This window comes from Rousettus aegyptiacus, unplaced genomic scaffold (genome assembly GCF_014176215.1).
Source record: "Rousettus aegyptiacus isolate mRouAeg1 unplaced genomic scaffold, mRouAeg1.p scaffold_m13_p_2, whole genome shotgun sequence".
Lineage (NCBI taxonomy): Eukaryota > Metazoa > Chordata > Mammalia > Chiroptera > Pteropodidae > Rousettus > Rousettus aegyptiacus.
Genome location: NW_023416295.1, coordinates 162,214,432 through 162,502,789, shown reverse-complemented (window position 1 = coordinate 162,502,789; position 288,358 = coordinate 162,214,432). Strand labels below are relative to the sequence as shown.

The window sequence follows — 288,358 nt, the reverse complement described above, 5'->3', positions numbered from 1 at the left end:
TCCGCCTGTATCAGTCTGCTAGCAGCTGTCACATTTGTGATTTCCACACAGGTGTAAACATCTGCCCTCTTCATTATGTTTCCTAATAAGAGTTGTGCCTGAGCATTCCTGTCCTGTAGTGTATGTTATTTTATTATAAATGGTTTTCATTTTAGTTCTCCTTTATATTACAGTTCAGGCACCATTTTGATTCCTGTGGAAGCTGTATATGTTAGTATTACCTATGAATTTTACTTTGGGGCAGATCATAAAATATTCGTTATGAAAAGAAGAGCTTTGGGGCAGATAGGGCTGAACCGCTGGGCTATACACACCAGTTACGATCCTCCTTGGGTCATAATGACAGAGGGATAGCAGAGCCTTTGCTTTCTTTTCAGGGAGGCATCTTAAAGTGTAAAGTAGAGCTAAAAGCTAGTGTTTTCCTCACCTTGTTTATGAATAGAGATTAAACCTCTCTGGGATCCAATAAAAGATAATGGTTATGGTTAATAACAACATCTGGTTTCTAAATGTTCTTTCCTTCACACCATGATGGGATGAGATGATTTTGAAAAGAATAAAGCAATCACTAAAAACAAAAACAGATGTAAATTGGATCAGAGACGATTGCAGCAGTACATCAGAAGTAAAATTTGACCTTGAATTTCAAGTGAGGTAGGAAACATGGCCTAGGGAGCTTTCTCTGTTTAATGGGCACTACCAGAAAAGTAAAAGGTTGGGTTACTGTCCAATCATTTCCAAACTCTTTGTTTCTTTAACTCAGTGGCTCTTCCTTAACCCCCAGAGGGAACGGAGATATCCCTCGAAAAGAAACAGTGGGGAGAGTCCCTCTCTGGAGGAAAGTGGAGAGTGGGGGTGAGGGTATAATATACTTCTCTATATAAACGCTGTGGCTAAATTCATCATTCCACCCCGCACACATGGAACTCTCCTTTTCAACTCCAAATCTCAAAAACATGAGAGAGAGGGACACGGAGAAGAAGAAAGAGAGGGAAGGAAGGGGAGAATGGGAGAGAGGGAGAGAGGAGGAGGGAGGGGGAAGGATAGGGGAAGAGAAAGGAGAGGGAGAGGGAGATTGCTCCTCTACAGAGGGAAGGAAGAAACAGTAACAGGATTGTGCTCTGCCACCTTATTTGGCTCACAGCGTCTAATTTAGCCACCCTTAGGAAACAAAATACTTAAAGATAAGGTTACCCCCAAACACCAAACTTCTCTTCTTATTGCTTCACCTCTCTCTGCTTCAAAGGGCATTTGGAATGGAAACATTCTCACCCACCCCTCCCCGAGAGCCAAATCAATTCTCTTAAACTGTTAATACTGAAAAGACTCCTCTGGTATCTCTAAACTTCAAGGCCAAAGGTACAGTGAACTGATTTCATACATATTTATGCTAGAATGTACTAGTTGTTTGTTCTCATATCCATTTCCCAGCATTCCCTTCATTGCTCTGTTTCACCAGGAGCTACACTTCCCAGTACTTACGTTTTCTAGTTCCTGGGTGGCTTTGGCTAATAGGAGGCACTAACAAAAGATGGAGACAGGAGGAAGGAAGAAGCCAGGGTACTTCTGCCCTTTTCTCTCTCTGTTTCAAGCAGCATCTTCCACAATTGCAGTTCCTCCCTCCACGGTCCCCACCACCCATCCTGAGCAGCACCCCGTCCCTCCAGCAGACCCAGATCCATCCAGATGGTTTTTCTCAGATGGGAACACCGCCTCCTCTCTGTGTTCCCCTAGTCCTAGGGATAGTAGTGGCTTCCTGATGTTGTTCATCAATGGGTCGACTCTCTGCTCTTATTTGGCTACTCATCCCTTCCATCACCTGTATTAAATACCCTCTGTTTAAAATACCTAGAACACTTTCTTCTCTCCTCACTGGAACCTAACTAATACCCACAGGAATAATATAATAGTAAGAAGTATGAACACTGAAACCAGGTGAACATGAGTTTGTGTTGTGGCTCTGGACAAATTAAAACAACTTCTGTGGGGCTCAGTTTCCTCTTTTGTAAAATGCTGATAATAATAATAATAATAGTATCTACCTCATATTGGTATTTGAGGATTAAACATTATCATGCAATAATTCTAAACTTCTAGATTTCTCAAAATAGTGAGGTTTCCAAAAATAAAAGTAGAAATTGCAAAACAATAAATTAATTAAAAATTAAAAAAAATTGACCTACAATGAAAAAATCCATATTTGGCTAAAATAAGGACATTAAAAAAAAAAAAACAATCATCACCATTATGTCACTACAAGGGAATTTGTTTAATAACACGTATATATCTTGGAATAAAAGGGCGGCTTCTTAAATTTAAATTTAATGACAACTCAACATATTAGCTTGATTTATTCTTTTCATCTTTTTTTAGTTTCTCTATGACTAGATGAAAACATTGGTACAGTCCAGCACTGGTCTGCTCATCAGCTCTTGTTCGGTGTGGTTCCTGACATTTGTACAATTATTTTTATCAACACTACTTCTATTGTTATGATTAGGAAAGAGAGTATTAATGAAGCATCTAAAATATCCAAGGTAGAATTCTCTCCATTGGCTTTGTCACACCCTGTTTCATGTCCACTCTGATTCATGGCCTCAACTTTTCTGACTCTGATCAAGTGACCACCTTTTCCCCTAATTTGACTCTCACTTAACAAAAACAGTCCTATTTAAATCTAACAATCTCTGTACCATGAAGGCAGGTGTGAAACGTCAAGTCCAACGATTTTTTTCTGCTGTGTCACTATGATTCTTTCTCTGTCTTCCCTCCAACCTGGCCCAGCTGGCAGAGCTACAAATTCTCCATTTAATAATTTTAACTACTTACATGATATTTTCAGGCTGTCCCCCTATACTACCAAAATAATTAATCTTGTCGATGTAATTATTTCAAAGAAACAGTGCAAGTAAGTACCTTGTTTGTCATTATGTACAACCTGAACACAATTAATTTTTCAACCAATTTCACTGGATTCATTAGCATATAACTTTAGTCATTCTGACTTTTACTTTTAGTCACATTTGTTCCACACCATATTCTTCTAAGTTATCACTGCTATGCCTAGTAATCTAGTAAATGATATTTGATGGTCCTTGGCCTTTGAAATTTTCCTTATTGTCGAATATTAGAAATATCCTTGATGTAGCAAACATCTAGTCCATGAAAAAGAAAACAAACTTATTTTCAAGTCCTTCTTAAGCTGCGAGGATTTATTTTGAATCTTTCAATATGTTTGTAACATTATTTCAAATCCCCTTTGGGGTTCGTCTTGTAGGACCCAGGAGTATATCAGTCAACTGGAAAAGCAATCTGAGAACCTCTAGGATTGATTTTTGAAAATGCAGTATCCACAGAAACAGACTTCAGATGCTATCCCAGCAAATGCTGGCAACTCTGCACTTGTGTGAAAGATGCCTTCTGTGGGTTTGTCCAAGGGCTGTTCTATGGACACTGTCACTCTTTCAAACACAGCACAGTGTATGCTGTATCCTTGTATGACCATTTTTCAAGATTTCTGAATGTAGACTTGTATTTCCCAGTAAGAGTATGCAGCAAGCTACAGAGGCCTAATAAGGAAAATCTGTCAGTGAAGGGTTAGCAGAGGGACTCTTTGGGCACTTTCATGCTTTCCAGGGTTTGTTTGTACAATATTAGTAAGCCAGTTCTCAAAGTCAAACTGATAATACTCCAACCCTTACAAGTAGACACTTGTAGAAAAGAACCACACACTCCTGGATCATCACACTGCTTTTTACCTGAGAAGTAACTGAATGTGGGAAAACAAATGTGGGTGGCCATGAATATGACAGTTGCATGTGCATTTGGTCAGGACATTGTCTCTGAAAATGTGATGTCTGCCCCACAACCTGAGGGAAGAAAGTGGACAAAGCGCCTGGAAGAAGCATCCCAAATAAACCCACTTGGAGCCATTCTTCCAGTACTTTTAATGGAGTGTTCACAACCACTCACACTTTCTCACTGGGCCCCCTTTGGATCAACACTACAGAGTTTAGAGACAAGTAGACAAGATTAAGGGTAAAGTCTGTTAACCACGAACACAGGATTCCTCTGGGGATCAAACCCATGATCTTGGGCTCGTTAGCACTCTACTCCCACCATGCCAAAAACAAATACATGTTTAAAGCCAGAGGAGCTTCAAACCACACATAAGAATGTAATCAACAGAGCCACAGGGAAACACAAAAAAGTAAACACTTTCTATATAGGCAAAAAGAACAGAAGGTTTGGAAAGAGCTTGCATTCTCTGAATCCCTTAGTCATCTGAAGGCTTACTGGAAATTTCCACTTGGATATCTTCCATTACTGTGACTTCAATCCATTTTCCTCTCTCAGCCCTCACCCCTGAAAGGAATTTACCATTTGGAACTTTCAGTCTATGGCACCATCACTCAGTCAACCAAGTTCAGAAACTTGGAGATGTCCTTAGCAACACATCTGACCAACCAATGGATATTTATTCTAAAACAAAATCCACTGAGGTCTTCATTCAAACATCTTTCATATCTCTCCTCTTGCCTACCCTCAAAAGCATCACTATAGTTCAAACCTCTTTACATTCTAGTTAGTTACAATAACTGCCTACCAGCTTTCCCCTCTCCAATCTATTTTATATACTAATTTAAAATTCTGCTTAACACACCTTCTCAGGAACTTCAGTGGCTACTTAGTATTTATTGGTCCATCTTGATATCTTACATTTTCTCATTATCTGTTATAACTAAACTATTCATATGCATTCCTACCTTCGCATAAGCCCTTCCTTTCCAAATATCCAAATGCTAGCCACTGTTTAAGACATAGTCCATGTTCTAATTCTCTTTTTAAGCTACCTTAAACCCTATGGATATTTCTTCTGAAATCCTGGGCCCCACATTAACAATACCATTTATTCAGAATCTAATTCTATACCAATCCATTATTAGTTTGTCTTTCCTCTATGTAACACTTGCCGCCCAATGATATTGTAAATTCCCTGAAGGCAGGGATTTGGCTTTTATCCCACAAGTATTTTTGGGTACTAATGTGTGAGAGATACTATTCTCGGAAGGTAGTCGTGAAAAAAAAATAGACTTACATTATAGTAAGAGAGAGATGGATAATAAGCAATTATACGAACAAGGTACTTGCAAATAGTAGATAAAACAAGAGGACTATATGAGAAAACATGATTGAATCACTACTATTAATTCACCTCTTTTCTGGGGCCAAGTAGTCTAATGGGAAAGTCAAAGCTTTGCAAAATAAATTATTACCCCATTTGTCTTGGGTTCCCGTCTCCTCTAGGATTCTCTCCCTTACAAATTCCATCCTATCATCCAGGTTCCTCCTCCACACAGATGATGCTGGACTGATCTCTTTCTCTCTGAAATTCAGTCATTATAATCCACTGCCTGCAAATCACCTCCACCTAGAATTGTACTGTCCAATACAGCAGACATTAGACACTTGAAATATGGCTAGTCCAAACTGGATTTCAAAGACTTATCATGGGAAAAAGAATATACCATAATTAATACTGTATATTGACTACATGTTAGAATGATAATATTTTGATATTAATTAAAATATGTTATTAAAATTGTTTCTTTTTACTTAACGTGACTACCAGAAAAATTTTAAATTGCACAAGGCTTACATTTGTGGCTCTCGTTATATTTCTTTTGGACAGCACTGACCTAGAAAATCTACCAAACAGTCAACATACATTGAGCACTTACTGCTTACCAGGCATGATCCTACTTGATGCCTAACTTCTAAGACTGCTAGTACTTTAACTTGGTGAATCTAAAATGAATGTGTCCTTTCTCCTCTCAAAGTTACTCTATATTTTGGCTTTGCTACATCTGTCAATGACTCTGTTCTAACTTTTTTGAATTAGGAAGTCAGACATCTTTATCTCTTCTTATGGTTCATCTTTTGCCACATCTTGCGCAATTTCCTCTGTAGCACTATTTCCTCCCTCCCTTTTATATTTGCACCACTGTCCTTGACATCTCTAGACAATTTAGTGAGATCATTGCCTCCATATCTCCCCATTCCAGTCTAACCTACATGCTACTATTATATCAGTCTTCCTAAGCCACCACACTGATACCAGATTTAAAGAATAGTACAATCAAAGGAACATTGAGAATTCTTGTAGGATCTTTTCAAAATAGTTAAATGAATAGATGAAATTTATGGAAGGGATACTGCTCATTTGCTGCAGACTATTAAGTATCTCACATAATAACATTTAATCATGCTAGCAATCTTACGAAGAAGATATTGTTAAGACACTCATTTTGCAGATGGGGATCCCCCATCTTCACAGTCCTGTCCCTCAAAACTTGCTATTCTAGGATTTCCAGTCAAGATGACGGAGTAGGTAAATGCTGTACTTGTCTCCTCTCACGACCACAGGAAAATTACAACTACACTACAGAAAAACCATCATTAAGAATCTCCTGAAGTCTAGCTGAACAAAAGTCCCACAACTAAGGACATACAGAAGAAGCCACCTCAAGACTGGTAGAAGAGGTGGAGACACCAAACAGCCTGGTCGCCAAACCCATGTGTGACAGTTAAAAATCAAGAGCGCTATCTCAACTGAGGAGTTTCCTCTGGAGGAGTGAGGAGTCTCATCCCCACACCAGGTTCTCCAGCCCAGGGCTTCAGACCCAGGAAGTGAAATCCCCACAATTTCTGGCTGTGAAAAGCAGCAGAGATTGTGGCTGAGTGAGATGGAGGGCTGCAGGAGTTGCAGGCATCCATCTTAAAAAGGCTCACGCATGGACTTACCCGCTGACTGACTCACTCGCTCTTAGCTCCAATGCTGGGGCAGCAGCTCGAACGGCACCAGGGACACACGGGGCAAAACTGAATTATCTGGCTTCTGGGCAAGGGCTGGAAGAACAGCTGTCTCCCAGACAGAAGTGCTGGCAGAATCCATTGCTTCTGTGTTGAGCCCTCCCCATTCCCAGTGCGCAGATGCAGGCAGCCGCCATATCTGAGTTTCCCAGCTAACACTGGTTGCCCCGCCCAAGGGATTCTCTGAGACCCCACCCCTCCCAACTTGCAGGCCCACCCAACCCTTTTTCAGTTGCTTTTCCATAAAAATGGCCCATCTTGTTGGCTCATGCTGTGGACTTTCCTAAAATCTCTCAAAGGTTCACAAAGAAGCAGCATCTGGCCTCAGCATGCCCTGTACCTCTTGCTGAGCAGCTCCAAGCCCAGCACTTGCAGCAGCCTAACTCAGTTCGTGACTTGGCTTCTCCAGGCACCCCTAAGCCCAGCACAGGTGGTGGCCATTTCGGATCACTTAGTGGTTCATGCTAGATGGCCCCAGGAAGGGTATAGGTTGTGGCTGAATTTGGCCTCCAGTGGAGCACCTCCCAGAAGGATCCAAGGTCAGCACATCTGGTAGCCAGCTTTGGACTGTGTCAGAAAATCACCTGGGGCCACATGCAAGGACTACACATTCAAAGGGCAGACTAGGCATGTATCAGAGCCTTGCTAAAATGAATCCTGCTCCACAGGGTCAGCTCCTACACAACAGCTCCTCCACCGTAGTCACAGGCAGTCCTCACAACCAACTAGTCTGAGAGTCAATTCCTCCTGTTGATGTGCAAACAGCAACCAAGGCTCAACTCTAATGGGGGAGCATGCATAACCCACACAAGGAACACCTGGAACACCTGGCTCAGGCGATCAGGGAGAGTGTGCCACTGGGTCCCACAGGACACCTACTACATAAGGCCACTCTACTAAGACTGGGAGACAGAGCAGCCCTACCTAATACATAAAACAAACACAGGGAGGCAGCCAAAATGAGGAGACAAAGAAACATGTCCCAAATGAAAGAACATAACAAAGCTACAGAAAAAGAATTAAACAAAATGAAGATAAACAATCTATCAGATACATAGTTCAAAACACTGATTATAAAGATGCTCAAGGAACTTAGCAGAAGAAGAGATGAACTCAGTGAGAACTTTAACAAAGAGATAGAAAACATAAAAAAGAACCAGTTAGAAATGAAGAATATGATTACTGAAATAATACATTAGAGGGAACCAACAGTAGATTGGGTGAAGCAGAGGACTCAATCAGTGATTTCAAAAATAAGGTAGCAGAAAACACTCAGTCAGAACAGCAACAACAATAACAACAACAAAAGAATCAAAAAACAAAATGAGAATAGCTTAAGGGGCCTCTGGGACAACATCAAGCATACCAACATTTGCATCATTGGGGTACCAGAAAAGCGAGAAATCCAGAACCCATTTGAAGAAATAATGATGAATAACTTCCCTAACCTGGCAAAGGAAATATATATACAAACCCAGGAAGTGCCACGAGTCCCAAACAAGATGAACCTAAAGAGGCCCACACCAAGACACATCATAATTAAAATGCCAAAGGTTAAAGACAAAGAGAGAATCTTAAAAGCAGCAAGAGAAAAGCAATTATTTACCTATAAGGGAGCTCCTATAAGAATGTCAGATTATTTCTTAACAGAAACTTTGCAGGTCAGAAGGGATTGGCAGGAAATATTCAAAGTGATGAAATGCAAAGACCTGCAATTGAGATTACTTGATCCAGCAAAGCTATCATTTAGAATCAAAGGACAGATAAAGAGCTTTCCAGACAAGAAAATAACTAAAGGAGTTCATTACCACCAAGCCAGTATTACAGGAAATGGAGGGACTTTCGCATACACTGCCTACATGAGACTCCCTTCAGATCAAAAGACACACACAGACTGAAAGTAAAGAGATGGAAAAGGTTGTTTCATGAACATGAAAACAAACAAACAAAAAAGATGGAGTAGCAATACTTACACCAGACAAAATAGACTTTAAAACAAAGGTATAATAAGAAACAAAGAAAGATCCGGTAATCCCATTTCTGGGTATTTAACTGAAGAAATCCAAAACATTCCTTTGAAGGGACATGTGCATCCATATGTCCATTACAGCATTCTTTACAATAACAAGATATGGAGGCAATTTGCATGTTCATCGATGGGTGAATGGATAAAGAAGAGGTAGTACATATATACAGTATAATATTACTCAGCAATTAAAAAAATTCTTGCCATCTGCAACAACATGGATGGTCCTAGAGGGTGTTATGTTGAGTGGAGTAAGTCAGACAGAGAAAGACAAATGCCACATGATCTTACTTACATGTGGAATCTAAAGAACGAAATAAACAAACAAAACAGAAACAACTTCATAGATACAGAGAATATTTTGATGGTTGCCAGAGGGAAGGGGCCTGGGAGGATGGATAAAAAAGCAGAAGGGATTTATAAATCATCCAAATTGGTAGTTACAAAATAGTCATGGAGATGTAAAGTACAGCATAAGGAATACAGTCAGTAATATTATAATAACCATATATGGTGTTAGATGGGTACTAGATTTATCAGGTGATCACTTTGTTAGTTATGTAAATGTATAATCACTATGTTGTATATCTGAAACTAATATAATACTATATATCAACTATAATCGAAAAACTTTTAAATATTTTTTTTTAAACTTGCAGTGCTCTCTAAATTAGTAAATGATACCATTATTCATTCAATGTCTCAGGTAAAAAACCTGAATCATTCTCGATGTCCTTTTTTCTCTCAAATTGAACCCATCAGCAAACCCCATCAGCTCTCTATTATGAAGATATCCCAAGTCCAGCTTCCCGCTGTCTCCATACACACACATCCTCATCATAAGTCTTGTCGTTGCTCATTTAAAATTCTGATTTGGTGCCTTACTGCTGTAGCTGGTTGAATTGTATCCCTCAAAAAGATATGTTCAATTCCTAATCCTCCAGTACCTATAATGTGACCTCATTTGAAAATTGAGCCTTCGTAGATGTGATTAATTAAGGATCCACAATGAAATCATGCTGGATCTAGGGCGGGCCCTAAATCCAATGACTGGTGTCTTTATAAGGGAAAGGAGAGGGAGATTTGGACACAGAGAAATAGATGAAAATGAGAGAAGGCCATGTGAAGATGCAGACAGAGACTGGAGATACACTGCCACAAACCAAAAAACTCCAAGAGCCACCGAAGCTGGAGAAGGCAAGGAAGAGCAATCACAGGGACCATGGCCCTGCCATCACCTTGATTTTGGACTTCTGGCCTCCAGAACTGTGAGAGAATAAAATTTCTGCTTTTATTTTTTTTTTCTGTAAACCTCCTAATTTGTGGTAATTTGGTATCACAACCTCAATATACTGCCCTTTCATCTTCCACAGTCCATCTATTCTTTATTATTATTATTATTAGAGTTGACATACCATATTACATCAGTTTCATGTGTACAACATAGTGATTAGACATTTATATAACTTACAAAGTGATCCCCCAATAAGTCTAGTACCCATTTGATACCATACATAGTTTTTACAATATTATTGACCGTGTTCCCTATCCTGTACTTTACACCACCATGACTGCTTTTAAAATATCTAGAAATTTGTACATCTTAACCCTTTCCTCTTTTTTACCTATCCCTCCAAACCCCCTTCCATCTGGCAATCAGCGATTTGTTCTCTGTATCTCCACAATCTATTCTTAACATAGCAATCAGAGTCGTCCATTTGTCTAAATATCAAATTAAGGCACTCCTTGCTCACAAATCTTCCCTCCTATGATTTCTCATAACACTTGGAATAATATCCAAAGTCTTGCCCATGGCCTTCCAGGCCAGATGCAAACTTGTCTGTAGGGACTCTCAGTTCTTACCCTCTTTTTTTTTTTTTTCCATTAGTTTCAAGAATACAGTACATCATTAGACATTTATACAGTTTATGAAATGATCCCCCTGATTACTCTGTCTTCCCTCTGGCTCTACACATAGCCGATACCTTACTGGTGACTACATTCCCTATGCCATGCTCCCTATCCCTGAGTCCATCTATCGACCACTAATTTGTACTTCTTTAATCCTTTACCACCCACTCTCATCCCCTCTCGTTGTCACCAGATTGTCTTCTACATTTGTGAGTCTATTTTCAATAAAATTGTTCTCTTTGTTTCTTAGATTCTGCATATGAGTGAGATCATATGGTAATTACCTTTCTCTGTCTGACATTTTGCTCAGCATAATAACCCTTAGGTCCATCCACATCATCGTGAATGGCAGAATTTCATTTTTAATGGCTGAGCAATATTCCCTTGTATATATGAACCATAACTTTTTTATCCAATTGTCTTTTGATGGGTATTTAGGTGCTTGGCTATTGTGAACAGTGCTGCCAGGAACAGAGGAGTGCATAGATCAAATCTTACTCTCTTCAGTCTACTTGCTCTGCTCCAATCTCTTTGGCCTTCACTGTTCCTCAAGGGTAAAAGTATACTCCTGCTTCATAAGCATTGTACTTTCTGTTTTCTGTCTGGAAGCCTCTTCCCTTAGCTATTCTCATGGATTTTCCTCACTTGATACAGATTTCTACTGAAAAGGAAGAGAGGCCATCCGTGGCCACCCTAAAAATCTGAACTAGCATACCCTTACCCTGCCCCATACACTCCCCACTGGCTCTAAATTATACATGAACTTATATATTGCTTTGTCAGTTGACCTCACTGATACTTCCCAGCACTTACGACAGTATCTGATACATAATAGGCCCTCAATAAAGATTCACAGAATGCACAAAAAAAACCAAATGAACACTTGAGTCAGAGCCTGAGGAAAATTTGATAGGATTGTGTGATGGGCCAAGGATTACAAGTCAGGGTAATAAAAATATCAGCAATAGCAGGAGCAAACATTTCTTGAGGGATTTCTATGTGTCAGGCATTGCATGAAGGGTTTTAAATATCTTATCTCAATTACTCCTTAAAATGACTCTATTAGGTGTAAAAAATAATAGAAACAGAGCCACTTTAAAATGGGATCAGAACTGCCATCCCAGAGGAACTGCCTTGCACACCTTATTTCTTAAACTGTTGGAATGTTAAAACAGGGCAAAATAACCTCTGGACTGGGTCTAAAGCAATATTGTGTCCCAAAGAACTGTTTTCAAAGATAACAAGAAAGCAGATACTATGATTACTGGACTGGTGACTACTGGACTGAAAGTTAAAAACATTGTTTAGAATTGGTGTCACTACATGAGCTTATCTGCACCTATAGAAACATCTTCCTTCTACAGAGGTAATTGTTCTCTTTCCCTTTCTCATAAATACCTCTTTCTTTGCCTCCTAATTGGAATAATATTTGGGTTTCTGCCTGAATCAGTGTTTCTGAATGTCTATTCTTTTTTACCTCAAATAAATGCTTGTTGTTCTCACTTTAGGTTAACAGAGGCAATCATGACTACTTATTGAGTAAATTGAGCTTAGAAAGGTTAAACAGATTTAATATACATAATAGAAAAAAGTATGCAGAATTGATACATAATTCCTATAAATCAATGTAAAAATACAAATAACCCAGTAGAAAAGTGGGCAAAGATATGAACTGAGAACTTGTGGAAGTGAACATACAGAATGACTGATAGTCATATGGAAAAAGTGCTCATTCCTATTTATAATCAGAAAAATAAGAATTAAGCCACAATGAACGTCTATTTGAGATTGAGGTTTACAAATATATAGTGATGCCAGTATGACCATTGTTTCTGAGGCTATAATTTAAAAGTGCTAGAGAGAAAGGTCAAGATCTTTGTTAAATATAACATTAAGTTTTCCTTTCTTTCAACCTTTAGTAAACTCCTTACAGTCAATCGAAAAAGGGTACATTCTATCTGGCATTTATTTTTATTTTTTTTTTAGATAAAACAATTATTTAGGGAATATTGATTGGTGCTGCTTCATTAAAATGCTTCTGGAACACTCCCTATAGCTTAAGTGAGTAATATTCTTTTTATTTTTATAGGGAACTGAGAAACAATATGTATAAATATGTTATGCTTTACTTTTCTCTCTCCATTTTCATAGCCACCTAAAGCCATCAAGCCCTCCCGTTCTGCCTTCTAGGCCCCTCTCTGATGTGTCAACTTGTTCCATAACCACTGCGATCACTCTAACCCTACACATCAGTGGAACCAAAGATAGCTGCACATAAGAATCCTCAGGGCATGACCCAAACTGATTCTGAACGTCTGGAAATAGAGACTCTAAAATCTCCATTTTAACAAGTTCATCAAGTACTACTTTTTCAGTCAACATCTGTCCATGTTTGGACCTCACTCAACCATAAGCAAGGTGCATTTTGGTCTTTCCTGACATTGCAAAGAAGCACCATTGCCACAATCTAATGGAGAAACAAAACAAGTGTGAGGATTTCCATTTCTAAACCAATAAATTATCCTCAGAAATGACTGCCTGAGTCTCGAGTGCACGAGGCCATCTTGTGTGTAAGAATTAATGTTGATAGAATGAATAAATGAATGGATAACAGTTGAGCCCAACGAGGGGGTGAGGAGGTGCCTCCCTCGTTCAGAAGTCGTCCACAAGAACGGACAAGAACTTTGCACATCTGCACTGAAGAGATGCCAAGGGAAGAAATGACCAAGGCCAAGGAAAAGCTGTTTAAGAGGAAAACTTAAAGAGAAATATGGAAGCTTGGAAGAAGCCACATGTGAAATAAAACATCATTTATTCTTTCCTAATCACAATTCAGTTTAATGAGAAGATTTGGCATGGAAGGGGCCCCGGTTGGAAAAAAGATATTCTATTGACCAAAGAAGCCAGTGGAGAATATGTAGCCAAATAAACTGTACTGGCCTTCCCTAATTTACCAGCTGTTTCCTTTCTGTTGAATAGAAATAGAAAAATTAAACCTTCTAAACTCAATATGAAAATAATTTCTTCAGACTCTAGAGAGCTTGATCAGGTTCTTACAAGAGAAACTATTGAGTGGTGACTTAATAATTCATCTCCAGCATACAAATTCAAGAGACCAGACATAGAACGTTCATCAGCCTTTCTAATGGCATTTGCAGAGTTATTTTTAAGCTTAATCAAATGAGTCTCAGACAGCTTTTGAATATGGAAAGGATGATATACAAATGTTTGTGCCAATTTCTGGTTATGCACTTTGCTTAAAAATCGACTTGGACTAGCTGAAATTTTGGCTGAAGGATTTTCTTGGTGAGAACACAGTAAAATATGTGGGCATTTCACCCGAGGTAAGGAAGGTGTCACTTCGCTTTGCATCTCAGAGTTGTAAAAGGTCAGCCAGGTGACAAAGTGACAAATTCTCATTACACTTTTTAGCAAGATTTTACAGATTACATGTTGAAGTAGGCAATTTCCATTACCATTTCCTGGATTGGAAATACAATGAAATCTTCTCTTAAAAAGATAATAAATAACTCAAAACATAAAAATTAAAGCATGTTCCTTTCATTTGCTTTTGTCCTAAAAGTACAAATTTGTAATGTAATATAATTTAGAACTAAAAGAGATATAAGAAAGCATCAAACTCAAAATGTTTGTTTCACCAATGAAGAACTGTGAGATTAAGTTCAAAATAGACCTCTTAAGATGTGATTGGATTTATGACAGCACTGCCAACTTAGTAGGATGGAGAAGCCTGCTCTGATTTTCCACACATGTACAGAAATAAAGGCTCCTCCAACAATATCATGGATGGACAGTGGTCATTTCCCTCAAAGTCCTTGTCTTTGCATTTTTCTCACAATGTGCTGGTTTCTAGGAAATACCTAATGGAATCAAGTAAAAAGGAGAAGGGAGACCCCAGCAAAATGTTACCAAAACTACTAATTCATGTGAAGAAAAAAAAAATCATTTTTTCCTTGGCTAAAGTAATTTGGTTTGGCTTTCCACATGACCCAAATTCAGCAGATAATTACCAGTTCTCTGTTTCTCTTCATGCCATTTCGGTCTGGCCTTTGAATTCTGAGTGTACCCACAGTCCAAGGGATTAACTCAAAATTCCCCCTGACATTATTAAAGCCATATACCATGCGTTTTATGGCCTGCTGCAAGACCCCAGAATGCCAGTGCTAGGAGATTGGCTCAGGCCCCCAGATCAGACAAAAGAGTTGTTGGAGGAGACTAGTTGGGGTGGCAAACTACATGAAAGCAGGGATTATGTCTCTCTTCTATGCCCTTTTATCCTCAACACCTTGCACATGAGTTTCATGGTATTTGTTAGTGTCTTTGGTCATAAAAAATAAAATACCCAAATAGGTAGCTCATATGGAGCCTAGCAAAATCTTGGAAAATTGTAGAGCTTCCTTTCTGATGACAACCTTTTGCTGACATGCAAGCAGATGCTTACAGAAAATTATCAACAGAAAAAAAACTGAGAGAAACAGGTGACACGGCTCTCCCCTATATGACAATGCATAGTCTTCAGGGCACACCGTTCCTCTGTTCTCACCAGCAACCCTCCACATTGTCCCCTCAGGTCTGGCCTGTTCATCCCAATCCTCAGCGCAACATTCCTCCTCTCCCTGTTCTAATCAGGTGACCACTACCTATTAGCCCAGAGAAGGGGCACGACCACCAGGTTCTCTCCCTATTCTCTTTGTTCCCTAAATTTATATCATAGATTCTATGGTCTGCTTTTTTTTTTTTTAAGGACCCTCCCTTTGGATTCTCAAAGGCTCTTTCCTCTCTCAACAAAACCTGCCTCTTAGAAATCAGAAGCTTTGCATTCGAGTCCATCCTTCTGTTGTGGGCTACAAGAATCTATTTTATTAATTTCTTCCTTGTTGCTTGCTGATCTAACAGTCCTAACACTCTTCGAAGCAATGCAAATGCCTCTGGCTGAACAGGAAAGAAATTCTGAAACAAAGAGAATATAACAAAAACAAAAATAAAAACAAAAACAAAAACCTTCCTTTCATGCCAGTCAACCTGAGGCCATTCAGTTTAAAAAATCACCGAAGTGTAGAAGTGTAATAATTCACCTCGTTGAAGTGTTTTGTTTTGCTTCATTTTGTTCCTTTTGTCTTGCCTCTTCTCCAAACCTGAGAAAGCAGTTCCTGGACATGGCTACCTTTGCTCCAGAGTCAAAAAGAGCTCTAGGCCTTAGCTTTTGTCTTCAGTCTACCATTAACCTACAGCAAATCTTGGGCTGGCTACCTCTGTGCACCTGTCCAGTTGCACAATGTATGCAACAATCATTTCACCTATTGTTTCCAAGGCAATGACTGTGGGCCAGACCTCACCGGGAAGGTGTACATGCATTACCCCTCCTGACTTCACAAGAATCTTGAGAGCAAGGAAAGTATTTTTATCCCTATTTTACAGATAAAGCAGCTGAGGTTTGTCATCCAGGAATAGTGGTAAATCCAGGATTAAAACCCAGGTTTTCTGGACTCTGAAACCCTTTTCATTTTATAACTACAGTATTTAGATTAGGGGTGTGTGTGTGTGTGCGTGTGTGTGTATGTTACTACAGAGCTGTTAAGTCTGTCATGGGGGAACATTAATGAACAAATACAAAATCTGAAACACATCTATGCACAAGACTGAAATGGGGATATCCAATAGTCAGTCACCCAAGTCAAGGGACAGAGCTATGGGGACATACATCCTAGTCCAAGAAGATACAGGCAGCAAATGTGTGTGAACAAGCAAATTCCCTTTGGTTGATTACATTGTTGGGACAATTTCCCACCCTGCTAAGGCTAGACCAGAGTTGCAAAATCTTTCAAAAGGGCAAGGCAGAGACCACAAGCATTCTGGCAAAATTCTGGTTTGCAGCAGCCTCTCATGCTGACTTATTTCTGCTGAAATGATAAGGATCCCAGGCAGGCTCTCTGGGCAGGAAACCCCAGTGCCTAGGGAGGGAGCCTAATTGGGAAATGAACAATGAACCCTATGCAGACTCTTTTATCCCTGACACAGCAAAACACTCCCTTTGCTCTGGATGGCAAAATTGTTTTCCCACCACGTGTGAGAGAAAGATGACGCATTCTGTGACAGTAACTGCGAACAGGTGGGGGGAAAAACAAGGATCACTTCCAAAAGGTCTGTTAATACTTTCCTTTTTCAAAGCCTGAGGAAATAATAATGTGAAAATCTATCTGTTGCTATGCGTTCAGTGTACACCTTGCTTATCCACTCAAATTCTCAATTAAAATCACAGCTGTTATTTGTGAGTTGGGTTCAGACATTCTCCCATGGTCATGGCAAAGGAACAAAGGAAAATAACCTTGTCGGTTGTTACACCTGCAATGGGGATGAACGGTGACTGATGTCAGCTGCAATCATATTGTATCTGGAAAAATAATAATGCCTTTCATTTGAAGAGAGCTTTACAGTTCATGAAGTCTTTTTATTTTGTGCATTTCATGCATTCGTTAAAATTAAATATGGTTCCTCCCTTAGAGAAAACAACACAATACTTTTTAAAAAAATCAGCTCTGCAGCGTGTAGATAAACAAATGTTTTGGAGTATCTAAATATATTTGTCACACTGTCATAGCACCTCAAGATTTCCCACTCAACAAATTTTTTTTCATCATAACAATAAGAACACACACACACACACACATGCACACACACAAAGAGCATATTTCCTGTCTTGAGTTCAGTTGTCCATTTTTTTGCTTATGTTTTTTTGTAGGAGTCCTGTATACATTCTTGATATGAGTTCTTTGTCAGATATATAATTGTAACTGTCTTCCAATTGCTTACTGTGTCTGTGATCCATATAATATTTGTAGAACTTTAGAGTCAGAAAAATTGCTAGTGATTCTTTAGCCCAATCTCTTCATTCACAAATGAGGAAAACTGGCTCAGAGAGAAGTTCACGTAAAATTAAGATTAGCACTTAAGTCTTTTGACTTTTTCTCCTGGGCTGTAGCTAATATTCTGCACTGGTGAATTCTTAAGTTATAGTAGTCACGAAATGTGATGCAGTCCTACAATTCACAAGTAGTGATTAAAAATTAAAACAACCTACTGACATATGAAATAATGTGGATAAATCTCAGACATAAAGTTGAGTAAAAAAAATCAGACATGATAGGTTATACACGGTGAAATTCCATTCACATAAAATTCAAAAATAGGCAAAACCAACCTTCGGTGGTAACAATGAGATCTTTGTTTCTTAGGAGAGGACAGTGACTGGAAAAGAACATGAGGGAGCTTCTTCCAGATGCTGGAATGTCCTATATCTTGCGGGGTTGTTGCATGGATGAATATACCTGAAAAAAATTCATCAAACTGCTCATTTAAAATTTGTGCATTTTACTGTACATAAGTTATACAACAATAGAGAACAAAGAAGAAAACCATAGCAGAGACTCAGCTATTTCTCATTAACTTGATGGATATTGAGCAAAAGAGAATAATTCTGGCCCTCAAATTATTTTTAATCTGAATTACTCTTTTTGGCTGACTTTCACTATTACACAAACCACAAAGTTGCCAAATCTCTACTTCTTTGAATAGTCTGGCTCTGCCTTGAACAAGCTGTGGGTTGGGCTAATTGACCTTCAAAGTCACTTCTAGGTCCAAATTTCTGGAATTTTTTGAAAAAGAGATGCCAAAATATATGTAATCTCTGAGTGGGAAAGAACATCAGAGGTTGTGTGGTTCTTGTCTGTTTTTTTTATAGGAGGAAAGAGTGAGCTTGGAGGTCTCCCTGATAGTAAGTCAGTGCGACTCTGCACTTCATCTCAGCTCCGCTCGGCAAATAACCCTTGAGTGCCTGCTGCGTGCCAGGCAGTGAGTCAGACACTACGTTGGGTTCCCGGGTTCGAGAAAACCACGGCTCCTCTTTGTGAGAGAGGCAATGAGCTTATTTCCTACATCTTTGTATGAGAGCACCAGAAGATGAAGTCAGAAGATTTAAAAAGGAAGCAAAACAAAGGCCAAAGTACCGAAGTAATACGACCACATAATGTCCTTTCCTGCACTCAACCACAGAACGTCAAGGTCTCTCCTTGTCCCAGGGTAGTGGTTCTGGGACTCTAAATCATAATCTTGGCAAGCCGTAATTCTAGAACCTACTACATGATCATTCTGATCGGATGGCCTAAAATTAAATGGACCTGAAATTCCCTATTTGTAAATTTCTACTTTCTTTCTGATGAAACTTGTATTTTTAAGCAAAGTACTTCTCTTCTTCAGTTGACTTGTCAAACACGAGGAATTAATTGTTGTCGTCTTCTCGCAAAGCAGTTGTAGGAACCAAACATGATGAGTGTAAAATTTATGAACTCGAAGTATGCAAAACCTAAGAAATCACCATAGTGGCAACAGCTTAGATGCAGGCTCAGAGAGGTTGGAAGGCGTGTGTCTGTCTTAATTCTACCAGTGACTAGCTGTGCGATCTCCTTTCTGAGCACTCACTTCTCTTCTCTGAGTCTCTATTTATTTATTCACTTTCAAAGAGAATTGCCTGCATTTTTCTCAGCTTTAAGACTTAATGAGGGCTGAGATTGAGGCTTCTTTAAAAACTTCTGGGTCTTGTGGGCTTTCCTGGTTGTTCTTGGGAGCACTATGAATAGTGAGGATGCAGAGGATTAAAGAAGAGGAGAGAGAATGCAGAAGATAGAAGTGAAAAAGAGGAGAAAATCTAGGGGACTATAAGAGGGAGAGACCTCAGTGAGGTAAGGCTTTCGAGTGGCTCCTGCACTGGACTTCTGACCTCTTTCCTATCCCTTTCCCTTCGTGCCTGTGAGCATGAAGTATCTGATTCTGTCTTGAACAAGTTGGCCCACGAGGGTCCCAGAAACTCAGCCTGAGGAGGTGACTGGCTATTATTCTGTACTTTCTCACTCACTTACCTCTCCCTCTTCTATAGCACTGTGGTCCATCCCAAAACCTCTGTGCTCCAAAGGCACTGTAATCCACACAACACATTTTCCTACTATTCATGAATCTCAGGGAGTTGGTTAAAGTTTATATCTCTAACCTCCGAGCTTAATGGAGGCCCTGTAATTGTATAACCACCACCACCAATCTCCCTGTGGTCTTGCCTCCTTGAAGCTTGGCATGGCTCCAAATTTACCTGGGGTACATATGAGGACCTTTTCAACAGAGGAGTAGAATAGGTGCCAAATTACTCTCTGAAGAAAGTAACAGGAATACTCGGTGCCCAGTTACTAGGAAAGAACAGTCATCCTGAGGGCGCAGCTGAGCCACTCCGTGCAGACGAGCTCCCCTGGGAGCATCCTTTCCCCAGCATAAAGGATGTACGAACCAGACTGTGTTTTGTTTCCTAACACCACCATTTCACAAGACCGAAATAGGCATGTAGCTTGTAGGAGCCACCTCCCAATTCTCTCTCCACCACCTGTAGAATCAAAACCGAACTCCCCAAACTGGCATGGAAAACCTTTTGCAAGCTTCTTACAATTTCATCATAATTTGTAGTAGTTCTTCGTGTGCCTGTTTTATCTTTTTGAATCTGATACTCTAGTTCTGTGGTTCTCAAGTTGGGTGCACTGTTTCTTTACCAGGGGAGCTTTAAAAATCCAGATGCCCAGGTCAAATCCCAGACCCATTAAATGAGAATCTCTGAGGGTGAGTCTCGGGTATCAATATTTTATAAAATCCCACTGGTGAGTATAGTGTACTGAGGTAGAGAACCACCACTTAGTTGGTTTAAAAATCATCTAGGGGGTTTGTTAAGAATAAAAATTGCTGAGGTCCCACCCCAATGATTCTAAATTACTGTGTATGAGGAGGAGGTCTTGAAATGTGCATATTCAGTAGGCTCCCTGGGGAATTACAGTGAAGATATTCTGAGGACACTTGGTAAAAAACAAAACAAAACAAAAAAAAAACATTACCGTTGGTCCACCAGGGTACTCAGTCCAAGTTGCCTAAGCACAGCTAGCATTCTCACTCTCTTTGGTTTTGATTTGGCTTACCCATCTGCCTGGAAAGCCCTTTCCACCGACATCCCACAGAGAACTTTCGGTCACCTTCCAAATGTAAACTCTTCTCTGTGACTTTTCCTGACCCTTCACAGGAGGAATTAATCACCCCTCCATCTGAGTTTCCACAGCGCTTTGTACATGCTTCTGCTAAAACATTTATCATACCGTATTATGGCTGTTTCTTTAAATGTCTGTCACACCCTTTAAACTATGAGTATTTTCCTATTTTCATCTAGCCAGCACCTAGCACTGTGCCTGGGACATAACTCAAGTCAGTCAATGTTTATTGAATTAAATGAAGTTGTTTGTGGAGTCGGTCATCATATTCGATATCCATCTATCCGTGCGTGGCAGGACTACAGACGCTGGAATAGGGCACAGGAAAGATCCTAGTGCCAGAGAGGAGGATTGGCCATAACAAGGCAGGGTGGGAGAACTGCCAGCCTCAGCACCAGGGCTAGGGCACGACTCCTTCAACACGGAAGGCATGCAACACAGATTCGGTTTTGTTTCCTAACACCAACAGGAACAAGGAAAACACATAGGATGGTAATTGAAAATTAGAAGTAGATATGAAGCAGAAGTCCACGTTCACAGAGATGGTTGGTAGGTATAAGAATAACTGGGGCACTTATTATTTAAATTAAAATAACACAGACTCTTGAGCCAAAGCCCAGATCTATAATCAAAATCTCCGTGAGACATGCTGAGACTCTGCAAGTTTAACAAGAGTGGCAGGTGTGATCCTTATGATCAGTCAGGTTTATGAAAAACCTGGCTAAACAGCTTCAGGAGATGCTGAGAATGGGTAGAAAAAGTTGTTAATGCAAAGGAAAGCCAGCATCCCCCAGCATCTAATGACCTTCTCTGGTGCCACTAAGTCCATATCTAATGGGGAGTGAGAGAAGTTTGAAGTTTGGGAAACAGTGGCCAACAGTCATCCCTGAGTCCCAGGAGGCCAGGTCTGACTTTTAGAGCACCTTAGCAGCAAGCTGTGCCAGTTGAGAGGCAACTCTTTATCTCTCCTACCCCCACGAAGCCTGGAGCTGGTCAAGGATGAGAAAATGGTGAGTGACACCATGCAGAAAGGAACCAAAAGCTGAGAAAGGCTGTAGCAATGAAGCCGGCACTGATAGAATGGGTGGAAAAATACATCAGAACAGAGCAAAGGTCAGCTCTGTCCCTCCCAAAGTACAACAATGTCAAGTTGTGATTCGGGTCATGTTTGGAACTCTGGGAAAGGAGGGGAATATGGGGATGTCATTACCGGAGTCAGCCAAACTGCAAAGTCTCATGAGGGCACTGTCTCACAGACTGCCCTCACTTCCGACACTGACTGCAAGTTCAGGGGATTCCCCAAAACACTGTTTGGCCAGTCACTAGAAAGATTCGATTGAAAGTTACTATATACATGACCACGATTTATTACAGGGAAGGGATTAGAACCAACAGAAAGAAAATTCATGCAGGCTAGAGTTTAGGAGGGTTCCAAATGCAAAGCTTCTGTCGTCCTCAGGACGCATTACCCTCCCAGCATCGATGTGTGACAATGTGAACAGAATATTGCCAATGTGGGAAACTCGGCTTCAATGTCCAGACTTTTATTTTTTTACTGTGGTTTCATTATACAGGTATAATGGATTGATTGAGCGAGTGATTTATTGATTGAGTGATTCATTGATTGAGCGCCCACATTTTGTTGAAGTCGGCCCCCAGTGACACTTTTCCTTCCCCAGAGGTTGGGCTGGGAGAGGCCTGAGGGTGACAGGATGCCTGTTCTTTGCCATACTTGAAATGGAGTTAATGATTGCACAACCAAAACTGGATTTTCTATGGAGTTGTAGGACCGTCATCCACCTTGCATAGACATGAGATCAATCCGAGAACATATTAGAACTAGTACAGGTTTACTGAAAGTTTAAAATAAAGGTGGAGATATTAAAATACATACACGTAATGACTCATCTAAATTTCAGTAAAACTTTCAATTAAAAATCAATCAAAAGTCATCGATCAATTGCTGTTTGTTGAAAACAGCACATACTGTGTGCCTAACACTTTCCCAGATGATAGCCACTATTTGGTGAAGCAATATAAAAACATGAAATACAATCAAGGGTCCCAAAACTTACAAGCTGGTTGAAATTAGGCGGAGCTTTTCAAATAGAACACAATAGGACATGTCAAACTCTCCAACAGTGATGATCACCAACAGGAGAGAGATGTTGGTGATGGGAATGTGTGAACTGATTACTGTGTGGAGGCAGAAAAAGAGTTTGAAACTCCACTGAAATAGAATGTTTAACAGTATGTAACTAAGGGCTTAAATGTGAGGTAGAAAAAAATGTGTGTGTGTGTGTGTGCGCGTGTGTGTGTGTGTGTGTGTGTGTGTGTGTGTGTGTATGTGAAATGAGCTCAAAGGGGAAATCAGTGAGGCCTGGAAGAGCAATCAAAGTTTCTGGGAAAATCTTGAAGGAGTAGGATGGTTTAAACAGAATAAATGAAAGAAGACCACTTCAACTGCCCCGACGGACAGTCAAGAGTTAGCTCAATACTACACCTATTTCACCAGAGCCAGCCATCTGAGCAGCATTATGTATGCTCTGATTATGAAAATACCAAGCAAAAACTTCAGAATAACTTCAAAAACGATACACAGAAGCAAATGACACAACAATCAGGATGCTAAGCAAAAACAAAGATATAAAAAAGGCCCTTTCCCACCATTTTTATGGAGCAGCTACCGAAAAATCAAAATAGACCACTTAGAGAATAAAATGTTTTTAAAAAGAATACACATCAACAGTTTGCTAGAAAAAGAAATAAGGGTATTTAAAAGGGAGTATTAACTGAAAAATAGAGATCAACATAAAAGCATTCTCAGAGGAGAATAAGCCATTGGCATGATTCTAAATGGCAAAAGAACTTGGAAGATAGCAAAGGTCCCTGAGCAAATTCAAAAATTCTCTAAAACATCTTCTATTTTATGGCTTATTAAAGTATCTGAACTTTGAGAGGTCCAAGGCTTTCCAAGACCTGTTACTAATCTTATCTATCATTAATCAGTTAATCAAATTGCTTATCCAACACATATTTGAGCACCTCTACTATTCTAGGCTCTATGGATACAATCATGAACAAATAAAAAGTCTGTGTCCTCATGAAGACTATAGTCCATTGCAGAGGGACAGATAATAAACTCATATGTCTAATACCTAATATGCAATATAGTTATTAGTTCTGTGATAGAAACTAAAGCATGGTTCAGGAAGGGGAGAGAGAATGGGGTACTGTTTGTATAGGATGGACAGGAAAAGTTTCACTGAGCAGAGATCAAAATGAAGTGAGGAGTGAAACCATGCCCATATCTAGGGGGAAAGCTTTAGGTTGGGGGAACAGCTAGTACAAATCCTTGGGGCTAGAATGAACTTCACCTATAGGCTTTACCATGGTGCGCCATGGGGTGAGTGGAATGAAGTGAATTTGGAGAGGTAGGCAGCAGCCGAATCACATCGGCTTTTGCAAACCAGCATAAATTTTGGATTCCAGTTGCAAAAGAAAACCTTTGGAGGGTTTCCTATATTCTTTCAAATACAGTTGTTACTTACTCTTTTCATGTCTACTTTCAAATCATGACTTTCTTAATAAGGAGACTGCAGTGAAAACTCATTATTTCTACCCTCTACTACTCATCCTTTGTCTTCAGATAGCCAATGCTCCTACTGTAGGAGCACTATTAAATGTAATTCTGAGAAGTGGCATTCCCATTTCCCTGTCTTGGTCCCTGAATCCATGTTTTCTATAAGGGCCTGCACCATACATCAAACTCAGGCAGATATAAATGTCACCCCTAAGATGGCACTCCTACCCTTCAAGACATTGAGTTCGAGTTGGCACCATATCTGACTCTTACTTCAGTCATTCCACTGTTTTATAGAGCCAGCTACTTCCAGGATAGAGTTTATGATAAAACTGTGAATTCCTGTGGACATTAGCTCATTGGCGTCCTCTCCTAAAGTGTGAGTTTCTTGGTGAAAAGCAACATTGAGTGAGATGCTACTGTAATAGTAAACAAAGCATTCAGAATATCTATAGACGATGGCTTTTTGCTGAAGCAGGGAGGGAAAAGAAGTTAAATGAAATCCAATTAGTGTCGATTTTAATAAGGACAAAAAGAGAGGAGTCAAATGCGATGAGCCTGCTGCCATGTGAGTGATTGGTCTCCTCGGAGTGATATCTATTGGAAAGGTCAGGGTTGGTTACTAGAGCTGGGAATTCGGCGATACTGGAAAAACTTTGGTGAAAGGAAGCCCGCATAATCACCAGAGCCAGAAACTGAAACCATTGGGTAAGAGTTAGAACTGTGGCCGGGGCCACTCCACAGGAACTGGGAATACAGAGGCTGGGGTTGAGCAACGAGAGCTGAAATTGCAGCAGCCAATGCTGGCAAGCCTCATTTGAAACACAATCAGGAGAAATACTTTAGTTCCTGCCACCATGGCCGCTTCGCTAATGAGCCCACTGGGCATCATTGGCACAGCTGAGGACAAAGGTCTACTGGCATTCAAAGGGCAGATCATATCGATTGCCTGATTATTGCAGGCCCTTGTGGTGAATAGTCACATGGAATTTAGACACCGTGGACCCATTTTGAGAGCGTATCAGATTAGAGTTCACCTGGGCCCACCTGAATGTACGGTTTTGTGGATCAGAAAACACTGTACCTGGTTTCAGTTTTTATGTCTATCATTCACCTATAAGTATCAGAAACAAATATCTAATGTTTTACCAAAAAAAAAAAAAAAATGATACCAAGTCACTCACAAAACCTCTAGGAAAGTCAATGAACTAGGCTCAGATGCAGTGCATTCAAGACTCATGCTCACAATTATGCTCCAGAACCTTGTTGCTGAAGACACCACTGTCAGCACCACCGACACTTGATGATCCAGCCACACCCCCGTCGCTGGGCATCCCCGAAACCCTGCAACCACGGCTGACTTTAGAAATCAGAGGTAGCTGCTGATCGCCCTCATGGATCTCTGTGGCCCTTGATGCTCTGCATCCCTAGCTCGTTCTTGTGTTTGCGTCTACCTTTTTTATTTAAAGGCTTGTCTCCAACAGCAAAATCTAGAGGGATAACACAGAACTTAGAACCAACCAAAGAAAAGGAGATAATGGATGATGAACTAGCAGCGGTTTTTCAACTCCAAAAGAAATGAGTTTGATCAATGGATGGAAAGATAAGGACAATCTCAGGAAGCTTGACTGGTGTTTACATAAGAAATGACGAGCACCTTGTCTTCCTAATCGGGTAAAAATTTTAAAGAGGTAAGTGGAACCCACGTTATATCCAGGAAAAGCTAACAGCTGGCTGAAGGAAGCATTGCCTAGTTTCAGAGTGTCTGGCCTAGGGCATGACAAACTTTGCATGAGAGACTTAAGTCTGACAAGAATGTAAAATAACGCCGACTGAGGCGGGTATAGCGGTGAGAGTCTAGTTAGGAAAACACACCAGTTCAGGCATTTCAAACAGAAACAATTTAATACAAGGAAATGGCTACATAGGTGACAAAGGAGCTAAAAAGCCAAAGGAAGGGTGATGAGGCCACTCGGATAAGAGTAAGAGCAGAAAGCTGCCACCATCTCCAGGGCTGAAGGGACACAGGGAGGATGAAGGGACCAGAGCAAGACACTGAAGCCATCGGGCGAGAGTTAGAACTGTGGCAGGGGCACTTCACGGGCACTGAGAACACAGAGGCTGGGGTTGAGCAACAGGCGCTGAAAAATGCATTAACAAACGAAAGCCTCATTTGAAGCAAAAAGAAGGGGAAATATTCATTTATTCTGCATTCCAGTCTTCCACCAGTACCTCCCATTGACCAAATCTACTTGAAAACCACCTGGCCAGTGAGCATGGATAGTTCTTTGTAATACAGATGGCATGAGCTCTTCAAGTTTACCAGCAAGTATGGGAATCCACATCATGCAAACCGTTGAACCCTACCCTCTAAAGTGGAACAGACTTCAGCATAAATACTACAGGCCTGGGGAAGTCATGGCCAGGCTGGAGGTGCTCAGTCTCTCTCAGGTCTTAAGGCTGGAAGATGCACCATCATTGCAGTCATACTTATGTGAAGCCTAGTGATTATTTTATAACCTGTGACAAAAATAATAATGCAGTGCTGATGCCACAATGAGATGACCACACTGAGTTCTGGGGCGAAGTGGCTGAGGGTAAGGGAAGCACCTAACTGTGTCCTTTCTCAGGATTTGTGGATTCTTGAGAAGCCACACTCAGTAAACGCCCCTATTCGGTATCATCTCTAGTCTTTGCTGAGACCTGTTTCCTTTCAATTGACCTCATAAGGTATAACCCACAGAAAATGGATGTGTCCTGGTGCCCATTTTCAGCAGTTCTCATACCCAGTCCTCTCTGTTGGACTCCTGGAGAGGTTAGTGACTAACCCTCTGGGAAGCCAGAGATCCCAGAAGAAGTCTACAGCTGGGAATTCATCTCTTTAGGAGAAAGCTTGTCTCTTTGAAGCAGTCTTTGAGACCCTCACACAAATATGGCTTGCTTTTTTCTGGGGCAAGAAACCCTCCCCCCTCCACCCCCCCCCCCCCGCCCACCACCACTGCCAAGATTAGCAGGCAAAGAAGACATACTGGATATCCAAGATTCCGAGAGGAAAAGGGAAACGTTTATTAGAGGATTTCTGAATGCTAGATCAAGCCTTTTCAAATGCACCATGTCACACGACCCCCCTATGCGGTAGTGGTGGTCATTTTATTAATTCTACCATTTTGTTGATGAGAAAACTGAAGCTCAGATAAGTAAGGCAGTCTCCTAAGGACCTGTAACTAATTAGTGGAGACCCAGAGTTTGAAGTAACAGTATCCAAGTCCATCCTCCCAGAAAACATTTGAGAAGCTCCCCTCAGAAGGAGGGAGGCAAGTCAAGAGATTCTTGGGGCCTAGTTATCCGACCTGGGAAAATCAAAGTCTCTTAAAACTAAGTCAGATCTGATTCAATGGGGGTTTGCAAAGATTGCAAGGGAAAAATACATGGGGATTCATGACACTGAATTGACAGAGATTCTGAGCCTTGTCTGGCAGTCGTTGTTTTCCAAACTCTTTTTATAACTGTGTTGGATTTTCAGTGACCCCCCCCCCCTAATGTAGACTAAGCAATGGAAATGTCACAGCAAATTACACAATACTATCAAGTGAAAGCAACCTGCTTTGTGCGATGGATTTACCAATCGGAGTTCGTGATTTCTCACTTGAGGGTTGGAGGAAAGAAAAGAGGAATTGCTCCATTTGCACTTGATTTCCAGCACAGGATATTACTTTTCCTTCTCTTTCTCTCCACCCCTACTCCCATATGACTCAGCGCCTGGAGTCATCTTCAACATAGTATCTCTTGAGCATCAACTCTGGACAAGGCTCTTTACCACCTGTGAGGACATTTCAGGGTCTCAGTCCAATGCCATGCAGCTGTTAAGCTCAGCTCAAGTTCAATGCTTTCCACTCCACGCACTCACTTATTCAATAAAAGTGTGCTTTTAAAGTATGAACAAGCCCTTCCTGGTATGTTCTATCACTGTAGGTCCCATTAAAGTGTCTGGCCTTCCTGCCAGGCCTTTCCTGGCTGTCTCCTGGCTTGGGAGCTCTGGTTCTCTCTCTTTTCAGTCAGTTTGTCCCATTGTCTCGTGCAAGGTAAGCTATTTTTTCATGGAAGGGTTAGGGCAGGAATTAAGGGAGGGGAGAAGGAGGGGCAGGCCTTGCCCTTTGGGTCTACAGAGAAGCTGGGCTCTTTCCTGTTATCTATCTACTCCCTCCAGCCCGTAACCCAGGTGCCTTTAGAGGATGTCCTTTTTCCTGTATCTGGACTAAACAAACTGAGATTTTCTCTGTCGTTTGGTCCTGAGGGCTTTGTCTACAGCCCTGCCCTTTTTCTGTATCCTCTTTGTTCTTGTCCCTCTTCCTGCCTCAGTTTTTCTCACCTTCTCCACCCCCAGGCTCACTTTTCTTGCTCTCTGCTCTTTCCAGCTCCCTGATCTCTCAGGCTATTGTCCTAGGAACGCAACCATTCTCCTGCTTCATTATCTTTTCTACAAATTATTTTGGCATTAGCCGCTCATGTCCGACATAGGCTGGAGCCTTTTCCTTCATCCTAGACAATGCTATTTTCCTAGCATTATTCTGTTCACAGTTTCACAATCCACATCTGCGTTTCAAAGCAATAATCATTGATCCCAACCATACTAATAAAATACCTAAGATTGTACTTTTATATTTTAATAAAACATTTTAGCCAATGATGACAATTTTTTCAGGAGACAATGCATTCTTTCCTAGAGAGAACACTGGAAAATATGCACAGCGAATCAGAAATACTCCTGTGAATATGTGCATATGAATTATTTTGGTCTAATGTTAAAGTCAATATATGTCAACAACAAGTTTTTCTCCTATCCACTCTTCAGTGTCTCTAGAAGATCTTCAAGTACTTATCATCAAAAACCTCCATAATCTCTTGGGGAAATGTCCCTGACATATTCCTGGTATTATTTACTATATAAAAAGGAAAATTTATGTTGTCCAGTGTCAAAAGCCAAAAAGAAAAACATACTTCAGAATGAGAATGAAGCAAGCAACTACAAAGTCAAATAGAATTCTGGAACGACTTCAAGAAATGATCGAGTAGGACAAGCAGTAGAAAGTTGAGGCAGAATAAATTGATTTTTTAAATATAGATGGATTTCTTGCTAAGCCAGAGAAACTCTAGTAGTATCAGTTCCCACACTCATCACAAAACTCAAACCACAGCTAAAACTGCTCTGAGGAAAGTTAGGGAAAAGCAAGGTATTTCATGGAAGCATCGAGTTTTAGAGCTGAAAGGAGCTTTAAAGACCAGCTATCCAATCAGACTGTAAAAAGATAGCCTCCATAAAGTCAATCTCAAATGTTACTAGTTAATAGAATGATAGCTAACATTTATTTTTTAATTATTAAGGTAGGAAAAAAACCACTTAATGTGAGATCTACCCTCTTAACAAACATTTAAAAGTACAATAGGTTATTGCAGACTATCAGCACAATGATGTGTGGCAGATGCCTAGCACTTGTCCATAGTGCTTGACTAAAATGTTACACCTGTTATTTAGTAGTTTCCCATTTCCTCCTCTCCCTGAGACCTTACTAAGTGATGTCCTCCATGCTAAGCTTTTTTTTACACATTATTTTATTTTACTACACAATAGCCCTTTAAGGTAGATACTACTATTATCCTTGTTTTCCAAATGAGGAAATTGAAACTCAGATTCAATAACTTTTATAAGATTTTACAGCTGGGAAGCAGCAGGACTGGTATTGGAAGAGAAAAGGCTGGACTGTACAGACCTCTTGACCTTGCTACCAAATCATCCCAAGGGTCTGATAGGTTCAAACTCAAACTCCTGGTTAAATCACTCCAACAGTGAAAGCGGATGCATTTAGGAAGGACTTTTGGGGTTTCTACTTTCTGGATGGATGGTGTCGACATTAGTTAGAATTATCTGGGGTATACTGCAGTAACAAACAAACTCCAAATCTCGATATCTTGTAACAACAAAAGTTTATTTCTCACTCACACTATATTCGGTCAGTAGTGAATTTGGCTTTGCATTATGCTCACTCAAGACTCAGGCTGACAGAGCGTTCCCCTCTGGAATGTAATCGGACACCATAGCTGGGAGATAGGAACATGGTGACTTGTACACTGGCCTTAAAGCTTCTACCTGAAGGTGGTACTCATCAAATCAATGCTGCTCATTTTTCATTGGCCAAAACAAGTTATGTGGCCATGCCTAATTTCAAGGATGTAGTGAAATACAGTCTGCTTATGAGCATTGCTTGCTAATATGTTATATGGGGCAAGAGCATTGCTCAAGGGGAAAGCCTGGAAATATACATAAATAGTTCCCGTGACCACCACAGCACCAAATTCATGAAATTCCCCTGTGAGCTCACTTGACTCTGGCTGTGTTGACTAGCCCTAATTCTGTAGTTTAAATTTGTTTGAATGCTTTGAATTTATTTGTGCGCTTCGTGAACAGGTCTAATTCCAAACAATTTACTACTGTTGTTGTTCTTTTAGAGCATGAAATACGCTTTTTCCCTCAAGTACAAAACTACATAAGTAACCTTCAGACCAAATTAATAGAAATAAGATTGGAATACAATTACATGAAACCTATATTCCAACTAACACGTAGAAAAATTGAGAGTTTATGATGTAATACTCGCAGAAATTCTTAGCATACTGCCTGGCACAAGGTAAGCACTCGATAATTGTTAATGTCCTTAAACATATCAAACTCCAATTAATCCTTCTTCAAGAGGCACATCCATCTCAATATCTGCCAGACACTGTGGAAGGCTAGCGATACTTCTGGCTCTGAGGCTGATTACACGGCATACTAAAAAATTAAAAGACAAAAATGAATGACCTGGAGAGATGCTGCCCCAAAGCTCTTTCCCAGGGAGATAATGTTGAAGAAAAGTTAGTACTCTAGGCCACAGTTATTTTCACATGAGTTAAATCTCTTAAACCATAGCTTTTTCTAATTAACCAGAACAGTTTTCAAACATTTCTGACGTGTGCTGGTCATCATCACCACCCTCTCTGACATGTAATTACACCTGAGTATAGAAGACTGGAGGTAAAGGGAGGTGGAGAACAACCGAGGTTGTTTTCTTAGGGGGAAAAAAAAAAGAGAGAGGGAACAAAATTACAATTGGCACAATGTAATTTTCCTATTAATTTCTGGAAAGGTAGATATGGGTGTCCGGAGGCGAAATGCAAAAAACTCCACAGGCTCGTGAACCATGGTAATCGGAATTGTAGATCTTGAGGGAAACCCATGGTATGAAAGCAATTCTCTTTGAGAATTTAGAAAACAAACAAGGGCAATGCCAATTGCATAATTCTACTCATCCCCTTTCTGATTAAAACCAGGGTCAAAAGAATGCCAGTCTACTGGAAAAAAAAAAAAAAAGAAGTTTTTTTTTTTTTTTAATTTGTTTGTTTTTTACTGGTCTCACCCATGATGAAGACACTTTGATGATGGGAGATCTCCCCAACTTTACTGTACCTTACTTAACCCCAGAAATGAATACCTCCAACTGAAACCTTGCTTCTTCATTTTGCAATATGAAGAAATGCTTGCTGGGGGAACTTTCTAGCCGGATACCCTTGAATACACTTCCTGATGAAGTGGGAGATGTGCCAGCTGCCACTACAGATGCTGAAAGAAGTGGGAACAAGTGAAGCTGATTATAATAATATGTTGCACAGGCTGAAGGAGCTACAGTGGTGGAGGGCCCCGGTTCAGGGGATAGGCACCTTCCAGTTAAACAAAGGCCATGACAAAATTTGACCCATTGCTCTAGCAAAACCCTGAAAATTGCTTGCTAATATGTTATATGGCATGAGAGGGATGCAGAATAGCTCTTTAAAAGAAAAAGAAATAGTAGCATCAGGGGGAAACTGAAAGTTTCTTGTTCCTAGAGATTACTATTGGCAATTTAAGTAAACTATACAGGCCGTGATTTCAGAGACATGGAGAAGGCTTCCAGCCAAGAAATATATCATTTTACTACTTGAAAATGCTTTCATTTCCATCATTACAGATATATTTCTTTTCGTCTAAGTCTTGCTCTGTTGTTAACAAAAAATTCAAGCCATAGTAAATCAGTATCAAATCATTTACATCATACTATGAATTAATTAATATATATTAGCATCCTATCCCAGAGAACTGTTAGCTCCTCCTAGTAAAAAAATGGAGGAGAAAGAAAAATAAAAGGGTGTTCCAAGCCTGAGGGGGATTTTATACCAGAGAGGAATAGATTACTTTAGGCTTAAAAATTAGAGGTCGAAAGCTAGGTTTGTAAAAATATGATAGGAAGAGGAAAACAGATGGAGATGGCAAAAGTTAAATTTTGTTCCTTTATTTGAATGTTTTCGTTTGTTTCAATAAATTGATGAGTTGAGTCCTTTGCAAAAAGGCATTTTTGAAGGCTAAGGTATACTAATCTTTTAGGCCAAAAATGAAGTCCTGAAAACTAGCATTGTCTTATCCTTTTTATTGCTTTTAACTGCCTGAAAAACTATCTATCACATGGCAGATAATAAATACATTTTCATGAACAAATAAACAAATAAGGCTAAAGCTTTCAATTCAAATAAGCAGCATTTCCTTCAGTTATCACATGAGAGGTTGCTTAAAATGTAACCAGACACCGTTTTGAGAATTGCCAAAGCAAATGACAAAGTTGTTTCTAAATTATCAATGGCAACATCAAGTCATCTTCCTCTGGTAAAGTGTTTTTCTAAATTTGTTACAAGTTCAATAGCAGATGAATTTTCAAGTGAGTTCTGTTTTTTAATTAAAAAAGAAAGATATTATTTTATGAAAAAGTTAGGCTGCCTTCCTTGTATAGCAAAGGAAATTTAAAAGAGAGTTCTAATCACTCCAAGAAAGCCTTAAACTATGGCAGTACCGTTGGACCAATTGGTTAGCCCTCCCAAGTAGCTCCTTCGAAAGATGAGACTAAGTTGAATATCTAAGTTTTGGTCTGTTTGCTATCAAACAAACAAATGAACAACAACAACCAAAAAAAAACTGTATTAAAGTCACAGTCTTTTACCTTTTATTATTCATTACACGCATCATATAAAAGATAACTTTTTTAAAGTCTCTTTTAGGGTAGGGCAATGACTATACTTCTTTTGCATCCCCTTATCTCACCACTCCCTAGATCCAGCTTAGGCAATGAGTATATGTATACAGCAAGGACACCCATACTTCGTATCTCCAGCTCTGACCTCTATTTATATTTTCAACTGTCTATTAGACTCCCCACTTGGATGTATAATACCTATCTCAAACATGTCTAAAAAAAAGTCTTGCACATCTCAGTCTTCCTCTTCTCAACTCTTTTGTATAAATCTAATATCTCTTTAGTTATAGTGATCTTTCAAAAACACGAATCAGGCAATGTAAAACCCTCTAGGTAAGATCTGCCATCACCTTAAAAGTCCAGTCTATTGCCTTAAGGCAGAGCACTCTGACCTGGCTTCTGCCTCTGCCTCAGCTCCAACAATTCTACCCTTTACTCTACTGCAGCCCCTCTGCCCCACCTACTGTTCCCAGAACAATTAAGGTCGTCATAGACTCAACCTCTTACACTTTCTCTTCCTTCTGCCTAGAATTCCCTTCCCCCAAATCTTTGTATGTCAAATTCCTTCTCATCATCAGGACTCTGTTCAAATGTCATTTTTCTAAAAAGATATTTCCTGGAGATGGTCCTCGCTTGAGTCACTCTCTATTCCCTGATCCTGCTTTGTTTTATTCATAAGACTTATCATATCAGAAATCATTGTTTTGTTGTATGTTTATTTTCCATTCCCCTGTGTCTAGAATGTCAGTGCCACGAGGGTGGGAATCTCGCTAAACTTGTTTACTGTTAGAGTTTAGAACAGCATTTGGCACATAGTAGGCATTTTGCTATGAATGAATGAATGTTCAATAAACCATAAAAACTATGTGGGAGTTCTAAGAAAGATTAATGATCAGATTACACTCTTCTAAGAGTGGGGGTGGCAAAAAAAAAAACTGCTAATGGAGACAGCAGCCATCAGTTATATAAACAAACCATTGGATTTAGAACTAAATACATGCACACAGGCTTGCTTAGGTTACTAATTGTGTATCAGTAGCTGGCAAACAACATATTTTTTATTTCACATTATCTTCAGAATCTTTGAGTACTGGGTGAAATGCTTCCTTGGGCAGGTGGAAGATGACATGAAATAAAGAACTATATACCTATTATTCTGGCCCACCCTGACAAGGTGCAGAGAATGACCAAGGCTGGCATCGATTAGCTGTCTTTCTTTGCTCTCTCTCCTTTTAAAGTGTGGAGCCTGTTGGAAAAGAAGCATTACATGAATTCAAAGCATTATGTTATCAAATCCCCATAATTATTTAAACTATGTAGCACCATTTGTGCACAGCCAGTGATTAAGCTGTGCCACAATTAAAACAATATCAGGAAACTAATGACAAAGAGCTAGACAGTCTGTGCTATCTTTCTACTTGATGTCCGAATGTTACAGAGAAGAATGTGATTCTACTCTGCAGACACTATTAAAATCTTCCAGCATATTTTTAAATCCCTGGCTGTCTGAGGGGTGAGTCGGGTCAGGAAAGGACGGGCGATGACAGAGTGAGGAAGAATCCTGAATGAAGTTTGGGCTTTTAGAAAAGCTTTTCATCATGAGAGGGGAAAATAATTAAAAACGACTCTCAGGAAAATATTTTTTTCTCTTGATAAAAACGGTCTAATCTAAAAACCAGATAGTTTGGCTGGACAACAGGAGCTATCTCGAAGATGGAAAGACTGGCTGATATTTCCTCATTTAGACCTTAGCTACAATTATTTTCCTAGTCAGAGCAGATGAGAGAAAGAAGAATCCAAAGGCTGATATTAAATTCCTCACTTCATATGGTTCTTCACATGAGGCCAATGGCATGAGTAAAAAATGCTTTACATGTACATACCCTTTGTTAACAAGAAGTTATGTGTCGTTTTCATCAATATTGTCATTATGTTTATTCCCAGCAGGAGAAGTAGCCCGTAAATACATGGGCTAAGTGGCTAAAGGAAGATAGCTATCTGACATAAAACATTTGCCCCAGGTCACTAAGAAATGGCTATACAAATAATTCAAATTGATTTTTATTTTTACCCCAGTCCAAGGCTACCCTGAAAAACCTGTAAATTAGACTTACTCTGTGGGGTTATACAAGATAATGGGAGAATAAGGTAAGTATCAGGGCTTACTTTAGATCAGCTGGTCCTGGACCTGGAGCATCTGTGTGGCTTGGAAGCTTGTTAGAAATGCAATTTCTGGAATCCTAACCCAGACCTACTGACTCAGGAACTCTGTAAGTGAGATCTAGTAGTCTGTGTCTTAATAAGGCCTCCTGGTGATTCTGATGCCTGCTCAAACTTGAGAGACACTGACTTGTTGTTACTACTGAATTTTTGTCCAGGTTTATTGAGATACATTTGACATAAAACATTGTGTAAGTTGAAGGTGTACGACATAAAAGCTTTCTATCACTTTTGCTAGAGAATTATAGGATCCAAACATGCCATCCCTTTGGTTTCCAGGCCTCCCTTCCTGCTCTAACCCTGACTTTCCCATATGCTAGATGTGTCACTAACAAATAAATAAATTTCTACCTAATCTCCCCTCTACACCGGAGGAAAGAAGTGTATGTAGACCTACCTACAAAACCAAATCAAAGAAGGAGAGCTAGAATTTCACATCTTTTCTCTAGATAGAGCTATGTTATTAGGAAAAACTTAATTTGTGACAGCATTATACATTGGATCTTGGAACTAAAGAGTAATAGATTGTAAACCCTTTGATTTCTAGGCACCTTAAATGTTCTTCAGTACCTGGCACTAATGCTTGGGCCTTATTGGCAATTTACACATATTTGTTCAAGTGAATGAAGTAATATTTTTAACAGGCTCCAGTCACTCTGCCTATGGGTGGCAGTTATCTTCAATTCCATTTTTTCTCCACTGTCCTCCATGTATATTGTCCTGCAAATAGAGAGAAACGGCCATTTACCAGGATGCCTAAATTAAAAGTCAGACTTTATTGCAAAGCATGAACTTCATCCATTCATACTTCTGTTCATTCAACAAATGTTAACTGCACATCTGTCGCATGTCAGGCACCGAGCTAGAAACTAGAGAAATACTCAGGTACAACATCACTCTACACCTGGGAGCACACAGTTTAGTAGAAGGCAACACATGTGAATAATTAAGCACAAAAAGAGATGCTAGTTACTATGATGGACATGAGCACAGATATGATATGAGACTAGAAGATACATTCAAGTCTACCTCTAAGAGTGTGGGAGGGTGTCTGGCAACATTGTGCCTGAACTATATTCTGTATATACTTCTAACCCAGTGACTCAAATGAAGTCAATTCTGTGGGGATTAAAAACTTGTTCTGTGATCCGAGAATGGTAAACCCGTATTAGACAGTTTAGAACTGGCCAAGGACATAAGGATTTGAAAAAAATTAAAACCTTTCCTTTGTGTCATCTAAATATTCTTATTACAAACTATTTTCGCTGGGCCGTATACCGAGTCTGTGTTCCTGTTCATTCGTGCCTCCTTGACGACTGAAGTCAAGGCCTAATGTTTGGCAAAAAATAATTTGAGCAGCATGCCACCCACTCCCCTTTCTGCTGCTGCAGTGATTCTAGACTTGTGCAAATCTACCCTAAGCAACTAGGGACTATAACTAGGGAAATCGATTTCCTTAAAAAGCAAAGGGAATGGAGTTGCCAGAAGAGTTTCTAGGAGAATATGCCTGGAATTTGGAATTTTTGATTTGTGTTTCTACAAACCCTGGGCAAGCTGCCCTACTAAAATTACCATTAAGTTGAATTTATGACCAAGTAATGGTACATTTCTCTCATTAAAGACAGATCTTCTCTATCTGTCTGGGCTCAAGAATGACCTGTGTGGGAAAACAATAAATCACCAGCCCCTCACTGGTCTTTTGTATGCCTTGGGAGTGGAGGTGAGATGCCAAAGCGGTTAAGGTCAACTTTGTGATTTGTGTCCCAGGAGAGCAGAAAAATCAGTCTGGGGATTTGCTAAAGGATCAACAAAATAATTGATAACCAGTGCACTGGCATGATTCTGCAGCTGGAATGCCTTTGAAACTGTTCCCAAATGACACCAGGGATTAGCGGAGGTTCTTGAACAGAGAATGAGTTATGTGACCTGGGGTATGCTCTAACTCTGCATTGGACCTGGGTGTCGCTGTGATGAACACCTAACCTCAGTGACCTCCTCATCTGTCAAATAAGTAGAATAACGGCTACAGCCCAGATGGAGCCCACAAAGCATGAGAGGCAGCCTCCAAAAAATGGTCATTTACTTCTGGGGGCTTCTTAAAGTTTTTTTTTTTTTTTTTAAATTAAAATCAGAGACACAAAAACAGATGAAAATAAAACCTGGTTTCGATCCTCAGTCCCACATTGTGAGATACTGACAACCGAGGTTCTTTGCTTGAATTTTCCAATGTTTCTTCACTTTCAGATTTTTGCTTAGTGGAAACAATAATGATCATTGTAATAGTTAATGTTTATTGAGTTTTCGAAACCTTGGGTCAGGCACTGTACTGAGCCCAACCCAGGGATAATACTAGGGCTCAAACCCAGACTGGGCTGTTTCCACAGTCCATGTTCTTAAGCACTAACAAACTCTAACAGAGGAAAAAACAAATGATGAAGGAAATCCTGCCTGTTCTGAAATTTCTACATCATTTTTCAAATATTAGATACAATTTTTAATATCATGAGGCTTAATAATTGGTTATTTGGGAAAATCCCTTTTAAATTACTGCGACCATACAGAAATCCATTTAATCGCTATTCTGTTCTGACCTACAATTAACTGCATCTTTCTATTCTGTACTTAGAATATTTAAAGCGGAAGCATTTTCAAGATAAACTCTCTGCCTTAACTCCATTCAACTCTCAGGCTCCATTCATTTGCAAATTTTATACTCTTCATAGCCTTAGATCATATCATTAATATAAATTCTTCTATATCAAGGATTTCATGATATGGTCCTCAAAGTTTTATTCCCTTTAAGAACTTATACTTTATTCTAACCACTTCTAAAATAAGTTATTATAAACATTTTTGTCACACAAGGTCCCCCGGAGAATTCATATTTCTAAGGCTTTCTGTAGCTGTACAAAATAAATCCAGACTTCTGTGCATTGTAGTTTTTGGATCTGTATTTTGTTTCTCTCTCCTTCCACCATGGTAAACTGTTATTCTATATGCTGTCAGTGTGGCCTTGCTGCTTATAATCTGTCTTACTTTATAAATAATTGTCTGGATAAAAGCCTGAGGGACTGTTCGTGTTTTTACTGCGGTGTAAAATGCATGGGCTTTGTGACATGTATTTTTATATTATCATTTAGTTTACCTCTGAGTTCATAACAGTCTTCCAACTGGTTATGTCTGACCAAAGACTTAGGTGGAATGTGAATGCAAGTTGGAATTTTTTTTGTCATTCATATGTACACATATAGAAATAGAAACAGAAATAAAAACAGATGATATAAGAATAGCTATATAGATAGCACGCATGGGTGTTTTAGCTTAAACTGTTTGCAGATCAGACATAATACAGTGAAAACCATAAGAATAAGGAAACTGGAGACTGTTTTTTAAAAGTTTGCTTTGGGCCTAGAATTCAAGTTTAAACATCACTTAGCACAATGTGTGTATATATATATATACACACACACACACAATGCTTTATGCAGAAAAGTGACTCAATAAATGCTAACTTAAGAAAATTATGCAAAAAAAAAAAAAAAAGCATTCAATGCCAAATCATTGAATTGTTTTTTTAATACTTTTTTCTTCCCAGATTCACCTATGCTCTTCTTTGAGGTTAAAAGGATTCGTAAAATAACTCACATGTGTTAAAACTTTCTTTTTCTTTAAGGACATTCTAAACACTAAGAGAATGAAAATATAAGCCACAACTGAGAGAAAATATTTGCAAATTATTCATTTACTGAAGAACTTTTATTAAAGACATAGTATTAAAAATCTTAAAACTCAATAAAAAATGGACAAATATTTCGACACACACTTCACCAAAGAAGATATACAGATGGCAAATATGCACATGAAAAGATTTTCAACGCCATTAATTTTTAGAGAAATGCAAATGTGAACCACAATGAGATACCACTGCATGCTTATTAGAATGGCTAAAATGTTTTTTAAATGACCACACAAAATGTTGGTGAGGGTATGGAGGAACAAAAACTCTCACAGACTACTGGTGGGAATGTGAAATGGGGCAACCACTTTGAAAAACAGTTTCTTGACACATTAAATATATAACTGCCAAATAATTCAGCCATTCTCCTCTTAGGTATTTACTCAAAAAAAAAAATAGAATCATATATTCATAAAAGGATTCATACATGAATCTTCATAGAAGATTTATAAATAATAGCCAAAAACTGGAAACAACCCAAACATCCATCAATATGTGAATAGATAAAGAGATTGTGGTATATTTATCCATAGAATTGAATACTGCTCAGCAACTAAAAGAAATAAACTGTTCATGCATGCAACATAGCTATATCTCAAAATAATTATGCTGAGTAAAAGAAGCCAAAAGAATAAAAGAATATATCTCCAAGATTCCATTTATATAAAGTTTTAGAAAATTTTAGAAAATCTATAATAACAGAAAGCAGCTAGCTCAATAGTTAGCTAGTGGCTGGGGTAGGTAAGGGGGGAAGGTAGATTTGCCAAAGATGACAAAGAAATTTGTAGAGACGATGAATACATTTACTATTATGATCATGTCAATGGTTTTATGGGTGTATAATTGTGTCAAAAATACTCGAATTGTACTCTTTAAATTGGTTTAGTTTACAGTTTATCAACTATACCTCAGTAAAAGAAAAAAGGAAGGGCAAAAAAAAAAAAGCAAAAAAAGAGAAAAGGAATAAAAGCAGTTATAGAATCAAAAGTTTAGATCTGAAAGAAATTTAATAGATCAACCTATCTACTTATTTATTTTATGGATGAAGTCATTGAGAGCTAGACAATGATTACCTAATAGGTGATAAATCAAACACAAAAATAAATCTATATACTGCCTCCAAAAGAATGATTCACCAGATAACAGGACAAATAGATGGCTAAGTGCTGAAAAGAATCTACTAGACTCTTCTCACAGCTAAAGAGATTACTAGGTATTCCAGTTTTCTATTGCTTTATAACAAGTGGCTCCGAAGCTCAGTGGCTTAAACAACCATCATTTATTGGCATAAGAATCAGTAATTTGGGCAGGTCTTGCCCGGGACAGCTCATCTCTGCTTGTGTGGTCTGACTGAGATTGGATGATCCACCTACAAGAAGGCTCACTTCCATGACTGATAAGTTGTTGCTGCCTAGTTGTTCCTCTCCAGGGGAGCTTTCATAGCGGTCACTTAGGCACTCTCATAGAATGTATACCAGGTCCTAAGAGCAAGTATCCCAAGAACTAGGTAGTGAAAGCAGCCAATATGTTGAGGTCCAGTCCTGGATCTTACTAGATCCAGTGCCAGTTTCCAAACTTATATTTTAAAAGGCTAGCATAGCAATACTTCTACCACGGTCTATTGGTTAACCAATCATAACCCATAAAGATTCAAGAAGGCACGCAGACCTTCTACCCATTGAAGGAATGAGTGTCAGGAATTTGAGGGCCATATTTTAAAGCCATTACACCAAGATGCCACACAATAACTGACCTCAGTTAAATATTACCTGGACATCTCTGTCAATTTCTCTTTAAGCTTTTGCTCTCTAATATGAGAATGAAGGGATTTGTAAATTAACCTTGACCACAACCCCAGTATTATAAACTGCTGGCATGTGTGATTTTGGCATCTCATTTGTCTTCACACTTTACAAATAGAAATAAATGGTAACATTTCATTTTTAAATCACTCACAGTACAATCAACCTAAAGGCTCTCTGTAGAAAAGAATGTATCATGATACAGTGCCCCAAATATAGTAGACATTTAGCAATATTGCAAATTGATATATGCCAAGTTGACCCTATACAATTGTCAAACTCTTTTGGTAAATATTAATTGCCTCAATATTTGGTAATGTAATACAAGATAAGTAGAAGCTATGACTGCTTCCTCTACCTCACCATTAGATGGTAAGTGTAGGAAATCTCAGAAACAATTCTGCCACATAGAAATATTTCTTAGCAAGCAAGCTCCAAAACTATTCCCATATAAACTGTTCCCATAGGCTTGAGAAAGTCCCTGCTCTCTACCTTTAGGCACTCCAACAAGCTTTACAATAATAGTTGAATAGAAACCATTCAGGACTCTGTTCCCAACCAAGAGCTGGATGTTAAACATTTACCAACACATTACTATAACTGACTACCCTGATGATATGAATTAAAGTTAATTTATAGCATACTATTTATGTTGAAGTATTTGAAAGTAACTTATTGATAACATAATAAGCAAATATTAGTTGCTTAAAATAATTATTTCCCACAGTTCTTACATTTAAATAAATACCTACTGGTGCCTGAGGGTATGTGTGTGTGTATGTATGTGTTGAGTGAGTGAGTTTTTTTTCCAGTCTTACCAGTTCATTATATTCCATGAAGTTTTCAGTTATATTGTATTGAATAGAATACAAAGAATGAGTAGCAATAGCAATTGATCAACAGGGTTAAACTAACTGATAATAAAAAGTATTTTTTTATGATTATCCACTCATATTTAAGACTGATTAATATAAAATGACAGATATTAATTTTATTTTAATTTTATTTTCATTGAAAATTCTGATCCCTTAATCTGAGGCCTGGTCCATAATTAATATGTAGTTTGATGGGAAACATCAGAATTCAAGACTCAACTTTAGCACATATTAGCTGCGTGACTTGAGACAAATCACTTCTGAGTTTTGGTTTCCTCATTTGTAAAATGGGGGTGATAAAAATGAGATTGTTCATGTGAAAGTATCTGCAATTTTCACGATGCTGCAAAAAATTGTCAATTATTACTAAAGTGGCTCACAAAGAACTAGCTGCTAACAAGTTAGGATTAGTGTAAAAACACATTATTCTTCTTTTCTTAATGAGAGGTCATAAATAAAGCAATTAAATATTTTTTAAAATAACTTTTCTATCAAAAGTCTACTAAAATTAACTTTTCCTGGTTCTCTAAGATAGCACACAGAGGAAGAATTACAGCAGACTTTTTGTTAAACTGTATAATCCAAGAGTTAATAGAATATCTTTAAAATAAAAAAAGAAACAAATTAGTCAGTTTAGAATTATATACTCAGCAAAAAAATCTTTCAAATAAAAGTGAAATAAAGATTATTCAAACAAAAGCCGAGAGAATTCTTTGCCTATATACCTTCACTACAAGAATTATTACAAGAAGTTTTTCAGGTAGAAGAAATATGCTACCCAATGAAAAACTGAATCTACATAAAAAAAAAATAAAGAGCACTGGAAATGGTAATGAAGCTATGATAGTTAACAATATATTTATATGGAGTCAATAATATGTGCAGAAGAAAAATGTATAATAATAGCACAAGGGTCAAAAGAGAGGAAGTAAAAATAAGTTTGGGAAGGTTTCTACATTATATGTGAAGTGATAGATTTGGAAGTAAACTGTGAAAGTCAAAGATGTTTATTTTAAATCCTAGAGCAACCACTAATAAGCCAATTGTGAAATAAATGAAATAATTTAAAAAATATTTAATTTAAAGTGGGCACTAAAGAGGGAGGAACAAAGAACCTCCGATAAAAGTAGAAAACATGCAGCAAACGATATACTTAAACCCATCTACATATATCTACATCAAATATGATTAAAATTAAGACTCCTGTTAAAAGACCAATATTGTCAGATCGAACAAAAAAGTAAGACCCAACTATGTGTTTTCCACAACAAATCTGTTTTAAACATAGAGACATAGGTAAGTAAAAAGTAAAAGGATAGTAAAATTGTAGTACTAATCAAAGCAAGGTGGAGTGCCTATATTAATACCAGATAAAGAAGACTTCATAAAAAGGTATGTTAACAGCAACAAAGATATTACATAATAATGAAAGGGTTAATTCATCAAGAAGAAATAACAATGCTACTTGTATATGCACTTAATACCACAGTTTCAAAATACATAAAGGAAACACTATAGAACTGAAAGGAAAAATAGAGAAATACACAATGATAGTTGGAGACTTCAACACCTCTCTCAGTCATTGAAAGAACGAGCAGACACAAAATTCAGTTATAAATATAGAAAACCTGAGTAACACCATAAACTAAATTGACCAAACTATTATAGAACATTCTATCTAACCCAGGTAGAATACATAACCTTCAAACACATGAAGTATTCACCTAGACCATTTTCTGGGCCATAGAACAACAAGAAGGTTTACTGGAAAATCTCCTGAGAGTAACACCTGTGAAGGAAGCAAGATTGGACAGAAGGTCATAAAGTTCCAGAAAAGCTTCTTCCAATTCTGTGGGGCATTCTGGACTACAGAGTAGTTCCAATTGAGGCAAAAAGATTGGGCCTTTGTACCTCTGCCTTGGCCAGTTCTTGAATGGAAGCTGCACCCAGGAAAAGACATAATCCTAGGTAAGGTCAGTTCCCAAGGAGGGACTACTATTCCCAGCATCTAGGAAAATGAACACCTTTGTTCTGAAAAATGGCTGGCTCTCTGGATGGCACAAAACAATCATTTTCTACAAGATATGATAATTTCAGGAGGTCATTGACATGTACATAAGTAGTTAGGCTCTGAAGAAGAATGAGATCAAGGCTATTATGATAGAAACAGAGGGAGTTTCATGGGAGTCAGAGAACAAACAGCTCGGTTCTAGCCAGCAGGGCGGGGATCCAATGGAGTGTCACTGAAATAACTTTATTATATACCATCACATAAATTAGCACATGATATAGTACTAAGGGGCCGGGAAGCAAACTAAGAGCTGATCTCTACAGAATTCATCATCTGGGCTTCCTTGTCCTCTCGCTGCCATTAATTTATGCAATATCAGAGGGCAGAGGAAGCTGAGTTTGGGGTATTTATTCCCTGCTCCCTCCCTGACTCTCCATAGTTCTGACAGAAGCTGTGTCTCTTTACAATCACTGCTCCTGAACTGCTCCTTCATTTCATTAGCTCTCACTGAGCTGTAATAACACCATTTCCTCCCCTCGCCCTTTCAGGACCAAGAGCAGTAATGGCTCCCTGCCATTGCTAGTCCCTGAGTGCCTCACCAGCCTTTGTCAGTTCCCTTAACCTGGCCCTGAAATAGTCCCTTCATAAATCAGTTCAACTCTTCTGAGTTTGCCATGTTTCCTGCCAGGACCCCTTGCTTTATCCACTTTTGCTTGCTTCTGTTCTGTTTCTACTTTCTCATTCTTCTCTATCTTTGGGGACCTATCAGCCAATTAATTTAAAGATCTCTTTGATGATATTCATGCCTCATTTTGGGCTGAGTTATTTGTCCTACAGGAATTAGAAAATGTGAGGGCTAATTAATAATCTAACTTGTATAGTTCCCCCCATCCATCCACCCAGGGCCATACTTTACCCTCTGACTGAAGTGCCTGCCTTCTCCTACTCATTCTACAAGACCTACCATGGTGTCAGCACTTTTTCAGAGCCTTCTCTGACCTGTCTCTCCACCCATTACCAGATTTAAATGCTTGCTCTTCTTTGCTACCATAGTTCACTACAGGTTCCTTTATTATAATACTTATCACACTGTTCTACGACTGTTCACAAACTCTACTCTCCACTGGACTATAAGTTCCCACAAGATAATGTTCTGTTCATTCTATCCCTAGTATAACACATACCTGGTACATAGTATTTGCTCAATAAATTTATGATGGCTGAGTTAGAGAGGAAAGTTAGAGTCTTCTGTAACAGTCCTTAGTATAATCCAGATACACTGTGGATTTGAGGTCACCATTAATTGACAAACCCCATGGGTTGTCAGGGTTAGATGCCAGAAGGGACCTTCTCTAATACCCCTTAGAAATACATGCATTTCCAGCTTTTCAGTTTCGTTGGTGCATTCATACTCCTCAACATTAGCTTGTCCAACATAGGACTATAGACACTCAAGTCTACAGAGTTGAAGTCCAAGAATCTCATTCGCACATTGACACGGTCATACCTCCTGGCCCAGGCAGAATTACAGCCAATCAAAGGGAGGCATTCTTTTTTTCAGTTTCTCCAAAATGGGAATATAAGCAAAGGCAGTAAAATTGCATGTCTTGCACCATTTGTCCTCTCTTGGCCCTTTTCCATAAATTAACTTTGAAATCTTAAGATTTTAAGACAGACCTTGAAAATTAGACACCTCTATGAGGATGCTCTTTAAAAGAGTTTTCCAAGGTTACCCTCTGGGAGACTTAAGTTTATGTGCTTTCATCTTCCACTGAAACCTAAGTCAATCTGCTGTTTTCTACTCCATATGGTCTGGCAAGTAACTCCTCCCTTTTCCACTGCAGGGAGTTAACCCCACAGCAGAAACAGTGAGTCACAAGGACAAGAAGCAAATAATGTAGACGACCCCATCACAACCACTCAAGCTGGTGTAAACATTCTAGCACGGCATGGGGATTAGACACAGCACAGTGTTCCTTCTTCCCAGACCTGAATCACCTTCATCTATGGATCAAATGCAATAGCAGTCAGTTTTTAAACTGAATTTCTCAGAGCAATGGCATGTATTTTGCTTATTGTTTACAGTGAAGTTTACGTCAAGGAAGCTTATGTCAGTGAAGTTTATGTCAAAGAAGACGTTTCTTCTCTCCCACTACTCCCTTTTAGCTTGTTATGTTCTAGCCACCCTGCATTATTTAGTAATGAGTTATTTAAAGTTTTTGAATGTGACATTGGTCTCCTTTCACATAGAGATGGCTTATGACAAAATTCTCCTAAACCAGAAGACGATTAGAAACCAGTCTAGAGAAATGCAATAGTAGTCAAATTTGATCTCTAAGAAGAAATGGGGAGATTTTTATAGTACCACAGCACTGGAATTAAGCTGAAGTCAAGGAACTAAGTGAAGGCAGACAACAAAATATAAGAAATCCTACTTAGCATCTTTCTTTCAGTGTTGTGTTTCCTTTAATCCTTACAGCATTTGGGGCTGGTAGATAGTTTCACTCCACTTTACAAATAAGGAAACTGAGGGACAGAAGGGCAAGTAACAGAGGCTCTTTATTCTATTTCAACTCACCAAACCCTCCAGTTAGTGGAATTGTCAGTGGGGGTGGGAGGGTTTCTGCTCCAAATAGTTGATCTACTCCTTGCTCTGCCCCACTCAACACGTACTGTCCTTTTTCATCTTGCTGCCTTTGCTCCTACTCTCCCTGAAAATTCCCTTCCCCCCACTGCCTTTCCGCTAATCCAGACTTCAAATCTCAACTCCATTTCTTCCAAGATAGCATCTCAGGTCATGCCGTGCATAAGTACTACACCCTTGCTGAACTCCTAGAGCCTTTCTTCTCTGCTCTGCTCATATGGCACTTGTCATATTTTGCCAGGTATTGCTAGTAATTTTCCCAGGCGTGTGGCTTTTCTTTCCAACTAACTGGTAAGCAGTCCAGAATCAGGTACTCGATCTTAATATCCCCCACCATTCTTAAAAATAATTCTCTGCACCCTGTTAAATACTAATATGAAGTAAACACTTATCGTTTATACAAGAAACATTTAAAAACATGTCTTATATATGTCCTATCATTACTTATTGCCCACCCTTTCTATATTTACATTGCAACACAAGCTTTATTTTCATTTGCCATAGAAAAAATTAATCTATTTACTAGGTAGAAAACAAACTTAAATTTGTCTATAAGAGTTTTCAATAGTAACAGTGAAACAAAACTCCCCCAAAAGCATAAATGATTGTGACCTAAATTAATTAGATTAGCCTGCCGTGTACACAGGCTGTCCTTATGTGGCCTCACTTTTCCTCACAAGAGATTTACCTTTCTGAAAAGGAGTTGGGAGGCAAAAGACATTTGTCTGAGGTCCTACAAGCTCCCACCTTTCTCATCTACTTGAACGGCATTGCCATCTACTAATTAGGTTAAATAGGCCACAAGTCTAATAATCAGCCTTTATTTCTTTCTATATCCAATTAATCAGCATTTTCTAATAGTTTTCATACTTACATCGGTAAAATTTCAGCTTCATTACAAACTTAATGGAGTTAATATATTGTAAATATTAAACCAATGTTCTTGTTTGCTGCTTTATCCCATTACTCGTGTTTCCTGATAATCTTTTAACTATTATAACTCCAGAGAATGCCCCCTACAGCAAGGAGAAGGCTGTGACTCAGGGACAGTACCAACAAGACAGGAGGGTGTGGAAAGCCTGGTCTTCTGGCCCCTAGTAGATTGTGAATGAGGGATATAGAGACAGGGGAAGCATGTAGTGTAAGGAAAAATAAACCTCAGAGGTTATAAGCCATCAAGGTTCAGGAGTACTTTGTTATAGCAGCATTACCCAGCCTATCCTGGCTGATAAAAGTTATACCAAACCCAGAAATCCCTAATAAGCAGACTGAGTCACTTAGAGACACTCAGAACTGACAACCCTGCCTTTTCTCTACCTCCTACAGATGTGGCACAATGCTTATACAATACTTATAGAATAGGTATGGCTCCATGTTCGAAACAAATCAAGAGCATATTTCTCAAGGTTTATGTGAATCTTAGGTAATAACTTCTGGTCTCACTGCTCAGGTAGATTCTGCTCCTCATGGACTTACATCAACTGTCACTTGTCCCCTCCCAATCATAACTAATCACCAGCAGGAAATATACTTGTGTAAATCACATCTGGGAAGAAATAGCCTCCTCTCATTGGTTCTTATTTCCTTTTTTCTTTCTTCTCATTAAAAATCTAAATTTAATAATTTTTGCTTTTTTTTTTTCTATCTCTACGACTTTTTTTTTTATAAAATCTGAGCAGCACCTCCTAGGAAGGAAATCTGAATTTAATTATTGTTTTTTACTTGTGACCTCCAGAATATCACCTCAACATCACTTATATTGCAAACTGCCTTTTCAAAAGCAGGACAGGGTCTAGAATTGAAGCTTCAAATGTAAACAGTTACATTTTAATTGAGATAAATGGATTTGCCCTTTCCACTGCTGCACATAAACTGAAAACGACAGATTCCTAGCTCACCATCATTAAATTTTAACAGACAATTCACCTCCTATTAATGATAATTGGATGAGCTAAATAAAGGTTGAACAATGGGACAGGCTTTGCAAGAATCCCTCGAAGACAAGGCTACTTTGTACGCAAGATACATATTTACAGAAATAAGATCTTAAGGTCCACAGAAACTTTGAGAGGCTGGATTATCCTCTCAAGGTTCTTCTTGGTCTCTGTGGTCTTTTGGTTATACAATAAAGCTATTCTAAAGCCACTTAAGTCAAGCTAAGAGACTTAGTTAAAAAATTTTATGCTTATTGAAATTGTTTGAATTTAAAACACATAAGATTAAAAAAAAATCTCCAGTTCCCTTGTAAGTCAGGAGATAATTAAATGTATTTACTCACAGGAAGAAAGGAAAAAGGGAGTTTAAAACAAAAGCATAAATGTAATTAATTAAAAGTAAACTCGGTATTCCTTAGAAAAAATTATTTAAATTAAAACATAAACATTAGTGGGGATTTACTACGTGGCATGCTTTTAAGTCTTATATCAGTTCTGTGAAATAGATACCAAATTCATTTTTATAGATCGTGGAAAGGAGGCACAGAGAGGTTAAGTAACTTGCTCAAGGTTACAAAGGTGGTAATTGGCAAAGTCAGGATTTAACCCAGAGGTCTGGTTCCAGACTGTGTTCTTAGTCACTAAACTGCTACCACTCAAGTAGGAGATACTAAATATGAATTTTAAATTAACTAGAGATTTCTGAAAACCTTCCAAAATCTTAAGGTCGACAGAAACTTTTAGGGCCACCTCCTGATAATATCTCACCAGCAAATTATCCAACCTGTGCTAGAACACTTCCACCAAAGAGAAACACACCACTTCTCAAGGCAAGTCATTGAACAAAGGGAATTATTAGAATGTCATTGTTCTGTTAAGCCAAAGTCTATTTCCTTGTAGTATCCACCTATTGATTTTGATTCTGTGCTTTGGAGTATGCAGTATGAATCTGAGCTCTCATTCTCATGGCTGACCTTAAAATATATGAAGATTTACATCCCAACCAATGATTCACGTCTCTTCCATTTTGCTCCTCTTGATTACTTATTCAATTATCTCACATACAGCAGAGTTCTGAGAATCACCACCAGCCTCATCACTGTCTGCTGAACACACTCTAGTTTATCTGTATCACTTGTAAAGTAGGGTGCTCAGAAATAAACACCTGACAGAAAGGGTTAAGAACCATATGATTTCATTCACATGTGGGATATAAAACTAAAAGCAACAAACAAGACAAACAAACGAAAACTCATAACACAGACAACAGTTCAGCGGTTACCAAGGGAAAGTGTAGGGGTAGATAAGGGTAAAGGGGGTCAAATATACGCTGACAGAAGGAGATTTGACTTCACGTGGTGAGCACACAATGCTATATACAGATAATGTATTATTGAATTGTACACTTGAAACTGATATAATTTTATTAACTACCCAATAAATTTAATTTAAAAAAAAAACTTGAATGCACTAAAGAAGGATACGATCAGAGCTAAATAACACATAGAAGACCAACTCACTTTTTTGAGGCAGCCATACTGTATCATCAATTCATATCAAATGAACTATAACTTTCATTTTATGGTAAAATGTAGGATAGTTCCAATAGAGTGTAGAAAACATATGTACCGTTTTTCGAACTATAATGAAAATGAGCCGTGTATCCACCACTAAACTTTAGAAATATGTCATTAAAAATATTTTAGAAGCCTCCATATACATCTCTCTTACTGCATGCCGCCATCTTCTTCCTATCCCAAACAATGATTGTAATTTTTTTGGCTACGGGTATAAAATATACACATTTAAGTTTTCTCAGCAAAGAGATTTCTCTAATTGCCAACATTTTCAGATGTTTTCATCATTAAATTAACACACAAAGTCATTATACTACTTGAAAATAATAAAAATTTTTGTTATTATGGAGGACATTTTCAGTTAGTAAAGGATCACAACTCTTGGTATATAGAGGCAACAACCTTAAATTTTTATAATCAGAGCATGTGGATACCTTAAAAATTCGTATTTAACTCTCTCTCTCTCTCTCTTTCTCTCTCTCTCTCTCTCTCTCTAATACTCACACACAGGAATTCAAATCAAAAATTATAATGAGATACGACTTCACACCTACTGGAGGATGAGAGATGTAGAGAAAGCAGAACCCTCATTCACTACTGATTGGAATGTAAAAGGATATAGCCACTTTGGAGAACAGTCTAGAAGTTCCTCAAACAATTACATGAAGAGTTCCCATATGACTCACCAATTCCACTCTTTGGTCTATACCCAAGAGAAATGAATCACATGTCTACACAAAAATTTACACACTAAAGTTTATAGCAGCATCATTCATAATAAACAATGCAAATATCCATCAACTAATGAATGGATAAATAAAATTTGGTATATCAAATACAATGAAATAATATTTATCCATAAAAAGAAATGAAATGCTGATACATGCTATAACATGAATGAACCTTAAAAACATTGTACTAAAAAGAAGCTAGTCACAGAAGACCACATATTATGTGGATCTGTTTACACAAAACGTCCAGTATGGGAAAATACAGAGAGTAGATTAGTAGTTGCTTAGGGTTATTAGGGCATGGAGGGATAAGGAGCTTATAGCTAAAGTGTACAGATACCTTTTTGTGATGGTGAAAATGTTCTAAACTCGACTATAGTGACGGTTGTGCATATCTGTGAATATACTAAAAACCTTTGAATTTTATACTTCATATGGATGAACTATATGATAGTGAATTGTATCTCAATAAAGCTATGAAAGCTTTATATATAACATTATACTGATAAATTAGTTCCCTATGGCTGCTGTAATAAATCACCACAAATTCAGTGGCTTAAAACACAAATTTATTCTCCCATAATTGTTGAAGCCAGAAGTCTGAAATTAGTTTCACAGGGCTAAAGTAAAGGTGTTGGCAGGGCTATGTTCTTTCTGACGGCCTTAAGGGAGAATGTTTTTCCCTGCTTTTTCCAGCTTCTAGATGCTACCCATATTCCTTGCTTTATGGCTCCTTTCTCCATCTTCGAAGTGCATCACTACAATCTGTTTCCATAATCACATGGCCTCCTCTCTTATAAGAACCCTTATGATTACATATTGAACCCACCTGAATAATCCAGGATAATCTCCCCATCTCAAGACTTCTTTAACTTAATTATATTTGAAAAGTCCTTTTTGCCACTAAAGGTAATATAGTCACAGGTCCAGGAGTTGATATGGACATCTTGAGGGGAAGGGGCTATTATTCAGTTTACTACAACTGATAAATTGGAAATAAAATGAAAAATAATATATTCATATAACTTTTATTATAGCATATTGTTATAATTGTTCTATTTTATTATTACTTATTGTTAATTTCTTACCATGACTAATTTGTAAATTAAACTTTATCGAAGGTATATAATGTATAGGAACAAAAACAGTACATGTAGGATTCAGTACTCTCCGTGGTTTTAGACATTCACTGAGGGGTCTTGGAACATATCTCCCATGGATAAAGGGGGATTACTGAATTTACTGGTTTATTATCAAGGCTATGATAAAAGAACCAGATGAAGAGGTTCATAGGGCAAGACATGTAAGAAGGAGTGTGGAGCTTCCATGTCTTCTCTGGGCACCTCACCCTCCCAGCATCTCTGTGTGTTCTGTTCACCAGCCTGGAAGCTGTCCACACCACCCACTTTGGGGATTTTCATGGAGGTTTCATCGCGCAGGCATGATCAATTTATTAACTCAGTCTCCAACCCCTTTCCTCTCTGAAGAGGGTGGGGTAGGACTGAAAATTCCAAGTTTCTAATCATGGCTTATTCTTTCTGGTAACCAGCCCCTATTCAGGAGCCTACTAAGAATTGCCTTGTTAGAACAAAAGGTGTTTTTATCATCCAGGAAATTCCAAAGGATTTAGGAGATTTGTATCAGGAATCAGGTCAAAGACTAAATATTACAACAAAAGATGTTCCTAGCAATACTTTCACTTAGGAAATTACAAAGATTTAGGAGCTCTGTGCCAGGAACTGAGGGTGAAGAACAAATATAATTCTTATTATATCAGAATATCACAGACGTAGAAGCCCTTAATAGAATAATCATTGAAGAAACTAAAAAGGAGGAAATATCACCTTCAAATTCTTTGGGTCTAGCTAGTTCTACTGAACGGTCAACTGTGAGAATTTTTTAGATTTCTTTTAATGCATTGACAAATGATGGTCTTAGAATCCTTATCAAAGACTGCTTCAGGTATTGCTAATTTCCTATGCATATATCCAAATCCTACTGGATATCTCCACTCGACTAAGATGCCTCATGAACACTTCCAATTCAACATAGCCAAGGCTGAACATGTTGTCTTCCCCCACTAGTTACTTCATGTGTGATTTCTTTATCAGTTTTCAAATATATGTAAAGAAAACCCATTCTTTCTAGTTTAAGCCAAAAGAAAATTTATTGGTGCCCATAAATGAAAAAGGCCAACGGATAGAATGGCTTCAGGTAGGAGGGTGTCATTAGGATTTTGCTACTCTGTCTCTAGGCTTTGCCTTCCATTGTACTTGCTCCCTTCTCAGATAGGCATTCCTTTAGTGAATTCAAATAGCTGTAGCAGCTCCACCAATAAACAAGCCCACATCTTTTTCAACAGGTCCTATAAAAGCTCTGAGATTCACGCTGACCGAACCAGCTGAGTTGCTATAATTATCCTTGAAATGTGGTCACTGATTGACCCTGAGTGAAGCATGTGCTCCATTCCTGGAACTGGAGGTGGAGGCAATTTCATCTGGGAACACATAGATTGAGACTGAGAGGGTTGTTCCTGGTTGAAAATTGGGGCATGATAACTAAGAATACATGCTGAGTGATAACGATGACCACCATCCATCCATTACCATGAGTGTTTCCTGTCTCCGTCCATGGCACCGTTTACATGCTCAAATAGAAACCTGGGAGTCCACATTTGGGTCTTTTTTTTCCATTTTATATCTAACGCCATACTAATACCACAACCTCTAATTCTTTCTTCATAAATATCTCTCAGATCTCTCAAGTCCTCTTTGTTTTTGCCCATTATCACACTAGTTCTGAGCCTCCATTATCTCCCCGTCAGATGCTTTACAGGCGTCTTAACTGCCCTTCTTGTATCCACTTTTAATTCACTCTAATATACAATCTACACTGAAATTAGAGGGATCTTTTAATAACTAAAATCTGAACATGGCACTCTCCTCTTCTGTTTCTTTAATGACATCCTTTTCTTCCCAGAATAAAGTGGTCTTGGGCACCACCTGACTCCGAACTTCCTAGGACCTCTAACAGAGCCTCCTTAAGTCTTTAAGTATGCCATGCTCTCTCCTGCCTGTGGAAATTCCCTCTGACTACTCTGTCTGCTTAAAACTCCATTCCTCCCTCCTGTCCACTAGCACATGGCAAGCTCCTACCTATCCTTCAGAACTCAGCTTAGACAACATTGTCCAGAAAAACTTTCCTAATCTCCTTAGTCTGGGTAAGGGATCTTCCATTAGGCGACTGGGGCATGCTATACTACCCCGATGTAGTAGTTTTAGTACTGTATTATAACAACCTGTGTACTTGTCTGAATCTTACTAAACTGTAAATTCTGTGAGAGGAGTAAATATGACTACCTTTTTTCATTGTGCCATCTTCAGCACTTACAGAAATTGTCAGTCTAATAGGTGCTTGATAAATACTTGTTAAAAAATAATAGCTATCACTTACTAAGAACTTGCTATGTGCCAACTACTATTTTAAGTGCTTTACATGTATTAATTCCTTTAATCCACAACTCTCAGTTTAAAGATGAGAAAACTAAAGCACAAGAGGTTGTTAGAGTGAATTGAAAAGGTCATAGAGCTAAAGGTTACAGAGCAAGATTTGAACCAAGGCAATTCTGGTTGCAGAATCCAAGTGTTTAACCACTATACTGTATTCTTAAGCATGTCTGGTATTTTCACTGTAAGCATGTTTGTTGTAAACATCTTTGCTGTGAGCATTTTTGTAGCAAGCATTTTAGCCACAAATATTTTCACCACACAGCTAATTGGCCATAAGGTGATTTTGCATAAAAGATAAAATAACAAAAAAATAAATAAAAGAGGGACATTTAAAAAGTTATGATGTGAAAAATTAACAACAAAATGAAAATATTTTAGTGCAAAAAAAATGAAAATATGTTGTCTTTGAGGTCTTTCCTTCATATTATTACATCTTTTTTTTTTTTTTTTTTAGTTGTTGATTGGTCTCCCCTTTTGGCATTGCACTTTTTATTTTTTGCTGCAATTTCTTCCTTTATTAAGAGAGGTATTGGTTTCCAACTAAAGAATCAATAATTAATGCTCCGGAAGACTGTCATGAATTAGCAGCCACCTCTTTTACATTTGCCATAGTTTGGTAAACTTTTGACTTTGACCGTGCTCAATGAAGGTCTTGCAAACTGCTATGTTATTACTTTCTAGCATAGTGTGCAATCTGGCTTTACACGCAGCTTTGCAATCTGGCTTTAAATGTAGTTATCATTTACTATTTTATAACTGCCACTTCTACTCATCACCATATAGACCATTATGAGGGCTAAGATTTATATAATATATAAATGGGAGTATGATAAAAACTTCATCAATAAAGAATAAAACCAAACTGACAAAATATATTAAGTCTGCCAAATGTAAACCAAACTGTCAACCAGTTATTTCATCTTTTATGGCAAAAGTGCCTGATGGTCAGTTATTCTTACAGTGAAAGTGCTTGTGGCCAAGATGTTTGCAGCAAAAATGCTTACAGTGAAAATACCTAGAGCCATTCTTAAATGTTTACAAGCATGCAAAAATGTTATCATAAATATTTTGAGAAACACAAAAATGAGATGGGGAATGGAATAAGAAAGTACACAGATACATAAAATACCCAATGTAGGATTATATAACACAAGGCTTTCTCACTTTTAAAACACACAAACAGTAACAAAATCTTTCTGTTTGGTGAGATGGTATTGGTTCACAGAGAAATAGTTCAGTATAAAAATTCCTAATTTAAATGTGTTTGTGACTCAGTTACACAGTGGCAGTTGATATTTATGTTAAAAATGAAAACAAAACCAACATGTTATTCTGGGCACTAAACTATGTTTAAAACTGCTGCATTTGTGTTTTTGAAATGTTTCTCTACAACTATTAACCTTTCCAAACAGGACCATTTCTTTGACATTTCTTAAGAATTTCCATGCAACACTCACGGGGTTTTTTTGTTTGTTTGTTTTTGTTTGTTTGTTTTGTTTTTGCTTTAAAAGAAATAAGCAAAAAAAATCATAACTATTAGTACTTAGGTCTATAAATAATTAAAATAAAAGAGATTTCACTCACTACCCTCCAAAATTGTTAAAGCTTAGGAGAAACCTTTTATAATCATGTTTAATTACAAAAGTAGTCATCACTTAAGCATTAGTGTATGCTTATAAGTGAGTTACTTCTTCAATACAAGAACATCCAATTATGTTTTAACTAGTTGCATTATAAGATTGTTCAAGGAAGTATATCAAAAGAGAATAAAAACCCACTTTGCATATTCAAATGAAAGAAATTCTGTTTATATATAATTTGTAAGTCTTTGAACCCAGTTTAATGAATTGTGGTTAAAACAATATACTTTTTAGTGACCAGAAACATATTCCAAAAGGAACGATGGCTACTAGCTGATGAGAATCCAAAATGTTCTTGGTTCTTTCAAGTCTATTAAATTTTTCTGACAAGTGTAAAATAATATTTCTAACTGCTTATGTTGGCGGAAAATGTTAAAATAATAGCCTGTATGCATGTTCATGGTAAATGAAATGTGAGCAAGCTTGATGTTCTCTCTGAAAATTGGAGAGGTGAGTGGATTTAATGATGCTTAAATAACATTCTTAGGATAGTAAACGTTAAAGTAATTTGTGGAGAAAACATGTATGGTCATCTACCCTTATTCATGGGAAATACCTTCCATGACCCACAGTGGATGTCTAAATCCACAGATAGTACTGGACCCTATATACACTATACTTATTCCTACACATGCATTCCTACAACAAAGTTTAATTTATAAAGTAGACACAGTAAGAGATTAACAATAACTAATGATAAAATATAAAAATTATAACCACATACTATAGTAAAGGTTATGTGAATGTGGTCACTGCCAAAAGATCTTACTGTACTATGCTCACCTTTTTACTTCAAGGAAACACTGTATGCTCTCCTTGGCATATCTGAATTCTCAGAATCACCATTCTTGCATTTAGGATATTATAAAATAAAAAAATACAGGTTACTTGAACACAAGCACTAAGATACCAAAATAGTCAATCTGATAACCAATCAAGACCACTACTAAGTAACTCATGGACAGTGTAGATATCTGGGACAAAGGGATGATTCACATCTTGGGCAAGATGGAGCAAGATTCCATCACGCTACTCAGAACGGAGCATAATTTATGACTTACGAGTTACTTATTTCTGAAAAAATTTCTTTCTTTTTTTTTTTTTTTACCGCGGATAAGGGGGATTACTGTATAATCTCATTCTCTAAGAAGTATTTAAAAATGGTAAACCACTCAAGAATTAAAAAAGGTTTACCTTTGGAACTGAATGGGATGACCATCTCTGAAGCAGTAATGAATATAACAAGCCATGAAAAACATATTTATTAGAGTAAACAACCAGGTTGGACCTTTTTTAGGAAAAAGTTCATTTGAAACAGATGAAAAGGCTGGACTTAAGGATAATTCAAAATAAAGTGCTACTATTTTGAAGAAATTTTTAGTTATTTGAAAAAATACATTTAACAAAGTTTTGGTGAGTAGAGATTCTTAGAATTAAGACTTATAAAAAATGTTAGCAAGGACCCATGATTCATTTTCCCATTTTGGAAAAAAGTTTATCCTCCAGTTCAAAATGTTTCATATATCCTTGTTTTAATAACTATTTCCTTAGGAAACCTTTTGTTCATGTGTAGTCCAAAGTTAAACTTTCATTCTATCTTATACACATGGTTACAAATTCTTAGTTAATAGAATTTCTAAGCATTATAAAATTACCATGTGACCATTTCAACATGTACGAATATGACCTCTACAAAATAACAAGTTACTTTGTGAATATGCATTTGGTCCCTCTAAACCAAAAATGCAAAATTTCAGTAAAAGTTAAAACTGTTTACCTAGGGAAAAAAGTAATGGCTGAAAAAGAAAACGAAATGATCAAGAATTACAACAAATGATTTTAAATGGTACTGTCTATGAGTGTTAAACTTGAATAATTTATTCATTCGCTTTGTTAGCTGAAGAGAAAGTAATTTGAAGTAGTTACTGTAAAAGCTCAGATGGAAAACAAATTTCCTCTGTGTCAATAGGTTAACAAAATGTTATGCTTTTGCTCACTCTGTATAAAGAGGGCAACACAGAGACACTTGACCTGATTAGCTCATCAGCAGCCCATTAGGAGGTTTTTCTTGGAAAAGAAATGGGGAACCCATTTGCACCATTTTTATTACCTTCCAGATTTTTATATGCTATTGTGTAGCAGATGCTTAGCTACTAGTGGGCACTTGATGTGCAATAACTGAAATATCTGAATTCTAGCTTAAAATTTCAGAAACCCTGATGGCTTCTGGGTTCCATAGGAAACACAAATATTATCTTTCCTACTAACATCTTTGTATATAAATATAGATAATTTATTTTCCACTGTACATTAGAAGTTATATGATATATGCAGATAAATGATATATACAAGTATATAACTGTATATATCATTTGTGTAAATCATTTTTTAGATATATGAAGTTGGGAGGGGGAGAGGAAACATACCATGTAAATAAGTATTTATTTAATGTTCGTATTTATCAGCTCCCAAATAGCTCTGAGCCTAAAATCGAACACAGTGTCGGACATATCGTAAGTTTAATAAATGTTTTCTGAACGTATTCTTCATTTGTACAAATTTATCTTTCTTAAAATGGTGTCAATAGGTATATCAACATGTTGCCTCAATGTTGCTTCAGTCTTGCTCATTTATATCCATTTCTCTACTTTTAATGAATAAGAATTCATTAAAAGAGGAAAGAGCATCTAAACATCCACATTCCTCAATCTGCATTAAGAACTTCCACTTCTGACTTCTTTTTTGACCCAAATGACTTCTCACATTTATATATCTGCAATATTAAAAATGCTTTTGTACAACAAAGGGCTAAGGGTTAAGTATGTTATTCCTGATGTTTAGGTTGTATTTAAAATATTGTTTGAACACTCCAGTACAACTGCTTTACCTTTTATTGTATAGTAGATACTAACATTTCATTTCCTTGATTAACTCTCTTTTTCAATGGAATTCACCATTTAAATGTGTGCTGTTATCTCAGTTTTCTTAAATAATTATAAATAATTTGGAAAATGAACAAATAAAATCACAATGGACCAATACAAAGATTCTATAAGTAGAAAAAAATATAAGTATAGTGATTAATAATAGAGATAAAATCATTTTCATAAAGTATTTATACTAGAAAGTAATATCCAATAAAATTACAAAAATCATAGATTACATAAATTTGTAAAGAAATATGACTTGAAAACAACCAAACACTGAGACAAAAAAGAAATGGAAGAAAAGCTATAATGTAGTAAATAACATTATATAAATGTCTTATACATCTCTAGAAGTAGAAATTTAATAGAAACAAAATTGCAGGGAAAAAATCACTCATGAGATAGATTAGCTGGAGAACTCTTCTAAAATATAAAGTAAAAAGATCCAAAAGATGAAAATGATAGATATGAAGGACTCGGTTTCTAATGATTTGAAGAAATGATTTGAAGAAATCCAACAGAGATAATAAAGACATAAAAAAATGAAAATTTTATTTAGTGGGGGGGGGGGGAAACACTAAAACCAGTAGACCAAAAGGGTTTACTATATGTCAGGAAAAATTGACTCTAAAAAGTTGTCACCTCAAAACATTCTGGTGATATTTTTACATTGCAAGGAAAAAGAAAGAATTCTATAACCATTCAGACAAATTTAGATTTTCTATAACTTCCAGAAATGGCAGTTTAGGTTATTCATGCCAATTCTAATAGCTAAAATGATTTTCTTAAGAGCATCAAAAAACTCAAAAGCTAGTGAGGATGAGATGCCAAGGTGAACTTTAGAAGAAAGTAGATATCAGAAAAATAAACAGCCACAAAGCTGTTTTTCCCCTAAGGATGTCTGGTGATCCAGATAAGATAGAGCAGCAATTTAGATGACATCAAGGGGCATGGAGTATATAAGTCAAAGTCCAGATCCCACCTGACCTGAGGAGCTAAGTTAAAAACAAGCACATTAAACTGAAACTCTGAAGTAAGTAAATGCACCTTCCTAACCACAATCCACATTCAGGGAACTTGAGGAGGATAAGATTTCAGGCTGAGCAAAAGAAGGGAAAAATAGAATAAGAAAAACCTGTCTCTTAAAAATGGTAACCACAAATGAGCTCTTGCATAGATTTTTCAGCCCTAACTCACATCAGTGGGGTGGTCCAGGAAACCTCAAGCTATAAATTTAGTTTAAAGTGGTTCTAGACTGTTTATGCCTCTGGGGCTCTGACAAGAACAAATGCAAAAGTTAACTAGAGTAGAAAACTTCACCCTAAGCCCTAGGGAATCCCCATAAATAATTTTTTAAGAACAATTGGTAGTACAAAGTTAAAAATAACGAAGCCCACAAGAAAACATGATACCATGAGTGAGAACAGAAACACGCACGAACAACTAGCAAAATGAGATCCACGAAAATGTCTTATATTGGAATAATCAGACACAAATTATATAACAAATAGTCTCGCAAGATTTGAATAAATAAGGCCAAGATTGGAAATCTATGAAGGGAAGTGGAAACTATAAAATATAACCTATAAGATATACAAAAAAAAAAATGAAAATACAATATCTGATTAAAAACTCAATTGGATATGTTTAGCAACAAACTGAATAAAGCAAAAGAGAAAATTATAGAACTGGAAAACAAATCTTAAGAAGTCACCCAAAATGTACATAGAGGAAGAGAAATACAGAAAATATGAAAGACAAGTAGAGGCAAAAGACAGAGATGGACAAAGGTTAATTTGATTGGAGAGAGAAGTGATGCATAACAAAGACAATATTTGAAGAGATAAATGACTGATAATTTCTCACATATTCAAAAAAACTGCAATAATTAATAGGCATGGGTAATAGCTGTAACACAAATTAGACTAAAAGGATTGATATCTGAAAAAACAAAGAATTCTAACAATCCTATCAGAAATTAAAAATTGAGATTGAAAAGGAGCCCAAAAGAAAAATGGGCAAAGGATATGAACAGGTAATTCACAGCAGTAATCAGCGATATGAATATTAAATTTAAGAGAGACTAGTTCACGTTCACTACATTAGCAATCAACTGTGAAAAGATTATGGGAAATCACAATATTTTCTTATACACTACTGATAGAAACATGAATTAGTACAACCACTTTGGAGAATAATACAACAGTATCTATTGAAACTCAAAATGCTCATATCCTATAACCCGAAAATTCCAATTCTAACACTTTCTAAAGAAATAATCAATCATTGATACATAAGAAGATAAGCAAATTAATTACAATGTTATTCATAATAATGAAAAATTGAAAGAAAACTACATGTCTATCAATAGAGAAGCGTGCTTATGTGTGTATCTGATAGAATACTATGCGACAGTTGAAAGAAGCTAAAAAGATCTCAAGGTTTCAGTGTGAATAGATCTGAAAAGTATATTGTTGACTGAAAAGTAAATAATGTCCAAAAGCATAAGCACCAAACTCATTAACAGTTTGATGTTTGGGTCTTGGAGGAAAGGAAAATAGGTAAAGGAGTAGAGGCAAAAGGGGTTTTAGCTTATCAGTTGTAGTCATTGTTTTCAAAAGTGAATGTATTCATATTCTATTGAGTAATTAAAAGTTAAATTTTAAAAAGTTAAGTGGTCAAAATTAGTAAGCGTGACAACAGAAAGTAATTTTGCAACAGAGCTCTCATCAGTCGCTAACTTTAAATTCAAAGTGCCATTTTTGTATAATCATATAGCTGAAGTCCATTATTCCTATTGGTTAAAGTACATTATTCTGTGCTCAAGGTCTTTGACTCAGTCCTCATAAAAACAAATAGTTGTAATGATAGTAATGTGTTTCAATGTTATTTAATGAGAAACTGAGTTGTTAACACAAGTGCTTTTAAAAATACAAAGCATTGGGCTAGACAGTACCTTTTTTAAAAAAAAAAAACTAGATAATGAAAGAGTTTAGAGAATATTTATATACCAGATATCATGAAATTTAAATTAAACCTATACTTATTTTGTATCATATTACCTTAAAGTTGAATTTTTGCCTAAGTTTACAGAATTAAGACAGTTTTCCTATAATATTCCAACAATGAATTCTCCATCAAGACACATTTAAACATAAAAATAAAAACAGGGGATACAAGGTACTAAAAAGAAAGTATGTGGTTTAAAAACAAAATCTCTTGAGTGGAGAAGTCTGACTAAAACCCTAAAAGAAAAAAAAATGATGAATTCAACTATGTATGAATAAAACATCTAAATTGCCTAAATAAGTAAACAAAAGCAAAGCACAAACAATAAACTGGAAGAAAATATTCACGATTCAAATTACAATGGCTGATTTCATAAACTGTATAAAGAACACATACAAATCAGTAAAAATGAGCAAAAGTCATAAACAGATAACTAAAGAAGAAGATACAAATTCATTTTTAAATAAAAAGAAAAACTACAGTGAGATACTAAATTTCATTTATCAGATGAGAAAAAAAATTTGTTTGATAAATATGAGGAAATAGGCACTGATATGTTAAGGTGTGAATTTCACTTGGTATAAGCCCTATGGAGCAACTTGGAAATGATTGTTAACATTTTAAATGCACATAATTGTCATTCCTATATTCTACTTCTGGAATTATAATTCCAATATATTCAAGCAATGTGAAAAGAGGTATTTACCTACAGACAATTCATTGTAGCATTTACATCATTTACCTGTGTAAAGCCTTTTGGGGCCAACTCTCTTCTTGATAGCAGACATTTTAAGAAGAGAAAAAGAACACAGGTACACAGGTTAGTAGTTGAATATTGAATATTAACCAATTCCCAAAACAATAGGAGACATTCGAAGTGATAGAATGGGAATTAGAACCAAAGCAGTCTGGCTCCAAGGCACATACTCTTTATACCATGCTTTTTTTTTTTTTTTTTAGGTGACACTAAACTTTCAAAGCCCCATTTGCCTTTAGTATTTTTCTTCATCCATGAAATCCAAATGTGTAGCATCTCTAACTTAAAATATTCTGCTCTCATGACCATTCCAGTTTCTGCTCTTTCTTTCTATAAAGAGACAGCAAAATACAGTGGTTACCTTGTGGACCCTGCAGTCAGATACCCACGTTCAAATTCTGGCGTTCCACTTATTAGCTACATAACCATGGGCAAGTTACTCAACCTCTCCATGTATCTGTTTCCTTAGTAAAATGGAAATAATTACAGTACCTACCTCATAGGGTTGTTGTAAAGATCTGGTAAGCTCCTATGTGAGTGCCTACTTTATGATATAAGCTCGATGTTAGCCACTATTGTTATTAGTAATAACCATAGTGTTCTTATGTATAATTATTATTATTACAGTCTTTACATTGTTCACAAAAATACCTCTCATCGCCCATTGTCCCTGATTGAGTGCATTGCAGACAATTTTCAATTCCAAATGGACTTAGAAAGTACTAGTTGATAGCTAAAGATGACAGGGAGTTGTAGATAATAATGACCTGAGTGGTTTTAGAAAACAGATATAGAAGACAGAATGTAGAAGGCATTGTCCTACTTACTTTCCTTCCTCTCGTCAATGAATGCTCCCTGTCTCCAAGGTAGATGAGATAGCAGAAATGGGTAGAAATAGCCTACCATTTACCAGCTCAAACCCACATTCCTCTTCAGGGTCCTTTTCACAGTTTAATTATTGAAAATTCCTCATGGTACAGGCTAGATCTTTGGCCAAGTGCTATTATAATTTCATATTTCTTCAATTGTCTTCATTAATATTTTAAAGGGAAGTTAGGAGATAAGTTACCACTTCCCTCACCCTACTGAGGAGGAGATAAAGGGAAATAATAATTACAAGCTGAACATTTTCACTAATGAACTAGACACCTGTGAAATCAGTTACCACTCAACATCCCTTCCCAGATGATACGCTAACATCAACCCTCATGGAAATTCAAACTCCCCAACATTTGACAACAGAGAGCAACAGAGATTGAAAAGGGAAATTTAGGTCTTGTGAAATGAAAAAAACAAGTTAGGTACCTCAAAGAGGGTGATTTGAATATGAAAGTATGAAAACAGGCTGTTGGGAAAAGTGGAGAAGCCCTTAAAATTTTTTGCAAAAAAATCAGGTTATATGATCACACTAAGAAAAATCAAAAATATGAAGAAAAAAATGTCCTATCTACTATCATACCATTTGTTGGAATATGTATGCCAAAAAAAAAAATTTTTTTTTGATTCATTCTTTGTTTTAAATCAAGGCAAGTTATAAGAGAAAATCTGTAATGTGAAATAAAATATAAACGTATTTTAGTGATTTAATTTTTTTCAAGCTAATGCTCTAATTGAATCTTCCCTCACTATTTATTTTAAAATTTTTGTCACCAGTATAACAAAAGTGGGACCTGGGGACTTACAAACTCCAACTGTAAGTCTCTATTCCTTGTTCTCAAAGAATCCCACACAAAGCAAGAGTCTTCATTATTTTTCTAAACCTCAGAAAATGCTGCATATAGAGAATTAGGTAAAATGGGTTCAAACTTCTAACAATGTGTTCCATTTTGCAATTTTAAGTTATAAGAATGACCTCAAAACCATAATATTTGGAAGCAACACCAAATCTAATAGTGTAAAGCTACTTTCTGTTAAAATGGTTGTTGCTCTATATAGCTCAAATATCCGTATCTTAACTCTACGTGTCCGGAAAACTCAGCGTAGATGACTAAATTTGGGTTTACTACTTCTTTCTAACTGGATCTAAGCCTCCAGCAAATAAAGATTCTTTTTTTCCCCCACACACTATCACCACTAACACGGAAAAAGAAACTAAACAAATCCAGACTAGTTGCTTTGACTAAAACCATGAAGTCAGAATATACTTTGCAGGATAGTTTTGTTGGGCTAATACCTCTGGGGGCCAGACTTCATACCATGTGTCTCTGATTCAGATCTTTCTCTGTGGTTGACAAAGAAAAAGTTTCAACATGGAAACGAAAATGGGCTCAGCCTTTCTCAAGCCCTGAGGAAAAGCAGGGCATGTTTGTTCCTACAAGTCACTTTTTAGATGTGAAAACAACCAGACTCCACGGTTTCTGGCCTAATTCAGTCTTCTCGGATTTCACCATCTAGAATCTAACATTTTTGTCCAAAACACCTTCTTTGAGAGTCAATACCAATTAAACTAAAGCACTATAACAGAGAGGGGATCGAGGTCAGTTCCAATGTTATTGTCTAAAAATCCATGACTCACATGGTAGAGGGTCATGAGTAAGACTAGAATTAAGAATCTAAGGCAAACATACTTAACCTGAGGTCTAAGGGTAGAATTTGAGAGGTTCATGATTATGAGTGAGAAAAAAATTACAGCTTTCCTTTTTCACTAGACTCTAACTTGACATGGGACTCAATTATATAGGCAACAAATCAGCAATATGATCAGCATCTGTAAATTTGTCACCAATAGAAAGCATATCACATTATAGTTACTGCAGATATCTCAAAATGTCCTTTACGCTTATTAAGTTGCATAATTATGGTAGTAGCTAACCTGTTGCTAGAATTGCATGATTACAGTCTTTCTGTCTATAGAGTATGCAACGTGGATGATCAACTATTGAACAACTCTGCATTTCATAGCTATTCGGCCACCATGACTTATATTCTCACATTAAAGTCCCATGTTTAATGGTCTCAGTGTTGAATCATCTCATTTAAGTTAAGCAGTAATAGCCTTCACACTAATACTGTCATTAACAAATAAAATTAACTTTAACTTAGCTATATTTTAAATGCATTGTTGTATAATTTAATGTGTTAATAAGGAAGTATATATGACTATCCATGAATTTAATATTTTGATAACTGTATATAAATGTTTTCTTTATAATTAAACATACAGTCATGTGTAGCTTAAGGACAGAGATATATCCTGAGAACAGCATCGTTAGGTGATTTCATCATTATGTGAACATCAGAGTACACTAACCAAACCTAGATGGTACAGCCTACAACGCACCTAGGCTGTATGGGTATAGCTAATTCCTCCTCTGCTACAAATCTGTACAGTATGTCACTGTACTGAATACTGTAGGCAGTTATAACACAATGATAAGTATTTGTGTATCTAAACACATGTAAACAGTAAAAATAAGTATAAAGGATAAAAACGTGGTCCATGTATATAGGGTACTTACAAGGAATGGAGCTTGCAGGACTGGAAGTTGCTCTGGGTGAGTCACTGAGTGAGTGGTGAGTGAATGTGAAGAACGAGGACATGACTGTACACTGCTGTAGACTTGATAAACACTGTACGCTTAGGCCACACTAAATACATTAAAAACTTTGTATTTCTTCAATAATAAATTAGGCTTAGCTTACTGTAACTTTTTACTTTACAAACTTTAAGTTTTTAAAATGTTTTTATTCTTTTGTAATGACCCTTAGCTTAAAATGCAAACACATCATATAGCTATACAAAAAATTTTTTCTTTCTTTACATTCTTTTTCTATAAGCCTTACTATATTTTAGAACATTCTTGTTTTACTTTTTAAACTATTTTTGTTAAATGCTTAGACACAAACACATACTTTAGCCTAGGCCTACACTGGGTCAGGAACATCAATATCACTATCTTCCACCTCCACATTTTGTCACACTGGAAGATTTTCATAGGCAATAATAAAAACAATGTTGTCATTTCCTATAACAGTGTCTTCTTCTAGAATAACTCCTGAAGGACCTGCCTGAGGATCTTCTGGAGGAGGTGTCACTCTCAGAAATATGTCCCTGGTGGTTTGCTTGGTTTGTTTATTTTTTCCATCATAGATTTGCTTATAAGCAGATAACACACCATGAACATTTCTTTCTATTTCATAAAATCCTTCCAGTGTTGGGGTTCATGTTGTCCAACTTTTTCAGGAGCTGGGTGAGGTCTGCAAAAGCTCTGCTAAACCCTTCACTGTGAATTTTCTTGGGGATTCTTCTCCTCCTGCAGTTTTCTTTCCTCTTGCCTCTTCATCAGCTATGCACTCCTGTTCCAGTCCCAACAATTATTCAACAGTCAGTTCCTCAGGAACCGCCTCTAGGAGCTCCTCAATGTCATCCTCACCCACAGCCTTGTTGATTTTTGCAACTTCTTCATCCTAGCAAATCCTTCGATGTAATAGATGAACCTCTTGAGTGTCTTCTTCCAGAAGCCATTTATATACTCCTTGGTGACATCACCCCAAGCCCACGCAAGGTTCTTGATGCAGTCATAGATGCTGTAATTCTTCCAGAATTGCATTATCATCTTCCTCAGGTGCAGCAATAGCTTGCGCAAAGGTCTTCCTTAGGTAGTAGGCCTTAAAAGCTGCTATAACTTCTCGATCCATTGGTTGAATCAAAGAGGCGGTAGAAAGGAAAGAGGAAGAAACACTACTTTTATATTGGCATGAAGATCACATATAAAAAGAGGATATCTGGAAGCATCATCAATAATTAGAAAAATCTTGAAAGCTATGTTATTTCCCAAAAAGTAATTTTCCATTTCTCTCACATAGCAATCTAAGAGGGCAACTGGGAAGAAGCGCTGTACCATCCATGACTTCTTCTTGATCCTGTAGTACACTGGCAGTATGTGCCTACTGATGACCTTGAAGGCCCTGGTGTTCTCACTGTGCCACATCACAAGCCATTTCAATTTGTAGCCTGCAACAGTGCCCCAAAGCAAGACTGTCCTTACAAGCCGTGAAACATAGCACTGGCTTGGCCTCCTTACAGATGAAAGTCCTTTCAGGCATCTGTTTCCAGAATAGGGAGGTTTCATTCATATTGAATATTTTCTCTGGCAAGTAATTTTCCTCTGTAATCAGCTTATCTAGAGTTTCCAAAAACTCTTAAACCATATTCACGTCAGCACTCACAGACTCACCACTCAGTTCCATGTTATGTAACAAACAACAATTCTTGACTTATTTAAATCACCCAGTGATAGTAGTAAACTCAACATCGTAGTCAGGTCCAGTCTTACATTGTGACATTGCAAACAAACTTTTTGCTTTGCCCGTGATTGTCATGGTATTAATAGGAAAACACTTCTGTACCTGGTATTCAGCTGAGGTCATTAGAAGTTTCTCCATGTCTGATACAGGCCCTTCTCAAATTGTTGTTAGTCTCATTGCAGGCAATGAAGCAGATCTTCTAATAACTTCCATTTCTTTGTTCTTATTCTTCAAGGCTGGAGCTATGATGGAATGGGATATGCCAGACTGGCAAGCAATAGCCATCACTGATTTTCCACTTTCATAAGACTTAACCACTTTTAATTTTGTTTCTAGGTCAGTCATTCGACATGGCCTCTTACTGGCAGCATTAGCAGTAGATTTTGTATGCTTAGGGACCATGATGAACAAAACAACAAGATATTAAATCAAGCACAAGGGAAAATGATGCAATCAAGAGACATGGTAAACATGAGCTATTGAGGCTGCTGCCAGTGTAACATGGCATACTGTACTGTTTTACAGCCAACTTTTCTTATAAGTAGAAATACTGCACTCTAAAATAATGATAAAAGGCATAGTATAGTGAATACATAAATCAGTAACATAGTTGCTATTATCAATATCAAGTATTATTTATTATGTTTTACTTGTTATACTTTTCTATGACTGGCAGTACAGTGGGTTTGTTTACACCAGCATCACTACAAACACATGAAAAATGCATTGCACTACTACCTTATGGTGACAATGACATCATGAGGCAATAAGCATCATTCAGCTCTGTTATAATCTTATGTGACCACTGTTGTATATACGATCCATAGTTGAATTAAATGTTGTTATGCATTGCATAACTGTATTTATTTTATTCACTTAAAAACATTATCCTGATAAGCTCAGATACCATAAGTGTCTCCAGATGGCCAAAGGGACTCATAGTAATAAAATGGTCAAGAGATACTGACTAACAACAGATCGAGAGAAAAACAACACAATAAAGGTAAATTGCACTCTTCTCAGAGAAATTGGGGCCTGTAGATACAGTCAATTCATCTGATTTAGGCCAAAAATTTTTAATTAAAGTTTTATATATAATTATTATTTCTTATACCTCAAATATAGCACCAAAGTTTTAAATCTGGCAGGTAATTCTAATAAACTTTTTTTTTTTTTAATTCTCATTGCAAGCACTATCAGTCAAGGTAGAAATCCTAGAGAATTACCCATTTAAACACTCTTCCATAAGCACCACCCAAATTCTTTTATCAATATGTAAATACACAATCCATTCATTCTCAGTCATGCTCAATACCAGATAGCTTCCTACAACACTGCCAAAAACACCAGTTCTCATGTTAAACTGTGGCCCCCTTCTTAAAAGAGACAGCAAACAGTAGGAAGAATTATGAGGCTCAGTTTAGAATGGGATGATTCAAAGAAGAATTCATTGGTATTGTGTTCATAGGGCTGTTCTTCCACCTAATGTCATTTACTGGCATTTCTACACAACACAATACACGCACTTTTTACTCAAAAAGCCTGTCCCTCATTGACCTCTGAGAAATGTTCCTGAACCATCCTTTTCATACTTCTTCCTGCCCTCCCTCTCAATAAACCTTAGATTGTGACTTAGAAAGTCCTCAGTTTCCTATGACAAATTTCCCCATTTTCATGATTTTTGTTAAAAAATTTCCTCTCTTCTTTGTGCTTCTTCACCTTATCAGAAACCTGATTCTCTAGACCACACTATTTCGCTTGCTCATTCCACTGACATATGTTGACAGCATAAAATGTGCAAGGAATGTATAGTTGGAGGAGAAATACAAGACAAAATTTACTTGGCAAGTACTGTGATGAGTGTTATGGCAGAAGATTATTCAAAGTGCTATAGACTTACAGAGAATGAAGAGAATGTCTCCGCTGGGGGAGGCCAGATTTGGTTTACGGAGAAGGTAATCCCAGATCTTAAGGAAAGTGACTTGAAAAAAACAGGATATGCACTAAAATCGATGATATAATAGGAGAAACATCTTATGATTTGAAAAAGACATGTCGAAAGGGCTTTGAAATCATCCAAAGGAGAGAAGGTAGTCTTACATAAGAATTAATTTTAAATAGTTGATTTGTAGTTAAACAGAGAAGATAGAACTTAAAGTTGACTCGCTTTTCTGGAAACCTCACTAAAATGGCATTAAAGGAATTCATTTTAAGATCAGAACTCACAGTTATAAAGAGAACAGCAGAAGAGATGAGACCAACAAAAATTTGGAAACAAGAAAGCAGACGGATGAGTAGAACTGACATGGAGACCAGAGAAAGCTGAAACCAAACTGGCCATGAAGGAAGCCCAGAACTGAACTGATTTGGGTTATAGAATCCAAGAGAGTCTCGGTAATTAAAATCTTCTGGTATCTCAGAAAGTGAGCGTGTAGGTGGAGCTAAATATGGGTAAAACTGATCGAAAAGTATGAATAAGAAGTAGTAGGATTCCTGGACCACCGATATACTCCACCAGCTGGGTGATTACTCTGCCATAAAGTTGACAGAATGTTGAAGGCTTTCTTCTCTCACATACTGAACCAAGTAGACTCTGGACTTAGGTGCTCTCATCCTCTTCAAAACTTTATATACATTATATATGCTGATGCATACCAAATTTATATCCCTGGCTTGGACCTTATTCTTGAACTTCGAATTCATGTATTCAACAGTTTACCACACTTTGCTATCTTGTCACCTAATAGACATTCAAATTTGACATGTCAAGATATATAGTTCTTGCTGTGAAGAAGTACTGCTATTATAGTCACTCTCCGACAATAAACAACTCAAAAATTGAACAAAAATAATTTTTGCCATATACATATGTAGCGAATCATTATGTTGTACACCTGAAACTAATATGTTACATGTTAATGATATCTCAATAAAAAAAATATTGAACAAAAATAAATGAAGAAACTGCTTTAGTCATTCGACAAACATAATACAGGCGTTACTCTTGCATGAGGCAAACTTCATATTCCCTCTGGCTTTCTGCCTGGGAACATTTTACAAATAGCAGCACAGAAAGTAGATCACAAATAGAGAACAGAAATCTTGCTGAGTAAAGAAAGTAAAGTGAAATTTGTGAGGTACCAGAAAAGAAAGAGCTATAGAGAATAATAGCCCCATATATCTGCATAGAGATCCCCTTTAGTCTCTGGATAAATACTAAACTGTGCATGCACAGAGCAAGATTCCAAGAGGTAGTATATAAAACAACTACTCAAGGGCTGTGAGATTTAATACAAATTCCAAAGCTTTCAGAATACTGAGATTTGTTCATATTTTAAAAAGCCAAAGACTTGGTTGAATACCCCAGGCATTTAACTGAGTCCTAGAAAAGACACATCTCAGATGAAGACTTACTCTACCACTAGATTAAGGGCTATTCTAGCCTTACCCAAAGAAAGCTTAAAATCAAGTAGGGTCAAGTTGGTCGAGGAAATTTCCTGGCAGCCAGAACAAACCTCAATACTTTTTAATGGAAAACATAATCTCATTATATTTATCATTATATATAATGATATATCAGAAAAGAAAATATCAGACAGAAATTTAGATCTCTTTCATTTCATAGGCCCTATGTGGAAAAAATTTCCAAATGTCTAGAAATTAAGTAACACAATACTAAGGAAGCAAACATCAACATACATCTCATTATGTATATCAACAACATTGTATCATAAACATCCAACATACAATAAAACAATTACTAAACTTATGAAGAAGAAGGAAAAACTTATGAAGACCCAAAACCAGAAGGAAAAAGTTAGTAGAAGCCGAGAGATGCCACCAATGTAATAATTAACTGACAAGGACTGTAAAATAACTATTTAAATACATTCAAGTATTTAAGGAGAAAGTTGGCTGTGTTGAGTGAATAGACGAAGACTCTAAAAAGAGAAATCAAACCTAGAAAAAGAAGAATAAAAATTCCAGAACATAAAAAATATTTATAATGAAAAGTTTATTGTATAGGCTTAATAGTAGACTGCATAGTAGACTGCAGGAGAAAAGGTAAGTTTTGGAGACTGGTCAAAAGAAACTATGTAATCTAAAGCACAGAAAGAAGGAAATCAATCTGAAAAAATTAAATATAGCCTCAGTGGCCTGTGGAACAGTATCAAGTTTCTAACAAATATGTAATTGGAATTCTAGAAGGAGAGGAAAGATACTGGAGGAAAAAAATTAAAGAAACAATAGCCATAATTTTCCAAGAAGCTCAACTAACTCTAGCCAGATAAACACAAGAAAAACCATACTTAACACATCACAGTCAAATTCCTGAAAACCAAGGAGTAAGAGAAAATTTTAAAAAAATAAAAGAGAGAGAGAGAGAGAGAGAGAGAAGACATATTACAGGTGAACAAAGGCTGCTCACTTCTCATCAGAAATCATCCAGATGACAATGAAATGACATCTTTAAAGCACTGAAAGGAAAACATTGTCAACCTAGAATTCTATATCCAGAAAAAAATATGCTTTGAAACTGAAGGCAAGATAAATATATATTCAGATAAACAAAACCTGACAGAATTCTTAAATAATAGACCTGCACCTTGATGCTTGAGGAAAATATCAGACAGAAATTTAGATCTTTCATTTCATGGGCCCTGTGTGGAAAAAGTTTCCAAGTATCTAGAAATTAAGTAACACAATACTAAAGAAGTCAACATCAAAGAAGAAATCACAAGGGGAATTTGAAAATATTTTGAAGTAAATGATAATGGTAACAAAACATATCAAAAGTTATGACAGAATTTTAAAGCAGTATTTGAAGGAAATCTATAGGTTTAGCGGCTTATTTTTTAAAGGTGGAAAATTATCTAAACTTATCTCTCCGAACTCTAGAAAAGAAAGAGTAAAATAAACTTATAGTACAAAAATGCATGGAATTTATAAATAGCAGAAATCATGAAGTAGAAAAGAGTCAAGCAACAGAGAAAAAAATCAATAAAACAGAAGCTAGTTCTTTGAAAAGTTTAATAAACTTGACAATATCTTGCCAAGACTGATCAAAAAAAAAAGGGGGGGGAAAAAAGAGAAAGAAAAAGAGAAAATCTGAAAAGAAAAAGAGAGAACATTTAAAGAGAAATGAGTGACTATTATTAACAGTTAAATATTAATTATTTCAGCAACTTAGGAAAAATGGAAAAATTCCTCAAAAGACATAAATTATAAAAACTGGCTTAGATAAAAAAAAAAACTAGAATACTCATGTTTCTGTAAAAGATTAAATTTATAATTAAAATCTTTCACATAAAATAAACTCTAGGCCCAGATGGCTTCATTGGTGAAGTCTATCAAAACTTTAAGGAAGAATAATAGCAATCTAACATTAGACCTTTCAGAGCATAGTAGAGGAGAGAATACATCTCAGTTCATCGTATGATATCAACATAACCCTAATACCAAACTAAACGAGAACCTCGTAAAACAAGAAAATTACAATCCCTCATGAAAATAGTGTGAAAATTTCTTAATCAAATATTAACAGATCAAATCTGAATAAATATATGTATATGTGTGTATATTATATATATGTTTTATATATGTGATTGTGAGAGTTTAGTTAAGCTACTCCATGGTATTACTGCCTCTGCATTCATTTTGTTTAGCCAACTGGCTTACGGAAGCATTACATTGACACTAATTCACTCATGAAATCTCACATCCTAGATAACAATAGCCCACAGAGTCACAAGCAAATGTAAGTTTTTCATACAATTTTGCCAACAGCCCTTGTGATCAAGTCTCCTCCACCACCTCCCAGGACCTCCCACTGTGTGCCCCTTAGCTAAGACCCTCATGGAACTTGTTAAAACTCCAGTTTGGGATTTGAATTGACCAATCCAGCCTTAGCCTAGGAACCTCAAAGCACTCTACCCATGAACCTTAATGGTCCTTCCTGCACTCCACCTTTACCTCCCCATGTACTCCCTCGAGGCAGGCTGTGTACTTCCTCCAGTACCTGTGAGAAATAAACTTCTCTATTTCAATTTCTCTTGTGGTCTTTTGTTGAACCATGACTCACCATCTGACACCCTATGCTTCTTTTAACAATGTCATAACTAGGATAATACCTCATGACCATATGGGAGTTATCTCAGGAATGCAAGGTTGATTTAGCATTAAAAAATAAATCAATACAATATTGAATATCAACTCTAATTTTAAAACGTAAATAAATAAATAAATAAATAATCAATACAATTCACCACATTAACAGAATAAAACACCTCAAAAATTCTCCAATAGAAACAGAAAAAGCATTTGGCATAATTGATACTTTTTCTTAATAAAAGCTCTCAGCAAAACAATAATAGAAGGATGATATATAAGGAAACTTCATATATTTCTTTCTTTCCTCTTTTCCTATATTCTCAACAGTCTCCCTACTTTAGCCTTTGTACCCCTAGAGTCTATTCTCAACAAAGCAACAACATTATTTTGCTAAAATACAATTAGATTAATTTCGTGCTTTTGCCCAAATCCTCTGTGGCTCCAAATCTTACGTCTGCATAATATATATATAATATATATATATAATATATATTATATATATATAGAGAGAGAGAGAGAAGGAGAGAGATTTATATATATATAAATATATATATATTTATATAGAAATCTCTAAAGCAGACACTAAAAAAATACAGAGATATATGGAAAACTAGCCAATAAATTAAAATGGATTTCTAAAAAAAAAAGTAGGTAGGAAAAAGAAGGAAAGGAACAAAATCAGAGGGGGCAAGCAAAACACAAATAATATGAAGGCAGACCTAAGTGCAATCATCAAATGGTAACAGATCCACACACCAGTTAAAAGATAGTGATTGTTAGATGGGAAAATAAAACTATTTTAATAGGCCTAACTACATGTGGTCTACAAAACAAAGCCACTTTAACAGTAAAATAATAGATATAATCCTATTATAATAAAGAATGAGTAAAATATGTTTGCTAGCTCTATTATTAATTAACATTGTTCTGGAAAAGTTTGCCAATGCAGTTGGGTAAGAAAGCAAATTAAGAAGTACAAATATTGAAAAAAGGGAAGAAAAAAAATTAACATTTGTTAATGGCATCATTGTCTAGGTATAAAACTCAAAATAATGATCTGAAAAGCAACTAAGATTTATAAGAAACATTAGTAGAGTAGTAATTACAAATTAAGTAGAGTTCAATATTTTCCTACATTCCCGCAATAATGAATTAGAAAATAAATTACATTCATAAGAGCAAAACAATATATATCACCTAAGAGTTAAAATCATGAGAACTGCGCAGAATCTCTGTGAAGAAAACCACAATATTGCTATTAAAAGACATAAAAGAAAATTTTTCTAAATGGAGAACTAGATCATGTTACCAGCTAAGAAGACTTAATATTATCAAGATGTCAATTCTTCTCAAATAAATAAATAAACTCAGTGCAATCCCAGTGGGTTTGAGGATTTATTTTTGGAAACTCAACAAATGATTCTAAAGTTCATCTGGAAGAATAATACATGTAACTAAGTAAGAGAGTTTAAAAATTATAGTAATGATAGAACTTTGTCTTGCTAGAAAATAAAATGTATTAGTATATAAAATGTTAATTAAAACACCGCAGTACTGACATAAAAAGAAGCAAACAATGGAATAGAATTTCAAGTTTAGAACTGTTTCTAGATAAGCACATGATTAATGTGTTAATAGTGTCATCTTAAATCAATGAAAAAATAGTCTGTATATGGTGATGGAGTACATGACTAACAATTATGGGGAAAACAAACTAGTTTAATACTGTATGCTATATTCAAAATAAATCACAGAATTTAAATAGAAAAATAAGATCTATAGCACTAAAGGTGTGTGTGTGTGTGTATATATATATATATAATCTTGGTATGGTAAAGAAAATGACACCCAAGGCGTAGGAGAAAATTTTAAACTTGCTATAGAAACTTATTCTGATTTGATAAAAGATTACATTAAAATAAAACTAAAACATGCGAATGACTGAGAAAAATACATGCACTATACCTTTAAGGAAAAGCTCATATCAATCCATAGAAAGTTGACAAGGGCATCAAAAAAAAAAAAAAGACTAACAGAAAATAATGTAAAATTCACAAAGAAGGATATAATTATTTGCCACCTAAAAGTTAAAAGTGCAACTTACGAGCTGTACCATGCTAGAATCTTAAGTAGTCAAAGCTCTACATATGTGTTAGTAAGAGTATAGGAAAATAGAAACTCTCACATAAATAGTAAAAGAGTATAGATTGGTATAACTTTTAAAAAATAGATTGAATTTCTTAAAATGTTATAAGTATACCACTTACGAAAATTAATCCTAACAAAATAAAAATGGATTTCTCTAAATAGATATTCATAGTGGCTGATTTAAAATTGCCAGACAAAAGATGATTCTATCCAGCTTTCTGGAGGAAATCAAATCCAAACAACAATGAAGTGATTTCTGATAACACTAGGAGACACCTGTAACCCTGAACTGTAATCTTGGAGGGAAAGGGGCCAAATGCAGGGAAGGTCACACAGGGATAAAGGAAACGCCTAAAGAGACATCTGTGGCTGCAGATCTCAAACAAATCAGGCAGAGCAGTTCTACAAAGTACGTGGCACGAGAGGGACCGAGCCACGAGTCGCCTGGAACAATGGGAACAGGATGCCTGGGTCTTTAGAGGGAGCTTCCCCGGACCCCATAAAATAAGCAGAGGAGGTAGAACTGAGTAAGGAAACACGTTTTTGAGAGAAATAGGATGTCGTTGGGGAAAGTGAGGGAATAAGGAAATGGATCCTTCACCCTTATTATGAGCAGTCCAGAAAACGATGATTTACTGCCCGCCTGGAATACTGCTCTAGTCTCTCCCCTGAAGGAACCTCTCACAAATAACTGGAAGGATTCACCTCATTCACAAAAGTAACAAGCAAAAAAAGAACCTGTCAAGTATCTATGCAAAGTTACTTTTTAGGAAAATGAAGAAAAATGTGGGAAAAGCAAGTGTCAGGTGACGAACCCACATCAGAAAAATATGGCATTGCTCAGATAAAAATCATGACCAAATACATAGTCGTAAATATGGGGCACCTAATGAATCAAAGAGTTCAAAGCAGAGAACTGGAGGAGATGAAACATGAGCTGGCAGACTTAAGAAATAAATAGAAGAAAAAAAAATCCACCCCAGAAATCAAGGCCACATTAAGCAGCACAAAGAGCCACCACCGAAAACACACCCAGGGATAGTGCAAGCAAAATGATAAATGTGAATACAGACAAAGAAGCAAACAAAAAGGATCGACATGAAACAGAAAAAAATAAAGGCATAATTTTGGAAAACTAAAAATACTTAAATTTAAAACTTAAAAAACAATTCATATTTAAAAAAAAAACCTCATGCAATATGATCAACACTGAAACATATGATAGTGATAATGCTGGACTTCAAAGATGAAAAAAACTTTGGGAACTCAGGCAAAATGATTAAGTAACCTATGAGTTTGAGGCAGACTCCTACTTGTTTCTCCTGAATTTTCCCTTATTTCTGGTTGTATAACCATGCAGCTAGACAATGCATTTCCTAACTATTTTTGCAGTTAGAGTGGCCACATGAATATGTTCTGGACAATTGGATATGCACTAAAGTGAAGGGTGAAAAGTCATTTGCAATTTAAAGAAAAGCTGCCCTTCTCTGAATTTTGCCTCTTTTTCTCTTTTGCAAGATGGAACGTGGATGTGACATCATTCCATCTTCAATCTTGGGCTGAAAACAATGTTCTAGGGAATGGAGGAGCAACAAGACAGAAGAAATTGCTTCCCGGTGATATTATGCAGCAATTACTCTAATAACTTAGACCAGCCAGACTGATATATGAAAGAGGTATAAAGTTCGGTCTTATTCAAATCATTGTATCCTGTATGTTGGTACAGTATTACAGTCTTTCCCATACCTAATATGAAGAGGGAGAATTAGACTGGCTTCATACTTCACAACAATATTCAATGTTGAAAGACAGAGATATAATACTTACTGTCTTAGTTGGTTAGGGCCGCTATAACAAAATGCCATACATTGGATGGCTTGTAAATAACAGAAATTTATTTCTCACAGTTCTGGAAGATGCGTAGTTCGGGATCAAGGTGCTGGCAAATCTGTCATCTGCGGAGAGCCTGCTTCCAGGTTCATAGACAGCTAGCTGTCTTCTCACTGTCTTCAGGTAGCAGAAGAGGTGAGGGAGCTCTCTGGGATTTCTTTTATTAGGGAAATAATCCTATTAATGAGAGCTCCACCCTCATGACATAATCACCTCCCAAAACCCCACCCTCAAATAACATCAGATTGGGGATTAGGTTTTAACATGAATTTTGGAGGTACGCAAACAAGATCCCATCAAAAAGCAATTACAGGCAATAAGAGAATTTAATAAAATGTTTATGTTCAAAATTAGTAATTCCACTTATAGCTTCTAAAGACATGCTTATACCAAATCAAACCCCCCACCCCCAAAAAAATAGAATAGAAAAATTGGATAAAATAAAAACAACATCTGTTTGAAAGCATTAGAAAATATCGAGGCAGCCAGGACTTGAGAGGTGAAGGTATCCAAGAGCCAAAAGTATATTGACATAAGCCCAACATTCTGCTTCACTCTTCCTCTGAATGTATTTGTTGATTCACAAGCAGTATAAGGCCTGGCATCTGAGAATTGAGCAGAAAGGGGAGTCTATGAGGCTGAGAAGGTAAACAGCACTTTCTGGATCCTCATAAGACTGGAGAGAAAAACTGAAATTCAGCAAGACAGCTAAGACTTGAGAATAAAAGATCCTCAAAGGGAATGAAATAAACCCAATATTCAACTATAAAATTAACCTCCAGGCATTTGGTACTTCTTTAAAGGCCTCATCTCCAAATACAGACACATTCTAAGGTACTACGGGTTAGGATTTCAACATAAAATGTGAAAGGAACACGATTCAACCCATAATATATCCTAACAGGTAGAGCAAAACTTTAGGCAGTTTATTGATGCTAGAGACAAACTGTACCTCAAGGCCCATCAAGGAGGAGGAACTCTACTAAACATCCCAGGCATTTAGTTAGGCCACCTTAAAGATTACATCTTAAGACCAAATTGGAAGTGCGTTAGCCCTCACATACACTGGGATACATCTCTGAGCCAGTCCAATCCCAGACTGTACTGAAGTGAACCACCTGTCAGAAGCAACTGCAAATCTTCTCTGAAGGGACAGTATTCAGTCCTCCAGATCCTCTCTAAATTTCTTTTCATATGCAATTTCTGTCATTCAATCAAAAGCTACAAAGTATAAAAGGAAATAGAAACAAATAGCTGAAAACCAAGAGAGAAAGAAACAATAGCAGTGTTACTATTCTAGATGCATTATACCAGTTTCCAAAAGGGCCCGAAAGGTACCAAATGGACCTGAAAGTAAACTAACCACCTGTTAAAACAAAGCATAACAATCATTAAAGGAAGACAATGAAAAAAAGATGCTCAACAATGTAAACCACATAATGACCAGTATTTAATACAAAATTACTGGGCATGATACAAAGCAGGAAAATGTGACTCACAAATGAAAGAAAAAGCATTAAACACACACACACACACACACACACACACACACACACATACACACACACTCAAAAATGACAGAGATGATGATGGAACCAGCAAACAGGAATATTAAAATAGCTATTATACGGTATCTAGAATTTTGGTGGTGATCACTTTGTAGTATATACGGGTGTTGAATTATGATGCTATATATACCTGAAATTTACGTGAAGATATATACTAATTTTATCTCAATAAAAAAATAGCTATTGTAACTATGGTTATGTATTGGAGGCAAAACACACATGTAATGAGAAAAGAAATTGTATGAGGTCTAGAGATCATTTCAAAGATAGGAGAAAGCTGAACGGAACATAAATAAATTGCTAAAAAAATAGTCATCAAGAAAAAAATCTTAAAAGCAGTCAGAAAAAACATGATGAACTGAGGAACAACATAATAATAACTAAAGCATTCTCTTCATAAACTACTCAAGGTAGAAAAGAAAGAAACAATATCTTCAAGCTACTAAAAAAAAAGAAAGAAAGAAATCTGTCAATCTAGAATTCTGCATTTAATAAAAATATCCTTCAAAATAAAAATGAAATAAAGATATTTTAATTAAAGGTATTCAAATGTTAAAGTTTTTCAGACAGATAAATAATAATACCAGATAGAAAGATAAATCTACACAAAAGAATGAAGAGTATATAAATGGTAAAGATAGGGATTAATATAAAATTTTATCTCATTTAAAAGTTTTCTTTAAAAGGTAAATGTTTAAAGCAAAAATTATAATAATGTTTTGTGGGACTCATAGAAGTAAAGTTTATGACAACAGTAAGATAAAAGAGTAGAGGTGAATGGAAGTACACTGTTGTTCCTTACATGATATGTAAAATGGTATAATATTATTTGAAAATAGACTTGTTATAAGTTAAAGATATATATTTAGAATCCTGGAGCAACCATTAAAGTAATAAATCAAGAGGTTTGGCTAATAAACCAATAATGGATAAACAATAGAATTCAAAATATACTCAGTTCAAAGAATCCGAGAAAAGAGAAAACTATGAACAAAGAGATAGAACATAGAACACAAAAAAACAATCATTTCAATATTACATTCAATGTAAATTGCCTAAGCATCCCAGGTAAAGACAGAAATTTCCAGATTGAGTAAACATGAAAATATTTTAAATTGTATTCATAATTTTTTTAAAAAATACAAATTTGAACTGTAATCAGGGGTAATTTTTAACTTCTCAGGTTGGCAAAGAAAAAGTGTGCTAACACCATCATCATGCAGTTGTGGGGAAACAAGCACTCTCATACAGGCAGGTGAATCGATAAAAACTTACAGAGATCAATTAGCAACATTTATAAGAACTAGACATGCACATAAAATTTGACTCAAGAATATTACTTATAGGTATTGATGCTATAAATATCCTTGCTCATCCATGAAATAATATATATACAAAAAATATTAATTGCAGAATTATTTATAGTGGAAAATTATTGGATGCTATCTCAATGACCATCAAGAGGAAAATGGTTAAATAGAAGTAAAATTATGAACAAACATGCGAACAAAGTACTATATAATCATTAGCAAACAGTGAGGCTGCTCTAGTCAAGTGGTTCTATAGAATGTCTCCCTAGTTATTATGCTTCCTGACCAAACATCTCTTGGATTTTAATAACCAAACTTTATACATCTGTGAATCTCCCAGCACGACATTTTGTAGTCAAAGTTTACATAGAAACATTTAACGCTTGGTTCATAAAAACAAAATACATTTTCACCAAAATGATTAGCAGGAAAAGTCTTGATTTGTACTCCAAATACAACTGATAAGTTATCGGAATAAGTAGTTTGAAAATCTCAAGAAGTGTCAAAAAATGGAATGTGAATCTCTGAATGTTATTGTTAAGAGAGGCATTACGCTGAACACAAAACTACTGTTTGTTAAAAGCACATGAATTATCTGATTTTCAGAATGTGATGTTCTAATCATTTTATATCCTAATATGATAGTTTGTTGCTGAAATATTGGTCCCAACCTGGTGGTTCTCCAAACTTAATATATGAGACATCGAGTGTTTTTTTTTCTCAGCTGTGAGATCTATCAATTCCAAGGAAACAAAAGGCTCCAAAAATTGTCCTATAATTTTTCGTGAAGAGAAAGGAATAGGATCAGGGACAGCAGATAAGAAAGATATGTGAAAATATTTACAAAGAAAAACAAAATATGAGGTCTAAAGATAATTTTTAGAATAGAGATAAACTGAGCAAATTAGCATGCAGAGCTAAAAGAGCCAGTCAAGGGTACAAGTTTAAGACCAAGAATAAAGAGGAGGCATTTGAGAGAGTAAGGCTCCTGAAAAGGTGGAAAAGGTAGGTTACAACACACTGGCTGAGGACTGAGCTGAACAAGAAGGGGCAGGATATTGAAACAAAACTCCAGAGCATCTAGACTAGCAAGAGGGTCAACAGATATTGGCTGATGGCAAGAATAAATAATGAAAGGGAAGCCAGAAGAGTGCTGGGCTTTTCCCTGATTGCTGCTCCCAGTGCCATGATGCTGAGAGCAAGGGAGAATGAGAATCCCGTTTGAGCAGTATTCTCAAAGGGAATTGAATTTTGCTGACAGGAGGTAGAGAGAGTCTTTATTTGAGAAATTTATATAAGCTGCGTACGGTTTCTTTGGCCTCCTCTATACATAGACAGTCTTGTCATTAATTTATCATTGCCTCCCTAGCTTGCTTCTCCCAGAACTAGTCCAGACCTCTGCTGTAAATCCCACAAACTTCTATAATCCTGACTTATTTTTCAGCAAACAATGCTAAGTCTCTTTCTTTACTGAGAGGCTCGAAACCATTCAATATAAGCATTCTCATGGAATCTTGTTATCTCACCCCCTAAATTGTGAAGAAGCCTGGGGCTCCTTAGGCTGTACCACTGATGAGGACACAGCCTCATCATTAAAGCTGTATAGCAGAGTTCGCTCTTCTCTGCAAAGAGGACACTTTTGCTCCTTGCATTCATGTAAAACAACTATTCTTCACTGAATTGAAAATCACTGCCTTGGCCCTGTTGTCCTCTGCCTTGCACCTCCCCATGCTCAGCTCCTTCAAACCAAGAACCCTTTCTCAAGACCTTGAGAAAGATTTTTTTCCCCAGATGTAAAAAATCCCAATTTTTTGGCTCCAGCCGCTAGATTAAAAGCATCAACAATCCATGTGAACTACCATGTTGTACTGCACAGGTAAAGGAATAAAAGCATTAGAACTGATTCCATAAACCAGGCCAAAGCTGGAATTTACCTTGAACTTCTGAGTCTTTTTCACCTACTCTATTTGGAAACATCCTAGTTCACATTTACTTTCTCAATGTGCACCTTTCTTAGGAGCTTTCTAATTACATCCAATCTAGTAATTCTAAAGCCGTGAGAGTGTTTCAAAAATATTATTTTCTATAATGTCTTCAAACTTGGTAATATATATTTACCCAGATGTCGCCTGATCACATCTATCCCATGGGTAGCTAGGTGAAATGAGCTTTAAGTCTCCAATTCCAGTCTGCAAAAATCTGAAGTCCTACCCAAGATTTCTGCAAACTCCAAGACCTCTGTCCTGATGATCTCATCTGCTCAGTTCTACATTGTCAGTCCAGAAGTAAAACTCAGCCCCTTCATTAATTCCCACAGAAAAGCCTCCAATCACACAAAATATAGATTTACTGACTATATAGGGACCACAGGGGAAGATCATAGCCTGAACCACAGAGCAAACAACTCAAAACTCCATGCTGATCCTTCTTCTTCTCTAGGGTCCTTTCTAGCCATCTCACCACTGGGGATTCCTCTACTGGCCCTTAACAGCGCTCAGCACCTAACTTCATGTCTTTCCATAAATTGCCTTCTAGTCTTCCTCCCCACCCTCTGCAGAAAAACCCAGACCCTGGAGGTTTCACTTTCAAGGTATTTTTCCAGACAAATATTGTTTTTCCCATAAGAAGAATTCTGATGCAAGCTGTTAAGTTTAGATTAGAATCCATGTTAATTTCTGGAGATAACTTAATAATTCATTCAAGTCCTATGTTCTTTTGATTTTTTGAATGAAGAAACTGAGGCTCCGAAATCTTAAGTGTCTTACTTACTTTTACTGTGTAACACAATGGTTACCCAGACCACCTGATTCAGAATCACATGGGTGGTTTCTTTGTTTTTTAATGCTGACTTTGGGGCTATACCCTTGATTTACTGAACCAGGATTTACTGAACAAGCTTCCCAAATAATTTTTAGGCACACATAGCCATTGCCATAGATTTATAATTTAAGTACTAGAAGAAGAAGAAGAAAAAAATGCAAAAATCTGTTACAAATTTAATTTAAATCCAAGCTGTTAAGAATGACAGTTTGGATTCAGACAGCGCCCAAAAAGACTTTGGACAACTTTGACATAGGACAAAGTAAATAATAGTGTCGTTTTGGTGGGAAAAACACTAGACTAGGAGTCAAGGCTAATTGTGTGACCTTGAACGAGTTACTTAACATCTCTGGACCTCAGGTTCCTAGGGGAAAATACTGCTTTCCCGACTTAACTCCAAGGATTATTTGAAGGATAAAATGAGATCATGTATGTGAAAACACTTGTGGGAGGAGGGGAAAATAAATAGCTCTCTACAACTGCTAGGTATTATTTCAAAGTCCTGCTTGGGCCTGGAAAATATCAATCTTCTGCATGTTACCAGTATGCTAGTAAGGCAGCCTGTGGAGTTTTTCAAGAAGCCTGTAGGATCCAAGTTAGGCAGCTCATTGCTCAGGCTGAGTAGCCAGAGAGGGGAATTCTTGATTCAGAGCAGCATCTGTTAGTGATTAAGGTTTCAGAGGCATGTGCCCGAACTGAAGGCAATGGTACAGAATTGGTCATAGCAACAGTCCCAGTTGTGAAACATACTCCATCCTTAAAGTAGATATGAAAGGTAAACACAAAAGCATTATTCTAGAATCACATCAAACAAAATGATGCTTGTTTAACATTCTCACAACCCAGGCACAAGCAAACACAAAGGGAAACAACAACAGGCAGAGGCTTTTGTGAAAGAAAGAGATCTCCAAACAACAGCCATCAGCAGCAAATCAGAAGAGCTCGCGTGTGCTCTATTAATTGCACAGTGGGCCTCTTTGGCATCTGCTCCCTGACATGTTCTTTTTTCTAAATTCAAATTTGTTTGATTTGGATCCTTAGCAAAATAAATAAAATAAAATAAAATAAATCTCGTATCCAAAAAGCACTATAAATTCTGTGTCAGAGATTTTATTATTAAAGTAAACATGTTTGCTATAACTAGGGAGACATGACAGACTTTGAACAAAGACCAAAAATGCAGTGTGAAGAGGAGTGATCCCAGGACTTCCAGGTGGGCCAGGGGGAGTGAGACCTTCTGACACTGGTTGGGATGGGAGAAGGTAGAGGTAGAATGAGATCCCCAGGTGTTTATTGGAGTTATTTTGTGAGCGTGTGCGTTATCTGTCTATAAAATATATTTGTGCTCAAGTTGAACTTCGAAGGCCTGGAGAGGAGTCTGTTGAAAAATTTAAAGAAAAAGACAGACTAGAAATTTAAGGGAGGTGAGAATTTACTGATGAAGCTGTAAATTTCAGTTGAGGGTACACGAGTTGAAACCATGATGCCCTTCATCAGGGCAGAGCCCTGGTTTTTATGCAGAACCCCCTGAAGACACCCAGAAAACCAGCAACTCAAATGGCCTGGCTGGTTTAAGTTTCATCTTTCTAGAAGCACTTGAAGAGTAAGCAGGGAGAGCTGTCTGTGCTTATACCCGAAGCAAGTAAACAATAAAAGAAAAGGGGCAAAAGCTCTCTGGATGATAGACATATCGAATGACAACCTTAGCAAAAAAAAAGCTGCTCGGGGACAGGTGAGCACTGGGCCTGAGGGCCGTAGTCACTGCGCCCAAAGGAGAGAGAGAGTAGATGAATTACGGCCATTTCTATTTGGTTAGAAGTTTGTTTGTTTGTTTGTTTGTTTGTTTACTTGCTTGCTTGCTTACTTGCTTGTTTTCCATCTGGAACTGAATAGTCACCTCAGAAACTCAATCTAGCCATAAATCACTTAAATCTTTCTTACAGAAACTACTCCTTTAGGGGCATGAAACAGACTAAGAAAATAATATTGTGGGATACAGCAGAAAGTTCATTGAACTAGGACCAAAAAGACCTGGGTCCTAGTCCTGTTTTGTAAATTACTGGCTGAGGTGGCATTTCAGGTGGGACATATAGCCCGTCTGTGTATCTTCTGGAAGCCTGCATTTGGGGGGGGGGGGAGTAAGAGGGGGTGCGAAGAAATGGAAAGGCAATCTCTGCGATCCCTTCCAGTGAAAACAGTCCATGATTCCAGTTAGCACAGAAAATAATTGAGGAAGTCTGGAAGGCTATTTATCAAAACATTACTGAAGGCTACTCTAGGGGAATGGGATTAGGACAGGCACAGAGAGACAAAAGAAAACAATTGGAGAATGCTTTCGGTGGGGAAAAACGCAAAGGCAGAAGGGATTTTTAAGTGAAATATTAAACAAGAAAAGGTCCAGTTAGCATATAAAATAATAAAGTCTGGAAGGCCATATATCAAAACATTACTAGTAGTCAGAGTATAAGCATGAAGCAGGAGCGCAGGGATTTGGGAGAGCCAAAGCATGAGTCTTTAACTTTCCTCCTCTCTCTCCTGCCATGGGAAAAGCCCATAGTAGAGCCTTCGAAGGCCACTCAACTCCATTCAACTCCTCTTTGTCCTCTGGGGCCCCACCCCCCATGCCCAGTGGCAGAGGGAAGGGGGAATGGGAGAGGCTTGCCTGGAAGCCTTCCCTGCAGCCTCCTGTGCAACACACCATCTCATTTTCTGTCACAATGTGAAGAAAGCTGAGCTTGTATTTTACCCCACAGTGATAGCGGTACTTTCCCTGGAGATTTCAGCATCATCACAGCAGCTTCTTACATCATCCTGTCTCTCCTCCTTGTCACCATCAGCTTCAGGGTCTACAGATCTGTCATCCAAACTGTACAGAAGTCAAAAGAAGACCATGCAATCTCTTTTTGGAAGTTTTCCACAATTGTGACAGTAACTCCATTGACAGGGTCCCAAACTCATCACATGTCTGTTTCTGATGGGAAAGTTGGCTGTCTTCATGTGGCTGACCCACGTTGCTGCAGCTCCAATGGAATTGCCTTTTTGATTGTTGCCGAACTGTAAATTTTCAGCGTTCCAATGAAAAGTACAAACCCCAGAGTGATTACTGTGTTGTGTCGTGGGAATCAGACCAAGGTAGTTGTTGAAGGACCCAAGTAAAACTCTCTGGCATTCCAAACAAGGAAGAAAAAGCATATGGAAATCAAAAATTTAATGGTCACTAAATCGCCATTGAAGAGTTATAATATCACACTGGTACTATGAAGGAATCTGTCCAGTGTCCACTTTCGAACTTTTTTTAATCTGATGTTTTCTCACCTTCTGTCTCTTTACTCTCAGTACCAAGTTCCAGAATATGTTAGATTAAAATGGAATTAATATATCTGAAACTAAAAGAATAAGAAAAGATTCAAATTAGTAGATAAATAGAAACTGTAAGAGTAGTGGAGCTTTTGCCTGTAGCTTGAAAAGGCAAAGGGTGAAAATAAACACAGAAATGAAAGATAAAACACACTTTCTAATTCTTCTATTTAAAATGCAAGTCTTGGTTTTAAATCCATTTTCGACCATAATTTTGCCCTTATTTAAGGAATTATGATACCCTATTGGGGGGCAAGAGTGGAATAATGGCTATCTAGTTAACTTTTACATAATCCTTGGGTTATTTTTTCTCTCCTCTGATCTCATCTTCTATTCTATAATGTGAACAGTTACTCATTATCATCTGTCTTCTTCTGCCTCACTGGTCAAAATAACTTTCAATTTTATTAATAACCAATAGGTGATACTAAAATCCCTGAATTTTAAAATGCTATCTGATAAATGAGATCAAAACCAGAAAGTTGGCTCACTGATGTGACTGACTGCCACTCCCTTCCCCATGTCCCCTTAGAAAATGAAAAGGTTTACCATTTGGGAAGGTGGTCGCTGTTTTATTTCCTCTGGACATGCGTTCTAAGCTTTAATATGAAAACAGTACTTTCTATCTTCTCCCCTATCTACCTTGAGCTTAACAGACAAGGCTGTGCTTTTCTTGTGAGATTAAATGTTTATAATTTCTATAAAAATTAGTAGTTGTCTCTGGGTACATGGACATGCAAGCAGTTCCCTGAAAGTAATTTGAGTGGGTATACGTGAATAAGTAATTATAGTAAGGGGATTCATAATTGGGAAAGGGTCTAAATATGATTAATAGAAAAGAATTTCTGGACGCCATGACCCCGATAAAGGAAACATACCTATGAAGTGAGAGTTATGCTCCGCTACGTTTTAAAACCACTTAAAAATTGGTTTAAATGTTATTCCCATGGACAGCAGGGAAAGGAGACTTAGATTTGGCCTAATTCCTGACCCCTGGCCACCAAAATTCACTTGACAGCATCAATGCCTCAGTTATCTTTATTGTAACTGAACAATCTCCACAATACCATAAAAAGACATAGACAAATGGTGGAGTAAGTTCAGTAAAATAAGTAAATATCTCATTCGCGGCCTCCTTGAGCTGATGATGCTCTTATGCTGTTTAAAACTTCATTTCCTTGGAAGCCCAAAGGGTAAGGAAAAAAAAAACAGACAAGGTCAGCTTTCTGGTCTATATCAGCACTAATTATGAGTCTAAGACATCATGTGTGGTTGATTAAAAGAAGATGCAATTTTAAAATATTAATCCCTAAGCTTATCAAATCTAGAACAACAACAATTAAATAAAAGCTCCAATAGCACTAAAAGGAAAACTCTCATGAAGCCCACGTAGCTGAGCGCTGTCCTTATCTAACTTCGGTTTCCTTTTCACAGGGTCACAGAACCCACAGAGGCAGAAACGAATGGGTTTTGTACAACCCTGGCCTTCTCCTAGAGCCTAATTATTTGTTCTCAGAAACTCAAACCACTTCACTATACTCACGCAGGCCAGAAAGTTTGCAGGTAGAGCTGAGCCAAAGAGTCTGGTTTGGCTATAAGAGCCAAAACACGAGTCGACCCATTTGAGCTGACTAGACACACAGGCAAAAGAAAATTCAAAAAGTTATATATGTGTGTGCGTGTGTGTGCGTGTGTGTGCGTGTGCGCGCACATGTGTGTGTGTGTGCGTGCGCGTGTGTGTGTATGCGTTGGTCTGTGTTGTATTTGTGCAAATACTCACTGGGGCTGACAGGAAGGCTGACAGTATTTTCACTGGCTTCTCTCTTCCTTGGCTCATCTTTATTGTTGGAGGCAGAGCAGCAAGCAGTGCTAGATCCTGACTGACTTTAATTTGCCCACCTTATTTCTTGACAAGCAGGAATAGAAATTGCAATACTCTTTGTTTTTTCTGCAGCTGATAAAACTCTCTAAGAGGTTCCCCGCCCACACTTAAAGCATCCTTCTTCTAAACCCAAATATGCTTCCAAGATTCTGTATAGTATCTGCAGTAGAGAAAGTTGTTATTCATTTATTCAATAAATGGTTGAACTTCCATTTACATAGAACTATGCTAGGCACTTTGAAAAATTAAATAAGCAAATAAAAAATTAAGCATAACATGAAGTTTTGAAATCTAAATGTAGGATAAGAAAATGTTTGTTAATAATGTAATGTTTGCTTTATAAAGGCACAATACGAATCTCTCTTTCAATGTCTAGACTAGGTATAGAGGTAGATGATAGATAAGAGATAGGGAGGGAGGGAAGGAGAGAAAGGAGGGGAAGAGAGAGAGAGAGAGAGAGAGAGAGAGAGAGAGAGAGAGAGAGAGGAGATGAGAGAGGAGATACAGATAGTAACTCTCCCTGCCAAATAGGATTTTCTTTCTGCATCTCATTTAGAAGTTTTTGCACATGAAGGCCTAGCCCTGGACAAAATAGTAAAGTGGATGGCCTTTACCTTTAGGGCTTCTCAGTGTTCCTATAGCTTTTCTGTCCTTTCAGGGTCCATTTTGCTCATGATTACCCTGGCTGCCAAGGGTTCTCTACTCTGCCCCTTCACTCGACAGTCCATTTTGGTCCTTGTAAATTCCCTTTCTTCCCAGCTCCACTTTACAAAGTGTGCTGTTCTTTGAGGGTGGCTATTCAGATACACCAGTTGTGCTAGATTACCAGCAGGCAGCACAGCGTGCTGGGTTTGTAAGCATTGGTCTTGGGTTGGTTTAGACAACTATGTGAAACCTGGCTCAAATACTTACCAGTTTTGTAATCCTGAACAGCTTGCTTAACTTCGCACCTCAGTTTCCTTTTAGGTAAGATTGGATAAAGTGGGATGGTGGCTAATCTTTTATTTCATCTTAACTATGGTACCTTTTCTAGTCAGTTTCTCCATGAATTTACATGCCACTAGGAAAGAAAAGAATGTTTTAAATTAGGCTTGTAAGACACCATTGATTGGAAGATACATCCCAATTTCAGAATGTTAAAATGTTAAAAAAAAAAAAAAAAGCGTATCTTAAAAGCAATTAAATACAACAGTTTCTACCTCATAGGGTTATTCTCAGTATTAACTAAGATAACCTATATAGAGTGCTTAGCACAAGGCCAGGTACAAATTAAACACTTGAATGTTAGCTAATATATTAATATGTTACTCCTGCAAGATAATATACTCCATTTTAACAGTGGTTTTTTAAATGCAATGTCTTAACATACAAAGTCCCTGGGGGTCCAGGTATGGGGGCCTGGAGCCAATGTAAACATGCTTTATGGGTGGCTTAGACTTTTCAATGACCTCATTCAGGTTACACTTCTTGTAAATTATTTGTAGGATTGCTCCTACTCAAAATCTAGTGACACAAGTCTGGGATCAGAACATTTTATCACAGTTTAGACAGATTCAATCCTGTGTGAAATAATTAAATGTTTCAAAAGCTTTCATAATCAAATGACGTTTAGAAACCACAACAGTCTCACCAAAAAATCACTTTCCTGGCTTTTTAGCTTTCCTCTAAACCTAAAAAGTTATTCAAAGCACTTACGATTATTTCTCCTTAGTATTCTAATTTCTGTCATTCGATGTGTTAAATTAAAAAAATGTACAAAGACAAAACAGGAAAGAATACCTTTTTACTACCAGAACAGTCATCTGTCAAATGAGTGACATTATAGAACAAGAATATTTTAGCAAGCACTTTGAATGACATAAATGTCCCAGATTTAGAAATCTAATTTTGTCACCTTTATATTAAATGCAACACAGAAAAATCTAAAGACGACAATCACCCAGATATGATATACAGCACAGATGTAATACCCCTAGAGTGTGCCGTAAAGCATCATTCTTTTATAGGTCTTCAGTTTAGTCTGCAGCATGATAACTTGTTTATGCCACATTCCTGTTTGCAAAGTAATACACTGACAATGTTGATGTGATTTTTTAATGAATTGACTATTAGTGTAACCGTTGACAATATGTTGCCACAATTGCATAACTTCATAAAAGTTTTCATCTCAATTTTGCCAAAAATTTCGACAGTGCCTATTTATAACCAATCAACCATTTCCAGTGAGTCAGTCCCTCTTGCATCTCTTACATGAACATGCTTTGATCTAAGGGGATTAATGAGATTGACTAAAATCCTTCGTCCAGGCCTCTATCACCTTTCTCGTGTCACTGTAACAGACTAAAATGGTCTCCCTGTTCTCAGCACTCCAGTCCATTGTCCCTCTGCCAAAGACAGGTCAATCAATTACTTTAGACCGAAGACCTGAGTAACACTAATATCCACTTGCTCAAGCAGAACTTAAGAAATAGCACATGCTAGAAGACAGTTATTATAATTTGCAACGTGAGGCCAGAATTGTACACTCAGCACTTCTCCACAATGCTTTATACCTCAGAGAAGCTTAAAACTTGTTAAATACATTATATGTCTTCAACCTACAAATTGATTATACTTCAAAAAAAATACTCATTAGTCTACATGAGTTCTTGAAATCAAAGGCCTATAGACACTTAACAACGAATTTGCTTTTAAGCTTCTTCTAGTAGAGAAGTCTTGAGTATAGAAGAGAATGTGTCACATATAACTATAATTAATTCATCTCAAACAGATTTCATTAACTCAAAGATTTTTTTCTAACACCCAGCTATAGGAGATTGGGAAAGTCCTCTAAAAGAATTGTAAAGATAATGCATTTTCCAAGATAAAGTGGATCTAGGAATGTTGTTCAGAACACCCCCAGACCATCAGTCTTGCAAGAAGATAGCTCTGTCCTCAAGAAACTGTGAAGCAGTCTGCTCCCTGCTGATAAGACTCAAGTCAGTCATCTAAATTAGAGAAATACCCTCGAAATCAACATGGGGATCATGAATGGGAAGGGATCATCTAGTCATTTTACTCAACACACTTATTTTACAAATGGGAAATTTAAGCCATAGACTATCTATATGACTTGACCAAGTTCAGAAAACTTATCAGAATCGGAGACATAAAGAACCCAGGTGTCCAATTTCTTAAAAATATTTTTATTGGGCTGAATTTTTAATCTAGATTTGACCAGAACACAAACTGATTGTTAAATTTATTTTCAGGACATTTTATACATGGGAAAAGAAAGAAAGAAAGAGAGGGAGAGAGAGAGGGGGAGGGGGGGAGAGAGAGAGAGAGAGAGATCGATAGATCGAGATAAATCAATAAAGAACGAAATCAAATCACGCCATCCAATCAGAGAAAGAAAAAAAGATAAATGACCGCTACCAGACCAAACAACACAACACCCTAACAACCTCCCTCCCTCCCTCCATCCCTCCTCCATCCTCCTTTTCTTCCTTCACTCCTTACTTCTTCCTTCCTTCTTCCTTCCTTCCTTCTTCCTCCCTCCCTCCCCTCCCCTCCCCCTCCCCTCCCTCCCCCCCCTCCCCTCCCCTCCCCTCCCCCACTCCCCTCCCTCCCCGCCTTCCTTACTAGCATTACGAAGGAAGGAAGGAAGGAAGGAACTGCAGAGTTTGATATCACAGGGTAACACATATATCCAGGGTCAAAGAGTAGGCTCTTCTCATAAACCTAACAATGATGGTGCTACAGGAGACATACCCTGAAATGTTGCACCACTTGTGCTGATTCTACTCCAAAATATGCCTTGACTCCTTCTTCTCCCCAGCACCATGGACCTCGTCCAGGCTTCTATCACCTTTCCTGTGTCACTGTAACAGACTAAAGTGCTCTCCCTATTCTCAGGACTCCAGTCCACTTTCCCTCTGCCACAGACTTATCCAACAAAAAGCCTTGCTCTTTATATCACCTCTTGCTGTAACACTGCCATAGAATCTAAATACAATGGGCTTTCTCAATCTAGCTTCAATAGCAACCCCTCATCCCCTGATATCTGAGAATACCTACCCATTTTGAATTTGTCACCTTTTTTTGAACACCTGACTTCCTACCTTGGCACATGATAGTCCCCAAATCAGAATGATCCTCTGCCGCCTTCACCCCTTTATCCACCCTAACACTCTTCGTCACCTGCAAACTCTTATGGTCATTTTATATGCCAACTTCTTAGCAAAGCTTTCCTCAATTCCTCCATTCAGAGTTTGTTGCTCCATCCTAACAGTTGTCTGGCTTAAAGAAAATAGAAGGGCATTGGAGGGCGATAGTAATCAGAATTGCAGATTTAAAGGATTGCCCTGGCTACTATGGGGAGCAAGAGCAGATACAGAAGGACTGCTTGGAAAGTTAATGAGGTAGTCCAGGTAGTGATATCAGAGGTGACTGTTTTCAACTAGGGTGAACAACGGATATAGAAGTATGCCCACAAGATTTGGTGATGGATTAGATGAGAGGGACAAAGAAAAAGGAAGTATCAAAAATGACCCCTAGTTTTCCAGTACAAGTGCTGGGTAGTGTGCCATGCCATTTACTGAAATAAAGAATACCGGAAGAGTTTCTAGTTATTGTTATTTGTGCTTATTGTATTTTGCGTTGTTTTTGTAGTTGGTGGAGGCGGTTTAGTTTTAGATGTTGAAGTTGAAGTGCCTATTTGATACCAAGGTAGAGTTATTAATACATGGGAGTTAGGGACCAAGGTCTAGATTTGAGATATTATTCTGGAAGGTATTGGCATATAAATGGCAGTCCTATATAAGAGAGATTGAATCTGCCTGGGGAGAGCACACAGAGTAAGAACGGGGCCTGGAACTCATCCTGCTACTGTTTTTTCCCTCCTTTCTTCCCTAGTCAAATTATTTAATGGGGTTATATATACCTGCTGCCTCTACTTTAATACTCCCACTCTGTCTTTATGACTCATATAATTTGACTCTGTTATTCCTGCTCTATGAAAATTATTCTTAATTGGCTCTAAAGACTCTTAGTTGTCAAAATCACTGGCTTTTTCCATTTCCTGTTCTCCACAGCCTCTCTAAAGTATGACATACTGCCAATCACTACCATTCTTAAAATGTTTAATTTTTTTTAACTTTTATCATTCTACCATATTCTGATTCTCTCCTCTGCTTTCTTTTCTGTCTCCTTTACTGTCTTCTCTCCACCTTTCACCATCTAAGTGTGAATGTATCCTACAGATCATATTTCAGATATTTGTGCTTCCATTCCTAAGCCATTTGGTGATCTTACCGACTTCTCCAACTTCAACTCTTCACCTATTACTTACATGCACATGATCGTAACATCTTTATTACTAGTCCTGACTTCTTCCCTCCTTTGTTCTCTCTCTCGTGCACGCGCCCTTTTACTCTCATAGAATAGAGTCCTACATTTCCAACTGCTTATTAAACAACATACCATCATCTCAAGAGCAATTAACCTAAAATAATATCTATTTTCTCCCCTAACCTCAACTTAACTGAGTTTCCAGACTTCTTATTTATGATAATGCTGTGCAACCATTCTCCCTGACACCCAGGTCCCAAATCTTACATTACCCATTAGACAGCATTGAAAATGTTATTTTAAGTTGCCTCTCACTTCCCACATCTAATAATCTCGAAGTTATATTGATACTTCTTTCTCTTTCTAATGTTTTTTTCTTTCCATTGCTATAGCCACTACTGTACACTAGACTTTTATCATCTTTTTTTTTTAGGCAAGTGAAAAAGTTTTTAAATTAATTGTTCTATCTTCAACCACTCTCTTTTCTATCTATCATACTGGTTACAATCAGCATTATCTTCCTGAACTATTACTTGGAATTCCCATTTCCCATCTCAAAAACTTAGAACAGCTCCTTGTAACTATAGGATAAAGCCCAGACTCCTTGGCTTAGTCTTCCAAAATCTGGTTTCGTCCTTCTTTTAAAGCTCTAATTTCCACTACCCTCCTACATTAACTCTCTGTCCCCTGGATAGTTCATGCATTTTCCAGTCTCTGATGCATCAGTTCCTCACATCTGAAATAACTTGCTTACTCTTCTCCAAATTTGTATGCCCTTGAAAGGCCAACACACATCTCACATCTTCCTTGAATTCTCTGACAGTCTCCATCTGGAAATAATTATTTCCTTGTTCAGAACTGACTGTCTCTGCCACTTAGTAGGCATTTAACATTCAGGTTTATTTCATTTCCTCACCATGGCTCACTCCTTAGGTATAAGACTCTATATAGAGTTATTTATTGGTTGCTCATTAATAGCTTTAAAAATACTCAGAATCAAACTTTAAAATTCCAAGTTACTAGAGAATGTGATACTACTATAGTTCCACTATTAACTGTAATCATTGTGGCATCAGTTAGTTCAGAAAATAGTTCTAGAAAATCTCTAGATTTTGGAAAGTTAACTAGATATATTTATATTCTAAAACACAGACTTGCTTCCGGAAACTCTAAAGTACAAACATAAAAAGAAAAGGAGTTAGATGGTGATGTCGTTGAAGAATATTTTTAAAAAAATATTTTAACAGAAATGCAAGAAAGAAAAATTCAAGTTACAACAAATATCATTAACTACAGTTCACTGGCTTGTGACTCATCAAATTTCATGTGAATTAGTTCAAATTTCACTGTAACATGATTCCATGTATTGGCTAAAACAATCTCTTAAAAGGATGGTGAATGCTTGATATAATCCAACTTAAATCAGTAACCATATTCCCAATTAAGAGAACCAGCCAGTTTGATAATATGGACACTTTGGAGAAATATTTATGTTATTTGCAACCTGTCAGTTTAGTTACTTCCACTGTAGGGAAACTCTAAGTTTATACCTAAATAAGCGAGTGTGTACTTTATTAAATTTTCTGTACCTCTGAGTGTGCTGAGGCCCCAAATCCTTCTAAAACCCTTTGAGACAGTGTGGTTTAGATATTCAGCAGGCCTCAGTGAGTCCTTGCCCCTCCAGACAGCCTCCCACATCTGCAGAGGCTGAGCCTTGACCTCATTTTGCTCTGTAGTATTTGATAAATGCATAACTGTAAATGAGGTGAGATATTCTATTGGGCATGTTTAGAAATCAACCAAAGTTTTCCAAATTATTTCAGAATGAATCCTTTTTTGTGTTTGTTTTTGTTCTAAGACGTTTTCGCTGTTGATTATAGACGGGTCCATAAGATCTTTGGGGAAAATTTTTTTTCTATGTAGTATACCCGTGCCTGGAATATATTGTTCTGTGCCAGATATAATGAAGCCACTCAAGAAATAGTCATTAAGTTGAATTCTTATCCCTGGAACAAATAAACGGTATCCAAGAAGGATAGGGTCTAAATTATTGGGCTCTCTTTGAAGTGGAAAATTTGTTTCAGAAGTCAACTAGGTAAAGAAGTACAGTTGTTCTCCTGGGATGACTTTTGAAATGAAAGCTGACCACAAGGGAGATCACTATGACAGGCCTTAACCCTGTTGGATTTAATCACCTATGAAAGATCTTTCCCTGTTGTGCACATCAGGAGGCTTATAAATTGGATGCAGGCAACTCAATCACTTTCAAAAGTCAGCTCTCTACAAAGGGATTGGAAAGAATGGTTTCATAATTCCTATAGTAAGAGGAGCTGCCACAGTAAAATAGCAGCAGTTGGGGTTAGGTAGGCCCCCTTTCCCATGCAGATTCCCCAGTAAGTGTTTTTGTTTCTTGGTTTTGTTAAAGTAAGATCCAAGTTATGGTTTCATAATTTCCCCATCACTAGCCCTGAAATGAAGTTACTACAGCCCTTAAGCTGGAAGGACTCCACTAGCTGCATAGCAAACCTTTGTCCAAGATTCAAACCAAACTGAATGCTTGAGGGTTTGGGTTGTTTTGAGTTTTCTAAACTTCAAGCTTAAATTTTCATGAACCTTATTGCACTTTCTGATCTTTTCTGGGAGAGAGAGTGGAAAAACTGACCTCCTTGATGCCAGTGTTAGAAGCAGTTCTCCAAGGTTGTAGCTAACTGCATGGAGAGAAGGCAGAGGCCTAGACAGGAATATAGTCAGATGGTCGACTCTGGAACTATTCTCTAAAATTTTCTAAATTTTTAAATTTTCTAAATTTCTTACATTCTTTTCTCCTAAAACCTATCAATTAAAACATTTAGTGGCAAAATTGGAGTACAGTGTCCCTAAAAACGATAGCAGAATGAAAAAAGCAAGCCAGTACTTTTAGTTCAGAATTGAAATAAAATAACTATTACCTATCGTAACAATAATAACTACTAGTAAACAAACATGGCAACATCTTCAGTGCCACCCTGGGAGAGGAGCTAAATGGGAGAGAGGAATGTTCCGATTTAAGCCTTTGGGCTTAGAAAGTTCACTGAATTCTACGGATCCACAAAAATGGAGTAGAACTGTATGAAGAAAAGAAGTTGTGCAAGAAGCAAAGAAAGTAGGAGTTAAAAAGACTTCATAGCAGAGCCATTCTGAGTGGTAAAAGCAATGTAAGCCATGGATCAGACATACAATCAAGAACTGTGTCATTCTCCATAAGTGTCCTGCAGTGCTGGCTTGCATGGATGCCAACTCAGAGACCAACTCCATCCAAGAGAGCGTCAGAGCTCTGTATTGACGGTCTATGTCAAGAGGGAGTTTCAAAGAAGACTGACCCACCAAAATCAAGGATGAAAAAAGGGCAAATGTAACCACGACATCACCAGTACTGTGATAAGTTGCTCATACACAATTCCATTGTGGCTAAATACAAAACCAAATGCAACCGAAGTTGCTTGGCATAAACTTTTGCTTAATAAACAAACACCATATTAACCCAGCCAAAGCCTCTCTCTTAGGAAAGGAAGTCATTTGCAACCAAGCCAGATTCTGACTGATTTTCTCCACAAGCCCGGAGGAACAGCATCATGTTAGAGGTACTGGGACCTAAGCCTCCTCACTTCTCCCAGTGGAACCCCCTTAACCAAGCAAAACCTGGATGTTTATCTAAAAGGATTAACTAAGGCAAGGCTGTGCATCTGATTCAGATGCTTAATCTCCCTTCCACCACCAATATTTGGAGATAAAAAATATTTTTACTCAAATTTTTGTAAATATTATCATGAAAAGCCATAACTATTCATAACAATTCTCTGAAGGGGAGCGGGTTCAAACAACACTGACCACAGGCCAATCATCAGGTGTGGGGAGTTCTAGGGTCATGACGAAAAGGAAACTGCTAGTCACAGGCAAAACAGGAATGTTGAAAATCAAGGAAGTAGATGAAAACGTGCATTGGTGCAGGCGGTAGTCACAACCTGCAGCTGTGGAATCAGTGGGAATCAGTAACAACATGGCTAGGGATAAAATAAACTATGTGAGTTTTAAATCATTTTTTAAAAAGCTATTCCTCCATTAAAGCATACCCCTCATATGAATTCTGGTATAATTAAAGCAGTAGGGGTGAGTTGTTTTATTTTTAGTTCATTATTTTTCCATTGCAAGGTTTAATATATAAAAAAAAATCAGAATATAGATAAGCACAAAGAAAATAAATACATGTATTTTGACTACCTATAATTCTACCATGCAAAAATAACACTCTTGACGCTTTGGTGCATAATCTGACTCACACACACACACACACACACACACACACACACACACACACAAATATATGCTTAGTGTTTTTAAAAGGTATCCTAAAATGGTTTTGTAGCTTTTTAAATTAAATACTATATTAAAAACATCTATAATATATACCTACATCGTCACTCTGAGTCACCACATAGTATGGCTGTACTCTAACTTGTTTAGCCAATTTCCTACTTATGGTCATTTAAATAGTTTAAATTTTTCAAAAAACATTTTTGTTTATATTTCTTGCATATTTCGATTATTTCCTTAGAAAGGATTTCTACATTTGGAATTACTTTCATCTCTTTTAGAGGTATTGTACTACATATTTTTAAATTACCTGATAGAAATATTACAATATATACTTCCACTAGCAGCATGTGAGAGTCCTTATATATCTACATCTTTGCCAATATTGACTTTTAGCATTCTTCTAAATCACTGCCAATCTAACAGGAAGATTACAGAAACTTACTGGAGTTTACCGCATTTCTTTATTAGAGAGATGGCTTTTCTTTTAATGTTTGTTTTTGGTTTTACAGTTTTGTTGTTACTCTGCCACACAGAAATTGAATTTGAATATTTATAGGACATAAGTATATTCTCTAATAGTATACTTTTGGGATTACATATAGGTCTTTTCCTACCATAAGATTATCTAACCATTTTATGTTTTCTCCTAGTCCTTCTATAGTTTGGCTTTCAATAATTTAAATATTTACTTTTATCTAGGCTGCATTTTTCTATAAGGACCATTAGAGTTCTAACTTCGCTTTCCCCAGTTAGCCCATTTTCTCAGCACCAGTCACATATTGTTACTAGAGAAAGTGTCCATGTGATTCCACTCAGAGGGGACCTTTAAAAACTTGAATTCTTTTAAATAAAACAATTTTTGCTCATTGATTTGAATGCAGTCTTTAGCTTATACTAAATTCTAATAATTATTTGGGAATATTTCTGAGCTTTTCGTTAAATTCCTTTTATCACTAGTTCTGTAGTATTTTACTATTCATACTATTTTAATTATTACAGCTTTTTAAAAGAATATATTATGTGGAGGTAAAGCCCTATTCAGAACTCTTCCTCAAAATGCATAGGCTATTTTCTGAGGTAATCAAGATTTTTTTAAAAAAATATGGTTTTAGTTAGAACAAGTTAAGATTTTTAATAATCTGGGGAGAACTGATATTTGTATAAACCCTCTCCATTTATTCAAGTCTTATATTTTAGTAAATTTTTGCATTTTAAGTCTTTTTAAAAGTGTATTAGGCTTTTGTTTTGAGTCTTTGAAAAGTTTTTTTTCTAAGTGTTTTATAGGTAGTATTCTGTTTTACCACTCTGACAAATGGAATCTTATTTTCCATAGAGCTATACCCAGTATAAGATGACCCTCAAGCTCGATGATTCATTAGAACTCAGAGAATTCAGAAGTTTGTTAAAATCATGGTATGGTTTATTATGGTGAAAGAATAGAGAATAGAAGAGGAAACCAGGATTAAACTTTCAGATGTCCCATCCAATAGAGTAACACAAGACACGATTTTTCCAGTAACAATGTGCAACAACATATGCAAAGTATTTCCAACCAGGAAAGTTCTCCCAAGCTTATGTGTCCAGGGTTTTTCATAGGGGTCATTCATGAAGGCATGCATATATCACTTGCATAACAAATCTTAGTTACACAAGCTCTAGAATCCCAAAGAAAGCAAGTTTTCACTCTACATCACATTTTAGCTTAAGCTACCTGGACAAACTAGTACAGCATGGCTCAAGTCAAGGCCTCAGGCATTAAAAAAAAAAAAATTCTTATTAGAAAAAACATTCCAAGAGCACATTTCCCAGGAGCTAGCCAAAGGCTAGTCCTGAAAATGGACTTTTCTTGGGAATATCCAGGGGTTGAACCACCCAGACCTTCTGATTTAACCTCTTCTTGCATAATATGAGAGCTAATGATATCGTATATTGACACTGGCCCTATCTACCATACTGAACATATTTGTTTTCAATTCTTTTGTAATCTTTCTAGCCAGACACTTATATCATCCATTAACAATGGCAATTTTGTCTTCTCCAATGTGGTAAATAACAGAATATATTTTGTTTCTTGTTGTTAATGCATTTCCTGAAATTTCCAGAACAATGATGAATAATAGTGATAACAATGAACATTGTCTTATTTCTGATAATAGTGAAAATGTTTCAATGTTAATTATTATATTGGTGTTGTATATGACATATGTTTTTTTGCATGTTATTTCTAATTTATTAAGATTTATTTTCATGAATGGCTGTGGAATTTAATTAGGCGTTAGTCAAGATAATCATAAACTACTCAAGAAAATAAAATGTGAGCTAATAATTTTATATCCAGAAAAACTCATCAATGATAAAGAGTACAAATGATTAACAACATGCAAAACTCAGGGAGTATTGTTCCCATGAGTCCTACTGAAGAATCTACCAGAGAATTAGCTTTACACAACCAAAATAACTAGAGAGACATCAATGTAAGTCTAGAAATGAGCACTAAATATATAGTTATTTGTAAAACTAATACTAAATGAGTATTAAAAGGACAGAAGATATTATGTAATAGTTATATGCTCAGATAATGGTCAACTCTTATACAATGCTGAAAAATAAAGTGAGCATATGTAAAAAAATAACACCTTCTTTGAACCCTCCTCAGTAATTACATTGGTAGTGGAAGTATTAGCAGTAGTTCAATAATTTGAGATTGTTATATATGTTAGTTAGGACAAAATAAATGAGTAATTATGAGATCCTATTATCCTCTGTGTCTTCAAGAACTAGGATTTTCACTCAGAGGGAAAAATAGAGGTACAGATATAAAACGGAAGATATTAAGTTAAAAATCCCGTAGTTGAATTTGAATTAGAAACATCAGTATGAATTCATCAGATATTTTTTTTAATATATTATTTCTATTTGCTCTATCTCACTGAAGAGGTTTAGAAAAAATAACCAACCCAGTAGCTATGAAATCTCTGCTACACACATTGCGAAATTCTAACTCTCACTTCTAGATTTTTTGAAGAAATAACAAATTCCAGGTGTAAGGAAAGACATGTACAACATGTATCTGGAATACTGCATCATACCAGATAGCAAGAAAGCTATCAAAGACACAGGAGCCCACATAAAGAAGCTCCCATTGGCTAAAGATGGGATGATGTGAGCTCCAAGTTGGGTGATAATCTCAATTGATTGAAATACAACAAATATGTTAAATCCATGAGTTTGTACTGATATTTAGAAAAAGTAAATAATCACCTTTTGAGGCTGGAGGGAACAAATTCATTATTTTGAGCACTAAATAAAGTAAAAGAATCAAGCATTTATCTTGTATTTCTCATATATACTGTACCACTGGGTAATAAAATATCAGATAAGGAATTCATCTCTTATAAAAGTTTCTAAGTAATAAAAGAAAAAAAGATAAAACTTGAATTAGAATATCACCATTCTTGAACGCCCAATTTTTTGAGTACCAGTGACTGATAACAACACAAATAATTATGTGCTTCTTGATTTAAAAAAAAAAAAAATGAAAACAAAAAAACCTCACTTATACTCTTGCCAGAGAACTAACATGATTCTTATTAAGTCTCTGGATTCTATAACCAATTTGTGTGAAATAAGGAGGGCAAATAGATATGATGAACTTCACATGAGTACATAATCAGCAAAATCCTAACTGGGAAATTCTACAGGTCAAATATCTTGGGTTAATCAATAGATAAACTCTAAGAAAAAGATGGAGGAGAAATCTGTATTTTAAAAGAGATTTAAATGCCAATTTTTTTAATAAGCAAGAGTGAATTATGGTGTCTAGGCATGCACACTTGAGTATTTAAAGGACATTGAAATTCAAAGAACTAGTTATTATAAAAAAAATGACAGTAGTTAACATTTGGAGGAATACTATGGGGTTGAGATTGAGACTGGGCACACAGGGACTTGTACGGTGTATGGAAAAGTTCTATTTACCTGGGTGGTGGTTACTTTATCTATAATAACTAATTAAGGTATACATTTGTATGGTTTTTGTCTGCATTTGTGTATTTTACAATAAAATGGCAAAACATTCCACAAAATATTTGCTATTCGCATAGTTTACTAGTCATACACAAATTGCCTTATTAAAATAAGTACTTAGAAAATGTTTCTGTCATGTCTTAAAATGAGGAAACTAAACTATGTAAAGAAATAAGTCCAGTTTGCATGATGACATCCTTCATCAAGTGGCATTAACCATTCATGCTAGTATAACATTATCCTGTATTAATAAGGAAACCACATGGTGAACTTTTATTGAAGAACAATGGATACATATGATTCATCTTAATAAGATTTATTGGGTGCCTACTATGTGCTTGATTTTTCTTTCTTGAATGAATGATACTTCAAGTCACAGGAAATATTTGACTAGCTATAATCAAAATTTACCAAAATGTTTTATTATCTTAATCAGTTTTTTCTTTATAAAAGTAGAAAGTCTATTTTCTTAGCTTTCCATACAGCTACATTGAAGTCACATTCATGAAAGCTGACTCATCAGTAATTTCACTCTTAAAACATCCGAGCTTTTCCACCTGCCCTTCATTCACCAGTAATAGTAGCTAGGCAATGGGCAAGACTGTCAACTACCAGTACACTATCCATATTCCTAATTTTCCTAACAGAAGTTCAGAACTATTTGAGATGCCAACTGGTTTCGACTAAAAATTACTTCCTGGCTTCCCTTGAAATAAGGAGTGTGAGAGGTAGGCAGTCATACCGTGTGAGGCTTTAAACTAACATGTGCCATTTTGCCTTTCCCCCCTTCCACATCCTGCCAATCAGGAAAACAGATGACTAGAGTTACAGAAACTATCATGGTGACCTTGAGGATGGAATCCAATACTAAGTATGGCCAAGAAGAAAGAGGGAACCTAGTTTCTGGTGACATTTTAGAGCCATCGCACTGGCCCTGTCCTGATTATTTCAAAACTCCCCTTTGCACAGGAAAACGAAGCCCTCTAACTTATTTAAGTACTTCTATTGTGAATCTCTGTTACTCGGCTAATTATTAAACAATACAATAATTCTTCTGATTATTATGGGTTGTGTCAGCGTCCAACAATAAAGAGCACACACAGATATACCACTTTAGAGAAGTCTGAATTAGTTGCGAAAGTCAATAAGAAGAAAAATAAATTACACACCATACCCACTTCCATATTAAAGAAGAGTTGCTAGGACTTAATAGCATAAGCAAGACTCAATGATTTGAAGGGGAAAACAGAAATAAAATAATAAACAATAGTAAAGTGTCAGTCTTCACGGTTTGTCTTCTAGAACTTTCTATAAAATGCCATTGGTAACATCAGCAGCAGCAACAAAAACATTTATTAGGTAGGCATCTCTATTACTGCAAATTATACAGAAGTAAGTACTGTGTAAATGAATCCGACAGCATGATCTCTGCCTCCTAGGGAAGATTCATATGTGTAAATGCCACAACATATAAAGAGCTTCAAAGATACAATGATTGCCATCAACAGGGAAAATATACTTTTGACAACTGCTAGAATACATTTCTTTCCATCACTGGCAAGACATTGGCTGAAATTCTTCTGGATCTGCTACTGTTCAGTAATGGCAACTGTGTACTCCCAGAATGACTATGGCTTTAAATCACAGGGCTACTGACATAATCTGTGCTCTATATCAGAAATAAGAAAGATAGAAAAAGTGGCCTGAATATTACTAAATTTACTGACTGCAGTAAAACTTTAGATGCTGTCTGTAGACTTGAACTGTAAATTACTATGTAGCTTTTTGTGCCTCCAATACATTAGGATCTAAGAAGCTGGTAGGATAGTACACTTTAGCTAATCAACAGCCCTTTAAATAGCTATGTAAACCCAACACTATGCAGATTATGATTATTTGTATGATTGTCTATTTAATTACTCTCCCATTAGAACATAAGCTACATATAGAAGGGCCTGAAGCTACCTTATCCACTAATGAATCCCAATACCTAGGACAGTGCCTGGCATATATTGTTAGTTGCACGATGACCATTTATTGAATGAATAAAGGTACAAAAGGGTTACAAGAAACAACACTTACGTCTCCCCGCTTAAGTGACAAAATATAAAATAATTACATCTTATTACCCAGATTAATCTTTACAGCTCCCGCTCTCCAGGGCAGTACTATCTGAAAGAATTTTCTGCAGTGACAAAAATGTTGTATGACCATACTATCCAATGTGACAACTGGCCACATGTGGCAACTCAGTACTTAAAACGTGGCCAGCGCAACTACACTCTATTACCCCATCCTCATTTCATGCTATGTAGTCTCATCTGGTTTTTATTAAAATTTAAATTAATAATTTCTTGGGATAACATTCAAGATGGTATAGAAGGCAGAGACCTGTGCATACCTCCTCTAGTGACCATACAGAGACTGTGACAAAACTACAGGGCAACCAGTACACAGAGTCACCAGAGGTTTCACCAAACAGAAGCCCTACAACTAGGACGTGTCAAATAACAGGTCACCTCAAAACAGGTTGGGCAGAGACGAGAAACGGCCCAGTCCCACAACAGCATGTGGCGACTGAGAATCGGGAGGGCCGTCTTGGCTGCAGAGCCACCTCCCCCACTTGAGGATTAAGGGGTGCCAGCTGCGCACTGGGCTCCCCAGCCTAGGGTTCCACTGCTGGAAAGAGAAGTCCCCACAACCTCTGGCTGTGAAAATCAGAGGTTGTGGCTGCATGAGACGGAGGGTGGCAGGAAGTGGAGACCTTCCTCTTAAAGGGTCCCCGCCCAGCCTTACTCACTGACAGGACTGGCACACTCTGAGCTCCAGTGCTGGGGCAGCCACTCCAGGGGCACCAGGGACTTACGGGGAGGCTCTGAGCTATTTGGCTTCAGGATGAGGCCTGGAGGGGCGGGTGACTCCAGGGCAGAGACGAAGGCAGAAGCCATGGTTCCTTCATCAACCTGGATTAACACAAGTTGCTCTGCCCAAGGGATTCCTGAGACTCCACCTCTCTTAACTAGTGGGCCCACCCAAGCCACTTCTAGTGATTTGTTCCACACAAATGGGTTGTCTTGGCTCCTGCTAAGAACTTTCATAAAATCTCTCAAAGCCTCACAAAACCCAAAGAAGCAGTATCTGGCCTCTGCATGCTCCGTACCTCTTGCTGAGCAGCCCCAAGCCCCACACCAGTGGCAGCCAGCCTCAGTTTCAGACTTGGCCCCTTGACGCACCTATACACCCAGCACGGGTGTCAGACATATGTGGATCACCTGGTGACTCTGACCAGATGGCCCCAGAGGTGCACAGGCTGCAGCTGGACTTGGCCTGCAGCTGAATTTGGCCTACAGCTGGACTCCTCACAGGTCTGTGCCAAGGGACCCCACAGCACCCTATTACATAAAGCCACTTTACTAAGACTGGGAGACTTAGGAGCCGTTCCTTCCTAATACATAGAAACAGCCAAAATGGGGAGACAAAGAAGCATGTTCCATGTGAAAGAACAGAACAAAGCTCCAGAAAAAGAATTTGCTGAAATGTAGACAAGCAATATACCAGATCCAGAGTTTAAAACACTGGTTATAAGGATTCCCAAGGAACTTAGGGGAAGAGTAGATGAACTCAGTGAGAACTTTAACAAAGAGATAAAAAATATAAAAATGGAGATGGAAAACATAATAGGGAGCCAGCCAGAAATGAAGAATACAATATCTGAGATGAAGAGTACATTAGAGGGAATCAACAAAGTAGATGAAATGGAAGATTGAATCAGTGACATGGAAGATAGGGTAGCAGAGGACAACCAATCAGACGGCAACAAGAAAAAAAGAATCCTAAAAAATGAAGATAGTTTAAGAAGCCTCTGGGACAACATCAAGTGTGCAAACATTGGCATCATAGGGATACCAGAATAAGAGAGAGAGCAAGGAATTGAAAACCTATTTGAAGAAATAATGATGAGTAAAATAGACATACTCACTTGATGAAAAGAAACAGACATACAACCCTAGGAAGTTCAGAGAGTTCCAAACCAGATGAACCTAAAGAGGCCCACACCAAGACACATCATCATCAAAATGCCAAAGGTTAAAGACAAAGAGAGAATCAAAAGCAGCAAGAGAAAAGCAAATATTTACCTACAAGGGAGCTCCCATAAGGCTGTCAGCTGATTTCTCAACAGAAACTTTGCAGGTCAGAAGGAATTAGCAGGAAATAGTCACTGATGAAAAGCAAGCACCTGCAACCAAGATTACTTTACTCCGCAAAGCTATCATTTAGAATCAAAGGACAGATAAAGAGCTTCCCAGGCAAGAAAAACGCTAAAGGAGTTCATTACCACCAAGCCAGAATTATAAGAAATGTTGGAAGGACTTCTTTAAGAAGAAAACAACATGTGTAAATAGTCTAAATAAAGAATGGCAATAACTACATATCTGTCAACAAGTACTTCAAATGAAAAAGAATTAAATGCTCCAATCGAAAGATAGGGTAGCTGAATGGATAAGAAAACAAGACGCGTACATATGCTGCCTACAAGAGACTTGCTTTAGATTAAAAAATACACACAGACTGAAAGTAAAGGGATGGAAAAAAGTATTTCATGATGGCCCTAGAAGGTAGTGTGCTGAGTGGAATAAGTCAGATAGAGGAAGACAAATGCCATATAATTGTGGAATCTAAAGAACAAAACAAACAGAAACAAACTCGTAGATACAGAGAACATTTTGAGGGTGACCAGATGGGAGGCGGTTTGAGGGGCTGGTGAAAAAGGGAAAAGGGATTAAGAAGTGCAAGTTGGTAGTTACAAAATAGTCATGGAGATAGAAAGTATAGCATAAGGAATATAGCCAATAATATTATAATAACTATGTATGGTGTCAAGGGTGCACTTGACTTATTGGGGTGATCATGTTGTGATTTATATAGGTATATATAATAACTATGTTGTACACCTGAAACTAATATAGCATTGTATGTTAACTATAACTGAAAATTTTTTTAAATTATTTTTAAAAATTTTTTAAAAATTATTTTAAAAATAATTTCTTGGAGTTTGAAGTAGAGAATGGGGAATCCTAACTTATAACTTTCCATTACCACTGCACCCCAAAGTATACAGAACTAACAGAAATCCAAGAAAGATGGTTAATAGGTTGTTTGCCAGGTAATTCCACTCTGCCAAATTATAGTTAAAGAAAGGAGAGAAGAGAGTTTAGCCATCTTTAACTATCTAGAACACTAACAGCATTTCAAGTACATATTAAAAATTAAGATAACAAAATCAAATATTTAGAATACAAATAAATCCACGGAAATGCTATCTCCATAACAGTGTTAAATAGGCAGATCATAATCAAGCCCACACAGTGCTGGATGGCTAACTGAACAGTCATACTGCAGAAGAGTCATTCAGTTATTCAAAGGATATTTATTGAGTGCTTACTGTGTGTCAAACACTATATAGAGCACTAGGAATACAACAACGAACAAACTGATAAAATCCCTGTTTTCATGGAGTCTACATTTTGGTGGACAGAGATAACCAGTCAACAAAGAAACAAGTAAAGTATAGAGCACGTCAGGTGGTCCTACATTCTACTGAGAAAACAGAAAGCAGGGAAGAGGGCTGCAGCACACAGGGAAAGGGCTCACTAGGGAAGACGTTACTGAAAAGGTGACCTTTGAGACAAGACTTGGAGGTAAAGGGGCAAGCCAGCAGATACCTGAAGAAAGAGAGTTTCAGGTGAGAAAACAGGAGTTCAAAAATTAGCAAATAGACCAATGTGTCTGTAGCAGAGAGGGCAAGTTTAGGAGTGCAGAAGAGATCAGAAAGTCAGAGAGAGCACCAGATCAAAGAGAGGCTCAGAGACAAATATAAGGATCTGAAATGTGATTCTACGAATTATGGGAAATCGTCAAAGGCTTTTGAATCAACGAGTGAATTGATCTGCCTTGCATTTTCAGAGGTCTACTCTGGATGCACCATTGAAAAGAGATTGCTGGGAGAATGGAGGGGGTGGCGTGGGGGTGGGAGTGAATGGAACAAAATGGACAAAATCCCCTCCCCTCAGCACATTCTAATGACTGGAAGGCCGGTAATTCTCAATCTTACAAAGGACTTTGCTTTAGTTATTTAATTACATAATATATACAACCTGTTAAAAGATGATTACATGGATACCTGCCACGACGACAAATGATCAATAAGCAGCTGCTTCCAACAGACATGTGTCAAGTATATGCTACACTGGGTAAGATGAGAAACAAGAGGCTAGCTTGTTAAGCATGATTCTACATACTTAAATCTCTAAAGAGGGGGTGGGTGCCTCCACAATCTACCAGTAAAAAGGTTTCACAAAAGGTCTTGACTAATAAGCTACTGTATTATCAAAAGGAAAGTCCAGTTAAATCAAGGCTATAAAGCTTCACAGCTATTCCTCAGTAACCCATGTCACCCAGAAACCTCTGGTTTTCCAGGAAATGTTAATAGCCAATAGAAATCTCACAGCAACTATTTTAAAACAACAGCAGAAACATCATCTATATATGAGGTGGTTAAGAGCACAGACTCCTGAGATAGAATGTCTGAGTTTGAATCCTACCTCCTCCACTAGCGAGAGATATGACCTTGAACATGTGGCTTAGTCTCTACCTCATAGGGTTGTTGTGAGAATGAAATGAGCTAAGGTGTGAAATATTCTTAGAATAAAGCTAGGCACACAGGAATGCTCAGTAAGTGTTTCTTTACAAGTGTAATGACATTTATTGAACACGTACTATGTCCCAGGAACTACTGAGGGCTTACGTAGCCACTCTCACAACAACCTTTCAAAGGAGCTGCTATTGTTATCTGAATTTTGCAGGAGAAAAAAACAAACACAGAAAGGTTAAGTAACATGATCATGTGCATACAAGAGGCAAGGCTGCAATTCAAACCCAGACACTCTGGCTCCACAGCACAGGCTCTTAAACTATGCTATTCTGCCTCCCACTTGCTAGAGCTGATCATATCTATACTTGTGGTAGGCCAAAATATAGCCCCCAAAAGTATCCATGTCAAATCTCTATAAACTGTGAATGAAACCTGATTTGGAAAAAGAATCTTTGCAGATCTGATTAAATTAAGCATCTTGAGATGAAGAGATATTTCCAGATTATCTTGGTGGGCCTTAACTGCCATCACATGAATCCTGTTAGGAAAGGGGCAGAGATTATTACAGACAGACACACAGAGGATAGACACAGAGGAGAAGACCATGTGAGAGAGATGCCAACAGCCTCCAGAAGCCAGAAGAGGCAAAAAAGAATCCTCTAGAGCCTGTAGAGGAAACGTGGCCCTGTCCATAGCTTGATTTCAGACTTCAGGCCTCCAGAAGTATGAGAAAAAAAATGTCTGTTGTTTCAGGCCATCAAGTTTTATAATGTTACAGCGGCCACAGGAAATGCAATGCTCTATATAATATTCCAGAGCCGATCATACCTTGTACTGTCTGTTCTCTTGATTAACAAAAAATGATTCACACATTTATCTTTAATTAGTTGAAAGTCTATTATGTGCCAGGCTCTGTTCTTCAGAGTGGGGATAAAAAGGTAAACAAAGTCCCTACCTTCATGGACACTGGGGGAGATGCACAGTAAACATGTAAACGATTAAGAGAATTTTAGAAAATAATAAGCAGAGTAGAGAAAAACAGTGACATGGAATAGGGAATGACTGGGAAGGAGGCTCTTTAGGAAGGGGCATCCAGGAAGCACTGTTAGAAACCATGACATCTAAGTTGAGCCTCATGCAAATGAGGGGTAAATGTGCATATGAGTACTAGGAAGAGGAATCTCTTGACAGAGGGAACAGGGCAAAGATCTGGAGCCAAAAATCATCTTGGCATATCAGAGGAACAGAAAGTGTGATGAAAGAGGTAGGCGTGGACCAGTCCATGTAGGACATTTGTATTGATTATTTATTGCTACAATAATGGTGTGTAGCAAGCACATACAAAACGTCATGTGTACAGCTTGTGCTTCTGGGGTCAGCGGGGAGTCCACTAGGCAGCTCTGCTGACCTCAACAGGACTTGCTCTAGTGTTTTGTGTTTACACGTATGTCTGAACGAGGATGTCTTCAGCTGTGGCGACTGGGGCTCCACTCCACATGGCCGTCTCTGCAGCAGGCTAGCAGGGGAATGTTCTCATGGTGAGGGCAGAAGTTCACCAAGGAATCCCCAATGAGCAAGACTGGTGCAAGCCTCTGCTTGCATGATATAACATCTCATTAGTTAAAGGAAGTCACCTGCTTGAGGTCAGAGTCAAGGAATGGGCAGGTCACCCTCCCCACAGTGAAAAGGCAAAGTTACATGGGTGGTATGGATACAGTAAACAATGAACAATTGAAGCCAACAAGGCAAGCTCCTGCAGCTATACAGGACCTATACATAATATTTATATATAGAATATAATATTAATTACATTCTAATGAATATAAGAAACAATTATTTTCTAAATAGGATGACAATGTATTACAGATGTTGTAGGAGTTGAGAGAAAGGGGTTTGACTATAATACTCAGGAAAAGCCGCAAAGAGAAGGGTCTTGAAGGATATTTTAAATTTAGATGGGTTAAGGCACAAGATGAGGGAACTTTAAGAGCAGGAATAACGTAAACAAAGTTGTGACAGCGGAAAAGAGCACTGTGCATATACACAGAATGAAAAACATGGCATGTATACCAACAGCAAGATGCTTCCATCTGATCCAGTCTCTATTACAAAGGAAAATGTAGAACAAATGAATCTCATATTTATCCTATATTGTAAAAACCACTGCATTTCAAAATGTTTTGAGAGCCTAGAGTTCTCAGTGTGATAATCAGGAACATCTGAGGGCTGAAGACAGCCATGAGAGTATAAACATAAGATTCCTAACACATGTAATATGAAGACTCAATGCAGTATTCACCATATGTAAAGAAACCTGAAATTATGAATCAATGTATAAAATATAACAATCTTTTTTGGTAACCCAATGTTGAAAACTTTCATCAGATTGTTATTTTGGAAGCATGCTATCAGATAACTCCAAAATTGCTAAGAATCAAAACAAAAATCCAAGAATCATTTTTGCAAGGCAAGTGAAAAATTTGGCTACAAACATCTCAGGCATGTTCATGTAACTCTTTGATGCTACTTATATCCTAATTTGTGGCAGTAAGATTTCAAAGCAATTTTCAAGATATTAATCTAACCTTTAAAAACTGGTGATGTATAATTCAATAAAACAGGTTCTTCATTTAGCTCTTAAAACAAGTTTCTTAATTCTGCTTATATAACACTAATAGCCAACATGCCATCCAGTAATGATACTCAGGGAAACAGCCAGTCCACTAGTGTTCATAGACAGAGATGAATTTAAACCTTTATAGAATTAAAGAGAAAACCATATGCAAAGCAGGCCCATAATTTAAATACACATTGTAGTAATATAAATATTTAAATCAATTAACCACTGCAACAGTGGAACAAAGCTTGAAGATAACCGTCTCACATTCACTGGACTAATTCCAGTAGAACATCACCAACTTCCCACATCTCCCACTCACTATCCCACAAATCCACTGGACTGAGCATGGTGAGAAGGTACCTACCCATCCCCATTGTTGGAGCAAAACCAAAGAGCTTACAACCTCCATGATTCTCAGATGGGCCCCATATCCATGAAAATTCTCTAACATGCCCTACAAGCCGAGGTACTGGAAGCCTTGAAAAGCTCCTCTGAGCCCTCAAACTGAAGACAGACTCAAAGTTGATTCTTCCCATGGAGTCAACTCATCAGCCAGATTCAAAGTCTCTCAGAAGTGTAACCTCCTAATTCCACTGTTGAATTCTGATTGGCCTAAATGCTCACCAGGAGCTACCCTTCCCTGCCAACTGTGCGAACACCACACACATATAGAAACACCACCCCTTCTAAGGAAGTTCCAGGACATTCTCTTGCCAGCCAAATCCACCTCACCACATACCTTGTTCTTGTTCTCCGTCAAAATGTGAGCACTCTGGTCATCAATTTGCCCCACTCTCATCTCCAAACAGCTCTGTGCTTCTTCTGTCCTCCATCTCCAATCTTTGCACTGTGCCTTCTGGGTAATAAACATCCTTATAGCATTCTCCATTTCACTGATCTTACCACCACACACACTTTAGGGTTCAAAAGGAGAATGAATGTCTTTTTTATTCCACACTGTCAATAGCATGTAAAACCTTCTGTTACTTGAGTCCCACAGATTCGGCAATGCCCTTTCTTTCCCTTCATTATCATTGTGCTGTATCTTCCATCTTTAAATAGAAATCTTCCCTTGGCGCCACACTCTATTCTTTCCACAGCCCGATTTTTCTGCATTCCTCAGCATAAATTGCAGGCATATCACTTATATTCACCATCTCCACTTATTCTCTTCCCATTCTTTCTAAAACCCTCATATAGGGGTTCAGTCTCTACCACTGTCACTGAAACTTCATCAGGGTCACTAATGACTACCACATGGCCCAATCAAAGATGCATTCTCAGTTCTTATTCACCTCTTTGCATTTGGCACAGATGATTACTGTGTTTTTCTGCATTTATTGAGATGATCATATTTTTTTTTCCTTTAGTCATTTAATGTGGTAAATTTCATTAACTTTTTGAAAGTTAAACCATTTATATTCCTGAAATTAACTATACCTGATCATGAAATATAATCCTTTCCATACAACTGAATTCTACATTTTGTTTAGGGTTTTTATATCTAAGATTGGGGCCTATAATTTCCCATCTTTGAATATCCTTATCAGGTTTTGGTACCAAGTTTATGCCAAACTCACAAAAATGAGTAGGGAAATGTATCAAAATTCAATCAGAGAAGCAGAATCACTCACATATATACACAGACATATACATGACTTGTTACAGGGATTTGATGTCATGCAATTGTGGAAGCCAAATGAGCAGTCTCCAGATTGTTCCCTCTGCATCTGGAGTCCACAGAGCAGGCAGCGCGGAAGTAAAGATGGATGTAAAGTAGGAAAGAACAAGAACAAGAAGCTGGAATTGAAAAGCATAAGCTGAAACAAATGAGGACAGATTGAAACGCACATCTGATCTCGACGTGTCTGACATCGGTATGGATGTCCTGTAGGAGAGCCCTTTATCGCAGAACTACACATATGCACGTCCCAGGAGTGATGCAAACGGAAAGTGGATCCAGGGGGAAGGCAGAGCAGTTGTGGGCCTTACCGCTGCCTGCAGTCAAGCAGATGAGCTGGCAGATGAGCGATATCATGTGCGAGCTGCAAAACGGCTGCAGCTTCACACTTCGGGCCCCCACATCTCGTCCAAGAATTCTCTAATGGCCCACTCCAACGAGAAATATACAAAGAGGACAATTTAGAAAATGATATTCAGGCATGTCAATGCATTACAAAGCTACCACAGAAACTATTTTATTCTTTTGCTATTTTCTGACAGTTTTCATAAGATTGGTATTATTGCTTGGAAGAATTTACCACTAAAGCCATTTGAGCCAGGAGCTTTCTTTGTGACAAAGGGTTTTAAATTATGGATTCAATTTATTTGATATAAAAAATGCTTTAATTTCCGATTTCTTCTAGTGCCAGTCTCGAAACTATTTTTTTTTTTCTATAGCATTTCTCTATTCCAGGGGTCAGAAAACCACGGCCCTCAGGTTATCTAAAGTTTTATTGTTTCACTGCCAATCGATATATATGTGCATGGCTGTTTCTATGCTGCAGTGACAGAGTTGAGTAGCTATGACTGTATGGTCCACAAAGACTAAAATATTTACTATCTAGCCATTTACAGAAAAAGTTTGCCAATCCTTGACTCATCTCATCTAAATTGTCAAATTGACAGAATAAAAAGTTATTCATAGTATTCACTTACTATCTTGTTAATGTCTATAAGATCTGTAGCAATGTCCCATTTTTATATTCCTGGTATTAGAAACTTGTGTTTTTTATCTTTCTTTTTTTTAATCAGTCTTACTACAAGTCATTGATTTATTAATCTTATGGCAAATTTTTTATTGTATAATTGCTTTCTATTGTATTTATTCTTGCTCTTATATTTAGTAATCCATTCCATTTTCTTTGGGTTTACTTTTCTTTTCTTTTATTAATCCCTTAAGATGTAAGCTTAGATCATTGATTTTTCAATATTTTCTATTTTCTAAAACATACATTTTAGAGCTATATAATTCCCTATAAGCACCACATTAACTAAATCCCACTGGTTGTATCATATTTTCATTATATTCAGTTCAAGGTATTTTCTAATTTCTATTGTGATTGCTTTCTGAAACCACATATTATTCAAAAGTGTGTTGCTTAATATATAAACACTTGTAGATAGTCTTAGCTATTTTTGTTATTAATTCTAGTTTAAGTTTACTGCGATAAGAAAATAAACTGTGATTTCAAACATGAAATTTGTTTAAACATAGAATACCAAAACAGTCTTGAAAATGAACCAAATAAAGCCATTTACACTCCTGACATATTATAAAACTCCAGTAATGTGGTACTGAGATAAGAATCAACAATTAGATCGATGAACAAATCAGAGGGCTTAAAAGTAAATCTGTCCTTTTAATAATTTATTTTTGATAAAGGCACCAAAGCAAAACACTGGGAGAAGGAAAATCTTTTCAACAAGTGGTGACTAAATAGCTGGATATCCACACACAAAAACAGGAGCTTAATTTCACACCACACTCACACCACATCCAAAACTAATCTGAAGTGGATCATAAATCTAAATGTAAAAGCTAAAACCATACAGCTTTTAGAGGAAGTATAGGGGAATATTTTCCATGTCTTGAGGGGAAGCAAAGGACGCAAAAAGTAATAATGAAAAGAGAAAACCTGATAAATTAAGTCTTACCAAAATAAAAAGCTTCCATTCATTGAAACATCCAGTAAGAAAATGAACAATCAGGAGATGGACTGAGAGACACTACATATACACATGTGCGCACACACACACATATATGGCAAAAAAACTGGTATTTATGATGTATAAAGAATTGTCACAATTCAATAATAAAAAGAAACATCCTTCCCCCCCAAAAAAGATCAAAATATTTAAACAGACATTTCACAAAAGACATGTGAATAGCAAACAAACACATGAAAAAGTGCTCAATATCACTAGTTATCATGCACTGCAAATTAAAACCACGAGATATCTACCAAAATGGCTAGAATTAAGAAGAGTGACATCAAATGTGGGTGAAGAGGATGTGGAGCAACCTAAGCTCTAAGACATTCTTGGCCGGAGTGTAAAATGGTATAGCCATTTTGAAAAATAGTCTGGCAACTTCTTATAAAATTAAATATACATCTATCCTATGACCTAACAATTCTATTCCTAGGTATTTACCCATAAGAAATTAAAGAGGTCCACAAAATGACATGTACAAAAATGTTCATAGCAGCCTTATTCATAACAGCAAAATACTGGATATAACTCGAGTCCATCAGTAGGAGAATGGATAAACTAATTGTAATGTATTCATACAATAGAATAAAATGATAGAAACCATTGATTCACATAACATCACAAACATGCTGAGTAAAAAAGCCTTACGAAAGGGACTATGTTACTGCATGATTCCAGAACAGGCAAAACCAATTCATAGTTCAAAAAAACCAAAGCAGTGATTCCCTCACAAAAGAGAATTAGGGTGAGGGCTGGAGGTGGGGAAGTGATGGCAAGTAACCATGAAGAGGCAAAAGAGAAACTTCTGGGGTGATGGCAATGTCTTATCTTGAAAGGAATCTAGATTCCATAGGTGTGTGTGTGTTTGTCGTAACTCAGCAAATGTACACTTATGATTTGCACATTTCACTTTTTGTAAATTTTGCCTTAAAAGAAAAAATTATAAACAAATACTAAATTCTGGTTAATTATATGCATGTGGAAGTATTTAATGGAATATGCACCGATGTATGTAATATATTTTGAAATGCATTAAAATCATGTAATTTAGGGAGGGAAAGGCAGACAGATCACAATAAAAAGTGGAGTAAAAAATTAAAAGTAGAATCTAGGTGGAGTTATTTGGGTTACTCGCTGTATGTATTTGGAAAAGAATTCTAAATTTTCTTGTTTAGTATAAGTGAGCAATCTTGGCTTTTAGATTCATAAAGTTAGCCATTAAGAAATTCAGGTTTCTCAGTAAAACAACGACCAATCTCTATTTTATTTGCATTGAATTTACTGGCATCACATAGCAAAATATGTCACCTGGAGAAAAGAGAATTTCTATTAAGTTATTTACAAATATATGGTGTTAGTAGTCTAGCTTCAAAAAATAAAGACCACATTTTGTATAAACATTTTGCCTTTCCAAGGTTTCCTGAACCTCCCAAAGCCCATCTGGCAATAGTTTTTCTTCTTCAAAGTTCCTTTCTACCACGTGGGGACACTTAATTTTCGGCATCAATGGAAAAGAAATCTACTATGCTCCATTGCACATCAGAGTAACCAACATTAAAAAAAAAGTTATCATTAAAAAAAATTGGAAACAACCTCCATAATTAAATGATTATAGAAAACCTCATAATGTTCAGAGGCTATGACAATTTAAGCAAAATAAAACATTAACTAACTTTTCTAAACCATCAAAATGGTTTGGATTCAGTCCAAATTTCAGGTGAAGATCAGCCAAAGCAATTCATCCAATGGAAATTTAAAACAAAATACATAATTATTGATATTTATTACACTTCCAGAATAGCAGCTAAGAAAAAAGGTTACTACTGGCAAGGACTTTTGTTGATTAAACAGCCACCTTCAAAGCAGGTTCAAACCCTGAGAAACAAACCAGGACACAACTGAACATTTAAAAGGTTTTAAAAAGCCCTATGAACAAAGAAGTGAGAGGATTTCAGAGTGTTATAAGTATACTCTCAGAAAACATATGCCTAATAAGATTTAAACAGTCTCAAAGAGAATCAACAGCTAACTATGCCCATCTCTGATAAAATATATTTACAGAAATTAGAATATTAAACAGAATCATTTCAGGACTTAAAATATAGCCCTATAAAATGAGAACTAAAAAGAAATAATTCGATATGCAATACATGTACATTTTTTGCAAATGATTCAAATTCCATTACAGAGAGAATTTTCCACTAAGGATAAATTGAGATGTCCATCTCTAGCAATATGGCAGACTACTTGGATAGAGAACACCTCTCAATAAATAAAAAATAAAAATAAAAATAAAACACTTTAAAATGCTAGATGAAAAAATATTTTATAGAAAAAAAAAGAAAAAATAAAACACATCTTTTTAAAGTATTGCTGAATTGGTGGTAAAATAAACGAAACCATAGGAGGTTTCCTATGGGAAACTAGGATATTTCATAGGGGTTAACAAGGATTAGAGACAGCATGTGCTCCGAGAGATTCTACCAAATTCCTGGTGACCAGCCTAATGACCCGTATGTGTTGGGGCAAAAGGCAAAGCTCAGGACCTATGTTAGATAAGAAATCAAATTAGAAACTCCCAAATAAAGCTTGGAACCCCCATAAAGAATAAAACTAGAAAAAATCCAGCTAGTAGGAGGAGGCATGCCTGTGTCAGAAATGGCTCTGGGAATGGGGAGAGAATGGGGAGAAATATACATATAGTTCTAAGAATTCCTAATGGCAAAGGCATGCTCACTAGTTTGGTATTTGTACTGACTGTGGCCTGAAGAACCTCAAGCATAAATTTTAGTTTAAAGTGGCCTGAGAATGGTAGTGCTCCAGGTGCCTGGCAAAAGCAAACACAGGAATTTCAAGAATTCCTTTGGATACAGTTCAATAAATATATGCACAAAATGGAAAGTCACTAAACACATGATGAAGGCACCATGAGCTGGGATCAGCAGAAATAATAAACTGCAGTATCAGATATGCAAAGACAGTAGATATTGAAATTAGATATAAATATAAATTCAACATTTAAAAATAAGTGTTTTATAGATTTAAAACAATAAGAGATTGAAAATATGCTTAATAAAAACTAGAAAAAAACTGTAATTGACTAGGCAAATCTGAAAAGGAACTGAGAACTTTTAAAAATAAAAGATATTAAATTAAAAGCTCAATACACAGTTAAACATCAGATTAGATACAAGTGAAAGTGCATTGGTGAACTGGACTATAACTCTGAAGAAATTATTTAAAATGCAGCAAAGAGAAAGAGAATATAGGAAAGAGAGGTTAAAAGACATGGAGAATAATATGAGCAGGGAAGCCCGATATTTATCTATTCCAGAAGGAGAAATAGAACAGGGGAGAGGCAAAATTCAAATAATAAATAACAATTTTCCTGAATTTATGAGAAACACTAATCAGATTCAAGAATCTAAACCAATATAACTTAAAAGAAATCCAGACACATCATGTGACGCATCGAAACAGAACATCAGAGCCAAAGAGATTTTAACAGCCGTCAGATAGAATACAGAGTTTACCTATAAGGGAATCGTTATTAAAACTAACAGCTACATTCTCAGCAGTAACAATGAAAACCAGAAGAAACTGAAACAATAAAGTACTGAGAAAATAACTGTCAATTGAATATTTATATAGTCACTAACATCATTGTTCAAGAACAGCAAAATACATTTAATTAAAATAAACTTTAGTTTACTACTAACAGACCCTCACTAAGGTAGCATTTTAGAATATTTGAGAAAGATGTAGTTCAGAAAAAAAGATATATGGCTATGAAAGGAAGAGCTCAGCTGTAAAAAAGAATGGCGAAAAAAAAAGTAGATGAATTTGAAAAAATGTAACCATATAAAACAAAATAATCTCTAACTTGTTTTATTAAAAAACTAGAACTTAAGTTTTAGGAAATAATACCATATGAATTAGAAATACTGGTGACTGAAGTTAAAGATTCTAAGGTCTTTACATTATCTGGGACGAGGACAAAAATACTTATTAACTTTAAATGTAAATAACTGAAGATGATATTAAAATGTTTAGGGTATCCTCTAAAAGTATAAAAAATAGATTAAATGTAAACCAGAAGGCAAGGAAGGGAGGAAGGAGAGAACATATTAGAACAATAAAATTCACAAAATAAAATAGTAGTATTGAATCTCAGTAATTCGGTAAACAGAATAAATGTAAGTAGACTAAACTATCTGAGCAAAAGATACTGTCAGACTAAAAATTCCAAATTCAAATTCAGCTACACGATATTTACAATAGACACATCTAAAACATAAAGATAGAGAAAAAGTGATATTGACAGACACATTATTAAAGCTAGAGAGGGTCATGATATGTGGTTTGGTTTATGAGAAAAACAAAACTATTTCCAATTTGAAAATCCTAATAACAGAAGCTCAAAATAAATAAAGCAAAAATTGCAAACTATAAAAAGAATTAGATTGTAAACCCTTACAGTGAAAGATTTGCAAATATTTCAGTAACTGATAGTTCATGAGACAAGAAATCAATAAGACATGCAAGATGTAAACAACATACTAGCATGTTTCATTTTATGGACAGATATAGACCCTGCTCTCAACAATAATGTATACATATTCTTTTCAAAAATAAATACAACTTTTAACACAAACTGAAGATATTATAGGTAAGTATCTATATGAAGAATCATATGAAATTACTACCTGTACATCAAAAACAGTTGAAAATTAGTTACATATTATTCAATCTTACACAGATTTCAAATACTCTATAGGCTAAGATTTCTGACAACAACTCTAGTTAGCAGGAACTCGGTACCCTCTCCCTCAAAACTTCAATTCCTGTATATTTGGAATGTTAAAAACAGCTCTCTAAGTAATTGATGAGTCAAAGAGGAAATAATAATGAAAATTATAAAAATGTAGAACTAAATATTAAATATTCTATCAAAATTGTGGAACCTAGCAAAAATACATAAAAGGAAATATATAGCCTCGAATGCTGATTTAAAAAGTCTAAATATTGAGTTATCTTTCCAATTTAAAAAGTTTAAAAAATTAACAAAATAAACCTCAAAAAAATAAATAAAAAGAAATTAGTGAAATAGAAAAAAAAATATGTAGTGAAGATCAACACAGCCAAAAATTAGAGTTTTGAAAAGTCTAACAAAATTCATAAACTTCTAGCAAGACTGACCAAAAGACAGAGGCAGAGAAGAGAGAGGCAGAGACAGAGGACACAAATAAGCCTAATTAGAATGAGATACGACTAGAGATGGAGTGAGGCTTAAAATATTTAGAAGACAATTATTAACTTTCTACTAGCAAATTTGAAAACAAGTAAAATGGATATATTCTACAATAACATATTCTTAAAACGAACTAAAAAAAGAGAGAAGCTGAACATTCCTACAGTAACTGAAAAAAAGTGAATCAATCATTTAAAAAAAAAAAATCTCACCAAGAAAACACCAAGTCCAAATAGTTTCACAGGAGAGCAAAGAAAAGGAATAAACCTTGTTTTCCACAGTTCATTTTATGAAGCTAGTACAACCTTAATGCCAAACCAGACAAAGGCAATATAAGACAGGGAAATTACAGATCAATCTATTGAATTCAGTAATATTTTTTTAGAAGTTTGAGTCATGAACACATGGTTGATTTGACATGAGAAAAATCTGTTCATTTATTAAAGACTGAAGGAGAAAAATGATGTGATCATCTCAATAGTCGCAAAAAAAGTATTCAATAACATTAACAATTCATGAGAAAAACTATTAATGAGCCAGAAATAGGAGAACAAGTTATAAAGAATGTCTATAAAAAACCTATAACCAACATCATGCTCAGTGGTGAAACATTAAAAGCATTCTCTGTAAAATCAGTAAATCTGCAAAGCTGTTATCTCCATTTCCAACTGTACTGGAAGTTTTGGTCAGTGTATATTCACACAAGAACAGACACACAGATAAACACACACATACATACAAATATAGAAATACTTACTTTATGTCATTTGTCTTCATGGAAAACCCTCCAAATTAATACATCTATAAACTATTTTGTATTAAGAAGTTTATATATGAGTACTACACAAAAGCCAATTACATGCACAAATCAGCAGTAACGTTAGAAAAGGTCATTTTTTTTTAAAGATACCATTTACAATAACTAAAAATAAGTTTAACTATAAAGAATTATAATTCTTCCAGCAAAAGATATACAAGACTTTTATGGAGAAAACAATAAAATGTTATCAAAAAATTAAAGATTTAAAAAAATGGAAAAGAAGCATGTTTATGGATAAAAAAAATAAACTATCTTAAGGGTGTCACTTCTCCTCCAAAAGCAACCTATAGAACCTAGGCAGTTTCTGTCATAATCCCATTGAGATTTCTCATAGAACATGAAAGTTGATATTAAGGTTTATAAGGAAAAGAAATGAGTAATACCCAAGGAACTGCTGCAGAAGAAAACCTGATGGGTGAGTAGAGGGTTGAAAAACTTGTCCTAGCAAATATCAAAAATTATTTTAAAGTTATAATAAGACTATAGATCCTGCAGTGGAATAAACAGTTCATAAAGACCCACCCACATATATATAGAAACCAAATATACTACAGAGATGGCATTGCAGATTTGTGGGGACAGGATGAATCATTCAAGAAACGTGTAAGGACTTTTGGAAAAAAGTAAAATTGTATCTCTTTTATACCACACACAAAATTCCAGATAAATTAAGAATTTAAATGTGAAAGTCTAAACATTTAAACTTTTAGAAGACAGAAATATGTTAATGATCTCAGGGTACATATAACTAACAAAGAATTAATATCCAGATGTATAAAGAACTCCCATGAATCAATAAGGAAAAGACAAACAACCCAATAGAAAATGAACAAATATTTTTTAAGAGCATTTTACATAAGAGAAAAGATAAATGGCTCACAAACATACAAAAATAGACTCAACCTCTTTGGTAATTAGAGAAATACAAATTAAAAGGTGAATAAGATACCCAAATATTGGCAAGAACATTGAGCAATGGGGAATTTTCATACCCTGCTAGTGGGAGCTTAAATTGGTTGCTACTATTCTGTAACACTTTGGTATCAGTAAAACCAAACATGCATGTACTCTATAACCCAATAATTCAATACTTAGATACATACCCTAGAAAAACTCTTGCACATATGTACCGAAATAAATATACAAGAATGTGTTCTTTTACTTGGTGGGGTTAAAATTACAAAATTAACTCTGAAATGTTTAATTTAAAATCGTATAACATAATCATCTTCCAAATTTTTATAGAGCACATAAATATTCTCTTCATGAACTTAATATTATTTAACTGCTAAATTCGTTAATAAATATCAGTAACATTCCTTTGTAAGTGCAGAGATAAAACACACCTGTCAGGTCAATTTTAGATGTAGCATGAATGAATTTTTGTTGACACTGACAGAATATTATACACGTGACTCACCAAAGACTCTGTCAAGCGGTTATGAAAGAAAATGTTTTTTGAAGATTATTTCAATTTAATCAGGATTAACAGTAAATAAAACTTTTATCCTTATCATCATCAAGTGAAATAAGTTTAGTTTTAATCTTAACTAAGTATACAAAAGGGAACAATAAGAATATGGAGAGGCTGACATCCTGTAGTCTTCCTTAATAATAATCCATTTTCAAGAGACTATAATCTTCTCAACAGAAAGCATTCTACAAAAGATTGTAATCAGATTCTGAGAAAATTCACTCAAAATAAACAATATGTCACTAAAACCGAAACAATGTAGGTATTAGCAGCTATACAAAAGGTTAGCCTCTAACTGATTACTCATTTCTCAAATGATGAAAGTCTGTCTTGAAGTGCTTTCTATTCGAGCTGGAAAATATATAAAAAGGTAGGAATCATTTATGAAGCAGTTTGAGAAATTGTCTTCATTTTACACCTCCTTGACTCGATGCAAACATCGAACTAAGAATGGCAAAAATGAGTCTCTCTTCCTATGTATTAATACTAACTTTTTCTTTGCTTTCTCAAGGCATTTTCCTTTCAGCATCCAAGTCCATAAGAAATTTAGAAGATGACATGGTATTTAACACATTTAGGCTGGGGAAAGCCTTTCAGAAGGAAGATACTGCAGAAAAATCAGCCGTTGCTCCTATCCCGGAACAATATAAAAATGATGATAGCAGTTTCATGAACGATGAGGAAACCAAAAATTCAAAGGTAAGTGGTAATATGACTTGTCCTTTATTTCAATGGATATTTGAATGATTTTTGTGAACCATATGAAAGTAAAGTCAATACTTTTATAAACAGAAGCTATGTGCAAATACTCAAAATATACATTAAGACTGATGAAATTCCATACATACCGGGTTGTTTTTGGACAACTCCTTTCCAAAAGGTTTTTGCCTCAAAAAAACCTTGTATCTAAGGTATTTTTAAAAAGGCAAATCAATGCAGAGCACCTTTGATCAATAAGAACATTATGCATCTGTATTATATTACCATTCTCAAAAAGACAGCTAAAACACAAATAAACCTTTTCTTTACAGAACGCAGGCTCCAAACATAATTTCTTAAATCATGGTCTGCCACTGAATCTGGCTGGAAAACCTTATCTTGCACTAAAAGGATCTGTAGCTTTTCCAGCTGAGAATGGAGTTCAGAATACTGAATCAACACAAGAAAAGAGAGAAATGGGGGATGAAGAAAACTCAGCTAAATTTCCTATAGGAAGGAGAGATTTTGACAGTGAGTAGTCCTTTCAAATTCAATTGTTATATCTAAAAACCATAAAACAGAAATCTGAGTTTAACTGAATTGAAATCCAATCATAAAATTAAATAAGACCATGGTTCAATTACACTTGATATTAAGTGATCCTTGCCAAATATGTGGAATTAAAAAAACATGTAGTTATTATAATTTTTATTTACTAGGAATTAGATACATTAGATCCAGTCTTTTAGTTCTAGTAAATTTTGTGTGATAATAACAGTCCTTTAAACAATTTAAACTTTTTTTTTCCTTCAGTGCTCAGATGTATGCTGGGGAGAGTCTATCGACCGTGCTGGCAAGTCTGATGATACCTGTTGGCCCACATCATCTTTTCAGAAGAAAACAAAATCACTTGATTGCCTGTGGGGAGAAAGCCCTTAATGTTCCTATGACTTGTATTATTTTAAATGTCTGTTTTAAAAGGAAGTAGTATTCAGAGATATCAGTAACCTAAATGATATGCTTTATCTGTGCATTAAACTTTGTGAATGTTCAGCATAGTTATGACTTAGTGGTATTTTTTAAACAATGCTTAACATACTAAGCTTACATGATAAGGCATCATAATTTATACCATCTCTTAATTGAGAAATGTCTTTGATGGATGTTTTTATATATACATAAATCTAAAGCACATAAAAGCAAATTCACAGTCTAAAAAACTGAGTTAACTTTGTCTGGCCAGTAATCAATTTGTCCTTGGCGGTACACTTGTTTTTTGTTACTCTGGCTAGTTTGCCATTCAATTTATTCTGCAAATCGTTTGATGTCTTAGGTATCTTAACATTTTTATGTTGAGGTGGTTCGTTTCCATTATCACAGAGAATATTTTCATCATCTAAATCCACCTGTTTCCTTTTTGAGCTTTTATTTCCTGTTTGACTACTTGATTTTCTTTCTACTTTTTCATTTTTACTTCTGTCCAGATGAACATTTCCAGATCTTGTTCCAAATGTTGGTCTTTCAACAGAAGAATTTACACCTTCTGTTATGCGAGATAAAAAGAGGAAGGAATTATATAATATTTAGTATTATTACACATGAGAATTTTAAAATAACCTTAAAAACCAATTAAAGACTAGTCAAAAATTTATGATTTGCCATCAAATAATGCTATAAATTACATGATTAACAAATACAGCTATATTACTATTACATTACTTTTTATTTTACCATATCATTTTTTATCCCTATAAACAACAAATTATTTGCTTTGTTTGAATACATGAGACTTAATCCTTAAATGCAACAAGTTATCTCTTAAAACCATTTAGTTAAATCAAACTGTGTCCTATTCATATCTATAAACTTGCACTTAGGTTTAACTTTTTAAGTAAACCAAAGGCTTTAAAAATATAAACTTTACATTTCACATTTTATACTTTACAAGAAAAAAAATCTGGTTTTACTTGAGTTAAAACCAATTAGTACTTTAGAATTAAACTGTTATTTAATTGCTCAAATAAAATCAATTACCAGAAAGGCCATTTTCCATGTGAGGAACACACAATGGCTTTGATGCTATATTAACATTGTTCCATGTATTCCTGCTTGTCAGGCATTCATCTTTGTAAGTACAAGAAAACTGGGATCTAATTAAGGTTTGCTTCATCTGGTAACAAGAAGAAAGAAGAAAATATGCAATTTATTCTTTATTTTTATTTTTTCACCTAGATAGAAATTCTACAGCAATCAAGGTATCATAAAAATTTCCTTTCAAAATTTCATTTATTCACTGAGAACTTTTAACCCTTGATGTTTCAAAGTTTGCAAATTCATTCATTGCTACAACTAGCATTTTTATTCATTTTGGTAATACCAGTTTTATGTATATTTTTCATATTTTTAACAATTCAAAAACATCAATTCAAAATTACAGAAATTGAGGAAGAGAGAAATGCTCAGATGAAAAAGGGAACTAAGAGAGGGCAAAAGAAACAAAAATAGAAAACTAACAAGGAAATGAACAACGATAAAACAAAATGGTGACTGAAAGGCATTGTTTCTTGATTAAAACTGGAAATATTTGGGAAAATAAGAAAGATGATTCAAATAGTCACTCTAGGAAGACTGGACCAAGTAATTTAATGGGTGACTATCTAAAACATACTCTTGCATTTATCTTCAAACATCATAAAGAAGAGGAAATTAGAAAGCTAAAGTTAATTCTTAACCACTAAAAAGGATGCCAAGAAAGCAGTTTTGGGAATGTATTCTGAAAACACAAAACTAGTAGTTGTTTTGGAGGTAGAAATTAATTTTAGAACAAAGTAATCTATACAGATAATGCAAATTTCAACAGTTACAGCTGATGTGTAAGGCCATTCAGTTATAAGAGGGAGATTTCTCTAAATCAGAAATAAACAAAGTTTAAATATCAAATAAATGATTGAATAAGAGGACTTTAACACTTTACAGTATAACTACATTATGCTAAAGATTACTTACAGAATATTGATATAGTTCATGAAGTCTAAAACAGCACAAATTTATATTATATATTCAGTAGTCAAATGTTATATATTCAGAAGTCGTATGCTATATATTCAGAGGTATCACTACATTAACTCACTCAGCTGTTTGCAAAGATAACAGCAATGAAATTCACTATGGTTTAAAAGAAATTAGAATAGTCTCCAGTACAACTAATCATAAAAGCAAGTTTTCTCTGGGTGATAAATTTTATATCTTTCTCATTAATGACATCTATGAGAACCTCCAGTTCCCAGATCACTAAAAATCATGTTTAATTTGCTTGAAGATTTAGGTCACTGGAGTTTGTTCTCTTCCATTTAGGCACAAAAATACATGAAACAGAAAAAAATGTGAAAATGTAAAGAATCAAAATTATTTTTTTTAAAGTTAAATAGAATAGGCTCAACAATGGATGGAACTACAAAGTCATATCTTCATAAATCCACACGAATGCAGCTACTATTATACAGTTTCCACCATGATATGCTCTGAAATATAATCGAAGGTTTTAACTAGCCCTTTCTGGACTTTATTAATTCCATAAATACCAAATTAAAGCAATTGACAAAGCTACTCAATGAATTTTGTTAATAAAATTAACTTTATATTACATCACATCATTATTATAGTAAAGTTATCTAAAAATTTTCCACAAAACCAATACTGTTGACATTATCTTTTTACATAACTTTTTCTTCATTTCACCAAAATTATTGCTTATAGAGAATTATAAACTTACTGCTTACAAAGAGTTATACACAGTATGGTAAGCCCATGAAGGCAAATGAATGCCAAGTGGCTGGCTAGGATGACTCCCATAGTACCCAGGTAGTGACAGGTGGCTTGGAAGACTTTAACCTCTCACCACAAAATCTTCATCAGTACCACCCATAAAACACCAAATAAAAATCCAATAATTATATTTAGTACAGAGAACTGATGTTTTCTCAACCTCGTGTTTAGCATAAACAAAAATTTCTTTAGAAAGCTGTTATTTTTCTTAATTTTTAACGTACATCAAGTAAAAACTTTTCTTTGCTATGTAAATAGTCACAAAGTTCCACAGACTTCATTTCAACTAGATTTCTACTCTCCAAACCCCACACTGAGAAATTCTCTAGCCCTAGTGACAACAGGGCAATTTCAGAAAATTAGGGTTACAATGCAATAGCTTCTTAAAATACTAAGAATGGGATTGGATATGAAAGGAAAATAGTTAACCACTTTATTTACTATGAAAATATTATATATTAGCATATCAAAATATAAGAGTACCATAATAATTCTATGGTAATCTTGGAATATTTATGTCCAAAAGAAAAAACTGGGAGTAGTTATATTGAAGATATTTTTTTTCTTTTATAAAACATTATATGTGGGTTTTATTTTTTCTTTTTTTTCTATAAAAGATGTTTTCATCTAGCATTTTAAAGTGTTTATTAATTACCACTTATTAAGTTCTAACTATGTGATAGGTGCACAGCATACTAAAGATAGTACCCGGACAGCTTCTACAATCATGAAGACATTCTACTTATAAAATTTGCTCTTGACACAGCTGGAAGGAATAATAAATAAATTGGATAACAAAATCAAGATCGAAAAGACCTCAGAAGGCTAGAACCATAAGTAGAAAACAATACGATGAAAATGAACGAGAATAAACAAAGTCCTGTATTTAAGTTCAAAATATCATTTACAGATGCACAGGATGAGGAGAAACTGACTTAAAAATCACATGAAAAAGATCAAGAGATTTTAATTGATTATGAACTTGATTGGAGGCACTAATGTAATGTCCAGCTAAGAAATCTGCATGAAAACCAATGATACGATGGGAAAGGCACCAGGTTTGCAGTCAAAACACCTGGCTTCTAATACTGGCCCTATCACTCTTATTAACTAGATGATCGTGGGTAAACCTCTCAACTTCTCACTCATCCACACATAAACAGGAATAATATTTATCTCACAAAATTGTACAGATTAAATGAAATTAAAAATATGAAAGGGCTATATAAACTCTAGAGATCTATGTAGATACTATGCAATTATTAATGCAATAACATATATGACAACATATAGAGTAAGAAACCTGTTGAATTAACACTTCTTAGGACCAGGCCAACTCTAAAATGATTCTAGGAATATAACTCAAAAAGTGACCTTACAATCAGCATCTTCATTTTAGTTATTAAAAAACAATACAAGCTACACTGGCTTATATTTATAACTTAAAAAAGAATGCTTTTCCCTTGTTCATAAAGGCTGAATTTTTCTGCACAAGATTATTGGCTACATAGAGTTGAGATTAATTCCTGCTGCAAATCTTCCAAATCTCTCTGTGTATTTGATTTGGAATCACAAATAAGCAATATAATTACCTCTTGAAAGTTCTTTTGAAGTACTAAACAACTGAGAATAATGTCCAGATTCATACATGGCTGTTAAAATCATTTTATGTTCATCACATGAGAGAAAAGGATTGAAAGTTTTCCTTTGTAGAGTGATTTCCCCCCTTTGGAAAGATTTCTATCCACAGTAAAATTGCAATGAACTTCAAACTTGCCAAGAATTGGAAAACTCCTTTTGCCACAAGTTCTTTTTAAATTGAAATTATTAGTAGGTTCCCAGTTTGAGGAAAATAGTACTTCACATAGGAAAGCCTGACTCCAGCTAAATTAAGAAGAATGAGTCAAATATATTGAAAAGTCAAAGACATTCTCAGTTAGCTATATTAATAAGAAAATGAAAGTTCTAAGCCCCCATTATACCAATAAATAGATCGACAAGTTTGAAAAAGGAAATTATTCTCTACACACTTATTAAATATGTAACTAAAAATAAATACTCTAAATTTCATTTTCATTCTTACACTATCATATTTTCAAAAGAGATTTGCTATCATAATGATATGAATTTTTAAATATATCGAAGGATCCTTCCATCATTGAAACTTCATTTACTCTGCTAAATAGCAGTATTTTTGACTTAAGTAGTAACATTACCTTTTTATGACTCCACATTATAATTACTGTGCCTTTATTTACTCTTTAGGAACAGCATAATCTTTGAAGTCTTACACCTGAATATAAACCCTTGCTCTGTTTCTTACTAGCTGTATGGTCTGGAAAATTATGCCTTCTAGAGCTGAGCAAGGATTAATTAGGATGAAGGATATAAAATGTCTGTCTAGTATAACACTAGACACTTATCAGGTACTCAAATTCATTACTCCAGCCAAAATGAATTCAATTTCTAATTGAATGTCTAGTTCAGTCTAACACAAACATCCCATTTTCATTCTAACAAAAAGTGCTGCTCACTCATTCAAAGTCTTTTCTTAATGTTACCTTCTCAAAGAGACATCTACTGATGATCCTATTTTAAACCAAACACACACAAAGGAACACGCTCTCTTTATTCTTCTTCCCAACTGTTTCACTCCATAGCACTGATAACCTTCTACTACACCACATAGTTCACTTGTTCGTTTTGTTTATTGTCTGCCTCTCTCAACTCAAATGTAAGCTCATGAACAAAACCCTTAGTCTGGCAACTAACTAGTGGCCCTCCTATCCTCACAAGGTGAGGAATCCACAGGGCCTCAGACATGAGCACTAGGAGATAATAACTCCCCTTTTAGATCCTGTTCCAAGTACCTGGGACCTCAGAATTCCGTATTCGAACTGTCCTAGGCACTGGGATGGCACTGGCCTCTTCCTCTAGGCTCAAGGGATGACTATTTCCAGCAAGAGTGATGGGGAGTGGGTGTGCACACCTCTTGGTGGAGTGTCCCTAAGAGTATGGAACAGAACCAAGGTTGACGGGGTGGAGGAGTAGTTCGGGGGCTTCCATTTATATTCTTGCACCCTGACCCCACGAATATTTGAGAAAGACTTGTACACGAGAACTGGGGTTTGTGTCTGATTTGTTCACTGATGTATCTCCAGTGCCTAGGACAGACCTTGGTATCTAGGAGGCATTTAATATACGTTTGGTAAGTGAATTAAGTAAAATTAGACTTGTATGCAAGTGGAAGGTATGAGGAAACAAACACAAGAAAGCAAATGCTAGGAAGTAGAAAAAGACATACAGAACAGATTCTACTCTTTAAATGGAGAGTAAGAAAACTACATGATACAGAAATAAGAGAAATAAACTGGGGGAAAAAAAAAGCCAAATCACTGAAAAGACAAAAACTTTGAGACAGAAAAACATGTACAGAGTAAACTCTGTTCAAAAAAGTAATGAAACCATTTGGTACAGAAACGAGAAATATACATGCAGAGGAAAGCTAAATCACATATAAACACAGAGAACCATGCAACTAAAGTCGTTAAGATCCATTATATCCACCATTCCCTTCAAGTTCTTAAATATTCCACTTTTCTCTGGTTCTCATGCACCTATCCTTACAATAAGCCTTACAAAAAGTAACTTTCTTAAAACCACGAAAGCCACACTTTCCTTAATCCACATTATTTATTCACTTATTTATAAAGCCAGTACACAGTGGCTTTATACATTATGGCAATCTAATGCATTCATCAGGTTGTTTGCTCAGTCAGAAATGCTCTCTTCCATTCTCACTGCTTATTCGAATTCTATTATTCTAATTTTGCATGGTCATGGCACCATTTCCTCTACTTATTTCGGGTCTCTAGTTATTGCATTTGTGGGTATCTCTAATCAATCCACTGGAATTGCAACTCTTTAATATGCCAGCCACATGTAGTTAATGAATTAAAATTAAAAATCCAGTTCCTCAGTTGCATTAGCCACATTTCAAGTGCTCATTAGCCAAATGTGACGAGCACCTACAACAGTAGCACAAATACGGTACGTCTCCACAGAAAATTCTACTGGACAGCACTGCTCTTGAACAAAGCTTTACAATCTATGTTCTGTGGTACTTCTCTGTGCTACAAATGGATTCGCAAAGAACTCTGGGACATTTTTTGTTTGCTAGGTTCATAATATTGGAACTCATAGGCAACTCTGTATTAGCAAAAGAAACCCTACATCTGTTCCCCATGACTTCTAACTACAACCTGATGTGAAAGGACCCATTAAGCTTTGAAAAAACTTATAATCATTTTATCTTCGAACAGGGTTTCCATCCAATTTTCTCCTCTCATTCTGGGACTCCAAACAGGCAAAATGTAGCCTCTTTTTCTGTGTCCTCCTCCCCTCCTTTGCTTTTTTATTCTTTATTCTCTCTTTGCTTTAGTTTGATTTTTTTCTAACGACCTATCTTCAAGTCCACTCATGCTACCTATGCTATGTCCATTCTACTAATAAACTCATCTAATGAGTTTGTAATTTTAGATGATGTTTTTACAGTTCTTACTTGGTTCTGTTTTATAGATTTTAATTCTCTCTTGGGATTCCCCAATTTTTCATCTATTTTGCCCATCTTTTCTTCTAATTACTTTTCCATGTTGAAAATTTTAATTCCTCATCAGCTAATTCTAATACCTGGATCATTTATGAGTCTACCTCTATTGTTAGTTTTTCTTCTTGATTAAAAGACACATCTTCCTTATTCTTTCCAGTCCAGAATGTTTTTATTTCATGCTGGATATTGTGTATAAAGGAACTATAAGGATCCGGATGAAGGGCCTTCTATCAGGAAGGGTTCCCCTTGCCTCCGTTAGGCAGACACAGTGAAGAGCTGATAACCTCAGTGCAGACAGAGGCTGAGGTGGGTTATAGTTTTCATAGCTCATATTTAACTTCTGGCCCTTCTTCCTCAGGAATATCCCTCCCAGGCTTTTAGGTGAGAGTCATGTGTATCTCTATCACCTCTGACCTGAAAATTTATGGATTCGATCTGCCCTTCAGAGGTTTTTACAGTGTGCTCATTAGCCTCTCGTCTCACTTCATTTCCAATTGTAGCAAATATCTTGAGAAGAAGACAGCCACGTGTTGCAGGCAGGTCTCACTCCTCAAGCAGAGCCTTGTCTTCGAGCTACCTCAAGACCACACAGTATTAGCACTGTGATGTCAGTCTGCTGGATTGAGGTGCCATAGCCTTCGACTCAGCTCTGAAATTCAGCATATGTGTACCAGATAAAAATAAGTGCGTTCAGGGCTCCTGAAGTTTCCAAATTGTTGTCAACCCCTCAAGACATCCAAAATCTTTGTTGGTTCCTCTTTTCCTCAGTAGAGTTCCCTTACATGGGCCAACACCAATCCTTAGCTCTCCAAAACTGGCAAACAATCCCAAGGAAGAAAACAGCTGATAACAGACTGCTCACCTCAGAAGAACTTTACCCCCTTCAGATTTTTAGTTTATTTAAACTGCTCTGCTTACATAGCTTTCCTATGTCTTTAAAATATCTTTTCCCTAATTTATCTGCCTTTTATTTTGTTATTGTAACAGAAATGATATCCTGCTATGACCTACTATATCCTAGTTAGAAACAGAAGCCTCCAAGTCTGTGAGTGATTTCTTGATTCTGTTCCCTCCTTATTTGAGAGTATTTTATTTTCTTCTGTTATATTTTGAAGGCTGCGTACTTTGTTATCCCTGTAGCCTGAAGAATGGCAGAGGCAGGAGTAGTGTTCAGCTGAGGCTATAGACAGTTTGAAGAAATTTCTGGGTTCCACATTCTCTTCTAAGAATTTATTATGTATTGTACGTACTATAAGGAAGTTCACTCCCCCCACTCAAGGACTGTATTTCATTCGAATAAAAGATCATTTGGATAATTTCCTCAATAAGTAGTAAGTTAATAGCACTAGATCCTTCACTTGTATAAGTATGTAAGTCTCAGGGTTCATTTTCCACATTTTATCCACATTACTATCCAGCTGCCACTTCTACTATTTCTCTGACAATAAAAAAATAAATAAAAAGAACACACATTAAGTTGACTTCTCAGTTTTGAAAGTATTGGTGATAATTCTCAGTATTTTCTCAACTCACTAGTACACTATTTGGAGACTGGGGCCAGATTAGGTCACTAAGTCATGCTGCCCCTCTTCACTTTGGGATCTTCGATTTCTTTCCTTGGCCATAGTTTCTGAAATTTACTATATGTAATTACGTTATTCTTTGTTGTTTGCTCCTGGTAAATATTTTTGCTAATTTTTACTATTTCATACTCATTTTAAGCATCATTTTGACCGGAGGGAAATTATTCTATGAGTTCAACTCAATCCACCATTTTAATTTGGATATACTCAGAGTTGTCTAATACCCTAAAGGTTAAACTTGGATATCTAATAAATTTTCTAACATCATGAGTATTGGACTGCCTCACTGCTTACAAAAATACCACAGTTATAGCAGTATGTTTTTTCATACTACCTAAACCCTCAGACAGGAATGAAATTGATAGTCTCTCAAGATTCAGTTTAAGATATTAGAAATGTAAATGAGAAACATGTTTCCTGATTTTCCCTTAAACAGATATTTCCTGAAAATTTATCATAGCAGGTTCTTATTTCTTTCCTTTTTAGACCCAGTGGATTGAATAAGCCACAGAGATTAGCTTAGATTGCATAAAAGAAAAGTTTCTGTAGGTCAGCTGTCATAACTCACCTTCCATTTAATTCCTATTGTTCCATGTACAAGGCATATTTACAATATGCAGCTCAGCTTTATGTATTTATTTATTCTAAAAATTAAACAATTTTTATCATTTTCATGACAGTACGTTAAACTGTACCTTAAGTTTTTTCTCTTGCATAGACTTATGGATGCGTTCTCTTAGGGGTTTCACCGATGAATTATTCACTTGTGTTGGAGATCTATGCCCCAAAAGAGCAAAAATGTATAAATCAAAGTAGCTTTTAAACTAGTTTCCACTACTCCTTTACCCAAAAGCAGTTACAGAATAAAAGACAATAGAATTTAATTGTTGATAATACTATATAAAAACATCAGTATTCCTATTCTGCTAGGTCTAAATATTAATAATTTGTTTACTTAATTCGGTCACTAAATTTTTGAGCTTCTACTGTATATAAAACACTTTATAAGATATCGTAACACACAATAGAATATACAGATGTCAAATGATAATATACATCTGAAAATTATATAATTGTATTAACCAATGTTACCCCAATAAACTTAATTAAAAATTTAAAAAAAAAAAAAAGATATTGTGAAAGATATAAAGTTCATTCATTCATTGCCCTGAATTCAGGCATGCTAAAGTCTAAGTAAGAAAAAATAAGGCATCTATCTAATTATAAGTCAAAATAAAAAAGGAAAAGTGCCAAAGCAGACGAATTTAAAAGAGAAAAATATAGTTTATAATTAGGAGAGTCAGGGCACAACAGAGAAGAAGACAATGGAGCTTTGGAGCCAGACAAACCTGGCTCCTCAATAAATTACTTTTCAGCTCAACAGAGCCAGACTCATAATCCCCTCAACTCAAAAGACCATTATATAAGAATAAAGAACAGTCTATTCTAAGAAAGACTAGTTTATAACCTTACATTGGCTTATATTCATATGCCACATTGTCCTTAATTTTATCATTGCAATGCAGACCATTAAAAATTTACTTTGCCATGGACTGATACTTGTCTGCAAAATGACAATTGGAAGTGCCCAGGTAACTGTAAACAACTGAAATATATCTGGCCACATGATGGAATACAGAAAAATACCTCTCTGAAATAAATGTGGGGATTAATTTTTGTCTTAAAAAATTCTATACTATTAACATGAAATAACCTTAAGAAAGTGGCAGAATTAAATTTGAGAGAAAATTTAAATCATTTATATTCCTACCTAAAAGAAAACTATGTTAAACAGAAGTAAAAGGAGAAAAAAAAAAGCACAAATCTTTATATTCTTTTCTGGGATTCCAACACATGGTATAAGTTAATGACTGATAAAGTGAATTTCTATTGTTAGGAAAATATTTGGGCATTTGTAAGGTAGAATGTGGGACAATTATATTATGCTTGGATATAAAACAATAATTATGGAAAGCTGGTGAAGAAGATGAGGTTTAAAGGAATTAGAAGACAATAATGAATGATAAACCATTAAAGTTTCTCTTTAAAGAGAAAAGACAGAGAAAAACAGGAGAGTGCATGATTCAATCATGGATGGATAGGAACAATTTTAGACTAAATTAGATTTCTAAAAAGTAGCTCAAGCAGAAAATAGAAAAGATCAAATGGTAGGACTGACTGTAAAAATTCTCTGCACTGAACTAAATACAATTTAAATGGTTGTTCTAAAATTTTTAATGTTTATAAATGAATGCTCATTAATTAAAAATATCAACAACCTATTAAATTTTGACCTAATCGTGTTAAAACTGAAGAGTATTAATGTCTCGAACAGAATATCAACAGGATTTAGTAAGCATTGTTCTTCATAATTTGAGGAAAAACCAGTAAATGTCAATTCCAGTGCAAGCTTGGTGCTATGCTCTCTCTTTTTCTCAGGCAGAAGGGCACAGTCCTTGCAGCAGAGACTCTGGGCTCTAAAGAAAGACACTTTGCTGCTTGTTAACTTAGCTCTCTTAGAAAATTACTCAAAGTTTCTCCCAAGCCTCTAATTCTTCACTTATAAAGTGAGGATATGATTAAAAGAGGCTGTTATGAGGGCTCAGATAATGCAAGTAAAAGCATTTAGCAAAGTTCTTGTCACACATAGCAAAGCAAATATTTTCAAAGCAAAAAACAAGAACGAGAAAAAATAAAACCTGTCATACTCTTACAAAACACTACCTTTTTATATAGAATTTTCTCACCTTCAAATGTTCAATTTCCATTTAACTAACTTTTGTTTTCCCTCTTCACACTTTTCTGTAGTCTCCAAGTTTTTCCTACCATAGCATGTATTTCTTTTATAATCAATGAGACGCTTTTTCAAAAATTCCCTTTATAGACTAGAATTAACATTCACGTACGTATAACTTCCACATTACTTACCGAAAAAGTGTAAGAATAGAAGTTCCATTATAATGACTTGCGTCTTCATCGTCATATAAAAGCTCTGCTTTGTTTTTGGTAGGAGCACTGGCAGCTTCTTCATCCAAAAGAACTAGTAAAGCTTTCACAGTATCTCTGCCACAATATGCTGTGCCATGATTTATGGCATAAGATTTTGGCTAGAACAAAAAATAATTTTATGTAATGATTATAATCACCCCAACTGGGTCAATCAGCCACTCTTTTCCATTTCATTTACCACTCACTGTTCATCTTCCTCCAATGTTGTTAAGGAAATAAAAAATCAGCCACGAGAAGTGGCTTTGAAGGCACATAAATATTTCTCCCTCAAGCCATCCTAAAATCAATCTTATCAACTTCCAGAAGCATGAAAGATAAAATAATAATAATAATAATAGTATCATCATAAGAAGACATTAGATTCTGGCCAAAATAACTTTAGGTGTTAAGTCAGAAAATGTAACTACTATCTAGCTTTGTGACATTGGCCTCATGACTTAACCTCTTTGTGTATTTTTTCTCTTTTATACCAAAGAGAGAGGGGGTTCTGGTGATCTTAATACCGACCCCACAGATGGCTATAAATATCTGCTCAAACATAAAAATGAAAAGCTAGTTGACACTCATTTATTCAGTAATCACTGATCAGTACATACTAAGTCTCAAGCACTGTGTTTGAAACTAAGGCTAAAAGGTAAATAGTGCCTAAAGGAACCTACAGTCTCCTTGATAAAATTAATAAGTAACCACTAATTGCATTTCAGAGTTTACTAAGTGCTATATCTAACATTATGTATACATGGTGCAGAGGGAGCACACAAAAGGTTGTGATCAATTTATCTTAGAATCAAGGATGGCTCCATGAAGGAGAAATAAAGGGGTAGAAGGCCGCTTGATAACTTAAAGGACAAGGTAGTACGGTATGGCTGAACAACAGGGTAGCAGAGAGGGAGATATGTCAGATGAGTCTGGAAAGCTTTGTATGTGGGCCAAGGAAGTTATGTCAGTCTGCTACAGAGTTAAAGTCTCTTGGTTTATTAAGCATGGAAATAAAACAATCCTATTTAGATTTTAGAAAAACGATGGCAACATGTAAAACATATCCAAGGTAAGAATGTTATTAAATCTGGATTCAGGAAGACAAATTAAGAGATTAACAGTCCAGTTTAGAAGATAGTAGCAGTGAAGTTTTTTTGTTTTTTGTTTTTTAAAGGAGATTAAAACAGGAGAGCTAAAAAAAAAGTGACTATATAGAATAAGGAAAAATATAACATTATATATAGATACATGTAAACACAAACTCTGGAGCATTTCTGACTGGGTTTGATACCAACTTACTAGTTGCGTGTGCTATATAACTCTGGGAAAGTTGCTCAACTTCAATATGCTTCTGTTAAATCACTAGTAAAATAGGGGTAATGATATAGTGCCTAACCAATAGGGTTGTTGGACAGTGTGCCTGGATATCAAAGCTGCCCTTGCTGGGATACTCTCCACAACTTTCATCAGCATGGTCTTGGCCTCCTTTCTCTACTCGTCTGACACAGTCTCAGGTACCCGGTGAACTATAATGTATAGCCACACTGGAATTTTAACAAATTACCTATCATAATCTGGTGCTTAACATATATATTTTTCTTTAGCACCAAAGAAGTCCACATTTTCTAATATTAACTTCATTAAGAATTACTGGAATATATTTTTCAAAGATTTCTGATCTGGTTGAAAATATACTAATAAGAACGAAGTCGTTCACATTTTTATTTCTTGTGACAAGAAATGGGAGAGATTGATGCTCTTAATTATCTGAGTTGCGACAATTTCTGATTTATACTTCCAGTAATAATCTGGTTGTCATTTGAGCCAAGCTAGTCACTGGAAGTAATATACATGGGATACATAGGGCAACTACTCAGAATCTACCCCAGCAAATTAATCTAAAAACATGCACTATTATAGAAAAATAGCTAAAAATAGTTCCCGGGGGTTGTGAATAAATAAGTAATAAAAAAAAGTCTTTCTTCAGACACCGGCTATCACAATCGCACCTAACGAAAAGAGGCTTTTGTTACTTTAATAAACTGCAATGAATGGAAATACATACTCTCAAATTGTGTTTTAGAGCTAAAAAGTTGGTAGTCGATTTTTCACATAATACTATAGTTATAATACTATATAATGTTTCATTATATAAAAAAAAAGAAAGTGAATGTTCTGGGAATATAGAGTTAAAAGATTTCTAACTATGCAGAGATTCCTAATGTCCGCAGTATGCTGGCAATGGAGATAGAAAATAAGAAATTATGGAGATAGGAACATTCTATTAAAGAAAAATAAACTGCTGAATAGAAACCATTTTTGATGCTGTTCTATAGAGTGTCTAGCACGAGGGTCAGAACCAGAGAAACCAGGCTCTTATTCTATATCTGAGTAAATAGGAAAATAATTGTTTTATAAGGATAATTACTGAAATATATGACAAAACACCTTAATATCCGAGAATTATAAATTTCTAGTGCTCAAAGGGATATTGAAGATTATCCGATGCCCTACTTTAACAAACACAAACAATTTAGTCCAAAGATGTTATGATTTTCCCAAGTCGAACATAATCCTACATAATCCTATTGAGAAACTTAAATTTTCAAAAATCATAACACAGGAAACACATTCTTCTGACTTAAGTAGCAACAGCAAACCAATTCTACAACAAGTAGAAGAGAAAATGTTTTGTACAGAAGGATAATAAATAAAAAGCTCATTACCCGGGCAGGACTGATGTCAGTGGTGCTAACAGCTACATCTCCTTGTTGAGAACTGATAACATTTTTAATCCTCAAATCCAAATCCTGAGCAACTTCCTCTACTGCTTTACAAAAAGGATCCCTGCTGTTCTGGCCTTTAATCAACTGCATCTTTATCACTGAGAGTATCCGACCCCCTGCAATGCTGAAAATAGAAATAAGATCACCTTTATAATAGTATTAGAAATGCCAATATGCTCATAAACTTGAAAATATAATTCTCGGAGTTAATCAACACTTTTTAAAGAATATGGCTTTGATCTTATAAATCAAATAGTAACACGTTTAAGAAAAAGATGAGAACCATTAGAAGCAAAATTAAAAAGTTTTTCTAAAAGCAAGTTATTTCTACAAGGCATTTCTTTCTTGATTTGAAAACTTATATGTGATGTGTAATAACAGAGTCAGATGCAGTTATATAAACACAATATACTTAACACATGTACCTTTAGATACAACTAAAATAACAAAAAACAACTACCTCTCATTGGATACCTAGAATCCTACATAACATTACCATAAAACCAATGCAATGAGTATTATTACCCTTAAATCACAGATGAGAAAATTGAGTCTCAAAATAGTTAAAAAGCTTGTCCAAGAACACACACTGCTCTGGGATAGCAAAGAGGTGGCAAGGACGGAGACTGACCTAAAACACGTGATATTGCAGACCAGAGACTGAACCAACTATGGCCAACAGACAAACGTTTTAAAAAACCTGCACTCAATTATTGCTTTATGCTAGCCTGAACCTGAATAAATTTGGGTTGCAGTTCCTGCTCTAAAAAGTAGATCTAAAACCAATATGAGAAATATATAGGAGGAAAGATTCTGGTTGATTAGAAGAAATTAGAGGTGTCCAACAATAGAAAGGGGTTCTCTTTTAAAGCCGGGAAATCTTCTTCCCTCGAGGTATCCTTGGAAAGGCTGCGCAGTGCCAAATGAACAAGCATGTGATATGGTCTGAGTGCGGAGTCCAGTGCCTAGTACAGGACGCAGCTCCACCACTTTCTACCTTGGGGATGCTACTTAAACTCTGTGAATTTTACAGTGGCATAAAGGAAATTATGAATTGAAGTTTTCATCCTCACTGGCTCATTGCCAGGCTTTTTTCAGGGAATAAGCCAAGTTCCCTAACAATCACTGGAAATACAATTGCTCACATTTAAATAGTTGGTCCAAATAGAAAAGGAAAGTTAGAAAAAAAATGGAGAGAGACAATGTATGATAGAGCATTAGACCAGTGTCTCCCAAATTTGTCTGATCAGCAGAATCATGCTCAGTATTTGTTTAAAAGATCAACCAGATCGCACCCTCTTGATTGACAATCTCCAGTGACAGACATGAATAGTTGCATTGTTTTAAAAGTACTACAGGTGATTCTTATGACTAAATAAGTTTGGGAAACATTTCAGGAAAAAATTAGCTCTTTTAGGAAAGAACCTTATTTTACTAATTTTCATATTACCAGTTTACACTTGGCACACAGAATGACTGATAATGTTTGTTGAATAAATGACCATTATCACATACAACAATCTGAAGGTTTTAATAGTTAAGACAAACAATATATACTTACTATTATCCAAAGTATTAGTAGTAGTAATAGTAGTAGTAGTAGTATTAGCAATACAAAAGCACTTAGAGGGTTTCCACTTACAATGTGACAGACTAGATACTTTTGGGGAACATCTTACTGAGCTTGGCAAGAGGAAATCTCCAAGAATCACCCAATCTCTCCCCAAGAAAGGAATAAACAAGAGCTGGAGTGGAAAGTTGGAAGCTGTGAGTGGTGAACATACAGGATGAATAGGGTTTTTCTGAGGACAAAAATCTCTAGTAGCACCGTGATCAGGACACAAAGCCCTGGGTGGCAGAGGACAACCAGAGACTTTCAAATTCCATCTGAACCTTCCAAGGAAGAAGGAGCTATTATTATGGCTTTTATTAGATTTATTCTGCATACTTTATATTTTTGAAGCTTTTTTTTTTAACATTTGCTATCGGTGATGGTATAGAAATACAACTGCTTTTTGTTTACTGACCTTGTGCCCAACAACAAACACTGATATACTCTATTAATTTGAATAACTGATCTTTAGATTCTTGGAGTTTTGCACTTACATAATCGTATCATCATCAGAGTTGTACTTCTTTTCAATTTCTCCTTCTAGCCTTACTACAGTGAATTAGACATCTACTATCACATTGAAAAAAAAAAAAAAAAACGATTAGAAGCAGGAACTCTTGTCTTTTTCAAACCCTAAAAAGAATGCTAAAACATTTTACCATTAAGTAGGTTTTCTTAGAAACCCTTTATCAGGGTCTTATATAGCTCTGTAGGGTGAGTATGTACTAATAGACTCCTGACCTTGGGAAGTCCTTGGGTTTTGTCCTGTTCCTCGGACTTTGGTGGCTGTAAGAGCAGACTCTCTAAATCAACAAATTCAGCAAATATTCTCAAAATAAAAGCTGGCTTCCCTTCTTGACTTCCCTCTCTGGCTTTGCTTTCTTCCTTCCCCTAGTTTTTGGCCTGTATTGTCATTACATTTTCCTGTTCATCAATGCATTAAGAAGCATTTTTAAAGTATGTTATCCAGCATTAATTATTGTCAATGGAAAGGTCAATCAGCAGACCTGGTCTGCCACACATACGTAGTCAGAATCCTTAATAAACTCAAAGAATTTTTTTACATATACAGGAACTTTCTTTTTCACCAATTTTTTCTTAATTTTCAATTAAAAGCACAGAAAATAACTGAATGAAATGTAGCCCATGTGAAAACACAATTAACATTATGTGCTTTTTCTGGTAATTAATCTATAATGGAAAAGAGTTTTGGAAAAGAGTTAAAAGGATAATGAAAGATAAAAGAATGTCTTAGTCAATCACAAGAACCAAAAAAAAAAAAACACACACACACTAAATAATATTAGGTAGAAGTCACCTTTGCCTCCCTATTCTCATTCCTTCCACAAGAACGAATATGCTAAATTTTAAAGATGATATAATTCACTGATTATATTTTATTTAGAAAAAAAAATTATAAGATTTGCATTTCAGATACTTGTCAAGGTCGATATTTTGACCCCTGGCAAAATACCCCCAGCACTAATGGTATGACTGGTCTGTTACTATACACTCACTACATACTAGCCAGCCATTAACTCTTCAAATATCTGCTTAGTAACATAATGGCTTAATTCAAACACTTGCTTCTAAAGCTTAGAAACTCCTGAAGTTTTAACTCAAATGACACCAGGACATTTATGCTAGGCACTGGTAATAAAAAAATCGAAAAACCTTTCTCTTTAAGAGGTCACAATTGATCATGAAACACTGAGATGCTGAAGGTATGGAGGGATTAGAGTGTGGCAGTAAGGGAAGAAGGAGGTATTCAGGAATGATTCCTAGACTATTCTGGATAAACATTAATAGAAGAATTTAGGTGAGAAAGGTAAACTGCAGCTCCTGACTACGAAATGCATCACATTAGAGCCCTATAGCAGAAAAAGAAAAATGAGGCTAGTGAGCAAAACCAAAATCAAATCCCTAAGCTTGTATCAAAACACAGTGACTGAAAGAGAACAATAAGCGATAATCCAGAAATGATTGTTACTACTTTAATGTAGTTACCAACTACTTTTACTATATAGAGTGATTGGCTTTTCCTCATCATCTTCATGAATTTGATAACTATTTGCTAAAATGAATTATATCTCTAATAATTAAATGTGATTAAAGGTCCTACATAAAATGTATCAAAATGCTTCTTAAGTATTTGTAAATGAGAGAGATGTAACATTGGGATTTTGGAGTGGATACTTTTAATCAGATTTAATATTTTATAAATGTATAATATTTAGTCCAATGTATATACTGCAGGTGTGAATTAAAAAGTTGCTGTGTAATAAACTTGAAATACAGAATCTTAAATATTTGAAAATAAGAGAACTAATTTATGTAACCTGAAACCTCTAATTTAAAACATTTTTCAGGTAAAATATTGTATGCATTTTATGGTGGCACCTACTGGCAAAGGGTAGAAATGCAGCCAAACTATAGCTAAGATGGCCCAATGAAAATCGGGCCATGGAAAGGTATGAGAATAAATACTTTGATTTCTTCCCTGTCTGTCAATTCCTCATCTTTCTTTGGACTCATAGATAATTGTGATTCCCTACCACCACCCTATTACAAGACAAGTAGTACAAACTTATCCTCAGTTACAAAAATTAAATACATTTTTATCTCTAAGTTTTAAGATGAAGAGACAGAACCCAAAGGGAAATATAGCCAGGATTTAAAGTACAAAATTCGTATATCATACTAATTTTATCCCGTACCCAATATGGACTCTTCGAAGGGTTTTAATCATGGAAGTAACATTTGTTGTTTTAGAAACATCTCTGGCAGCGCTCAGGACAATAGGATGGGGCAACTCAAGACTGGAGACAAAATGAACAAATCAGAAATAAGTGAAAAAATCCAGGCAAGAAAAGATTAAGTCAGTCTGAAAAGAGGCAGTATAAAGAACAGCAATAAGACAGTAGTTAAAGGAATAGAGATGAGAAAGAATATCAAAAATGTTGGTGGATGGACCTTGGTGACTGAAGGGATAGAGAAAGGAGAAAAATAAAGTTTAAGACCTGTTCCAGGTTTCTGCTTGGGTGACTGGAGGGAGAGAGGCTTTTATCAAGCTGAGTACTTATAGGAGAAAAATAGGTTTTCAGGGAAAGATGGAAGATTTAATTTGGGACATGTTAAGTTTGAGTTGCCTTTGAGGTAACAACACATCGGTAATCAAAGAAATATTTCTGTAATTCAGGAAAGAGATTTGAATTTCACTGAAATATAGATTTAGAATTTGAATATATACAGTCAGAAAGCTGAGTGGAAAATAAGAGAGTGAAATCTCAGAAGTATGGAGAAAAAGAGTTCTAAGAGAGAAAAATGATCAAATTTGAAGACTCAAGAGACCAAAGACCACAACTCAAAGATCATAAGTAATCTTTGGCAGAATAGCTTCAATAGAGTGGAAAAATGAATGAGTGTGAATCAGCTAAGTACAGACAAGTTAATAAATATTGAGTGTCAACTCTGCACCAGAAACTGTGCTAAGACCAGGGAATATTTGTGAAGAAAACCAAAAAAGCCCTTATAGAGTTTACAGTCTAGTCAGAAATATATAACAAATCATTAGAAATTCGGAAGTGGAATAAAAAACAATATATTTTTTTAAGAATTTGAGCTATAAAAGGAGAGGGAACTGAAAAAGATGATGGTATGAGAAGACAGTTTGTTGTTTTTTTCTTAAAATCTTTATAGATTGTGTAGCTAAAGTACTAGTAGAAGAGGAAGTTGAAACTATAAGACAAAATGAATAACCGATGAAACAGTGTCTCAATAGGTTACACATACTGTGTTCTCCGTAGTAGGAAATATCCTTCCTTCTCCCCATCTGAGCTTCAATTCACCCCCATTCTCCTTCTCTGGCTAATTAGTTCAAGTTCATCCTTCAAGATTAAGCTCAACTGTAACAACCATCCAGGTAAGCATTCCTGACATTTTTATCCCTGACTCCCTAAAAACTAGGTCAATTGTGCTTTCCTCTGTATATCCTTCTATTGGTGCATAGGAAGGATATGTTTTCAGGTTTTAATAACTTTACTTTTTAAAGTTATGAAATGAATATATACTTAATATACACAAAAAATCATCCTAAAAAAGAAAATAAAGTTTTCTCAAGTGGACTATTCAGACACTCGCCTGAATATACCCATTATTTTGATACCCACTTCTTCAGTGTCTTCCCTAGAACACAAAGTAATTATTCATTATAACTAAACAGAATATCCAAAATAACTGGCTGATAACTTACTGAAGATTTTAAGAATTTATATAAAGAACCTAACTCTATTCTCTCACCTTAGATGCCTCTAAAACGTACTTCTACCCTGCTGCACAAATGTGCATGTACCAATATACTTCTACTTTGTTCATAACTTACCCCAACCAGAAATTCCTCCAGAGGGAATGTAATTTTAACAAATTACATTCAGTTGAACATATCCATTTATCTACTCCTTCCCCAAAAATCCCACTAAAGTGACAAAAAGGTGAAAGTTTTTTAGATCTATTAAAAAAAAGAGAGAATGAGAGAGGAGACAATAGCCAATGATAGCAGAAACAATACTATGAAAGTATGGAAAGATGAAAAGTAGATGGACAAGTGGTGACTGACTACCCAGAACAGAGAAAGCTTAAAACTAAGTCACTGCTAAAAGAGATACCAGTAAAAAACAACCTATGATATTCTCAGAAATTAGAGGAAATATTAAAGACTATGGTAAAAGTGGGGTTGAAAAATCTACATAATGAACACTTAGACCCCCTAACCATCCTTTCCTCTTCTGACTAGTCAAGCTAGCACACTTCTCTCACCTCAGTATGGAAAGTAGGTTCACTCTGAAGAAACTACGCCAGAGAAGCTCCAGACCTAGAGACACCAAGGACTGAAAACAGAGGTTTTGAGTAAAAGGTTACATGCTGAACTAGAAGACTCACATCAACCTACATCCCAGAATATTGCAACCTACAACCTCAAATCCCAGAATATTGCTAGCCAGACTTACAGCTTTCAGAAAGAGACTAAAGGATACCTCCTCTGTAGACATTTTTGGGAAAGTCTCCCCAAAAAGACCTATGATTACTGATATTTGGAGAATCACCAACCTAACAGCCACTGACTACCAAGATATAATGAAGTCCAGTGTTCAGGACTGCTAATCACCTTTATAGGGCCTTGTTCTTAAATATGAAAGGACAATCCAGAATTACCATACATTTTAGGAATACCTCTAATACGAAAGAGACTAAAACAAACAAAAACACTCAATGTAGATAGAACAAAGATCATCAAGAAGTAGATAATCTTAAAAATTAAAGATAATAATCTTAAATAAACAAAACATGGTAGGATCACCTAATTAAACATGAAAGTAAAATAAAGATATTTGTCTCCCATTTACTTTTTCTCAGAAAGCTACATGAGAAAAATAAGGGGTACACCAATCAAAAATAAAGTCATGAGATCCAGAATACAAGGCACAGACAAAGAAAATTCATAAGGTGCTGATGAAGCTTCATTGTTGTCACTCTGAAACAGGCTTAGCGAGCAAAAGTACAGACTGAATGAAGAAGACAGAGGACTCTCCAAAAAGAATGTCTTCAAGGGCAAAAATCAGAATATATGAATGACCTAATATTAAGAGGAAATTATATGGATTTGTTGACAAGCTTCATAAAGAAGCGATGATAAAAATTTATAAAGAATAAAGTAGATAATTATTAACTCTAGAAAAAAGTAAAAATTTATACAAAAAATAAATATAATCACAGTATATCATATAGCTTAGCTATGGGCAATATTTATAGAGTCACAATAATATAACCTAATGATTTAACCTGAAATTATCATATGACTATATTAGAAGGATAAAGGAAGAAAAGTATGTGTCTGTGTCTATTGACTAATGAAATATACATATATCGCACTTTGCTAAAAACAAACTTTTTAAAAATTAACTAACTCAGAAAAAATGGCCAGCCAGTGTATTACCTAGGAGTCCATAAGATGTCACTGATACTGACTACAAGTCATATTCAAAACCTTCTTCCAAATTTATTTCCTTGTAATGAATATCCATATAAAAAGATAGGGCACAATTCAGAATAAAATCCTGGAAAATATTCTTCTTGAAAAATTTCCATCTTGAGATGGAAAGAAGTTTCATGTAATAAGATGTAGCAATTAAGAAAATGGGTTCCGGGGTCAGAACTGGCTGAGTTCAGATCCCAGCTCTGCGACTTACTAACAGTGAGACGAGGGTAAATTACTTAATCCCAGTGCTTCAGTGTCTTCCTCTCTAAATTGGGTGTCTATATAGTAAAGCTGTTGTAATAAATGATAATCCCCATAAAGATTGTAATACAGTGTCTGGCACATAATAAGTGTTCAATAAATTCCAGTTATTTTATTAGTACTATGCAATGGCACACCAACCAAATTGATAGTGATCTACCACAATTGCTAGAATACAAAACTTATTTTGGCCCCCTAAATTAATCTAATAATCACACACTATCCAATATACCTATATTATAATTATCACATTAAAAAAAAAATCTCTTACTTCCAAAATCATATAAACCCAAATTCCAGATGAATCAAAGATTTGTGCATAATGAGAAAAAAAAAAAAACCCTAGCAAAAAATAGAACAGAGAATTCATAAGATCTTCATCAATTTCCTTACTCACTTTTGATATGCATTTCCTTTATTGCTAAATAAAAAGTTTAAAGAAATTACCTATTAGGTCATTTCAGTCTTTAAAAAACTGTTTCTTCTAGATAAAGGTAAATGGTAAACCTTCTCTAATCAAATTTAATTTGAACTCGTCTTTTGACTCTAGCAAAAATTTGCAATCACAGAGAGGCAGAAATTTAGGGGAAATGGTCATATGATTATATTTTATTCATCTACATATTTTTTTTTTTCCCTACTGTTTGGTTGATGACTGGTCATTTCAATAGCTCTTACATTCGTACCTCAGATTCTGTGAAGTTTTAAAGATAGATTAATTACACACATTTGTAAATTATAAAAAGTCATTACCTTGGATTTGATATTTCTCCAAGAATCTCATCTAATTTGTCAATGAAATTAATAAAATTAGACAATCCTTTTACATGTGTCCTTAAAGGATCAGATGGTGATGGTGCATATCCTTTACCTCCCAGCTCTATTGTTCTAATAAATGATGTGGCCACCTATGAATTAAAACAGATGATTTAGTTATGATTAATAATTTAGTAAGTTAAAACTATAATTTACTTTATTAAGTTACATGCATTTATATAATTCTGAGTATACAAGTGAAGCACTTTTATGACTCATGTCACACTCTGATTCAGAAGCAAATAATCAAAGAAACAGGTGCCATGCCGAATTCATGCCAGCAAGGGTGAATGGCAACACAGAGAGAAACCCAGAAGCCGAGTTAGGAGACAAATTAAGGCCAAGATATGTTCATAAAAGTATGTCATTGACTCTAAAGAATTAATTTATAAACGTATTCTTATATAGATTGACTACTGGCTACTGGAACGGTTACATGGAACAAAGGGTTTTCAGTGTCAACTGTGTCGATTTAGTCAAGGTTGGGCAATTAATTAAACTCTTCCAAACAGTAGTTTCTTTATTTGTAAAATAAAAATTTAACCCAGATGAAGACTAAGTCTCATCTAGTTTCACATCCTCAGATTATCTGATCACATGCAATTCAAAAGGCCTTACCTTTACAATGATAAAAATACATATATCATGGCTATATATTAAAAGCATCTCCATCAAAAATGAAATATTCTAAAGCAGTATTTTCCAAAGTGCATCTTAAGAAAGACAAATTCTATGAAATTTCAATCATTTGAGGAAAACTTTCATGGTCAAATAACTTAGGAAATAACAGATTAAATAACAAGGTTAATTTAATATTTCTTTATGGCAGGATTTCTCGGAGCTTATGATATACGAACATGAATTTATGTATATCTAATAAGGGTATCTACTGTTTCCAAACATTTTGCCTTTGGAAAGATTTATTTAAGAAGTGTTTAAAAGGGGCTTTTTGCCTTTGGCTAGCACTCTACAGCATACATGTAGGAAAAAACTGCTTTAGAGAAATTCTCCCTTACCAAATTTGAAGGATATAGTAAAAACTAAAAATCCTGTGGATTTTCAAATACATTAAGTAACAATTTAAGGTTACAAAAAATCTACAGTAAGGTATATGATCCAATGTTCAAAGAGTCTTTATTTTAAAATTCTTGAAAATGTAACATATTCATACCAAAAAGATAGACATCTGTTTCTCTCGAGCAGCATGTTTCAAATCAGTGAAGGCTTCTCTTCCAAGTCCTCTATCAGGAATATTGAGAATATGAGCCAGAGCCAAGTCATTCTTCGAATTCACTAGCAGGTTTAAATATGAGCAGATAATTTTCTTTGCTAGTAACTTCACCTATACAATAAAAGTTATTTTCTTTATTGAAGTTGTTCTAAATCCATAATTTTTTATATGTAGTAAAAATATTTACAATTATTCTGTAACAGTATCTCACTCAGATCTTTGGGGAAAAGAATTACCAAATAAACCAAAAGTTTGAGTTGGACAATTAACATATCCTTGCTCATGAAACCAACTTGCCACGATGAAAAGCTATGAGTAAATACCAACTATCACAATTATTAAAAATTGGTTCTTAGAAAATGATATTAAAGATAACAGTCCAAAGTCTCCATTTTGGGTGAGGCCTAATCCCATTCCCCTGTATACATATGCCACTAAACAAAGCCCCCTGAAGTCTAGGGCATGGGCCAATGGGCACTATTTAGTCCTATACATATGTCCCTTACAGGAATATGTATAAGGGCAGAATTAAATAATTAAATTGGGGAGAATTATTAAGATACTGACTTTGACAATACCAAATAACCAACTAAGGATTAAAATGAAGAGAGTCAACCAAATGCTAACAAAATAGTTGATGTTGACAGTAACTAGCCTAAAACAGAGCTATAGATTGTTCACGCACAAGATAAATATTTGAGAGAACTTGATATAAACATCGGTTCTTTTGTACACAGTCAAATAAAGCTAATAAAGAGAGTTAAAAAGGTAGCAAGAAAAAATTACAAGTTATTAGGAAGTTTCATAGGTAATTATTAAGGAAGTCTCAAGCTCATATACAGCTTAAAAGCATTTTTAAAAATAGCATGCTTTTGATTTATTTAAATTTTATGTGAAAAACAATTCTTGAAACATGAGTCAATTTTAAAAAGCCTCATTGGACAGGAAAAGGTTGCCTGAAATATAGACTTAAAATATAATTTAAGCAAAATTGAGTAAAAGAATTTTAAATATTAACTCAATGGAAATTTTTTTCTCAAATATTAAATATAATAGCATTTATTACCTTTGCAGGGTGGCTCCCTAATTCCCCAATATAAAGTGACCATCTATTCACATACTCCCTTTCTTATCACCCTGTTTTATAAATCGGCATAGCAGCCAATTATAATTCTCTGCATAGACTGGCCCTTTTAGATATTTCAAAATTGAAACTATTGATAAAAACTTATGTGGAATCAAATAAGTGCTCATATGTTTTTATCGTATTGCCTTAAAAAGTACTCTAAGGTACACTAATTTAAAATCATCTTTAAGATCTGTCCTAAAGTTTTATAAACTAAGGTATAGCATAATTTTCTGCTTATATTTCAAATGTCCTTTTATCTTTACTTTTATAGTAAAGCACAATACTTCATGTGAATCTATAATATGAAGATTTCTATTTTAACTTTACAGTGCAATACTATCTGAAACATCTCTCTTCTTTATCCCTTTGATATTTAGGAAGAGTAACACAATCTGCCAAAAAAAATCAAGGCAGAGAAATAGTGATATTCATTCTCACTGTAATCAGAAACATTTTTACTTGTTCTACAGTTAATTTTATAAAACTACATTTAGTTTCATTATGCTTCTATCACAAGATAATGAGGATTTATCAGTATGTACATATCTGATCCTTACTGCATACAAAACAAGGTCTTAAATCTCCCACATCTACCCTTTGCTCTTTAAGGATGGCAAATTTTGTCCTTTTGATGCTAGGCAAACATCAGGGAAAAACATCTTGGAGTCCTTACAGTTAGAGGGTTTCTTTTAACCATGGCTGCAATTGGAAATCTATCCCTATCATTATGGTCAGATAACATGGCAGTTATGGTTTCTCTGCTCTTGTATTTGCAAGTGGGTTTTAAAGAGGCTCTCTGGAAAAGCATTCCACATAAATACAGTTATGATGTCCAGAAGCAAGGGCCTAAATTGAAAAAATCCACAAGATTGAAGCTTTTACCAAGATACCAAAAATAAAGATAGTGTTCTGTTTATTTGTTTAATAAACTGATTCTATCCATACCACAGGGTATTTGCAATGTTTGTTTAGAAGTTGAACAATTTTATTGAAGCTTTCTGACAATTCCAAGTTTCTTTTCCTATCCTTTAATTATTACTGAAGTGCAGATATTCAATCTCAGTTTGAAATCAGTTTTTCTAAATTAAGATTAACAATTTATACAAGTATTTTTTACTTTCTTTGCCAACGCATAATTACATTTAATGACAAAAAAAATTGGACTAGAATATATACTGGTAGAATTTTTTAGTTAACTGATGATTTTCTTTTAGGGCCTTTATTCTATTTTTCTTCATTACTCCAGAATTTCTAAAGCAACAGTTTAGTACCTTAGGAAAAATAAAATGAAGTAAAATAAAATAAGGAAACAAAAATATTGTTTCTCAAAGTCATTCTGATCATCTACTTGAGGACTCTGGTGTAGCATTAGTAAGCACATTTGGTGATAAAAATATATCTTTGCAGAACTACGGCCCAAAAAGTTACTTTGGAATTTTAGAAATAATATATTGCCTTCCAAAAATACTTTGTAAAAAGAAAAATTAGAAGTCTGCAAGTAAAAGAAAAATGGCTGAGAGGATGGCTGCTACTTTAATAGTCCTCATAAAATCTAATCCATCAGCTAACTAGTAGCTAAAATTTTCCTAGAGAATACAATCCAAGAAGACAAAAGATAAAAAGCAGAGGATTAACACAATGAAACTATCATTTTTTTAAATGAGGAAACTATATACTTATAATAAAGACCCATAGGTTTCTATTTACTAAATCTTTTTTCATGGGCATACCTTTAAGATAATGTTTTATATCTGTAAGCCAAAATTCTACAAGCTTAGGTAACTTTACATGTAGAAATTAGTTCATTTCTCTTAATTAAAAGGCACAATAACAATTATTGTTTCTACTCTGTAGAGCTTGTAAGACAGATCAAAAAAAGAGATGTGTAAACTATCTACCCTCTTGATGTATGAATGTGCTCCTCAATGTACTGAGAAAAGACATGTTTTGTCAAGATATGGGGCAGGAGAAAAAAATAAGAATATTAAAAAAACAAAAGAAAGTTACATTGTTGCTGATGTGTGCTATGTAGTTAGGCCTATGATGACTGCATCTGTACTGAATATGTATATATCTTTTTCTTGTTATTGTTCCCTAAACAATACAGTATAACGACTATTTACACAGCATTTACATTGATTAGGGATTACAGGTAATCTAGACATGACAAAGTATACAGGATGATGTGTGTAGGTAATTTGCAAATACAATACCATTTAATATAAGGGACTTAAGCATCCGTGAATTCTGGTATCTGAGGTGGGTCCTGGAACCAATCCCACAGTTACCAAGGGACACTAGACAAAGATTCAAAGAACTCTGGCAATCTGGACCTTCAGCTAATTTTCTGATATTGAGAGTGATACGTTTTTCCACAGCGACTGTTACGTTGGCCTAAAACCATGAAGTAACTCTCACCAGTCTCCAATATATTACTCTTTTCAAATACAGTTTTATTTAAACAAATTAAAAGTTTTTTTTGAATTAAAAAAATAGTAACTGTAAGGTGGGATCAAATTCACAGAGGTTCAAAGGGGATCACATCCTGCTTTAACTTATTCACAACTTATGATTACCTTTTCATTATCCCGGTTGTGTTTACCCATCGGTGATGTCGGTACATAAAGATCAGTTTCATCATCTATTGCATACTGTTTGCCACACAGAAAATCCCGTAGTTGACTCTGTGGGAAATACAGGGTATTACTAATAAAATGCTACGTCAATTATAACAACTATTTCACACCTAGCTTTACGCAGTGTCACCGATGCCTCAGTGTACACTGTGTTACCTGACTTTTGTTGGCAGTCAACAATAGGTAGACATGGAAGTTAAACTTCCTAACAAAAAAGCTTCAGTCTGTTTCCAGCAGCACCTGTATTCATAGAGTTTTACAAGTTTAGAGTTAAAAGATAACTTTAGAAATTTAATCTGAGCCTTTTATTTTTATAAAAGAAAAAAATTAAAGACTAAAAGTCTAACCTAAGGCCCACAATAAATGCTTCGTTTTGAAATATAAGTAAATCTAGCGTCCAATACAGCACAATATTTCAAATGAAAGTTTCCATGAAAAAAATAATTTATAAGGAGATATTTGCTTTCATCCTGCCATACTACTCAATATCTCCATATTATTTCACTTATTCTAAGGAATTCCTGATGAGTAAACCTGGAGCAAAGGTACAAACTGAATTAACAAAACCTAATAAGATTGCAAACCACTTTTCTTCTCAGATATTGAAAAGTTGTAACTAAAATAGCTCACCAATATATTTCTTAAAAAGTAGTAGCATGTACCATAATTCCATTGATAGAGCTCATCATAAAAGAAAAGAACTAGAAAGCCTAGGATTTGATAAGTTGCTACTCATTCTATTTTTATCCTATTATTAACTTGGAAAATGTACCATATTTTTCCATTCCATTAATGGTTATCTTCACTTTCTCTGCACTCAGTTCAGATCCATATTTCTCTATTATTTTAAAGTGATAATACCCACTACTTACCCCCAACAAACTACAATGTTTAGCAGTTTTAATTCTAAACTAATATTAGAATTTCCTTTAGTGTAAGCCTTCCATTTTTGCACACATATTCCAGTCTATCCATATCATTTTAACTACATACACACACACTTCAAGTTTTACTGTTCACTACCATCGTTCCCTAGGTAGATTAACTGTTCCAGTTCATCTGTTTAGTTATTATGGTCTTTGGAAAGGTAAATTCTTCACGTGAGGTGTGAAGATGACATTCTTAAAATCTTTGCATATCTTCACAAATCCCTCCCTTAACTTGGCTGGTAAATGATATCTTGGTATCTGTTCCTTTTTCTCCTCCGTGGGCTCTTACCATTTGCATGTTAAATCCTATAGATCCAAACTCCAAGTTTCTTAACTTTTCCTTCATGATTTCTTTATATTTTTTTCTCTGTGCTTTAAATATTAATTGTACTTGATTTCCAGGATACTAATTTGGGTCTGAACTGATCTATTGCATTGGGAAACTTTTCTTTCTCTTCTTTCTTTTTAACATCTAGAAAGTCTTATGTTTGGGTGTACCCTGGGATCTCCTTGAGTATTTATTTGTTGTTGTCATTCCCCTCCAGCAGCTCTATTTTGTTGGGTATGTGTGTTCTCAGTTGACTCATTGTTCTCTGGCTGCTGGAATTCCTTAAGTGGCTGTTGCTTTTTTTCACTGGCTCTTTGGGGCTAAGTCTGACTATATAGGTACCTTAAGTTATGCAAGTTGACATGTTCTCTGCTCATTATGGAGCAGCAATGGAGAAATAAACAGATTGCCAGTCACCTGCTTAAGCTAAGGAAAAATTGTCTTGTGGTCTCTCAAGCTTCACCAACAGTCAGCCCATCCATCCAGCTACTTGTTGGATTCTGGAGAGTTAGGGAATCATGACACTCTCGCGGAGTTTTTTTTTTTTTTTTTACCTCCCCTAGAGAGTTCCCAGATCTCTGACAGCTGCTAAGCTCTTCTTAGGATCTACCATTTCTGCTCCTTAGCCCAGGTCTCTGATGCTGTCCACCAGATAACTGCTCAGTTCAAAGCAAGTTCTGTACTAATGCTCTCTACTTTGACTCGTTATAATCTGAGGCCTTATATGCTCCCAGGTGCCCATGGGCCCTGCATCCATGTCCCTCAGGAAAGGGATTATAAAGTAGAAAATAAAGGACAAAGAAACATTATTCAAATTATCATGTTCCTGGAGTAGCCCTGTCTTACCTTTATCTTAATTCCTCATAATTCCTGCCTTATTTAGGCTACACTAAATAAGAAATGAACAAACCTTATCAGGATTATGAAATTTCAGGATCCTGAAATTCAGAATTGTTTGGAATATTCTGATATATATCTTTAAAGACACTTTTGGCATTAGAACTTAATGTAAGGGTATGTTTTCCTGCTCATTTTTTCCTCACTGGAAATTTCCCTAGGGCAAACCTAAGTATCAGAGATCAAGTTGTTGGTCTTCCTAGGTATAAATACAGAAAACGTTCTACTTCGTATACTACCATCTCAGTAGCTCCCACTTCATTCCTGATGTCCTGGAGAGGAGACATGTTGATATTTGGAGACACAGAACTCCCTCAAATGTAGACCCTTGACCCTTATATATCTCACACTTTAAATTGGTTCAGTAAAAGGAAGTGACTTATTAGAGGACTTAGGGCAAAGGATAAGATGAAAATAATGTGTCCAAAGACCTCAGGCGGATTATATTCTCATTGGCTTCCCAAAAGATCTTTGTTGGTCCTACAATCCAATACTTATGTTTGATTAGCCTAAATTAACTGTAAAAAACCATTTTTACAAACAAGCAAAAAATATATAGCTAGAGAGGAATAAAAATAACTATCCTTACTCACAAGTTCTTTACTGTACTGTGGGTGCACATGGATGGTGTCTGTATGTAAATAAATGCATGCATGTTTTGAGAAAGTTACAACAGGACAAAGATTTTCATCATAGCTCAATGAGGCAAAGATAGCAGACTGCCCACCAATATCCATTCTCCCCTTCTTCCTTACTAACAGAGTTTTTCTTATTATTCTGGCAAGTTACTACCCAGAATAAACACCATATTCTCCATCCTCCCTAGCTTCCTCATGTGGCCATGTGACTAAGCTTTGGGCAATGAGATAGAAGAAAAAGAGCTATGTTTCTTCAAAAGCAGAGTGCTGGGCTCTCTTACTACTTCCTGTTGCATGGAATGCTGATACGATGTCTGGAGCTGTAATAGCTATCTTGGACTACAAATAATCTTGAGGGTAGAGGTCAAGAAGTAAGATGGGAGAATGAAATGACAGAAAAGTCTTAGGTAACTGATAACTATGGAGCTATCACATCAGTCTTGGATACTTAACCTTTAGACATCTTTTTGTAAAAAAGTGAAATAAACTTCCATTTTCTTAAACCACTGTCATTGTGGAGATTTCTATTATAAGCAGCCAAATCACTATTTCCATGTATCAGAGAAAAGTATTTATAAAATACGTAATATCTTAGAAAATACAGTAAGCATTTTCTTCTAATTATAGCTACAATTATTTAGTTATTATCATTATTTAATTACTTGATTGACACTCAGTAAATGTTAAGATAAAGAAAAATATTTTCAACACTATAAAACAAACTAGATATAACCAAATATATTCTAAAACAGTTTAATTCTGATGTACACAAAACCAAACAGCAAGGGTTGCTATTCCATTAATTTTAAAATTTATACACCATAAAAAAAGAATGAAAATATATGTGTAAAAAAAAAAATGTATATTATCTCATGTATATTGTATCATGTTAGCCTCACAAAATGATACTCCTATCTCAGTAAAATATTATTATCAATCCATAGAAAGAGTCATAACAACCATTTATACAACATATTCCAGATGAAGACATGTACATCAAACAAAGAGAGCAAAACAGAAAAGCTATCTTTGACTTAATTCAAAAAAGAAATCATGCATTTGGGACTGATTTCTTTGTTAAAAAAAAAAATTTACCACTAAAATATTTCTTTCAAGTAATGACTAGCTTTCAGGTAGCTAAGTTTTCCATTCTTAATACTATCAAGTTAATATAAAAGCTTGATATCATAGTTTAAAATAAAAATAAATCTTGCCATATTTTAATTTAAAATAGAATTGTTTAAAAAAATACTTACAGGGGATACGTTGGCATTATTTTCACAATTAGAAGTCAAAACACTACATTTCTTATAAACATCGATAAGATCTAACATATTACTATTCTTTAAAAAACCATCGTAAGTCCTCCTAATGTCCTCATAATGGTCAATCGTTCCCATATTTTCAACTGGTAGGTTCAATTTCTCATGTACTAAGTATTTCCAGGTCAATAAGACATCACTGAGAGAGGCTGTAAATTCTCCACCATGCTGAAAGAGACAATGCCAAAAATAAAGAGATAAAGTTGGGTGCCAGAATATTAATTAACTTATAATCGGGATAGGAAGTACAAACTGAATTTTGTTATAGAAAAGTCTACATTGAATTTTTGAGGATTTGAAAAGAACACCCAAGTTGAGTTGTGAAATAATTTTAAAACCAGATAGAAAAGAAAGATTTTGATGATTTTATAAAATATGAACAACTATGACAAGTTTGTCCAGGACAAAATTGGCAGATAGTCATTGTCTGTTACCTGAGCCTCACTAAATTCCTTCCACCCGAAGTAGGGGAAATGTGTAGGCACTGAGTTGAATTTAAATACTACTGATTAGAGAAACATTTGATTCTATTAATATTTAGTTCTTTCAGCTGATGTATTTTTAATCTCTTATTTAAAACTGTCAATGCCATAGTGGATTCCCACATACCACATATCCTAAGGATTAGTCTTAAAACATGATCATAAATTTAAATTTTTTAAAATTGTTTTATTTCATTATTCTTCCAGGGAAAGCAAAATATCTCTACTAAAACCTTGAATCAGAGATGAATTTTGATTCTTCTCTGCTCAGGGACACACTATACTGTAGTAAACAATTGCTAAAAAGCCATAGTTAGGTTTCTTACTATATGTTGTCAGTTGTTACTAATCAAGCAAAATTGTTCTTTTTGTCTCTTTAATATCAATATGATAAATTATTTCAGTGAATATTTTTAAGGTGTTTATTTTTTAATTGACTGAATTCTGCTCCCACTTTATATACCAAATATTAATAATGGTGCCCTCCAAAAATGGCCAACCCTAATTCCATAAAAAATTCAAACTTCCCCTTTTCAATGTTGTATATGAGTAACGAATATTTTTAAGTATCCCTGTGTGATTTTGTGAAATCTATCAATGTCGCTCTCTTCCACAGTTAAGCTCTGTTAATATGATAGCAGTTTCTGGTAACACCTAGATCTTTCCAATAATTGCATTTAAATATGGGTGGGTATTGCAATAGAACTATAATTCACTGGAACTAAATTGTAATATCGTATTTAGCTAATAAAAAATAACAAAAATCAAACAGAATCAAATAATATAGTATTATCTCTACATATCTGACTCTTTCAAAATATATTTTTATATCTTTTATAAAGATCAGCCAGATATCTAGTTACTATCCAAATTTAAGACAAAGTATACAAACTGCCTTAAAATAATTAACTCTTTACTCATATATACAAAGGCAACTAAGAAAATTATCCATATTGTCCACAGAATAGGAACCTGTTACATCACATCTGTAACTCTCAAAACTTGGATCCATAATCTAAAATCTAATTTCTCAGTACTGAATCATAAATTATATACTTCCCAATCCCATAAAAGTGACATACTACAAAATCTCCAAGTGGCACTTAAGTCAAATAAATTGAGCTCCTTAAGAGTTTCAAAACTAAATTGTTTTATCTCCAAAATTCCTAAAACTATTTTGGCATAACATCATTCATGTTAAAAATAAATTAAGATTTTGCTTAATTAAGTAAATGTACAATCTATTCTCATTCTGTTGACTATAACTAGTTAAAGTAAAATTATGCAAGTCCTTGATCTTGTCAGAAAAGGTTCTGACTAGGTTAACAGTGTTTATACTGGGATTGGAAAAAATATTTTAAATCCAAATAAAAATGCGCTCTAGATATCATTTTTCATGATCAGGTACCCACCATGATAGCATATTCTATTATTCAAACCAGTAACAACTGATTGAGAGTCTGTGGTCAAATCAGAAAATGTTTTCCTAGGAAAACATGCCAGCTGGCTAATTTTTTGAAGGAGGTTCAAAATGTTCAATGCTTTCATTCTTTGATGGATATAGCAAGGATTGTATTTCACGAGAATAAAATGAGAAAAAACAAGAGTTACACTTTTTAGAGCACTTTTACTTCACATATTTATCAAAGTTATTTATAATTATTCAAAATTTTAAATAAACTTTACATTTTTAACTAGAATTTTAACAAAAGGGAAAGGGTAGTCTACATCTGAGCATTAATTGCCTGTGTGAACTTGAATAAGATACTGAAATGCCCCTGAGTCAGCTTCTCTGGTTATAAAATGAGATTGTACAGATTAAATCACACCTGATAAATGGTAGATAATCAAAAATATCAGTTTCCTTTCTCTTCCTATTAAAAGTAAAATAATTTTAGTTTGTTTGCTGGGGGAGGGCTGGAAGATAAATGTAATAAATTTTTTTGATTAAATAAACAATTTTATTAAAATTAATTTCAACTTTTTTTTAAAATGTAATATATTGTAAAAATTGTTTCCCGTTATGTCATTGTTAGGTCATTTTCAAATCTGACAGTCAACCACGGGTCCTGTGATTGCTTTCCAATAAGTGATAAAATTAATATCTTTCTCTGTTTCATCCAATGGGACATCTATAATGTTCTTAAGGCTTTTTAGGTGAAAAGTATAACATAATTGCCAGAGTCTATCTATGAAGCCAATTCCAAAGAAAGGAAAGGCAACCTAATGAAGTCATATATACTTACTATATAATGAGGTCAATGGAATTTATATAGATTAAATCTTCAACCATATAAAACTGCCAAACAGGTGTCATATGATTTAAGCAAAAAAATCTTGCTCCTCTGAAAACACACAAAAAACCTATAACTCGAAAATTATTTTAATGTTCTTTTTCTTTTCCCCACTAAAGCATATATGCCAATAGACAGACTAACAATTCTAAGTATTCAAAAGTTTTACTGCAGTCAAATGCATTTGTAAGGACTATTTAGGGACTCATGTTCTCAACCTTCAGGGAATTAAAACCCTAAATAGATGGCTAACATGGGATGAAAAACATAGGTGAAGGATATATACAACCAACTCCACTGTTTTATTACTATATGCTACTTATGAATGCACCTGCAGGCATATGTGTAATGTTGTTTCATACTGCTGAGTGATTTGGCAGTCTGGGCACAGTGGGAAATGCCTAAGCCAACTCTGTACGTGGAGAGTTAAATTAAAACCCCACTGCACATGTGCGTACACCTACACAAACTGTGAAAAACTCAATTGCAATTCACCACTCCTCCTTTCCTTCCCAGAGTCTGAACTTTCACAGTGAATATAGTGAATTAGCAAGTAGAAAATTAACAAGTAAAAAGAGATCCTGAGTGAATGCTACATACACAAGCCCTGAAGAAAACTGACTTGGATTGAATATTTCAATATGTCAAAATTTTTACAATGATAACGAAAATTTTTTCAGGATATATTTTACTTAGCTTGTTGATATATTTATTCTTTAATTATTCATAAACAAGTAAATAAACAATAGGAGGTGATTTAAACATGCTCTATTTGATTCCAGAATAACGGCACTCAATCACTAAACAACAGTGATTCTTAATAATTGCCTCAATTTCTCTCCCTCCTTATTTCCTAGTATATGGTCGCCAAGGTTTAATCTTCAGCCAGCCCTTTCCATTTATACAATATCTCCAGAATCCATTACCTACCTTAATGCCATTTCTTCAGATTATTAAATAAAGACAGATGTTTAAAAATGCTCCAGCAGTTAATATTGTCAAGACTTAGATAAGGATTGTAATGTGGAGCAAAGGAAAAACACTTTAACATGACCCTTATATAAGGTCTAGCTTCAGTGATGAAGTGAATAATGATAGATACCACTGAGAATAAGAATCTGAAAAGGAAGGTAAATTGAGGGAGCAAACAATGTGGCCCATTTTTAAAAAGTGATGCAGAAACATCAATAGGACATCAAACTAAAATGTGAGTACTTGATCATACCAAAGCAAGACTTAGTAGAGAGGTCTGGCATATAAATACAACATGGTAAAAACAACATAAGGAAAGCATATCCAGTGAAATTGGGTAAAATGGAGCAAAATGGAAGATATCAATAAAGTGTACATACAACAAAGAGAGTATCTAAAATACAAAAAGAACTCTTTCAAAGAGTAAGAAAGAATGAGACACAAGCAACTCAACAGTAAAATAAGCAAAGGATATATAGACAGTTTAAGAAGAGGACACCTAAATGGTAAAATAAGCATTTTTAAAGATGCTTAAATGCTCTGGTTATCAGAAAAATTTAAATGAAGTACCAATTTTTTTTCTAATGAAGTCTGATGACATATAAAATGGACAGAGATAAGAAAATGGTATTCTCCTATCCTGTTGACACAAATGTAAATTCCAATAGCCAGTTGAAGAGAAGTATGGTAGAATCAAGTCAAATTACAGATGTATCTGTCATATGACCTGCTGGATATGGGGCCTAAAGAACCTCTGGATCAGTGTACAGACATCTCATTTCAATGCAGAAATGTTTGCAATACCCAAAACTGAATCCAAAATCCAAAAATGAATAAAATGTATCAATCATACAAAAGATGACTGTTAAAATGAATAAAATAAATCAATTTTTTTCTGTCTACAACTACCTGAAGAGGTCTTGAAAATAATGTTGGATGATAAAGACAAGATGCAGAAAGAATGTATAAAGAATATATACCATCTGCTGTAATTCTATAATAGACATTAACATGTGTGTCTGGATATGCAGAGACACCCTTCCTGGTATAAAATACCTAAAACTGCAGGGGGAAAAAAGGAAAAGTATGACTAGAATTGTCCATAAAAAAAATAAAAATTACAAAAGGTCAAAAACAGTAACAAGCACCAACATAGAGAGGTAAGCAAATGGTGGGCCTCTGTTTTACTGGTGTCTGCTACTCCCTGGCACTCAAGAAAACCTGATTTTTCTGAACCTGAGCACAAAGTTCAAGAGACAAAGCTGAGCACAAGAAAGGCAGGAAGCTGGATCAGAGACCCTCCCTGCCTACCCTGCCATATAAAGCCAAAGCCCCCTAAGGACAACTCTGTTAACATGTCCACTAGAAAAAAGAATCTGCCCGGCAGATTTCAGTGTTCAGAGACACTTGCCTGTGAAGAGATTTTTGAAGTAGCCTCAGTAGTACACTTACCTCTCTGGGTAGCCTTCATTTAGATTTTTGCCTAATATCTCACTTTGGCCGAGACAGAGAACAGCAGTCATCTGCTTTGGCAGAAAACTGGACATCTGTTCCCTGGAGAGGGTAAAACAACAGTATCTGGACTAAAGAGTGCAGTTGAGAAAAGTATACAAATGAAAACCATAAGAATCACATGACAGTTTATATTCTAAATTCTGACACCCCTTTCAGGCTCCCAACACATTGGCAGCTCAACTTTACACCATTCATGCAGGAAGAAATAAGACTCTTTTCTAAGGAAACAGTTCCAAGAGACTTCCTAAAGATATCAGCATCGAAGTCCCCCCTCCCCCAACCAAAGGCCGGGCAGATCAGGTAGGAGAGCGGTAACGCTGCACACAGAGCTGCCAATAGCGTGCTAGTGCTCCACTTATATATAAGTAGATGGCCAAGGATCATCACGTAAGAAAGTTTCTAATAAGAAGAAAGGAAATCCTTCCCAAATAAAACTAACAAAAACAAGGAACTTACAGGAAACAGATTATGCAAGAAGAAAACCTCAATAAAATAATCTCAAAGGAGAAAATATAATACCCTTGAAGCAAGAACAGTATATTTTAAAATAGAAATAACAACAAAAAAGAGCTTTTGGAAATAATTAGGATGACAGCAGAAAATCCAATAATTATCAAACTAAAAAACTATTAAATATTGAATATCTTATTGAATATTGGTTGGAAGTAAAACAGGGTGAATGAATAAAGTGATAAATATGCACAATTGAATATTAGTCACTGCTAAAAAGAAATGAGCTATCAAACCATAAAAAGATATGGTGGACCTTAAATACGTATTACTAAGTGGAAGAAGCCAATCTGAAAAGGCTACATCCTATATGATTCCAACCACATGACACTTTGAAAAAGGCAAAACTACAGTGACAGTAAAAATATCAGTCGTTGCCAAGAGTTGGAGAGACGGAGGATGAATATGTAGACCACAGAGGATTTTTAGACAGTGAAACTATTCTGTGTGATACTATAATAGCGATTACATGTCATTATACATTTGTCAAAACTCACAGAATGTACACCAAGAGTGTTTAGGGATAAAGACTCAACGGTTCATACAGAGTAATAAAAACAACATGTATGTATGTATGTATATGTGTGTGTGTTTATGTGTACAATATATTCATATGCCTACTTTATACATTTACATACATATAAAATATCAAACATTCATTCAAGATATACATTCAAAACATAAAAAGAATTATTGCATATGTGGCAAAATGTTAATAATTGGTGAATCTAAGTGAAGAGCACATATGAGTTCGGTGTACTATTCTTGTAACTTTTCTAGAAGTTTTAATATTTTTTCAAAATAAAATGTCAAAAGAGTGCTACTTCCTTTTTCAACAAACCTAAATAAAATTGATTTTTAACAATGACTATGATTAAAACTAAGGAACAAACAAATTGGACATGTAACCACCACCACCACTGATCACCCCTTCAACTACACTGGCCCTTTTGCATTTTCCCAAACTCTATTTCCAGTCTCCCACCACAGGGCCTCTGCATAAGCTGTTTTTCCATCCATATCCTGCCCCTGATTCCTTTGCCTAGTTAACCCCTCTCCTTCCTTTAGTGCTCATATAGATCTAAGCAAGGTCAACTCCCTGGTCCCATAGCATCATATGCTTCTTCTTCCCACAGCTATAATTTTGCATTTATTTGTATTATTTTCTACTTAACGTCTGCTATGCAACAAGCTTAAGGAACCATGTCTGGTTTTGCTCACCATTTTAACTCCAACACTTATCACAATGCCTGGTGGCACACAAAAGCTTGAAAAAAAAAAGAAAGAAAAAAAGAAAGAAAGAAAGGAAAGGAAGGAAAGGAAGGGAAGGGAAGGGAAGGGAAGGGAAGGGAAGGGAAGGGAAGGGAAGGGAAGGGAAGGGAAGGGAAGGGAAGGGAAGGGAATAGAGGAAAAAGGAAGGGAGGGAGGGAGGGAGGGAGGGAGGGAGGGAGGGAGAAAGGAAGGAAGGAAGGAAGGAAGGAAGGAAGGAAGGAAGGAAGGAAGGAAGGAAGGAAGGAAGGAAAATAAATCTGTGGAAGGGAAAAAGAAAGGGAAGAAATTAACATTTATATAAATAGCTGTATTTGGCCTCCTTGCTATTCCTTGAACCTACCAGGCCTATTCCCACCTCAGGGCCCTCGCATCTACTATTCCCTGTGCCCAGTAGTCCCTTCCCACCTAAATCCCCATGACTAGCTCCTTCTTCCCCTCTTTCGAATCTTTGCTCAAACAGCAACTTCTAGATGAGGCTTTCTTTGATCACCCTATCTTAAATTGCAAGAAGTCCTCCATATACTCTTCAGTTAGATCTGTTTTGTTCTCTGTAGCACTTACTATGACTTAAAACACTAAATATCTTATTTATTAGAGTACTAGCTATTCTCTTGAATAAAAGATTAATTCCATAAGAGCAAGGATTTCCTTCAGTGCTATATTCCTAATGCTTAGAATAATGTCTAGCACATAGTAAAAACTCAATGTATATTTATTGAAAGAATGACTAGTAAAAAATTTTGTCAAAATTTTTCTACGTTCAAAAGTTCTTAATATAGATTGTTTTAAATAGGCAAAACTGCCAATTATCCAGGCATAGGAAAGATGATCTCTTGTTTTGAGATAACATAATTACTAATTTTTAGGCGTGAAAATATTCCTTTTTCAAAATGATGGTTCCAGTAATTATATTTTCTTAATGGCCTTATTTGTCAACAGGAGAAATGTTCAAATCTGTTAATATCCTTTCTCTTTTTTTTTTTTGAAAATTTTACTGGTATATGAAATCTAAAATTCTAGGAACTACTCAGACAGGATTAAAATAATTCATCAGAATGTCACTTCACTATCTAGCCCAGCAGACCCATGGAAACCAATTCCACACTTTAAAAATCTTCTTCTCTAATCAAGACAGTCTCCTTACCATCTTCAAACCATCATGAATCTCATCTCCCTGGATGCTTCTTCTAAACTTTCCCCTCCTTTTATCCCTTCTTTAAACCTTTCTCATCCAAAGACTTCCCTTCCCTTCCCTTAAGTATACTATTTAAAAGTCAGGAAGTCTTCCATTGCCACTCAGCCTACTTTAATCCTTCTCTTACCTGAACAGGGTAGAGTTCATTCCAAAGATCAGTTTGGCCCAAGCCAACTGTGTAACAATCACTCTGGAGATATTAAATGAAAGCAATTTCCAGTGTCCCAGTGCATTTTAAGAAAATCAGAATTTCCAAGATTGAGGGACAGAAGCCAATATATTTTAAAAGCCCTTCCAAATGATTCTGATTCATAGCCTGGCCTCGGAACAATTAATCTAAACTACAGACTCTTTAATTAGTCATAAAATATTTTGATTCTATTTAAGGAAACATTATTTTCGTGTGCCTTCTATAATTTTTTAGAGAAAAAAAGGAAGTCATAATATAAAAATAATTTTTAACCATATCATAATAGTTGCATGTTTATCTGAAGACTTCAAGTTAACCATCAAATGTGCATGTCCTATGTTGAAATATACATATGAAGACCTTAATTTTTAAACAAATCATTTCAAATCCAATAGTAATTTTTGACACAGATGTGCAGAAGCATTTGTGTAAACAGTACTCTGGTATTATCATAGGAGGAAATCTATTGAAAAGAAATTAACGAAGTTTATTCAATTGGGCAGCAACCAAAATTCACTTAAAACAAAAGTTAACCTGTATTTAGTCCACTAACCTGTTTGTTATTCTCTGCCATGGAAAGCTGCAACGCCAAGAGCATGGAGTCTGCACCGCATACAGTAGTTCTCTCAGAGTCACAAAGAGTGTGCCAATTCCTTCTGAACTCTTTAATCATATCCAAAACAGACTTCTGATTAAACACAGCCATCCTCTTAAAGTAAGACAGAATGCAATGTTAAAAAACTTTATTTTATGTGGAAATTAATATTTAACATATGTAAGCAAGCAGAGTTAGAGAAAAATAAGTAATGAATGAGAGGTCACTTCATATTTACTAAGATTACTTTCAATTAAATTTAGGAAAACAGAATAAAACAATTTCTTCCCAATCATATTTTCCTTTCCTTTAGTCTTCTTAAGTCAAATCTTTTGAAACAACAAAATTCAACCTTCAATCTGAAAATTCATACAAAACAGATACACCAATTCCATGAACTTATAATTAAAGACACAGACATAGCTAATTAAAGCTGTATTTAGAAATATTTGTTCTGAGATAGGTGGGAGTAACTATGGTAGATTGCGGCAGCGTGGGGAAGCCAATTTCCTTCCATTCTTATGTTGTTCCAAAAGAGATGGTCCATTTTTCTACCCCTTTGAATCTGAGTTGGCCTTGTAACTTAAGTTGGCCAATAGAAAGTGGCAAGAATGACATCGTGGGAGTTCCAGGCCTAGAGCTGCTATTCACTGAAAGTCATGCTTACAAGGTTGGCACTTGGCTGGCATCTGGAAACTTAGATTTCAGGTGGGTTTCCAGTAAGATGGGCTCACTGTGTCTAAGTTGTTTGCACAAACAATAGAGTTTATGCTGAACACATGCTTTTCTCCTCAGTCTGGAAATTTTGGAATAAAGACAGAGGATGCCTACATGTTCAGTCTCCAGCAAATATTCTGGGCGCTGAATCTCTAAAAGTTTCCCTGGCAGACAACATTTTACACGTTGTCACAACTCGTTGATAAGCATGTCCTGTGTGACTCCACTAAGAGGACCTTTGGAAGCTTGTGCCTGGTCTCCCCTAGACTTTTCCCCATGCACTTGCTCCCTTTGCTTATTTTGCTTAGTATCTCTTTGCTGTTAGAAATTATAGCTGTGAGTACAACTATATGCTGAGTCCTCTAAGTTCCCTCAGCAAATGATCCAACCAGAAGGTAGTCCGGGAGGCCCTCTGACATAAATAAAACCTTGAGACATTACCTCTTACTCTCAGATTGCCATATGAAAACATCCAAGCTAGCCTGCTGGAGAGGTCATATGAAGTAAAATCAAGGTGCTCCAACTGACAACCAATACCATTTCACAGACGTGCCAGTGACACTATCTTAAGACTATCTAGCCCCAATCGACCTGCCAGATCAACTGCAGCCACATGAACTGAGCGATCCCAGGAAAGGCCAGCAGAACCACCTACTTGAGTCCAGCCCAAACTGCTGATACACAGAACCATAAGCAAATATGTTGTTTTAATGCCACTAAGTTTTGGAGTGGTTTGTTACACAGCAATAGATAACCAACACAACATCTAATTTAGGAGGTTTCTTAGTAACAAATACTTTTCAAAAGCTTCATATTTACTACTTCATTCAATCTTCACAAGAGTCCAATGAGGAAAGTCTATTATTATCCTTATTTTACATCGGAAAAAAGTGATAGCCCATGTCACTCAGCTAGCAAATGGTCAAACAGACCTAAACCCAAGATGCCTAACTCCATAAGCTGTGCTCTTAAATCACTATATTATAAAACTTATCCTAACAGACAAAAAGATTTCAAAATAACTGGAGATAGTTCTAATGTTTTACATACCCGAGCCTATGTAAGGCAGCCAATTCCTTTCTCTGAGTTTATAGACGCATCTGCTAAAAAGTTGTGTTTTTTCTTACCCTAGTCTCCAACATATTCACATACCATTATCTTATTTGAGGTATTGTACTGTACACATTCTGTTTACTTACTATGATCTTCTTCTTTCTTTAATGGCATAAACAAAATCTCAGATATTTCCTGTGCAGCTGGGTTTATACGATCAAGAAAATGGGCATATGCCATTTATAAAATAATTATATACAAATCAGTGATTCGACTTAAAGATACAGGTATAAGACTGTAAGGTAAAGTTAGCTGTATGCCCTTCAGTAATTAAAATCTCTGATGAGCATATATTTCTTCATCTGTAAAACGGGGAGGATATCTCCTACCTTATAAAATTATGAGACGTTGCCGAGACAATAACCCACCTAGTGCCAAGCATTTAGTAGGTGCTCAATAGAAAACGACAGTCACTGCTATCATTGTCAGAATGCAGGCCCAAAACGTCCCTTCCTAGGATTCAATACGGAGAGCGAATGTACTGGAATTGGCGTCTTCGTATGTTTTGGGACTAAAAAACCTGGTTTAGTGCCTAAATAATGAACCTAAGTAGGTCCCTATGGGCTTCAGCCTCTCAGCTCCACCCATTACTAGATACTGTGAACTCTGTTCAACACCCCCAGATTGGTCAGGCTCTACAGCGAAGCCACTGCACAAATAATGCCCTAATTGGTCATACAGCAGTTGGCTGTCACCGAAATTCTCGCGACTTGAATCAACACGAAGTGTGACAGGCGGGTTAAGAAGACGTGAGACTCACCTGGCTTGGAGAATACCCCGGTGATGCACATTCAACTGAAGTAAGGTCCCACCCAACTGCAGTCTCTTTGCTGTTCAAGCCGTTTCCGGTTACATTTTAAATCTCGCGGGAGGGCCTGGGAGCCAATCGCCGCTCCCGCCCTCTGACTCGGAAGCAGAATCGACGCGAGCCACGGCATCCTCCCACCGAGATCAGCTCTCTTCTGACCGCTTCTCGGCGGCCTCCGGTGCGTATCACCGAGCCCTGGGGACTGCACCGCTTTGCTACTGACCACCCCGCGCTCCCCGGGCAGTTTCCACCCGTATTTTCTTCGATCTTGGCTGGGGGAGGCGGTAGTGGGGTCTCGCGGGGCCTGCCAGACACGGAGAGGTTTCGGATATCTTTGCAGGAACTTCTCTTATTCTCTCCCTCTTCTACCCTTCCAATTTTGGAAAGACCAGCCCTGCCCACCCTGTACTATTAGACCCTGATGAAGTAGTGAGAACGAGCACTACTTTAATAAAAATAGGAACCGAGGATCTTAACCTCGAATCTTTTGCACTTCCCACACCGCTGTGCACCTGAGGGCATCTCACCTGCTAGTCACACTTAACAAATGTTCAGTCCAGGATGTCCACTTGTTAAGGTTACTAGTGTATAGGTTCCCTGAGGATGGACTCATCTCATTTGATTCGTAGTTAAATACTCATCAAGTACTTGACATGTTTGTTACTGAGCCCGACTATTTTCAGGACAACTTCTGCATCCTATTAAAACAAGAACAACAAAAGCTCTAAGTCTCATCTAGGAATGTTACTTCCAGACTGCACACCAGGCCATGACAGGTTATTTGAAGTTTTGTGCCTGGTTTTATATCACTTTTTGACACTCCTTGTAGGTCCTGTATTTCCTATCTGCTTATAGCACTTTTCACACTGAACCATTGACTATACCTAGATTGTGAGCTCTTTCAAGGCTGAGAGCTCTTATTTGTCTTCTCTAGCACTGGTGGCCAACACCTAATAAAGTTTTCAAATTTTGGCTCGTCTTACGAGCTTTACAAGCTAATTAATGTCCTAAAGCCTTGATTTCTTCATCCGTAAAATGAAAACCATAGGTAGTACCTCCCTCTTAGGTTTATGCAAATATTTAGTGTGATAATATCAGTAAAATGCATAATATGGCATCTGCAAATAGTGCTTTGTAAATATTAACTTCAATTTTTTAAAATATATTCACTATTAAAGCAGTTCGGTTTTTAAGTACTCCCTATTTTAGACATTCTAAACAAAACTATGGTGATTTATACTGCAGTTATCATTCACGAAGTAGTTAAATAATTTCTTTTGAGCTGTCTGTGGCATTTGCAATAATGTTTTTATTTTGATTCATTTGCTGAAAGTAACATTTTGATGGTTTCTATCTAACTGTATCTGTGTTGTAATCCACAGTTTCATGACCTTGTCCAGTAGAAGGCTGTTTTATTTTTACACCTGCTCAAGCTTTGATATACAAGATGAAGCAAGATGCCACAAGAAGTGCTACCTACACTGTGAATTGTGAAGATTATGTGCATGTGGTAGAATTTAATATTTTTGACAGTGGGGATTCAGGAAACCTAATTGCCTATGGTGGCAATAATTACGTGGTCATTGGCATTTGTACATTTCAGGTTAGTGTACAAAATTGCAGTGAATGACAGTGAAGATATTTCACTGATAAGAAAAGTTATGAAAACTGGTAAACTTTTGCTAAACTTTGAAAGTATATTGAGTTTGAATGTAAAAAAAAATGATAGGAAGAACTACAAAGACATTACCAGTATTATATGCCTAAGATTTGTGCAAACATTAGTGAAAAAGAACAATACAAATCTCATTTGCCTCATAATTAGAAATGGAATATTTTCATAATTGAAGGTTAAGATTAACTGACCATAAATATATACAGAGAAAATATCAATTAAATAAGATCTAATTAAGTATTTAATCCAATTTTTCTACATTCCACCTTGAGATAGGAAACAAACTAATGTAGAAAGCCTAAACTATGTTCTAGGAAATTTTATATCTGTCATTTTCTGCTTTTCTATTAATACACTCGCATACTTTTTATACATCTGAAGTGTACAAAATATACATCTAGAATATACAAAATATGGGATCATATTAATTGAACAGGCAGTTTAGCATAGTCATTAAGACAATGAACTCTGGAGCCAAAATGCCTGGCTTTACCTCTTAATTACTATATGACCTTGAGTAGATATTTAACCTCTCTTCTATAAAAATGAGGAAAATAGTAATAGAGTTTAGTGAAAATGTAATGAATTAGTACATGTAAAGTTCCTGGAAGGCATCTGGCACATTTAATACATACATATGTTTTAGCTGTCATTGATTTGGTCAACTAGACACTCAGGCACAGCCCCATATTTAAGATTATTTTGTAGTGAGCACACACCATGTTTTCTCACAGGGAACCTAGTTCTACATGTAACAAAAACTTTGAACAATAGTTGAATATCAGGAATCTCTGGTTAAACTTTTGTTTACCAGAATATTATTCATAGAACAGTATTTCTCAAATTAAGATTAATCAATGAGGTAATTTGAGAGTGACCAGTGTTTAAAGATATAAAATAACTTTATCACCAGAATGATATTTATAAATAGTGTTCCCTCTTTTACTCAGAAGGCAGTTCAGTATCTTAAAATGTTTTGACATATTGTAATTCAGCATTTTACAGTGCAATAAATGTATGAAGTATAGAAAATTAGACTGCATGCTTATTTTATCCTAAGAGGAAAGTATGAATTAAAGGTTTCAGTGTATTGGTTTCTGAGTAGACTACGAGAGCTCTTTCATTATTCCATATTGTCTCTTAGGTTTGGGGTAGGAATTTCTAGCTTTTAGGCTAAGTATGACCCTCAGACTGACTAGCTGTACTCCCAGGTTAGGATCATAAAAAGTCACATTAAGAAAAATAATATAACACACTCTTGAAAAAGACTGAAGGGAAACCATTTTTCTAATTCATACTACCAACCTACAAAAGAACAAAGCAGCCCCTTCAATTTAAATATTTACTCATTTTTAAAGTTAATAGCTGTGAACATAATGAGTTCAAAAATATTGAAAAAGTATTAGCTTTATCTCCAGTTTTATGTTCAGCTAAGAAATGTTCAGGGAGAAAGTCAAGAAGGGAGAAAAAAATAGGAAAAAGGAAAGGCAGAGGTGTTGGGTAGCAGAGATAGAAATAGGAGCAAAAGAGAGAAAATGACAAAATGAGAAAAAAGAACTAGCAAAGACATTGGTATTGCTCCATATAGTTTGCAGTCATATGCATTGTTTCTGTTACTCAGATCTCTGAGACTGCCAATGTAGGTCTTATCCCCAATTTACCTAAGGAAAGAATTGCATTTTTATTAATTGTTAAGTAGTGAACATAAATAATATTCTGTGCCAAGTAGTGTAGATATGGTTAAACAACCATTCCTGTCCTCATGGAGTTTCCATACTACTCCAAAGAATTTCAGGAATTTGTATGACTAGTAAATGAAAAAACAAGATCTAGACCCTATTTTTAAACCCCTGTTCTCTTCTTTCTGTGCTGCCATTCAGATAGGTTGAAGCCATGGTTCAAACATTTATGGAGAATTGAGGTCCAGTAATTTGCCCTCGGGGCTTCAGAGTAAATTATTACTTCCTTTGAAGTTATTTTTTATCTAAGTAGTTAAACATTATTAATCATTGTTCTTATTCGTATACAAATGGAACCTTCAGTTTTATTGTACCCAATTTAATGCCTCCTTCTTGTTTAAGGTAAATTGAATTGAAAGAGTTCCACATTCCTGTCAGGCCATCTTCGTTCTAGTACTATTAGGAAAACACAGCCAATAGAGAATTTGAATTTCAGCAAACCATTTTTTAGAGTCTCATGGTGTTCTTTTGAATATGATGGAAATTTGAGCTCAATGATAGTAATATTGATTGATGTCATTATTTGTCAAATGTACATTAAGTGCAGATCTGGTGCAGGAAACTGGTAATACATATGTTAAAAAAACAAAAGGCAGTACCCTAAGTCTATTCAGAAGGTCATCAATAATGAATTAAGACCAATGCTGGGACTTGGATGAAAACACTTAGGCAAATACATTCAATTTATATAAAACACGAAGCAGAAAAGGATACCTAAATGCTTTGGATGGCAGACTTCATTTAACAAATATTTTTTGAGCATCTATTGTATGCCAGATTCTGCTCAGAATCCAAATGTTGTTTAATAGATTAAATTAATGGGTCAAGTTGAACAAACTAAAATTTAATACAGATGAATATAAAGTTTTAAAATGATAGGGAGACTTAAAATATAAAGTCTTAAAATAAAAGGGAGATTTGTGACCGGTTTTTGGTCACCTAGATGTTCACCATGAATCCATGCAAAGATTAAACTCCAAAGGGAGCTAATTGAGTGCTGTCCAATAGAAATATAATGTTAGCCATGAACATAAATTTAAATGTCATAGTAACCACATTATGAAAAGTGAAAAACAGATGAAATTAATTTTTACTAGCATATTCAAATATTTTATGTGTGACCAATATAAATTATTAATGAGATATTTATCATTCTTTTATACTAAGTCTTTGAAATCTGGTGTGGATTTTGCACTTTATAAAGTGTACACATCTCAGCTTGAACTACCCATATGTCAACTGCTTCAAAGTCTCATGTGACTAGTTGCTACCATATTGGACAGCGCGGCTCTATGTCTCTGTAAATTGACAGTAATGTCTAATGCTTACTTCAGTTCTCAGCAGTGTATTATAATTCAAATGAGATAATGTATTTGAAGACAAATTTCACAGTGGTATGAAAATGTTTTAAACTGTCAAAAGAGAGATTAGACTCAGAGTGATAAATGTATTCTGTATTGTCAATTTTATTTGAGTGGAGTTGTTGTGTATACTGCTTTAAGACATGCTGAATCTCCTCTGAGTGTATTCACCTAGAAGGAATGAGCTATGGCCTGGTATTTGCCATCACTGAATTAGACTTCCTCTGTATGGCTCCAGAGAGCAGAATTTGCAGACAGGAGTAGGATTTACATGGTAAGAGATTTAGATTTAATGTTAAAGAGAACTCTTCTAATAATTAGAATTGCTCCCAAATGGAATAAGCTTCCCCAAGAAGTAGTTAGTTCTCTGTCACTAAAAGTGTTCAGAGAAGGGTTGTGCAATGTCCTCTTTTTAGCTGTTGTGCTAGAGATTCAAGCATTCATTGAAAGAAGTGGACTAGGTAAACTTTACAGTCTCATCTAACTAAAATTCTGTATTTGGCCTTAAATGGGTATGGTGGGAAGGCCTGCCAATTTCACATCCTTAGAATAGCCCTTCCATCAACCTGGCTTTGCCCCAACCTCAAATATGCTGGAACCCTGTATAATGATTTGTATTGTAGCAAGTTTTCCAAAGTATCTTAATTTCCTGCCTATACAATACTGCCTACACCCAAACTAAACCCAAAATAGCATTTGTCTGCCTATACCACACACACACCCTGGCCTTTTAGTTGGCTCAGTGGCAGACATTGCTGCCAGGAAAAAAGGTTTCACTGGTAATACATAAAGCTCAGGCTATTCAGTCCCTGGGATTTCTTTATCCCCATGACCACCCAATGACTCCATATATACTTTGGATAACAAATTATAGGACCTAATTGTCAACACCATTGTAACAGTAGCAAAATAGTGTGTATTTTGATAGTAAGAACTTCATTTTTAGAAGATTAATTTGTCAAGCGTGGAAAAATAGATGTAACCCAAACTATGAAGTCAGCTATGATTAGACTTCTAACGTTATTTTAAAATTGCTTAGTGGTTGCTGCCTTGGCATATCTGGCTGTTAGCCATACAGTTATTATACATACAAATTATGAAGTAATACAATTTGACAGTGTTTTTCTTTCCTTGATAAATGCATTTTTATCCTTTTTCCATTTATAGAAAAACTTTTTGCTTTTAACTCTAAGTTCATATGAAATTTAAATTTATTGTCAATGGTTATCTGAATTATATAGAGAAAGATACAATATATTTGTGAAGTGACTTTGCTAAGATCTCAAAGGCTATCCTGGAAAAATCAATACATTACACTAGATTAAATTAAAATGTTATAAAACTTTGCATTTAGATTCAGATAATTCCACTCCATGTAGATATGCTATTCCATTAAATATCAAATTTTACCTACTCTAGACTTTTCCCTGATATTTAACAAACCTATAAACTTTTGTAAAAGATATCCATAGTCAATACAGAAGATTCTTTGGGCAAATTTGTCACAAAATATTTTGCTTTACTCTCTAGACCCAGTTAGGGTATTGATTTAAATAACAAAACCATGATTTATTTATTTTTAAAATCACAATTTTTTAAGCTTATAAAATGTATTTAAAATATATATTATCTATGTAAGTTTGAAGAATAATAATTAAGTAGATCACTATATACCTGCTGCCTAGTGTAAGAAATGGAACAGTAGCAATGAATTGGAAGCCCCCAAGTATTCTTCCCTTATTGCCTTGCCTTCTCACCCCAAGAGGTAACCATGTCTGAAATTTTGCATTTGTGATTCCTTGTTTTCCTCTATAGAGTTACCACATGTATAGGTGTTACAAATCAATATATTTTTCATGTCTTAAACTTCATATCGATTAAATTATTCTGTAGTATTTTCTTCTACAGTTTTTTGCTGTTGACATTATATTTGTTAGATTCCTCCATGTCCATATTCATTTATTTTCACTGTCGTATTTTACAATATGATTGTACAACAGTTATTCTTCTATGGAATATATGAGTTACTGTTTTACTAAGTGAAAATATTGCCAGTATGCGTGTTTTGATAATCTTCTTTCTGTGTTTTGTTACCTGCTCCTTTCATTTTTTTTCCTCCCTGATATTTTGGAAGTTTTATATGCCATTTCTATTTTAATGGTTACGAAAGACACTACCATGCATACTTTATTAAACAAAGCCAACATTGTTATCTTTAACTTCATGAACAAAACAAGGACCTTTGACACATGGATTATTATTCTCCTCTACAGACTTATATTGTTGTTATATTTCAGTTCCCTCATTTTTTCTTTTCTTTTTAACCCTCAAATTTGATGGTGTTTTATGTGGCTAATATTTGTTTAGATTTAATGACCTGTTTGCTTTTGATTTTTTCATTCACTATTCCTTACATCTCAGGCCTGCCTTCTAGGGTTATTTTTCTTCACCCGAAAGCACATCTTTTACCACAGGAAAAGTTTACTACTTAACTTTTCTGTAAAGGGCCAGGTAGTAAATATTTTAGGCTTTGCCAGCCACTTTAGGTGTCTGTTGCCAATGCTTTGTTTTTTGCAACTCCTTAAAAATATAAAAATGATTTTAACTTCATGAGCCAGATTTGGCGTGCGAGCCATGGTTTGCCTTGCTCTGCTTTAGGGGATCCTTTAGTGAGAGTTTATTGATGCCAACATTTGGTTTTTGTTTTTCTGTGTGTCTACAATTCTAGAGTTTTTCTCATCATTTTGAAAATACCGTTCCACTGTCTTCCTGCATTTGTTTCTGCCGAGAGGTTGATGGTTATTCTAGTTATTATTCTTTTATAGGAAGTCTCCTTTATAGGAAACTTTTCTTTTTGCCTGCTGTTACTAAGAATTATTCTCTCCCTTCTTCCCACCCTTCCACTCACTCAGTCTCCCTCCTTCCTCTTCCCCTTTCTCTATGTGTATACCATGAGAATTCCTGGGTATGTTCTGAAGTTACACTATGTTGTATCTAGCTGCATGCAGATTAATTTTTATTTAGCTGCTTGGGATTTATTGTTCTTTCTGAGTATGTATATTGGTGCCTGTCATCAAGTATGGAGAATCCTTTGCCATTATCACTTCAAATATTGCCTCTTCACCCATTTCCTCTATTTGCTCCTACAACCCAAATTAGATATATGGTGGAGCTTCTCAGTGACTCCCTCTTATCTCTTTTTGTTTTCTCTTTGCAATATTTTGATTTTTTTTTTCAAATCTGCCTTCTAGCAACTCAGCATTGATTTATTTTTCTATTATAAAAGTTTTATTTCTTTTTAAAATCTGCATGGTCATTGGTAATCTCTTGTTGCTTACTAAGACTTTTCATTACCTCTTCTATTGCCTTAAAATATATCTTCCTATCTGGCTTTTTAATGTCTTTGCAGGTTTGATTCATCTGTTTGTGTTTGTGGAACTCTTATATGTAGGAATACATGCATATCAGATCATATTTAATTGAATTGTATCTATGGGAACTTTTTGAGACCTGGGTAGAGGTATTTCACCCAAAGAGAAAAAGCCTTTGTCAGGTGCTTGGGGCCACTACCCAACATATGACCATTTTGAAATAAATTGTCATTTTCTAAAGCACATAGTTAATGTGACTTCAAGCCCTAAATTCATGTTAGGGCCATTAAATGGTTGAGATTCTCACAGGTGGCTTCTTCTATTTCTTGGCCTTCACCCATGGTAGGTATTTTACATGGCAGTTTTATTTATTTATTTTTTCGGTGGTTGGGGGGTGGGGTTTTCCTACTTCCCCATTAAAGGTCCTGGATCTATGCAGAGGTCTCTGATCTGCATCTTTCTTGTGCAGGCAGTGAGTTTTGTCTTCAGTCTCCTGCAAAGTAAAGCTCTCACTTACTGGATGTGGGTTGATGTCCTTAAGATGGCCACTTGCCTCAGTGCCCTGTTGCTTCTTTGGATTTGAATTTTTGCATTAGTTTTTAATGGGAAAGCCTTTCAGGTTATTGTCCATATTGTCCAGACATAGATTACTTGACTTCTTAAAATTCATTTTTTTTCCCTCATCTTCCCATGAGAATAAACTAGAATCATTTCAGAAGTACTGAACCAGGTAAATTAGCTGACTTTATTAAACATGTTACCCAGAAAGACTAAATTATTTGCATAATACTATGTGAAAATCATTGATACTCATTATAATGACTTTAAGTCATAGGGTTTCAAAGTTGTGCGTATCAAAACTTTGGTGTGTATTTCTATATTGTCAGTTGATGATCCATGCATGGTAATTCATTTACATAGAATATTCTGATTCTTAAAGCATTCCATTTTCATTGTTTGCTGTAAATTGTGTTTACTAGTAGGAATAAAATGTTTTCTAAATAAGATAAAGCATAACATGTTTACTGTTTGTTTTGTGAGGCATAGGTAGCTTTGGATATTTTTATTCAATAAACCAGTTAAATCTCAATGTTTAATCTGCTTTTGAACTTTTCAAAAGAATGTACAGCAGGTCCTCGAATAATGTCATTTAGTTCAACTTCATTTTATTATAATATTGATGAGAAAAAATAATTGAGTCCCAGCCATGGCCACTGTCTGTGCAGCTTACATGTTTTCCCCATGTCTGTGGATTTTCTCCAGGGATTCTTTCCCCCCATATGCCAGAGATGTGCATGTGAGGTGAATTAGCTTAGATAAGTTGTCCCAGGCTAAGTGAGTGGTGTGTGATGGAAGGGTGTGTCCTGTCAAGGGTGGGTTCCCACCTTGCACTGTGAGCTAGCTGCTGAGAGAGACTCTGGCCACCCAGGATCCTAACTGGAATAAGCAGGTTGGAAAATCACTATCTTGTTGTTATTAATCTTTCTTATGTGTGCATAGCTCACATTTATTTCAGTGTTTAATATTAGAAGTGCTTTGGGTCTTTATTTAGAAGTTTGGTGATGTTTTTGTGACCAGAAACATGCCATAGTAACATAACTCTTGTTTATATCAATTAGCCTCTGGTAAAATTGGATTTGTTATATATCGTTTTGCTTAAAGTTACAGTTTTCAAGAACCTATCAATGACATTAAGTGAGGATTTACTGTACATGGCCTCCTGATAAATTCTTCATCATAATGAAAAACACAATTTCGTTTGTTCTCCTAACTTATTTACTGTGTGTGCTTAGGAAGAAGAAGCAGACATTGAAGGAATTCAGTATAAAACATTAAGAACATTTCACCATGGAGTCAGGGTCGATGGCATAGCATGGAGCCCTGAGACACGACTTGATTCATTGCCTCCAGTAATCAAGTAAGTTTAAAATTATTAAATGCAATATTTATTTATGTCCTTTGTGTTAAATGATCTTCTGAAGCCTTTGATCATTAGGAACATTTTTCCTCCAGTTTTCCCCAATTCCAGATAGTAGATATTTTAACATGTGCTGTTATTTCATAATTTATGCTTATTGTCTGAATTTGTGATTTAAATATGGAGCCTTGACAGTGTGCCTTGAATACATGTTTGGGCCTAACTACAAAGCTTTTTACTTGAGATTCATCTGAATCATTTTAAGTCTTCACAGGTTCTTCACTACGTTTACCACTTATTGAAAGTATATCTCTGTTAAAATAACTAAATTTGGTTGAGTCATCAATCATTCATACTACCAAGGTCACGTTTTTATGTTTAGCCATACATAAAACTATAGTTAAATCCTTGGGCTTCTGTGTTTGTGAAAACATTTGAAAAGAACAATTGCTTTTTGAGAAAAACCTTAGCACCTACTGCTAAAACCTTCTTCAGAGGGGAAATAATATGTCAGATTATTTAAGGTTTGTGACAGAACACTAACCTTTCTTCCACAAATGTCAAACCTAAAAGGTAGATCTTCTGTTAGTAAACAGTATTTAGCTAACCATAAGTTAGCTCTTACAAGCTAACCTAATTTTTTAAAATAAGAGATAATTTACATACAGTGAAATTCTGAACTCTTAAGTAGAGAGTTTGATCAGTGTTGACAAATACATACATTCATGTAACCCGGTCACTGGTAATAACATAGCATTTCTGTCATCCCCAAAAGACTCTTTGTGCTCCTTCCCAGTCAATCCCTATACCCCACCCCTTTCCAAAGGAATCATTGATCCAGTTTATATTAACACAGATTAGTTTTTCCTATTCTACAACTTCATGTAAATGGAATCATACAGAATTTTTTTTTTATCTGGCTTAATGTTTTTGAGATTCATCCATGTTATATATACCAATGGTTCATTTCTTTTATTTTTGAGTATTCCATTACTTTGTATAAATATACCATGATTTGTTTATCCATTCTCCTATAAATGGACACCAAGCAGTTGGCAGTTTTTAACTGTTATGACTAAAGCTGATATGTACAACAGAGCATCTCTGTACAACTTTCAGTGCATATATGGTTTCATTTTTCTTAGGAGTAGAATTACTGAATCAGAGAGTAGGTGTATGTTTAACATTTTAAGACAGTACCAGTTTCCATAGTGGTTCCATAATTTTATATTCTCATCAATAATATAAGGATATTCAACTTACTGTACCTGCTCTCTAGCATTTATTGTTGTCAGTCTTTAATTTTAGCCCTTCCGGTTGGTACCACAGTGACATTTACCTGATGACCTATGATGCTGAGCACTTTTCCATGTGCATTCTATTTCATATCTCAGGAATTATCCCTATACCAAGACTATGAAGATGTTCTATGTTTTGTTCTAGAAGCTTTCACAGGTTTTAGCTAACTGAATTTTGAATAATATACACAACAGCTCTTGTCAACATACATACATCATTGTTAATAGTATGCCGTTCATTTCCTTTTATAAAAAGGAAGTGTTCACAGACTCTGGAGCTAGAGTCAGTCACCAGTCTCTTTGCATTCTCTATCAAATTGCAAAAGCTATAGAAACCATCTTCCTTCCATGGTTTTGTGTGCCACCTGTTATCCTGACTTCTTTTAATGGATTTGCTGTATCGTTTCATCTCTGTTGTTGTTGCTTTTTGATAAGTTCCTTAAAGCCTTTTTGGGACTATACCAATATAAATAATTAAAAACATTAACCAGCGATTAATTTTAAAAACAATATTTTTAGAGCAAGCTGACAGTACAGTTTTGTTTTCAAGTTATATATTTTTCCTATAAAAACGTACATGTTTATTACATCAAATTTAGAAAATGCAGAAAATTTTTAATGCCCTCTATATACCCAATAGCCTTTCCATTTTTCATAAATAACTTGATACAATTCTAGTTAAACTATATATGTAAGTTTTTTACTTCCTATTTTACTTCTTTTTCCATAGTATTTCACAGCAAATATTATTTTTTCATGACTGAATAGTGGTCTATAGAAATGACTGAGATATAAATTTGCATCTCTCTTACCTTTATTAACTTTTATCTTACTATTAGAAAGAAACACTTTCTACTGTTTTATCTTTAGCATTTAGTTCCCTTAAATTCTGTTTTTTTTCTCTCTCTCTCTGTCTTCCCCCCTTCTCCCATCTCCCCTCTCCCTCCTCCCTCTCATCCTCCCTTCTTTCCTCCCCTTCTCCCTTTCAATTCTTTTTCCATACCCATTTGATGGAGAATAAACTGTCTTACTTCAGTTCTCTCAGGCTTTTTGGTTTAATTAAAGGGTGGCTTAAATGTCCTTAACATGTATAAACTAAAGCAGCAAAGATTTGGGAAGAGGGGAGCAACACCAGGTTAGCCATAAAGTTTTGTGGTTTGTGTGTTTTTTTTAATCCTAATAAAATTCTTTCATTAATTTTTCTTTTTAAGTAAAAAATTCTTTGACCCCTGTAACTCCTTTGTTCTCTGACGTTTTTACTGAAGTTGGCCTCATTTTCTAGTAATACTTTCTTCACAAAACCTTTCTCTTGAGATATTGCTTTTAAAATCTACTAAAACAGCCTTAATCTGTTTTAGCGATGAGATTTTTGAACAGAGATTTTTAAATGATTTCTTTAGACCATAACTATGAGAAAAGCTGCTCTAGGAGACCCTCACAATAGTAATGTAGCAGATTTGTTCTGGATTTTCCTGGAAGAGGGAGAGTAATGAATATCCAAAACAATAACAGGACAGATTCAAAGGAAGGCAATTAGAATGAGTTTGGGTTTTTAGTTTTTCTTATCCTTTATTTGTATGTATGAAAGGCAGCATACATGCCAAGAAGAGATACGTATATCACAGAGGTCCTCCACGTACGCCTTCCCAACCACTGAAAAAAGATGTAGTAACAGAGATCTACCAACACATCTATGTCTACAGATGAGGAGCCTTGCTTTTATTTAATTTACATTTTATTAAATAATTAGTTGAGAAATAAATGGTTAACTGTAACATAGTCAAAACTAAAGAAATTTAGATCTGTATGATACTCATTTACCTAAAACAATTGGAAATAAACTTTGTTTTTCAATATATAAATATAATTTTTTTTCTTCTCAGCCATAATCTGATATTCTGAGAATCTAAAAATTTTAGGATTAAAGGTAAACTTTAAAAGTTAAAAAAAATAGTTGTTTATTGCTTAGATTTTTTTTTTTAATGTGCTGTAGATTGATAAGCTACTAAAAATATTTTAAAGTTTAGGGTCAGTACAAATGATACTCCAGCTTTAGTAGATATAAATATACCAGCTTTTATAGGTTTAAAAATATTATTTTCTTTCATCTAATTTATTTGGAGGAAAAGAAAAAGTAAAAAGGCTTATGGATAACTGTAGAAGCCAAAGACAGGCAAATGTGTAACAGTATTTTTAATATCTAATATTGACTTAGCTAAAATGAAGATACTTCTATAATCCATCCTTTTATACTTTTAAGAGAAAGTTAAAAATTGATGTCATGATTTATAATAAAATTGTACACTTTTTGTTATTGACAAGGTAAATCCAGAATATACTAATTTTTGTATGTTTTTGAAAAAAAATGGAAGTACTTTCTATTTTCAGTAATGACTATATAATATTTTTTACAAAAGAGCCATAGCATACCCCTTCTGTCCAATGGAAAGCATGATTATAAGTTATGAAAATAGCTTTGGTGACTGGAGAAGGTAGAGGAGGTGGAGAACTTTTACTTACTGGGACTAAAAGTGGGTTTGTTTTTATTTCTTTTACTTTCAGATTTTGTACTTCAGCTGCTGATATGAAAATTAGATTGTTTACTTCAGATCTTCAAGATAAAAATGAATACAAGGTATGTTGACGAGTATAATTTGTAAATTTATAGTTTATCTTAAAACATACATTTATTATTTTTTGCTTTTTAAAGTTCATTTATCCCAATTTAAAATGACTTTTTACGGTCATCTTTAAAGTATGAAATTTAGGGTCTCATTTATGGTATTTTAGGCTGCAGTACCTAGGTTTTTAGAAAGGATTACAGAGTCTAAATCTGATATCACTTATTGAATTAAAATTTTGGATAGGCACAGCAAATGATGGAGAATTAGAAATTCACAGTTGGCATAGTAGGAATATAATATACATACATGAACACACATTGAGTATGAATCGAACTTCAAGGAAACAAATAATCAGTACCTCGTTGTGCAAGGCAGGTTTATAGATTGCCTAGAACGCAGATACAGGAGCCAAGCCATGTGGGTTTGAAGCCTAACTCTACCACTTTAGTAACAGCGAGACTTTGGTCACATTTCCAGTCTCTTTATGCTCATTTCTTCATCTGTGAAATGGGGATAATCATAGCAACTGCCTCATAGGATTATGCACGTTGATTGAGTTAATTTATGTAAAAACACTTAAAACAATGCTTTTGTACAAAGTAAGCCCTACATATGTGTTTTTTATTGGTGTAAGAACTAGCCCTGTAAAATAAGTCAGGCAGAGGAAGGCAAATACAGTTGACTCTTGAACAACACAGGTTTGAACTGCATGGTCTACTTATACACAGATTTTTTTCAGTAAATACTTGTATTGTTTTTGATCCATGGTTGACAGTCCGTGGATGTGGAAGACCTTGGATTCATTGGTCTATGACATTTCACATAGAAGACCTGAGCACCTGTGGATTTTGGAATCCACAAAGTTGCAGGGAGGAGGGACCAGGAACCAGTCCCCAGCAGATACCGAGGGTAATTAAGTATGAAGGGGGTCCAAAGTTATACGGAGATTTTTGACTGCAGGTTAGCACCCCTAACCTCTGTATTGTACAAGGGTCAACTATGCCATATGATCTCACTTATATATGAAATTTTAAAAAGTTAAACTCATAGAAACAGAGTTGAATGGTGATTATCAGGGACTAGGAGTAGGGAAAATGAGGAGATGTTGATCAAAGGGTATAAACTTCAAGTCATAAGTTGAATACATGCTGGGGATCTGAGGTATAGCATGATGAATAGAGTTAACAGTGCTGTATTCCATACTCAAAAGTTGTTAAGAGTGTAGATCTTAAGTGTTCTCAACACAAAACAAAATAGTAATTATGTGAGGTGATGGAAGTATTCCATAACCTTATGGTGGTAATCGTTTTATAATATACATATATGTATCAAATCATCATGTTGTACACTTTAAACTTACACAGTGTTATTTATATCAGTAAAGTTAGGAAAAAATTAAACAAATACTTTTTAGTTTGGGTTAAAATTTCATCATATTTTTTGTGAGAACAGTATTGCCTTCATGACTTTCTAGTACATCAAAAATATGAATAATGTTATAAAAAAAGACAAACTGTAAACCTTCCCAACAATTTAGAAAATAGTAAAAAATATGCTCTGAGCTATATACAATAGGCTATACACAATTATACAATAGTACAGTGTACTGTATATGTTAATTAAGGCTGTACCAGTGATAGCCAAGCGGCACATAAAATTTTAACCCATCAAAAGTTAATGTGCTAGTTGTAATAGACATTAAATATTTAATGTTATTTTAGTTTGTCTATAGACTGTGACATACGCTTTGGAGAATGGTTTGGAGGATCTGAGTTAAAGTTACACAGGAATGTTTAAATCAAATCCTTTTTTTCCTCATGATATATTTCTAAATAGTAAACAGTTCCAAACAGAACCACTCTATTAATCTTAGAACTGAGATCAAATTCAGGTTTTTGGAAGGAATGGAGGAAGCAAGGGCAATATCCATTAAAATAGTTAAGTATCTAATATTTAACAAGTCTGTTTAAGGATTTCACTTATATAAAGATTTAAACTAATCGAACCTTGCCTGCTCACATAGCCCTCCTCCACCTCGCACCTTCCACTTTGTTCCTTCTGTAGCCAGAAGAGGATTTCTGGGTGGTTTTCATTGTGTCCTTCCTACACTATCTCCAGTGCTGACAGTCACATTAAACAAGTGAATAAAGACCCTAGAAGGTGAAGTTCATACTGTGTGTTGATTAGGTAACAGCAAGTGCACAGAGCAGCAGGTATGAGGTAGGTAGGTAATTGAAAGGGACTCTATCTCACTGCCCCTAGAAAGTTCTCCTAGCTTTAATTTTTATTTAAGCTTTACGTAACAAGTAAGAAAGAAGGTAATATGAGGACAGGTACAATAAAAAAGTGTGTGTTTTTGTAAAAAATGCATACTAGAAAAGAAAGATCAAGCTAATAGCAGTGTGTTGAATAATCAGCTTCTTTCCAAGATAAACCTTCCAGAAAAGTGGGTGTATAAATCATGCTTTAAAAATAGCAGATTGCTTAAGAAATATTTATGGAAAAGAGAAGCATGCAGTGAAAGCATTTAAGGCAGTGAAGTAAAAATATTAAGTAGGAATGTTGTAGATTTTTTTCCTATGTTCTAAGTAACTTTTCCCTTTGTGTCAGGTTTTAGAGGGCCATTCAGATTTCATTAATGATTTGGTGTTTGATCCCAAAGAAGGCCAAGAAATTGCAAGTGTGAGTGATGATCATACCTGCAGGTATGTTGCTTATGATACAAGCACATTTTTAAATTTTCCTCTTATTTTAATAATAATTACATTTTAAAAGTTAGAGAAAATGTAACTTCTATATTCATCCCACAAGCTGTTGTAAAAGAAACGTACTTCATTTAAATTGTAAGTATGACACAAACATGAGTTTCAAAACATGGGATGAGTTAAGTTCTCATCCCATTTTGGAAGCTTCCCTTGCTGATTCATAAGTATGTATCTGCCTCCTATTTTAGATTTGCACATTTATGAAATCTAAATATATATTGGGTCAAATTCTCCAATATTGGGCAAAATCAGTAAGATAATAAAAGGCAGTTGCCATATTGTGAAGTTATTTCACAGATCCTGTCTGATAAGTTAGTATTTAATAATAAATTGTGAATCTCATTTGCAAAAACAAAAGACCCATGGAAAACTTAGTGTTTTGACCAATTCAAAAGTCTCTATATAAGATGTTCTTTGTATATAATACATTTCAGTATCACATTCTTCCACCCCACCCCCAGTTGGGAACCGATGAGGTAGCTATAACATTTTAATAGCGCCTAAAGCTAGAGAATATCACAAGTAAGAAACAAGATGAAGAGCCAGAGTAGGAGGTGGGAATAAGCTGTGGAGTCAGGAGCGAAGTGAGTGAATCAGTCATTATAGGAGTGCCAATTGCTTCATTCGCTTTAGCAGTACTGTGAGAGGGGGAAAAAAACAAAACAAAACACTGCTATTTTGCACAGTTTTAATGTTTGATAAGGCTATGACAAATCATTGGTATTTATAAATACCTGTAAATGTATACAGATATTCAATGTGTCCTTTCACATTAGAAGTAAAACCACTAGCTAGTTTTTAAATTTAAATTTTCATAAGAGCTCATCTTTTTAAAGTTACAGAGTCATAGGCCATTATTCTTTATGTACTGCCTGTTAAAATTTTCATGTCAGGGACATGAAAGATTTATACAACATTAAGATTCTAGGCCCCCAAGTATTACAAAACCAAGTTTATATATAGACCTGAAGAGTAAAAGGGACCATTTTTAAGGTAAAAGTTAGATTAAATTAGATTAAATCACTAGAAATAAATAATGACATTTTAGTTCTCTCACACATGGACTTTCCTAATCACAAGCATTTGGAATAATGAAACCTGAGAAGGGAGAAAATGAATGTCTTTGCAAGCCAAGGAGTAGCCTCTGAATAGTGAACAAAAGCCAGAGAGTCCTGGGATTACATTCAGTGGTCTGTGATTTTTTTTTTTTTTTTTTTTTTTTGTAGTAGACTTTGGGATTTTTGTAGACTGGTAAAATTGTCCTAAAATTTTGGCGACTGACAGAGGGTTGCCAACTTGTTATTTTGTTAAGTAATAAGAACTTTAAAAGTTCTACTGCCTTCTATTATTACCATAATTTTTTAAAAGAAAGAACATTATTACTCTAAAAAGAACAAAGAGCTTAACTTCAAAGTAAGTCCTTTAATTTAAATAAATTTAACTTTTTGAAAAACTCACTACATTGCCCCTACTTGTCTTATTTTGCAAGGCTGTGGTTGATGGTGTTATTGTTCAGCAAATGCTTGCTCTCTCTTCCCCCTTCCCATAGAAGATGGAGGTTTTCCCACTCTGTTGGGCTTACCCATGTGATTTGTTTTAGCCAATGTAATGTTAGTAGGTCCGACACAAGCATACACTTTAAATGTCTTACTTGGTTTGTCTTGACCTACTCGCTTCTGTCTTTGCTATAAAATGAGCATGTCCTAGATAGCTACTGGTCCCAAAATGAGGAACACATGGAGCACATATGGACCCATCTGGCATTATGAAATAGAGCTTCCTACACATCCATGAGCAAGAAATTTATGCTTATTTTTGTAAGCTAGTGAGATTTGGGGATTGATAACGTCATTGTAGCAATAGCTGGGGAGCTAAATTTAGAATTCATCAGCTTAGTTTGCCAACCAGAAGTAAAGGACTCTCTGATTGGCTATTAAAGTCAAACCTCTTGGGCCAAAAGTAAGCAATATAGATAAAATTTTTAAAAGAAACAAGATACAAGTAAATCAAGAAGTTTAAAGTAAGGAAGAGCAGTATCATACACGCTCAGAGTAACAAAGGAAAGAAGGAATTCTGAGGAGACCAACTACAATAGAAAAATATTTCAATACAGCTCTCTTTATTAACTCACAGTATAGAATTGCCAATTTGGAGATAAAGACACCAGCCAAATGGCAGCTGTCAATTTGAGCCAAGGAAATAGCCATTTGTATCTCAGGAATCATTCCTGTTACTATACTAAAGTAATGCCTTCTGTAGTCTTGGTCTGCATGTCGGTGGTAAAGGTATATTCGTGATATCTTTGTCCAGTCATAGTCAACGCCTGTGTCACCTTGGGAATAGTTTCAAATGAAGGTGATACCATGTTTTAAAAAGATGCTAAATAGAATAACTGGACTGAGGGTCAATAGGAAGTAGAGGATTTGAACATTATAAACCAACTACACTTAACAGACATGTACCAAACATTCCAGACTCCCAACATCAGCAGAATTCACATTTTTCTCAAGTGCACATGGGATAATCTCCAGAATAAACCTTATGTTGGGCCTCAAAATAAATCTAAATGAAATTTAAAAGATCGAAATTACAGAAAGCATCTTCTTGGGCCACAGTGGAATGAACTAGAAATCAGTAACTGAAGGAAAACCAGAAAATCTACAAATATGTGAAAATCAAACATCACACTCTTAAGTAGCCAGTGGGTCAAAGAAGAAATCACAAAGGAAATTAGAAAATACTTTGAGATGAGTGAAAATGAAAATGCAATATACAAAATATGGGATGCTGCAAAAGCAGTGCTCACAGGAAAAGTTATAGCTGGAAACACTACATTTAAACAAAGCTCAAATCGATAACCTGAGTTTACACCTTAAAGAGCTAGAAAAAGAATAAGGGAAACCCAAAGCTGGCAGAAGGAAGATAAAAATAAAGATTAAAACAGAAGCAAAAATAGAAAACGGGAAACAATGGAGAGAGTCAGTGACTCCAAAAGTTGGTTCTCTGAAAAGCTGTAACAAAATTGACAAACCTTCAGCTAGACAAAAAAGAAAGAACACTCAAATTAGTAAAATCAGAAGAAGTTGGGACATTGCTACCAGTCTTACAGAAATAAAAAGGCTAATGAGAATACTGTACACAGTTATATACTAATAAATTAGATAACCTAGATGAAATGGACAAATTTCCACAGAACTGTCAAAACTCATGAAAAAAATAGAATTTGTGAATAGCGCTATAACAAATAAAGAGACTGAATCAGTAATCGAAAACTTAACCAACAAAGAAAGCCCAGGACAAGATGTTTCACTGGTGAATTCTATCACACATTTAAAGAAGAATCAACACCATTCTCTCAAATGCTTCCAGGAAATAGAAGAGGGAGCACTTTCTAACTAATCCTGTGAGGTTAGCATTACCTTAATAGCAAAGACAGACATGACAAGAAAAGAAAGCTGCAGATCGATATCCCTTACATCCATAAGTGCAAAAATCTTCAGCTACAGCAAACTAGAAAACTCTTAGAAAACCTAGGGGCAAATCTTCCTGACAATGGTTTCTTAGATATGATACCAAAAGCGCATATAACAACAGCAGCAATAAAGATAAATTGGACTTCATCAAAATTTAAACCTTCGGGCATATGTATCTGTTAAGGGCCTCATACAAAAATATAAAGAACTCTTATAATTCAACAATAAAAAGATAACCCAGTTAAAAAATGAGCAAGGAACTAGAATAGACAGTACTCCAGGGAAGATATACAAATAGCCAATAAGTGCATGAGAAGATGCTGAATGTTATTAGTCATTAGGAAAATGCAAATCAAAAGCACAATGAAATAACACTTTACACTCACTAGGATAACCACACATATATAAATTTTTTTTAAAACATAAGTGTTGGCAGGAATGTGAAGAAATTGGAACCCTTATACTTTGCTGGTAGGAATGTAAAATGATGCAACCACCATGGAAAACAGTTTGACAGTTCCTCAAAAAGTTAAATATGCAACCCACCACTTCCACTCCTAGGTACAGGTATATGCCCAAAAGAATTAAAAACAGGTGTTCAGACAAAACCTTGTAAAAGAATATTCCCCGCAGCACTACTCACAATAGCCAAAAGGTGGAAACAACACAAATGTCCATCAATAAATAAATGGATAAACAGAATGTGGTATGGCCATACATTGAAATATCATTCAGCTATAAAAAGGAGTGAAGTATAGATACACGTTACAACATGGATAAAACTTACAAACATTATGTGACGTGAAAGAAGCTAGACATAAAATATTCTATGATTCCATTTATGTAAAATTTCCAGGATAAGCAAATCTATAGAAACAGCAGATAGTGGTGCTCGGACCAGGGAGAGGAGAGAATAGGAGTCACTGGCAGATAGGTACGATGTTTCCTTTTGGGATAATAAAATTGTTCTGGAGCTAGATAGTGATGGTAGTTGCACAGCGCTGCGAATGTACTAAGTTGACTGCCCCTGAATTTAAACACTTTAAAACAGTTTAAATGGTGGGTAAGACAAATGAATAAGCGAATAAAATTTCTTAAATACTAAGACATATTATGTAAAATAGTATAGCTTATGCAAAGGAATATTACATTATCACATATATAGAACAAGAGAGACTATATCATAGGAGAAGTCCTACAATGTGGATTCTCAACATTTTTTACTGTAAATAGCTGAGGGATAATTCTGAATCAGTTCCAATTTAAAAATGTAATTTTTAAAATAAATTCAGTATTTTGATCTATGCATATTTCTCTGATGTTTAACTTTGGCATTTCCAAGAGAGATACAGTGTTATAATCAGCTAGGAGATTTGTGGCCTTAGGGACACCATATCAAAACTGTCTAACCCCTGAACTGGTTCATAAAGTTAATGTATTTTATTGAAAATGGCCAAATTCTGAATCAGAATGAAGATAGTTCTCATTGCACTAGTATATCAGTCTATCCATTTAAAAGTTGTCACTTATTTATCTCTTGTTATAGAAAACAAGTACATGTACTGAGAGTAAATTATAGATTAGCTCATTCATTCAACAAATATCAAGTGTCTACCATGGGCTGGTCATTGTGCTATGTACTGAGTAATTACTGATTTATTTTTAAACCTGTGAGTAATGGTTTCAGAACCATTTTAGGCTTTTCTAAGACTTACAGGGGTATATATTTCCTATATATGAATTGTAATATTAAGTGATTATTACTAAATATTGTACTGAGTGCTTTACTTTATGCTCACCACCACTCTAAGTGCCTTACCTATGTAAATTTATTCAATTTTTAACAGCTCTCAGATAGATCATTTTATAAGATGAGGATACAAGGTTTAGAGAGACTAAGGAACTTGCAGAAAAGAACATAGCTGTTAAGTAGGGGAATAAGCGTATCAGGCAGTCTGGCTCACCTGCACTCTTAAATCACTCGCTCGTACTCACTCTTCAACCTGAGTGACAGTTTTCAACTTTGTCCTGAGATGGTATTTGTCTCTAAGAATATTTTAGATCTTTCTTCTCTACATTCTGTAATATAGCTATTCAAACTATGAACCAAGGTGCTATGAAATGTGATTATAGAAGATGACAAATTAAATTTTATATAAGATTTCATCTAGTTTTAGCATTCTGTAAACTGTGTAAGTTCATAAGAAAATTGAGTTCTTAAGTCTGTGATTCTTTATCAATCCCAGTACTACCTTTTTTAACACGTTTTACAATGTCTACTATACAATCTTAAATGAAACTCAGCCTATCAAAATCTTATAAAAATTATAATAATTATAAAAATTATTATAGTACCTTAATTATATTATAAATTTCTATAAAAGGAAAATGAAACAATGCAATGTATATAAACTCAGATATAACTACATAAGAAGACACAGTGAGGTAGTCTTTGTCTCATTGTACAATTAATAAATTTGACTATCAGAAAAATAGGATAACAGGAGAACGTAGGGCAGAGGCAAGGCTGCCAACTCGCACAGTTCCAGGGATATGGTTTGCATAGAGTACAATGTAAATAGTGCCATCTGGAGTTCTGCAGTGTCATAGCCCTGAGCAAAACTAATTATGAGGATAAAAACTCCTATCTGGAGTAACAGAAAAAAAAACTAAATAGAGAAAATGAAAGAGAGAAATGTTAATCAAAATTGAAATAACATGGCAAGGATGTCAAGTTGAAAAAATAAGGAAAGATAATATTCTTGCAAATCAGCCAGTTTTTATATGGATGGTATCAAAATAATTCAGTTTTTGCCATGGGATGGAGTACCAACAAAGATCACAAAAAACATATCTCCTGTCTTGAAATGTGCCCACCTTTTGAGGTCTTTCTAAATTTCACTCTGGCATTCAAAAGTCAATGTAGGATATCCAGCATTCCCTGTTTCTCATCCACCAAATGCCTGGAGCACCCCAAATAGGACAATCAAAAATGCCCCTGAGATGCTGGAACCACCACCTGTCGAGAATCATTGACTTAGATAATAATATGTGACCAGGCATTACTGTAAGAGTTTCATACGAATTAATCCTATGTGATGTGTTCTCTTACTATTCCCTTTTTACAGATGAGGATCCCAGTCAGTCTGGCTCTGAAGCACTACATGATGCTATTTCTACTTTAAGGTTCTTTAAGAAGTTTTAGTCTTTTTATATTCTTGAAAAAGCAGATGTTCGTGTTACCTATGTATTTTAATTAAAATCAGGCATAATGTAGGGTTTAATAAAAACAATAGGATTGTACTTCTGCTTGTGAAGAATTTAAAATTTTGAAAAATATCTTTGCTGAAATACTCAGTTCTTGAAATGAAGATGTCATGTCTTTTCTTCACACTTCATTAACTTGGTTTTCAGATGAGGAAAAAGAGTGAAGAGAAACACACTTTTCTAAGATGAGGAAAATTATTCTAGTGTAGACTGCTCTGGTTTTTTCACTAATAAGGTAGTTTGCGCAATCAGCCATGCTTTACCGATTCAGAGTCATCACAGCACCTGGAGGGGTGCTCTTGGAGGTACTCTGTGAGTAAGTGGGTAAAGGAATGAATAAAACTGTCACCATGCCTTTAGAAAAAAGATGCCATTACCAGACAAAGCATCTGACAGGAGATGTGTCAAAGCAGGAAATTCTCAAGTAAATAATGGGATCGCTAGCCATTCAGCCTCATGTTCTATACCATATTCTTTATAGTCCTTCTTTATATTCACCGTATGCAAAAATATGCATAAACATAAATTCTTGTACACATGTCTACATAAATATGTGTGTGTATGTATGCATCTGCACAGGAAAATATAAATACTGGTGTTCATATTTATGACTCAGCTTCATCAAAAGAAGGTTAAAATTCTATTTGAGAGGTAAATAAGTGCATATTCATTTGGAAAGATTTATTATCCCCTACCTCCAAAAGAAGGTAAAAATGATGTTTAAGTGTTTAATGGGTTAAGCTTATTATTTTAAAAACTCACAGAACATCTCATTCCCAGTTAGTGCCAAATAACAGATGTTCTTGTATATTAAAAACAGTACTGTTCTGTAAGAACAAGTTAGATCAACAAGTATTTATTAAACGTGTTTAGTATAGCCAACATTTAGTACTTTGGGGGATACAAAAGAAATAGAAGACCCAGTACTCACTGTAACTACAAAGGATATCAAGTAAATCCCTTTCCTCCTCCTCCTCCCCCACAAATATCTTTTAAAATAATAGATAAAATTTATAGTGAAGGAAAATTGGCTTCTAGAAGAAACCAAAGAATTCTTAGTTTAAGACGAAAATAATAGAGGCAAGTAATGTGCCTGCCATTCACTTTGACTATAAAACATGGGATATTAGTACTTGTCATGTTCTAGCTGTCATCATTTTTTTAAGAAATGGGAGTAGTGGGATATAAAAAATAGAGTAAGAATTTTTTAGGGATATAAACAAATCACTGGATAAGGGAATACTAAATTACCTAAGATACTCATGAGCCAATAGTATCATATTTTGAAAAATTTTATTAGAGGAAAAAGAATGTTTATCACATGTCTTCTCTGTACCTCATGCTAGCCGAGTTCTTTCCAAATTACCTCTGTTCAGGTATATTTGAGAGTCTTCAAGATCCCTAGTTGAGATGGAGTTTTCCTCCCCTACTCTCACCCCAGTTGGAATCACAAAATAGGTGATCTACTTAAAAAGAGTCCTTTTGGGAAACAGAGAACGAAGGGGAGAAAGAGCTGTATAAAGGTAGGCCAAGGAAGCATCCCTTGGGAGGTCAGTCTCCATTTAGGAACAAATAAACTATGCCTAAATAATTCTAGGTACAAAGCAAAATCAGGAGAATTTATATTATCCATTATAATGTCATGGTTAAATAATTCCAGAAATAAAGTTCTCTACTTGTCATCTAAAATTCCCTCTAATTTTTGATAACATTTTAAATGAAGATCTATTCTTTCATAGTTCTAACAAGAGCTTTAAGAAGAGGATAAAGTAAACAGTTTGTGTTAAATTTGGTAATAGTTTATCTCCAGCAAATAGAACATAAGGACTTTGTATTTATAAGAACTATCCAAAAATTATACCAAAACTTGTTGATCATTTTTGTAGACTTTTAATGCAATCAATGAAATAATAATGGTAATGAAAGATTATAATATCATAAAAGTTATAGAGTGATGCAAGAATTTTCTGAAATTTTATATAATCGTATACTGGTAACGGTACTCTCTAGCATTCAACTCTGTTCTCTCTCTTGTGCACTTGTGCAAGAAATACAAAACCAGTACTTCATAAAGCATATTACCATATCAGTGATTGCAGTAACTTAAGCCTGCTTTATGTGGCCCTCATGTGGTTGAAGTAAGGGAATTATATAAATGAGAGTCATATCCATAAACATTTTTCAGGTTTATTTTGAAAGTCCACTGATGTGACTGATAAGAGTACTTCCCCTCATTTACAGCATACAGCCAAATTTTAAATCGTAAAGTGTTAACCAAAATTTTTCTTGGAAATAATGAAATACTAATATTTTCAGGGTGGTATTACTGGTGTTTGTATTGAGGAAAAGCCCTTGAAGATAAAATCATTACATATGATCTACTTGAAAACTACCATATGGTATTTTTGTGTGTGATCAAGAGTGTAATTTTGAGGTTTATTTTTAAATGTAACAGAATTTCACACAATTCTCATCCTTCAGAAATGTATCTGATTATCTGTGTAAGTTAAATAAGATGTTAATTCTCCTTTGGGATGGCCTCAGGTAGTTTTCTCACCTCTGTGATAGTTTCTGCTAAATTTGTTTTTGTTTTGTTTTTTTTTTTACCTCTCCCAGTCTTAATGAAGATGTACATATAGTAGGTGGTTTTTTGTATGGTATAATTGTTTATTAGTGTTATGTTTGAAACAGGCCACTTCTTCTCCCTTCCCAATACAACACAGCCTTTGATTATTGACCCTATTTTTGACTCATTATTTTTAACTATTGAAGGATAAAATAGTAAGCATATGTAATTGTCTCATTTTCACCTTTAGAATTTTTTTAATCTTAAGTCAGTAAAATTTCTAGTAATGCATTTCTTTTTTCATTATTACTACTAGTACATTAAGATTACTTGCTCACTAGTTTCTTAGCAAAAAAGCAAAATTAGTCTAATCTTATTTCTGAATATATTTGAAACATACATACTGAAAGTACTCTTTACAAAATTCTTGTTTTATATTCTTATGCCATTTTGTTGCCTCCACTCTTGAGGCTTTTTGCCTACCTGCCAAAGTTTTCTGTAGTCTGAGCCACAAGCTGAGTTTATTTATTCACCACTCTAACCTACCGTCCCCACTGTCAAGATTTGTCCATCAAACCCTAGATTTGTGCTTTCAATTATATGGTTCCCCAAATCTGAACTCATTTTGCACTTAAAACCAGATATTTTAGCACTGAATTATTTTGTCATTTGTTTCACTTTATTTCCTAGGGAAATACACCATGTCTTTCTGTTTTTTGAACATCCATAGCATGATGAGTAACAGTGATTATTTAGAAATGAAAGGGGTAAATCTTCATTTTGCTATCACAAATTCAGTGAAGAATGTTTCTTGTCTAAAAATGTTGGAAGTCCCTTTCCTACACCTAATAACATTATAAAGTCCCTTCTCATCCTTAAAATTACATCTTAGTATAATTTTTGTTCTTGCTATTTAATTAATACAGTGATTCATGTGATCCAGTCATGTCTTTTAGATTGTGGTTTGTATTTTTCGCTGTACCAGTTACAGAGGATCAAATGGATACAGATGTGTCCTTTAATGTCATCCATTCCTTCTTTGTCTCTGTTGTCAAAAACATTTGGTAGCAGAAATTTTCTTCTACATCAAACTCTCTAACAGACAAGTTAGTTGACATCAACTTAGTTTCATTGGCACTTTCACATTCATATTCTGTCAGCTTATGTAATATAAATTATTGCATACTTACAAACAGTGGTTTGCTAGCAAAGAACCCATATTCCCTCTTGGTAAGCCTACAACAATGCACATGTAAGAATATTAGGAAGTGGCCTTCTTGTTCTTGTCAGTTGTACAGAGGGAAAAGGAAGAGTCTGTCAGAAGGAGGTCAGTTAAGAGAGCTCTTACGGTATATGTTGTGTTTACTACATTTTAAAATCGATGCAAATTTATCCAGACATCAATACATGAAAATAACAAAAAATATAAGAAAAAAAGGATGATTTGAGAAATCTACACTACAAATAAGACTAACTGAAAAGTTGTATTTTTGTCAGAAAATGTGTTAGAGAAATTTAGGCTTTTTTAGTTAGTAATTAAAAAGAAATATGAAAGAAAAATGAGGTACAGCCTATTTGGTGAACTATTTGACAATACCTGCTAAAGTTGAACATATTTGTAAGCTATGATCCAACAGTTCCACACCTAGATTTGTACCCAGCAGGTGTGTGTGTATAGTGGGGCATCGGGCATGTGGGTGTCTGTAGTCACTAAAAGACATGTGCAAAAAGATTTATAGCGGCATTGGTAATAACAGAAACAACTTAAATGTCTGCCAACAGTAGAATGGATAAGTATATTGCAGTTTAATTAATGGAATATTACATACAGTAATGAGAATGAACAGAGAGTACAACAACATGCAAAATGTTGGTAAATCTTACAAAATAATGATAAGTAACAGTTGCTAGACCAAGAAAATACATGGGATGCCATTTATATTATCTTCAAACATTCAAAAGAAGCTGTGGTGTTAGAGATCAGGATACTGGATACCTTTTGTGAAAGGGCAAGGAAATATGACTGGAAGGAAGCATAAGACAACTTTTGGAGTTCTGGAAATAATCTCTTAATTTGGATGCTGTTCTCTTTGTGCTCTTTTTGAACTGTATGCTTAAGATTTATATATTTTTATTATGTATGCTGTATTGTAAAAAATGTATCCAAAAAAAAAAAAAAAAGATTTATCTGATGGGACTAATATTAACTAGATGAGCCATGTAGTAAAGACACAGAAAAATGTGTTCTGCTCCACAAAAGGATTTGAGAAGAGCTTAATTATGGAATCTATCAAAAAGGGAAATAAGACTTAACAACTTAAAGTGTACCATCTGTAGCTAATTTAGTTATGATAAATCATTTCAGCCCAATTTGTTGTATTTTACATACTTAGTACTTGGATTATGCAACAACTGAGAATTATTTAATAAGCATATAATTATAAACCATAAATCATTTTATCCTAGTCATGTAAAGTAAGCTGGATCACCTTTCTTATTTTAAGTTGTTTTTTATTTTTAAAGTGTCAGGTTCTCTTCAGATAAAATGCTGTTTAAAAATTAGAAAAAAATTTGTTTCATTGGATAGGAATACACTTTATCAGTCAACCTGTTTTTATAGATTGTCTTTATCCATATTTTCTACCTTTTTGGTTTCCTCCATTTGAAAGAGAAAAAAATCATAAAAATATTCTGTTATCTATTCAATTTATATAAAAGCAAACAAAAACCAGACACATATTAGAATAAGATCAAAAGAATGGAGCCTTCAAACCGTTCTCTCATGGGACTCAATGAATTAGCAAGACAAATTCCTACTATTTTAATTGTGGTAAAAATATGTTAGTCTGGCACTTTATTATGCAAAAGGCAATAGAGAAGAAAGAAATATTCAGTTGCCATAATTAATAATCTTATTCATTGTGGGGAGTGAAACAGAATTGCATAAATTCTTTGTAAATGTGATTCCCCTCTTCAATTAAATTCTAATTTTCTCCCTTGTGTAGTAAATACAGATGAAAAGTATTGATTTGGCAAGAGAAAAGAGTATACTTCAAAATTATCTAATCAAATATGTCATCATTTTGAAAAACATTGTTAGTTTATGTGTTACGATGATATTTCAATATTAGAGACCCTATAATTTCTCCAAAGAAGCAAAAACATTTGGAATAATGTGGTTTGATACAGAATAGGTAGCATTGTTCAATAAACATCTACTTTCTTTGAAGTAAATTTTTGCCCGGACTATTGTTTAAGTTTATTGAAATATTTTATGATCCATAATGAAGTATGAACTATAAAACCCAGAAGAAATTGTCCAAGGCATTCTAATGACTAGGTTCAATTCTTAAGGACCAGAATTCTGTACGCACTTTGCCAACCACCCACCAAATTTCTGTCTCCTGCCATGCTTACTCTGTGTCACCCTCTGTACCAGTAAGATATAACAGTGGCTGAGTGTGAAAAATGAACTGGAAAACTAGCAATTTGGGTGGTGATTAGCACGTCTTACAACAAAGTTCAATTACTAAGATTTCTGAGTCTTGATCTCCAATTAGGAGAGTAAGGAAATTGAGATGGAAAGCCATGTCAGTGATTAGCTTGATCCTTATTGCTATGGATTTGCAAGTATTGAGGAGAGGGATAGTAGAAGGAACCAAGTGTCTTTTACTTCAGACCACCTTGAATCTGATAGCTATGTCAATCAAGTCCACCTTTGAGAAAGAGAATCGGGGAGGTGAGCCAGATCAAAAAATATAAAATAGAAAGTAGGCCCTGGCTTGGGAACCCGAAGGCAGAAGGAATAAGCAACTATGGAAAATCATTCTCTCCCGAAATTCACATCAGCTCATACTAGCTTCTTTATATGTTATTTTGAAAATGGAAGCACTGGTGTGTGTGGGTGGAAAGGGCTCTCCCCCCTAGTAGAAATTACTGTTAATTGAAATGACTATTGATGTAGGAATGTAACCAGATAAGTTTAAGATTCTGCCCGCAAAATAAGGAATATATGAATAATTTAATTTGGTTTTTGTGTTGCTGTTTTAAATTAATTAGAAAATCTATGTGACAGTTTTTCCATGATTATATATGGTAAAAGTTAAGTTCTTCATACCTCTTTCATATAATTTTGTTCTAATTTTCTTTAAAATACATACGTTAAGTACAGATGTCTACCATATAATATTTAGTTAATAGCTTTGAGTAAATTCATGGAAATATTCTTTTTTTAAAAGTGATATATCAAATATTTGAAATTATGCTCCTATTCTTTTCGTAGGATTTGGAACTTGGAAGGAGTACAGACATCTCATTTTGTTCTTCATTCCCCTGGAATGAGTGTGTGTTGGCATCCTGAGGAAACTTTTAAGGTTGTTATTTATAATTTAGCTTTCTTTCATCAAACTGAAAAAACATATACATGTGTAATATATGTACACAGATGGAAAGAAATCAATGACTTTTTTTGACCTCAGAGACTAATTGTCACATATGCATTTAGATTCATCTAGAAATTTCTGCCTTAAAAGTTATAATTTTTATTCCACAACCATCATCCATAAATGACATTTAATCAGAGTACACTTTGCCTGCCTTGGTAAATTACAACCTAAAAACTGATGCCCGGGCTATAAAAGAGGGGGGAAAAAAAGTTAAATCCATGCTTCTGAGCCATAGCGTATAAACAGAAAGCGTCAGTGACATAAGGCAGATTTTACCTAGCTGCAGTGATATTCCATTCCTATTCAAAGTAGACCTTTCTGAAATTCTAAAAATACCACTTGACCTTAACTAATTTCATTGAGAAGATGGGAACCATTCAAGAGTTCTCTCATTCTCCACTATCTTCTCTTGGGCATCACTCACTTCATTTTATCTTTCCCTACAATTTGAGAAGTTACCACATTCATCTTCTTAAAGTTAATCCTTAAATTCTGTAGAGCAGATGCCAGTTCCTTAGGCATCCTGTGTTCATAGGCCTCTAATGTCTTCATTCTTCTCCATTGACTCTTCTGCCCTCATACTTACACAAAAAGAAAAGCTTCATTCATTATAGCAAACATAAAGTACTTACATACACTTGGCCCATTGTCAGCATTTCATATGTTGGCTCATTTAATCCTCATGACAGCCTTATGAGATAGGTACTGTGATGATCCTCATTCTATATAGCTAAGGAAATCATAAATGACATTTAATCAGAGTACACTTTCCCTGCCTTGGTAAATTACAACCTAAAAACTGATGCCCGGGCTATAAAAGAGGGGGGGAAAAAAAAAGTTAAATCCATGCTTCTGAGCCATAGTGTATTAGAAAAGCTAAATAATGTGCCCAAGATCACACAGCTGCTAACTAACTGAAAAAGTTGGCATTTAAACCCAAGCAGCCTGCCACATACTTCTTGTTCTTAACCATTACATTCTTCTGTCTCCCCTTTTTAATTTTAATCTGTTTTCTTCACACCTTCTATTTCTAAATGTTTGAACTCTTCACTTCATCTTTCCCCAATCTTTTGTCTAACTCTATAATCTCATTTGGTCTCCACTACTGTCTCAGAAGTCATCGGTGATGTTTTTAACAAGTCCAATGGGTTTTTTTTCCATTCTTAATCTCAAGACAGCTTTTTCTACTTTTGCTCACTTCTTTCTTAAAAGCTTCAATCTCAAGGCAGCTTTTTCTACTTTTGCTCACTTCGGTCTTTAAAGCTGCATTATTTATGTCCTCTTGAGCGTCTTTCCATGTATCTTCTCTTTTTCTTTCTCCTCTCTCAGCTCTTCTCTTACCTTGTATGGGTGAGTTGTTGGAAGGGGTAGTTCTCACACTGTACACTTTATTGTAATGGAGTGTAAAATAATGAATTAAGTCTTTGCCCTTATGTTACACACTGGCTTATAAAAAAGAAAAACATGCACATACAGCAACGTAGACCTTAAGTATTAGAATCAAAAAATCTGGTACATAGAATGACATAACGAAGGATTAATCAGATATGCTCACAGCCTCTACAGAGGAAGTAGTCCTGAGTTGAGGTGCCCTAGGCTATGTAAGTTCTCTGAGCCCTGGGATTCCATGACAACTTATTTTAAGCCTATTGGATTTTTCATCAGTAGAATTATACTCTGTATATTTGTGTGAGTGAAATTTTCTAATTTATTCATGTTAAATAATAGGGATTATTTCCATGTATAAGTATAATTTCTGAAGCCAGGTCCTAATTTTGTTTTATACCGAGATTTCTCCCCTATAGCAGTGAAGCTACTTGAAGCATAATCAGGGATTCTACCAAAATGTTCATATTGCTCTGTGTAAATACAATATGCTACTTTTTAAAAACTGTGACCTAGATGAGGAATGAGAATATTTATTACAACCTCTATCCCAAAACTTATCTAATCCTTAATTTGTAGTAATTTCAAATCCATTTCTTCCATATGCTTTAATTTCTGTTTCTCTTCTATATATCATTAAAATCCCACTCCATCCTATCTCTTTTTTTTTTTAATTGTTTCCATCACTTCAGAATGTTTGTAAGTCCCTGCTCTAAGTCACGTAAACCCAGAATCCTAAACTTAGCTTTGATATCTTCCTTCCCTATAACACAAACTTTTTGAGGTCCCTTAACTTTTCCTTCACTGTCACTAGAATACATTCCTCTCTATCATTAAGGGGCATTCTTCACTTTTCTGTTCTCACAAGTAGCCCTTGGTAAGCCTTAGCTTGTTTCTAAAATCTTTTGGCTCTCCACTCTTTGGTTGTTCTTGCCTGCTTTAGTTAGACTGATCTTAAAATACCAGTTTCAACATGTCAATACTAAACTCAAAAACCTAAAATACAGAAAGATGACAAAGAAGTGATTAAGAGTATGGACTCTTGAGTTAACCGCCTGGAGTCACATCCCAGTTCACCACTTACTAGGTAGGTGTGTGATCTCTGGCAAGTTACAAAGCTCTCAATCGTTGCTTTTACTTTTCTCATCTCGTAAAATGGAAGCTGGCGAAGGTGAAATGAGTAAACACTGATAAAATCTTTAAAAGAGGATAATAATCAGCCACCTTTAGCTGTTTGTCATTGTTGATGTTATTGTTACCACTAACACAATCTAGTGGTTGTCAGTGGTCTGCCCTATCAGATCAGGCCAGAATTTTTGCTCTGTTATGCTCAGTTCTAAAAATGAGGCAGCCAGAAAAAAGAGAGGAGGCCACAATTACTATCTCATAGAATTTTTTGAAAATCATATGAGATATAAACTACACAAGCATCATATAATATATAAAGCACAAAGCAAATTCTAGCATTTAATAGTAAAAAATACAAAAATCAGAAGATCTCCAGAAACTAAACTCTTAAATCCAATGAAGCTAGGATTTCAAGAGGCAATAATAACAGAACCAAGAGTTTAAGATGTCATTGGATCAGAGAGTTGGGACTGAGGACTCTGGCCCTAAGGAAAAAGGTTAGAGAGCCTAAAGGAAATGAGGCGTAGCCGTCAACAGTCGTTGAATGCTTCCTCCATGCCAGGAACTGTGCACAGTACTTGACGTGTGTTCTCACGTGCTCTCACAGAGCACTCTGAGCTTGGTAGCATTACCCATTTCGTAGATAAGAAAACTGAAGCACCAGATGGTTAAGTAATTTACCCAAGATCACACAGTCGCAGATCTGATCTCAGTCTGGTTCTGTGCTACTTAAGATATTTCCCCCATGAAAATTCAATGCGTATTACTGTTTTTGGTTCTGAGAAGTCCTAAAGGAAAAATCCTCCTATAACATTTTTAGATCCAGCAGTTCCCAAACTTAACTCTTTTACTCTGCTTTTAACCCCACCCCCGACCCCCCAAAAAAATCTATTGTCACAGTTGAGGACAGTTTTAGAAATAGTAAATAAGAAACAGATTTTTTTTGCTATAGCTGAGCTTTCAGTCTGACTTTAACCTATAATAGCCTAATGTTTTTTGAGTGTCTATTCTGTGCTAATACATTTCTAAGTGCTTTACGTGTGTTAACTCATACCATCTCCCAGATGTCCTTTGAAGTCCTATGTAGTGGGTAATGTTATTAGCCTTGTTTTTACTAATGAGGACCTGAGGCACTGAGAGGTTATTTGCTCAAGATTAGATAGCTCCTGAGGGCAGAGATGAGACCTACCCAGGCATTGTGGCTATCGAGGTTGTACACTTTAACCCACCGTGCTTTATGGCCCCTCCTCGTTTAGAATCTGGGCCCTAATAGACTTGGCCCTTCCATAGTCCGTAAGTTATATCCAAACTCCTCAAGATTTTGAGTCAGGTTCAAAATCTCCAGTATTTTTAGTAGGTCCTGATAACTTTTCCTTGGTCTCCTCCCACTTCTAGTCCTTCCCCACTCTTCAGTCTTCACAATCTAGCCTCGTAGTTAGACAGACCTGGGTTCAAGACCTGAGTTCAAATCAGACTCTGTCACAAACTAGCAGTAAGACCTCAACAAGTTTAATCACTCTGTGTCTTGGTCTCCTCTTCTGAAAAACAGAATTAATGATGATAATTTCCTCATATAGTGGTAATGAGGATTAGATAAAGCAGGACATGCAAAGCTCAGTGTTGCTCGTTTCTTTTGTATATTTGTCATTGAACTTATGTTATTGTTAGTAGTATTAGTATTTAAATATTCTGCTTATTCTTAAAAAAGTTTTAAATTCCACTTTTCTATTAAAAATCCCATAATGCAAAGACTACCCATATTCTAAATCTTCCTTTTGCATCCCAGGGTATCTTGCCTTCAGTTATGGTCAGTACTTTTTTCTATAATTTTCTCCTCTAGATGGAAGTTTTCTTAAGACCAAGGATTATGTCTTCTGTTGAAATTAGCATAATATGTTGCAAATATGTATAAATACAGTTAACCTTCATTATTCATGGATTTCACATTTATAAATTTGCTAATCACTAAAATTTCTTTGTAACCCCTAAATCAGTACTCACGGCATTTTCACAGCATAGACATGTGCAGAACAGCAAAAAATATGAGTCAGCTAATGTGCACATTCCTAGCTAAAACCAAGTAAGACAGCACTTTGCCTTTTCATTTTAGCTTTCTTATTGGAAACAAGTGTCCTATTCGTGATATTTAGTGCCACATTTTTGTGCTTTTTGTTGGTGACTTCACTGTGTAAAATGGCCCCCAAGCATAGTGCTAAAGTGCTGTCTAGCATTCCTTAGTGCAAGAAGGCTGTGTGATGTGCCTTATGGAAAAAATACATTTTTTACATGAGCTTTGTTCAGGCATGAGTTACAGTGCTGTTGGCCATGAGTTTATGTTAATGAATCAATATACAGTTGACCCTTGAGTATCATGGGGGTTAGGGACACCAACCACCCCCACCCCAATAGAGTCAGAAAATCCACATATAACTTATGATGCCCTGAAATGTTAACTACAGTCATCTCCTTGATATCCATGGAGGATTGATTCCAGGACCCCCCACAGATACCAAAATTTGTAGATGCTCAAGTCCCTTATATAAAGTGGCATAGAACAATGTATACAATTGGCCCTCTGCATCCATGGATTTCCAAATTCAGATTGAAAATTGCAGTTGTTTGAATCCATGGATGTAAAATCTGGAGATATGGAGGGTCAACTGTATATTTATTGGAAAAAATCCTCCTGTAAATGGCCACACAGTTCACTCATGTTCAAAGCTCAACCCTGTATAAATTGAATCTCCTCCTAATTCTCAGATTGGCTAGTGAATTAGGTAGTTGAATTTTCTGTATTTTTCTGTCTTTCAGCTGATGGTTGCAGAGAAGAATGGAACAATACGATTTTATGATCTTTTGGCCCAACAGGCTATTTTATCTCTTGAATCAGAACAGATGCCATTAATGTCAGCACACTGGTGCTTAAAAAACACCTTCAAAGTTGGAGCTGTTGCAGGGAACGATTGGTTAATTTGGGATATTACTCGGTCCAGGTACTTCCTTAATATATTTATCTATTCCTTACCAAAATAGCAGTCACTATTACTATGTGACCCACGGAGCCATTATTGTATATGTCGCCCTCACTATAGAGCAAAAACAAGTGTCTCCTATAGAAGGGCCAGAGCTGTGGGTTTTTACAGAACAGAGGTGAGCATCTGTACTTTGCAGATTTATTTCGATAGTAATCCTGAAAGAAAAACGCAGAGGAGGAAATCTTTGATCTGAGCAATGTTAAAAAAAAAAGAAGAAGAAAAACACTGACCCTTTTGAATGATCGTGTTTCTGTGTTTATCACATTTCATCTATTTTAATCCCATGCTTATTTGGAATTTTGTCACAGTTTAAATATGTTGGGCATTGTTTCTTTTAAAAAGAAAACAGGTTTTAAACCTTAATTTAAGTTCCTCTACTTGAGACTAATACATAATTCATAAAATACAAAATATTATCTTTTAGTTACCCTCAAGAAAAGAGACCTGTCCACATGGATCGAGCCTGCTTATTCAAGTAAGGTACCATTTTTGTTGGAGCTATAATTTGATTTTTTGAGTTTAGTTATTTTTTTCATCCTGTGTCGCCACCTAGAATAGTTTCCCAATCCTCTCCTTTGCCCTGATTGTTTGTTTGTTTGTTTGTTTTTTGTTTGTGTGTGTTTAGGGGGGGTCTTTTTTTTTTATGATTCTTTATAAATGGCTATTTTCCCTTCCTAATTAAGTTTTTGTTTTTGTCTTTTGGTTTAGGCAGGGGAGTGATTTGGTTTTTCAATATTATTTTTAAAAAATTTTATAAAACACAAACCATGTTGCCACTCCAGTACCACCCTAACAATTTGGAGCATATGCTTTTTATTTTTCGTTCTGATAAAGATATAAAATGTGGGTGGACCCATGTTTACACATATAAATTTCATTTTTGTGCTTTAAATGAGAACTTGCTAGATATTATATATATGTAATTTGCTCTCTTTTGCTTAAATTAACATACACATCTACCTTGTTCTTCATCTTATTTTTGCACAACATTCCATTGTACAATGTTTGGGATGCTTTCAGTTTCAAGTACTAGGAAAACTTACTTACAGATACTAAAACCAATACAACATTTATTATATGCTATATTATACCAATCTAAAATATCCCCAATAAAATCGTAGAACTTGGAGACACCATTATTTTATATACTCCTAAGAAAAAAATATATTCAACTAAATGTAAGAATGCCATGAATTATAAAATATACACTGATTTCAGAAATGTAAGTATACATTTTAAAATCAGTGAACTATGGTACTTAACAAGAAATCTGGAGGAAGCCGTCTCAGGATTGGTTTAGTAGCTCATTAGTGTTATTAGGAGTTCAAACCTTTGTCTCTGCCTGCTCAATGGCGAGGCTTGGAACTTGTAGCTTCATAGTCATAAGACAACTACCAGAGTTCCAGGCAAGATAGCTTCACATCACATTGTCCAAAGAGAAGAGGAAGGAACACTCCCTTTTCATTGGGGATTGCTATCCTTGCCTTGAACCAATTGTGTCTCATACCTTGGGGTCTGACACACTGTGCCAGAATGTAGTTGGGGTTCAGTTAGCAAAGAAAGAGGTTGAATGGCTGTTGGACAAGCAAATAATAATGTCGCCATACTTTTTTTTTTTTTTTTTTTCTTTTTGGTCAAGGAATCCTTTCTTTTTCTTCTGTCTCCTCTACTATATTTTTCAGTTTTAGGATCCGTGCTGCCGAGGCAAACACACTACTTACTGCACTTACTCTAATGTTGAGCATGTCACTGGAGCTCCATTAACACTCACTGATTCACTGACTCATTATATTCCAATATCTAGGTTGCCCTGAAACTTAAATATTCAGCTTTATAAATATTCTGGGTGTTTGTATCATCCCAAGGAGTTTAAACACATGGGTTTATCACTAACTTATAACAAATGTCAATAAGAACATTAAAAGTGTTTTTTAATGTATTATACTGTGAAATACTTTGGATCTGCCTGATGCCTTCTTGTATCTCCTACCACACTATCAGCCCTTTGGTAATAAGAAGGGAATTGCTAACCATGTGTAACTTTGGAACTTAACAAAGAGGCACACGGTAAACACTTAATGTTTATAGAATGAGAAGATGAAATTGACTTCCCTGGAATTCCCAGTCTAATTGTAAAGCCATATTATCAAATTTAGGGTTATAAAATTATTTTTTTTGTGCAAAAACAAATAACCTGTTTCAGAAAAGCTTGTAGTTATAAGATACTATGCTTATGTTTATCCTTTGTTTTTTCTTAGGTGGTGCACAATTAATGAAAACTTGTTTGCAACCACTGGTTATCCTGGCAAAATGGCAAGCCAGTTTCAAATCCATCATTTAGGACACCCTCAGGTAATGTGGAGATGTTTTATGGCATATATGTTTTTAAGTTTATGTTTTCTGCTTTTTTGGTCATAGCCCTCAATTCTTTAAATCACCAGAGGTAATAGGCTTTTTATCAGTATTCATATAAAAAGCATTTTGTTTCTTCTGTTATACTTCCTCTTTCATTTAAATATAATAATTTTGCTTGCTTGCTTGGTTTAGACTGCAAAAATATGTGAGCCTGGGCTGCACCAGTTTTTCATAGATTACTTATATACTTCATTTCAGCTAGCTACAAACAAATAATGCTTATTTCACCTATGAGGTTTCTCCTATAAATAGTGTTTCAAAACATTTCTTATTTTTGAAGGGTTGTTTTGTTTATTAACTTGGATGATTCATTGAGCTTCTTTAATTCTTTACCTGTTTTGTAGCCCATCCTCATTGGTTCTGTACCAGTTGGATCTGGCCTTTCCTGGCATAGAACTCTCCCACTATGTGCAGTTGGAGGAGACCACAAGCTGTTGTTTTGGGTGACTGAAATGTAAAATAAATTTTCTGGATACCTTAGATCTATAAACTTTGTATTTTTAGTACATATTTGGTAGAATTCCTTATTTTTATATCAAATATACTGTAAGCTCTAGAAATGTCCCATCTGTTTTTGTTAAATAAAAGGTTGATGGTTTGAAAAATTATATTCCTACTCTATTCTGTGTGTGTGTGTGTGTGTGTGTGCGCACGCGCGCACGTGTGTGTGTTTTAATCATCTCTTAAGACTATCATTAACTCAACAGTTCTAGAAAAGAGATGACTAAAGAAGCAATGCTTTTGATTTTATCACAGAATTTTCCAAAGTATATCCTATCTTCTATACCTTAATTATATGCTGTTTTCCTAGTTCTCAGGGACACAAACATTTACAAAAGGGGAAAAAGGTCTCCTTTCATTGTTACTCTATAAGTAGCTGAATATGTATATGTGGGTGTATGCATTTTTTTAGTAATCTATTATGTGTAGGAGTCTTACAACTTCTTCAGAAATTATAAAGGATCATTATTCAATTTAATATAAAAATGATCTTTAGTTTCTTAAAATTGTGACTGATGATGTTAGTCAACCCTGTTTACTGTGCAAATTCCTTTTGACTAGATGTCTCAACATTCTTAGAACATCTGGTGTATGGGATAAAGCTTACCTTGAAAAATGACTTATTTAATACTTTTAATCGCTTCTACCTTTTATAAATCTTCACCATTCTTAATCAAGAAATTTATGCCTTTGAGATGACATCTAGTGGCACTAGAACTGTGTTCACAGTCTCAAAGCTCACCGAAATCATTATTACAGCAGCCATTATAATGTTTCTAATGATGCATCATAATGTAATCAGAGGAGTATAAGCTAAGGGTTCTGCTTGTCAGTAGGTATAGAGTTAAATAAATTTCTACAGACTCTGCATTTCTGTGAGTTAATGCCATCTCTAAAGCTGCATTTCCTCTTATAGAATAGAGATAGGAATCGCTATCTTATAGAGTTATTGTGAGGATTAAGTAAAGGTGATTAAAAATACCTAACAAGTGTCTGCCACACAGTTCAGGGATTTGTAGGTATTTTTATTTCAGAGATGCATAGTTCTTATTTTTGAGAAATTAGAAGTTTATTTTTAATAATGCCAATGATTTTTTTTATTTTTTATCACTAACTTTTTTTTATTATTATGGTAACATTGGTTAACGAAATCCGATAAGGTTCAAGTGTACAATTCAACAGTGAGTCATATATATGTATATTGCATTGTGTGTTCACCACCCATAGTTAGATTTTTCTCTGTCACCACATATTTGACCCCTTTTACCCCACCTTCCTCCTCCCTCCCAATAAATATTTTTGACTCAAGTTTTCTATTCATGGGATGTCTTATATAAGTATCTGAGGGAATCAAGAAAATTATCTTTAAGAAAGGTAAATGTTGCAGGTAATTTTTAAAATTTTAAGAAAGTTTTATAACGTAAATGTTTGGTATAAATTGTTATGTTTTAAAGTACAGATGAAAAATTACCACAGCAATTTCCATATTACATAATACAGTAAAATGTTACTACCAAATAATAGAAAGAGTTTCCCTTACCCCTTTATAAGCAGATTTTGAACTTAAAAAGGAAAAAGCAGAGAATTTAGACATGGTTCCCTTTAGTAGTCTCTGCGATGCAACAGAGAACCATAAAAACATCAGAATGGGCCAAAGAATTTGTCATTTCAGGACATACCCATATAATAAGGATACATCCTGAAATGACAGATTGGACCAATATATTTGAAAATTTTCTTACACTTAGTAAAGTTGACTTAAGAATTGAGTGGGTTATGTTTTAGGGATGGCGACTGAAGAGGTGAGTATATTGGGCTTGAGTATTTGGCTGTCTAGGATGTAGGTTTTCTGGAATAAGGGCTTACCCAAATATGAAAATTGTCTGATGAAATAACTCAGTAGAACTATTCCATGTTAAGGGAAGCTTTCTTGGGATAACTCATGGTGGTTGTGTAAATAGTTGTGCCAGAGAGACAGATAATGTTCCCCTGAAGAGAAAAAATGGTGGTTCCCTGTGGAAATTAATATGGTGACTATGAGATAAGACATTCTCAAGAAATGAGAGGGATATCTTTACCTCTTATTTTCAGGAATGGTATACATTTTATCCTGAGTAAGCACTGAGAACTGTAACCTTTTCTTTCTTTAGATCTTGCATACAAGGCTATGCAACCATTTTATAATGTATACTTTGTTGTTAAACTTTAGTGTATTCAATTATTCTAAATAGTGTAATGATATGCTATTTCATTAGTAAACTTTATTCTTAGTAAACTATGTTTAAATTAGACTAAGGCAGAAGGAAATGTTTAATGGGGAATTAGTTATTGGTCATCACTCCTCATTCCTGCTAAATAACATGAGATCTGATTTTTGTGTGTGTGTGCCTGTGTGTGTCCTAGATAGTTTTAGTTTTTCCATGTTTGTTTATAAATATGTCTAAGATGGTTTTTCTTTTGTTGAAGTTAAGTTTTCCTCAGGATTGCTTCACTTACATTGTGAAAAGAAAAAAAAAGTTGTATTTATGTTCTAAAACTTGTATTATTTAGGACTGTTGAAGCAAAAATCAGGATATCACAAATCTGCAAGATGTCATAACTAAATCCTCTTACAAAATGATGGGATCATACATCTCATTTTATTTTATGATTTGGCTTGTACATTGTGAATATTTCAATGTCTCTCCCATGCCAAAACTCAAAATTGCACACCCATGCACTCCAATTTGTTTCTTACTTTGGTAATTTGCAACTACACACTGACACTGACCTAAAAATGTTCCTGTTGCTGTTTTAAATCTCATGTCAGTGGAGAAGAAACTGAAATCTGGTTTGCACATTTGGGTCTGGTTTTTTGTAATTGTCCAAAATCTGACATTATCCCAGAAATGCTGATTGGGAAGTTATGAGACAGTATTGTGCCCAATGCTAATTTCTGAGGAGAAAAAGTATATGCTCCAGATTATTTCTCATGTTTTTCTGTAGCTCAAAATGTTAAACTCAATTTAACCCAGCTGTATGCCATGCCAGTAATAGCCTTAATTCTGAACCCAAATAAAATTTACAAATAAAAATTACCATTATGATGGTCCATTTCCACATTTTCCTCAAGAGAGCTTGGTCAGGTCTTCAGAAGCAGCATTCTGTTCCAGTATATCATTATCAAGCTGTCCATGTCCTCAGTAACAGGAACAGGAGAGAACACTCTGTTTCTTTAATCTAACACCTTGCTGATTCAAAAACATTTATTTTAACAGGCATTGGAAAAGATTTTCAAAACAGCCAACATTTGTTTCTAATTAAGTATTTAAAGAAATATGCCCTTTAAAAAATAGGTACTTGTCTTAATATTAGCATGACTTTAATGTATAGCAACTATTTGTTAACTAAACACAGTAACAACAAAATAATTAGGATGTCAGCTTTGAGGATCTCATTCCACTAAAGGAAAAATGAATACACATTGGATGACATAACCATTACTCAAACTCAGCGTAACCAATCTCTCGTATGTATGGACACAGCCTTCATGGGAAATACAAAAGCAGCGAATCTACTTTCTGACCTTTCCAGCTGTTCTTTTTGAACTACCTGACCTTTCCAGCTGTTCTTTTTGAACTACCTTGGTAAAAACAATCGTTGCCCTTATGTAGGATTAAGTTACATGTGCCTGGAAATTTCTTTGTATCAGCTTGTTTCTGTGTAATTTATGTCTTTGTTATATAGCTATTTGCCTTCTCAACTAATTTTTAACAGAATACTCAACCTTGGGACTTGTAACACTTACATAAAATTTTATAAAATCCATATGAACAACACTAAGTTGAAGGGGAGGCCACCAGGCTTCTTAGCCTTTGCAAACAATTTGAGTAACCCAATAGATTTAAAGGTGTATGTAATAAGCATTTCTACCAACTGCATTTTTAGTGCTGTTTTGAGTTCAGGGCCTATTTCCTTAGTTTGTAGCAAAAGGCAATAAATGCTGCTGGTATCTTTGCTTCTAATGGTGATTAAACACAAAACTTTGATCTTTTTTTTATAAACACAGCTGTCCTATCGTTGAGCCAAATCCGGAGAAGATTAGACTCTAGCTGAAATTAAGGTTATCTCTGCAACCATCTCAAGTAAGAGCTTTCTAATACTGTTTTAGGAAATCTTTATTTTTGAGACAGTGTATAAAGGAAATAAGCCCCAGACAACAAACCCCTAAAGTAAGCCAGAGGCAACTAGTGATAAATTATGCCACAGTAATAAAGAAGATAGACTCTTAAACAAATTTATTCATTTTGGTTCATTTTTACTTAGACTATAATTGTAAGAAATGACTTTCTTAGTTGACTTTAAGTTTAAACCAGACCAATATGTTATTTTTTGAAGAACTTCTTTCTTCCATCTTTTCTTAATTTAATGTTTCCTTGGTTAATAGTTCTTTCTTCTATTAGTATGAAAACTAGGTAGCTATTTATTACAGATAAAATAACTCATTATAATCACTTTGGTTTGAAGCCTACAAAAAAAATTTTTTTCATTAAGATTTAGACTCTGGAGTTTTATATACCTTGCCAAATGTTCTGTAGGGCTAATTCTCCTGAGAATTGGACACTAGTGCCTCAAGCTGTGTTGTGAACAGCCAATGATACATCTCTCTCCAAACTTCCCGTACCAAGGAGAACATCTGCGTGTGTATCCCTCACTGAAATCTATGGAGCTCTAAAAAGATTTCCCTGGTGCTAGATTTTGAGCAAGTGTATGATCTGGTCATATATACAGCTGCATCAGGGATCTCACCCCACAAATACTTTAAGCCCCAAGCCATGGAGCAATTCTGGAATTTTTTTTTTTTTTTTGGTGTTTTTGACCTGTTCCTTTTCTGCCAAATAACTAAGATGTGTTCACATGTGTTTATAATTTTTATAAAACCCTAGCTCATTGCTTCCCAACTTATCGATAGCAAATAACTGGGAGAATATGGGATTATTTCAAGAGTTTCTCAATGTTATATACCTATTACAACTATCAAAATCCTCTTTTTCCTTTGAAGCTATGACCTTTTGGGGTCCTGAGATTATAGATCACTGCAAAATCAAACTTCCTCACATAATCCTAGCAGGTACTGACTTCGGATGTTTTGCAATCAGCTTGTTCCCTGAAACACCTTCAAGTAGTAGGAGGAGTGAGCTCGCCAAAGAACCCTTACTCCCGGCCGGAGTTCCAAGGTGTAGCAGTTGGCACATCTGCTTTACACTCAGGAGGCCCTGAATTCATTTCCCAGTGGAGCCATGGTCCATGATCTATGGCCATACCACCCTGAACAAGCCCAATGTCTGATCTTGGAAGCTAAACAGGGTTGGGCCTGGTTAGTACTTGGATGGGAGACCACCTAGGAAGACCAAGTGCTGTAGGCATAAATAAAAATAATGATAATAAAAGAAGGCTTACCTCCAATTCCGAGAGTGGATTTTGAAGATCTCATTCAGAAATTTTGAGAAGATTTAAAAGTTCCCACATCTATCAAGGTGTGCCTGTCATCTTGATACCTATTATGTGACCCCAGGTTTGACTCAAGTTCATATGAATGCCAAAATACTTTAACCATTCCTGCCTATGTCTTATATAAGAGGCAAGACTTTCTAAAGCAAGATATATTATGGGGACTCTAATAGATCCTAGCTTGGGAACTAAAAGGGATTGAAGTACTATCTTTGAAAAAAATTGGGGGATTTTAAGATGGATATCTCAATATTGTTCACTATTTCCATTTAATATTCCCATTTTAAATCCTCAATGTGTGTGTGTTCATTCAATGAATATTAAATATCCAACCACAATCATCTGAGGTTCCTCACATTTTTTTTTTTTTCATTTAAAAAGGGCTTCTCATACTGGAAAATATTATGAATCGCTTTCCTAGACTGACTGGCTCGCACCTTCTGGCCCAGTCATTTTTTAAAGGGTAGTAGCAAAGGTTCTAACATGACCATTTTGGACTCTAGAAACAAGGCAACAGGAAGAAATGTTGATGTTGAACTTCCAGAATGGTGTTGAGTGATTTTATGTGGTTGATTCAAAAAAACCTGACCGCTCTAAGAAGTCCAGGTGCTGAGTCATTTACTGAAACAGCCAGGGGAGGTTAATTAGAAGCAGCTGATAGTGGCATCATTTGCTGGGTTGTTTTTTTTTTTCTTTTTTTTTTTAAATAAATGGAGAAGGTTATTCTATGAAAAGGACAGTGCTACAGAAGGTGTGCAAAGTTAAGGAAAAGACTTAAGACTGAAACCTACCTCTCATACCCCCACCAATGAGAGAAAAATCTGCCTTTGTGAATTCAAGATAAAATATCTTGGCTCTATAAAAATAGTAATGGTTAGTCCTAAGAAGAGTGACCATGGGTGATATTTTTTTCCTCATATGCTTTTTTCTTTACTCCATTTTCCATGATAAATATTTCACTTTTATAATAACTCCATAACTTAAAAATAAGCCAGCTCTTATCTGTCTATCATGTGCATGACTCCGTAATAGTTGTAAGGGAATATAAAGAAATGGAAACTGGCCTCTGACCAAAATAGAAATTGCAAAGTTTGGCAATACAACATGGTCGCAAAAAGATAAGGTAGCATGTGCTAGGTATCAAACTAATGATGAAAGCAAAGTGTTATAAGGATTAAAAGAAGAAAAATGGCATCATCTTCTAAGGTAGAAAAGCTAAGACACTTGGATTTCTCAGAGCATCGGTTCCTCTGAAGAGGGTGGCGTGTTTCAGGGGTTACTGAAACAGGAGATATGCTGGAGAGTCTAGATGAGGAATGTTTAGATTTCCATCTCAAAATGCTCTCCCCTGGGTTGCATAGCCAATCAGAGCTACTCCTTCCCCTCTGATTAATGCAGGGAGGAGGCCAGAGAACTAAAATGTTAAATCAAGCTATGTCAGAGACTGCAATATACTGATCAGCCTTGCAGCCAGACCTTGAGGAAACAGAGAACAAAGGATGATTTCTGCTGGGATTGCTAACAATTTCTCCATACCATGAGGGGAAAACAGTCTTTGAGTGGTGTCCTACACAAAATAAAATCATTCATTCCCTATGGCTAAAATCATGGGGAAGCTATGGAGTATATGCTGAGAACTGCCAGCAGGCCTTTCATGCTGTATATACTCATCCTTTCTCACTTGTATATCCATCCATACCATCAAAGGACAATGGGGAAACAAAGTCTTCATAATTCACAGAAACTAAGAATGCTATATAAACTGAATTTTCTGAACACTCAGGGTCCCTCTCAGCGTCTTTCTCTTAGTCCCTGTGTCTTTCTCTAGACCCTCAGTGTCTTTTTTTGGTCCCTCTCAGTGTCTCTGTCTCTCTGTCCCTCTGAGTCTCTCTCAGCCTCTCTCTCTGCCTCTGAGAGGGGACCACGCTGTGTCCGTGGAACATTACCCCTTCTATAAACTTTCCTTTTGACTCTGACTCTGGCGTGCATTTCAATTATTTCTTAAACACAGACAAGAACTCTCAGTGCAGGGCCTGAGTTCCTCCTACTCGGAGGAATTTGCCCTGTCCTGCCTGTATCAGGATCACTTCTTGAGAAAATAAATGAGACTCTAGACTGAGGATAGAGTTGCCTTGCTAAAAATGATTACCTGAAAGTCCACATATGAAAGGCGAGTGTTCTGTGTTTTCTTAGATGCCATAAGAGTCTTTTCAGCATCCATTCATCATGGGGCCATTTATATAAACTATATTTTCTTTTCCATATTCTTGAAGCTGTGGCACTTGTGGTCATATAGACCCTGGGAGATACTACCTCTCCCACGGCTAACTAATTGTTAAAGATACACAACTTACTTGGAAACATGTTTTTTTTACAGGCAAACCAACCAATACTGAGCCCATTGCAGACACCTTCCCCCACCACTGGAAAGCAGAGAGTTTCTATGCAGTCATTCATGAGCCGAAATGGCACAAGGGGAAGAAGCAAGTAACATTAATTTATATGGAAAAAATTTATGAAGCTTCTCGGGCCCAAAATTCAATGCGCACACAATGTATTTATTTATTTATTTATTTATTCATTCATTCATTATACACACAATGTATTTTGTTTGTGATGATCAAAAGGTTTGATCATGTCTAGTTTTATGCTCAGCATAACACCCTTATGAGCTCTCTTGGGCTATTCTGATACCTTTGAATATATCTTGCTAAGTTACACACAAAATAATTGAGATGAAGCACAGATGCTCACAGATACAGTTCAAAGCTGTGGTGGCTTGATGCTACGATGCTGAGAGTCAGCTTGGTGGGATCATCCTCGCTGCTCATATGGATGCTGTCTCTATAATATCTCCCCGCACAACGAACACTGAACACTATTTTCCCTTTTCGCCTTTTTTTTTTTTTTTTTTGTAAAAGTGAAAATCTTCTTTGGATTTCTTCCAGTGAGTGAATAAAGGTACTAAAGTAGCTCTTTGGTAAAAGCGAAGTGGCGTAATGAACTTTTGCAAAGCAGGGGAGGTACCTCTACCCCCAACCACCTAATGTAACTTCATACACCAAAGCCTGCCATAGTCATTCACATTACCAATCTTCAGCTGTTTCCCCTGCCCTGCCTTGCCCTTCCCACAGAAACCCCAATAAAGACTCTGGCCTAGGCTTTCCCCTAGCTCCTGCTTCTGTCTGCCTCCAAACCAAAATCGAGTGTTTCTGCTATGGCCCTTTGTGGCACAGCATGTCCTCTTTTCTTGGGAAATGTAAGAAAGAAATTCTTTCAAGGGCGTTAGCCTCTCTGTGTTGTCCCTTAGTCACTTGCATATATTAAAACCCATAGGTACAAATGCAACTGAGACCTTTTCCCAATCGCCCAAAGCAAGCAGGATCATTAGGCAACCTGTTGCTTTATTAGGGACCCCCTAAATGTAAATATCTTTAAATCTCTTTTCTTGAAGTAGTCACCTTTCTGGAGAGGAATCCAGCTTCCTGCCTAGAGGATATAAGTCTACAACCCAACTTTCTGAGTGACATTCCAAAAGCCAGAACAATTAGAAGTAACTTGAAACAATTAATTCTTAACACAATGGAAATAACTAGGCTAGAATTCCTTCACTTAACCCAGTACTAATAGACCATTGATATCGTTCCTGTAGGGTATGATAGGGTAGGGCAGGGATAGGAGACAGTTAATTTTTTTCCTACTATTATGAACCAACACTATACCCCTCTAACTGTTCCATCCTAAAGCAGAGCAGGAAAAAAACACAAAAGAAAAACAGAAACACATTTCTCATCATTTACCCCATCTAAGAACTTATCCATGATAAAATTAATTTATTTGCTAGTAATCTGCTATGAAAACCAAGATAATTAGTAAAAAATTCTAAAGATTTTTTTATTGAATGGGTATATGCAAGTGGCATATATAGTCTCTGCCCTTTGCAATCAGTATCCATTACAATCTACTTGTTTTGTGTCCAAAATTCACTATAGTAAATAAAATCTGCTAATACATTTCCAATGAGAGAAATCCTGGAGGAAGGAGTACCTATTTCAGAGGATTTCTGGCAGTTGGTCAAGACTTATAGCTGTAGCTTGTTTTTAATAGTCCTAGAAGTTCAGTTATTGTGAATGGACTACTGTCAGGAGCTAGAAATGATTAATGATCAAGGATCCCAGGAAGCAAAGAAAAACTGTTGCTCTTCTTCCTGTTAATTAGAAATAGCATCTTCTAGCATTATATTTGTCTTTTTTTCTTTAAAGAAACCAAACCATTTTGAAAGACAAATGTTTGTCAATTGGCCAAATTCTATCATATTCTATAATTCTATCACATGTGTATAACAGATAACATACATAACCATGAAGTGACTGTCTGATTTGGTTTTGTCTTTCTCCTCTGGCTGGGAGCTTCTCCTGACTCTGGACAGGAAGGCTAGCCTATAGACTAGTTGGTTGGAGATTCTGCTCAGGGAAGCTGGTTGAGTTTACCCGGAATTGTGAGTCCCACTTAAATCAAGGGTTTGTAGAAGATCAAGTAAGTTGTGGAAGCGCAAGGGTCATAACGTTCCAATAAATACTTATCGAGGGTCTACTATGGGTCAGACATTGGGCTAGGGCCTTGATAGTAAACAATGAAGAATCTCCGCCCTAAATTAGTAAAGTAGTCTGTAGGCATTCAGACAAATAGGCAAATATAATATAACTAAGATGAAGTGAAGAAGAGGATGGTATGGAAGCATATATTTGGAGGATGTAGTAGGGGTATCTGCTGGATGAATGGGTGGATGGATGGCTCTCTTCAATGACTGGCTCCATCTTAGATCATCCTAGATCACAGTCCTCAAAACTGTGTATTAAAATGATTAATAAATATTTGTTGGAAAGTAGAGTGGCTAGTATTAATTGAGGAATCATTAAAAAAGAAAAAAGATAATCCTTGTCCCAACCAATTTACAGCCTAAAGGAAAAATAACTACACATATGGACTTTATCAAGGCAAAAAAACAAAGGACAGTTGCCTAGAATTGTCACAATGTTTCTTACTTATAGTTGTGGCATTAATACAGTAGTTAGAACATGGAAGGTACTCGATAGATGTTGAAAAACAATGAAATATTCAATTATAGATATAAAGAGATTATGCAGATATAATTATAGACATGAAGACATATAAACATATTCCTCATCCTATCTTTTCTCACTTCTTCCTCCCATTTCTATGTATACTAATACTATTCTCAACTTTCCTGTTTCCAACATTTATTGCACATCTATGTACTAGGCATTGTATAGTCTTTTTACAAATGCAAATCATGTCACTCTCCTGCTCAGATTTTTTTAATGGCTCCATCACCTATAGAAATAACTTTCTGATCTTTTGATTCATAATAATGGGGGCAGGGGAGTTAATTAAAATGAAGATTTCCCCCAGAGGTCCTGATTGCTTATCTATGGTCAATTCCTGGAAGGTGCATTGTAAGAAGTATTGCCCATTCCCAAATAATTCATGCAGCTGGTCCATCTATCACACTTTAGAGAAACATGGACTATAGTTATCAAATATGGCATAAAATGGCTTAATGAGCTATTCTCTCTATTCCTGTCTCCTTTGCTGCCATTACCTATTTCTGAGATTTTTTGTTCAACAGAACTAAACCATTATTTATTTCTCCTACATACCATACTCTTCCATGCCTTTATGCCTTTGTACAAAGGTCCTTCTGAAATTGTCGGCCTGGCTAAACTTCACTCAAAGACCTGCTAAAAAGCGACCTACTCTGGTCTTCTGAGAGGATTTAGGGGCACCTTTTAACTATAGTACTAAAGCACTTTGCATCTGTGTGGGAGCGCATGCACCTTCATGTACGCAGGCACACACCTTTCTCAGTATTGTTTGCACATCTACCTAGATGCAGCACTTCTAGACTCTTATGTCTGCCCTAGGCTAAAAGCTTCTTGAAGGCAGAGACTATTTTCTTCTTTTCGGTACTTAGCGTCTTGCTCGGTACCTGGTAGAAGGGTTCAACTTTTGGTTTGGTGACTTGTCCTACATCGCATAGTTGGTAAACTGCACAAAATCTGAACCAAGATCTTCAAATCCCATGCAAAGTTCTTTCCAGGTGTCTTTTTGATTATGTCAAGTGGATGTCATTTCCATTCGTTTCTGACTCACCTGTAGCATTTGACACTTTATTTCACGTGTTAAGGTCTTTTGGAAACAGTCTCATCTTCTCCTTCAGGACATGAAGGACAGCAGGCTTACTTTGAATCAATTTTATGTTCCCTGCAATGTATAGCAGATTATCTGGTATTTAATAGCATAAAAAAATTGTAACACACACAGACCTGATTAAGGAATGACCTAGCTTTCTACAAAACAGACAGGACTAAACGGAGATAACCTTAAACAGAGACAATTTTTTACTTTTCTTTTTTGCTCCGTTTTTAAGATTTTACTACTAGAATTGCAGCCACAGTCCCTCCAGCTTGCGCCCCCGCGTCTGACGTCACAAGCCAGACCTCGAACTACCGATCCCAGAATGCCGTGCGAGGGACGAGCTCTTTGAGAGCCGCCACGTGATTGGCGAGCGTAGGATTTTCCTTCCGGCGGGAAGGTCCCCGGAGGCGGGGATTTGAGGGTCTTGTTTAAGCACTATTACCGGGTTGGGCGGGCCACGTCGGGGAGGGGTTTGTGGGTAACCTCTTGGGTCCCCCGCCCGCTGAGGAGATGGATGAGGACGGGCTTCCTCTCATGGGGTCAGGCATAGACCTGACCAAGGTTTGTAAAAGAAGGAGTTGAACTTCCGGCGACCTGGGAGGAGGATGGGGAAGGGATGCCCGATTCCCAGGGAGATTCCCCATCTCTCGATGCTAACCCTGTCCCTGACCCCGGGCTTCTCTTCTGCCGGCTTCGGGAGGGAGAGTCTCACAGTTCTCCTTGAAAAGGAGTCCCTCCCGAGGTGTTTAAGGGGATAGTGAACCTCCCCCAGCCTTCGCTTCCCGTGTTACGAATCTGTGTGCTCAACGGTGACTCACTTGCGAATGGGTCGGTTGCGACCTCTAACCCTACCCCTTTTATTTGGCCCCAAGTGTTTTAGTGTGTTTAATGTGTGTTGTCTCTACCAGCAAGTTCATACTCGTGAATCCAAAGCCCATTCTCAAACTTTTCCGCAATCTTTGTCATCTTCGGACACCCCACCCCCGCGGTTTAGTACTATTCGCAGTACTTCAAGGGACTCCTGTAACACAGCAAAACAAACACCCTGTTGTTGTTATTCTCAAAGAGATTGCACAGTGTGCGTTCCTCCTGTTCGAATCATATTTTTTTTATTTACATAAAACAGGTGCCAGCTATTCAACAGAAAAGAACGGTGGCATTTCTAAACCAGTTTGTGGTGCACACTGTACAGTTCCTCAACCGCTTTTCTACAGTTTGTGAGGAGGTAGGTCCTGTGATACTGGTTTAATGAGTAGCCTAAAAATCACGTTGCACTTTTGAAGACAGCAAATGAATAAAACAAGAATTACAGCCTACTATCCCATACCATGACCTCGTCACCCAATTATTATGTTAAAATACTTTAAATCCTCTTTAATTCCATTACTATCAATCCTGCACCCTACCTCTGCTAAATTAGCTTTCTAGAGGCCTTTGTGAAATCGCTCAGTAAGACTCATTTGAATTAAAGAGAACAAAAGGAATTCCAAAATTTTACAGTTCAAAACATTATTTTGGAATTGGCTGTTTCTTTCGCCCCAAAGATTTACATTTTTGAGTATACATTGTTTCTGTTTATATTAAAATTATTATGTTACATTCCTTGATCCACAAAACGGTAGCCTAGATACATAACTTTGGCATCAAATGCCATTATGAAAATAAAAATAATTCTGCAAATGACTTGTGAAATAAGGAATAAGTACCCAGTTAAGGATTAGATCCCAGATCCAGAGATCCCTGTCTTTAAAAAATAAATAAATAAATACGGTTGAAAAGAGAATGGAGAGAAAAATGGGAACATGAGTTGAAATTGGGTTTCAGAAAGGAGAAAGGGGTGAAATTAGATAATTCACAGGTGAGCCAATTAAATAGTATGCCGTTTATTCTATCTTGTATTTGATATAAGGTATAGTCTTAGCAGAGTTTTTGTTAGATCTTTTATTATTAAAAAATGCATGGAGACAGGAAAACTTTTTACTTGCAGGTTCCAGCTGCTGTTTTTGTGTAGTTATCAAAATCTTTCTTTTCACTAAGACAAAAGGAAGTGAAATGACGATAAAGGGACTCAGTTCAATGTATTTTATCTAATAGGCTGAGAGTCTAGGTGCTTGCTTTAGGAATTTTATCTTGTATTGCCACATCTCTAAATGGGTATAGAATTGACTGACTAAAAACCAAGTAAGCCAAGGATTTAGTCCTTCACTTTGTATATCAGGATAGGTTGGAGAAGTATCTGGAAAGAGACTTTTCCAGGATTGTTACAGAGAGGAGCAGATACTCCATCCCCATAAACCTCATTACCAGATTAAAAAATAAAACAACCAGCAGACACACGTATTAAAGCAACTTGACTGAGCTGCTCTTGGCCAAGGATAGCCCCTCACCTTTGTAGTTCCTAATAGTTTCCACTGCCTGTGGAGTGAGTGGTATTTACTGGGACAAGACGAGATCAAATACAATAATCGTCTCATTTATTGATTACTTATGAATTATCAAAGCCTCACGAGTCATTCTTTTCTTCCCTTCTGTTCCTTTCTCAGCTTCCTCTCAATTGTTTTAACTCTGTCACTCATTTTTCCCTAGTCTCTCTAATTCTAGAGACAAGTTGGTTAACCAAAAACTCATGACATTTAAATGTAGTTTACTGCCTTTTTCTCCTTAATGGATGATAATGTAGATTGACTGTAACTCATTTTTTACAATTCATTTTTCAGCAGTTTGGATATATTTGTAGACTGTTTGCTTGGTGCGATGACAAAAACTAATATTTATTCTGTGTGGATTCCATGCTAGGTTTTGTACTAAGTGCTTTACGTTTAATCATCACAGCCCAGCTCTTGGGAGAGGTCCAGTTATCTGCCTTTTAGAAATACAAAACCAAGATGTAGAGGTTTAAATCATTTGCTTAGTCATTTATTCAATCATTCAACATATATTTGAGTGCATAGTATTTATAGCTGCAGTAGCTGCTCTGACTTGCCTAACTCTGATCTATTAACTGGAAAAAAACAAATGTGTCTCACTATTCTGTTATAGTGCATCTTCTGACCTGAATAAGAGGCATGTTGACATCATTTTCAAGTGTTGTAATATCTTCTTCATATGATAAAGTCCATGGATATAATATGTATTCAAACATAAAGTGCTATTTTCTCCCAAGTTAAGGTTTTTGAAATGGGTTATAATTTGTGAATAGCACTTATTAGGTTCGTAGTACTTGTTTTGTTAAAGCCTGAAACAAGAACAAAAATGACTGTTCTCAGCAAAAAAAATGAACCTCAGCTGTTATTCTTTAACTGGAAGTGAACTGGGATGGGGTGAGGGATACCTGGGTTTTTTTGTTTTTTGTTTTTTACATAATCTGGTTTGAATAAACCCAAACTGTAACAACTTCAATCACAGCTAAACTGAAACCAGAATTAAATTTGAAAAAAATTGCTGGGGCTTTCTTTATCACTATTACTTGTTTTAAAGTTCTTTAATAAAGAGAAAAGTGAAGAAATTAACTTTTAAAAAAATTTTTGGATACCAAGCTACTTTGTAACTCTTATAATGACTAGAACTAGGGTAGGAGAGAAATTAGAAGACAAAGAAAGGAAAGTAGTTGAATCATTTACTTAGGGTCATCTGTACTCTTCCTTCACAAATCCCAGTAAGCATTTCTATTCTGGCCCTAATCAGCAAAATCTTGTAGTGGTCTATGGGGACTGCAAACTTATATTGGGAGTGGGGGTGGAGGAGGCATTCAATTGCAAGTTCTATGCATCTCATAGGTAAAACAGCAGAAATTTAACCTTGAGTTTTAAAATCAAAGGTACTCTATAAATAAGGGAGTCAGTTGTGTTATTTTGACACAGACTTGTAACATACCTAGAGTACTGGGTTATTAATCATTTTTTAAATATTCTAAAATGTTCCTTTTTTAAAAAATCTTAAGTATAGGCAACACTGCTGAGAATTCTCACATAATCTAAAAAACTTTACAGTGCTTCTCTTCTACATCCAATTTTAAGCCCACCATTGGACTTAACCTTCAGCCAAATAATATTTTGCCTAAAACCCTATTTACTGCTACAACTTTTACAACTACTGGGCTTAAGTGTCAGATGAAGCTTAGTAAAACCAGTGATTACTTCCCTTTCTGGCTTCTAGGGACCCGTACAATCCATTGCTATATACCATGAGATCTATTATTTTTAAATACTGTTTCTCTTTTAAAGAACTGGATATGAAAACTGGATATTTTACAAACCTGAAAAACCATAGTATTTTCTTTTTGTTTCCATGTTTAACTAGTCACTCCATATTTTCAGGTTTGCTTTAAATCCTTATAAAGATAAAAGGATGGCCGAATGCGTGGGAATCTGTTACCTTTCCATTTCCTCTCTGTGAAGACTTTCAGAGGTGGACACAGTTACTGTCATTGATCATGTTACTTCTATTCATAGTCATCTACACTTGAGAGGAGTGGTTCTCAACCAGTAGACATTTGGCAATGTCTAGAAATGTTTTTAATTGTCACAACTGGGAAGTACTAGTGGCATTTAATGGATAAAGGTCAGAGATTCTGCTAAGCATCCTTTAGCATACCAGGCGGCCCTCACAACAAAGAATTGTCCAGCCCAAAATGTTAGTAGAGCTAAGGTTAGAAATTTGCTTTGTAATGATCTTGGGATTGTAGAAGGAAAATTTGGAAGACACATCTTAGAAATGAACTTCAGCAGCCCATAAATGAAAGCAGATGTATTTTGTCAAGTGACAGTGGCTTTCTGAAAAGTATATATTTCTGTATGTTATAGGAATAATTACATGAGAACAGACTCAGAAACATTTATCCTGCCAGATTATCTTTATAAAGCAGAGATTCTTAATTGTGTCACATACCCTTTGACAGTCTAATGAAACAAAATGAATGTTTTTAAAATTATAAAATGTGTGGGATCACAAAAGAAACCAATTACTTCAAAAAAACTCAAAATTGTGACATAGTAATATGCCCTTTATTAAAGCATTAAATTGTATAATCCAGTTAACATTTATAATATTTTAGACTCTCAAAAACTGGCTCTAGAGATGATGGATAATATCTTCGTGAATAATAAGATAACAACCTGATCTGTCTGCAACAAAGATCTTCCCTAGCCAGGAAGAAAAAACTTTGTCTATCAGATTTTGAGAAAATCATTTACATAGTGGTTTTAAACTTGGGGTACGTGAACTTAGATGGGAAAAGAACTATATCTTTATTTACCTCTAACTTAAATTTCACATTTTCTTTAAATTTAGTGAACAAAAGTCACGGTAGGACCTATGACTCTCACTGATAGAAATCACAGATTTTTTTAAATTAATTTTTTTATTGAAGTAACATTAGTTTACAAAACTGCATAAGTTTTAAGTGTACAACATATGTAATTAGACATTGTATATACTACATCGTGCTCACCACCAAAAGTGGTTTCCATTCGTCTTCATACAACTGACCTTCTTTACCAATTTCACCCTCTCTCTATCCTCCATCACCTCTGGTAACCACCAATCTGCTGCTGTCTGCCTCTATGAATTTGTTTTTGGTTTGTTTTGTTTTGTTCAGTTTTTATGGTATAGTATTTGTATATAACCTCCACACATTCTCCTGTATACTTTTAAATCATCTCTAGATTACTTATATAATACCTAGCACAATTTAAATGCTATGTAATTAGTTGCTATACTGTATTATTTAAGGAACAATGACAAGAAAAAAAAAGGTCTGCGCATGTTTAGTACAGATATAACCTTTGTAGGCCCAACTACATAGTATATATCAGGAACAACATAACTTTTTATTTCCTTAATGTTTTTAATCTGCAGTTGGTTGAATCCAAGAATACAGACCAACTGTATAACTTTTTTTGTCCAAGCCTCTTTAATCTTCCTTATCAACAAGTAGTTTTTCAAATAAATATTTCCATCCTTATTCCTTTATTTACTAAGACTTGCATTTTAGTCCTTAGCTTATCCTGTATGAATCATTGAGCACCCAATGAAGGAAGTTTTAGTTTTATGATCTAACCCTGAAAAAAATTTAATATCATTTTAAAATAATTCCAGATAAAGCATCTGTTTTAGGAAATTTGGTCAGAAAAATTTGATTTCCAGTGTTTAGCATAGTAGCATCTTAGTGAGAAAAGAATTGATTATTTATTAACTTCGAATAACAAAAATTCTGTCTTTGAAATATTTGGGAATTTTCTATTTTTTTAATTAATGAATTTTATGTTTTAGAGCAGTTTTAGATTCATAGCAAAACCAAACAGAAAGCGGAGTTCCAGTATACTCCCTGCTCCTTACCCCCCATGCTCACAATCTTCCCCACTATCAACACCTCCCACCAGCATGGTATGTTCGTTAAAACTGATTTGTCACAGTCTATATTGACATATCATCACCCAGAGTCTATCATGTTTTAGCAATGTAAACCTCTTTCAAAACAATGTAAAATTCTTTTTAAAATAGTGTCTGGAGTTGGAATGTTTGAGTTCAGATTATTTTACTTGTATGAAGACTTAGTTTTCTCATCTTTAAAATTGGCATAATAATAGTTTCTATGTAATAGATTAGGTGTGACATTGCAAATGGTGTGTTGCATATACAGTGTAGCATAGTAAAATGTTCAAAATGTTTACAATGATTATTATTGCTTAAAAATATATTTACATAAAATATATTAAAACATAAAGATTAATTTTTATTTTTGTTTCTTTTATGTGTTCATTTACTTTCATCAGACCAATGTATGCATTTTAAAGTAAGTTAGAAATTATCATTCACTTTACAGATTAATTTGCTATAGGATTTCTGCAACTAGTAGAAAGACTGATTAGATTTGCCAAAATTTAATCTCCGTGATTTGTAGGAAAATACCTATAATTTGGAGAGGAATTCATCCATATGGTGTTTTATGAACCTGTATTTACATTTACATAAAAGCCTTGTGTGAACAAATCCTAGAAATCAAGCCCAAACTTAGCTTTGAATGCCATTAAAACCAGATTACGTTTTATTTCTAAATGATATCTTTGTAGATCTCAAGATACTCATCTTAAAAATAAGTGTTTTGAGAAGAAGCAGTAACTACTCTGTGGTTGCTTTCAGTTTTTTCTCTCTAAATGTGGGCAAAATGACCATTCTCAGGGTGTTAAAAATCTGCTCATGAGTTAGTCAGGATCTTGATAATATCCCACAAAGCAGTCAGAACGCTGTGCATCTGCCAGCTCGTGAACTGGCCAGCCCAGCTGCTCTTGGACTGTGTCACTGAAGATGATAATGTTTAGGATTAGGGTGTTTTAAATAAACGTTCTCGTGGATCGTATTTATGATGTTACTTCTATGTGGCTGTGTGTGTGTGTGTGTGTGTGTGTGTGTGTGTGTGTATGTGTATAAGTAATTTAGTTGTACAGAGTAACTAGAGCACAATAAACTCTTGGTTCTAATTAATCTGGGATTTCGATAGTAGATTGATTCTTTTTGTTTATTTTTAAACTAATTTTTTTCTTTGTTTTAATTTTTTCCAACATGAACTGCTCATCTTCTGAGTTCATCTCCTTTTACTTTCCAAACTTGAGAAGTCTGAATTTAGGACCAATTGTATATACTTTATGTGTTTAAGAAATTTGTAGAGATAAATCCTGTTTCCAGGATGTCTTGGGCTAATTTTTATCCTATTTTTCTATGAAGAATTTCTTTATTCATCAACAAATAATTGTTAGGCTCTTGTTAAGAGTCATCTACTAATCTGGGCACTGGAGGCGCAGCAGTGAACAACTCCTATTCTGGGAGGAGTTTACATTCTGATCCCAGTGATTGACTATGGCTCTGATGATGAGTTTGATAAAGCTGAAAATGGATCTTCATCTTTTCTGTGAATACAGTTGTATAAAATTAACTGTGAGACATGCTAATAAAAATAATAGACTACTTGAGTTCCTATTCCTACTCATGTAAATGAGAGATTAATATATTAGAAAATGACAAATGCTTCAATCATAGGTTTTAGTTTCAAATCTGCCCTTTGTTATCCTTGTTAAGAGTTTATTTTAATCAGACTTTATTCTTTTGTTTCTGATCTTTTCCAGAAACTGGCAGACCTTTCTCTTCGTATCCAACAAATTGAAACGACTCTCAATATTTTAGATGCTAAGGTTTGTATTTCTGAATAATTTATAGTATAAACTTTACTGGACACTTATGAACTTTCTCAGGTATGCTTTATATTTGGGAATGAATTAAATTTAGCTTCTGTATCTTGAGTTGGTACAGTGTTTTTTATTTGTTTTTTTAATTCATTATAATCACAAAGGAAATGATATTCATTATGAACGATTAACTGAGTCTGTTTAAATTTACACGTGGATTGAGATTTCTTTTATTATAATAATCAAAAGCATAATGTGAGTAACATGTTAACACATTGAGCTGTTATTATAGTTTACTTCATTTGATGGAAAATTTTCAATTATCTTAATAGTAATCATTTGATGACAATAAATTATATAAAACTTTAGATGTCTCCATAGCAAAATTTGTAGAAAATATAAGCTATTTTCTATTTGCAAATATGTTAAATGCTAAAGAAGAAGACTAATTTTGATGTCAGAAATTACAAAAGATAACTAACAAAAATAGAAGGGTGTTTTGGTTTGAAAGCTTACAGATTTTACGTATTTTTTTGTTTATAAAGTAATGGATACACTAGTATATTTTTGTGACTTTGTTCTTTTATCAAAAAAATTGATCTGAAAAAATATTTATGAGGAAGTAAAATGACCAATACCTTTAGCATGAGGATCAGAATGTCTAAGTTTACTTTCTACATCTTCTTGGGACTTCAACCACTATAACTCTCTCAGAACATTTCTCTAGTTTGGAAAATTTAGGATAACCTGGCCTTGAACATATTCAAGATATTCCCCTACCGGCCATACCCACTTGAAAATATTTGGGCCATAGCCACTATGCTAAGTACTGTTGTCCATCAACAGTTCTCAATGAATATCGCTGCTTCGGATCTTATTACCATTGGTTTTTTTCATCATTCTTTATTATGATTATGTATCTTGTTTTAATATTTGGGAAATTCTTGAGTTATGAGTCTAAGGTCACAAGTTAAGTTACCATATGGACAAGTTAACCTTAACTATTACGTGGTCACAGAGTCAGTCTCCAAAATTAGCCCAACATATGACAAATGGATATCATTGATATCAAGATGAAATCAGAAAAGAAGGTTTGCATGGATCTTGCAACTCCAACCTGAAATGCTTAACCACTGACAACGCGCCATATTTTGTGAATGAAAAATAACATATTTTAATAACATTCAGTGATAAATGTTAAAAGAAAAAAAGAATGAACTATTTCAGACATTAAAATTTGATGACAAGATTTTTGTCATTTCTCATATAATTGAAACTTAAAATGTGCTATGAAGCACTTATTTCTTTTTTTACAAAGTATGTTTCAGTAAAAGTCTTTTTACAATATCTTTGTGGGGTAATTTTATTTGTCTCCACTCTACAGATGAGAAAATTGAAGCCCATGGAAATTTATATAAGGTCACATGACTTGTGACTTATACCTAGCCACTTTCACTCGAAAGCCCATGCTTTCTCATTCCTTACACTAAGATCTCTTAATACTTTAAAAATAATAAAGTATTTTATTCTGAGAATAAATAATAGTTATAAGATAAATTAGATTTTTGAGAAATTGTTCAAAAATATATTATTTGTAAATGCCTTTCTCTTTTAAATAGTTTATGGCATAGAGAATTTGAACCACCAAAGATGAGATTTTATAAACATATTTCTACAGACTTAAACATATAAGATAGCTATTTATACCACACACACACACACACACACACACACACACACACTTAGAAATTTACAGTGTCTAGCACATAATATTATCCTTATCTACCAACATTAATTTTCTTTTCTCAGTTGTCATCTATCCCGGGCCTAGATGATGTCACATTTGAAGTATCTCCTGTAAGTGTCACTAGTATCACAAATGAAACACATTCTGAAACAACTTCGGAGCGATCACAGGTAAGTATATAAGTTCCAAGAAACATGAGCAGCTCTTTGTTGAACCAGATAGACCTAATAAGCAGGTTTGAAGGAAGAAGTTAAATAAAAATATAAAACTTTGAATAGTGACATTTTAAAGCCTTAAGTGACAAAAAAATGAAATTTGAAAAAAAGTTAGCTGTTTTGTTTTGTTCTTTTGAAGGGCTTCCTGAAGTTAATATTTTCTTTGCCTTTAACAAATAAAATTGATCTCTGTGGGCCTATGAAAAATCTTGAATATAATTATTTTCTTCAAGTTCACTATGGAAATTTTTTTTAAGTTTTTATAAGAAATGTACTTTTAAAATGTTTTGTTACAAAAACTTTCAAACATACACAAAAATAGAATAGTACAATGAATGTCCAAATGCCCATCACCCAGATTCACCAGTTAAGATTTTGTGGCAGTACTTCATTTCTTTTGTCACTTGCTGAAGTGAATCCCGGGATCATGTTGTTTCACCCCTATATAATTCTTCAGCATTTCTGAAAAGTTCTATTGTTTTCTTGCATAACCACAATGCCATTGTTATGCACAATATAATTAACAATAATTCCCTTGTTATCTAACCCCTCGTTACTCAAAGGATGCTCCATGGACCAGAAGCATGGACATCACCTGGGTTCTTCTTAGAAATCTCAGGTCCACCCCAGACTTAACTGAGTCAGAATTTACATTTTAACAAGATCCCTAGGTGATTTGCAGGCTCTTGAAATTTGAGAAATACTGATCTAAGAAGTACCAATTGTCCAAAATGTCTTTTTGGGATTTGATTTGTTCAGCTCAGCATCCCAGTAAGGGTCATACTTTACATTTGGTTCTTATGTCTTAATGTCCATTTATTCTCTGTATAAGTTTAAATTTCGTTTTACTTTTTATTTCAAAAAATAAAAATTCTTCATTTAAGAATAAACTCTAGTGTATCTCAATGAGGTATTAAAATTTAAGATAAAATAATCACTAAAATGATGATCTACCAAGTAATACTGAAACAAGTAGACTTCATATCTGCATGGAATTCTGCATTTGTACCTGGGGCACTTTGCACAGGATATTTTTTAGATCATGATGTTGTTGACCGTGATAATAATGACCAACATGTAAAGGGTGCTTACCAGGAGCCCGGCATGCATCAAAATGCTTTTCATAAATTAACTCATTTAATTCTTACAACAACCCTTTGAAGTAAATATTGTATTATCAATTCTACCTTACAGATGTGCCAGATAAAGTACACAGGTTAAGGTACCGAGGTTAAGTAACTTGCTGAAGGTCAAATAGTAAACGTAATAGCTGGAATTTTAACCCAGGCAATCTGGTGCCAGAAGTCCTAGCTCTTACCTGCTACATTACGCTGTCTCAGGCACCTGTGTTGAATGTATTAAACATACTGAGCACATGTGGTGTGAGGCACTGTGAGAGGAGCCATATATGCAGATATAGTATATATTTGTGTAGTGATTAGATGACCATTTACTTAATTTAACATCTATTTAATTAATATAGGAAATTTTGTTATAATAACCACTGGAATATATATAATATAAGGAGGAAATCCAGGTGCTGTAGGGGAGTTTAACTTTGCAAGGTTCTTTCAATTAAATGTGGACCACTCTTTTTCTAAAACAAGACATGTAAAAAATATTAAGAGTTTCCACTCTACCTAGTAGTTATACTTTGGTAGATACTAGCTCTCATATATTTTTATAAATATTTAAGTAGTATCTGTGTAAATTTGAATATTAATTTTCCAAGTGTCATTATGAATTCCATCTATGTCTTTTAAAACTTATGCAGTTGTATTGGTCCTGCCTATTTAAGGTCTCAAAAAATTGATTACAAGTAATGATGGCTAAATTTTTAACAATTCAGAATAACCTGATATATCTGGCAATTTTATTTTAAAATTGTGTATTAGTTCATTTGGAGTATTTATGAAGTTCTCTTGGCTTCCTGAGTTAAAAAATTGTGGTAAAGTTGTGTGTTGATTAGCTTAATAACTGTTTAGCATGTTCTTAATATTCAAATCAACTTATTTCTTCTCCATTGTCATTAATTGGTTTATTTTTTTGTAAAATATTTTCAAATGTACTTAATATTGCTTGACACATGATTTTCATTTGCATTACAGTCAACTCATCAGATAAAGGATAGTCATGCACTTTTTTAAAAAAATCATCTATTCATTGTAATCACTATATACGAGTCAAAAATTCAAGTTTGCATGCTGATTTTTCTGCAACTTAAATTTCATGGTTCAGATTTTATCATTACAATAGAACACCCAATTGTACAGATTGAGGTTAATTTGAGAATAAAATGAAGGACAGTTGAGAGATGTGATAGAGGATTTATTGGGTCATTAAAATAGCAAATATGAGACCTGACATAATTAAACCTTGTTGAGGTCTCGATTATTACAGTGAGTCTGTATGTGATTATCATTTAGCCTGTTGTACTAGTATATGAGTTTATTGTCTATAATTTTTTAAAAAACATAACTTGGGTCTTGTTTAAAGTTTTTATTTAATTGTTTTGAACTTTTTGTATTTACATATTTTACAGATGAATGCACACACACACTTTTGTTCACTTAATAGTGTCACGTAACAGTAGTAGAAACCTAAAGGATTTTTGATGTTTTATTTACTTCAGAGTGTTTAACAGGTTTACTTTATATTTGAATTATCCAAGGAAAAAACCTTAATATATAATTCACATTTATATTTTTAAAACTATGAATATTTAGAGATATTTCATGATTTATCTATATTTCAGCATAGATATGTAGACATAAAATTGATTTCATTCTGTTAAGAAAATTCCTATTATTGCTAATGTACAGATAATGAGGAGAATTCACAAAAGTAAACTTATTCTAAATGTTCAGGTTGATAGAAAAATCAAGAACTGTATAGAGGTCCTAGCTTTGTACTTAAGTGAGGGCAGGGTTGCAGTATGGACAAATTTGAGTTTACACGGTACCGTGAGATCTGCCAGTATTATAAAAGCATTTTTACCTAAAAGACCATTCCCAGTATTCTTTACTGTAAGTAGTATTTAATCTTAACCGCTCTGTGGAGAATTTTACCATTAATAGTTCCATTATAGCTGAAATATATAAAATCAGATAATTATGACTGTGAGAAATAGGTTTTTTTTCCACAAATTTTCTAAGTATTGCTTTCTAAGATGTTAGAATAGCCATATCCACTTAGAAAAGATTAAATAAATAAGGAATTCAATTGTGTAGATGATAGCTACCTAGAAAATTAATTCACTGTCCATTAGATTTTAACAATTGAAAAGTCAAATAATTTTATTAGCTTTATTAAAAGTTTTATTAAAATAATATGTCCAACTTATAATTCATGTTTTATAACAGCACTCTGGGAACAAGTAAAGGAGAATTCTAATATTTTTAATACCATGAATATATTTGCATTTTTCAAGGAACAATATAGTGTTGATACTAAGTGTGGCTTCCTCTGAAATCAGATTTAAATATTTGTAAGTATTTGGAAATATGCATTCCATAATTAAATTATTGGTATTTAAATTTAGAAATATGATTTTTTTTCAGATATTGATTGCTTTAGAATGATAAAAAGAAACACCCCTTTTAAGTAACATGATGGACCCCTTTTGCGAATTGTCTAAAGATTTACACGCAATACTCTCTACAGCAGAACAGTTTACAAGACTCTGGACCACAGGAAAGTGAAGTAACAGCAGGAAATATCTTAACTGTAGCCAAGGATCCAAGATATGCCAGATATCTCAAAATGATTCAAGTGGTAAGCTAATTTGGTCTGTCTTCTCTGTCTAGCAGCCTCATTTGAAGTTCTTAACCCTGGAGGTTTCATTGTTATTTTTTTCAACCTGAGAACCACTGCTAAACTGAGTGACCAAGTTTTCTACTCTCTTTCTTCTTTCCTATGTTTAATTAATACCCTGGTTAAAAAAAAAAAAAAAGTAACCAAAAGTCAAATCTTTCTAATTAAAATTGATCTCACACTACAGATTAACATAGTTTAATATAAATTTGTGAAAATATTTTTGCCTTACACGAAGTTATCATTGCAAATCTTGGATGTATCGATAGAGAAATGAAAGTGGACTGTTCATTTGATAAATCATATGGCTTTAGCTTAATTTTCATATGCTAGCACAAATAAATTTTTGTGTGTATTTTTACTCTGAATTTTATCTCGCGGTGATTTGGTTCATAGAAAAGAACAAAAGTCTCTTGACCATGTAAGGTAACGCTTTTAATTTATTATGTGATTTCAGAATTTATATTTTTTCTAAGAAATCATTACATGGTATGATGCCAAAAATATCTGCAATTGTCTGTAATAGCAGAAGCTAATTTCTTTTCGTGCCTGTGGAAAGTCGTGTTACAGTGGTTGAAGGAGCTATCTGTCCTTTTTTGTTAATTAAAAATTAATGTTTTTCTACTATTATCAAGCAGAAAAAGTACTAATGCTAAAGATGAATGTTTTTATTTTGCTGTCCATGGCATTATTTATCACCAAGTAACTTAAAAACAAATACTATTTGTCAACCAGAAAAGAGTAGATTGGTTCATTTAGAAGCTACAGTGGTGACAGTGAGAAGAAGAAAGTACATTTGCTTTTCCTAGCTATCAAAAGTGGATTTGTCACTTTCAGAATTCTGGGCTTTAGTCTTTAGAAAAAAATGAACCAGACTTTGTAATGAGGATATATGAAGTTCTTTAGTTAAAAGAATAAAGCAGAATTAGTTTAAATATGAATCATAATAAATACATTTTTAAAGCTAGAACCCAGGAAAGTTTAAGCCAAGTGTAAAATATGGACTGTTAAAAACAATATGTTTGACTCTTTCAAACAAAACAGGAAAAGTTCAGAGTAACTCTGCAAGGCTTTTTTTTTTAGTGTTTTCTTGCCTAACGTATATAAAATATGAAGTGGGACAATCTACTTGATGATTTCTATAAGAATGCTCTGAAATCTTTGATAAAAGACTGTATCTTAGGATATTCTTGATGCATTACCTCTAATTTTACAAAACTTTTAAAAACTCTTGTTTTCCTTTTCTGTATAATTTCACTGTCCATTTATTCCACAGATATTTATTAAACACTTACCTTAAGGTATTAAGTGATATCTAGATTTATTTAGCCAGCTAAGTTTCCCAGACACTTGAAATTTTTATTTTTGTGTTTTAGGAAAATTCCATTGCTTTTCAGAATTATATATATCATATATATGTGTATATACATATATGTATTTAAATGACTCCTTAAATATTCATTTTTCTTATCATATGGCTTACTGTGTCACTAGACGTAAAAGCCAGAGTCCTTCACAGGCCCATGGGATCCTACACAATTTAGCTGTCCCCTGTTACCTTTCTGACCTCGTGTCTTTGCCTACTCCAGCTCCACTGGCCGCTTTGATGTCCTTGGAATAAATACATGGGCAGTCTTCTCTCGAGGCCTTTGCCTCTGCTATTCTCTCCCCCTGAAACATTTTTTTCCAGATATTTTCATGGTGTACTCCTTCACTTCCTTTAAATCTTTACTCATGCTAATTTCTTTCTGACCCCATTCCTTTTACCCCTTACCTGCTGTATTTTTTTTCATGTAACCTTCCATTGAAATGTAAAATACTGTATATCTTACATACTTACCTTGTGTCACTCCCACTACTAGAGTATAAACTCCATGAAGATAGGGAATTTTTTATGTACTGAACTATTCCCAGTTCCTAGAGTAATACCTGACACATAGTATTTACCTACGAATGAAAATGCTTGTATTTTCTCTATGCCATTTTACCTTTTTTTTTTGTTTACACTAGCTCAGTGGTTTTTAGACTGAGAAACTTTGTCAAAATGCAAGTTTCTGGTCCTTACCCTACTAAATTATAATCTCTGGAGTTGGGTCTTAGAGCTAGAGCATATGTATTTCTAAAAAAGCCATTCTGATTAAGAACTGTTTAAAAATATTTCAACCTATATTATAACATAATTTTAAAAGTTTTATTTAGAAATATTTAAGATAGAATAAATCATTATTCATTTTATTAAAAACAAAAACCGTTCTCTGGCAGTACTTCGAACTCAGCTTCAGCCTATTCTTTTCACTTAGTGTCAGTATGAGCAAGGGTTCCGTTTCTTCTCAGACTTTTCTGTTTTTAGCCCAATTTTCCTGATATGTGTCCTTTACGTTCCCCCTGCCTTTTTTGGTGCAAGTATTTCTAATTCCTCAACCTTTCCAGAGTTCTGGAAGTACTGCTTTGTGGTATCTCTTTCCTCAGGCACATGCACTTGGCCTTCCTCTACTATGCTAAGTCATCAATTATTCTTTTAACTGCTTTGAATTTCCATGTTACTGTTGTTCATATATGCCTCTTAGTCATTAAAATTGGAGTTTATGTTCTATTTCTTTGTGCCTTATTATTTGGGGTAGTTTTCAAGAAGAAAGAGGGCAGTAACATCTTTACACTGCCATCCTGAAACTGCAAGTTTATCCAAGCTAAATTTACTTTTATTGTTTTTAGTTTATTGTGCCAACCTGTATCCCAGAATCTTATTACCCAACTTTTGTTCCTACGGCTCCCTGTCCTGAATTCCATTCTTCATACAAAACCACAAATCCTTCCCCATACAAGCTTCATGCTTTTCTACCTCTGAATCTAGATTCCCCTTCTCTTGATTACCGCTTGTCCAAATTGTACTCATCCGACATGTTCCTGTGAACACTTCGGCTAAATCATCCCAGATTCTGAACTAACCAACACATAAAACTTCAGTAATAATATCTCCCTTCATTGACCTATCTGACCACTTTATCTATATTTTTAATGAAACGTATCACTTCATACCATGTTGAATGATTACTTATAAATATTTTTATATCTTCTATTAAAAGAAAACTATGACAGGAAGAACTGTATCTTGATTCATCTTTGTATTCATTTTAACATTTTGTCCATAAGGGTGTTCAATCAGCATGGACTATTTTATCCTGCATATTAACTCTCCTTCTTAGCTTTGTGTCACCTGGAAATGTATAGAAATGCTCCCATTTCTTCATGTCACTGATTCAAAATGTTTTCTAAGACCAAACCAAGAATAGACCAGTAGAGGTCTGCCTCATATTTGACACGAATCTGCCAGTCATTACTCTTCTTAAGCCCTCTATAAAGCCACCATTTCTCCTGTTTCCTAAGTATATCGTGGGTGATAGTCAGAATCCGCACCACAGCTGTAGGCTATGTGTTTGACAATGCCCAGGATTGTTTTTCCTGGGCATGGTCACTATCAGAGTTCCTGTCACTTCTACATCATCATTCAGTTTTGTGTTTTTGTTGAAATGTAAGTATGAAATAGTTAAATCAGTTCCCCTAGTGCTTCCTTTACCTGTTGAAGGATAAAATTTTTCAACATACAAGAATTTATCAGATGCTCTGATTTGAGCAAAATTAAGCTCCCAGTGTATTTTATCCTTGTTGTTATTTGCAACACGTTTCAGAAAACTTCATCTAAATCCTCCATCTGGTCAAGTGGCCAGAAAGTATGCTCTACTTGATAATACCACTATTGCCTTTTATTAGTCTCACTTAGGGGTTCCTTTATCCCATGTTTAAGAATTTCCATACTCATGTATATGTGTTAATTTACAGCTCTTTCTCCTTCCATTGTAAAACATTGTAATACATGCCTTTCAAATGCTATTTCCCATTTATTTCATCCCACTAAGTGTTAGCGATCTCTGAGAATTACTTATTTTGAAATTTCAGGTTTGCTCTCTAAACACACACACACCTTTTTTTAGGCTTTTTTCTATTTCTTTATATCTCTCCTCTTAATAATTACCCGCTAGTTCTCCCACTGTTCTTTTTTGCCCATCATATTATTATTATTCATAGTCTTGCAGTTTTAATTGAGGATTTTAAAATTTTATTTTTTTATTGAAGTAACATTAGTTAATAACATCATATAAATTTCAAGTGTACAGCATTACAATTCAATATCTGTATACTCTATTGCATGCTCACCACCAAAAGTCTAGTTTCCATCTCTTATCATATATCCTTTACCCATTTCACCCCTCCCCCATCCCTTTTGCCCTCTGGTACCACATTTCTATTATCCATATCTATGCGTTTTATTTTGTTCATGTTACTTTTTTGTTTTATATTCCACATATAAAAATCATATGGCTTTTGTCCTTTTCTGTCTGACTTATTTCACTTAGCGTGATACCTTCAATCCATCCAAGTTGTAGCAAATGGCAATATTTCATCTTTTTTTGGCTTAGTAGTTTTCCATTATGTATATCTATACCATATCATCTTTATCCATTCATCCATTTATGGATACTTAGGCTGCAAATAATGCTGCAGTAAACAAAGGGGTGTTTTTCAAATTAGTGTTTTTATATTCTTTGGATAAATACCCAGAAGAGGAGTTGCTGGATCATATGGTAGTTCTAGTCTTAATTTTTTAAGAAACTCCATGCTGTTTTCCATTTTGGCTGCACCAATTTGTGGTCACACCAATAGTGCACAAGTTTCCTTTTCTCCACGTTCTCTCCGACACTTACTTCCTGTCTTTATGAGAATAGCTATTCCAACAGGTGTGAGGTGATATTGCATTGCAGTTTTGATTTGCATTTCACTAATAGTTACTGATGTTGAACATCTTTTCATATGCCTGTTGGCCATCTGTATATCTTCCTTAGAAAAATGTCTATTTAGAACCTCTGCCCTGAGGATTTTTTTTATCCTCTGATTTCAGTTCAAAGCTCCTTGGTCATAATCTTTTGGTTCTTCTGAGCTATTTAGCACTTTTCCAGGAGTATAATCATTCTAATGCCATGAGCCAGCACTGAAAATGCTGTTCTTCAAGCACCATCTGCATCGCTAGTGTTTTCTATATCTATATCTTTACAGAACTATAACTAGAACAGACAACAGTACCACCTTGCTTTAGAAAATGCCTCACAGAAAGTCATCAGACACCCTTTACAATGTGTATCATTGAATCCTTCAATTTCTGCCATTGACGTGGGAAGAATCTAGGTGGCTTTGTATCTATATTCCCTTACATGGTGAAATGCCTCCTGTTTTCTGTGTTAGTTTCTAATCGTTTATTCTGCTAAGGTGGTTCAGTTCCTTTAGTGTGACTGAGAACAAACAAGGTTCAAAGGGATATAGACAGAAAGAAAAACAAATTTGACCACTTCCTATAAGGAAGATCCTAGCACCAGGCTTCATTGCAAATTGCCTTATCAATACTGGAAAATGTTTCACTTTCCCAACAAGATGTAGATTTTTATTAAAATGCCCAATTTTTCCTGACCTCAGAGGGTGGCTAATTTTTCTCTAGCTTACCCATTATTCAAAATTTAGTTTTAGTTATGAATGTAGAGAAAGACCAATATCAGCATAATTAATCAAAATAGTTGTACTTTGCCTATTGATATGGTCTTAAGTTGTTTATCACCCATTGTACACATTAATAGATGTTACCAAAGCTGAATTTTAGAAACTTATATTCTGTATAAGGAATTAACAAAAAATAAGATAGCATAGTCTCCAAAAAACCTATCTTTGGGGGGAAAAAATCACTGTATTTATACTAAGAATATAAAAATCTATTCCTAAGATCCCCCAAATAATATTTCTATGCCATCTAAAGGGTATTAACAGTGCCAGAAGCCTTCTCACCTCCTAAGAACAAGAATAGGATTTCTTTTATTTTCAATTGCCTTTATATTTTTATCATTTAAAAATGAGTTGTTGTTCCATAACCAGAATCTTATACCTATAATTCCATTTAAGCTGTTTATCTTTTTCCAGAGAGTAGACAAATGTTTCTCAAGCCATTTTGCTAGTATAGCCTCTTTACTAGTATAAAAACTTGAATTTGCTGACAATCCATGTAGTAATCACTCACTTCGGGTAGGGAGACATAGGAAGTCCTACAAATCACAAATACAGATTTAAAAAAGTTTTCAGGCTTCCTAAATATCAGTGAATTACAGTCTTTTTGGCTTTCTTCCTGAGCTGCTGTGAAGTCTTCTCTTTTGTGGGTCCGGCCTATCTCCTGGAATGTACTGCTGTCATTTCGCTTTCCCTTAATTGTCACATACTTGCACACTATTTTAGAACCTAGGTAGTTAAAAGTGCCTAATTAATATAAACTCCTTTGAACATAAATCAGCAGAATTTTTCAAATGTCACAGCTACCAGTTCACAGGGTCATAAGGAGTACCTCCTTTTTTGATCCTATACCTTTTTCTGTCACTCCTGGATTAATACCCTTTGTCAAATATAAGAGTGATTACAGTTCCAGAAGTAGTTGTTTATGTGGGACATTGGAATGCCTAAGAGTCCATCCAAGTCTTTACTCTGTACTTCTGGGACACAACATGATATAGTTAACTTTGTCAGTACAGCCCTGTGTGACCATGTTCAGGTCATGTCACCTCTTAAGACCTTAGTTTCCTCATGCATAAAATGAGATCTGACATTCTCTCTAGATTTATGATCTATTTAATTGATCCCCAGATTTGGATCTCATTATTAATTAATTTTCCTGGAACACCTGCTGGCATTTTCTGGTTCCCCCCCCCCTTTCAAGTAAGTTTTACACAAGATTTTTCAGTGAGTAATACTGTCGCGTTCCAAATGTGGCAGATAATTGATTCTGATTTAATGTTTGTTGTCATAATAGTGCAGCACAAGCCTTTACTAAATTACATATTGCTTTTATAACTTAACTGGAATTGTGTACATAGATCACTTTTCCAACAATTCTCCCCCTTTTACTGGCAGAGCTTGGTGAATTCTTTGCCAGTAATAAATTGTGCATTGGGAAAGTCCGACTTCTACATTAAGAACCTAATGACTTGTATTTTTTGAAACCATATTTGCCAAAACAGTCTCTTCGGACACTTAGGCTTTTTTAAAGCTCTATTTTCTTTGGCTGGCTTAAAATGTGAATTAAATAATCTCCTTGGTTCTGGTGGTTCTGATGCATCTGTTGCCAGTAGTGGATGTTGGCCTGGGGAAATGTGACTTCCATTACCTAAGGATGAAGAGTCTCCAATTGATTATTAAAGATATTCATCAAGAAGTTATGTACCCTGGCCCTTGTGAAACTAATCAAACATGAAGTAGAGCACTCTTTAGATAAGGTGTAGTTTTTGTAAGAGTAATTAAAGGATTTAAAACCTTGTTTGGGATATGACCCCAGTGCAGCTTTCCATTGTCTAGAGAGCTCGGGGGTAAGTTCATTATCAGTGATCAACAGTGTAGTCAAAAGTAGTCAGAAGTGCTTTGTATATATCCAGAGCTGTGCAAAATACTGCTGTGGATTTAGTTTAACAACTATATGCTATTTCTTCTTTCATTATATTTGTTTAACTCTGTAGGTATTATAATATTAATGTGTGTTTCGTTTCTTTTATGATACCTAAGACTAATCGATATCAAGATCAGTATTTTTTGAGTACATAAAGGTTAGAGGGGGCACAACTTTTTGTGGTGTTTTCACCGTATGATGTGCATTGAAGATAAAAACTACATGTACAGTGATTGATTTCTCACACACATGACTGTAGATACAGATGCAAATGAACATTTAATTTGTCTGTTTAATTCATTGCATAATTTAGCCAACTTTGAAAATTGAAAAAGGGAACCTACAACTAGTTTTTTGTTGTATTTTTGGCAAAGAACTACCAAAATTACTTATTCTCTGCTAACGTCAGTGAACTAACTTCTCACGAAACCAGGTGTGAGAAATTATTGTGCCAGTTTTGCAGATTGCCATTTGTCAATATTCTGACTGCCTTCTGAACCCTTCCCAAGTTACCTTCAAAGTTAAGAAGCTCAGAACCAGTCATACTGTGTACACATTTAACGGTGAGAAGTATTGCTTTTAAATGGCCTATTTCCCCTTTTGTTTATTCTTTTCTATTTTATTTTTCTTATATGTGTTTATTAGAGAGCAGAAAACAGTGATATTTCTAAATTCAGTTGTAAATTTCTTACTTTGAAAGAAAAATGTAGTGGGCAGGTACTACTAAGTTAAATGGTTGTCACTATCCATTTGGTAATATTGTATGCACATGCCTTGATTCTTATCTGTTTCTCATATATTCTCTGATATCACTGTTGCCATAAGCATAAAGCTCAGAATACTTTGATACTGACATCTCATATTTTTCATTATAGTTATCCTCAGGTAGCATTCAGTTAACCAGGAAAGTGTTGATTTTTGAATAATTTGTTTCCAGGAACTAGTTATTAACCATAACTGTTTTTATTTGTGGTGCTCATAGTTTTTTGGAAAAATATATTTTGAACTGTAAACTTCATTTTCAATCATAGTTGAAAAATTGTCCCATACCAACAAGCTGGTGTATACAAATTGGCTCCATGAGAGTTGTAGAAGGATTTTGTTACTGTACACTTGAATTCTTTGTTTTTAAATAATATGTCAGATAATTAAAAATAATTTTAAAAGGTGGAGTAAGTGAAACAAGAAAATTAAGAATGCAAAACCATCTTTCAAAAATAATTGATAAGATAATTTAGGGTGCTAAATTTGTCAAATCAGTTTTTCTTAAGTATGAAATTATGTTTGAAGAATATATTTCTTCAGGAATATAGTCTGTATATCCTGTCCTTATGTCATCGGAATAATATTTAAAATGATTGACATAATGTATAGGACAGCTTATCTGAAACAGTCATTTCAAGCCAAAACATGTAATTCTTTGTTTCAGGTAATTTTGCTAGATGCCAATAACATTTATTTCATCTTCCATAAATTCAGTATAACACCAGACCTCTGTATGCCTCTCCCCGCAAAAGAAAAAGAAGGAATATAAGCAAGCAAGCAAACACAGGGAAGGGAACTTTCAGAGAAGATGAGCTTAAGGCAGTTTTATATTTCATAGGAATTTCTTTTAAATGATATATAAAATGGGAACCAACAAAGACAGGGACATTTAGCAGAAAAATATTTTTAATGTTTAACTTTATATCTCTCATTCCAACCCCTTTAAACAAGAAGTTTAGGACTTAGAAGTTGTGACAAAAGGAACATTACTATTAAGATTCGTAAGGAAGCATTTGATGACATACACGAACAGTGACAGTTTTTATACTTGCTAAAATGTGTGGTGTAAATTAAGGAGTTACTTATTTAGATTTATTCTTTTTAGAAATATTGTGATTCTCACCCTAACTATAAGTCTGTTTGTCTAAGACTGGTTTATTAATGGAAGAAAAAGTAAAGACCAGAGGAGCATGAGCTGTCCTAAAGATGTCTTAGAGCTTTTAGAGACCATTAACTTGAGGAAGATATTTTAGTACTTTATTTGGGCAAGGATCTCAGATAGTGTAAGCAGTCATAATGGGGTGGACACTCCTGGTGTGGAAGATAATGTGCCTTGAATAGATTACAGCAGTGTAAGATACAACAGCATATCTTGTTTGTAAGTTAATTTTTTGAAAAGGATTATTTTATAATTTGGAGACAATGCTACTATGTTAATTATATTTTATAAAGAAATAAAATTGATTTCAAAATGTTTTATTGGAAAAAACGAATGAAAATTATATTTTCCTCTACCTGAAAATAACTATACCTTTTGTATTTATGTTTTTTTTTTTTCAGATTTTCCATTTCATTTTATTTTTCATTAAATTTATAGGGGTGACATTGATTCATAAAATCAGTTTCAAGTGTACAATTCAATAATGTATCATGTGTATTGCATTGTGTGTTCCCCACTCAAATCAAATCTTCTTCTCTCACTATATGTTTATCTTAATACTACAATTTAAAAAAATATCTCTAGACCTAAGTTTCAACTTTCCAGAGTTTTTTCATAGTATGATGCAGCATCCCAACTTTTCTTTTTCTTTTCCAAGCTAAAATTCACAAATGACTTTTGTTAAGTTAGACCACATGCTGATGACACATTAATATCAGATTCAGGGCCCTTCATTGTTGTTCTGTAGCCCATGGAATCTCTAATTATGGCCATCTCTCTTTAAATGGGTACCTATGGTCATTGAATGAAAAATTTATAATACAACAGTTCAAACACATTAACACTATTGAAAAATTAGTTCAAAAGAGAATATTCAGTGATTTCAGTCAGTAGAATTATCTTTATAATTAATTACTAAGAATTCCATTTGTTACGTATTTTATTGCTATATTTGGAGATGTTTCTTTAAATCCTCTTGAATAGTTTTTCCAGAAATTGAATTAGAGACCATCTGAACTTATTATACTTTAATTTGAATAGTGAATTCCAAAATGATTTACTATAAAAATTCTTTTAAAGTTTTTATTCCTAGAAAGTAAATGTATAATTAGATTTAGGAAATTCTAATCAATACATATTATCAACAACATAGCATTTGAGTGAAATGAGGTATAGCCAAGTTATAATGTAGCAGAAGTATTCACAATGGCATTATAGCATTAATTAGCCTATCAAAGCAAGTCTTTAAATTTTAGATATTGTTTTTGCATTATAATGGAGGAAAATGGGTTTTCCACAGCACCAAATTACTCTTAACAAATACTTGAGGGGCTACGAAATCTCTAACACCTAATATTTATCACGTTAAAAGAATATCTAGTGGAAACATCAGTCGTATGGAAAAATTGATGGAGCTGTGTTTTCAGTCTCGTAACAGTAGATCCCTTTTTGAAATAATTTTTTAAAAGTTTCTTTGCTAAGCATTTAGGTTAACCTTTCTTCTGATACCTAAAAGGCATGAGTGGAACTGCTAGCATATTTATTTTATGAATAAAGTATTAGTAACTGCCTTACCAGCTTCTTGGGGCCCTGGTCATGGCCCATATCATTCTCATCCATTTTGTCATGTGATTTCTTCCTTCATCTTTAAAGATATCTATCTGATGCACAGGTAATGAGGAATACTTTCTCCCTGTGAATCCAATCTCTTTAGATAATCATTGGAAAGGGAATAATTTACTGCTGACTCCATAGAAAGCTATGTGAATAGTATCAGTCAAAACTTGTGAACTTTTTTGCCCATTTAGGTTCAAATTAATGACCCTTGGAGGCAACAGTATCAGAGTTAATATCAGAATCTATCATTTTCTAAATCTGTGTAGTCATTAGAAATACAGCTTTCCTTTTTTTAGATATCCATATTCATCCTGAAATAATTAAGAGATTTAATTTTGTATCCCTTCACAGAAAGCTCCCAGGAGAAAAGATCGTTGAGCATGCACATGCTTTGGTATTATGGTTTGTTCAGTAAATGTTCATTATCTATTATATAGAATATTTCATCTGAAAATTTTATCCTAAATATGACATCTTACTAATATAGTTTATAAAGTACAGTATAGATATTTTCAAAGAGCATTATTGAAAATCAGAAGGCAAAGAAATGATTGAGTCAATTTTACTAAGTTACAGTTTAAGTGAAAGGAGCCTGATTGGAGGACTGGCTGCTTTTTCCCACCTCATAACATCTTTTCCACTCCTATTCATTCCCTCTCCCTGCAAATAAAAAAAGTACCGACACTTAGCAGCTCAATAGATCTTTTCTTTATTGTTGACCTAGGTAGGGAAGAAAACTTCATAAACCTCATATTTTCCATCTTTCATAACTGCATTGTTGTGATTCAAACTCATAAATGGAGAGGAAAAACTCTAAAATATAAGGAGCTTTTTTTTATGTTATTTTAAAAAAGGAAAGTTATTTATCTCTATTAGATTTTTTCCCTTCTAAAACTAGGAAAATTTCAACATGGTTTATAAAGGAATTTAGTAGCTTGGCTTTCATTAACACAATAACAAGTAAACGTAAATATTGGCAGTGCTATAACCTCCAAACAGTTTTTGTGATATAAGAAACTAGTATTCAATTATTAGTGTTGCCATCATAATTTCATTACTGTGGCTTCTTTACACACTTTCTCCAGTGACGCAAATACAGACATGATTTTTTGGAACATCAAACTTATGGCTGCCTTCTCTCGTCTTCATTACTTATGTTGGACAAACTGCCATTATCACTTGCCAAAAATAATCCCACAGTTCAATAGACTTCAGTTTGAGGTCTCTCATGTCCTCCTTAGACCACCAGTAGCCTTGTCTCTTCGAGATTAGAAATTGGACACTTTTTTTTTTTGATGTTTAGCAAACCAGACTGTTCCTTAACCTCTAATAATAAATATAGAAAACAACAGATTTTCTAAGCAACATCACTAGAAACAGCAGCAAATCCCTTTATAACACAGACCAAATTATTTTTGTATCAAGCTTTATGAGATTTGTATTTAGATAATGATTATAGTAGTCTCTAATAGAGTACAATATTATAAGTTGTATGTATTTTCCTTTATATCCAGATATAGAAATGACTAAAGAGTTACTAAGTTTTGATAATATCTGTATTCTCTTGCTGGAAACAGCTTTAAGAAACTAAGGGTAAAAAATGGAGCTTATAGATGCAGACTTCCATTATTCTTACACTATAACCAAGTCCATGAAACCGCTGTTAAAATAGGGACCTTATTTAATTCCACCGACTTCTCTGTTTCCTATTTCTCCTTCCCTTTACCACCTCCCCTCATTCCCACCCTACACGCACTTTCTTTGCTATGTTTTAGGAAATGATTTTTTAACCTCATTTTTTCCCCCTTCTGTTTTCTTGGCTTTGTAACTTATTTGTATAACCTTTCTATCGATATTCTGTGGATTATGCTAAAGTATAGTAAATAAATCACATAGCTGAGTTTGTAGAAAGACTTTATACCAGCAAACCATAGTTAATAGAAACTGAGAGGTCTTTTTAAAGAAGTATGGTGTTACATCTCTGCATTTTTCTCATTTCTTCTTAGCACTCAATGTTTTTTAATGAAATGTTTCAAACTTTTAACTTTCCCTATTATATTAAGTAGTTGAATGGTATTTAATTATCAAGTAAAATTCTCAAACAAGTGGTCAGCTTTCTCCTCTATTATTAAATAACTTTTATTAAATAATTAACTACATTTTATTTAAAAATCTTTCTCTCAAGTCTTAGTTCCAGATAATATATTTTAAAAGTGGTGTTTATTTTAATCTCGTGCTTACCTTATCCCAAATGTAAGGGTCTGTTAACATGGAATGCCCCTAAGCAAGTAACTGCTTTTTTTCCTATCTTTCATTTATCCTTAAACATCATAAGCTAACAAAAAGCCCAAAGTTTTACCTTCTACCATCTTTGCCTTCCAAACCAACCATATTTCATTTTTCAGAATACCTTCAATATTGCCCCATGGAACAGTATTACAAAACCATACAGGAGTGTGGTTTTGAAGATACTTTCGTGATGGTGTTATTTCTTTTTATCCATCTTATATTTAGGATGTATTTAGGTGTCCATTGTTATCTAAGTCTTAGATTACATTTTACTAATTTATAAAGTCAAACCTAAAAATTATGAAGATAAATGTATAAATGGACTTATAAATGACAGCCTTGCCTTTGCTCCTTCTCAGGAGAGAGACTCTTTCTGGTAACCTGTAAATCCGAAAGAAAGCTTTAGCTTTCCCGACCTCCTTTAACCTAGCTAGCCTCCTCCATAGCAAAAATAGGAGATTATGGTTGTAGAAGTCATCTTTTCTGGACATTTTTTAAAAAGTAAATGAAACTTAAATTTTTAATATATTTTCAGATTTTAAAAATGAGGATTATAGTTAATAATGATCTGAACGTAATTCACAAGGTCCATAACGTTTCTGTGAGAGATTTATCGTCATTAACCTTGAAGACTCTTCATATGGAGTTTGTAATCCGTTTGATGCTCATTTTTAGTATATGCTTGCCTAGACTTAAACACAGATTTTATTGGGTAAAATGTAAAATAAAATCAGCATTTTGAAGGAAGGAAATATCTGGACAAGTATACTTAAAAAATATTGAGACAAGGTTACTTACAGTATAATTTAAAGATTTGTATATATTTCTGTCTTTCTGATTTTCATTTTAAATAAGCTCCCAGCCCAACTTCAAGACTCACCTCAGTGAATCCTTTACTGGTCATCCACTGTATCTGCCTTTCCCTGGTTCTGACGTTGCCCACTATGCAGGCCTGTGTTGTGATCCTATGTTTAACACGTGTATTAGACTGTTCTCCCTGAAGGCGGGGGCCGATTATTTCTTTTATTCTCTCAGCAGAAAGCATTGTGCTGCTGTAGTGGTGTTAATCACTGAGGTGTGGGATTGCGATATCAGAATTCTACTGACCACAGTAAATTTACTCCTAACCACCCTGTTAAGATCCCTGAGACCAAGGGACAGCTACAAAAGAAAGCAGGGGAACCTTAGCTGGGTTTGTGCCCGGAAGCTTCAGGATAGGGCTATGAAAAATTAGACAGGATCATCAGAGTTCCTAAAGGTCCTCTTTCGTTCCTTAGATTCAAAACCGAATGTCACAACTGGATAGTGACATGGGAGGACCCAAGGGAAGAGTATGCAACAGCGCTAGAGAGATAATTGAGTTTTCCCATGTGGGCCCTGGCGCAGCTTACCTCTTCTGCCATGTGGGGTGAAGCGATATGAGGGAGGGGGGCCCAACCATGTGTACAACCTTTTAAAGCACAGTGACCCCACCTACTTTTGAAAGTGATATAATCAAAGTCCTCAAATTTAACACGCCTTTTGGGATGATGTGAAGAGGAGTTAACAAAGAAACTTGACCGCATCTTCTCCCCTTAGAGCTTTATGAGTGAGCCTTTCAATAAATGTTTATCCATCAAATCAGTTTCCAAGTAAATTTGTACTCATTTCTGACTTAGCCTTATTGGTGTTCTAATCCTGAACTTTGAAATTCAGATATTCTCAGTGTTTTTACAGTTAGTAATGGATACACCCAAATATTTAATTTGGGCTTATATGGTATTGGATAAGGCTGATTTCATTAAGTCAGTTAAAATGTGTACCTTTAGATTATTCAAGTACTCTGCACATATGAATATAAAAGCAAAATAAGAACTATTTTAACAAGCCATCTAAAAGGCCTTGTTTTAGGTGTATGTAGAGATATATAAAGGAGGCATTTTTTTAGCTTCTATTTCTTTTCTAGTTTTATTAAACAATTGACATCTATCACTGTATAAGTTGAAGGTGTACAGCATGATGGTCTTATTTACATATATTGTGAAATGATTAACACACAGGTTTATTTAACATCCATCATCTCATATAGATACAATAAAAAGAAAACAATTTTTCTCCTTTTGCCGAGAATGCTTAGAACCTCTCAACAGCTTTCCTGCATGTCGTACAGCTGTGTTAACTACAGTCATCATATTGCATGTCACATCCCTGGTACTTATGTGTCTTATAACTGGGAGCTTGTACCTTGCAACCACTTTCCTCCAACTCCTCCTTCCCCTACACCCTTGATAAACACAAATCCGATCTCTTTTTCTATGAGATTGTTTTGTTTTGGATGTCATGTATGAGATAATATAGCATTTGTCTTTATCTGACTTATTTCGCTTAGCATAATGCCTTCAGGGTCTTTCCGTATTGTCACAAATGATGGGGTTTTCCCATTTTTTTATGGCTGAATACTATATATATTTATAGATACAGATATCGATATAGATATATAGCTGTATATCTCACAACTTCTTTATCCATTCATCAGGGGGCTCTTAGGTTGTTTCCATGTGTTGGCTATTAGAAATAATGCTTTGAACCTTGGCATGCAGCTATCTTTTCAAATTAGTGTTTCATTCCTTTTTCTAGGAGTAGAATTGCTGAACATATGGATTTTTAATTTTTTGAGTAGTCTCCATATTATTTTTCATAGTCGTGGTACCAATTCAGTTTCACCAGCTGTGTACAAGGGTTCCCTTTTCTCCACATCAACTCCAATATTTGTAATTCCTTGTCTTTTTGATGATGGTCATCCTTAAATGTGTGAGGTGATACCTCATTGTGGTATTAATTTATATTTCCCTAATGACTAGCGATATTGAGCATTTTTTCATATAACTGCTGGCCATTCATATATCTTCTTTGGAAAATGTCTGTTCAGGTCCTTTGCCCATTTTTAACTTTGATTATTTAATTTTTTGCTATTGAGTTGTATGAGTTTTTTATATATTTTGGATATTAACCCCTTACCAGGTACATGGTTTGCAAATATTTTTTTCCATCCTGAAGGTCATCTTTTTGTTTTGTTGATGGTTTTCAAGAAAATGTGCTGCTTAAGTGAGCACATGTTGATGGTTTCTTTTGCTGTGCAGAAGCTTTTTAGTTTAATGCAGTCCTAAATTATTTAGTTTTATTTTGTTGCTTGTGGTTTGGATTTGATTTTCAAAAAATCACTATCAAGGTTCATGTCAAGAAGTTTTTTTCTTATGTTTTTTTTCTAGGAGTTTTATGATTTGAGTATTTAATCTGTTTCTAGTTAATTTTTGTGAATGGTCAAAGGGGTCTAGTTTCATTCTTTTACATGCAAATATCCAATTTCATTTATTGAAGAAACTGTCTTTTCTCTATTGAGTATTCTTGGCTCCCTTATCAAATATTAGTTAACTGTATATGCTTGGGTTTATTTCTGGCCTCGTAATTCTGTTCCATTGGTCTATTTTTCTGTTTTTATGAAGGAAGCATTTTGACTAATTGAGTTGTTATATTGTGTTTTTTGCTTAGGGTGTTCCAGTGATGGCAATAAGAAACAAAATGATATCAGAAGGACTAGATCCAGATCTTCTCGAGTAAGTAATTTTTCTAATATAATTATATTACTGTCAAAATGTTGAATTTATCAGCTATAATAAGAATATTTTAAACTATATTTTTTTTTCTATACAGTGTTTTATAGTTGAAGAAACCACCTTCAAAATAGTGTCTCTGCTATGTTACAAAAATGAAAAAATCTATCCTGTGCTACTAAAACCAGCCTTTGTGCATTTAAGAGCAGTCACAATAGATCAGAGATTAATCTATTTAATTTCCAAAGAGATGGAATTTGATACTAGTTTTATTGCATAGCTACGTAGCCCATCCTGGATAAAATATATCTTTTTTTTCTTTCCATGCTACCTTCATCTTTTCTTTCTTCCATTCTTTCTTTTTAAAAGTTACCTACCAGGTTTTCATTTAAGACCATAGTGTGTAGGAAATTTAATCTACCATAATTTAAGTTAGGCAAGTTGAGAAATGAATAGGGTAAAGTCTCTCCAGGTCTACATAAATGGTTATTATGAAACTAGGTATCGGTTTGTGTGAGTTTTACAAAATATTTTTTGAGAAATGCTGAAAATTTGTGGCTTAGACATTTGACAGTAATTTATTCCATCCAAGCAAACCTGGCTACATAGCCCATCCTGGATAAAATATATCTTAATGGATTATTCAGAACTAGTCTGTTTCGCAAGTATTTAGATACTTGTATAGAGATTTTCCAGTTTGGGGTTTTAGTTCACCCCAATGTATATAGCTGTATTGTCCAGGCATTCATACTACACCAGCAGTATACCGCTTTGGAATTTGCCTCGGCTGTCAGCCCTTTAGGAAATGTGTGCATTTGGGAGGTAAAACACTATAAAAGTCTTTTCTGTCCTGTTTTATCTTCCAAAATATGAAATTTAAGAATTTTTTTAAAGTTTTCAAGAACAGATTTTCAGTATGTATCTACATTTAATATATATCCAAGTAGAAAACAATTCAAGTACAATGGCATGGATTGGTAATTTGAACTAAAGCATCTCCAGGATATTTGACATTTGTTCTGGAAATTGTTTCTGACACACACTTTGAAAGCAGATGGATTGTGACATATATTTTAATGTGAATTGAACATATGGGTCCAATCTTTTTGGTACTCATTGTAATATATGTTGTAAATATATTTAACATTGACCATGACCTCTTTTTGCTTCTGGAAGCACACAGTAGACCTTCTGTAATAACAGCTAAAATAACCTCTACAATGATGATTTTTCTCTATAGAGAAAATGTAATAAATGGAAAACCAGCAGCCCCGTAAGCATCAGCATATACTGGATATCCAGTCCCTTTCCCCCTTATTAGCTTCATTTCAACCGCTGTCCAGACTAAACCTAGTTCATAATCCTTTACCTAACAAGCCACCCACACTAGCAATTTAAAAATCTTCCTTGATTGTGCCCCCTTCCCTACCCCCTACTGCGTTAGTCACTATGAGTTTTTCATTTCTGTCCTTCACATCTGACCACATGCCTCCATGTCCATTGCTGTTTACTTCAAACTCTCATCATTTCTCTCTTGATTATAATAGCTCCGGATTGGTTTTCCTATTCTCTTTTAATCTGTCACTAAGTGGATTTGTTCATACTTCATTTTTGCTTCAGATCTTTCTGTGACTCTCCATTGCCTTCAACATGTAGTCTAACATATTAGAATTGCGTATTGCTTGTATCATCAAGACCCAGATTCTCTAACTTCATTTCTTGCCACTCTTCCATACACGCCTGTCCCACGTAGCTGTAGCAAACTACTGGCAGGTCCCTGATTGTGTCATTTCCCTATGTTCTTTTGGTATCTTTCAATGTTTTCTTCTCTGTGGAACTCCCCCCATCTTGTTGCACTGGCTGATTTCATATTCTTCAAGACTCCATTGAGGTATCACCACCCTGTCCATAGATGACTACCAAGGGGAGAATCCCCAGTACCCCAATACTTCCTTGATATATCTTACTTAGCAAGTTCGAGGGTATGTCATTGTCTGTAAATGTTGAGAAACATTCAGTTGCAAAGTGGTGCCAAGTTTTAGGGTAGAATTCCAGTAACAGCTAAAACATTGTCTTACAGAAAAGCTACTCCTCAACCACAGCCTGGAGCCGGAATTCTGACCCATTACCTCATCGGTACAGGCCATCGGTCACAAGGGGCACTGGTTGGAGTGGGGGTGACTCACTATGAACTATCACCACTACTACTAGCAAACCATCTCCAACTACATTTAGCTGGATATAAGTGGGGTCAACTGCCTTGTTAAAGAGGAATTCTGGCACTTTTTGAGAATTATGTTTACATAAAAGTTAAAGAGCCTCAGTTTAGGAGAGAAATTCAAGCTGATGAAGAAGAAAATGTGCCACCCAAGTGAAGAGTGTACTTCATTTAGAGTCTTGGGTACATAGTAAGCCTCAGCCGAGGACTTTCAGCAAAGATTGTTCTGTTTTTTTTTTTCTTTTAAAATATAAACATATACTTTTTATTAGCCCTAGATACTAAGACAGACTCATTATAATAGAAGAAATAGCCTAGATCTGTCTGTACTGAGCAAAAAGCAAAGCCAAGGTTAATATAGAAGTAAATACTGATCAGAAAATATATTGCTGTTTGATTGTATGTAAAATTGTGGCAGCTAAGAGTACATGATTTTAAACTAAAACAGTTTAAATGATAAGGGAGAAAAGAGCCTGGCTCTTTTCCTAGAAAAATGGCTATCATTGAATTTTGGAAAGTCTGTAAAACTGAAGAAAATGCCTGATAATTACCAAATAAATAATATTTATTTGCTACTTTTAAGTGATTAATTATTTTTAAAAATCCAAGTTTTTGAAAATAACAGTAGTTCTTCCATAATCAAGAATTAGTCCTGTTTAGCTTATAAAAACTAGTTTCCAATACCACTGAAATAAAAAGTTATGTGAAAGAGTACTTTGATCACCATCACACTCAAAAGAGTTTAAAAGGAAAGAAAATGGAAATTTTAAAAGTTAATCTGTTTCAGTTTTGTATTCAGTATAAAGAATAGGTAAATTGTGCCCTGTAAGTTCTTTCAATCAATGCCTGAAATATTTTTACCAAGGTTAAAAAAAGGAAAAAACATTTCTCTTATGTCCTGTTCTGTACTTACATTTATGTCCCAGAACTAAGGTTACTATTATTACATGGTAACTAATATTTTCACTATTCTAGGATATAGAGGTTAGGCCTGCCCATCAGCATGAGGTGACATTCCTGATGGGTAAGGCTCAGGCTAAAGCAGACTTTAGAAATGGTCAGCTTGCTGGAGTTCAGATTCTGCCCTGCCCTGAATGACCCTGATCTCTCTGTGCATCAGTTTCATCATCAGTAAAATGGGAAATAGAAGAATTCATAGCATTGTTCAGTAAATGTTAGTTGTAATTTGTAAATGTTTTGATGGAGGAAGATGTAAATTCTAAACATTTGGATTTACCAGGCTTTTGGAACACAACTTGTTTATAATCCTGTAGTTGCCTGTATTCCATTATGTTTTCAACAAAGAAATATTTAACATACACACAGCAGCTTTCTTCCCAGATTATATTGTTTTCTCAAACTAAAAAATTTATATTTTAAAATTTGCAGTAAAGAATAGATTTCCGAAATTGAAATTCAAGTGGTCATACTCCATATTCGAAAAAGAATAGTTTTAGCATATTGATTTGGCTAAAGAAAGCATGTGATTGAGTTCAAGTTATTGTGCAGGCTTTGAACAGAACCAGCTCCGCTGGCATTTGTCCTGGAGACACCTATTCAAGAGATTTATACCCTTCTCCCAGACTGTGGAATGACCAGTGTTAGGGTCTCCAGAAGTAAAAGCAGCCACCTCAGCCTGCTTATCACTGAGACAAGAGGGGATTTATTAGTGTTAACCAAAAGGATACTGGAAAACAGGGAAACTTTGTTCATTATATTCAAGGCACGTCCAGCAGATTTTCTTGCCCTCGAAGGGAATTCCTTTTCTGCCAATGATCTCTGTCCACCTCTTGCTACACAACAACATAATAGATTAAAGATTGGGTTTGGGTTGATTGAGGATACCATAGGCCTCATTCCCCAATCAGACAATTCCAAAAATAGGTTTATTTTTTTATTTTTATTTTATTTTTTTAGTTCTTGCTGAGTTGAGTTCCCATTTAATTTAATTGCCAGTCCTCAACCACTGGATGGCAGACTGGCTAGAAAGTATAAGACAGGAAAAGACAATGTCAAAAAAATTGTGATTGGTCACAAGAGTGAGAAAGATAATAAAAATATCAGAAAGATGTAGTGGTTACAGGAGCATTTATGATCTTGCTCCCTGGTTTACGTCATCAGTTCGGCTCAAATAAACTCTCGTAAAACTTTAAAAAAAAAAAAAAAAAAAGGCGGTGTTATATTATCTGTCCAAAAGTTTGGTCATCATTTCATCTTTTGGGTTGATTTATAACCAAAATAGAGAATTGTGGACAAAAAGAGGGATTCTATGGAAAGTAATCTCACAGGGTGATCTGATCATAAATTCCTAACAAGTATGGTGTGTAGTCATGCTCCAGAGATACAACTTTTTAATAAAAGGTTTGTCTTTACCTGATCAAACCCTGTTCATTGTTTCTGTGTACCTAGGTTAACACACCTTTGAAATAACCCCTCTCAAGAAACCCCGTAATCTTGTTAACTATCCTGTAATCTAATCGCTGGCTTGGTTTTTCTCACCCTCATGTAATCTTCCTAAGTTCCCTCCTTAATATCAAATGCATAAAAGAAACTCCAAAACCAGTATTCTTTGGATCATTTGAGATCTTGCTCCCCAGCATATGTTGTCATTTTTGGCTCAAATAAACTTTTATAAAAATTCAAAAGAAAAAAGATGGTGTTAAAAAGCATTTGTGGTCTGACAGTGGCTAAACCTCCAGCTATAAAATAAATAAATCAGGGAGATGTAGTGTACAGCATGGAGACTAGACTATAGTTGACAGTACCGTATTGTATATTTGAAAGTTGTTAAGAGAGTAGATCTTAAAAGTTCTCAAAAGACGAAAAAAATTTTTGTAGCCTATATGTGATGGATGTTAACTATACTGATTGTAGCGGTCATTTCACAATATATACAAATATCAAAATATTATGTTGTATACCTGAAACTAATATAATGTTATATGTCAATTATGTCTCAATTTTAAGAAATAAACAAAGATAAACAATAACAAATGTTGGTGAGGATATGACGAAATTGAAACCCTTTGCACTGTTGGTAGGAATATAAATGATGTAGCCACTATGGAAAACAGTATGGCAGTTTCACACAAAAGTTAATCATAGAATTACCATATAATCCAGCAATTCCACTTCTGGCCATGTACCCAAAAGAAGTGAAGCAAAGGCTCTAACATATATATTGTATACCCATGCTCATAGCAGCATTATTCACAATTGCCAAAGCCAAATGCCCATCCACAGGTGAATGGTTAAACAAAATGTACTATCTGCACGCAATGGAACATTATTTGGCCTTAAAAAGAAAGGAAATTCTGTTACATGCAATAACGTGGGTGAACCTTGAAGACCTTTATTATGATAAATGAAATAAGCCATCTCAGACAAATGTTATGTGATTCCACTTAGAATAGTCAGATTCGTGGAGACAGAACATAGGAGGGTGGTTGCCAAAGGCTGGAGGGAAAGGAAATGGGAAGCTGTTGTTTAATGGGTGTAGAGTTTCAGTTCTGCATGCTGAAGAGAGTTCTGGAGATGGTGGTGATGATTGCACAACAGTGTGAATGTAAAATAAATGACCGCTTCGGAATCCCAAACTTGGTTATGCAATTTCAGTGAAAACTTATATTTCATATAACTTCTCCCCACCCTCCACCCATTGTTCTGCCAAATGGTCTAATCTCATCTGCTGCTGCACCCCAGTATACCTTACACTCTAGCTACCACATGACAGTTTCCAGATGCAGCGTGGCATACCATTCCCATTTTTTAATTTTACACAGAGCTCTGTCATCTTCACTTATTCCCACATTTTCTGTTTGTGGCAAACTCCTGCTCATGTCCCAAAACCCTTCACAAGTGTCTTCATCTCTCTGGAGTCTTCTCTGACTAACCTCAGCAGAGTGAATTACTTTTTCTTTGTATACAAGTGTAGCTAGTACAACTGTATTTGTGTCTATCACTCTGTATAACAATAATTTGTTTGCATGTCTGTCTCCCCCACTAAAACAATCATCTTCTTCAGGGCTAGAATAGCTTGTTATTCATCTCTGTATCTCCAGCTCCTAACACGGTTTCTGGCAAATCGTAGGTACATGATGATGAGGAGGAGAATAATTATATAATAGCACTACTACTAATAATAGAAAATAACATTTATTTACTTACATGTGTCAGATATTTTATTATATACTTTTAGTAATTTATTGTAATCATCACAAGAGTCCAGTTGAGTATAGAGTAGTTAAATAGCTTCCCCAAAGTTACCCAACAAAGAAGTAGCAAGTCTGGGATTTGAACCCAACCAGTCCAGCTCCAGAGTTTGTGTTCTTAACCACTATGCTGTCTGTAACATCACATTTATTAAAAGGTGGTTACACGTATAAATTAATTTTATAATTTCACTCCCTTCTAGGCCTAGCTTTTACCCTTTTCTTAGTAGCATTTATTTTAGGGGAGTCGCGTACATTGTTTTTCTGTTTGTTTGAGTTGCCATAGATACTAATATAATTTTAATGTAGTATTCAAATAATTCCCTCTGGTAATTTTTTTCTTTTTAACAAAGTGAAGACAATAAGAAATCAACTATACAGCAAAGAAAAATTTACTGGGGAAAGCATGCATGTTATTCATGCCCACTTCTTAACAGAGCTCTTGCTGCTGCGAAGAATGATGGAGACTAGGGTCCCATGTTAGAATTTTAGGCAGATCAAGCATCAGTCAAATCCAAGAACTGCTGTAGCCAGCTTTAAAATTTTACTCTATTGAGTATGTATGACTTCCTCAAAGGCATAACCTAAAATCGTACATCAGAGTAAATGGATTTATATGTGACAACTAGGGAGCAATGGCCAGCTTTTTTTTCTGTTTTGTAGCATGCCAGATATAATATTAAAAAAATATCAGCCAAAACTCGTCCATGATTTTTAGTAACTAGAAGTAAATAGCAGACTATACATTTTCTTATTTTCGTAGTAGTAGTTATATCTCTGGCAAAGAACAGTTTTATTTCTTGGTATTCTAAATCTTTAATTAGACTTAAGGAGCTTGAGGGAGAAATAAGTTTGGTAGTTTTTAATTATTAAGATAGAGCAGCTGTATTATTTTTCCTTTACCTCTTACGTTCCCCAAAAGTATACTTGCTTAATTTACTTTCTTGGTAAGAGTGAATAGAGGCTGGGTAATAGTGCTACCATATGACTGACTGATTTACTGACAAATGCCGTGGAGCCTAAGTAGTTGACTTTTAATAACACCATTAAATTTTCATTTTGATTTATTGTAGCAAATCCATGCAAAGTTGGAGTTTAACCATTCACATATCACCTTGTTGTGCATAGGGAATGTTCAAGACACTCTTTTTACCAACTCATAGTTTTTATATTTATTCTCTGACAATAAAACATATTCTCAGCAAACATTAAGAATGGTCTTTGACCAAACACTCTTCTCCCCCACAATATTTCCACATTGCCTGTATTTCTTAACTCTCTTCCATTTTAAAATTTCTCCCGTCAGCTTTCCTGAACATGAAGATTTTCTTTTTCTTTCCATTGTCAGCTTTCCCTTCTCTGTACCTCATGAACACTTGGAGGCTGCATGGTTAGCACTGGTCCTGCCAGCCTCTCCAGATCACATCGCTGTCTACAGTTGGATCTCCATGGTAATGAGAAGCAGAAAGTGCTGAAGTAGCACACTCTGTAAGGACTGGCAAGAGAAAACAGTGCCACAGCCTGTACAGGAATAGCACTTAATCCCCCCGGTGCAGGAGATGCCAGAGAGAAGCACACTGTGGCGGAGAGTGGGAGTCTCTCTCAGTTAAGGACACAGACTTGGCAGATTTATGAGCAGCAATATTCTAGGATGAACCTAATTTACAGTTAGTAAATGTGTTTTTCAACTGGAAAAACCTTTAAAAATGTTTTTTCTTCTCTTTCAGGAGGCCAGATGCTCCAGTGCCTGATGGCGAAGGTGAAAAAAATACAGAAGAAAGTTCAGATAGCGAGTCTTCCTTTAGTGACTAAGCTTAATTATACTAACAATTACATACCCATGTATAAGTGTGCATTTACATTCTGTAGGAAACAGAGCCTGAATTTAAACTCTCAGTCATAAAAACAGCAAATGGACAAATGTCTACCACCAGTCTTCCTCTGTGTTAAAAATAAATAAATAAATAAAGCGTTTATAACCTGGCATAGTGGCTTGTTACCAAAATAAAGGGCCCTGAACCAAGAAATAAAATAGCCTAAAAAAGTGCAATTAGGCTATAAATACTAAGATGGAATATTGCAGGGATGCAATGAACTACATTAAAGTGTATTGGAAGTGATCAAAAATACACTCGATGCAAAAACAAATTTAGCTAAGTGAATCATTCCGTTTTGCTGACTATTTTAGCATGAAAAGTAGTATGTGCATTTATATCACAAATTAATTTCTAGCAGAAAGTAATACTGGATTGAAATCTTCTGTGACAACTTAAACCTTATATATCATACAGTATGGATATAGAACTTATTGATAATATTTAGCATCTAGAGCATTTTACCACTTGGCCATCACTTCATATAATATCAAAGTTAGGTATTCTTATATTTTTTATCAGATAGAAATTGAATTTAAGGTAGTTTCAATGTAGTTCAGACTGAGCAAACATCATTGTCATCAACTCTTCATATTGCCTAAACAGACAAAATATATTTAATTTGCAGTTCTAAAATGCCCTCACCTCACCTTGCAAATAATTCTTCATGAATAATTATTTGCACACAGTCTAGAAACTTCTCCAAACTACAGTCAGCCCTTGGTATTCACAGAAAATTGGTTTCAGGAATCCCTAAATTCATGGATGCTCAAGTCCCTTATGAAAAATGAAGTAATATTTGCAAATAACCTTTGTGCATCCTCCTATATGCTTTAAGTCATCCCTAGAATACTTATAATACCTAATACAATCTAAGTGTTATGTAATTAATTATACTGTATTATTTAGGGAATAATGACAAGAAAAAATTACATGTTCAGTATAGTGGCAACCATCAAAAGCCTAACTACATAGTACATGTTAGCAAGAGTATCACATTTAAAAAAAATATTTTTGATGCACTGTTGATTGAATCCACAAATGCTGAACCCACAGATACAGAGGGCCAACTGTACTTAAAAGGAAAGATATATAAATGCATTTGATTGATGGTACTCAGTTTAGGTCACCTGAAAGTAGACCCTGAGAGAAGGACTTGTCTGTATGTAGGTCATTCGTGAGATGATTTCAGGAAACAAGAGTGGGAGAATAGAACAACTAAGGGAGCAACCCTGGAAGAGGTATGTTATCGAGGTTGCCGTTTTGAGCATAAGTACTCCAAGACCTCCTGAGAAGCTTAAAGAATGACTCTCAGCATTGTCTACCTAATATAGACCGGATCATTTATTAACCAGTTCCCATTCCCCGTTAGTTGAGAGTGACCTCCAGGAGCATTAACCACCCCTGCACTTATGGATTGTGCTTTTGTGTGGGAAAGCAAGCTCCCTCAATGTTGAAAAAGGACTCGAAACAAAACAAAGATGCAGGGCCCATGCTTGTGGAATTTCACGATCAAAAATATATACAAATCCGACCTTAGAACTGCCAAGTGCAGCTGTGGCTAATATCAAGTTGACAAGAGCATGTGATGTGGAGCAAAAAATATTCGCTGCCATTTACCACTTGCCTATTCAGAACTGCTCCAGTCCCATGTTAAGTTCACTCTGTCACCGAGTTTACAAGGTGATGGCCAGCCACGGTGTATATAAGACTTTACAGGAGGATTAGTGAGACAAGCTACAGTTCCTGTTGCTACATCTGGACCCAAGGCCAAAACTCATTCATCATCTCGTTCCTCCCCCACCTATTTGAGATTTTTCTAGCTCTCTGCCAGAAACTCTAGTTTGGTTTCCTGGTGGAGTGACCCAGACCTTCATCCCTTCAGGGATTCAGGGCGTTGGTGACTTGGCCTTTTTAGGCTCTGATTATCACAGTCATCTGTTTGCCGTTCACACCAGGCATGGAACCATCAAGACATCCCAATGAATCAACTGAGTTCCAGACACTTTCTCCCTGTTTGATCGTGTATCCACAATCCTAGCTCCTCATGTTAACCAACATGTTAACACTCCTTGCTGGCCTGTTATCCCACAGATGTGAGCAGCCCAACAGGACCAGTCAATAGCAGTAGCCTCAGTTTTATGGGATCCTTACTGTGCTTCCTGGTGGAAGTATGCCAGCTTCTTCCTCTTACCCCGTCTAGGAAACAGGACCTCCCGTCCAGCAGCAAGCTTAAGGTGGTAGAAATGGGATGCACCATCCTGCAAGTAGGCCACTTGGGGATGAGGGTAAGAAGGCCCAAACCTGTTTCTATCCTCTTATTGCTGGAGCCATGAATTCTAGCAGTTGGGAACATGGCATCATGTATAGAGGTACAGGTGTCATCTCTGAGCTGTTGTCTAAGCTGACCCTGTAACAGACCATTTCATTGTTCTCAAAGATGACATTATCACCCTCTTTAGTATATTTATTGCTTTAGTAAAGAGATTGTTCTCTGGACCCTTCTTTGGAAAATAGTAAGTTGGTTTTTTCCACGTATGAAATCCATTCTAACATTACCACCTTTCTGAGCCACTGACTTCTTCAATACTTTGACAAGGCAATTCCAGCATCTCTGTCTCATTTAGTGTAGGCCATCATCATGGCCAAGTTTCAAAAAGCCATCCCACCAGCCTATTAACACCAACTCTGTGAGTCCTTGCCGCCACCTACACGCTGAATCTTGAGTCATAAGAAAGTGTTCCCATGTCGATAAACTCTCCCCTATCCAGCCTTATATTTCTGCCTCTCTGGTCCAGCACACTCAAGATCTATTCCCACACATGTTCAGATTCCTGCCAGTACTGTTAGCCAGTTCTTAAAATTCTTTCGGTAAATAAGCCGTTTCTTCCCAGATTAAGGACTTTATTTTCTCTCTCAGCTGAAATGACATCAGTTATCATTCTCAAGGCAATGGGGGAAGACAAGTTAAATCTTGAGGTAGTAAAAGTCATCTTACAAGGCATCCACTTCAGGTGAACACTTTGTATGGTCTCCAAGTAAAGAGAGGTTGTTTTCTTCTAGTGAGAGAGAAAGAGCTGCTTTGGATGACATGGGAGATTCAGAGAAAACCAGGGGTTCAAGTTCCTAAAGCACATTCACCCAAACTTTCTCATCTGATGTCTCAGTCCCTCTCCTATGATATCCAGGCCCTAACTTTAGTAAAGGAGACTTATGGAGGCTGCATGTGTCATCTCCCTTGCAGCTCTATCAACTCTTACCATTAAACTCTGCATCTGATTCTAACCACAGCTGTCCTATGGCCGAGGAGATAGTGGTCTCGTTAAACACTACCAAGGTGGCCTTTGGGCTTTCACTGTGCTCCAAGTAGATAGTGGGAAGATCTGTTACTGTTACTTTATGTTTCTAAGACTTCTAAGGCAATTAACAAATGCTAGCCAATTCCGCAATTCTTTGCCCCATTCTAAGTGACATAGTTACTAGATAAGCCATTGCTTCTCATCCCAATCCATCAAAGGTGCGATTCTTAAGAATTGTGATGTACACCAGGGATTACCACCATCCTAGCAATAAAGAAAGTGATCCAGTTCCAGAACTCCATACTAAGGATCTGCTTTCCATGGACAGTCTCATACTAAAATCCTTTGTTATATTCTTCTTAAAACCAACATTGAGACAAACACTTGGGCGTGAGTAGTTGATTTGTGAATTAATTTCAGGAGTCAGTAGTAAGAGAGCAGGAGGAATGAGAAAGGGAAGAAAAGACAATAAAGAGTATATGATCAAGATTGCCACTGTCGATGCTTGGGACTTGATTCTAGGACCAGCACCACCTGAGAAATGAGCAAGTGCTTCCAAGAATTGTCCATCAGAAGGACCAGAGGCTGGACCACTTGTCCACTAGCCCTGCACCCAGTGGTTTCACTCCTCTACATCTCTGCAATATACTTGCATATAGGCCAAGGGGCTCCGATGGTCTTGAAAAGGACATTTTGTGACAAAATGGGAATGTAGGGCACTTAATCTGAGATGGGTTGCTGTCACCCAAAGGTGAGTCTGAGCTTGAGTGGAACTCTCTACCACAGCTGTGTCTGAACCCCAAGGTGGGCCTGGGGGATTTATTGTAGGGCATTGACACAAGTATCAGCTGCAGACGATGCTGCTTCTAAAACGCCAAATTGACCTGAACTTTTATTTAAAATGTATAATTTTCTTCCTGGATACAAAGACAAGTTGGACGGTAAACCACGCTCAAGATTTCCAGAACTTTTTCATTAAAATTTTTAGTTTTTAAAATCATCCAAGAATGACCAAAGGATAAACAATGACTAAATCTATATCTTTATAGTCTGTTGCAATTATAATGCGATTTTTAAATGTTTCCCTTTACACATACCCCGCCGAGTTTTTCTGTAAAACTTTTGTATCTGAACCAGGACATGGCTCCTGTTAGAGAATAAATTGTGTCCATGTGCTCTTGAAGAGTGCCCAGGCAACATAATTTTCAGAAAACTTTTGTTTCTGATCAAGTTCTTTACAAAAACATACTTGATTTCCAGGATTTGTGAAAAACTTAAATTCCCATAATTTAATCCTTGATTTTAACGGCTGCTGCAACAGTGCCATGGTGTCTTTACAAAAACAGTCACTTTTCTTGTTGATAAACAAAAAGATGGCCACTAAAGCAAGTGTCACTCTTAGATTTTAGGTAGATAGGTTAAACAGATACGTATCTGCCTTTGGAACACGAAATATAAAGATTTTATTTATAACTTCATTTTTTCTGCTCTCCAAAAGATATTACTTTAGATTGGCAGCTTACAATAAATAAATTTGTAAATAAATTCATTTTACAATATCTTTAAATTATTTACTAGGCATCTGTGTATACTTTTATTCAAAACGATATAATTAGATTAAAACATTTTAGAATTGAACACTTTGTTTCACAGTTAACACTACATTTTTTTGCAATAAGTTCAAAGTATTGAAATAATAACATTTTTAAATCTAGAAGACATCTTAACAAATATCTAGTTTAATTGCCTCATTTGACCAACAAATAATTTGAAGCCCAGAGGAACTGAATGATTTCCCCAAGAATTGCGAGAAAGAAAAGGTTTATCTGTATAAACAAAAATGCTTTATTAGTAATATTCCTATCTTAAATATTAATACTTTTAGTTACCAATACAAAAGCAAAATTCTTAAAATTTCAGTAATCTTACTAAAATTTCACATTATAATGTGCAAATGGAGCTGTGAAACAATCTTTATATTTTCCTTAAGGATATTCTACCATCGATCTCTCAATTTTTTATTTATATTAAAATATATGAACCTGTAACAATCAAGTAAAGCTACTTCTACATTTTCTTAGGGACATCTTAACCACACTAGTTTATACTTCCCTATAGTATCATTCTAGTTTTCTAAATCAAGCCTTGGAAAATTCTAAGAAGCTGGCACCATAGTTTTTTGAGTGGCCAGCATAAACAGAGTACCTAGATAGCAAAATAAAAAAAACCCAGGGGTAAAATCTAAGACAAATTCCTTTCAAGACACAAACTACCAAAATCACTCAAAATGAAATAGATAACAGCTTTCTATCTACAAAAGAAACTGAATTTGTGGTTAAAACATGCCCATAAAGAAAAATGGACACCCACATGACTTCTCTGATGACTCCTACCAACAAAGGAAGAAATAATGCCAATTCTACAGGAAATTCTTCCAGAATATTGAAAAGAGGAAATTACTTTCTAAGTCATTCTATGAGACCAGCATTAATCTTATACCAAAAATCAGACAGACATTACAATAAGAGAAAACTACAGACCCACATCCCTCCCTCATGAAAACAGAAGTAAATATTCATATAAATTTCCAAGCAAATTGAATCTGATATCATAGAAGATATACAGATGTTCATTAAGTATATGTAAAGTTGTTCATCATAGATCATTAGGGAACTGAAATTAAAACAATTGTGATTATATCACATACCTATTAGAATGGCTAAAATCCAAAATACCAATAATACTAAATGCTGGAAAGGATGCAGAGCAACAGGTACCCTTATACATTGCTGATGAGAAGGCAAAAGAGTACAGTTCCTTTGAAAATTGGTTTAGCAGTTTCTTACAAAGCTAAACATAGTTTTACTATACAGCTCAATCATACTCAGGTATTAAGTTAAAAACTTACATCCACATGAAACTCTACACATGAATGTCTATAGCAGCTTTATTTATAATTTCTCAAACTGGAAGCAACAAATATTTCTTTCAATAAATGAATGGATAAATTAACTCTGATATATCCGTACAGTGGAATATTATACAGCGATAAGAATAAATTAGTCTCTTTTTCGTGGTGCCTCGGAGGCAGTCAGCTGTTTCTTGATGAAGCTGAATATCTCTTACTCGGCCACTGGTTGCCAGAAACTCATTGAAGGGGACGATGAATGAAAACTTCATACCTTTCATAAAAAGTTGCTGATGACGCTCTGCGTGAAGAATGGGAGGGTTATGTGGTTTGAATCAGTGGCAGAAACGACAAACAAAGCTTCACCATGAAGCAGCATGTCTTGAACCATGGCCGTGTCCACCTGCTGCTGAGTAAGGGGCATTTTTGTTATAGACCAGGGAGCACTGGAGAAAGAAAGCACAAATCTGTTCGCAGTTGCATTGTGGATGCCAATCTGAGTGTTCTCAACTTGGTCATTGTGAAAAAAGGGGAGAAAGATATTCCTGGTCTCACTGATACTACTGTGCCTTGTCGCCTGGGGCCCAAAAGAGCGAGCAGAATCCGCAAACTTTTCAGTCTCTCTAAAGAAGGTGATGTCCGCCAATATTTTGTGAGAAAGCCCCTAAACAAAGAAGGTAAGAAACCTAGGACCAAAGCACCCAAGAGTCAGCGTCTTGTGACTCCATGCGTCCTGCAACACAAACATCAGTGTATTGCTCTGAAGAAACAGTGTACTAAGAAAAATAAGGAAGAGGCTCTAGAATATGCTAAACTTTTGGCCAAGAGAATGAAGGAGGCCAAAGAGAAACGCCAGGAATAGATGGCCAAGAGACGTAGGTTTTCCTCTCTGAGAGCTTCTACCTCTAAATCTGAGTCCAATCAAAAATGAGATTTTGTAAGAGTAACAAATAAATAAGATCAGACATAAAGAAAGAAAGAAGAAAGAAAGGAAGAAAGAAAGGAAGGAAGGAAGGAAGGAAGGAAGGAAGGAAGGAAGGAAGGAAGGAAGGAAGGAAGGAAGGAAGGAAGGAAGGAAGAGAAAGAAAGAAAGAAAGAAAGAAAGAAAGAAAGAAAGAAAGAAAGAAAGAAAGAAAGAAAGAAAGAAAGAAAGAAAGAAAGAAAAAGAAAAAATTAGTTATCGACCCATGAAAAGACGCAGAGGAACCTTAAACATATATTACTAAATAAAAGAAGCCGGTCTGAAAAGGTGACATATTGTATGATTCCAACTACAAGACATTTTGGAAAAGGCAAAAACTATACAGATAGTATAAGATCAGTAGTTGTCAGGATGTGAGGGGAAGGAGAGGAGGACAGAATAGGTGAAGCACGGGGTATTCCTAGGGTAATGAAACTGTAATGAAACTGATGGATACATGTTATTGTTCATTTGTCAAAACCATAGAACTGTACAACCCGAAGTGAACCTTAATGTAAACAATGGACTAGTTAATGTATCAGTATTGGTTCATCTCTTGTAACAAAAATTGGGTAATTATAACAATTGTATCACAGTAAAGCAAAACAATAATAGGAGAAACTGGGAGTGAGGGGTGGAGTATGTATATGGAACTTCTATACTATTGGCTGAATTATTCTGTAAATGTAAAACTATACTAAAAATAAAATCTATATTTTAAACAATTAATACATTCTGTTCAAGTGAGGTGTATCCCAGGAATGAAAGGTTGGATTTACACTAAAAAAAAAAAAAAAAAAAAAAAATCAATGTAATTTATTGTATTAACAAACTAAAATAAAAAATATATGATCACTTTTATAGGCAAAGAAAATGCATTTGACAAAATCTGACATCCATTTCTGGTACAAATTATCAATAAACTAAAAATAGAACTTCTTGACAAAAAGTGTCTACAAGAAACCTATAGCTAACATCACACTACATGGGGAAAGGCTGAATGCTTTTCCTCTAAAATTAGGAACAAGACAACAATGTGTGCTCTTACCACTTCTTTTCAGCATTGTACTGGAGATTCTAACCAAAACAATAGACAAGAAAAGAAATAAAGGCATACAGATTGTAAGGAAGAAGTAAAACTGTCTTCACTTCCAGAAACATTATTATAAAAACCCATTACAATCTACATAAAAGCTACTAGAACTATTAAATGAGTTTCAGGATATAATATCAATATACAAAAAACAATTGTAATTTTATATAATAACAACAAACAATTGAAAATTGAAGTAAACAATGTCATTTATTACCAAAAGAGTATACTGAAAACTATAAAACATTGCTGAGAGAAATGATTTACTGTATCCATGTACTGGAAAACTCTATCTTGTTATCATATCAAGTCTTATAAAATTTTTATAGAGGTTAAATACAATCCAATAAAAATCTTGGAAGATTTTTTTAATAGAAATTGACCAGCTGATTCATATGGAAATTCAAGGAACCTGGTATAGCCAAAATAACTTTGAAAAAGAACAAAGTTGGAGGACTAAAACTCCTTGATTTCAAGAGTTATTGTAAGCTACAGTAGTTAAAGTGTGGTATTAATGTAAAAATAGACAAATACATTGATAGAACAGAATGGAGTGTCCAGAATTAGACCAACTTATATATGGTGTTCATTTTCAACAAAGATGCAAAGGCAATTTAGTAGAAAAGGGGCAGCATTTCAACAAATGGTGATGGAAGAGATAGATATTCATATATTACAAAGATGAACTTGAATTCATATGTTGAATCTTATACAAAATTAACTTAAAATGTATCATAAACCTAAATGTAAAACCTATGACTATAAAATTTCTAGAAAAAAAATGGGAGAAAAGTTTTGTGACCTTAGTTTAGGCAAAAAAAATTTAAATGCAATACCAAAAGTATGAGCCATAAAAATCAAATTCATAAATTAGAATACCAAAATTAGAAACTTCTCCTCAAAAGACACTGTTAAGACAGTAAGAAGACGCACCATAGACTGGGAAAAAAAGTTTGCAAATTATATATCTGATAAAGAACTTATCTCTAAAAAATATAAAGAACTCTCGAAACTCAATAATAAATTTGGTTTGAGCAAAATATTTGATCAGATACTTCGAAAAAGGTATACAGATGACAAACAAGCACACAAAAATAATCACAGTATAATTAGTCATTAAGGATGCAAATTAAAGTACAACACATATATTAGAATGACTAACATTTGAAAGGCTGACTATACTAAGTACTGGCAAAAATGTCGAGGATTGGAGGGAAAGTTTACATATACGAATAAAATCAAAGAAGATTCTACATATATATAATAGGACTCTGTGAAAAAGAAAACAAACCATATGAAGTAAGAGAATACAAAAAGTACGATTCAAGAAAACTATCTCAAAATAAAAAAGATTGATATTCAAATTATATATTGAGAAAGCACACTATATATCTGAAAATTAAAGCCAGAACAGCTAATATCAAGACATTTTCCTAAACCTATTGGACAATAAGAAAAAAAGTCATTTGGGCATTGAGTCAAAAAAAAGACCAAGTTGCTTCTAAATGAAATAACATTAGATTGTCATCAAACTTTTTGATAGCAATAATTTATGCTGAAAGACAATGGTGTAACATATTTAAGATACTCAAAGAAAATATGAGCTAAATATTTTATATCCAGCCTAACTAAACTTCAAATATAAACATATAATCAAACTGTTAATCCTAGAACTCAACAAAACAACCAACCCAATTTAAAAATGAACATAGGGCTTGAATGGGTATTTCGCCAAAGAAGATATGCAAATGGCCAATAAGCACATAAAAAGATACTCGGCATCACTATTTATTAAGTAAATGGAAATCAAAAGCAAAATTAGGTGTCACCTCACACTCACCAGGTTAGCTATTATAAAACAGCAAAACAGTGGAAAGAGTGTTGGTCCTGAGGATGTGGAGAAATAAGAGCCCTTGTACATTGCTGGTGGGAACATAGAATTGTACAGCTGCTATGGAAAACAGAATAGCAGTCCTTAAAAAATTAAGCATAGAATTTCCAAATGATCAAGCGGTTCCACTTCTGGTTATATACCCCAAAGAAATGAAAGCAGAGGTTCAAACAGCATTATTTACAATTGCCCAAAGGTGGAAAGAACTTAAATGTCCATCCATGCATGAATGAAAAAACAAAATGTAGTATATACATACAATGAGATAGTATCAGCCTTAAAAAGGAAGAAAATTCTGATATATGCTACGACATGGATGAACGTTGACGATATTATGCTAAATAAGCCTACACAAAAGGACAAATATTGTATGATACCACCTGTGTGAGGTAATAAGAGTAGCCAAATTTGTAGACATAGAAAGGCAAATGGTAGTGACCACTGGCTGGGAGAAGACAGGAATAGGAAATTATTGTTTAATGGGTACCGAGTTTCTTTTGAGGAAGATAGAAAGTTCTAGAGATGGACAGTAGTGATGATTGCACAATAATGTAAATGACCTAATGTTACTAAACTGTACACTTTAAAATGATTAAAATGTTAAATTTTATGTTATATATATTTAACCATGGTTTAAAAAAAAAAAAACTATTAAGATCATACAAGAACCTAAGATCTTGCTTAGGGAATATTATCTCCATGAGACTTTCCTTCAAGATCCAAAACCCCTCGAAAGGGAGAAAAATGAATAAACAAGGTTGCAGTAGAGTTTAACAACCAATACCATGTGCTAGATATTGCTCCAAGTGCTTAAGACAAAAATTTATTTGTTTGTATAACGAATTACTAAGTGCTTACTATGTGCCACAGATACTATTCTAGGTGTCAAGGACATTGCAGTGAACACAACAAAGATCTCCACCTTAGTTTACATTTTTATTAGGAGAGGAAGACAAACAAATAAGTAAAATATATTGTATGCCAGATAGTGATGAGAGCTTGAAGAAAAATTAAGCAAGGAAGGAGAATAGATAGTAGAGAGGGTTAGGAGGGTTTCACAGACTAGTGATGGGAAAAACATAAGCAGGTAGTTTTTAAAAATCAAGAAGAATGCTCCACAAAGAATATATATGGAATATTTTATGAATGTACTAATGAGGGGCATCTAATCTCTGTTTAGAGAAGGGAAATGTCAGGGAAGCTCTTTAGATGTAGCGATGTCTGGTCTGGGTCATAAGAAATGCCACAAAGAGACGTCAGTTGGAGGGGGCAGATCCCGCAGAAAGAGCAGCGTGTGTAAAAACCGGGATGTATGGGACATTACAGGGCATCTGGAGAACTGAGCGATTCAATATGAAGTGAGAAATGAAGCTGGCAGGTTGGGGCACTGTGAACCTTGGTGGGGAGCTTGAGCTTTATCTGAAAGTCTATGGAGAACTATCAAAAGACAATAAGCATGAAAGTAACATAATCAGATTCTACTTCAGAAAAGTCACTTTTTTCTGTATGGACCTGATTGAAAGAAATCGAGACCAGAAACAGAGAGATATGACTAATGTATCCAAAAGAGAAATGATAAGGTTAAATTAAGATGCTGGCTATAGGGCTAGACAGAAAACTCACCTGAGAAATGCCTAGGAATAAATCAGCAAGATTTGATGACCAACTAGATGTGAGGTTTAAAGGAGATAGAAATCAAGGATGATGCCAAAGGTTTAAGGCTATGGGGATTAAGTATCATTAACTAAATTAAAAAGAGAAGAATAGAACGGGCTTAGGGTAAATTATAATTCCATTTGAGCCTCGTTTACTTTGGAGCACTCGTGGACATGCAAATGAAGCTGTCGAGTAGACAGAACAAGTCTGGAATTTAGGAGAAAAATCAAGGCTGAAGATACAGATTTGGAAGTATCAGTCTATAGTAGGTAGATGAAACCATGGACATGAATGAGATCATGCAGGAAACTGAAGCTACGGATTGGGAAGAAAGCCAAGTAAGTAACCAGGGGAAGACACACCACTCCTGGGACAGGTGGGGCAAGAGCAGCCCACTACCAAGGGTGGTAATACATGGTCGGAATCAGGGAGAACCTAGGACCCAAAAAGGATGGTGCCACAGGAGTCAGCATCGAAGAGTGGTTCAAGCGGAAGGAAGCAGCCAACCGTAAACAAATGCCAGTGGCACTTACCAAACCTTTTCATGTCATTGATTTTCCCACCAGCCTTGAGCTCTGGGAAGGTATTTGTACTTCTTATCATCATATTTCAGGCTCCAGGTATGCTGCAGATATTTAAAAAGTATTTTGCTGAATAAAGAAAAATTTCAGCCATTGTTTCGTTAAGTATTTTTTTTTTTTTGTCTCTACTTGCCTCTCCTCACCTTTCGTAACTCCAATTATACATGTTAGGCTGCTGGGTGTTGTCCCGTAGCTTGCTATTAATTTTTTCCATTCTTTTAGTCTTTGTGTCTCATTTCGGAAAGTTTCTACTGAAGTCTTCAAATTCGCCAACCTTTTCTTCTTGCCATGTCTGATCTGCTGTTAATCCCAGCACCATCCAGTTCATTTTTCATCTGTAGAGCTTTGACTTGGGTCTTTTTAGATACCTGCCTTGTCACACTCATGCTTTCCTCTGACTCCTTGAACATACAGGATGTATCTTTAATTTAATGTCAGATATCATAAGTTTAACATTTCTTAAGTACTGGATATGTTTGCAATGCATTAAATATTTTGGGGGTTTTGCAACAGGATGCAGTTAGATCACTTGGCAACAGTTATTTTAGAGGCTAGCTCTGAAGCTTTGTTTGGTGGGTGCAGAACAGCTTTTAGCCTAGGGCTAATGTGACCCTACCCCTGAGGCAGTATCCTTCTGAAGGCTCTCCTCAGGTCCTTATGTGTTAGGAAGTCTTTCTATTCCAGCTAATGGGAGCATAAACTATCTCCAGCCCCGTGTGTACTCCAAGGATTGCTCTACCAGCTCCTCTCCAGCAGTTTATTCTCCAATCTTGATAGTTTCTTCAAACCCCTGCACTTATTAGGATTCAGCTGAAGACCTCAGGGGACTCTCTGTGGGTATCTGGAGCTCAGCTCACTTGCTCTCTTTCTCTCTCTCTCTCTCTCTCTCTCTCTCTCTCTCTCTCTCTCTCTCTCTCTCTCTCTCTCTCATTGCAGCTTTCTTCTTCCTAGAGCTTTCCCCCATAAAGTCTAGCTGCCCTGGCATCTCTGAACTCCAAACTCTGTCTCTTCAACTCATGGAGATCACCAAACCCTGCTGGGTTCCCCTTCCCTGTGCAGTGGCCTAGAAACTCACCAGGCAGTAAACTGGGGCTTTCATTAGGCTCATATTGTTGGATATTCCAGCCCCACTTTTTCGGAATCTCAATCCTACATTGCCTGTTTTCCAATGTCTGAAAATTAGACCCATTTTTTAGTTGTTTAAGGAGGGAGGGTAAATGTGGCCCCTTGTCACTCTGTCATGACCATAAGTGGAAACTCAGTGCTCCAACTTTACACCCTTACATTTAATTAGAATGTGAGCTCCTGGAATTTAAGCTAGCACATAGAACGGAAAACGGCACATAGAAGAGATTCAATAAATATTTTCTGAATTAATGAGGCCCTGTTTCCTCTCAACATTGCCTTCAATGAACTTTTTTCTTTTTAATTATAACCATTTCCCTAATATACTAAGAATATTATCAGTTCTCTCCTCCGAAATATTGACTAACCTCTTCCATATCCATCTTTGTGTGGTTAACATTCACCTATACCATTTCTAAAATGTTTAGAGGGAAAAAAAGACCCTAAGAGAAGACTTACACATACTGTGGGTGCCTCAAGTTGACTTAATCTGATAACTTCATGAGTATTATCTCTTATCTTCAGTTCTGTACTCATCCAAAACAATGATCTAATCCAGTGGCTTAAATTTTCCTCAGAGGAGATGTTTTGTATTTCTCATCTGCCAAAATAACTTAACCTGGTCCTGACGTAGCTCTATAATTTACGGCCCGAAGACTAGAAAGTGCTAAGAAATTGCCAGTATTGGCATTAACTCTGTCACTTCCAGGCTACCAGGCTAAGTGCTAAAAAATGTCTTGAGTGAAATCACCTCCTAAATCAGATCTTCTTTTAGAAGGATAAAGTAAATGAATTTCAAAGTTAATAACTGTATCAACACATAGGGAGCATTTGGGCTTCCTCCATCATCCCCGGAGCTAGTCTTCTTTCGTCCTTATTAGCATTGCTTGTCTTTTTGAAAAACAGAATGACACGACAAGAGTGGAACCACCTATATCAGCACTAAGAGGCAAAAAACTTAAAAAAAATTTTTTTTTACCAGTCAGATGTGGAATTAAACGAAAACAATTTTGAAGTGAAAATGATTTATTTAGGTAATGTATTCTCCTCGAATTAAAATGGAATGCGGTACAGGGTAAGCATGCCACCTAACAAACCACAGCATAAGCGGCTTTTCACTATTACTTTTAGAGGGAGCGTTTTCCCACTGGTTGCCCTTAGTTGACATCTGTTTTTCCCTTGGGAATGATGAATCCGGATCTTTCAGTTCTAGAAGAAGTTGGCATCACTTAGGCAACTTTGCTGACAGTCCTCCCAGATCCTTAGAAAAAGGCCCAGAAAAATGGTATGTTTCAAAGACTTTTGGACATTTCTTTTCAGATTTTGATGAAAAAGAACAATGGGTCTGCCTATTCAGGCTCATCATTGAGTCAAAGTTTAAACACAAAATTCACTGTCTGATTTTTCTGGGACATAATCTGTTAATATTTGAAAGTTTTCTTCTAGATAAGATATTCAAATAAGTGTGTTTCTCATACACACTGGTCCCACAATATCCATACATTTCTAGAAGTGCCTGAATCTCTTCAGACTTCTCCATTCAGACAGTTGAAACTAAATGGGGGAAAAAGGATTTTCTTAGAGTTTCTTTTCTTAATTAATTAATTAATTAATTAATTATTAGTTTTTTAATCAAGGAAACCCTTGGTTGACCTCACAGATTGCAAGGACTTTGTCAGCTTACAATCCTTTATTTTTCATTTTTCACACTTACAGCACCTGGTCTTCTTAGATGGTCTCCCATCCAGGTACTAACCAGGCCCGACCCTGCTTAGCTTCCGAGATCAGACCTGATCAGGTTTGTTCAGGGTGGCATGGCTATAGACAAGTTTATTTTTTTTAAGTAAAAGAATTTAATTAGTTTAAACTTCATCATACTGCCCAAACAGGAAAATAAAGCAATAACAGTAGTAGCAAAACAAAACTCTGTAAAGTTAATGTGCTAAACAAAAATTTGGTTCGATTCTATAGATGAGAAGTGCTAAAACATTTTGACCACAGAATTTCTGAGGTGTAGAAGGGGATATAACATGGGATGGGAAGGCTGAGTTTAATTTATTTCTCCCGTCTTTTATTTGTCCTAATAATTCGAGGGTTCTTTCAATGTTGTCTGTAATTATTAGGCCAAGAGATTTTAGCTGACGCAAGGTTGCAACATTCAGTACGCAGGAAAAACGGTACAAATGAAAGTCAAAATAAGTTTCTCTTCCTGGAGTTATTAGACGAGTGGGAACAGCTTGTTCGCTAATTGCACAGATGAAGTCATTTTTGTTTTACTGATTGTAAAGGCTTGACATGAGAATCTTTCAGTTCCATCTTGCTCTGCTATCTAACGCTGGTGACAGGCATTTAAGAACTGCCTGTTCTGTCCAAAAGGTTCACTGTCTACCAAGTATTATCAGACTGTCTATATACATAGTTAAACTGCTCCCAATGGTTTTGAGGCACAGCAGACCCTCCGTGTGGCAGGCACGCCTCAAGCCGTAATTCTCCCCTTTGGATTTCATAGTCGTCATTTGACTTTGAAAAAAAAAAAATTTGTTTTTTGCTCATTTAAACTTCAAAGACGGTGGTTAAGATTTTGCTTTTTTTTTTTTTAATTGCTTTTATTTTAAAACAAACTTACTTGTTTCCAAATGCAAAGAGTTTTGCAAAACAGAGTAAAATACTTTACATGATGTCTCGGATCCTTCCTTAAGTTTATTTTCATGGTATAATCAGTTTCATTTGTTGGAGAATCCTTGAGGCCGTTTCACATTTTGTTAAATACTAACGCACGCCAAATCTGTAGACTCATAGGGGGTTGATGGTGTGAAGCAGAAAGGTTTTGCAAAATTAGGGCAAATTAAGCTAAAGGTCAGTGTTAGGATCGAATGTTATAATTTCCACTAGCTCACATGAAAGAGAAAAAAAGAGGAAGCCCTACAGGGGAATCCAGGAACACCCTTTCCAAACAGTTACTTGCTGTTCATCAATGTGAAAGCAACATGGTCCGTCAAGCGCTCTTGTTTTTGAGAATTTGCAATTATTACTTGTTCTAATAGAAATATTGGCTCCGAGCTCTTTGCAGGAGAGGCGTATTTTGCAATAACCTCTTCTTTATAAAGCCTGAGTCTATTTGAACACATCGGGCTACCATTTGCCCTGATACGAAAGTTGATAATATGAGTCCTTTTGGTCTCTTGTCTTTCTTGTCTTGTAATGGCCCCAAATAATGAACCCTTTCACATTTTTTATTTAAATAATTTCTAAAATATGCAAAGCCATTAAAACAAGCCTGCAGTTGCACTAATTTCTGTGGAAATATTAAAAGGCAGATAGACAATTCTGGACAATAGACAAAAATGCATTAAGCTGTTTATTACATTCTGAATTTCTTCCTAGTGCACATGTTGGCAACTTCCCTGCAAGGAAAAAGGTAGGAAAAATCAGAGGGGATATAACTATTTTATTTTTGTAATAGAAAATAACACTGAACTTTGCATAGTAGTCCTGTCTGACAAACTGATAATATAAGCTACATAAATTATTTTGAATTTCTAGTATCCATAATTTTAAAAGTAAGTTTATTTTAATAATATATTTTATTTAATCAATAAATCTAAACTATTATCATTTCAATGTATAATCAATACAAGAAGTTTTAATGAAATAGCTTGCATTCTTTTTCTCATACTAAGGCTTTGAAATCTGGTGTGTATTTTATATTCACAGCAAATATGAATTAGGACTAGTCACATTTCAAATGCTCACTACATGTGGCTAGCGTCTACTGTGTTGAACAGAGCAAAGTTATAGAGTAGTATGTATTCACTTACTAGAAAGAAAAAAAGAAAGAAAGAAAGAAAGAAAGAAAGAAAGAAAGAAAGAAAGAAAGAAAGAAAGAAAGAAAGAGAAAGAAAAAGGAAGGAAGAAAGGAAGGTAGGAAGAGAAGAGATGAGAAGAGAAAAGAAAAAAGAAAAAAAAGGAAAAGAAAGAGAAAGGAAAGAAGAAAGGAAGGGAAAGGGAAAGGGAAAGACAATCTTTTGTCTTTGGGAACTCTCACAGTTTTTCCCTTGAACTTTATAGATGCTACAATGCCCTCACCCCCAGGCCCTGGTATGTTCCTGTCCAGAATGATTATACCTCAAAGTGTTCTGCAGGCTCTAAAGAAGCAGGTCCACCAGAACTTGGTGGTACCTTGCTTTCCTGCGTCTACTATATTATCACTGTGCCCAAGTCAAAGATGAATCTCGACTTCTGACTACAGTATCAGCCTTCTAGAACCCTTTACACTTCAGGGCCTCTGGCCCAACAGCCTACTGTTAAAGCTGATCTGAAGCCAAGAGAAGGCTCATCCAATTCTAATGGGCAAAAGCTATGTCATCCTGAACGGCCTATCAACAAGCACACATTCGGTGCCTATATAGGCTAAGCACTGCCTTAGTCGTAAGCTCTTTTGCTCAGGTCCTCATTTGCTTTCAGCGGCACTTCCGTAGCGTCCTCATTTCTGCCTCTGTTCCCCAGTTCTAAAGTAAACCTCCATGGACCGGCTAAAGAGTTTGCTTAAATGTATCTGGTTGTTCTGCTTCCCCAGCGGACCTCTGAGATGGCTCTCCGGGCTAGTAAAGTGCCAGCTCTTTCGTGCTACATATGAGGCCCAGCCACCCGGCCCCAACCCGTGTCCCAAGCTACGCCTCTGTCTCGTTTCCTCATTGCGTGGTCTCTCCCTCATACTCTCTCCACACACGCTCCAGCCACGTGGCTTCTTGCTATATCATTCTTCCGTACCAGGTTTATAGACACAATTTCCTTTGCCTAGAATGTGCTTTTCCCTCTTGCTTACAGGTAGAAATCCTACTCATCCATTCTATAAAATCAACGTTGGTGTGCTGGCTTCCCTATTTATTCCATGAGGGAGCAGCCTGCTAAGCTGAAAATAACCTTGTTTCTGAGGTTCGAAGTTGAGCTCCATCTTCTTGGTTTGATCATTTTCTTGCTTTAGAGAAGAGCTACACTAATCCATGAGCAGCTCCAATAACCTTTGAACAGCATAAATGCCCTAGCCTTATCAAGATTAATCTCTCAGGAAAAACGAGTAAAAGCTTCTTTTAAACGTTGCACTTGAAAGCTATTTGAAAAGCAGAATTAGCAATATTTAATACAGTCATGCAAAGAAGGGACTAAAATTAAGACATGGACCCTTTAACTCCTTGTTTTGCCCGAGTCCACACAAGCACACATTTTATTAGTATTTGTTATCCCTTTGCTGATTTTCAGGGCAGTTTCCCATTTATGCTTTTTATTGCAGAGCTATCAACAATTCACTCTCACACCTCAGCACGTCCCAAGTCAAGCACATCACCATCTCTTTAAATTTATTCTTCTGGATTCTTTGAGTCCTGGGAAGGACATCACTTGGAGTTATACCCAATGTGTTCTCTGTCACTCCTGGCAATGAATAAATTGCCAAATCTTCTTATTCTACTTCTGCAGCATCTCTGACAATTATTCCCTCCCGCTCCCCCCACTGCCAACATTCTAGTTCAGGCCCATGTTGCCTCCCACCTATACCCTTGGAATCACCTCCAGCTCTGTTTCCTTCAACTCCTAAATTCCAACATCTACCGAGATTTCTTTTTCTTTTCTTTTCTTTTTTTTTTAGACAAGGCACCCTTTGGTTGACCTCACAAACTGCAAAGACTTTGTCAGCTTACAATCCCTTATTTTTTAATTTTCTTATGCCTATAGCACCTGGTCTTCCCAGGTGGCCTCCCATCCAAGTACTAACCAGGCCTGACCCTGCTTAACTTCTGAGATCAGACAGGATCGGGCTTGTTCAGGTTGACATGGCCATAGACTACCAAGATTTCTAAAACTCAGCTGTAAGCATATCACCTCCCAGCTGAAAAACCCTCAGTTCCTCCCTATCTCCTAATAAACAAAGTCCAAATTCTTCAGCCTGACATTCAAGGCCCACCCATGCTCTGACCCCAATATAATGTTATAGTGGGACTTCCTCCTACTCTGCTACATGTGTTCCAGCCAAAATGTACTAATTCTCTCCCAAATACTGTCTGCCCATTCTAGCATCTGGTCTTCATCTGTAGCGTTCTTCTATCTTCTTACTTCCCTAAATTCTTGCTGATTGAAATATAACCACAAGTTCCAGTCAAAACTACTACCTCTTCCATGAAGTCCTTCTGGATTTTTCAGCAGAAAATAATCTTTTGGTACTTGTACATACTTTATTTGTATTTTTGATGTGACCCTTATGACAGTGTATAGTGTAAGCTTGTTTTAAATTAAAAACGTACAACATACAACAACCACGGTGAGCCTGGCCATTTGATTTTCAAATACATTTCAGACAAGAAGTAGCAAATTAGGAGCAGGCAATACAAACGCACAGTCACATGAGCATCGGTGAGGCTGACAGTCTGGCAGCAAGGGAAGACCCAGAAAAGCTAAAAAACAAAACGACAATAAAAACACAGAAATCTGCAGCCATTTAGGGAAGAAACAAACAGTTCTGCATACCTCCAAAGGGCCTGAGGGCTTCTCAGTGTTATAGCACAAAACTACTTTTAATGACAACACGAGTTATCAAGCTGGTTAACGTTTATACTGTGCTATATTAGAAGACGGGGATGGTTAATATACTGGAAATGTTTCCATCCAAGATAATTAAAACTCTTGGTGTTTAAAAGGATAAACCCTCAGCCATTTATTAAACTCACTTATCTAGAACGGCTTTCTCCCACCTTGACCCTCAGGCTCTAAGCCAGAGTTTTATTGTATTTTCTTGCATTATTTGATTCGTTTGCCTCAGAACATTCGTTGGCTCTCAGCATTTAGTTCAATTTTCATTCAGTAAGTTGTATTCCCATTTTATCTGCACAACACTCTAAAAAGGCCAATAGAGGACACAAAGATTTGAAAAATCCGCACCCTAGGCTTGTCTTAGGGAAGCTCAAGGTCTAGTTGAGAAGATACTACCTACATCCTTGAACCAAATTAAAGGCACAATAGAGTGAGACGCAAATAAGTGTATAGTAAAACAAACTTTGCAAAGAAGGATTGTTTGAGAAAAGACTAGAACTAATTGTGAAAGGGTTCTTAGAGATGTATCTCTGAGCCAGAAGTGGAATATTTGGGGGAGGGCATTTTGGGTAAAGAAAATAGCACAAATTGGAATGCATTCCAGAAGCAAGAAAGAGCAAATTGTGGGCAGTCAATGGTAAAGAGCCAGCCTGGCAGCCCAGGGCTGAGGGGCCCTGCTTGGGAATAATAAGAAATGAGTTTGAAGTATTTCAATGGTTTTGTAAAAATTTCTGTCGTCTTTCTAAGGTCACGTCATAGTCTGCTGGGACTGCCATAACAAAATCCCATAGACTGTGTGGCTTAAACAACAGGCTTTATTCTCCTAGTTCTGGAGGCTGGGAAGTCCAACATCAAGGTAGTGGCTGATTTCAGTTTCTGGCGAAAGCCCGCTTCCTGTCTTGTAGGCAGTCACCTTCTTGCTGTGTCCTCACAAGGGGGAGAGACAGCAAGCTCTCTGGTGTCTCTTCTAGTAAGGACACTAATGCCATCATGAAGGCCCCCACCCTCATGACTTCCTTTAATCCTAATTACCTTCCAAAGATCCTATCTCTAAATGCCATCACATTGGGGGGTAGGCCTTAAACTTATGAATTTGGCGAGGGTTTGGGGCGGGGAGGGGAGGTTTGAAGGTAGGGACACAAACATTCAGTCCACAGCAGGTTGTAGGAATGTAAATCCCCACATCTTTTGAAAACCCCCCTAAAACAAGTTCCGTGTCCAAATTGGTGCTCTGTCTTCTATCATGTTGTTTTACTAGGGAGTTTATGTAACAGCTAATTGCAAGCTACGAAACTGACTTGATTTGCTTTCTCTAAGTTCATTTTACAAATAAAATCATAGGAAATGTCAAGTGTTCCTTTGGTTCTTAGAAGCTCTGGACAATCCTCCTTCTAGAAGACATCATCCAGAGCTGTGGATATGTCTGAAGCTTTGGGTAATGTTTAACAGATTCATGAGTAATTGGGTATGAAGAAAATAATAAGCTTACTTTCTACAGCTTGTTAACTGGTAGAGACTGGAGATTTATCAGCCTGTGAAAATGAGGTTTTAATAACCGTCTTTTTACCTTTCTCACTAGACTATAAACTCTGGGAAGTTAGGATAAGTGTTTTCCCCAAAATCTACACCATCACCTACCACAGAAATGGGACTTCGTGTTCAGTGAACAACTGAATAAATGATTGAATGCAAGACAAATTAATTTTTCAACATTTGACTAAAGTGAAATCATATTTCTCGAAAGTAACAGCCTGAATTGGCCGAGATTCTTGTAACTGGTGGGTCATGCCTTTTTAACAAATTAAAAGCAAACCACAAAATCAAGGATTTTAAAGTAATTTTTTCATAGGCATGTTCGTTGTAAATCCAATACACGTATCCTGCTGAATTGGCTGCTTGGTGTAACTGAGAGCCAATTTCAATGTTCACATGACAATGAAAATCTCCAGCTTAAATTTATTAATATGTTGCCTTGGCAGAACACCAGGCCTCTCTTCATAGTAAAATATGGAGAGCAAGGATATTAGTCTCCAAAGACTTGAGTTTGATTTTGAAAATAAACTGATGTTTTTCTTAAAAAGATTGTTCATAAGGAGGCACAACTGTGGAGTTGTGAATCTAAAGCAATTTAAATGAAAAACAATCCAAAGGACAGAGAATCAAAGTTTTAGTATGGTGTTTAGTTGGAAGGCCCAAGGGTCAAGATATTTAAGTGTTTTAGGGCCCACCTGAGCAATTCAAGTCCTTAACTGTTGCTAACCCACCAATCAGATGACTTCTTAACATGCTTAACAAATAATTTGCCAAATACACCAGCATATGAAGCAGAGGCACTATGTATTCAACCAGATGGATCTTGGAAAAGGAAGCTATATCGTTTCCGAGAACTGTGGCTGTCATTTATTGGGCATGTATGTACCAGGTATATGTCCAGCACTGTCAAGTGCCATTCAAACTATCCAATCCTTATAAAACTCCCGTTGAGCAGATGAAGAAACTAAGGTTTAAATATAAGCCAAGCAAATTACCCCGAGTCATCAAGTCTGTAAATGGCCTTTGCTACTGACAACTCCATTTTATTCCACTGATCCTCAAAAGATGGTCCTTAAACTGACAAAATCAGCATCACCTGGAAACTTGTTGGAAATCAAAGTCCTGAGCCCCAACTAGACCTACTAAACCAGAATCTCTGGTTGTGGGACCTAGAAATCTGTTTCAACCAGCTCTCCAGGAGATGCTAACACACACAAGTTTGAGAAGTACACCTCCATTCTACTCCATATCTCCAAACTTTAGCAGATATGTATATTTCACCTTGCCAGTGCAGATCCTTACAAAACTCAGAAAATTAACATCGCATCCATTTATTTGTTTGAGCTATGTGAGCAATAGTCACTATAACAGTAATCATAATTCCAACAAACAGAATATATAAAATGATCCTTAAGGAAAACAACCCAATAGCATTATTGTTCATCTAAAACATGAACAAGGGTGACAGTGATTGGAATTCTTTCAAGACCTGACTACACGTATTGATTTGGAATTAAAATAGTAATCACTTAGCTCATTCTAAGCTTAAACAGATAAGACAGATTTTTAATATAAGCCCAGAAATGAGTATCTTGCCAAGAGGCAAGAGTAACCATCATTGTGCTGTGAAAAAGTGAAATATAATACACGAAAATGGCAATCAGAATTCCAATCTATTGCTATGAGTCTTGCCAAATAATGAAATGTATTGACATACTGCTGAGCTGTCATTGGCATGTTATACAGACATTGAGATTTTCTAAGCAAAGTTACTGGAAGTCGTTCAAATATTTGTAATAGTGGAATGGGTAAACTGGAGACGGTCCTTTTTAAAAAAAAAAAAAAATTTTTTGTTCCAAACTCCTTGATGAGAAAATATTTGGAATAAAGCACAATAGATTTATGTACAGATTTATATGGCTGAAATTGATTTTTATTTCCCTGGGAATTTAAGAATCTTTTTAATAGTAGAGAGCTGGTGTACAGCTGCAAGAGGTTGGCTTAATACAGAGCCAATATTTATGCCTCCTTGATAGAACAAATGAGAGTTCTCACTCTGTTTTCTGTCTTACTTTTTATGTTGGAAGCCTGGCAATGCTGAGATATAATACTTATTTCTTCAAAATGTTTCTAAATTGTTGTTCACTGTTTTGTATTTCAGCTTGAAGCTGCTTTATTTATAATATTATTAAACCTCAAAGAAACCCATATGGTGGAAGAGAAAGGAGAAACTTTGCGATTTCACTGTTTTATTCTTCTTTAATAGAATTTATGTGAAGCTTAAAATTGTTCAAGTCTGTTTTTTATTCTTAAGGAGTGTGTCCATGCCTTGCAACAAGATGGCTTAAACAGATGGGTAAATTTTATGACAGTATATTGTATTGCTGACATATAATTCCGCAGAAATCACTCTCTAATAGGTGTGTAAAAGTTATATAGATACTTGCTGTTTCTATATTTAAATAAAGTAAACCCAGCCTCACAAACGTACAAACATATTTTTGTTCAAATACAGATATAGCAATATTGTTACTAGCAATTCCTACTTCCCAATGAAATCAAGATTCGTTCTTGCTTTACTTATTATTCCTACTGCTTACTGTTTGGCTACTATGATTGAGGACCCTACTAAGAGCCGGCATTATGCTGGGTGTTTTACCTGGATGTCATCTGTACAGGTGCAGTACTCATATTTGATAAGCACTCAAGCGAATATTATTATCTGCATACCTATGCTGAAAACACAGAATTTGTCTGTAGGCAAAGTTATTTATGCTTTCTGAGATCCTAGCTCTCGCTAGCAGAGCTTTGACATAACATGCAACATCTTCTAGTGAAACAAATAAGGGCAGGAGTCCAATTGGTTAATACAATGTAGAGGTTAAGATCATGGACATTGGTGCCAGACAGCCACGGTTCCAGTCCTCACTCTGCCGCTTGCTACCTATGTGACCACAAACCAGTCCTTTCAGCTTCCTGGACCTACACTTTCTATCTCATGGGGCTGTTGTGCAGATTAACTCAGAGAGCACTTGGAAAAAATGCCTCATGTGGAGAGGGTGGTCGATATATAGTAGCTATCATTATTATTCTCTGAGTACCTTCATCACCTGTAAAATAGATGCAAAAACAAACAAACACTTTATGGAATGTCTGTTATAGGGAAGGCTAGAGATCCCATGAGGCTAAGAACCATGTTTGACTTTTCAATATCGTATCCTAGCACATAGTTTAGATGCCTGGCATACAGTAGGTATGAATAAAAATTTAAGTGAATGAATAAATGAATTACATATGGTAAAGCATTTGGCATGGTGCCTGGTACACAGCAAGTGCTTGATAATTAAAGGCTATATTAAGTATTTTTAACTATTCTGTGGAATCTTTTAGTAGAGCTTTTGTTCAAGTCTGACCTTTGCCCATAATATTGGAAAGTCTTCACTCCCTGGAACCAAGAACTTTGAGACGCCCCATCCAGTGGTATTATGGAATAGCTTCTTAGGCCTTGACTAGAAAGGAGTTAGTGGTAAGAGCCTGGGGCCAGAATTCCAAAAAATTAAGATTCAGGTCCTGACTTGACAGTTTCCTAGTTGTGTAGTCTTAGACAAGTCATTCCGCCTCTTTGGGTCTGTTAACTCAAGTGTAAAATGAAGGGTTTGAATTGAAAGATCTTCTAACTCTGAAACTCTACAATTTAAAAAATTATATCACGATTTTTTATTCCTGACTATATGAATAATTCTTATGGCTTATCCCTCATGTATATAGCATGCTTATTACACACACACACACACACACACACACACACACACACACAAACACACAATGTATATATGCATGAGTCCACAGTGCCTGTTGTGAATTTTTTCACCTAATACAAGAAATTTTCTTCTGGAACAATGAATTCCTGTTTTGTTTTATACTGCTTTGGTGATGCTTGCATGGTAGTTGTACATATAGATCTGGCATCGACATTCTGTTAGAAATGAGACATGATCTAAAAGAAGCCTTGGTTCAGAAAAATTAATGACCTATTTTGTCCATTCCAGCCTAATGTGATTTCCCTCCTCCACACTTGTCCACTTTTTCTTGTTTGTGTCAATTATTGCCATTTCTTATACATCCAACTGGTCAAGCATGTGTGTGTGCCTGGTCTCTCTGTATAAGAACCATCACTTATTAAGCACCTACTATTTACCAGGCACCATCTTAGGGAATTCTCTAAATCTTTCAACGATCCTCAAAATTTACAGCTGAGGAAGCTGAATTTAAGTGCTTAAGTAGGTGACAGTAATTGATAGAGTCAGAATTTGAACCCAGGTCTGTCTCATCAGGGTCAATGCCCTGTCTGCACTATACTTTCAAACAGCCATTTGCCTTGTCAAATCGCAACAGTCTAAAAATTACACTGGAAGCATATCCGTTTGTTATATTTATTTGGACTACACCTCCCTGTATACAGACATGGAGTTATGAATATAATAGATATTCATTAAATTTATATTGAGTAATATTCAAGATAAAAGGGGCCTTCTTCAGTTTTGTGGCCTCATTTCTTTCCTAGAGTTCTTTTTTTAGATCAAAACAGGAAGTGGCAAGTTTGTCACATGAAAACCAACCGTGGAGTTGTGAAGAGTGCTGGACTGGCTCTAAGGCATCAAGGAAATCAAAGCTAAGTCCCCTGTATTTCTTTCCCAACATTTGGTGGGACTGAATATTGATATCCCAAATTTATGACAGCCTCCGTAGACAGCATCCTGCCATGGAGGACACAGGCACTGTGCTAAAGAGGAGCAGGGGTCACAAGACCCTTCCATAGTCTATGACAAAGAACTTCCTCTGGACATATTAAAGTATATTTCACTACAGTCATACCACCCTGAACAAGCTGGATCCTGTCGGATCTTGGAAGCTAAGCAGGGTCAGGCTTGGTTAATACTTGGATGAGAGACCACCTAGGAAAACCAGGAGCTGTAGGTGTAAAAAAATTAAAAAAAGAAGAAAGAAAAAAAGTATATTTCAGAAGTTGATCAGTTCTTTGGTGTTAACATCATTCATGCATATTGAAGACTATGAAAGTGAGAGATTGATCAAGTCCATTATTTCTGACCATGCATATAAGAGAGTTCATACTTAAATGGGGGAAATCAATGCAATTTTAGAGCCTTCTTTACTGGTTAATTTTTTGAAAGTAGGTAATCATGATCAATCTAGGAAGGTTATATTAAACTTAGCACTTGTGTTAGGAAAGTTAAACTGACAACTGTAACAAGCAGTCTCAAATTTTCAGAAACTTTACACAATAAAAATTTATTTCTGACTATGCAATAGCGCGATGTGCGTCTCTCTGGTCAGCCAAAGATCCCCCAAGTGATATCCTAAGGACTCAAACTCCTTCCTTCTCGTAATGCCACCCCTGCTAGTTCTTCAATGTCCTCTCCATTAAGCTGCAGGATAGAAAGAGAGAGAATGTGGAAAATTAAGCAGAAGTTTCTTATAAGACAGGCCTAGATACATATGCTTCCTGCCCACATTCCTTTGGTCAGAGTTCAGTCATATGGCCACGCCTAACAGCAAGGAAGGCTAGGAAAAGCAGTCTAGGAGATTGCCCAGTAAGAAAAGGAAGTGGCGTAGAATAAACAGACAGCAGTCTGTCACAGGAAGGCATGAAGAATTGTGACCGTCTTTGCAATCGCTCTACCACAGAGTCTAGAAAGCACAGCAGGCTGGGACTTGAGAGAACTGAGTTCAGATTCTGACTTGGTTGCAAACTCACTCTGAGACCTCACACAAGTCACTCATTCCCTCTGGTCCTCAGACTCCTGAACTCCAGATTCTATATTAATATTAAAAACGCCATATTCTGTTCTTATTTGTATTCAACAAATGTTTATTTCCTTGAAATATTTTTTTAACGAGACTTGAAAATACTCTCTGTTTTCTAATGTGGTATTACTCGGGGCCAGCATACGGGAAAACATCTGCTTTTCTTTCATTCCCTTGACAGGGATTCTAAATATTTGTAATTTACATGAAAAAAAAAATTACAACAGTCAAACTGGGTTTCTTTCAAATGTGAAAAAAGAGAAAAGGTTTTGCAAATGAAAATGATAGAAACCACCCTACTAGGAAAATCATCTGAAGGTAGTGTTTGCTCAGAATGGCTTAAAAGAGTCCCCATGTCCTTGCCTTCACCAGGAAGTCCTGATAGATGATCAAAATATGAGAGATTTAGGTCAATAAACTCTCTGCAGAGTGCTATAAGAAGGGTCGTGACGACTGGCCTTGCTTTATTCTAGTCAGTCCCTTTCCGAATGAAACTAGTTGCACAGTGATGTAAACGTGGATGTCCCTGGAACAGCCAGTGGGAGAGGCTTCCTATCCAGCCCCCAAAGGGGCTCTCCAGGCATCTGCCTTCAGTAAGGCCAAAGCTAAATCGGAGTTTACCCAGCTGGGACTGGGTTTCAGCATACCTCTGAAGATGGGAAGCCAGTTTAGCTTCATATCAGTTACTATCCGGCCCTCCCATTTTTAAATTTAGACCCTTTTACTTTGGCCTTGGGCCCTTCCTCCAATGGTCCCCTAGCTACTACTCGCTGCTCATTTCCAGCTCTATGTTTTGTTCATATTTTCCTTTCCTCTTCTTTCTCCTTCTCTTATTCAAATCCTAATCAGAATTCAGAGCCAAGCTAAATTCTGCCTCTGCCTGGAGCTTCCTCTGCCAACTCCAGGCCTCTGTGACCTCTCCCACACAGGCGTAAGTTACCCGATGGTCAGGCTGAGTATGTGCTTAGAGCACTTGCAAGTCAGAGGACTCACCCCATCCCACCTTTTCCCTCTTCCCTTCCTCCACCCCTTACACACACACACACACACACACACACACACACACACACACACGTGAGAAAAAAAACCCAACTTTAATGAATGTATCCAGAATTTGGAAGTGGGAAAATCCAGAAAGAATTCATATTAACTTTAGTGCATGTAACCTTTGTGACATTTCAAGAAATTACATTTATTCTGCATTGCATGGGAAGAAAGGGCACAAAAAGAGGTACAGTTTTTCATTTTATGGTCTTAGAGTTCTTAATTTCATACTGATCTATCCTCTGAAATTATATCGTTTATTGTGTTTTCCATAGACATTGGCATTTAATTGTATATTGTCATGTGTAGGTGTAGGATCTAGTGGCTGAGCATGTGGATTCTGAAGTCAGACTGATGTGTTGGATTCTTGACTCTGACACTCATGAGCTCTGTGACTTCAGACAAAGTATTTCTGGTGGATACTCTCTAATCACAGCTGTCATCAATTCCTTCCCTCGCTGCCACTCCTCCATTG

The 288,358-nt window shown here is 35.5% G+C and overlaps 4 protein-coding genes, 1 long non-coding RNA gene and 4 pseudogenes across 11 annotated transcripts; 5 read left to right on the top strand and 4 right to left on the bottom strand.

Moving 5' to 3' along the window:
• Positions 1–80,546: 80,546 nt before the first annotated feature.
• Positions 80,547–119,031, bottom strand: LOC107501165. Its single transcript, XR_001594695.2, has 3 exons — positions 113,000–119,031; positions 90,191–90,338; positions 80,547–87,425 (listed from the first exon to the last, which is right to left on the bottom strand). It is a non-coding gene; the product is annotated as an uncharacterized LOC107501165 (long non-coding RNA).
• A 4,889-nt stretch (positions 119,032–123,920) lies between these two features.
• On the top strand, positions 123,921–124,757 carry PMCH (pro-melanin concentrating hormone). Its single transcript, XM_016126989.2, has 2 exons — positions 123,921–124,218; positions 124,551–124,757. The coding sequence occupies exons 1-2, from the start codon at positions 123,970–123,972 to the stop codon at positions 124,755–124,757; spliced, it is 456 nt and encodes a 151-aa protein (XP_015982475.2). The 5' UTR covers positions 123,921–123,969.
• On the bottom strand, positions 124,220–169,538 carry LOC107501164 (PARP1 binding protein). Of its 4 annotated transcripts, XM_016127052.2 has the most exons (11): positions 169,458–169,538; positions 166,826–166,981; positions 157,777–158,010; positions 153,669–153,776; positions 149,904–150,074; positions 148,670–148,824; positions 139,950–140,133; positions 137,164–137,342; positions 134,931–135,012; positions 126,253–126,388; positions 124,220–125,761 (listed from the first exon to the last, which is right to left on the bottom strand). In XM_016127052.2, the coding sequence occupies exons 2-11, from the start codon at positions 166,976–166,978 to the stop codon at positions 125,424–125,426; spliced, it is 1,740 nt and encodes a 579-aa protein (XP_015982538.2). In that variant the 5' UTR covers positions 166,979–166,981; positions 169,458–169,538; the 3' UTR covers positions 124,220–125,423. The 4 variants fall into 4 exon arrangements, with proteins under 4 accessions (XP_015982538.2, XP_036093257.1, XP_015982539.2 ...); XM_036237364.1 differs by lacking the exon at positions 157,777–158,010; XM_016127053.2 differs by lacking the exons at positions 124,220–125,761; positions 134,931–135,012 and having other exon boundaries at positions 126,290–126,388.
• Positions 169,539–169,549: 11 nt separating this feature from the next.
• On the top strand, positions 169,550–208,579 carry NUP37 (nucleoporin 37). The gene is made up of 10 exons (XM_016127073.2): positions 169,550–169,683; positions 170,888–171,108; positions 179,445–179,569; positions 183,430–183,502; positions 186,102–186,196; positions 199,845–199,935; positions 205,333–205,514; positions 205,981–206,031; positions 207,815–207,908; positions 208,316–208,579. The coding sequence occupies exons 2-10, from the start codon at positions 170,953–170,955 to the stop codon at positions 208,427–208,429; spliced, it is 981 nt and encodes a 326-aa protein (XP_015982559.1). The 5' UTR covers positions 169,550–169,683; positions 170,888–170,952; the 3' UTR covers positions 208,430–208,579.
• Positions 208,580–213,761: 5,182 nt separating this feature from the next.
• LOC118614889 lies at positions 213,762–213,877 on the top strand (annotated as a pseudogene).
• Positions 213,878–220,531: 6,654 nt separating this feature from the next.
• Positions 220,532–259,494, top strand: WASHC3 (WASH complex subunit 3). 4 transcript variants are annotated; one of them, XM_016127077.2, is made up of 7 exons: positions 220,532–220,742; positions 221,308–221,406; positions 228,302–228,367; positions 230,171–230,278; positions 233,990–234,097; positions 251,020–251,084; positions 259,238–259,494. In XM_016127077.2, exons 1-7 carry the CDS (start codon positions 220,692–220,694, stop codon positions 259,320–259,322), a joined length of 582 nt encoding a protein of 193 aa, XP_015982563.1. In that variant the 5' UTR covers positions 220,532–220,691; the 3' UTR covers positions 259,323–259,494. The 4 variants fall into 4 exon arrangements, with proteins under 4 accessions (XP_015982563.1, XP_015982562.1, XP_036093256.1 ...); XM_016127076.2 differs by having other exon boundaries at positions 220,584–220,742; positions 233,987–234,097; XM_036237363.1 differs by lacking the exon at positions 259,238–259,494 and adding an exon at positions 253,162–253,874 and having other exon boundaries at positions 220,612–220,742.
• A 6,294-nt stretch (positions 259,495–265,788) lies between these two features.
• LOC107501139 lies at positions 265,789–266,559 on the top strand (annotated as a pseudogene).
• An 8,046-nt stretch (positions 266,560–274,605) lies between these two features.
• On the bottom strand, positions 274,606–274,724 carry LOC118614706 (annotated as a pseudogene).
• A 3,895-nt stretch (positions 274,725–278,619) lies between these two features.
• On the bottom strand, positions 278,620–278,738 carry LOC118614645 (annotated as a pseudogene).
• Between the last annotated feature and the right edge of the window lie 9,620 nt (positions 278,739–288,358).

Coding starts and splice junctions, on each gene's coding strand:
- WASHC3 (XM_036237362.1), top strand. CDS start 220,692: ATGGATGAGGACGGGCTTCCTCTCATGGGGTCAGGCATAGACCTGACC. Junction 230,279..233,986: donor CAACTTCGGAGCGATCACAG/GTAAGTATATAA, acceptor TACTCTCTACAG/CAGAACAGTTTACAAGACTC. Junction 251,085..253,161: donor CTAGATCCAGATCTTCTCGA/GTAAGTAATTTT, acceptor ATTGTCTTACAG/AAAAGCTACTCCTCAACCAC.
- LOC107501164 (XM_016127052.2), bottom strand. CDS start 166,978: ATGGCTGTGTTTAATCAGAAGTCTGTTTTGGATATGATTAAAGAGTTC. Junction 158,011..166,825: donor TGGCAGAGAATAACAAACAG/GTTAGTGGACTA, acceptor TGTCTCTTTCAG/CATGGTGGAGAATTTACAGC. Junction 153,777..157,776: donor ATAATGCCAACGTATCCCCT/GTAAGTATTTTT, acceptor TATTTCCCACAG/AGTCAACTACGGGATTTTCT.
- NUP37 (XM_016127073.2), top strand. CDS start 170,953: ATGAAGCAAGATGCCACAAGAAGTGCTACCTACACTGTGAATTGTGAA. Junction 171,109..179,444: donor TTGGCATTTGTACATTTCAG/GTTAGTGTACAA, acceptor GTGTGTGCTTAG/GAAGAAGAAGCAGACATTGA. Junction 199,936..205,332: donor ATCCTGAGGAAACTTTTAAG/GTTGTTATTTAT, acceptor TCTGTCTTTCAG/CTGATGGTTGCAGAGAAGAA.
- PMCH (XM_016126989.2), top strand. CDS start 123,970: ATGGCAAAAATGAGTCTCTCTTCCTATGTATTAATACTAACTTTTTCT. Junction 124,219..124,550: donor AGGAAACCAAAAATTCAAAG/GTAAGTGGTAAT, acceptor TTTTCTTTACAG/AACGCAGGCTCCAAACATAA.